This window comes from Drosophila kikkawai, chromosome 4 (assembly GCF_030179895.1).
Source record: "Drosophila kikkawai strain 14028-0561.14 chromosome 4, DkikHiC1v2, whole genome shotgun sequence".
In the NCBI taxonomy this organism is placed as follows: domain Eukaryota; kingdom Metazoa; phylum Arthropoda; class Insecta; order Diptera; family Drosophilidae; genus Drosophila; species Drosophila kikkawai.
In genome coordinates this window covers 45,126-303,241 of record NC_091732.1, presented here as the reverse complement: position 1 = coordinate 303,241, position 258,116 = coordinate 45,126, and the positions used below count along the sequence as shown (strand labels likewise).

The 258,116-nt window shown below is 38.2% G+C and overlaps 10 protein-coding genes and 2 long non-coding RNA genes across 41 annotated transcripts; 6 read left to right on the top strand and 6 right to left on the bottom strand.

Annotated features, from left to right (window-relative positions):
* Positions 1-17,137: 17,137 nt before the first annotated feature.
* On the bottom strand, positions 17,138-30,832 carry NfI (Nuclear factor I). The gene is made up of 8 exons (XM_017163642.3): positions 30,734-30,832; positions 22,599-22,754; positions 21,734-22,310; positions 21,471-21,638; positions 21,116-21,400; positions 19,234-20,021; positions 18,881-19,076; positions 17,138-18,820 (listed from the first exon to the last, which is right to left on the bottom strand). Exons 1-8 carry the CDS (start codon positions 30,812-30,814, stop codon positions 18,771-18,773), a joined length of 2,301 nt encoding a protein of 766 aa, XP_017019131.1. The 5' UTR covers positions 30,815-30,832; the 3' UTR covers positions 17,138-18,770.
* Positions 30,833-35,796: 4,964 nt separating this feature from the next.
* Positions 35,797-71,167, bottom strand: Syt7 (Synaptotagmin 7). Of its 3 annotated transcripts, none has more exons than XM_041776689.2 (9): positions 71,053-71,167; positions 45,103-45,265; positions 40,917-41,060; positions 40,762-40,843; positions 40,367-40,669; positions 39,808-39,888; positions 39,586-39,754; positions 38,978-39,190; positions 35,797-37,030 (listed from the first exon to the last, which is right to left on the bottom strand). In XM_041776689.2, exons 2-9 carry the CDS (start codon positions 45,261-45,263, stop codon positions 36,930-36,932), a joined length of 1,254 nt encoding a protein of 417 aa, XP_041632623.1. In that variant the 5' UTR covers positions 45,264-45,265; positions 71,053-71,167; the 3' UTR covers positions 35,797-36,929. The 3 variants fall into 3 exon arrangements, with proteins under 3 accessions (XP_041632623.1, XP_070143724.1, XP_070143725.1); XM_070287623.1 differs by lacking the exon at positions 71,053-71,167 and adding an exon at positions 47,795-47,868; XM_070287624.1 differs by lacking the exons at positions 35,797-37,030; positions 38,978-39,190; positions 39,586-39,754; positions 39,808-39,888 and adding an exon at positions 40,070-40,105.
* On the bottom strand, positions 51,200-75,151 carry LOC108072471 (RNA-binding protein MEX3B). 6 transcript variants are annotated; one of them, XM_070287622.1, is made up of 4 exons: positions 74,689-74,895; positions 73,576-74,184; positions 71,923-72,254; positions 51,200-51,436 (listed from the first exon to the last, which is right to left on the bottom strand). In XM_070287622.1, the coding sequence occupies exons 2-4, from the start codon at positions 73,979-73,981 to the stop codon at positions 51,368-51,370; spliced, it is 807 nt and encodes a 268-aa protein (XP_070143723.1). In that variant the 5' UTR covers positions 73,982-74,184; positions 74,689-74,895; the 3' UTR covers positions 51,200-51,367. The 6 variants fall into 6 exon arrangements, with proteins under 6 accessions (XP_070143723.1, XP_017019120.1, XP_017019123.1 ...); XM_017163631.3 differs by lacking the exons at positions 51,200-51,436; positions 74,689-74,895 and adding an exon at positions 75,104-75,151 and having other exon boundaries at positions 70,293-72,254; XM_017163634.3 differs by lacking the exons at positions 51,200-51,436; positions 74,689-74,895 and adding an exon at positions 75,119-75,132 and having other exon boundaries at positions 70,293-72,254.
* Rad23 (UV excision repair protein Rad23) lies at positions 51,958-57,990 on the top strand. Its single transcript, XM_017163639.3, has 5 exons — positions 51,958-52,139; positions 52,281-52,935; positions 57,268-57,362; positions 57,417-57,731; positions 57,789-57,990. The coding sequence occupies exons 1-5, from the start codon at positions 52,074-52,076 to the stop codon at positions 57,897-57,899; spliced, it is 1,242 nt and encodes a 413-aa protein (XP_017019128.1). The 5' UTR covers positions 51,958-52,073; the 3' UTR covers positions 57,900-57,990.
* A 1,992-nt stretch (positions 75,152-77,143) lies between the features above and the next one.
* LOC108072472 (uncharacterized) lies at positions 77,144-77,774 on the bottom strand. Its single transcript, XR_001770621.3, has 2 exons — positions 77,481-77,774; positions 77,144-77,421 (listed from the first exon to the last, which is right to left on the bottom strand). It is a non-coding gene; the product is annotated as an uncharacterized lncRNA (long non-coding RNA).
* Positions 77,775-79,207: 1,433 nt separating this feature from the next.
* Gyf (GIGYF family protein Gyf) lies at positions 79,208-91,525 on the top strand. 4 transcript variants are annotated; one of them, XM_070287604.1, is made up of 8 exons: positions 79,208-79,332; positions 80,073-80,441; positions 82,733-82,915; positions 82,978-83,305; positions 83,427-86,840; positions 88,730-88,804; positions 91,095-91,249; positions 91,312-91,525. In XM_070287604.1, exons 2-8 carry the CDS (start codon positions 80,121-80,123, stop codon positions 91,429-91,431), a joined length of 4,596 nt encoding a protein of 1,531 aa, XP_070143705.1. In that variant the 5' UTR covers positions 79,208-79,332; positions 80,073-80,120; the 3' UTR covers positions 91,432-91,525. The 4 variants fall into 4 exon arrangements, with proteins under 4 accessions (XP_070143705.1, XP_017019119.1, XP_017019116.1 ...); XM_017163630.3 differs by having other exon boundaries at positions 79,213-79,332; positions 82,981-83,305; positions 91,303-91,525; XM_017163627.3 differs by having other exon boundaries at positions 79,213-79,332; positions 91,303-91,525.
* LOC138929040 (uncharacterized) lies at positions 83,304-105,917 on the bottom strand. The gene is made up of 3 exons (XR_011445466.1): positions 105,780-105,917; positions 83,410-83,720; positions 83,304-83,339 (listed from the first exon to the last, which is right to left on the bottom strand). It is a non-coding gene; the product is annotated as an uncharacterized lncRNA (long non-coding RNA).
* Positions 99,369-122,798, top strand: LOC108072466 (sterile alpha motif domain-containing protein 15). Of its 16 annotated transcripts, none has more exons than XM_070287607.1 (15): positions 99,369-99,479; positions 99,874-99,927; positions 100,506-100,946; positions 101,314-101,409; positions 101,715-101,762; positions 101,823-101,882; positions 102,040-102,123; positions 109,075-109,362; positions 110,375-110,462; positions 110,654-110,839; positions 117,851-118,051; positions 118,624-119,165; positions 119,217-119,316; positions 119,858-120,202; positions 121,982-122,798. In XM_070287607.1, exons 2-15 carry the CDS (start codon positions 99,910-99,912, stop codon positions 122,647-122,649), a joined length of 3,165 nt encoding a protein of 1,054 aa, XP_070143708.1. In that variant the 5' UTR covers positions 99,369-99,479; positions 99,874-99,909; the 3' UTR covers positions 122,650-122,798. The 16 variants fall into 16 exon arrangements, with proteins under 16 accessions (XP_070143708.1, XP_070143714.1, XP_070143716.1 ...); XM_070287615.1 differs by having other exon boundaries at positions 99,434-99,479; positions 99,886-99,927; XM_070287608.1 differs by lacking the exon at positions 99,369-99,479 and adding an exon at positions 99,489-99,589 and having other exon boundaries at positions 101,826-101,882.
* Positions 122,799-124,241: 1,443 nt separating this feature from the next.
* On the top strand, positions 124,242-132,235 carry dpr7 (defective proboscis extension response 7). The gene is made up of 8 exons (XM_017163626.3): positions 124,242-124,686; positions 124,764-124,879; positions 126,564-126,774; positions 128,170-128,220; positions 128,293-128,395; positions 129,975-130,162; positions 130,221-130,392; positions 132,120-132,235. The coding sequence occupies exons 1-7, from the start codon at positions 124,551-124,553 to the stop codon at positions 130,343-130,345; spliced, it is 930 nt and encodes a 309-aa protein (XP_017019115.1). The 5' UTR covers positions 124,242-124,550; the 3' UTR covers positions 130,346-130,392; positions 132,120-132,235.
* A 769-nt stretch (positions 132,236-133,004) lies between these two features.
* Positions 133,005-189,831, top strand: RhoGAP102A (Rho GTPase activating protein at 102A). 5 transcript variants are annotated; one of them, XM_070287707.1, is made up of 12 exons: positions 133,005-135,276; positions 152,146-152,309; positions 152,393-152,537; positions 178,039-178,131; positions 178,204-178,370; positions 180,396-180,629; positions 180,683-180,836; positions 181,926-182,211; positions 188,514-188,648; positions 188,707-188,802; positions 188,869-189,026; positions 189,105-189,831. In XM_070287707.1, the coding sequence occupies exons 1-12, from the start codon at positions 133,422-133,424 to the stop codon at positions 189,245-189,247; spliced, it is 3,630 nt and encodes a 1,209-aa protein (XP_070143808.1). In that variant the 5' UTR covers positions 133,005-133,421; the 3' UTR covers positions 189,248-189,831. The 5 variants fall into 5 exon arrangements, with proteins under 5 accessions (XP_070143808.1, XP_017033589.3, XP_041632562.2 ...); XM_017178100.3 differs by having other exon boundaries at positions 188,857-189,026; XM_041776628.2 differs by lacking the exons at positions 181,926-182,211; positions 188,707-188,802; positions 188,869-189,026; positions 189,105-189,831 and having other exon boundaries at positions 188,514-188,549.
* A 588-nt stretch (positions 189,832-190,419) lies between these two features.
* Gat (GABA transporter) lies at positions 190,420-202,001 on the top strand. Its single transcript, XM_017178109.3, has 11 exons — positions 190,420-190,693; positions 192,355-192,619; positions 192,974-193,075; positions 194,378-194,558; positions 194,743-195,010; positions 197,225-197,328; positions 197,387-197,511; positions 197,576-197,820; positions 200,744-200,947; positions 201,007-201,174; positions 201,245-202,001. Exons 1-11 carry the CDS (start codon positions 190,565-190,567, stop codon positions 201,341-201,343), a joined length of 1,890 nt encoding a protein of 629 aa, XP_017033598.1. The 5' UTR covers positions 190,420-190,564; the 3' UTR covers positions 201,344-202,001.
* Positions 202,002-239,485: 37,484 nt separating this feature from the next.
* Positions 239,486-239,902, bottom strand: LOC138929043 (uncharacterized). Its single transcript, XM_070287642.1, has one exon. The coding sequence runs from the start codon at positions 239,900-239,902 to the stop codon at positions 239,486-239,488; it is 417 nt and encodes a 138-aa protein (XP_070143743.1).
* Between the last annotated feature and the right edge of the window lie 18,214 nt (positions 239,903-258,116).

Sequence of the window (258,116 nt, the reverse complement as noted above, 5' to 3'; positions counted from 1 at the left end):
TGTAATAACTATTATCATTCAAAACTTATATATCGATGTATCGAAATAAAAATGAATAACTTTGATATATAAAAGAGAACTTAACTTACTCTTTGCTAAATTAAATGCCTCTAAAAACATTATGAAAATGCATTTTGTATAATCAAAAGATTATACATATCGAACTTATTCCCATTCTTCGTTACATGCAAAGATGCACCCACACACGTTACTAAGCTTACTGAAAATGTGTGAATACAGTCGATAAATATATTATATATTACTCTCAGTTAGCATCAATAATATTACAAAGAATGTAAAGCATTAGGTAAAATTTCAAAATGTAGCATTTAACAATTCTTGATCAACTAAGTAAATGAAAACCAAATAGAAAACCAATTAGCTAATTGTTACTTACTAAAATAATGCGAAAATAATCGATAACTCTTATGTATGTCCAACATCACCATTCTCTAGCATATTCTACTTCTGGTAATCCTATGGATATTATTTGACTATTATGCTAAAATCATACTACAGGAGTGGTATGTTGTATGTATGCATGTGCTGTATAACTATGAAATGCTACACTGACTGACACTGTCATTTTCAGTCATATCCATAGGGTTTGCTTTATGTATGCATAACAGAGTTAATAAATGTCTAAACGAAATTCAACAAAAAATAAATGGGAATAAACTATATTTAAAAAATAGAATACAATTTTGTATTATTGGATTACTTATATATTTGAGTTGAACTTGAACAAAACATTTTCTACATTTTCGGGAGTATTTTTTATCATACATTATGATAAATATCAAATATGAAATAGTTATGGGACACATAATAAATAGAATGTATTAGGTTAGGTACCATTCGTTTTTGAATATACATATGTATATTTGTTTCTTTTTGTGTATAATTCTTCGTCATAAAGAGTACAATAGCAAAAATATAAATTATATAATTGTATGAGACTGTCGTATCGTTAAAATTATTTTTTTCAGCATATGGATTTAAAAACATGAAGCGCATTTTTCAAGAATGTTACTCTGTCTTTCCAATTAAATGTAAATTTGCTTTGGTGTTCCATCTTTAATAACCCCCTCATCTAGCTTTAAACTAACCTAGGAAAAATTAACAGCATTGAACATTAAAAACATTAAACATTAAAATCTCAAATAATTTGTTAACTCAATATAGAAATTTGAGTCGTATGTTTTTTCTTATATATGTAAATTGCTGAAATCTATAAAATTTTCTTCCTAGCATCTTAATGTCTTCTAATAATAAGTATTTACACGCAAATATCTACATATATCTATTTATATTTATATAAATATATAAATACAATATATATATTATATAGGTATATATATTATATTGTCTTTATATGTAAATATATATATATATATATATATATAGATATACATATATATATAGAATATATAAATGTATTTGCATAAATATATATATTTATAATTATAAATATATATAAAAATACATTTCAGTATTTCAGAAAAATGGTCGTAAAGAGGCTGCGCTTCTAAGCTAAACACTTTTTTAAAAATAATAAATCATTTATTAACCCTAATCAAACTAAAAAAAAAATAAAGATATAAATGAAATAAAACAATGCCTATTAAAATTATTTGCAGTAGTTTAATCTCTTTTTAATAATAAATGCAACTTAATAGTATAATGCAACGTTAAGCCAGTAAAACTGAAAAGTCCTACCCACATTTTAATAATACAAAATACATAAATAAAAATTATATCATATATATGATTTCTAACATCCAAATAATAAAAAATAAATAATTAACATATATTTACTGTCCCTGTTTTTACGATAATAAAGCAATACATTAATAGTATTTGTCCTATGTTGTTTTTCACCACCAAATTTGATTTTGGCAATTGTCTAACTTATCGATCTAAGTTTAATTAGTTCCGAAACCGAATTTCAATAAAGCCGATGTGCACTCGCAATTACATATGTATGTATGTATACATATGTACATATATCGTTCCAACGACGCCTCAATATTATTTCTTGTGCTTCTTTCGACTAAGTCTTGGGATGATTATTTCTGGATCCTTTAGCGGAGAATTTTCTGGTCATCCCTTGCTAAACAGGGCTCATAAGCTTAGATCCATGATTCTTAACCTGTTACGATCTTATAATCGTCTTTTGAAACAACACCAATCCACACGAGCCTTTTGAGCGATTGTCGAATTGTGCGGTATCCAATGAGAACAAACCTTTTTTAAGGCCGGTTTCATGCAATTTCGAATGTAAGATAAGGTTTTTAGTATATCGCGGCAAGGTAGTTGCCCGCAATATTCTCCGCCTGCACAGTTCCTGCAGGAGGACGTCACCGTGGCACGTGGTGCTCACGAGGTTGTTGGTTTAAAGGTGGGTGTTGTGGCAAGTTGCTGCCCACAACGACCAGTCGCCTTATGATCGCCTCGGAATCCGTAGAGTGATGCCAAATGCAGATCGAGACCGGGTGGTGGCCACGATCAGTGATTACGTCACTTCTGAGATAATGCGGCAAGGCAGTTGCCCGCAATGTCCACCGCCTGCACGCTTCCTGCAGGGGGTTGTCACCGTGGCACGTGGTGCTCACGGAGTTGTTGGTTCCGGGATGGGTGTTGCGGCTAGTTGCTGCCCACAACGACCAGTCACTTAGTGCTCGCCTCGGTTGCCGTTGAGTAGTGCCGAGTGCGGATCGAGACCGGGTGGCCACGACCTGCGACGTTATCCCAACTGGCTTTCCTTGTTTAATCAAGATAAGCCGATAGCAGGATCTTAGCTTCGGCAATATTAAATGATGACGCTCAATTAATGAAATGTGCCCTTATTATACGGCTGCCAGTTCAGAACTAAATTTACAGAAAAAGCTTAATCATAACCCTAGCTCGCACAGATCACCGCCGTCCATCAGCTTCTATCGTAAGCCTTCGTGTGCCGTTGGCCGCTGCTATGCTTTTATCTCAGTTAGCCGTTGTGTTGTTAACTACTCCCCTTCTTTTCAAAAATGGGCGTCCTGGGCCATGGTCATGTTAGCAAGGACTTGTGTCACCGCAATCATAGCTCTGCTTTTAAATCTTGATCATTACGCAGGACGTAACGCAGATTGACGCTGATGCAGGATACAGGCTGTCGGTAATATGTCCTCATCAAGGTGTGGAACCAGGCCGGTGTGTGCGAACTATCTATCATATAAACTAAAAGTTTAGTATACAAAATTCAGTGAAATCTTACAACCTTTTTCAGAATTGCCATTGGGTTATTAGTGTAAACTTTAATTGATGCAAATAGTTTATTTTGGCAAGAGTGAGGGCGATAAGCTTGTTGTCAATTTAAATGTTAACGAGTTTTAATCATCTACTAATCATGGTTGTATGAGCAACTGAGCCTGCATTTCGGAACTGACCTTATCGAATATTGTCTTTGTGGACCACCCTCCCCTTAATAAGGACCGTTGTCCCCAAATCATTTAGCATGGATCGTATCGTCTCGGAGTTAAACGATGCCTCGGTATCGCAATATATTGATTTTGCATTAGGAAAAACCAGGAACCAGCTAAAGAATCGGGACCTTTACATCTAATATAGCTCGCGATGCTACTGGCTGAATCACCGCAAACTTTCTAAATTTATCAATAGCCGTAAGGAAGTGCCTCCCCCCTGTTGAAAATATGTAAATATGTACCATCTCTCCTACTCGCGTTGGTATTGGGGTACTTCCTAATTCCTGCTTTAATGGGTGCCTATTATATTTTGCCTTTTGACAAACCCTGCAGTTTAGAACGACTTCGGCTGCGATTTTAGACATTCTTGGAAAATAATAATCGAGTAGTACTTGTTTGATGTTCTCCTGAGCAGCTCTATAAGCCCTGTTATGCTCTACAACTAAACTGTTCGCCCGGTTTGATAACGTCCTCCACCCAAGACTTGCAATGCCAGAATTGAGTAGAAGGGAAAAGTCGAACCAGACTCTATAAGCCCTGTTATGCTCTACAACTAAAATTTCTTTCTGTTCGCCCGGTTTGATAACGTCCTCCACCCAAGACTTGCAATGCCAGAATTTAGTAGAAGGGAAAAGTCGAACCAGACTATCCAGAATCCGGGCCAAGTCTGGAAGCTTACAGTGTAGGGCATTCACTACGTTGGGAGTAACTTTTACTAACTCCAGTAATGACTCCCGATCAGTGAAATCAATCTGATGGCGAGTCTTTGTACCAAAAACTATAAACATCCTTTTATTCGGCGTGGACGCCTCCTGCAACACGATCTGATTCTGGAAACAGTTAAGTGGCTTTTCCGTGGCCTCAATGACAAGTGTTGACGATTCTTCACTATGAATAGTGTCTTGATCCGACGCTGCTGAGCTCTGCAAAGCGTTAATATTTTGTCGCGACAAAGCGTCCGCCACACAGTTTTCTTTCCCTGGCTTGTACATAACTTTTGCACCGCTCTCTTCAATGCGAGCTTTCTAACGATTAAGTTTTGAATTCGGGTTTTTGTCAGAAACAGCAAATATAAGTGGCTGATGGTCCGTAAATATGTTTATATCACTTTTGCCATAGAGGTAGTGACGGAGACTATCTAAGGCCCATACGATTGCTAGTAACTCCCTTTCATTCGTTGCATAATTTAATTCCCTATCTTTTAGTGTTCTGGATATCATTGTTATAGGTCTGTTTCCCTGAGATAAAACTGCACCTATGCCTAAGGATGATGCATCGGTCGTCAAATCAAATGGTCGAGTAAAATCTGGGTAATGTAGGATGACGTCTTCTGATGCAAGAATATTTCTAAGCTTCTCAAATGCGCTTAACTGAGGCTTATCAAAGCTTACCAAAATGCCTTTTGAACGGTACTTGCTGACCCTGCCACCTTCACCCTTTAAAATGTTCGTCAAGGGTCACGCTATTGATGCGAAATCTTTTATGAAGCATCTATAGTAACTCGCTAAACCCAAGAACGATCTTAGCTCGAACAAATTGCTAGACTGTTTAAATTCCTTGATGGCTTTAATCTTGTCCTGGCTTGTCTTAACACCGTCCCTTGTAACAACAAAACCAAGGAAGTTGACACTTTCCTTAACATCATCCTGATCATCATGAAGGCTTTTTAAAACCTGCCCAATATGAACAATATGAGATTTTTCAGTCTTTGAAAAAACAATTACGTCATCCACATATACGTAACAGATCCTTCCTATCTTATCCCGTAGAACGTCATTTATGGCCCTCTGGAAGATACTTGAGCCGAAAGGTAGGCGGCAGAACTCATATTTGCCTAAACCCAAGAACGATCTTAGCTCGAACAAATTGCTAGGCTGTTTAAATTCCTTGATGGCTTTAATCTTGTCCTGGCTTGTCTTAACACCGTCCCTTGTAACAACAAAACCAAGGAAGTTGACACTTTCCTTAACATCATCCTGATCATCATGAAGGCTTTTTAAAACCTGCCCAATATAAACAATGAGATTCTTCAGTCTCTGAAAAAACAATTACGTCATCCACATATACGTAACAGATCCTTCCTATCTTATCCCGTAGAACGTCATTTATGGCCCTCTGGAAGATACTTGAGCCGAAAGGTAGGCGGCAGAACTCATATTTGCCTCCGTTAAGCGAAAAAGAAGTTTTCTCTCGGTCCACTTCTGAAAGCTCCATCTGGTGATAGCCGGACTTAAGATCGATGGTACTGAAAAATTTGGCCCTCCCGAGTTTGGCCAGTATCATACTTATGCTTGGCATTGGGTATCTATCTGCAACAGTCTTCAAACTTAATTTTCTAAAATCGACTACCAAGCGTTTATTGGGCGATCCCGAATTGTCGATGCCTTTTTTACCTACAACCCATATAGGGTTGTTGTAGGGAGACCTAGATGGCCGAATAATTCCATTTTTAAGTATGTCTTTGATCTCCCGATTGACGAAATCAGAAGCGCCCATAGGAAACGGGTAAAGCTTTGAATAAACTGGCTCATTATCCTCTGTCCGAATTGTCGCAACAACATTTGTGTTGAATGGTAACTTCTTATTGGGGGATGAGTTTTTACTCATCATCTGCTGGAAACCTTCTTTCACTGTTGGGGGAACGACAATATCCTCAATTTTTGTGAAGTTAACTTAAGCGCATTTTTTAAAGTGCAGATCCTCACGTCCACCACTAAACCTAATAGAATGGCCCTTAAGATCAATTGTCGCGCCTACTTGCACCAACAAGTCAAGGCCGATTATGCCGTCAAAGAATAAAAAATAGCTTTCTACACCAAAAAGATCAACCAAACATTTTCGTTCTATGGTTTTAAACCCATGAAGCGACTTGACAATAAAAGGTGAGTTGACGGGAACAGAAGTCGGCAATCCTATCTCTCTCTTGATGTAGCTTTTAAAGGCCCCCGTATCTACTAGAAACTTTCGTAGCTCCCCTGCTACTGTTCGTTGAACGAACGGAAGCAGGGATGAACCCCTAAAAAAGCACGGCATCGGTTTCATAGTCCGTTTCTTCTTCACCGTCTATATCAACTACCGCATCAGTAGCAATCTGATTATAACGCTCAATTTGACCATCCTGATCTTCTTAAAATAGGTGGTTAACTCTTTGACGCCTAAAGTCTGACATTTTTTGAGAGTTAGTCGGTCTATTTTGAGCAGAGCTTGCAAAAAACTGTCGACAGTTTATAGTTGTCTGCATATATGTGTCTCTCTCTCACTCTTTACGAAAAGACTCAGAGAGCACCCGTTCATGAGTTCTTGGAATGAGCTCGCGCGCGTTCAGAGCGAACTCGTTTTTTTCTATTCTGTTTTGTTTCGGTTGTCCCATGAACCGTGGTCAGTGAACAAAAGTCTTTTGCGTATGTATTGGTATACATTCACACGCATAGGCAAGCAAATCGTTAAACGTTTAGTTGCGATTTAAAAACAACATTGTCTGAAACTTTTCCTTTTCTTTTTAATAGCATTTTGTTGTATGGACACTTGTTCACAAAAATAAATAAATAAAAAAAAAAAAACAAACAAAGGTGAAGACCATTCGCGCTGAGCTGTTCGGTCACTTGGTCTTTTGCTGGCTCCCTGTGTGCGAACGATTCTCGTCCCGCTCTTTACGCACGGCTCATTGAAAGGCCGAACTAAAAAGAGCTCAACGAAAAGCGTTCAACAAAAAACCGAAATGAAGACAGCAAAACTCCCTTGCTCTGAGCGAGAGCGAGGGAGTATGATCTTTTTCTGTTTTGCTCGCAACGAGAGCACAGGAAAAACCCCGTCGACAGTTATTTGCAAGCTCTGATTTTGAGTACTCTGTTGCTGTGCATCAAGTGGCTGTTGCGTGGAAGAACCCTGAGGGCGCTGAAAGTTTGTCGCCTGGCGGAACTTTGACGATGTTGGATCTACGTCCATATTTTCGAACGATCTATTGTCGACAACGGGTCGTTGACCTTGATCTCTGGTAAAATACGGATTTTCCACCCCTTTCTAAATGTCTGCTCATGGTTGGATTCGAATATTTTTTGTAAATGACGACTCTGACCCTGCCTGAGGTATTTTTCTTCTATGGGCTTGGCATACTGTGACGCAAAGGCATGCCTCTCGAGATTTGCCTCTATTTCCTGAGCCATTGCTAGGGCCGTAGGCAGTCTCTAGGCTGAGCAGCAAAGAGCACATCAGTTAAGTTTCTTTTCAGCCCAGAAATAAACACACGCAGGGCATCAGCCCTATGCGTATCATTCATATACCGGGCATGATCTTATCTTATTCGTAAGGAGTGTAAGCTTCTTTTCAACCTCCCCATAAAACTGTGTAATAGACATCTGTCCCTCCCTGAATGTTGTGAGCTCTTGCTCGAGCAAGTGTAATGGGCGCTTGTCGGAATACGTTAAATCAAGGCGGCTAATAATAGCGTCAAAATTAAGGACTGTATTAAATGACGCAAGAATAGAATCAGCGGATCCCCTTACTTTGTTCCGGATTATGAGAACTGCCTGATAATGTCTAGAGCTACCGTCATAGTTTCTGAACAATTGATATGCAGCTACTGTAGCTTGTCGCCAAGAGACATATTTTCCTTGTGACCCATCAAACTCTGGCAATGATTTTACCGCATCAAGACCTTCATCACAAGTCACCTTGCCGGTTACAGCAACGGGCAAGTATATTGCAATCTCAGGAGCAGATTCTGTTGTAGCGGTGACTGCCTTTAACTTTGCCTCAAAGTCTTCTCTCTGCACCTTTAGTGCGGCCACTACAACTACGTTTATGATTGACTGTAGTTGTTCCGGAGCCATACTGTATTTTTTCTGTCTTTTAAGTTCGTCGGTGTCCTCCGTTAAAACGAGCTTACTCAGTTGATTAACTAAGTCTTCAGACCCTGACTCGCTCATACAACCACTTTCAAGGTATCCCGCACTGATAACGAAGCCCGAATGCAAGCAAGCGCCGAATAAAGAAGTCACAAACTATTGGACCGTCGTACAGTAGCGCCTCTCGAACAATTAGCGTTGCAAAAATCAAAAAAGTCATGTTCGCAAAAACGATTTTAACCATACTTATTCGACAGGAAATTTAACAAGGATTCATAATCTGCAATAAAATCAATTTTAAGATTTTTTTTGTAGAAGTTATGAGCATTTAAAGTTGAACTTTGTTTCGTTTTTTGCATCATACAAAAAAAAAATGTGTAAATTGGTCGACTTTCAGGTAATATTACAAAAAAAACCATAAAACCAATGGTCATGGTTTTTACTTTAAATCAGCGATGGGCACGAAATCTAACGGTTTGAGCAGCAGCTCGCTGAAAAAAAAAAAAAAACAACAACAACCCCCGGCGTTGCGAACCGTCGCACCCACGCGACACACAGAATGTGCGAGCCGAGAAAATACACTGACAAAAACTTTTTGAGTAGATCAATATCTTCAGCCATTTTTGCGTGCATTTATGTCCGCTTAAGAAAAACGACTGCAAAAAAATCCAATCCTTTTTCTTTAGTGCAGAAGTCAACGCCAGCCGCGCAGGTCCCTTTAAAATTGTTCTTGTTTTTGGGACGATGTGCGAGTTCGGGCGCTTGTGTTTTGTTGTTGCAAACTCGGGATCGCGGGGATGTGCTCGCTACCTGCGCCAAAGGTCAGTGTGGTTGTTTTTGTAAATCTTCACGGTTCGCTGATCGCGAGGCCCGACTGCAATTGTGCGACTTGCTGGCGCCTCCGAAAAAAGATAACGGTTTGAGCAGTGTGAGCAAATTGAGCCACGGCGTGCCCATCGCTGCTTTAAATGATAGATACATTCATAAAATATTAAAGAACCTAAAAAAAACGACACTTTGGTTTGGGCTTCTACAGGTAAATCGCTACCTGCCAGATGTCCATTTTTTTCACCTTTTTCTGCCTAAAGTAGTCTATATCTTCTGACGCCAATGAAAGCCACTGACTACACTATGTCTACAAGTTACTGTGGATCTTTCCTGGACCAGAATTAACTTTCATCGGCTGCGTCGAGCTGCTTCTGCGGAAATGCAACGCAAAAAACCAAAACAACTCAGGGTAAAATATACCAAAATACCGACACAATTTCATACATTTCAAGAAATATACTAACGGTAGCGCTTGGCGGTTACACTTCGAATTAAAAAAAAAAATTTTTTTTCAGTTTTCAAATTATTTTTATTTGAGCAAATACATAAAAATAAACATAAAAAATTAAATAAAAATTTTTGTTTAAAAATTGTTTTCATTGAAAAAAAATTATTTTTTCACTTTGATACCCTTTAAAAAGGCGTATTTGTAGGCGTGGTACTTTATGCAGTACATATATATATTTTACAACAATTACCTGTCCAATGCCGTTTAAATTATTCGATTACCTTATTTGGTTCAAAAGATATGCAACGCTAAATGAGAAAAGGCGCTACTGTGCGTCGCCAAGCTTGGCGCTGAGCGCTTATCTATTGACCGTATTCTTTCAGATTTTACTAATTACAAGAAAAAAAAAACGGGGCTGAAAAATAAGCATGCGATGACGACTATACTGCTTTTTATGCACTGTAAAAAATTACTTGAATTTGAATTACTTTAAGTTAATGGCAACACGATTTTCAGTTCAACACGATTCAGTTTTGTGGTCTTCTCTGCTATCCAGAACAGTCCGTCCTAGGATTTTAATTTTTGAGTTAATTTATTTTAGCTCGAGTCTTCCAGAATCGGTTTTCTTGTCGAGGTTGTCGACTTCGTTGGGCGCCAGATAAGGTTTTTAGTATATCGCGGCAAGGTAGTTGCCCGCAATATTCTCCGCCTGCACAGTTCCTGCAGGAGGACGTCACCGTAGCACGTGGTGCTCACGAGGTTGTTGGTTTAAAGGTGGGTGTTGTGGCAAGTTGCTGCCCACAACGACCAGTCGCCTTATGATCGCCTCGGAATCCGTAGAGTGATGCCGAATGCAGATCGAGACCGGGTGGTGGCCACGATCAGTGATTACGTAAATTTACAGAAAAAGCTTAATCATAACCCTAGCTCGCACAGATCACCGCCGTCCACCAGATTCTATCGTAGGCCTTCGTGTGCCGTTGGCCGCTGCTATGCTTTTATCGCAGTTAGCCGTTGTGTTGTTAACTTGTATGCTGGTGGAAGACACATACATACATATGTCGCAGATTATTTTGTTAATTCAAATTATAACGATTTTTGTGGGTACACACTTGTTTAATTTATTATTGCTTCTCTGTTCTTTCGTGCGAGGCATACACTGTTTTGCCAACGTAGCCTGGGCGTGGGTATGAAAGAGACGGATATTGTTTTCTGAGAACTCACCACACCTGCGTGTGTGTTGCAAGGTAAAAAGGAGTTGAAAATGAATGACACAGCGTTTTTGAGTGGCAAGCAGATTGGTTGAATAATTGAAGAATCATGCCACGCGCCAGGAAACGTTTCGCCGAAAGTCCAGTTGAGGACTCCGATGCTGGATCGTCGTCATCAGAAGTGGGATTACCTCCGCGTCCAGCCCATGATGCAAATCTTCTAACAATTCTGGAGCTGCAAAACCGTAATTTCGCCGAGTTGATAAAGCAAGTACAGTGCTCTCAAAATGAACGAAAAGAGGCAAAAACCATTGTGCTGCCAAAGTTCAACCCTGATTGTGCAGGATCAGACGCGCTGTCCTGGTGTTCAACAGTCGACTACATATTGTCTGAAAACCAGCTCGTGGGCAGCGCTCTTGTAATGGCCCTCAGCAAATCATTGGAGGGCACCGCATCTCACTGGCTCTCGCAGACATGTTTTCCCGGCATTACATGGACGCAGTTTCGAGAATTATTTTTGCAATATTTTTCCGGAACTGAAACTTTGGCCGCGACTGTTATGAATTTGCTAAACGCACGCCCAAAGGAAGGAGAGTGCTTGTCGTTATATGGGAGCAGAATGGTCACCTCACTAATGGCCCGCTGGAAGTCGCTCAGCGTTGAGCAGATTGCAGTATCCGTCACGTTGGCACATGCAGCTGGCATAGATACACGGTTGCGCCGTTTGGTTTTTACGACAGACATCAAAAGCCGAAATGAGCTGCATCAGGAACTCAAAGCCTTTTCGTTTGACGCCGGACAGAGACAGCATTCGAGTGACAACGTATCGGCACCAGAAGGAAAAAGAGACACGTGTTACAACTGTGGCAAACCCGGCCACAAGAAGGCGGAATGTCGCTTTAACAAAGAGACAACTCATTTGGAGCAGCCCCGTAATCAACAATCTGGATATAAAGGAGCAAAAGATCTATCATCCGTGATCTGTTATAAATGTGGAAAATCTGGACATGTTTCTACGGTATGCCCGGATCGTCAGAAGCGTTAACTGGTCACGAGCAATACAATCAAAGATGTGAACATATGCACCGTACTTGAACCATAGAAACGTTGCTGCAGTTTGGTGAGTCGTTCCAATTTTACTTCGACTCCGGGTGTCCGCTCATCGAAGATACTGTACCCACGAGATTACTAAAGAATAAACTACTGTTAAATGTTCTGATTTATGAGCGTTCTTTTGAAGTCTTATTTTACGTAGTTCTATGTAGTTCATATCAAATCGGACGCTCCGATTAGTTGAGAAATTTTGAGTAGGGGCATCGGCGTAACAATTACATCAAGCGCACTTATGTTTAATGAAAAATAGAAAGAGGACCTTGTTAAGTGACCGAAATATTAGGAGATTGGTATAGACTTGAGGAATTAAATAATAATTATTGAGACGTATGCCTGAGAAGGGGATTACCACGGAATTAGATGATGAAGGTGGTGATGAAGAGACCACGGAATTTGGATGATGTGGTGATGAAGAGATCACGGAATTGGATGATGAAGGTGGTGATGGAGAGACCACGGAATTGAATGATGAAGGTGGTGATGAAGAGACCACGGAATTGAATGATGAAGGTGGTGGTAAAGGTGCCACAGATCAAGCCGGTGAGGGCTGTGCTTTTGAAGTAGAATGAAGACGTGTCATGATACGCCCGAATAAGTTCCAGGTTTCAGAACTTTCTGTGCAGGTGGGTGCCGAGTTATGTGGTTCGCCATTTGTTGCAGGAAGGCTGAAATTTTGGTAACGTTCGATGAATTGTTATTTGGCCGGCCTGTGAATCAAATTGCGAGCTATTTCGGATGGCCGGTTTGTCTGGAAATGAGCTGTGGGCTAAACTAACTCAATTATTGACTGGCCAGTATATCTTGTGGATGACTGTGTGCTAGTGGTTGGCATGATGTTTGAAAACGAATGATTTGTTTGGACTTAAGTTGGTGGTAATCCGGATCTCATGGCATAAGTTGTTTAAAAGTAAGAAATAAGAAGTCTAAGAGAAAACTTTAAAATAGTTTGTTTGATTCTGATTCTGAAATGATCTAAGAAAATGTAATGAAGAAAGAAGAAGAAATGTAATGAAGAAAGAAACTTGAATGAAGATAAGAGAATGAATTTGTAAATCGTTATGTTATAGACTCACAAGGACGTGAGATATGTCAGGAAGGCCGTGTCGCAGATTATTTTGTTAATTCAAATTATAACGATTTTTGTGGGTACACACTTGTTTAATTTATTATTGCTTCTCTGTTCTTTCGTGCGAGGCATACACTGTTTTGCCAACGTAGCCTGGGCGTGGGTATGAAAGAGACGGATATTGTTTTCTGAGAACTCACCACACCTGCGTGTGTGTTGCAAGGTAAAAAGGAGTTGAAAATGAATGACACAGCGTCTTTGAGTGGCAAGCAGATTGGTTGAATAATTGAAGAATCATGCCACGCGCCAGGAAACGTTTCGCCGAAAGTCCAGTTGAGGACTCCAATGCTGGATCGTCGTCACATACATATGTAGGTTGCGGTATGTCACATGATAACCTTTCATTATCAGTTAACCTATGCACAGTGGTTCGGCTTGTATGGAGCTGCGGCCATAATTACTTCTAGATGTGCTATCGCTATGAAACTTTCACCAAAAATCTAGAAAAATGTTCTAAGTATATCCACAAAAAATTGGTCATATTGCTCGACTATATCATATAGCTGCCATAGAAACAATTTGTTAAAAATCAACATTTAGTATGAAAAACTTTTTTGTTTTTCAAAATATCTTAACCAATTTTACAGATTATATGTTTGGTACAGGTTTATATATTCCTACCAACTTTGGTTAAAATCAGATCTCTATATCGTATAGCTCCCATACAAAATTTTTATTAAATTATTTTTTTTCCAAGACCTAACTTTAATTTTTAAGTTTTTGTTCTCTTAATGGGAACGTTAGTGAAATATAAGTAAAAAAAAAAATATTCACTTATATATTGTGTGTTTAATTTGTTCAGCAACAATCGTTCGCAGCTTAAGGGGGGGTAAGGTTAATTGGGTGCAAAACTCACTACTTTTCAAAAAAATGTTGTGACGAAACGGCTAAAATTAGCTTAATGAATTAAATACCATATAATAACACAACATTTGAACATTTTTTTTTTTAATTTTTGTATTAAAAAATATTTTCATGCTTACGAGTAATAGCGAATCTCCTGAGCCCCCACAAAAAAAGTTTATTTTCGGTGTACATCCTATCCTAACTGTCCACAAAAACATCCGATATCAAAAAAATATATTGTATTCACTAAAGGATACGTGCCCCGAGGTACTCAGATGACGTTTTTATTTTTAACATTTTTTCCCGATTTTTTATCAACCCGGATTATTGGCGCTGGCAAAATTTGACCTTGAAAAAAATAAGAAGTCGTGTTAGAATATTAACGATTACAACTACATCCGCAACTTTCCGCACCTAACTTTAACGAATTTAACATCTTAAAACTCTAATAAATTTAAAAAAATAAAATCCTTTCTGGGAATCGTGGGGGATCACAACTAAAACTTTAGGTAAACAAATTTAAGACACACAAAACAGGTACAAACAAATAGGTTTCACATATCAAGTTAGATTTTGTTAATTTCATATCAAGTTAGTATAAATTAATTTCATAAAGTAAAATAAATACCTTGAGATTCAAAATCCATTTTAAATAATATTAATTTATCGACTTGAACAGTTACCAGACAGATTTAAAGTGCGCTTTTGCTTCGAAATATTTCACCACAGCTCCGATGCGCTGTTGAAATGAACACGTGTTCATGCTTTTGATTCTATTTTTAGAATGTACCGTTGGGTTTCCAGCGAAAAGCGGTTTGCAACTTGGTAGATTGGACATTTTAGAGACAAACTGTGTAAATTTAATTGTAATATTTTCAAATTGGTTTTTTTGATTTTTGGCCTCTGACGGAACCACTGTGCTATGGGAGTTTTTGGTCGACCATTTAACTAACTAACTTCGTCTTGGAGCGAGCTTCGATTAAATTTATTGAACCAGTTTTTCATAGTGCTATGGGATGGTGGCATACCATCACCATGCCAAGATTTAAGTTCATCGATGCACTCTTGTCTACTACACGTCGATATTTGTGAAAAATAATGGCATGAAAATGTTCAAGAGTTCATTCTTCTTTTTTTTTATGCCAAATTGACTCGCATTCCTTGATATTGATATATGTACATGACATCCTTTCCGGGGTTTCATTGGTTAACCACGGTATCTATCGCTCTTGATACCAGTTTTGGTTGAATTATTGCAGGCTCGTACTGCACATGCGATGATCACCAAACCTAGTCACAATGGTTCGTTCTTTCATGGAGATAGAGAACATACAGCCAGGCCACTTTGCTGCCATACACACGCGCTCTAAGAATGGGGTTTTCGTCGTCGAGTACCCCTTTAAGAAGGAGGCGCCTTCTATTGATTCTACTTTGCCGCCGACCATCAATCGTTTTTTTTTCGTTAGAACGTAAATTTCATCGCTCTCCTGAATTGATGCAGCGGTACTAAGCTTTCCTAGACAGCTACTTGCAACGATGGCATATGAAAAAATTTACATCAGCTCAAGTTGACAAGTCCCTAGCAACATGTTTCTACTAGCCGCACCACACCGTCATCAAACTGGACAGTTTGACTACCAAATGTCGTGTAGTTTTCGATGAATCGGGAAGGGACAGCTTTGGAGTATCCCTCAATGAACGACTTCATATTTACCCGGTTTGGTTTACATTTCCGGCGCACCAATACGTTTTATGCGCAAATATCGAGAAAATGATCCGAGGAATTCAAGTCTTCAAGCCACACACCAATTATCATCGCCTTGTTTGGCGTAAGCATGAGATGAACACCTGCTTTATTTTCGCCTGTTGACGGTTATGGGGGTGCAACTTATTCGAGGAACTGATGATTCTGAAAAACGAGCTTATAGGGTCTTCCCAAACACCGTCAAAGCGCATCCACCGTCCGTTGAACAAACGGTAAATAAGGTTTTGCCGTTCCGAAAATTCCCACTTGGACCGCCGCACAGTAGCGCCTCTCGAACAATTAGCGTTTTAAACCGAACTTATTCGACAGAAAATTTCCCAAGGATTCAGAATCTGCAATAAAATCTATTTTAAGATTTTTTTTGTAGAATATATGAGCATTCAAAGTTGAACTTTCTTTTGTTTTTTGCATCATACCAAAAAAAGTAGCTAAAATGGTCGACTGTCAGGTAATATTACACAAAAACCATAAAACCAATGGTCATGGTTTTTACTTTGAATTATAGATTCATTCATAAACTGTTAATTAACCCAAAAAAACGGCACTTTGGTTTGGGCTTGTACAGGTAAATCGCTACCTGCCAGGTGTCCATTTTTTCACCTTTTTCTGCCTAAAGTAGTCTATAACTTCTGAAGCCGATGAAAGCCACCGACTACACTATGTCTACAAGTTACTGTGGATCTTTCCTGGACCAGAATTAACTTTCATCGGCTGCGTCGAGGTGCGTCTGCGGAAATGCAACGACATAAACCAAAACTACTCAGGGTTAAATATACCAAAATACCGATACAATTTCATACATTCCAAGAAATATACTAACTGTAGCGCGTGGCGGTTACACTTTGAATTAAGAAAAAAAAATTTTTTTTAGTTTTCAAATTATTTTTATATGAGCAAATACATAAAAACAAACATAAAAAATTAAATAAAAAATAATTTTTAAAAATTGTTTTCATTGAAAAAAAAAAATTTTTACCACTTTGATCCCCTTTAAAGAGGCGGATTTGTAGGCGTGGTACTTTATGCAGTACATATATACATTTTACAACAATTACCTGCACAATGCCGTTTAAATTATTCGATTACCTTATTTGGTTCAAAAGTTATGATTTTTGCAACGCTAAATGAGAAAAGGCGCTACTGTGCGCCGCACAATTTCCTAAGGATTCAGAATCTGCAATAAAATCTATTTTAAGATTTTTTTGTAGAAGATATGAGCATTAAAAGTTGAACTTTCTTTCGTATTTTGCATCATAAAACTGCACGTCAGACGGTGCGGACAAGTATAAGACCTTGCCCGATGTGCAACCGAAATATTTTGGAACAAAAATGAAATAAAGCTTAATTGCTGCCGCTTTCCTTGATCTCTAGTCGGCTTAACATGATATCTATAAATATTTTCCATATGCTATTGAACGAGATATTTTCGGAATGAAGCCTTTTTCAGTCATTTTTGGTAGGACCCTCACCCTCGATATAGTTTGATCCATTCTAGTTTAATTTATTTATTTTAAAAAAATATTCACTTAAATAATATTTAGTTATACATATTAAGCAAGTCTCCTTGTGTTACAGTCTATATTTTAATTATAAATATATATTTGAGTCAATCCTTTTGCAATCATTAAGATATTTAAATTTTAGCTCTATTTAGATGCCAAAAACAAAGATCATCTTTCGATGGAAAAAGATTGACCCATATACATATATGTATTTTTATATGTATTTAAAAATACAATTAAATATATTGTAAATATTAATAAGCACTGTAACATCACTTAATTTGGTAAGCGTTAGATATATATTCACAGCCAATTCTTAAAACGGTTTTGATTTTCATTTACCACGTAAGACTAATTATTGTACTACATTTTTGTAGAATTTATATTATTTTGTTCTTATTCTATAATGTGAAAAAATAAAAATGTGAACGGAAACTAATTGGAAAATAAGCGTTTAAAAAATGTGCCAAAACTATGCAACAAAATGTTATTTTGAAAAACAAGTACTCTAAATTCGGTACTTCAAACATTTAATGCATACTTTTACACATTTTAAAGTTGTTTTAAGCCCGTATAAATAATCCATAATATTTCGTCAATACTTTATAAATGACCAAAAAATAGTTAATTTTTTGTGTAATTTCTTAAATAATACAATACAATTCAAACTTAAGCGTAGTGTTTTTAAGTTGATCAGTTCATAGAAATTGCAGCAGTTTGAAAATCTATTGAAATCGCTTTACATAAGTAGGCTACAAAATCTTTGTGACCCCAAATATTTTGTGGCATACTTTTTAGGGCAACGTAACAGTTATCAAATCAATATGCCATTACTGTCGCATTCTGTTCGTTAATCTATTCTTAACCTGTTTAAATCAGACTTTTTATAAAACATATGTAATAATAGAAGCACACTCAATATATTGACCAAAATGTGTGACACTATTATTACGAATCAAAAGTTGCAAAATTGTTAGATGCCTTTTAACTTACTTTTTTTTTTTAATTTTTTAAATATTATCATTACATAAACCAATATTATTTAAATTTCATTACTTTTAAGAAATTAATATAAATAATTGCAGTCATTATGTTACTACGTTTCGATATATTTTGCTGTTACTAGTAACTACTATTGTCATTAAATTGTCGTACTTATTTTCATTCTATTATTAGTCTTTTCAAGTCTAAGTCGCTTAGATTCTGTCAGACAACAATTAAGAATTTGAATACCGATAGTTATGGAAGTTATTAATTTAATTTCGATAGATTTATGATCGCAATTTGCATTTCAAATTAAAATTATCTTTAATTTATAGAGTTTTAAGGGGTTAATTTATTAATATTTTTTTAAATGATTGGAAGTGAGATCGTTTTAATTTTTAATTTTTTTTTTATGTTCTATTCGAATAAATCAATTGTGTATATTTTTTAATATTTTCCTTCAAGCTTTTTGTTTAATATAATATAATTCAATGTTCTTTTGATGTCTTCATTTAAGTATTGAAGAAGAAGAAGTACCTTCTAATAATATTTTTTCCATTCTGTAAATGTGTTTTTGCCTAACAAAAGCCGAAAATGAGTATTACGAACACAATTTGTGTAGAATCTTTGTTGATTAAATGATCATGACACATAGTCCCGATTTGAATATTCGTCAATATAACGTCCAGAAGCTGTAACAATTTTTTAATATGAATTTAATGCGTCTTATTCAAATGGAATAAATCACTTACAATCCTCCATTAATATAACTTGGGTATTTTCTATGTTTGTACTAGTTATTGAGTGTGGAATTGCATTGAGCTCTTCGTCGTTCCATCGTGTCCTTGTATTTGGACGTGAAATAGGCATTGGAGCTGAGTAAAGGCTCAAATTGGTCGGACTTATGACGCCAGACATTGTTGAAATAGTGCCGGCATAACCCAAAAGCTTACAAAAAGATATTTATATTATATAAATTAATTAGTATTAATATTTAACATATAAATTAATAAATAATATAATTATTAAAAGTCCATGTATTTTATGCTGATTAAGATACAATCGCATAGACTTATTGAAATTTTACCAAATTCTAGTCACTCACCGATGTGGGTTGCGAATGAAAATGATTAAAATAATCTCGATTATTGGGAGAGGAATACATTTGCGTGGCTGCTATACGGCTGATGGTATTGGCTCCAGTAACTGGCGATGATAATAGTTTGCATCGAGTACTAGTATCTAGATACGTTTGAGGACAATCTCTCGGTTGAGCTTGTGACTGTGATTGAGCTTGAGATTGAGGAGATGTACTAGCTGCAGATATTTCTTGATTTTCGATTTCTATAACGTCCGTCGTAGCTCCTCTATTATTATCATTCGTTCCCAAATTATTTTTTCCCAAGTTCGCCGATTGATTGGCCAGAATTATGGGAGAGGGTGGAGGACTGGACTGTACTAGTGTAAGGTGGTCACCACTGCTCCGGATGATCGCTACAGGTCTGGCCATTGGTGGCAACATTGGCGGCAACATAGTACTATGATAATGATGACTTGATTTCGCATGAATATGAAATTGTGGTGAATGTGAATGCCCTTGGGACGAGGAAACAGGCGAGTGTGTGTGTGGAGTAACTGAATGTTGAACTGAATGTGAATGTTGAAAGGAGGGATGACTTTCAACAGCTCCAGAAATTGTTGTCGAATGGCTCGAATCCTGACAAACGTAAGTTACAAAATCGGAAATATCGTGAGGTTCCGTAGAGGAGTATTTATCGTCAGACGAAGTAGCGCATATAGGTAATCGAGAATTATTGGGCTGTGAGTAATACAAAGTACTAATCGGACTTGTTGATGTTGGTAGCAATGAAGAGCAATTGTGTTGTGGAAGAGCTGAAAATTAATTAAAATTTTAATTATATTAATTATATAACGAGTAAAATAAATGCATTAAATTTTGTAACAATCAAAGGTCAAATAATAGGAATTGCTCCAAAAACAGAATTTGAAATGATTCTTTTAGCAAATAGAATTATATGCAATATGCAAGACGTTGATGCACTAAGTACAGTACATATCAAGTGGAACATGCGACACCAAGCACGTGCTTGTTCTGTTAGCAGTTAGTAGGCGCGAAAGAAATAAATAGAAAAGGATGCGAGGAAACTACTACTGGTGTGCTGCCGGATTGGTTGCTTGCATGCGTACTAAGTGGGTTAAGATTAAAGTTTTCAGGTGTGGGAGGCTTTCAACATTAGATGTTATGGTGTACAAATTATTATTTGCACAGAGGACTCTAAAGGGTTCATGCAGTTCAAAGGATGTTCTACAGTGGGGCAAAACTAATGGTAAAGGAGATCTAGTGTTTCTTATTGGTATGTGAAAATTTAGCTCCCAGCAAGTCAGCACGGATTAAGTTATATAAGAATGTAATACCTAGCATGGTTCTACGATTAGATAAAGAGGGTAAGTTAATTAGCAGGAGTCTACTAGAATAAGACGGCAACCTCTGGTTTGCATCCCAGTTTAAGCCGCGTAAAGCAAAAAGTAAGAAGTTCTTTTGAAACGATTCTATGCGATTACTGTGGACGCCATAATTAGGGCTCCAAACGCAGGATCCATATTCTAAGAAAGGATGAACCAGTGAAGTATATAAAGATTTTGTAACATATGGGTCATTCAACGAATTCAACGATTTGTTATTAAATATCAGTCTAGGAATGATAATTCATTCGAAGGAGAATACAGTAATTGGAACTTTATCTCGTTGGGAAATTAATGTAATAAGTTTATAATTAATTTGATAGATAAATTTGGTTCATTTGTGGAAAATAATTATAAAGAGCTAAAAATAAATATATAAATATAAAGTTTTAAAGAAGCAGGACGTAAAGTCAATAGAGCCAACAGGGATTCATAGTTAAAATGCGGAAAATGCTTTCCAATGCGCTGATGTTTCTATTTTAAAACTTAAAAAGTATATTCACCTTGAGTTATGGACCTATTGTTAAGCGACGTATAACGATGCAATGAGTTAATAGCTGAGACTGCAGAATCTGTGCTGACTTTTTGATCACTTTCTGAAGATCTCAAAATTAAAGAAAAACTGCTGCCGTTGACATTATTAGATGATGAATTACTAGCGATAATAGGCGGTGAAATACTTGGATCGACTTTTGCATCAGGAGGTCCATCTTCTTCATTTGTTACATCTCTGCGTAATAGCGGACTTGGCGATAAATTGGGATTTGTCCTTTGATCTATAAAATCAACTAATGACACAATAAATATTTTTCCTCATTAGCATCTTGAAAATTAAGTATACTATAGTATAATACTTACTACTATAACCAACAGAAATTGTTGTTGGATTGGGAACATTTGGTCCATGTTGTTGTTGGACTTCAGAGCTCATTTGATATGTATTGCAATCATAGTTAGTTCCAACATTCTCTCTTTTAATAAGATTAGAGTGAATGGTATTATCGCTTGATTCATCTAGAATTAAATCTAATAGAAGTTTTATTACTAGTATTTTCCATATCAAAAGTATTTTAGTATTTTTCCAAATTTATAGAAAAAAATCTTTAGAAAATATCTTTTACCTTTGGATAATGTCCACAATTCTTGTGAAGAAAATACCCCAGTTGCTAAAATAATGTCATTACAAACAACGCCATTATATGGATTTTGACTAATATTCTCATTTTTCATGTCGTCTTTTCTGCTCACTGGATCGTTGTTATTACGATGATATAGGCTTAAATGAGGTGATCTTGAAGGTCTTGAAGAAAAAGTCGCTGAGCTATGAGTATTGATAAAGTTTGCCAAATACAAATCCAATTCTCTCACAGAGACATTTATGTGATACGGATTTACACACAATCCTGGGTGTAAGCATTCGGGATTCTTTTCCAAACGCTCCCCATCGGTACTCTCCAAAGGTATAGCCTTGAATAGGATTACCATCACTAGATCAAGTCTCCAAACTTTGTCCGCCTGCCTCAAGCAATCGATTCGTCGCATTTTCCCCTTTTGATCCGGGTTGGAGAGAACGCATATGGATTTGCGTTTTCCAATTATCGATTGTACAAAATCCTCACGACTTTCTTGGGTAATGTCTTTTCGTAGTTTACCCAGGAGACGGGACGCCCACTTTTGTTTTACCTCCGTTTTTTCATTCTATAAGAAAATAAACATTAAGGTGTTAGAAAAAAACTCGATGTTCCAATATATTTTTTTTATTTTAATGAAAATTTTTTATTTAGTAAAGTCCTTTAAATTATGTTTTAAGTTTCTTTCCTGTATCCAATTCCCATCAAATGGAGCCATATTTATGTTATAAAAAACTGAACAACTATAGTTTCAATATCCCTTAAATAGTTAAGAACATCGATCACCACTTTCGATGCTTTCACAGCTCTGCTTCGAGAGTATACTAAATTAAATGTTAATAATTTTTAGACTTACCTGTAGTTCATCTTTGCAATGTCTTTCTTCTTCCAATGACATCCGCTTTTCATGCTTTTTATAATACTTCCGCTTAGCGGCTTGCAAATTGAACCAAGAGTACGAAAATGATTTGACATACGGCAAAAGAGCTTCAATAAATGGGTGAAATTCATCCTAAATAAAATACAAATATTATATTTATTAATTAAAATTAAATAATATTTTTATTTTTAAAAGTATAAATTAGTATAAGTACACACATCCTAGATTTATTAAACAAGAACACCTCTTAAGTGACCGAAACTAGTTAAGTTGTTTGTAGTTCATTTTTATACCCTTGCTTGGTTTGGCCAGATGTTTGCAACAAGTCATTTCCGACACCATTATATATAAATCGGAGCAGGCTGAGAGCTGGGAAGTGACAGCAGCAAAGCAGAAAGGGAGACGATAAAGTTCATTCAGTTGTTTAGAGTTCAGCAGTAAAGTCATAAGCAGAGAAAACAAATAACGAAAGTTGAAAAAAGTAAAAAGCTGATAATCGGGAAACTTGTAAATTCCAAAAGAAATATAATATTTTAAAACTATTTTAATAAAGACTAACCTAAGATGGTTATCAACCCATCTCACATATATGTATGTATATTTTTTTCTGGTCAGCATCGATCATGCCATGTCCGTTACTATGCGAACTCTCAGTTTTTGAGATAAATGAATAAAATGAAACTGAATTGAACTTCACAGATAAAACCCATTCCATCGTAGTCATTTCAGACTCCTTTAAATATTTATGTAGTATAGTGTAGTACATATATTAATAATCATTATTACCGACAAAGTCAATTAAGCTACGTCCGTCTGTCGGTGAGTGTAAAACAACAGAACTAAGCTATATAAGTCAATTTCGTCTTAAAGTCTGGGTATTTCCTTGACGACTGAATGTTTGCATTACTGAAAATATCGGCGATAGTTAGTCGATTTTTTCAGACGTAAAAAAAAAGAGAATACCGTTAGTTATATCAAATAATAGAACCAAATCGTTCCCTTGAGGGAAGTATAATCCGAATAATACAAATGGGAATTAGTAGACAATCAGGCCTGATCTATTTCCCGCTTCCGCAAAATCTACAGGCCTTCGGATTTTCCTAACATATTCTATTTTCCACTTTCGAAAAATCCCCACGGATTGGTATTCCCCTTAAGGGAAGGGGGATATACATTCATGCAAACGGCAAAAAAATGTTGACCATTTTTTTTCGTGTCGGAAATCCAAAACCAAAAATTAATTGTATTTATCATACGTTTATCTTCTATTTAAACATAAAAAACCTAAGAAAATTATAACAAAAACAAGTAAATTTAGTTTTGATAGATATATTTATACATAGCATATAATAATTTGGTTTTGATATTTATATTAAATAAATAAATATATTTAATGCTGAAAACACATAAAAAACAGAGTTTCATTACATTTTACATATACTTATTATGTTAACAGTTTGACCAGTTACTGTTTTACATTCCTAGCTTTACATTTTCTCTACATCTACCGATCGTTTTTATGGCAGCTACAACATTGATAAAATGTATATTAAAATTTTGAAAAATTCAAAACAGTTCATATCTCGGAGTAGATTAAAATACGTTGAAAAACAACGAAGTTATCATGTTTTTCTCTTAATTTCCTAATCGTTCCTATGTCAGCTATAAGATAAAGTTGTCCCATTAAAAATTATTATTATTAGAATATGTTGAATATGCAAAAAGAATTTTATTTATTTATTTATTTATTTAAAGCTAACTCATAGTTAAAAACTAGTGTTAACAAAAATTTTTGAGCATTGGCATGCAAAAGGAATATAATTTCATGCTAATGATAACAGTTTTTTATTCAGTTCGATATGTTCTACAGTTTTTTGGGAATCTTTTAAGTAACATAAGTAAAAACGCAAAAATTAAATTATTACTGGAGAAACTGGAGAAAAATACATTATAAAATATTAATGAGCCCAGGTAACTCAGTCACTTAGAGTTCCAATTCGATCATGAAACTTACACAGTATATCTCTAAAAAATAAACTATTTTTGAATACAAAAATGTTTAATTTGTAATTTTAAATTTTAACACAATATTTATACAATTTTGTGTTACTTTTTGTATTGAAAAACATTTAGAGGCATACGAATTATAGGTAATCTCCAGAGGGCCCTCCAAAAACAAGAACCTAATTGTTAATCATCCGACATCAATAAAATATAATTGAATCGTTAAAGGATAAGTGTCTCGAAATACTCAAGTGTTTTTTTCCTGCTTACCTATAAAAATTGGAAGTCAATACCTCGAACTTTGACTAAAAATTGAGTTACCTTGTAAAAAAAACCCCGACGAATATCTTTAGAATTAGTTAAAGAAGTTTTGTACCAAATTTTAAAACATTTGGCGCAGGAGATTTTTAGTTATCGTGTACACAGAGTCTCAAAATGACACTTTTTAGGAGAGCGCTTTAAGCACCAAACGACCGCGTTCAAGATCGCATTACTTCGTCAATTTAGCTAGGATCTATTAAAATAAATATAATGATGATTAATATACCTATTCCACTGCTATATATTTAAAATTTCTCGTTTGTATTATAATTTTTTTTATTTGATCAAAACCAAATTATTTTGTGCTATGTATAATTCCATTAATGGTTCAAATCTTTATGATACAATTGCAAACTGCAAGGGTATACAAACTTCGGCGTACCGAATATAGCTTCCTTTCTTATTAGTATCGTAATTCCTCCACCAACAAAACGTCTTGTTTCCAAAAGCAACTTAATGCTTCTGTAATTCAGTAATTCACTATAGGTACATGTTATTAATACAAAATTTTTTTACTGAAAAACGCCCAGACACAAGGGGAATGACGTTGCTTTTAATGTAGATGCAATGGGCCCTCCTCAACAGGTTTGTATATGATGTAGTCCTTTAATCAGGCTCGTTCCGACATACAGTGCCGAGCAAAATTAATTGTATATTCATGACTCTGACTTTGGCCATCAATCAAAATCCAACCACACAACATCCACATCCAACAATTTTATTTTATAGCAAGAAGCACTAGCTCATTTTTTCAGCGCACTATGGTCACGTCGACCATATGGCAAAAATAGGAACTCAGTAAATTTAAGTGATGTCAACTTGAAACTTTACCAATTGTAATATTTTCCTTATACGATGATACTGGATCAAAATTTTCTGGATCAGGAAACTATATCCTATAGCTTTTTAGAAATTAGATATTTGTAGTTTGCATGAGTACAAAGACGGTTTTACAGCGTTTCAATTGGCATTTTCATACAAAATGTGGACATCTTATGTTGGAAATTTAAAGAAATGTGGTCAAATGTGGCATTTCTCTCTTTATACCAATAAACCAGTATAAAATACCCTACAAATCCCAATGGGTATCAAGGTGGGACTTACTTTATATATCTTTTTAAAGTTTTTATTTAAGGGGGGACATCTGAGTAACTGGCCAAAAAAAATCCGTTTTTCAAAATTTTTTTTGGCCAAATGAAAAAAGCAAATCGAAAAATTTTAAAGTAGGTTTTATAATGTTATATGTGAAGTACAAAATACATTTTTTTTTTAATAAATCGAAAACAAAATGGCGGCTGTGCAGCATTGCTTCGTAGGCTCTATTTTTTTGAAAGGGGTCCATGGCCGGAAACCTAACGTCCTTAATTTTTGATCTAGAACAAAAAATCAAATTGTGTTAGTTTCATTATCTCAACCGCTATCGACACACGTAGGATTTTTTCGATATTTTGATTTTAGGCAAAATGGTGAGTGATTAAATAAAATGTTCAATTTTCATGAAAAAAAACGTCACAAAATTGTTGATAAAAAAAAAGTAAGCAAAAAAAAAAATCCTACGTGTGTCGATAGCCATAGGTATTTTGAATATACTGTCAAAATTTCAAATCGATCGGTTAAGATTTGTTCGAGTTAGGTTTCCGACCAACTCAAAAAAAGTGGTTTTGAGAAAAACGCGTTTAAAGTTTTAAAATCGTATATATTTACATGAGAGGCATCGCCGCAGAATGGAAAATTTCGACACTTAGACACATTTGCCGGACTCTATCTTTTGGTATGTTATTTTTAAGACCCTAAAGAATTTTTTAAGCAAAAGAAAAATTTTTCGATTTTTAAAAAAAGTTACTCAGATGTCCCCCCTTAAACAAAAATTTTAATATTTTAGACGACAAAGACATCACAACTTGGGACATTGAACAATACAAAACATGTAGTGCAGTCGATCGAGACAAAAATCACTTTAATTGGGCAATTTTCTTAAAAGTAAAGCGGTCGGCTGGAGCATAGTGCAGCGTAGCAGGGTTTTGGTTGCTTTTCGTCACACGAAAATAACATTTTTATGTAGGTAGATTTCGATTTAATTTAATTTTTTTTCATCCGTTTACTATAAAATAGTCTATTTGTAAAATTTGTTTATTGACTTATTAAGTTTTGTGTATTGTAGATTGATTATATCTTGTTTTTTTTTTTAGATCGTAGTTTTGGATCTTTAAATAGACTTTCAGATATGTTACCCCCGATCCGCCCTTTATAGGTATTATCACTGTGTTTATCAATTATAAACAAGGATCGCAAATAAAAGTTATTAGAAAGTAAAATTATACATATTTTACATATAACATATAACATACATATAAAAATTGACAATAACTTTTATTTTAAAAATGGAAAATAAAAATTGAATTGCAATAACTTTTTAACTGATCGACCTATTTATTGGCATAAATTTAATCTACTTTACAATACCTTTCGTTCCTTAAGTTATTGCAATTCAATTTATATCTTATAGCTGCCATATGAACGATAGGGAAATTAATCGAAAACAAGAAAGGAAGCTAACTTCGGCACGCCGAAGTTTGTATACCCTTGCAGATTGGTTTTCATATTTATATTATTAATTATAATGCCGAAAACAGACACTAAACAGAGTTTCATAACATTTTACCTATACTTATTATGTTTACAGTTTGACAGTTACAGTTTTTATGGCAGCTATATGATATAGTTGTCCGATTTTCATAATATTGTTACCAAAATTCTGAAATAATACTAAAAGCTCATGTCTCAAAGTAGATGAAAATACGTTGAAAAACAACGAAGTTATAATTTTGTCTATTACTTTCCCTATCGTTCCTATGACAGCTATAAGATATAGTCGTCCGATTTACATAAAATTTATAGCAAAATTCTGAAATAATACCAGAAGCTTATGTCTCAAATTAGATTAAAATACGATGAAAAACAACGATGTTATATTTTTTTTCGATTAATTTCCCGATCGTTCCTATGGCAGCTATAAGATATAGTAGTCCGATTTTCATAAAATTTTTACCAAAATTCTGGAATATATCTTAAAAATGATGGAATAATATTGAAAAACAGCCAAGTTATAATTTTTTTTTCTAAAAATTTATCGAACATTTGTATGGCAGATATATGATATAGTCGTCCGATCCTGCCCGTTCCGACATATATAGCAGTGAGAGTATATAGAAGACTATATGCAAAGTTTCATTCAGATAGCTTTAAAACTGAGGGACTAGTTTGCGTAGAAGAAAATGTAAAGCTGGGAATGTATAACTGTAACTGTCAAACTGTAAACATAATAAGTATAGGTAAAATGTTATGAAACTCTGTTTAGTGTCTGTTTTCGGCATTATAATTTATAATATAAATATGAATATGAAAACCAATCTTCAAGGGTATACAAACTTCGGCGTACCGAAGTTAGCTTCCTTTCTTGTTAAGGTAAAATTTTGGTATACCATACATGTATAAAACTTCATTAAACATAGAATCTGTAAGTTTGGTTAACAAATCTTGAAAAACAAAAGGTTTTTTATATTAATTGCTTATTATTATCGTTCGTATGGGGATTATATGATTTAGGTGACCGATTTTAACTAGGTGTCGTACGCACTGCCGTTAAAACGTGTGGCAGAAGTAGAGATAAATGCAATGCTGTGAATGTAAAACTGTTACTGTAGAACTGTAATTACAATATCTAACATGTTAGTTAATTAAAGTCAACATTATCTTGTATTTGTTCAGCAAATATGTATCTTTAAATTTGTAATGGTGTCGTTCGATTGATTGTTAAAGTGTTATTTTAGCGCGCGAATTACAAACTAATTAACAACTTTTGCCATTTATTTTTGATCACGAAAATAAACTGAAAAGTTTTGAGTTGAATGTGCAAGCGTTCCTTGTTTTTTTTTTATCAATAATCGGCTGTTTAAAATTAGCATACTTTCCTGCAGTACCCTTGTAAAGCGTAGGGTAAGGTGGGGTAAAGCCGACCTAGTAAATGGTTTTGGCTATAAAATGCTTATTTTACATCGGATCAAGTCGTTATATATACCAAATTAAAGGTTAGACCTTTGCGCAACTTTCTATGCATAGCATTTTATTCATACCTTTGAAAAGTTTTGAGATACAAGCGTTTTACGAAAAAGTTCATTTTTGCTATGTTCAAAAATGATGGGGTAAACCCGACCGCCTATGTTTTTGGTTGATTTAGTACAGATATAACCTAAATATAGGTTTTGCAATGATATATCAATCAAAGTTATGTTATATAATGGTAATAAAAGATAATAGAATTAAAAAAATGAAAATAGCAAAATAATTAATCAGTATCATCTGATTCGCTGCTCAAATAGCTTGCTGGCGTTTTTTGGTTCGAGTTGAACGTCTGGTTGGCTGCGATGTTGATGGTTTTTGTGTGATTGTTGTTTTTTTGGCTTTTTTTGCGGCAGGATTTACCCCACTATTTAGAGGTCGGATTTGCCCCACGACGTAATTTTTCATAAAAACGCAATTAAAAAAGAAATTATGAAAAAAAATGAACCAAACTTATATGCACTTTGTAGGACTTTATTCAAAGAATCTAAATCCACTTACCTTTTCATGCGATAACTTTGACAAAAAGAAATATCCTGCAGTTAATTATGCACAAAAATGAAAGTCAAAATTGTGAAAACAAACTTGTCGTCGTTTGACCATCTCAATGTTGACTAATAAAATGGTGTCATACCACCATTTTCATTGTTTTCGATGCTCTACACGACAACACTAATATTATTTTGCGTAGTGCTTCCGATTTTCGAAAACAGAGGGAGGTCGGGTTTACCCACACTGTCGGCTTTACCCCACCTTACCCTATCGTTATAAATATGATGTTAATTATAAGTTTGCAACGCAATGGATAATATTATATATATGCGACCTACATATATATATTTTCTTAATCAGTTATTGAAATTAACTGTGTTTTCGTGATATGACAAAATTCAAATTTATCCAAAAGATTCTTTGAAAGGATAGTAAAATATGATCGTCAGCTTTGATTCCATTGTTTTATTGTACACCTAGTGTTATTGTTATAACTGCAAGGGTTTATAGCTTCCTTTATAGTTTTCATTTCATTATTACTTTGTTGTTATTATTATTATTGTAGATGATCGACAACTTACTGACTATGATCACAGACATATGGTTCATACATATTACATACAGACATATGTATGAAAATTATGTCAGAGCTGAATCTCTTACGGGGATTATTTTTCTAAATATTGCTTCATTTTGATAATAACAAAGGTTGACAGTTTTTTTGAACCAAGAACCGGGATATACTTTTCTGATAGTTTTTAGTTTTATTTAAGAATGTAACTAAATTTGTTAGTCAAAAATCATGATTTTGACGCCATGTGTGTGCCTCGGGACACCTATCCTCTTACTAATGCTTTATTTTTTTATATCGGATGATTTTAGGGATAATTAGAATTCGGTGTACATCCCAATTGTCCCCAAATTTTTTTTGAAGGAGACTCGGGAGATTCCCTATACCTTCTTATAGCTTTAATACAACATTTAAAAACAAATTGCCCCCCACGTACGTACAATTCCTTTTTAAGCAAATTTAAATTTAAATTAATTCGGCCTTAATTTTATGTTTCTTACTTTATTTCATAATTTTCATTTCATATTTTTGACAAAGTATTTTCCTTGTTTTCCAGATGATACAAAGTTAGGAGGTAACCAAAAAAATATTAGCGTGCCATTACCTGTCCCGTTGATGAGGATTGCAAATAAGAAGAAACGTCCGTCTCGATCATACAGCCTCTTAAAGTTTCTGGTATGAACATACTACCTTGTGCAGGTTGTTGTTCATTTAGTTTTATTATTTTTACCGCTTAGAAAAATGTATTGAAATTTATCTGAAAAACAGAATCAAATTTTTATGTAATTAAAGGCAATATATAACACTTTTGTAAGCTTTTTTTTTAAGGTTTATGCATCAAGTAGGCGTCTGTAGGGCTTTTAATGACAATTCAGCTTCCGTAATATATTCGGGGTTCACACAACCTTTTTTAATTATTGGGATCATTACTTCGAAGGCACTTCTGTTTAGTTATAAAAGTTATGAAAGTCCGGCAATAATCTATTAGCATTCCTTACTAGAAAATCAAGTAATCACAGTTGGACACCGGATAGTACAATTCAATTTTGTTTGTTATATTTTACCATTACACAATCGGTGTTTGTGAGGTTCATTCAATGTACATATTTCTGTACATTCTGTACATAATATGTAAGTATATAGGTAATATATGTTATAAACTGTATTTTGGATAAAACAGCGAACATATGAAATATATTATGTACACATGTATGTACGTATACCTAATAATTTATATGCATATGTACATACATTTATATGTATATAAAATATACATATTTAAATTTTTTTCGAGACACACATACTACGTAATGTACGTATTTATTTTAAAAATATTCGAACACCACCGATACAATGTGTGTTAGGCCAAACGAGAGACTAACAAGAGACTAAATTTAAAATTGGCAATATGTGCTTTCCCGTCTCTTTGAGCGGCGTACTTTCCTACGTGAATCCCAAATTAATCAAACTTATACATGCATACAAATGTATGTACATACACATACCACATTCATATATACAAAGGGTCCCAAACAGAGCAGAAATTCGTTCTAAAAATGGATACTCCTTACCACTCTCCGACATTCTGGAAACTGGTACTAAAATAAAGAGAGAGCCCTTTGACAGATAAAAACTCTCTTAGTTCATTTATATTCACAGTGCGCATGTCTCAACAAGCCAACTAAAGTATTTACTCGATATGTAGAAATCTTTATAAACATACATACATACATACATATGTACATATGTACGTATTTACGTGCTTACTTTACTGTGGACGGCAATCCTCGTAGAGGCGATGAGCACCAAAAGTGCAGCAAATCATTTGGCTTTTTGATCTTCTGTTGGGAGAAAGTAGGACCTACAGCGACTCTTCCGGGACATTCTTCCGTGACTTTTCCGGTGCTCCTTTAGAAGAGCCGCTCGCGACTCCATTAGAAGAGTCGCCTCTTTTGGAATTCGAATGTTTTATATGTCTTTTTCTTTTTGCAGGGTATTATAATTTCAGTCAGAAGTTTGCAACGCAGTGAAGGAGACGTTTCCGACCCTATAAAGTATATATATTCTTGATCAGCATCAACAGCCGAGTCGATCTAGCCATGTCCGTCTGTCCGTCCGTCTGTCCGTCTGTCCGTCCGTCTGTCCGTTTCTACGCAAACTAGTCCCTCAGTTTTAAAGCTATCTGAATGAAACTTTGCATATAGTCTTCTATATACTCTCACTGCTATATATGTCGGAACGGGCCGGATCGGACGACTATATCATATAGCTGCCATACAAATGTTCGATAAATTTTTAGAAAAAAAATTATGACTTGGCTGTTTTTCAATATTATTCCATCATTTTTGAGATATAGCCATTTTGTATTATTCCAGAATTTTGGTAAAAATTTTATGAAAATCGGACCACTATATCTTATAGCTGCCATAGGAACGATCGGGAAATTAATCGAAAAAATTATAGCTTCGGTGTTTTTCAACGTATTTTAATCTACTTTGACACATGAGCTTTTGGTATTATTTCAAAATTTTGGTTTAAATTTTATGAAAATCGGACGACTATATCTTATAGCCGCCATAGGAACGATAGGGAAAGTAATAGAAGTAATAGAAAAAAATATAACTTCGTTGTTTTTAACGTATTTTCATCTACTCTGAGATATGAGCTTTACTTATTATTATAGAATTTTGGTATAAATTTCATAAAAATCGGACGACTATATGATATAGCTGCCATAGGAACGATCGGGAAATTGATAGGAATAAAATTATAGCTTCGTTGTTTTTCAACGTATTTTTATCTACTTTGAAATATAAGCTTTTTTATAATTCTAGAATTTTTGTATAAATTTCATTAAAATCGGACAACTATATCTTATAGCTGCCATAGAAGCGATCGGTAAATGTATAAAATATGTAAAGCTGGGAATGTAAAACTGTAACTGTCAAACTGTAAACATAATAAGTATAGGTAAAATGTTATGAAACTCTGTTTTGTGAGTGTTTTCAGCATTTAAATCTATAATAAAAACATCAAAACCAATCTGCAAGGGTATACAAACTTCGGCGTGCCGAAGTTAGCTTCCTTTCTTGTTTTAATTAACTTACTAGTAAGCCCGGTGAACTCCGTTACGCCACCTTCTGCAAATTATCGTTTAATTGAAGTGCTCTTTGGTAAACCACATTTTTTGTGATGTGTTGTGGTTAATGGAATTATCTAGGGACCAAAATAGTCCCTGGGATGTTAAAATCACCTAGAACTACTAAGTGGTCCCTATCCGAAAGTCTTTTAGAGACCAACTGAATAGCGGAAAGATGGTTTCAATAATTAGGAAGTTCCGACAATGGAGGAATGTAGGAACATGTCAGATAGGTCGATCTAATCGGTATACTGTGAACACAGCTTGAAAAAATTCGGAGCTCAGAATCTCCGGCTTTAACCAGGTTTCTGTAAACACAACACATGGGAAGCAAATGTGACACTATTATAGTACAATTTAGAAAGCTTACTGCGTAAGCCTCTAGCATTCTGATAAGAGATACCAAGGAAGTTTGTTAGTTTTTTGAGACGGAATTGGAAGACGTAGAAGGCGCATTGGTCAAATCGGGCCTAGGAAGAGTAATTCTAACTGTCCTTTTTTTCTCCTTGCTTCGAATTCCTTGACAATCATATGCTTTGTTTAGATTTGGACAGAGCATAGTTTCTCAAAGAATTCCTCAGGAACATTTATTTTGAAAGATGAAACTGTCTCGTTGGTGGTATTGCCATAAGGGGTTTTTTCAAGGCCGGCTGATTATCCGCCTTACCAATTTCGGCCGGTAGTCCGGGCCTTACACCCTGGTAGGGAACTGGGGCTCTAAGAGGACAACTTTTTGGGACCCCTCTCCCGAGACACATTCGGATACGGGCTTATAGGCAAAGTGGTTAATTTAACCTGAAATCCACATAATTTACACAGTTCAACTTACCACCTTTTCTGTTGCAATTTTTCTTGAAAAAAAACGCTGAAATATATGAGGTTAATTCCGTAAAAGCTTAGTCTCCTAAGCTTGCCTCAAATGCTAAAAATTCCCAATTTCAGATGCACCATTTGTTTTACTAAACCATTCGAAAGTGCCCAATGTTAAATTAATTAAAATCGTGGACGAAGACAGGCCGGCAATAGCTGAGAATATTCCCACCGCTGGTCCCGATTGGATAGTAATTCTGCAGCGATTCGATGGTAGTGTCGACTTACTTCAGAAATACTTGGATCAAAGCGTTGCACTATGGGTTTTTCATGTTTTTTTTTTGGCATAAAGTCAATTTTTTTTTTCTGTTAATATTTAAAATTTTTTTTAATTTTATTTTTAAACACCCTAGACAGATAAAAAAATATTTAACTTTAACATGTGGAGCAATACTGTTTTGCTTTCGCGCTGTTAGCTAATTATGTACCACCTGTTTTGTATGAAATTGGGGGCAAAAACTTTGCGACTTTGATTTTTTGTTTTGGCGAAAGCTTACACAAAAGTGAAATGAAAAAATATGGAAAATGATTGTCCAGGTATATAAAACTAAAGTTTACCAATTTTTGTGTCGTTAATATGTGTTTTCATACAATTGTACCGTGTTTTGTTTATGTGTATTTTTAGAACGATCTTAAAAAGTGTAGTTGTGTTTCGTGGATCACTACTTTTGCATGGCAAAGCGTTGCAAAAATTTGTAAACGGGAAACTATTAACCAAAGTGTGCAGATTAATGAGAAACTAATCCTTTTTGTGCGAATCCACACGTTTTCGTTAAAATTAAATTGTACTAGTACCATATCAGTATGTTTTTTCCGTTTTTTTTTGCTATAAACTCCAAATTTAGACCTATTGTATTGAAATTTCGTTTGAGTATATTTTTTAAGCTCCCAAGAAGACCTACCAAGTTTTAAATGATTTGGAACACTATTTCATATAGCTGCCATATAAATGATCTGGCCGATTCGCCCAAAAAAGTTTTTTTGTTAAAATATAACCAAATCATTTGAAACTTGGTAGGTCTTCTTGGAAGCAGACAAATGTTGGGACAAATTGGCCAGATCGGTTATATGGCAGCTATATGAAATAGTGTCCCAAATCATTTTAAACTTGGTAGCTCGTTTTGGGAGCTTAAAAAATGTATTCACACCAAATTTTAATTCAATACGTTTAAAATTAGAGTTTATGCAAAAAAAAAACGGAAAACCATTGTGCGTTGGTGAACTATCCGGCACGTTTCACTATCCGTTAGCGGAACATTTGCGGCATTTGAACGGGTCCCGGTGTTCGCCCGTTTCAGTATCCGTTTTCGGGTCAGGTTTCGACAATTAGGCAAATCTATTGCGGTAAGTCCGCTATTTGGCCACCCACTGTACGTTTCAGTGTCCGTTAGCAATACGTTTTCGGCACATTCACGAGGAACGCCACAGTTTTGCTTTTCGTCCGTTTGCGCGTCCGTTTTTGAGCAATCCCGGAACCTAATGCGGAAACTCCGATTTTTATTCTCATTGATTTAATTTTAAATAAATCAGACCTTAGCTTGGAGAACAATTGTCTAGTCAGCTACAACTGAAAGTTTGAAGCATCCAGTCTTTGATCCATTAACGGATGACATACGCTTAAATATTTGTCAAAAGAAAATGTTTCAATAAAAAATATATCAAGTTTAAAATGCTTTTATTTTGCAGCTATATGAATATTCCATAAATTATTTTTAATAATAATATTTTTAACAGGTATATTTAACAAATATGTAATTTTCAAGGTGGGTTGTATTTTCGATTTTTTTTCGTTTTTTAAACTCAGTTTTCAATGCTATCAATTTATAAATATATTTATATTCTTTCTCGTTACTCTCTCATTATTAATTATTAATTCTTCCGGCAATGGTTGGCTAACTTCTTTATGTAGTTATTTTTATGTTTCTTTCCAATGTTTTTATTTATTATTTTTTATTGTGCTGATTGCAATAATCATTCTCTAATCCAAATCATTTATTAAACCTACGTTATTACCTATATCATAAGATATAATGTGTGATTAAACTATATTATGTAAGAATATAATATATAACTTTGTATCGTACTTTTTTGTTTGTTTTCGCTTTTATAACTCGTAACAATTACTTTCTCCTGCTGGAAATTCAGTATTTTATGTATTTTTTTTATTTTAAACAGTTTTAATCAATTTTGTTATATACATTACTTTCTTTACTTTCATTGAGTTTCGAGTGATACTTATAACAATTAACTTATAATTAATTAACCAGAATAATACTGAAATTAAGAGTGAAAATTAAAAGAAAATTAATTAGATGTCAAAATTATTAATTATTAGATTTTATTTTGTTTTTTATTCAAATTTAATTTTCTTTTGTAAAGACACAAATTAATAATTTCTAATTACTGCTTTAAAAAAAGGTAAATAAAAAAAATAAAATGATAATTTAAATAGGTTTTCAAAGACAATTTGAAATTATTAAAAAAAAAATTATATTATTATTAAATAATAAAAAATATGCATATAACATTTTTTAAGATTCCAAGGAACCCCTTAAATTACAATGTATTATATAACACGTATAAAACTATTACTTTCTATGAGAACATTTTAATTTATGTAAATTTTATTTATTTCTCTATTCTCTATTTATTTAACACATTTAAATTATCTGTTGTGCTGAAGTGGGGAAATACCTTAGGTTTTTGTCAATAATTAATGCTATTCTTGATAGTATAAATCAATTCATGTTGTATATATTATATATATTTTCTGGTATATTAATATTAGAAGTTATTCAGGTTTTAAGCGATGCCATTGTACTACAGTTTGTCTGGGTTTCGAGATCATATCCTGCCAATGTTTCGTTTCTGAAGCCCCAGAGCCGTTTTTACCTATGTATGAATTAGACATTAATTGTAGATAAATAAATGATTATGTTTTAATTGGTAACATCTAATTAAAATTTAAACAAGAAAGGAAGCTAACTTCGGCACGCCGAAGTTTGTATACCCTTGCAGATATTATTTCATTAAATTGTACCTATACTTATTGTTTAGAGTTTGACAGTTACAGTTTTACATTCCCAGTTTTACATTTTCTCTACATTTACCGATCGGTTTATATGGCAGCTATATGATATAGTTGTCCGATTTTCATGAAATTTATACCAAAATTCTAGAATAATAAAGTAAGCGTATATCTTAGAGTAGATGTAAATACGTTGAAAAACAACGAAGTTATACTTTGTTTCCTGTTAATTTCCCGATCGTTTCTATGGCAGCTATAAGATATAGTCGTCCGATTTTCATAAAATTTTTACCAAAATTTAAAAATAATATAAAATGGCCATATCTAAAAAATGGTGCAAAAATGTTTAAAAACAGCAAAGTTATCATTTTTTTTCTAAAAATTTATCGAACATTTGTATGGCAGCTATATGATATAGTCGTCCGATCCGGCCCGTTCCGACATATATAGCAGTGAGAGCATATAGAAGACTATATGCAAGTTTCATTGAGATAGCTTTAAAACTGAGGGACTAGTTTGCGTAGAAACAGACAGACAGACAGACGGACAGACGGACGGACAGACGGACATGGCTAGATCGACTCGACTGTTGATGCTGATCAAGAATATATATACTTTATAGGGTCGGAAAGGTCTCCTTCACTGCGTTGCAAACTTCTGACTGAAATTATAATACCCTGCAAGGGTATAAAAATATATTTTGTTATATTATATTTTCATTTGTATTGAAAAACTCTTCAATCCAATCCAATCGGTAATTTTACCGAAGCATTAGAGCATTTGTAGGAAGCCCTTAAACTTGTAGCCTACTTTTTCCCAAATTGGATTTTGATATTTGGTGACCACTATATCTTTGAATCGATTAATCTGATTTGTCTCAAATGTTAGTACTGGCTTAGAAACAAAACTTTCTATATCTTAGCCGATGATTTTTAATAATTTAACAGCAAAATAGTTCCAAACAATTGTTTTTTTTAAGCAGTTATTTTTTCAATTTTCAAAAAATTAATTTAGCTTATTTTTGAGATAAAAGCGATCGGTAAATATATAGACTATGTAAAGCTGGGAATGTAAAACTGTAACTGTCAAACTGTAAACGTAATAAGTATAGGTAAAATGCAATAAAACTTCCTTTATTGTTATTTTTACAGTTTGACAGGTATAGTTTTGCATTCCCAGCTTTACCTTTTTCTCGTTGAAAAACAATGAAGTTATAGATTTTTTCCTATTAATTTCCCGATCGTTTCTATGGCAGCTATATGATATAGTCGTCCGATTTTCATAAAATTAAAACCGAAATTCTGAAATAATATAAAATGGCCATATCTCAAAAATGATGCAAAAATGTTGAAAAACAGCTAATTTATAAAGCAGAGAGAGTATAAAGAAGACTATATGCAAAGTTTCATTCAGATAGCTTTAAAACTGAGGGACTAGTTTGCGTAGAAACGGACAGACGGACGGACAGACGGACATGGCTAGATCGACTCGGCTGTTGAGGCTGACCAAGAATATATATACTTTATAGGGTCGGAAAGGTCTCCTTCACTGCGTTGCAAACTTCTGACTGAAATTATAATACCCTGCAAGGGTATAATGACAAGATGCAGTTTAAAGATGGACGATGCTAAACTGCAAAACATTCTCAAAGAACACGTCGTTTTTTTCGTATATTCTTTTCCATTTAAATAAAATTAACTACTGCAACATGGTTTTGCAGTTGGACAACAACAAATATCGGAAGTTTTTCAGATCTATTTAACATACCTACATTTAAATGATAAATAATATATTAAAGTTAAATTTCATACCAGCTAATAATATTCGACCTATTAACTCGTTTCTTCCAATGTTATCGAAGTCCATTACCATAACATCTAATGAACATTCCCGTATCTTTTCCCACGGAACGTTAAAACTAAATGATTCATTAAATACAGGATTTAATGTACATGTAAATATTGGCGTTTTTCTCTTCTCCATTCGTTTGTCGCCAAATTGCAACCAAACTTTAACATATGGATCTGCAAAAGAAAAAACAATTAGGAGAAATATTTTTGAAAATTCAAATTGCGTATAAAAACCAAAGAAATTTATAGGGAAAGTTTAATTTTCCTATGTATTATACCATATGCATAAGTCATGTTTCTTGATGTTGAATATCAAACTGCAGATATTTTTAAGGTTGTATATTTTCAGTCATTCAGTTTTCAATGGAATACCCATATAGTCTTGATATTTTAAGTTTTAAAAAGAAAACTTTAAAATATATATCTCTATTCAACACTTTAAGACATAGAGGTAATATTATCGCTATTGTTTGATGAATTTAATGATGCACGCTGAATTCTAGCAGTCCATAGTTTGACAGTCATTTTACCACAAAGTATTTAGTTCTTAAATTTATTTCAGATCCTACCAGATTTTCCATTAATATCCTTAGCTTTCAAGTTCCTAGCTTTGATCAATGTTAAGGTCAAAATGGAGTTGGAAGGATGGTAACATAATGAAGATAAAAGTTCTCCACATTTATCCTTTGCCGGTGGCTTTAATGCCTTCCAAAATGATTGTTTGCCAGCAAAATCGACCTGAAACGCTAATATTATATACTGTAATAAAATATTTAAGAAAAATAAATTACCTGACATAGGGGTAGAAATACTTCGCCGATAGAGTCATCTCTAGAGAAGCGATCGTAATCAAAAACATGTAAATGTAAAACCTAAACCGATATAACGAAAATATTTATTTATTTATTTATTTATTTATTTATTTCGCCAATGGTAAACCTTATCTGGCTACTTAACTAACTTAACCGACTTAACTAATTAACATAACTTGAAGATAAAAACATAAGAAATTCCTTCTTAATTAAAGCCCTTGGTAGGCAAGGGTCCAGTCGCATATTTGGCGGTAGATTATTGTAAAAGAATAAGGCCCTGAAAATAGGCTCATTTAAAGCATAATTCGTTCGACAAATAGGCAAGAAAAATGGCTCAAATGTTCTTAAGTGCCTACTAGGAACAGAAAAATGTATACAACTAAGCAATGCAGGACAATCGATTTTGCACGAAATAATGTCGAAAATGACAAGTAAGCTAGTAACGATTCTTCTATCGTGTAGAGATGAATATTCAAGCAATATATAGTATAGTAACGTATTAGTAACAAGTACCTGGTTATTATATTTTATAACTTACCCTAGATTGTAACTTTTGAATCGGAAATCCCTCAAAGTAAAACGTTTCGTTCCATCGAGGATTTAACGTCCTGCGTTTAATTTTTGTTTCCAATCTATGTTTCTTATCGGGTAACAAAGTGACACGAACATACGGATCCGATGTGCCGCTTAAATCTTTTGCTGGCAACTCTTTGCCTTGCAGAATTTTCAGTATTAGTGTTGTATTTTGAAAATCATATTCCAAAGAAAAATGTATTTGCCCAACATTTTCGCTTGGATCATTGCTATCCAAGTACATGTCGGTCATTGAGATACTTTTGTTCTAAAAGATTTTAAAATGTATTGCAATATTACTTGAAATCAAATGAGATTAATATACATACATTCATAACATATGTAGTTTTATATACTTACAGCTGCATCCTTCGTTGTTCCCTCCCCCGCATTTCCACCTATGGAACTGTTTTGTGATTTTGTCTGCGATGTCGCCGTTCCACTTGTTAAAATAAATATTTTTTTGTTTATTTATTCAATCAACTTATTTGGAAATAAATATTTAAAATACGAACCCAATTAATGGCGTTCTTAAACTCAAGAATCCATTTAATTTCCTATTTATATTATTTTGCAAAGGAGTTGTAAGAGCTTGAGTCACCGGCGGCACTTGTGGCTTATTTGGAGGATTGCTAGAGTCGACAATGTCCTGTGCAGCCCTATAAAAATAATACGATAAAATTAGTAATATTGCATATGAGAGTTATTTAAGGAGTCCAAGTTAAAGCAACTACTTAAAGTAAGGTAATCAGAGCGAAGTTTTAGAGCGATTGGCCAAAACGACTTCGTCAGAGCTGTTTAGCTGATTAAAGATAGGGCAGCTCCTCAACTCGCTCAGTGGTGGAACTTTAGTTGCCAGCTTAATCCGTGCTTGATGATTGATGGAACTCTGTGAGACGAGACTACATATAAAATAACGCTTTAAACGCAACCATTAAAATGTAAACAAAGCAGGATCAGCTGCTGACGCTATTCAGATGTCTCCAAATAATGTAGTGCAGTGGAGAACACTTCAACTTCTAAGGGAATAAGAAGAAGAAAGACAAAACCGAAAACCGAAGACCGAACATTTCTTTCCCCCTTCTTTCGCTCTATCACGATCTCTCTCTAATTTTCGGGACAGTTGCGTTTCTTAGTTTGTTTCGGACTTCAATAAACGAAGCCCATTCAAATTGTTTTTGTTTTTTTTGGAGATGCACCAACAAATCGGACTCGAAGGGAGTTCGGGGTCAAGTAGCAGTCGGCAGAGCGTCGATTCTGTCGACGTCGCAGTCGGCGTTGTCGCGTTGATGAATTGTTGATGAAAAGGCCTATTTATGAAATGTGGTACTGCAGGGTAACAGCTGACAGCTAACATGGGACCGGTCGCTAACAGCTAAAATCCAACAGACGGTCTGTCCCTAACAGCAAACAGTTAACATTGGACCGCTCGCTAAGAAATTTTTGTGTCCATTTTCGTTGTATGAAATGACCAGTCTATATGTTGTATGGTTAGTGCCTTAACGTAGGAAAAATCAGCATGTCTAGGGTTAAGGTGCTTGGGATCAAATCCCAGTTGGACCTTAGATTTTTTTTCCTTTTATAATATGAAATTAATTTATAATAACATAACATAAACATAACATAATAACATACAAATATCATTTTAAGTTTTTAACATTTTTTAAGACACATTACGTCTGTTTGTTGTATGTACTTTATTAATTTCTGCCGGTTCTTAATATTTTTTTTTCCTTTGGTTTATTTTATTTTTTTTATCTAAGATTACTTCTTATAAATAAAATTATGTTTATTTGATTTAACAAAACAACAAACCAAAATCTATATTTTAATAGAGGTTAAAGTTGTTTTTATGTGTTTATACTACATATGTACCCTTCCGGGACATTCACTCATCTATTGTACATGCACTCCTGATACACTACTCTTACACTACTCTGTCCCTTTCGCACGATCAGCAACTGACCCACCAATACACTGTGTCACCAATAAATAATTCATAATAAAAATAAAAAACAAAACAAAAAATTTAAAAAACGCAAATCCATCTCGCTCATTCCCTTCGTCAACAAGCTGACGGCAGGCAAAGCATTGATAACACGCTCTATGTATAGTTGTATACTCTTTGACATTACGTAGTAATAAAATGGGGCTTTTACTTTTCAAAGAGGAAAAAGAGTGGTTGAGTTTTCAGTTTTAAGAGTCCCTTCGAATTGACTGCAAAATTATAGTTTTGTTCTACATAAATACGATCTTTTTTAGCGATACTATTATAGTATTGGTTTTGATTCCCATGCAATTCTGAATTCTTCTTTTGCCTGTGAAAATTTGGGTATTCACTACGAAACGTTAACAATAACAAAAAAGGAAGCTAACTTCGGCACGCCGAAGTTTGTATACCCTTGCAGATTGGTTTCGATGTTTATATTATAGATTTAAATGCTGAAAACACTCACAAAACAGAGTTTCATTACATTTTACCTATACTTATTATGTTTACAGTTTGACAGTTACAGTTATACATTCCCAGCTTTACATTTTCTCTACATCTAAGGATCGCTTTTATGGCAGCTATATGATATAGTTGTTCAATTTTCATAATATTGTTACCAAAATTCTGAAATAATAAAAGAAGCTCATATCTAAAAGTAGATAAGAATATGTTGAAAAACAACGAAGTTATAATTTTTTTTCCTATTCATTTTCCGATCGTTCCTATGGCAGCTATAAGATATAGTCGTCCGATTTTCATAAAATTTTTACCAAAATTCCATACAAATATAAAATGGGTATATCTTAAAAATGATGCAATAATATTAAAAAACAGCAAAGTTATAATTTTTTTTATAAAAATTTATCGAACATTTTTAGGGCAGCTATATGATATAGTCGTCCGATCCGGCCCGTTCCGACATATATAGCAGTGAGAGTATATAAAAGACTATATGCAAAGTTTCATTCAGATAGCTAAAAAACTGAGGGACTAGTTTGCGTAGAAACGGACAGACGGACGGACAGACGGACATGGCTAGATCGACTCGGCTGTTGATGCTGATCAAGAATATATATACTTTATAGGGTCGGAAACGTCTCCTTCACTACGTTGCAAACTTCTGACTGAAATTATAATACCCTGCAAGGGTATAAAAAGAAGGCACAATTGAGACTTAACAGACGCCGAAACTCCAAATAGATTTACTATCGATAATAATAGCCATAGTCATGCCCGTCTGTTCCCTCAGTTTTTAACAATCTATCTATACCTATCTGAAACTATGCAGATGTCTTCTTTTACTAGTAAACATATAATCGGGATCGAGCTGGATCAGACTACTAAATCATATAGCTGTCAAAGGAACAAATGGAAAATGTTATAACTTCACTGTTTTTAATATATTTTCAGATAAGGCCATTTTGTATTATTTCAGAATTATATAAAAATAGTGATGAAGTAAGTTTTATCAAAAGTGAATTAATATATATACATCATTGTTTTAAAATTGTACAAAAGTAACTGAATTATACATACATTTACAATCTGCAAAGTTTAAATCAAACAGTTGACGGATTAGTTAAGGGGGGACATCTGAGTAACTTTTTTTAAAAATCGAAAAATTTTTTGTTGCTTAAAAAATACTTTAGAGTCTTAAAAATAACATATCAAAAGATAGAGTCCGGCAGAAGTTTCTAAGTGTCGAAATTTTCCATTTTGCAGCGATGCCTCATATGTAATCATATACGATTTTAAAACTTTAAACGCGTTTATTTCAAAACCACTTTTTTTGAGTTGGCCGAAAACATAACTCCAACAAATCTTAACCGATCGATCTGAAATTTTGACAGTATATCCAAAATACCTATGGCTATCGGCACACGTAGGATTTTTTTTTTTTTGCTTACTTTTTTTTTTAACAACAATTTTGTGACGTTTTTTTTTCATGAAAATTGAACTTTACTTTAAAATTTTTCGATTGGCTTTTTCATTTGGCCAAAAAAAAATTCTAGAAAATTGGCAATTTTTTTGCCAGTTACTCAGATGTCCCCCCTTAAGATTAGTGTATTATATGTACATATACTTCGTTATGGGTATCCGCAGTACCACATAAATATGCCATTTCATTAACGTGCCGACTGAAACTTCTACCGAGCCGACGATCTCATTCGACAATCGTGGCAAAACCGACTCTCTCACGCGTATCATTAAAAAAACATTTACAAATTGTTGATGAAATGTTGAGGACAACAAGGCCGATATTAATCATTAATAATCTCTTTCGGACCAGCACATAAACGTGGTGAAGTTATCCATCAAGAAAGGAAAGGTTAAATTGTTTAAACAGATTACTATCGTCGAAAACATTGGATTACATTGAAAACAGTGTAATTATATTGAAAATATTTTAATTATATTGAAAACAGTGTAATTATATGAAAAAAAGTGACTTAAGTGATTTAATTGAGAAAGAACTAAAAGGTAATACAGCAAACAAATTGCGAATTAAACAAATTGCGAATTATTGAAAAGAAATTATATATATTTTTTTTATATTTAATTACTAATGACGAGTACTGCAGGGTAGCATATGACTACTGTGCTCCAAACTACTGGTCAAAATTATAACACCGTGCAAGGTTATAAAAACGTTAACAACAACTTTAAAATTAATCTGACACTAAAAATCTGACGTTTTTTTAACTTACCTGAGACTATAACTACTCGAGTCCTCATCTTCATTGGGCTCTATAAATTGTAATTGCGACCTTTTGTGCCGCCACCACAAATAGCCGCCAGCTAGGAAGAGTGAGATTGCTATGATTAAACCCAATATAGCCAGACAAGCGATTAGTAATATGCTCGCCATATCTGCAAATAAAAAAATATTTTCCATTTACTTAAAATATTAGAATATATAAAATCAAAACAAAATATAGCAGCCGAATGGTTATGTAAGCACATCTATATCTATGTACATAGTTGTTTTTGCTTATGTGACTATTACTCCGTATAGTTGAATCATAAAATCATGGAAAAATATAGAAATCATATCAATGAAAACGCTTTTGCCTAATCCTTTTTTTTTTTTTTTGATAAAATGTATGTATAAACACATAATACCTCAAAAAATTATACTTTGTTAATTATAAATGTTTATTTAAATTATTATTGCCCCCTTTTAATCGCGATATTCAATGTTTGTATCGCTAATATAAAAAAGGCACATATACATTATTGCAAGCAGCTACTGAAAAATACTCTATCGAATAGAGTAATGAGAAGTGCAACCATCCCGAGTCCTTAACAGATAATTTATACGATATCTGCGATTAACGGAACTTTTAATTAATATTATAATAAGAAGGTAGTTTGTCTTTCCTTTCAATTAACTAAAATTCGGAAATATATGGACAAATTGTTGTAATTCAAAACAATACGCCGTTCGTGTATAAGTTAATATCGAGCTACTTATGCCGAGGAAATAAGACATCGAATACATTTTATTTATAAGAGACCTGTGTTGTCAAAGCTTGATATTCTCTTTGCGCATGACAACTAATAAAATCTAAATCCAGGAAGAGAGAAGTTGCAAGAACTTTGAAGCTTATAGGGTCTTCCCACACACCGTCAAAACGCATCCACCGTCCGTTAAACAAACGGTCCATAAGGTTTTGCCGTTCCGAATTTTCCCAAATGGACCGCCGTTAGAACACATTAAAATCTGACCACGGTTTGTTTGGCGATAGTTTTTCGGTGCAACTCTGATTTCTTCTTCTTAAAGCCTAGTACTCTGAGTATACTTTAGTCAGGGCCGGATTTACACTAGGCACAGGGCGGAAAATATTTGGGGGCGGCATAATTTTAAACGACAATCGAAAATTTTTTGTCATAGAAAAATTTTTTGTAATGTAAATAATTTAAATATGATATAAAGTAGATAAGGTAACACTAAGAACTATTATATGTAAATATCGATAAGAACACGAGCACTCGATATATTGTTATCGACCATGTACGATCGTGAGGAGTGCGAAAACTAATAAAACTGGCGCGAGTAAGAGAGGACGTGAAATTAATAAACTAAAGAAATAAAGAGTTTTACAGTAACAAAGGTGGTATATACGCGTGGAACATATTACGTTATTACTGTAAATTTCTGAAATTCTCCAAATAATGGAAATTTTTTGATGCTGATAGAATTCCTCGCATTATTTGATCCGTTTTAAGAAGAACACATCCGAAGATTTGGGAACAAAGGATCTGGCAGTACAAGCTATTTATTGAAAACCAATTATGAAGAATTCATACAACTTTTGGCAGATAAATTATCATCCATCATAGTTGAGGAAATCAATACGGCAAAGTATTACGCAATAGTAGTGGATTCAACTCCTGATGTTTCGCACGTCGATCAACTTTCATTCGTTTTGAGATACGTGCAAAAAAACGGCACACCTGTTGAAAGGTTTCTGATGTTCATTGAAAGCACTGGACACAAAGCAGAAGATTTTTTGATTGCTGTAATATCTGTTCTTGAATGCTTTGGCCTTGATATTGCAAACTGTCGAAGTCAGTCGTATGATAATGCGAACAATATGACAGGAATGTACTCAGGTTTACAAGCAAAAGTCAAAGAAATCAACGATCTTGCGGAACACACTCCTTGTGCTGGTCATTCGATGAATTTGGTTGGAATTCACGCAGTGGAAAGTACTTTCGAAGCAGCATCTTATTTTAACACAGTCCAAGCATTGTACAATTTCTTCACTGCATCTACACATCGCTCGGAAATTCTACAAACTCATGCAGGAGAGAAAATCGCTTTGAAATCATTGTCTACAACAAGATGGTCAGCTCGTCACGAAGCAGTAAAGGTGCTCAACAAGTACTATGGTGATATAATTGAAACTTTAATTACCATTGAAGAAGACATCACTGAGAACGCAATCACAAGGCAAGAAGCAAGAGCACTTCGCATCCAACTTGAACGACTGGAAACAACATTCATGCAGATTCTTTGGCATTTTTTACTTTCGAGATTCGATGCTGTTAGCCGAAGGTTGCAAAAGGTTGATATCAGCTTACCTGATGTGATTGATGACTATCGTGGACTGATCAAAGTAGTAGCTGATACACGAATGGAATTCGACGTTTATGAAAATAAAACGTTAGAAATCTCAGAAAGTCAAAAGCACCAGACAACTGTGTCTAGAAGAAGAAGAAGAATCGCGAGAGGGAGATGTTCAATTGTCATTCTTGACAATCTCGATTCTGAATTGCGAAGAAGATGCCAAGCATATGAAAAAATTCAGGAAAATTTTTCAATTATCACTCAATTTGGCGATTTAAATTCCTGCGAAATTCGTAAAACTCGGAATATCTAAGAACAATTTATACCTCAGATCTCGAACCTTCATTGAATGACGAATTGGTGCACTTCCATGCGTATTGCTCTGAGGAAAAATTAGAACATGATTCACCATCCAAGCTTTTGAAACCTTTGAAAAAGAACGACTTATATACTGAGTTCCCAAACGTAGAGATAGCATATCGTATATTTATGACATTGGCGGTGACGAATTGCAGCGCAGAACGTTCATTCTCATGTTTGAAACGATTGGAAAACTATGTTCGTTCAACTATGACGGGCAGTCGGCTAAATAGTCTAGCGATTCTGTGCATCGAGTCGGATTTACTTGAACGCTTGGATTGTGATGAATTAAATAATCAGTTTACGGTAAAGAAAGTCAGGCGTGTTCGCATTTGAAATGTGTATCAGAAACGCATTAAGTCCATTGTAATTTTTTTCATTGAATTTAAAATTTATATCATCCGACAATTTTATTTCTTTTTTGGACAGTGGATCTTGACGACGGTTAAACAATGCAAAACAAAATTACCACACTTTGCCTTAATTAACCCATTCAATCGAAAAATTGAACCATTTTCTAAACGAATAATTAAATTTATACCTAACACTGTAATAATTAAATAATAGGGTGTGCTCTTGTAAATTCAACGAAAACGATTATAAACATTTATAATTATCTCGTATGTTGACTTCAAGTTTTATTTCCTTGTAAAAAAGCCTCATGAATTATTCCCTGACTATGAAACAATAAATGAGTTTAAAATGAACGCCTTGAATCAATTTCATCTGCTAATGGTATACCTAACGATTTCATTGACACTTTATTAAGGTATAATTTGAAATAAATAATAAAGGCGGCATTTTATACAGCGCCCAGGGCGGCATTTTACAGAAATCCGGCCCTGACTCTAGTTATACGGCTAAACTCCATATAAAAAAAAGGGTGTGAAAAAAGGAAAAAGAAGAAATTTGTGCCTCGTCGTTTTTGCCGGTACTCTGATGACGAAAATGATGCCTGCGAAAATTTAATGGCGTTTTCAGATCAAGAGAGTAATACTGTCTTCCCACACAGCACATTTGTGAGGAACGTTTGGGATTTTTAACAAATGTGAAACACGTGTTCCCACACAACGTCAAAGCACATTCAACATCCGTACAGCTGATCGATCAGCTGTGGCTCATGAAAACGTAAACAAAGGCTGTCGAATTGGCAGTTGCAAATGGAGCATTTACCAACTATTTTGGCTGTCGTACAACAGCAAAAGGCAGAGATTGCGTCAGAATTTATCCGCACTAAATTTAAATGAATTAAATGACAAGGAATTTTAGTTTTTCTAATGATTTTTCTCTAACAAAGAGCAAATTCCCCGAAGAGTGTCTATAGGTGGTATAGGCATCCAAAATCTTTAAAATAAGGTAGAGGTAGGCGGTTTATATTAAATAACAACAATTGAGGACATATTGGGGCAAGAATATACAGAAAAAACGCCAAGAACTATTTTGGGCATGCTTGTAGCTTTGGCGCCACGTTTTAAATTCCATATCTCATTTGTTCCTCGCCAAGTTTGTTTACATTTTCGTGGTGAATGGTCAAATTAAGAAGTAGAATCAGAGTTGCACCTATCGGTGCAACTCTCGCCTAACTATCGCTAAACAAACCGTGTTTAGATTTTAATGCTGATCTAACGGCGGTCCATTTGGGAAAATTCGGAACGGCAAAACCTTATGGACCGTTTGTTCAACGGATGTTGAATGTGCTTTAATGTTGTGTTGGAAGACCCTATAAGCAGCTGATATCGGGGTATAACATTAATTGATTTGATTTTTTCTTACACCTAAAAGATGGAGCGAAAATTGAAAGAAAAGTATAAATGCCGTACCGACAAATTTTCTGCCCGCGAGGATAAAGTAGTATTAATAAGTGCGGTCAGGGCGAAACCCATAATATGGGCTTAAAAAAGTTCCTCCTAATCAAGTAATCGTATGTATAGGGGCGACGACCAGTTTTCCTTTTCTCCTTCAGCTCTTTAGCGGCGAAATATATTAAGAAAACGCCAAAATCCAATCCGGTTGAATTCATCTTTATTTGTGTGCAAACAACAAACAGCTGTTCAGTAATACCCTTTTCATGGCGTTTCATGACTTTTCCTTAATTATTTTGGTCACACTGGTTACCGAGCCAAATAAACAGCGATTCCGCTATAATAGGATCTTCCCACACACCGTCAAAGCGCATCCACCGTCCGTTGAAAAAACGGTCCATAAGGTTTTGCCGTTCCGAATTTTCTCAAATGGACCGGCATCAAAGAGATGAAAATTTTACCAACACTACGAAAATGTATACAAACTTGGCGAGGAACAAATGAAAAATGGAATTTAAAATGTCGCGCCAAAGCTACAAGCATGCCCAAAATAGTTTTTGGCGGTTTTTTTTTATTCTTGCCCCAAAGTGTCCCCAATTGCTACTATTTAATATAAAACGCCTACTTCTAAATTTGTTGTTTATAGATTTGGGAAGCCTATACTGCCTTTTCACACTCTTAGAGGAATCTGCTCTTTGTTAGAGAAAAATCATTAGAGAAACTCAAATTCCTCGTCATCTAATTCATTTTCATCCCAACCGTTCCTCACAGATGAGTGGGAAGACAGTATTAGCTGATATTTTCAGCCGTTTGTATGGGAGCAGCTGTTTTTAGTTGTAAATATCGGCTAACTGTCCGATACATCGCCGATATTTCCAGTAATTCAGTCGTCGAGGGAATACCAAATACGTAATTAAATATTTTTCGATAAATATTCTTATTCTTTGAGTGTTCCCTATTGAACAGTACCCAGAGCGACGAAACAAATTTAAAGTCTAGTACTAACATGAGGTAAACATTTTGAACGTAGCAAATTATCAGATTTTCCAAGGCTTCATTTTAATCTATCTTGCTAAGTATAAAGCGAACTCTGTTGGCCCTAGCGCCCCTATCGATTAAAATGCAAGAAATTTTATTTATATATGGATTTGCATCAAACGGTGCGTTTAGCAGAACAACATGGACTGATGATGGATTTCTTTCAATAGTTCTGCGTATGATCTTTGATCATAATGCAAGATTTTATCTATCATGCGTAAAAAAAGTACGCAACCTCTGTTCGTGTGTCGATGCTTGAAACATAAATTAAAATAATCAAGAGAAGAACGTAATTTGTTTGGAAATATAAATTCTTAATGACGAATTCATTGGAATCTTTAATTATTTTTTAAAATGTAGTATTTATTAATAAATAGTTAATTGCAAAATTATTTATTATTTATTTTTGCGGTCATTGATTCATAATTTTATGGATCTTTATATTGGTGGAAATAATTTATACGATGGCGTAATATATCATAAGCGTTTCCAAAAACACACCTGATAACTGATGTTCTGCTGAACCCAGCTCTTGATTCGTAATTTTATTTATTATATATTTATATATATCATAGATTTGAAATTTTATCGTTTTAAAAATAAAGGTATTATATAGTTAGTTTAATTCTACCGATAGATAAGGTTATTGTATATAAATAACAACAAAATAACAACTTTTTGGTGTTCTTCGCCTATATATTAACCTATATTACATGGATTAATTCCTCGGTCAGCCAATGGAGTCCGGGGAATGCCATTTCCGATCATCTGAAATTCACAAAAGAGCACAAATTATAATTAAATAAAATATATCAAAACCGTTCAAGTTAGTGAAGTAAAATATCTTTCCACGAGTACATAAGTACGTATAGATAAATCAGTCCTTATCGATCTTAAAAACCGATTAATTGATTTAATTAGCCACGGTGGATTTAGTCATTCAGTCGATATTTTCAGCGATTTTATGGGAACAGTTGTATATAGGTCGTATACGATTTAACGTTGTTTTTACTTTTTAGCAAATATAAATTCTGTTTAGCAACATAAAAATTAAAGATCTTTTAAATTCTTGTTGTGAACTTGCGGTTGGTTTTTGGTTATTTGAAGGGGGACGCTGTTAGCTAAACATTATTGCGTCTATTGTTATCGATTGCGACAATCTGACAATTGTAACCGGGTTTCACTTGGGAATATAAGGAAAATGCGCGCGTAGTGTATGCGTTATATATGCAGTTGCCTTTAAGTGTTATAAGGCTTATAATAAATATATTTTTCCAATTTGAAGGTGTGGTCACACTGTATGACAAGTCACTTTTACGTGTGAACGAATATTACAAATTACTACATATTATACATATGTACAATTAATTGACCAATATATTTTGGTATCGGACGACAACTAATCATGATTATCACCGTAAAAAACCTTCAACAGCAAACGTTTACAATTGAGTTTGATCAGAATAAAACGGTAAATTTTATGCATGTGTAAATACTTGTTATTACAAATTTTTAATACATATGTACATATGTATGTAGTTTGATGTATATGTATGTATGTGCATTAAACATAATTTTAAGCTAATTTTCTTTGTTATTCGGTTGTTTAAAGGTTTTGGAACTAAAAAAGAAAATATACGAAGAGCGCGGGGCCGAGTATATTGCTGAAAAGCAAAAATTGATCTATGCCGGTGTTATACTGATTGATGAACGCACCATTAAATCGTATGATGTGGATGAAAAGAAGTTCATAGTGGTGATGTTAACGCGCGATGCATCAGCTCGACAAACTGAAACAGATACCACAAACAAAATCCCTAAAGATTCAAAGGTTGCAACAGCGGGAAATGTTGAAAAATCGGAGATTAAACATACTGAAGATTTACCACGCAGGGAAGTGTCTCCCACCACCGCTGCCGTTCCTCCTCCAAGGCCAATATCCAATTCTGATTTAATTGGTGAATTGGCAAATGCAAGTTTGCAATCACGTGCTGAATCGAATTTAATTATGGGCGATGAATATAACCAAACTGTTCTATCCATGGTCGAAATGGGTTATCCGCGTGAGCAAGTGGAGCGTGCCATGGCTGCGAGCTTTAATAATCCAGAGCGTGCCGTGGAATACCTTATAAATGGTTTACCTGCCGAGGACGGTAACCTATTTAATGTCAACGAAGAAGCGATAAACCCAAGTTTGATTCAAGTTTCGGGTCAGAGCAATATTTCAGCAGCATCAACAGGCGAACGTCCAACGGAATCGAATTCAGGTAAAAACAATAGTATATGTATATCAGGGTTCAGCACGTTCGTCAAATTTCCTCTCACACCGATAGCCTAAATCAGTGGTCGGCACGAACCTGTTCCGCGGACCGGGCCAATGCACTGGTTGGTATTTGATATTAAAGCAACATATGGTTACCAGGATGAAATTAATGGACATTTTAAAATACAAATAATTCAACTAGTTGCTAATTTAGCATGATGGTTAAAGCCACAGAGTCAGTGCTAAATATTTGTCAGCTTTCTGACCTACAGTACTGCACACTAGTTTGTAGGTGGGGATATACTAGTTCCAAGAGAACTACCGCTATCTTTTTTACTAACCCTTGGCAATGTAAATGTTACTATCAGTTTTTGTAATGATTTTGGGCTAATCGTGGATATGCTTAATTTTCAGTAAATAAAACAACCATTTTAAATTCTAAATAGACCAACTTTATATTCTCAATACCATACATTATTATATTAATTTTGTTCTTGCCTTTGTCGTGAAAGAATTAGATTCTTAATACCAACCATTTCTAAATTAATTCTTGTTCTTACCTGTTTCGTCAAAGACTTCCTTAAAATTTTTAATTATTGAGCAATTTGTTACTAAATTATAAATCAGATCATTTCGGGAATAAACCCTATTAAAAGCAACTTACATTTCTTGTACCCCGGCTGGAATATCATACACTACCTGATCATCAACTGACCGACTGAGCTAAACCAAAAACTAATGTCAGGAACACGAACGAGAACGAAGGGGTGGCTAACAATAAGTGTATCAAATCGTACAATACTAACTAACTAGCAGTCATAAAGACTGGTACAGAGTAAATAGCCCTGACTAAGTATGGCTGGGTTGGAAGGTCGTTACGTAGTAGACGGCTTCTGCTGGAAAGCCGTATCAAGTCCCTTTCTAGAGGATTTGGATGGGCAGAGAGTTTTTCCTTGTAGGACGTTTTTTTTTTATTTCGTTCTTAACTGCAGAAATGCCGAGATCCCTGTGGATATTTTCATTGCGAATATACCATGGTGGCCCCAGTGAAATATCGCGCTGCAATATTCTCGATGCTCGAAGGCTGTGCGAATATCGGATGTTATTCTATTAACTTGCTCGATAGTTCTATGCTTTTCTCTGAAGCCAAAATGAGCTGGGATGATTTTGTGAGCTCCCAGATAAGGAATTATGTGCATTAGAAGGCATTTTTCAAATAACTTTGACAAGCATGATAGTAAACTTATTGGTCGTTAAGATGACGGAATCGTGTGGGCTTTTCTGGTCTTCGGTATCATTATAATTATAGATTTTTTCCATTTATTTGGGTAGTAGCCGAGACTTATGATCCCATTGAAAATTTTACAGATGACCTCAATAGCACAATTCGGAAGTTCAATTTTCATTTTTTGAGTTATTAGGTCATCGCCGGGATCCCTTTTCAGTTTCAGTTCCCTCATGACCTTCGTGATCTCGTTTGGACGAAATGATGCTGGAGATTCTGTTTCAGTTTGGATTTGTGGTAGTTCAAAAGGATTTGCAGCAGGGGTCGGCTAGAAAACGCCTTGGAGATGTAAGGCAAAAGTTTCGGCTCTGTCTTTGTCGCTGCGGGCCCAGGTGGAGGAGTCGACGTCGGCTTCAGTATTAAGCTGGGGGGCTAGCTGAATGTGGGAACTCACATACGCGAAGTCAATTAGATCAGGTATCTTTCTGGGGTCTGCTGGCCAATATGTGGGGCTACCAGGGGAAATGTAGTCCAGTTTATTTTTCCCATTGATGATGTGGTCGACGTGGTTTACATTTAGAAATTGTGTTAGTTCAAGTTCATGCCGTGAGACGCCGTTGGCATTCCACGTGGATATACCTAGATTGGACATTGATTATTTTGACTGTTGTGCTACAAACTACTGTATAGGAACTGCAACTTGTAGATCGTGTGAACTTCATTCTTCTTTAGGCTTTTATTATCTGGCTCAAGTTCGACTTTGAAAAGTGGTTGCGGCTTTTTGTTTTTGTTGATAATTTTGCTAACATTCTTGCCTTTAACGGCTTCTAGTATCTCAAAGGGGCGACGTCTGGTTCAATTCCTTTTAGCAGAACTTGCAGTCCCTGGCTGCTTTTTAGTTGGTAGGTGTAAAAGTTCTTTTTTTATTCTTCCAGATATTTAGACACAGCCCGGAAGTGTTCAAGTGCGCAACAATTTTGTTGACCAGGGCATTTGAACTTTTATGTTATGTGGGCTGAGCTTACGCTTAATTTGGATGTAGCGATCCATGCCAGTCTGTATGGCCGCAACCTCTTGTTGCTTATCGGAGCTCACGGTTTTTGTTACCATTGAATTTGGTGCTGCGATCAATTTCGCAATATCAGTTGTTGATTTAGTTGTTGTTTTCGCTGCGTTTGCAGAAATTGCAGCCCTGCTTGTTGTTGTTGCGTCTTCCATCGAAGCCGGTGGTGGTGGGGTTTGGCATTGATGGCTCCAAGATGTAGGAGTTGAAGTGAGTAGGGCGGGAGCGCGCTTTCTTGCCATCGGCGGTCAGTAGAGCCGGGTTGGGCTTGGTAGACGTTTTTTCTGCTTCGATATCGCGAGTTGAGAAATACGTAAAACAACCGTTTCTTTCTACGCTCATTCTTTTGATCGCCACTTATTATTTTGAGCTTGTTACTTTGCAGCTCAAAAACATGTCTCACGCACTAGTGTCCATATGTCATACGTACTGAAGGGCTTGGCCTAACTTATCAGTACGTAGTTTAGAGTTTAGAATTTACCTTTTCACCATGAAAAAAAAAATTATTAAACAAACACCGCGTAGCGGTCGTCCGTAGCCACGTCTGCACTCGATGAAGATCGAATGCGAATTAATCATATCATATCATAAATCATAAATTTTGTTAAGGGGGGTACTTCCTTATGTGCGAGGTGGTTCGACGTTCGTCATTCAAGGGAGCACCCATATTTTATATTAGGTTCAACGTTCAGCCAAGTGTGTACCCATGTTCGGCGTTCATTTACCACCATAAGGTCACTTAAGGAAGTATCCATAAACGAACTAGCTGGATAGGTTTTTTGATATTTCCGGAAACCATGCATACTAGAGCTGAAAATAAATTTTCAGTACATCGATTTTTTCTTAAAAATTCTACGAGCAAATATTTTATAATTATAATAACTTTAATACCGAATACCAAAATTTTTGGAAAGAGCACAAATTTTAAATAACGAGAAAGGAAGCTAACTTCGGCACGCCGAAGTTTGTATACCCTTGCAGATTGCTTTTCATATTTATATTATAAATTATAATGCCGAAAACAGACACTAAACAGAGTTTCATAACTTATACTTATTATGTTTACAGTTTGACAGTTACAGTTATACATTCCCAGCTTTACATTTTCTCTACATCTACCGATCGCGTCTATGGCAGCTATATGATATAGTTGTCCGATTTTCATAACATTTATACCAAAATTCTGAAATAATAACAAAAGCTCATATCTCAGAGTAGATGAACATACGTTGAAAAACAACGAAGTTATAATTTTTTTCCTATTAATTTCCCGATCGTTCCTATGGCAGCTATAAGATATAGTCGTCCGATTTTCATAAAATTTTTACCAAAATTCTGGTATAATATAAAATGGCCATATCTAAAAAATGGTGCAAAAATCTTAAAAAACAGCCAAGTTATAATATTTTTTCTAAAAATGTATCAAACATTTGTATGGCAGCTATATGTATAGTCGTCCGATCCGGCCCGTTCCGACATATATAGCAGTGAGAGTATATAGAAGACTATATGCAAAGTTTCATTCAGATAGCTTTAACATTGAGGGACTAGTTTGCGTAGAAACGGACAGACGGACGGACGGACAGACGGACGGACTGAGAGACGGACATGGCTAGATTGACTCGGCTGTTGATGCTGATCAAGAATCTATATACTTTATAGGGTCGGAAACGTCTCCTTCACTGCGTTGCAAACTTCTGACTGAAATTATAATACCCTGCAAGGGTATAATATGTAAAAAGGTTTAACTTTTCCACGAGTTTACATACGTATTGAACTTTTTCGATTAAATCGGCTCGGATTACTCATATAGATCTCTCGCATAATTAAAAAAAAATCTATCAATCGCTTATAGAATCGATTTTATTTCCAGTTCTATTTTCCACCCAAGCTCGAAGCGCGTTTCCTTATCCAAAAATGCAATTGCATAGCCTAGTGTAAGTGGGCTTTAAAAACTGCACTGTCCCAAAAACGCAGCCCAATGTAAATGAACCTTAGCTTGTTATGACAATGAGTATTTATTTTTTATTTACAATACTCTTTTATAGATCCATTTGAATTTTTGCGAAGCCAGCCACAATTTCTTCAAATGCGCTCATTAATTTATCAGAATCCACATCTTTTGCATGCGGTTTTGCAGCAGGTGAGTTTTTATTATAACGATCTGTTTGTAGGAATCTTCACAATATTTTCACAGATTGGTCAGACAAATCCAGCACTCTTGCAACTGATATCAGAGAATCAGGATGCGTTTCTCAATATGCTAAATCAGCCAATTGAAGGAGAAACAGACTCGGGTTCCGGTGACTCAGTTTCTCGCGTTCGTAATCCCACCCAGATTTCAAATATATTTGCATCTGCAGATGCGCAAGAAGAAGAAGGGAGAGGAACCATGGCTGCTGGACGAAATCCCACCGATGCTACGGAAAACTTGGATTTTGAACAACAGCCACCAGGAGCTGGAGTGGCAACCATCCGCATTAATCCCCAAGATCAGGGAGCAATAGAAAGGGTATAAGAAAAACTAAATTTTAAATATAAATAAATGTTAACAATTTTTTCCTTTTAGCTAAAAGCCCTTGGATTCCCAGAGGCACTTGTATTGCAAGCTTACTTCGCTTGCGAAAAGGATGAAGAACTAGCTGCTAATTTCTTGCTTTCATCTAGCTTTGATGATTAAGATTTTGAAAATATGTAAAAAGTAACTAAAATACACAAAATACAAGAGATATCGTTACGAATAAAATTATAAAGATTATTTAAACTGAAAATGTAAATGTCTAACCACAGGATATGTCTATTCCGTAACATCCCCGTCTAAACCGGTTTTCAGACGCAGTCTACCCGTGTGAAAGGTGAAACTCCTCGTCACACAAATCTCCATTCACCTTCCTGAATCCTAAATAGCTGTGGCTAATCCAAAACAAACAAGAAAGGAAGCTAACTTCGGCACGCCGAAGTTTCTATACCCTTGCAGATATTATTTCATTACATTTTACCTATACTTATTATGTTTACAGTTTGACAGTTACAGTTTTGCATTCCCAGCTTTATATTTTATCTACATCTACCGATCGTTTATATGGCAGCTATATTATATAGTTGTCCGATTTTGATGAAATTCATACCAAAATTCTGAAATAATAAAATAAGACTATATCTCAGAGTAGATGAAAATACGTTGAAAAACAACGAATTTATAATTTTTTTCTATTAATTTTCCTAATTTTCCTATGGCAGCTATATGATATAGTCGTCTGATTTTCATAAAATTTTTACCAAAATTCAGAAATAATATAAAATGGTCATATGTAAAAAATAGTGCACATATGTTGAAAAACAGCTAAGTTATAATTTTTTTTCTAAAAATTTATCGAACATTTGTATGGCAGCTATATGATATAGTCGTCCGATCCGGCCCGTTCCGACATATATAGCAGTGAGAGCATATAGAAGACTATATGCAAAGTTTCATTCAGATAGCTTTAAAACTGAGGGACTAGTTTGCGTAGAAACAGACAGACGGACAGACAGACAGACAGACAGACAGACGGACAGACGGACATGGCTAGATCGACTCGGCTGTTGATGCTGATCAAGAATATATATACTTTATAGGGTCGGAAACGTCTCCTTCACTGCGTTGCAAACTTCTGACTGAAATTATAATACCCTGCAAGGGTATAAAAAGTATGACTGAAGCGTAAGCGTAGGAGTAAAATCGGTTACCTTTTGTTAGTCTAAGTTCATTCTGCGTTTTTGAAAAACGTGCTTTACTAATCTTTAAAATTTTTGCCAACGTTCCAAACAGGCATTTATGGGCCGGGCCAGAAGAGGAATCTTTCGGCGGCCAATTATAAAAACGCCAGCAAGCAAATTTAAAAACAGCGTCAGTCACAAACAAAAAATGTTGCGCCAGGCCTAGAGAGTGGCCTGGTAGCACTCTGTTATTTTTCCCGGTTCATTCTTATCCGGAAATCGAATCTGTTAAACTGGCTCCAGCTGGCAGTCCGCCCCCTTCATGTTGCGTATCGATAGGTTCCCCGCGCCCATCGATACCCATGGATAGGAAATGCTTTTTCTAAAAAAAAAACCATACATCACAAATAAAGAAAGTAACACTTATATCCGAAAAGTTTATTATGTAACCAGTATAATATATTATATAAATATTTCTTATATAAATTTAAAGGGTTCCGGCATTAAATCGGCCTTGTTTTTAATATTAATCAGTAAAAGGAGTGTAATGCCGATTTTAAAGCCGATAACTATATGAAATGTCCATTTTAAGATATTATATAGATTTCTTTGGAACACAATATGGATATTTTTACTAGTTGTTTACTTTATTAAATGTAGATATTTGGATAAATAAATAAATATATATTTTCATTGTCGTCATATATATTTAAACCTTTTTGTTTATCTTATAAATATATATATTTAAATTTATATTTTCAAATATATATATTTATTTACGCATATTTTAAATTTATATGTTTACTATTTTTATTTATTTATTTATTTTATATAAATATTTTCTCAGTGTAAAATATTCGTTGTAAATACTTTTGTCGTAATTTTTTAAGAAGTTTTATTATGTAAAATCTTACAAATTCTCGTAAAAAAATATTCTCTTCGTACGTTTGTACAACCATTTCATAATTCGTTAAAAATGATTTCTTTAATTGATTTGAATATAAAATACATATATTTGTTAAGTCTAAGAAACGTTGATCAACTTAAATCGAGTTTCTGAATCAAGATTTATGGCTTAATATTAACATATGATTGATTATATAACATACCAAGTCTCCGGTTTAATAGGTAAACTCTTAGAACTTTAATTTTACGGAAAGAGATGCCTCAACTAGTAATATTAAAAATAAATATTAATTTTTTGTCTTTTTATATATTAATCAAAAATTTGCAAAAAGTATCGAAATGTAATTTACTGTGGTACTTAAGGTAAATTAAAACAGTTCTCTTTCGATTTTAGCTCAATAAAATATTCGGAATATTTCAAAATTTTAAAATTTTTTCTAACATCTTTATAAATTAAACAAGAAAGGAAGCTAACTTCGGCACGCCGCAGTTTGTATACCCTTGCAGATTGGTTTTGATATTTATATTATAAATTTATATACAAAACAGAGATTCATTTATACATTTTCTCTACATTTACCGATCGCTTCTATGGCAACTATATGATATAGTTGTCCGATTTTTATGAACTGTATACCAAAATTCTAAAATAATAAAAAAAGGTCATATCTTAGAGTAAATGAAAATACGTTAAAAAGCACCGAAGTTAAAAATTTTTGTCCTATTCATTTCCTTATCGTTCCTATGGCAGCTATAAGATGTAGTCGTCCGATTTTCATAAAATTTTTACCAAAATGCTGGTATAATATAAAATGGGCATATCTTAAAAATGGTGCAAAAATCTTAAAAAACAGCCAAGTTATAATTTTTTTTCTAAAAATGTATCGAACATTTGTGTGGCAGTTATATGATATAGTCGTCCGATCCGGCCCGTCACGACATATATAACAGTGAGAGTATATAGAAGACTATATGCAAAGTTTCATTGAGATAGCTTTAAAACTGAGGGACTAGTTTGCGTAGAACGGACAGACGGACAGACGGACATGGCTAGATCGACTCGGCTGTTGATGCTGATCAAGAATATATATACTTTATAGGGTCGGAAAGGTCTCCTTCACAGCGTTGCAAACTTCTGACTGAAATTATAATACCCTGCAAGGGTATAAAAAACATGTAATTGATTTATTGCTATTCGTATAAGAACATTAGAAAAAATATTTTTTCTCTCAAAAACAAATATGATTTTAAAACAATCCACAAAAACTGTTGGTTTAATCTTTTGGGATCATAAACTCTATAACAAAATGTAAGCTCTTATTATATACATATGTTATATCCAACATTTTTTAGATTTGAAGGAATCTGTTGTTAAATAAGAAGTATGGCTGCTTGAAACTCACCATCAGTTTATTATACTGAATGTAATGATATTGCCATGTATATAAAAAAGAAAATGTACAGCTATTGCAAAACAAATAAAAAAATATTTCTAATCTCCTCTTTTACTAAAAATTTAAGAACATTTAGGTTTCAACAATGTTGGTATACATTTAGCTATATTTTATTGCCAACAAAATTTACAAACTTAAACGGAATTTAGTCAAGTATACTTGAAATATATCTCAGAAAAATAGATACATATGGAAATAAGGTTGTAGAAGTTACAACATACTATGGGATTCGATTTTCAGTTTGTTGGATAAAGAACAATTAAAGATCCCTGAAATATTAAAAATGGAATTGGATAGCACCACATTAAGATGGTCAAAACTCCATGCTAAGCTGTATAAACGATTTATATAAAGAGAAAAACATTTATAAAATCTATTAAAAGTAAAAAAAAAGATTGATAAGTAAATATATATCTTCAGTCTATGGTAAATTATTTTTGTGCACATATAACTAGATAAATACCTATACTACTATGAAACAAACAGCTAAGTTTCGGGTTAACATGATTTGTGGGGGCGAAAGGTAGCATGTTAAAACAAACTGCGTGCGAAAGATATGATATTAAAACCAATTTCGATAGTTCCAGTTCTTATAATTTTAAGATCTGCTGCTTTACACGTTCGGGAATATTTGAGAGACCACTAAGCAATACTACCCTTGTACCCAATGAGTACAGGGTATAAACCAAACCCAAAAGGAGCGACACGAAACAATTATGTGTTGGAAAAAATAACTTCTGATGCTTTTCATAAGTTCTCAGATAATTTGGCAACTCTATGATATAGTTATCCAATTCTATTAAAATCTAAAATATTATTTTAAAAATCGAACAAAAACAAATTTAAAATCGGAATTAATAACTAGGTTTCCGGCTTATCAAACAAAAAAACCTATCTTAATGAGGTGAGATAAAGGATGATGGCACCTTCAACTACACAAATTTCTAATACCATAATTTAGATAAATCGCAAAATTAATAAAAAAAAAAGCAATTTAATTGATTTCTAATTCGGCACTCTGGTAAGTCTTTAGTTTCAAGGCTGTATATTTTGCAATTATAGCATAGCAGTTGTCAGCAGATTTTCAAGTTTCGAAGTTATGAGAAAATTAAATAGTTTAGGCATCGGAAACATCAATTTTATTCAGACAAACAAAAACAACAAAAATTTTAGTTTATAAAAATTGTATTTTCACCATTTTCCCTCAACCGAATAACCTCTTCTTGAAGCTTTCCTTTTAATTGTTAATGCGATCTATTTGTTAGGGCACTCGCAAGCTGATATTCAAATATCTTTTAATATATCATTTAATTACACTTTTAACTACGTACAGTACGTTTCTGTAGATTTAGTCGTTTAAAAGTTAAGGGAAAAACAAGAAAGGAAGCTAACTTCGGCACGCCGAAGTTTGTATACCCTTGCGGATATTATTTCATTACATTTTAACTATACTTATTATGTTTACAGTTTGACAGTCACAGTTTTGCATTTCCAGCTTTACATTTTCCCTACATCTACCGATCTTTTATATGGCAGCTATATGATATAGTTGTCCGATTTTTATGAAATTTATACCAAAATTCTAGAATAATAAAATAAGCTTATATCCCGGAGTAGATGAAAATACGTTGAAAAACAACGAATCTATAATTTTTTTTCTATTAATTTCCCGATCGTTCCTATGGCAGCTATATGATATAGTCGTCCGATTTTCATAAAATTTTTACCAAAATTTAGAAATAATATAAAATGGTCATAAATAAAAAATGGTGCAAAAATGTTGAAAAACAGCAAAGTTATAATTTTTTTTCTAAAAATATATCGAACATTTGTATGGCAGCTATATGATATAGTCGTCCGATCCGGCCCGTTCCGACATATATAGCAGTGAGAGCATATAGAAGACTATATGCAAAGTTTCATTCAGATAGCTTTAAAACTGAGGGACTAGTTTGCGTAGAAACGGACAGACGGACATGGCTAGATCGACTCGGCTGTTGATGCTGATCAAGAATATATATACTTTATAGGGTCGAAAAGGTCTCCTTCACTGCGTTGCAAACTTCTGACTGAAATTATAATACCCTGCAAGGGTATAAAAATTATATGTAGAAGGAATGTTTATCAACTCGATATTCAATTTTTCGTGTGTGTAAATAAGTTACCTTACGCACACTCTTAGTGCTCAACGTCAATGAGGGACGGCCGTCCATAATCATATTTTGGCCAATTTCCATAAAGATTATATAAAAACTTCCGAACTGATAAAAAAAACAAGAAAGGAAGCTAACTTCGACACACCGAAGTTTGTATACCCTTGCAGATTGGTTTTGATGTTTATATTATAAATTTAAATGCTGAAAACACTCACAAAACAGAGTTTCATTACATTTTACCTATACTTATTATGTTTACAGTTTGACAGTTACAGTTTTACATTCCCAGCTTTACATTTTCTCCACATTTACCGATCGTTTATATGGCAGCTATATGATATAGTTGTCCGATTTTCAAAAAATTTTTACCAAAATTCTGAAATAATATCAAAAGCTCATATCTCAAAGTAGATGAAAATACGTTGAAAAACAACGAAGTTAAAATTTTTTTCCTATTCATTTTTCGATCGTTCCTATGGCAGCTATAAGATATAGGCGTCCGATTTTCATAAAATTTTTACCAAAATTCTGAAATAATATAAAATGGCCATATCTTAAAAATTATGCAAAAATCTTAAAAAACAGCCAAGTTATAATATTTTTTCTAAAAATGTATCAAACATTTGTATGGCAGCTATATGTATAGTCGTCCGATCCGGCCCGTTCCGACATATATAGCAGTGAGAGTATATAGAAGACTCTATGCAAAGTTTCATTCAGATAGCTTTAAAACTGAGGGACTAGTTTGCGTAGAAACGGACAGACGGACGGACGGACGGACAGACGGACGGACAGACGGACAGACGGGCATGGCTAGATCGACTCGGCTGTTGATGCTGATCAAGAATATATATACTTTATAGGGTCGGAAACGTCTCCTTCACTGCGTTGCAAACTTCTGACTGAAATTATAATACCCTGCAAGGGTATAAAAATGTGAAGCCCATATATGAAATACTAAAAAAGTATTAATTTATATTCAAAATTTTAATACGCCCTTTAAAAAATAAAGTTATGCAGTCAAGTTTAATAAAGAACATAATTATTTGCATGTAACTAACATTTGAAGATTAAAAAAAATCAAAACGCAAAGCGCAAATAAGTATAATATAATTTAAATTCCCAATTTCCTTTGAAAGTTATAAAATATAGTTGTGGAATTTTCATAATATCAATATTAAAATTTTAGAATCGTAAAAATGCCATACTCGAAGAATGTGAAAATATGTTGATAATTGTCGAAGTTAGACTTTTTTCTTGTAATTCTTCGATCGTTCCTATGGCAGCTATAATATATAGTCGTCCGATTTTCATAAAACTAAATATTACATTTTGAAATAATACAAAATGGCTACAAAAGAAAATAAATATTCGTTGAAAAAAAAAGTTATAATTTTTTTTCTAAAATTTTTCAGATAGTTCCTATGGCAGCTATAGGATATAGTCATTTGATTTTCATTAAATTAAATACGAAATTAGAAATTAATACAAGATGACCATATCTCAAAAACGATAAAAATTCGTTATAAAACAAAGAAGTTGTAATTTTTTTCTATTAATTTCCGGATCGTTCCTATGGCAGCTATATGATATAGTCGTCCGATTTTCATAAAATTTTTACCAAAATTCAAAAATAATATAAAATGGTCATATCTAAAAAATGGTGCAAAACTATTGAAAAACAGAAAAGTTATAATTTTTTTTCTAAAAATTTATTGAACATTTGTATGGCAGCTATATGATATAGTCGTCCGATCCGGCCCGTTCCGACATATATAGCAGTGAGAGTATATAGAAGACTATATGCAAAGTTTCAACCTGATAGCTTTAAAACTGAGGGACTAGTTTGCGTAGAAACAGACAGACAGACAGACGGACAGACAGACAGACGGACGGACAGACGGACGGACAGACGGACATGGCTAGATCGACTCGGCTGTTGATACTGATCAAGAATATATATACTTTATAGGGTCGGAAAGGTCTCCTTCACTGCGTTGCAAACTTCTGACTGAAATTATAATACCCTGCAAGGGTATAAAAACCATATTAAACAAGGGAAATATGTTGAAAAACCGCAAAATTATAATGGATATCTTTTAATTTCACCATCGCTATATATTTATACCCTTGCAGGGTATTATAATTTCAGTCAGAAGTTTGCAACGCAGTGAAGGAGACGTTTCCGACCCTATAAAGTATATATATTCTTGATCAGCATCAACAGCCGAGTCGATCTAGCCATGTCCGTCTGTCCGTCTGTCTGTCTGTCCGTCTGTCCGTCTGTCTGTCTGTCCGTCTGTCCGTCTGTCTGTCTGTCTGTTTCTACGCAAACTAGTCCCTCAGTTTTAAAGCTATCTGAATGAAACTTTGCATATAGTCTTCTATATGCTCTCACTGCTATATATGTCGGAACGGGCCGGATCGGACGACTATATCATATAGCTGCCATACAAATGTTCGATATATTTGTAGAAAAAAAATTATAACTTGGCTGTTTTTCAATATTTTTGCATCATTTTTGAGATATAGCCATTTTATATTATTCCAGAATTTTGGTAAAAATTTTATGAAAATCGGACGACTATATGATATAGCTGCCATAGGAACGATCGAGAAATTAATAGAAATAAAATTATAGCTTCGTTGTTTTTCAACGCATTTTTATTTACTCTGAGATATACGTTTTTTTTATTATTCTAGAATTTTGGTATAAATTTCATAAAAATCGGACAACTATATCTTATAGCTGCCATAGAAGCGATCGGTAAATGTATAAAATATATAAAGCTGAGAATGTAAAACTGTAACTGTCAAACTGTAAACATAATAAGTATAGGTAAAATGTAATGAAACTCTGTTTTGTGAGTGTTTTCAGCATTTAAATCTATAAAATAAACATCAAAACCAATCTGCAAGGGTATACAAACTTCGGCGTGCCGAAGTTAGCTTCCTTTCTTGTATAATTATTTTTCCGATTTTTACTTAAATTTACTTAAGTGAGAAAAAACGTATTACTACTGGAACTCACATATAATGCATGACGTGCTTTTGAGTGAAATCAATTAAATTTGCGCAAAACACATTTCTCTTTAATGATAGATGCAAATGGTCAATGGTCACCTTATGTTGCTCTATTTGCTGTTAATAGCAACCATTCGTCGAATAATTGCCGCTTATTATTGTAAATTTATTTCCCCTTCAAGAAATGTATGTTTTAGCGCAGTCAAACCAATATCTCTGAGTTTTTCACTTCCTTCGATAACGTAATTGTAAATGGGCTTTTACACTTAAAAATTCCTAAAGATAATTGAAGTATCTATAGAAATACATTACATTAATTAAATTTGGTTGGGTCTAAAACGCAAAAAAAATTTAACTATAGCCTTTAAAGATTCAAAAAGGAGTATACCAACATTGTTGAAAAATATTTACAAAAAAAAAATTTTAATATTATTATATTTATTATATTATATTATATTTAATATAAATAAAAATATAGTAATATATAATTTAAAAAAATGAAAGAAATTGTCCAAGTTTTTATAATAAATATTACTGGGGGTTCTTTAGCAGCTTTTGGTCATGTTTTTCAATCAAAGTACACCTCTTAAAATTATGCTGAAATAATTATTTTTAAGGAGCCTTAAATAAGTTATTCTCAAAAATAGCTAAATCAATGGGTACTCATTGTGTATTTTTTATTTCAATGAAAAGTTAAATGAAAATAAAATAAAAATTGAATTTGATCTTCGATATTTTTTTGTTTTACAAATATGATTCTTCATATAGGTATACATATGCAGAAACGTAGTGTTTACTGTCTATTTCTTTATATATGTATGTATATAAGAACATCATTTTTACGTCTTACAATTCCTATTTTTACCTATTAGGGAATATCTTTGTTTTAAGACTAATGTAATACTACAGTTATATATATTTTAAGTATAATAAATATTTATTTTGTTTATATATATTTTTGTATTTAAATAAAATTTGTCTAGGTATGTATGATTTATGAAACAATTTTATATATATTTATCGTTTGTGCGATTAAGTTATTAGTCTCTCACTCGGTTTTGAATTTTTCGATATCTTAATTCGATTGTTTTAAATAAAATACAATTAAAAAATATACATGTTTTTTCCAGCCTCTATTGCATTTTTTGACTAGATTCGTTAATAATAATCCATTGATAATGAACATAATAAATAACACAGATTGTAACGTAAACCTTAAGGAAATCAATATACTTAGCGTTTTTTAACATTCTATGCATTATACATTATTGTATTATAAATATTAAGTATGATTGACTATAAATGTATAAGTCTTTTTATTCACATGAATCGTAAGCTTTATATATATATATATTCATATATATACTTGTATGTATATGTATACATACATATATTTTGTGTAGGTATTGATAGGTAGGTATTGATTTATGTATGCTGGTGTCTTAAAATTATTGCTAATTTATCAGTCAATTTTTTTTTTTTTTGAATTTTTGTTTTTTTTTTAGAATTATATGTTATTACATGTAATATTATTATTCTTAATTTTAATTCAAACGCCTTATTATGCAGTTTAAAAATTGTACTAGAAATAAAGTTAATATTTGAAAGAAATGTTTAAATAAAGTTTTTTTTCCTGAACTCATATATACGAGTTAAAAAGCATATATTGTGTAGTTCTCAGAAAAAAAGAAGGCACAAAATTGTAAAAATTGTAAACATTTGAAAACCATTGGGCATAAAATTTTTAATTTTTTTTTTTTTTATTTTGATGTAAAGATTTTGAGCTTTTTTTTAAGTCCATGTCAAATCGCAAGATAGGATATAAGAACACGACCAAATATAATGCTAGAGCCTAACAAAAAATCGAAAATATGTACATACCAGAGATCTGCATTAGTACACCCCAACTACAAGTACACCACATACACAAAATATATTTTGTAAGCTCGTGCCTTATAGGGTTTTCCCACACACCGTCAAAGCGCATTCACCGTCCGTTGAACAAACGGTCCATAAGGTTTTGCCGTTCCGAATTTTCCCAAATGGACCGCCATTAGAACACATTAAAATCTAACAACGGTTTGTTTGGCGATAGTTAGGCGATAGTTTTACGGTGCAACTCTGAAAATTTGACCATCACTACGAAAGTGTTTACACACTTGGCGAGGAGCAAATGAGATATGGAATTTAAAATGTGGCGCCAAAGCTACAAGCATGCCCGTAATAGTTGTTGGCGTTTTTTCTGTATATTCTTGCCCCAATATGTCCCCAATTGTTACTATTTTATATAATGTACAACAGCCAAAATAGTTGGTAAATGCTCCATTTCAAATTTGCAACTGCCAATTCGACAGTCTTTGTTTACGTTTTCATGAGCCAAAGCTGATCGATCAGCTGTTCGGATGGTGAATGCGCTTTGACGGAGTGTGGGAACACGAGTTTCACTTTTTTTAAAAATCCCAAACGTTCCTCACAAAACTTTTAAATTGAGAATGTTGCGCATAAAAGCAACAGAGTACATTTTTGAGTAAGCCTTTTGCACCGAATATTTTTGTACGTTTTCTGTGCCCCACTCACAAACATTGTGGTGGTAAAATATCGCAAAAGCATATTCTGTATTGTTGGTAACATCTGCACTGCATTTTAAGCAAGTATACTTGTGGTGCTTCCATCAGGCACCGGTGCCGATTTCTGATACATACATATGTTCTTGCAAAAACAAAAAAGTTATTTTGTAAATTGAAAATTGCCTAGTAAACTTGTTAACAAATTTTTCATTTAATATAAATTAACTTAAGATGTGCTCAAAATTCAAATTAAAAATAAAAATGCGTAATTGCTATACATTTTGCTCGGGAACCAGTCAGACCAAAGAAATTAAAGAAACTGTATGAAAAATGTGACACCGAATTGAAGTGAATTAAAATGCCCTTTGTTGGTCAAATACCATATTAAAGACTGCATTTATCAAAGCCACTTTTTCTTCGCGGGAACAAAATCACAGCTGTTTAGTTATGTTGCTCGCAACATTTATATAGTTTGATCACTACATTTTTCGCTCGCAACATGTATCGTATGTCAGTACCCGAGAAAACTAGCGATGAGAAAGTTATTCTTATTTCTCTCTTCGCTGCGTTTTTTCATATGGAGTTTTGCTGGTAGAAGAATTTTTACAGCGGGTTTTTCTTATCTTAGTACAATGCTTAAAAAAGAAACACTGTAGGAGAAGCCCTTAAACTAATAAAACTTTAAAAGCAGTCTGAATTGGGAAATTTTACGCTTAAAACATTTTTAGAAAAATAAAAAACCAAAATTCTAATCAAAAAAACAAATATTTAGAGTGGTGTAACCTCTTAATATACTGACCAAGGATTATTCATGTCTGAGCAACACGTATTGGTAGAAGTTGAAGAAATTCAACATACGCAGAAACTTTATCGTCTTATAACTCACATGTTTATTAACCGCTTTTACTTAAAAGAAAAAATAAAACGAGCAGAAACTAAAGATTAATATTACACCTTAGTAACGGCGTTTCATGATTTGTAGTGGCTGAAATGCCCCCTTCTGTCTGTTACATCATTTTCTGTTGGCACTAACGTAGAATACTATTGCTTCCATTATCAATAGATAATGGAAAGTAATTAATATACTTCAAATTTGAAACACCATTAAATATGTGTGCATATATGCAACTTTTGCAAAAAAAAAAAAAAAAAAATCCTAACACATAAAACGAAGAAAAATAAAAAAATATTTATATATAGGTTAACCTAGCCTAACCTAACCTTTTAGAGAAATTTCAAAAAGCAATTTCAACAGTATGTTATATATTCGCATCAAAGCCGGTTAATGGATTATTTTTAGAACTGTAAAAACATTGGGCGTACTATCGATACTATCGATAAAACATCGATGTTTCCAAAAAATTAGAAACAATTTTATTTCGCATTAAAATAAACTGTAAACAATGTCTACGTATTTTCGTAGCAAATTTTAAGTTAAAAACAAATATATACAAAATTTATGTTTCATATAAAGATAAACCGAAATTTTAACTTTATTAAACAAAATGATCTAAGCATCTAATGATTATCGTTTACAAAAATTTTTAAAAACATCAATATACCGATGTTCGCATCGATATTACTCTGCCTCTAGATATCGATGTTTCCACAGCTCTCAAGTTAAAAATATCATTTTCCATTCCTGTAGCTCTTGATAACACCTACATATCTATATTTAATTTCTTTGAATTGAAAAGTTAGCCCAATATACGCATTGCATGATAAACTATTGAATTACAAATGGGGCAGACTGCTTCCAAGGAAGCACAAATTTGATTAGCACATTCCATGCAGAACATATTGTGACCGCAGGGCACTAAAGCAGTAGTCACTTGATTCTCATTGCACACACAGCACTCGCGATGTATTACAAACTTGTCGGTGCTGCCCGATTGCACTGGTTGAATGGCAACCTGTGCTTGTGCTTGAGCTTGTGCCTGGGCTTGTGTTTTTTGCTGCTGGTTCGGTTCCCTTAATGTATGATGTACAATTGTTTGCTGCTCTAAGAGTGAATCTGTGGGACTTACAGAGTTTGCGGGTGAACACTGGTGATGATGATCTGTGGATAATACGATATTCGCCGACTGACTCCAAATGCTTGGCGAGTCTCCGATTCCCTCATCCACATCAATAGAATCATTTAGATTTTTCCATATATTTAAAATCTCTGGTGGCGTATTGGCATTTGTACTGTTATTAGTACTTTTTGTAGAAGTTGTCGATGATGCTGACGAACACGACCTGGTTAGTATGTTGTTCGTATTGGGGTTTGCATGATTTGATGTGGATGTAGCTAATATTGAAGTAGGCAAGGCTTTACTTGTATTCCGAAATACACAGTTTTCAGCCTTTGTTTCATTTCCCATTAGCTGATTATGTTTCCCAGCTGAAATTCCCGAAGCCGTTAGTGTAGGCGACATTAGTTCAGTATCCGAAATATCCTCTTGTTTCTTGTAGCAATCGTTGAGTTGATAGTTTTGAATTATTGGCTTCATTTGATGAATTGAATTGTGTGCATAATCCTGATGTACGTTCTTGTATATGGATGTTAATAGTTCGGTATTTAAATCATCGTTTAATATTTGTGTTAATGAGTTCATAGTATTCGAATTGATAAAACTATTCGATTCCGCGGCCGATGACGATTCACTACCCAACACTGGATATGAACTAGATCCGGTTCCCGTTCCTAATCCGACACCAGTCCGGAGGGCAATGTGTGCTTCGATCTGCTTTCGCGCCGAATTGACATTATCTGGCAAGCCGGTTACTTCGAAGATCGGTTCCTTTTCCCGTGATGGTGTCACTATGTAAGTCTGAGTCTCTTGTTGAATGTGCTTTATTGTGGCACCTTTGGGGCCAACAACAAGACCCACTACTCTGTAAGGTACACGTACCTGTATCGTTATCTGGCCGGGCAAGCACGGTGGACCGGATTGGAGGCGAGGTACAGCACCGATACCGGAACTGGAAGAGGAACCGGAACCGGACCCATTCACACATCCGCCAACTGCAACTCCGCCGCCTCCGCTGCTTGTATGGGCATCTGTTGTCAAAGGCTTCCTTGATGCGCGTATTAAGCTGAAATGATCAGCAGCTGAGAGTATTTCACGCTTCGCCTTACTTACGTCCTCCTTGCGACCGGTCACTACGAATACTGGTTCCTCGCCGCGAACTGGCGTCTTAATATATGTGTTAGTTTTAGCCCTTAACGCCTTTATTTTGCAACCTAAGGAATAGGAATTCGGCATTTAAGTATTTCTCTTGTCAGTAAAGCAGTCGTTTAGTTAGTTTAAGACAAAACAAAAAAGAAAGTTAGCTTCGGCACGCCGAAGTTTGTATACCCTTGCAGTTTGCAATTGGATCATAAAGAATCGATCCACTCTGGTCAAATTAAGAGAAAAACATTAAAAGGAAATATTTAAAAGCTGTTTTTTAGACAGGAAATAATAATTTTGTTTTGATAAAAAAAAGTTTAATCGACTATAAAAAAACTATATTTTAGATTTGAAATATCTAATATAATAAACATTAAAAAATGTAAATGCTGAAAACCCACACAAAACAAGTTTCATTACATTTTACCTATACTTATATTTATAGTTTGACAGATACAGTTTTACACTCGCTACTTTGTATTTTTCTGTACATCCACTGATCATTTCTATGGTAGCTTCATATATGATAAAGTCCTCCGATTTTCATTAATCAACATCGACATCGGAGTTGATTTGATTTGTCCGTGTATTTGCCTGTATTTTATTTGCTGGTCTGTTCGTTAATATATTTGTACACACTGTGTATTACATATTTATACCCTTGCAGGGTATTATAATTTCAGTCAGAAGTTTGCAACGCAGTGAAGGAGACCTTTCCAACCCTATAAAGTATATATATTCTTGATCAGCATCAACAGCAGAGTCGATCTAGCCATGTCCGTCTGTCCGGTTTTTCGCAAACTAGTCCCTCAGTTTTAAAGCTATCTGAATGAAACTATGCATATAGTCTTCTATATGCTCTCACTGCTATATATGTCGGAAAGGGTCGGATCGAACGACTATATCATATAGCTGCCATAAAAATATTCGACAAATTTTTAGAAAAAAAATTATAACCCAGCCGTTTTTTCACCATTTTTGCATTATTATTGAGGTGTGGCCATTTTATATTATTTCAGATTTTCGGTTTTAATTTCATGACAATCTGACAACTTTATCATATAGCTGCCATATAAAAGATCGGTAGACGTAGAGAAAATGTAAAGCTGGGAATGCACAACTGTAACTGTCAAACTGTAAACATAATAAGTATATGTAAAATGTAATAAAATAATATCTGCAAGGGTATACAAACTATAGCGTTCCGAAGTTAGCCTCCTTTCTTGTTATATTATTAAGATACTTTAGAACAAAACAAATCGTTTATAATACATATCGATTTTATTGCTCTCAACGCTTTTTTTTTTTGTCGAGCAGTGAGTACAATCTGTCGATAAAGGGTGTAGGGAAATACATTCTTAAATAATTTAAAAATTATCAGAGATTACTTACCTTGCCTACCGACTATTTCGGCCACATGCTCTGAACTGGGCACTGGAACACATTCAGTCATGTTTTGTGATTTCTTGGAACGATCTTCTAGAGGTACCATACCGGTACCGGTTCCCGTTACTGTGGGCAATAAAAAGCAGCTGCTAGATGACGATGTTAAAGCCATATTACTATTATCCGTTTTCGAATTTATATTGGCCATTTCGTAGTCACTTTGTACAGAAGCCAAAGGTTGAACAGACTGCTGTTGGACATAGCATGCCTGATTGTCATTTAAGCCCACCAATGATAATTCCAATGCCAATTGCAATGTTCGTGGATCCTCTGATAAGGATATTGGCACAATAGATGATGTATGATGAACTTTTGGCTGTTGTTCAGCCATAAGTTGATGTACAGGATTCATTTTTATATTAATATCGTTCAAAACCTTTAAAACGACTTAGACTCTACTTCTCGTTTTTAATGTTCCAGATCCTGTTATTCGAAAGTGATGAAATAAGAATAGATGCTAAGTTCAATCCACCTTATTTTGGTTAGACGTTAGTGTATTCAGCCACATTTTTCAGTAAAAATCCTAATTATGTTTTGGGTTCCTTCATTGATTTTCTGCGATAAATAAACGGAAAAATTAGTAAAGTAAGTTTTTGTTGTACATACAAATGTTTATTAAAGAGCTATACGTATATATGGTATATGTACATTTCGTCAACGTTTCATCAATAGCCGACGTTTTGTTGATGATTCATCGATGAATCGCCATACAAACTATTGATGAATTTAACATGGGCATGTCATAGGCTGTCATCAACAGCATTTCATCGATGAATTGTTGATGAAATACTGATGAACTGTGGTACTGCACGGTATTATGTATGTACATACATATGTGTGTACATACATGTGTGTGTGTGTTTTGGCACTGACGAACCTCTCCACCGGACAATAAGAGAGGACAGTTTGCATTCGGGTCATGATGAACACTTTGGGCAAATAATAACTTTCCGCTATCCAAAATTTTGACATTTATGTACTTTTATAGATACGTCACTACCATTCACGCGAACCGTACTGGAATACACCGCGCTCATCATAACCAACCCCTAAACTTACAAATTTTGTATGTCAGTCACCCCTTGTAACTTATTTTTTGCCGCTGCCCCTTCCTGAATCAAATGTATACATATCAATCATATACACCCAAACATAAATGTTTATTCGAATTAAGACATTCACTTTATAACTTTTATTTGGTTTTCACGCAAGTAATAAAACTCCGTCAATAAACATGTTTTTTTTTTTAGTGGTTAACCAAAATTTACGTATGTATGTATTGTATGTACACCAGGAAAACTTCGGGATAGCGCCAGGTACACATTCTTTAAGATCCACAGTCCACGCCTTTTGTTATACTCATTCAGTGACATTGAGTTTAAAACATAAACAATTTAATGTATATCAACAGTAGCCAAGTCAATATATTTATATATAAGCGAATGTATGTTTAAATCATTTGTTTAATGCGCACCAGAAATTCCATTACATTTAACATTGCCGGCTATCAAACAACTAGAGCGGGAAAATAATAAATAATAATCCTGTAGAGCTGCAAAAAAATCGATGGAACTTCCGATAGTATCGATAGTGTGCCGCCGGTTCCCGTCTTCGATATTTTTCAGACTATCACGCGATGTATTACTACTTCGATTGGATACGGAAAATTTAATATTTACTTATTTTCTCTTTTTTTTCGACAGAAATATTCGAATTTTGGTGGTTTCGGTGTTCCGGTGGTTACTTAAAAATGGATAACGAGGGAAAAAGTAAGTGGATACAAAAGATATTAAGAGATTAAATTCATATATAAGGTTGTCAAAAAAGTCTTGCGCTATTTTCGCTAGGTGTCTTTGCAAGCGCGTAGTTCTAGTTTTATTCGTCGCATCGGTTTACACTAGACCTTTTTGGAAAGCTCTTTCCACGCGCTAACATTAGTTTTATTTATGGTTGTTTGTTTTTAGTCGTTCGTAAGTTATAGCGCCGCAAACATGAAGCAAAATAAAGAGAAAATAGTCATATTTTACAGTACTACTACGGTAATGGCAAAAGTGCATTTCATGCTGCCAATAAAGATAGTTTCAACGTTTTCGTTCTGGTGCAGAGGTATTCGAAGAAGCGCCACGCTCCGGAAGGCCTGTCGTCGAAAATTGCGATAAAATCGCTGAATTGATCGAAAGAGACCGGCATTGTAGCAGCCGTAGCATCGGCCAAGAGCTGGGCATGAGTCATCAAACCGTTAAAAACCATTTGAAGATGCTTGGATTCAAAAAGAAGCTCGATGTATGGGTGCCACACGACTTGACGCAATAAAAATATTTTTGACCGTATGGATGCATGCGAAGCGGATGGTGACTGGATGGAAAACAATTGAAAATTCTATAAAAATATCGTAAGACTTTTTTGACAACCTTATACAAAAGTCGATCTAGCCATGTCCGTTTGTCCGTCTGTCTGTCTGTCTGTTTCTACGCAAACTAGTCAGTTTTAAAGCTATCTGAATGAAACTTTTCATATAGTCTTATATATACTCTCACTGCTATATATGCCGGAACGGGCCGGATCGGACGACTTTATCATATAGCTGCCATAACAGATGTTCGATACATTTTTAGAAAAAAAATTATAACTTTGCTGTTTTTAAACATTTTTTCATAACTTGTTAGATATGGCCATTTTATATTATTTCAGAATTTTGGTTTTAATTTTATAAAAATCGGACGAATGATATAGCTGCCATAAGAACGATCGGGAAATTAATAGAAATAAAATTATAGCTTCGTTGTTTTTCAACGCATTTTTATTTACTCTGAGATATAAGAATTTTGGTAAAAATTTCATAAAAATCGGACAACTATATCTTATAGCTGCCATAGAAGCGATCGGTAAATGTATAAAATATATAAAGCTGGGAGTGTAAAACTGTAACTGTCAAACTGTGAACATAATAAGTATAGGTAAAATGTAATGAAACTCTGTTTTGTGAGTGTTTTCAGCATAATATAAACATCAAAACCAATCTGCAAGGGTATACAGACTTCGGGGTGCCGAAGTTAGCTTCCTTGTTTTATAGATATATTGGATTCTGGTCGCGATGATAATTACGGCCATTCTTGTTTCCATAATTTATTTCCATGAGAACCATACCGCCGCAGCTCGTCAAGAGCCTGAGGACCATACCGCCGCAGCTCGTCAAGAGCCTGAGGACCATACCGCCGCAGCTCGTCAAGAGCCTGATGACCATACCGCCGCAGCTCGTCAAGAGCCTAAGGACCATACCGCCGTACCTAAATGGTTCTCAATGTAATTTTCGGGAGCTGATGAGCAAGATTAAACACCCAGGGAGGCTTCGATCTCTGCGATGAAGAAGCAGAGATATATGAACAAATTTTCAGTTAAAATTTTGTTACGTTTTGAAATTATTTTTCTTTTTTGTTATTCTTGTTGGACAACCAGTATTCATTTGTATTATTTTTATTACATATATAAACATAGTTCAATAAATACCCAAGACTATTTTTTGAAATTTTTAATTTGTGAGTTTTTGGGGTTTTAATATGAATGTTTTGGGTGGGCTATTCAAGTGAGCGGCAGTGTATTTTTTACACTTCATATTTACATACATATTTACATAATACATATAAAGAAAAACAATAAACATATATAATACATATAACGAAAAAACAATTAATCATTAAAGCTTATTCTAGATATTTCTTCGGACATTTCCATTGCTCATCACCTCCAAGCAATTATGGCCGGAATTATTCCTGCGACCGGCACCCAACATATCTATAAAAAAAACACGAAGATGAGACAAGATGATGAAGATATAGTTTAATCGTGCTTACCAAATATGATGCTAAGTGACAACAGTGAATGTCACGACAAAAGAGAATATATTTTGTTTGAGCATGATTAATGTGATTAAATTTCTTTACGTTTTACACGTGTGTATTTAGCGTTGCCAATTTAGCTATTTTACCACGGGAGTTAGTTTTTTCTTAGCTTTTTGAAAACAGATGCCATCTTCACACTTAAATACTTCGTAGCATTTTTCCGTTTGAATGGCGAGTGATAGATAAAATGCCTAAAATATATTAAGCTTAGTACTGTGACGACGAAAATCCGTCCAAACTCCATATAAAAAAAATGTGTGAAAAAAAGAAGAAGAAGAAATTTGTGCCTCGTCGATTTTGCCGGTACTCTGACGACGAAAATAATGGCTGTTCAATTTGAATGGCGTTGCCAGATCAAGATAGTAAACAGCTGATATCGTGCTGTAAAAAGAATTCATTTGATTTATTCGTATACCCCTAATGGAGGGAGAGTTGAAGGAATAAAAAATATTTATAGGACCGAAAACCATTCTGCCCGCGAAGAGAAAGTGACATTGAATAGTGAGGTCAAGGGGAAGCTCATAATACGGGACTTAATAGGGTCTTCCCACACACCGTCAAAGCGCATCTACCGTCCGTTGAACAAACGGTCTATAAGGTTTTGCCGTTCCGAATTTTCTCAAATGGACCGCGAATTTTCTCAAATGGACCCAATTTTTACTTTTTAATATATACCGCCTGCCTCTACCTTATTTTAAAGATTTTGGATGCCTTTTCCACCTATAGACACTCATCGGGGAATTTGCTCTTTGTTAGGGAAAAATCATTAGAAAAACTAAAATTCCTTGTCATTTAATTCATTTAAATTTAGTGCGGATAAATTCTGACGCAATCTGTGCTTTTCCGGTTGTATAACAGCCAAAATAAATTGGTAAATGCTCCATTTCAAATTTGCACTTGCCAATTCGACAGTCTTTGTTTACGTTTTCATGAGCCACAACTGTGCTTTATCGTAGCTCTGTGGGAACACGAGTTTCAGACAGTATTAGCGGCGAAATACCAAAATCCAATCCGTTTGAATTCATCTTTATTTGTTTACAAACAACAAACAGCTTTTCAGTATTACCCTTTTCATGGCGTTTTATGGCTTTTCATTAATTTTGTTGGTCACACTGGTTACCGAGCAAATTAAATATCGATTGATTGACTTTGCACCAATTTAATTTAATTGCAAATAACATTTTTAGAATATATTTAATAATTAATAATATTATTTTTAATTAATAATTAATTTTTTTTTATAATACTAATAAAAAAATAACGGAAAAACCACAGTCTGTGTCAGATTTTATTCTGACAAACTTAAAACTAATTAATTGACGAGAAATTTGAATTTCTGAAATATTTTTCTGTAACCAAGAGCAAATGCCTCGAAGAGCGTGCATGGCTCCTAAAAGTTATAATATCTACATCTTTGTTAACATTTTCGTACTGAAAGGTCAAAATTTCACAATTAAGATATTTAAACCATAGTTGCACCGAATAACTATTCTCTTACTTTTGTTAACAGAAGGTCGTCAAATTTGGATGCATACCGGATGCGGTACAAAGTAAGGAATTTCGGAACGGCAAAACCTTATGAACCACCCATCCATCAATTATGAACTGACGGGGGATGCAGATGTGAGTTCTGTGGGAAGACCCTGTAACTTGGATTTGCCTCACAACAAACGTAAATGAAAGTTTGAGTAGTGGAATCCTGGTATAAAATAATATTTTGGTATGTTGTGGTGTTCCAATAATGGTCGCACTGAAATATTAGTCGTAAATTATATTTTTGCTTTAAAATACATTTGTGGTACGTGTAAGTAGGCATTAAATATATTTTTTTAAATTAATTTAGACCAGTAAATATTATAATACATAACTTGATAGTCTATGTTATGCGTTATACCTAATAACTTTTATTTTAAAAGCGGAAAAACGTATATATGTATGTGTTTGTATATGTTGCACCATATTTATTGAATTTTAATTTGGTTATACCATTTAGGTTTGATCAGTAAATATTTGTAAAAAAAGAAACGGAAGATATAGTTGTTTAAATAGCCATTTCGGATAAGTTTACGGGTGTGAATTTCACAATATAAATTTTAAATGCGTGTGTGTGTGTGTTACATGTGTAGATTTCGTTAGTATTGTATGGTGTTATTTAAGGTTATGTTTGCTATTTTTCGATTTATTTTACTCCAAAGACCTTTGTTTATTGCCTATTTAATACACACCTAACAAATAATTTTGTGTAAATTCTTTATAAATCTAAATTGGAGGTCCTTTTAATTAGTGTTTTTTTTTTTCAGACATCCATAGTTTTAATTGAGGCATACATATATATACATATGTTTATGTACATATGTATGTATGTACATAGTACATGCAATTTGCTTAAGATGAATGTTTCATTTTCCCCAAACTTTAAAAATTTCGCACTTTTGCACTTGCTATTTTTCCATTTAATTTATTTGTTTTTAATTTTAGAATTTATCACCAAACAATTTATCACCCTAACATTAACTTTTTTTTATTTATTCCCATCGAATTAAGCGTCAGCCAACGAAAAATATTGAACCAGCTAAAGATCGAAGTCAAACCATGACAGATTCAATGAAATTTGGGCCAGAATGGTTGCGCAATATGTCAGCTGAGCCTTCCGGCGGCTCCACAAGCACCACATACAGCGTAAATGCTGCTGGCGGTGTCAATGCTGCGACATCTGCCTCAGCTTCGCGTAATTTCTTGTTTCCTGAATACCGTTATGGCCGCGAGGAGATGTTGTCCCTTTTTGATCGCAACTGTTTGTTGCCGCAAATTTTGCCATCATTTAAAAAGTTGTTTGTGGAAAAAGTACAATATCCATTAGCATTAACGCCGAGCTCTGAAGAGGATAATAATCCAAATCCTATAGGAAATAGCGTAAGTTATTGCTTTTATTATACCCTTGCAGGGTATTATAATTTCAGTCAGAAGTTTGCAACGCAGTGAAGGAGACGTTTCCGACCTTATAAAGTATATATATTCTTGATTAGCATCAACAGCCGAGTCGATCTAGATACAGTGGTGCTCATAGACTTAAGCCACAAGACTTCAACCAAGAATTTTAACGAAAATTAAGAAAAGTTTTTATTCCACAGCTCCAATTATTTGTGTCACATTAGTTCTATATATCAATGTTCTAATAAAAGAATAACCAAGTTATAAAAATATATATTCAACGAAAAATTAAAAAAATCTGAGACCAACCCCAAAATGTCCTGCTCACATACTTAAGCCACCTGGAAGAAAATGATCCAAAAAGTTAAAATTTGCCCAATATTCCTTATAATTTTAATAAATTTAGTTTAATATTAAGTGGGATGACCTTTCTGATTAAGAACAGCGGAGCAACGCTTTGGCATTAAGCCCACAAGACGTGCGCACTGTTGAGGGGTGATTTTCTTCAACTCTTCCTGCAAAATATGCCAACATCTTTTTTTTTTTGCTGTTTTTTTTGGCCAACGACTTGTTTAAGAATACCCCACACGTTCTCTATAGGGTTCAAGTCGGGGATCTGCGGTAGCCATTGCAAAACATTGATTGTCTCTTGGCTAAGCCACGACTTGACTATCTTGCTGGTGTGTTTCGGGTCGTTGTCCTGTTGAAATATCCAGGCAAGTGGCAAATTATCGGCATATTCTCCAGATAAATTGTTAATAAGGATGTCCCTGTACATTTCGCCGTTCATAATGCCTTCTATCTTCTTTTGGAGACCTACGCCCGATGCGGTGAAACAGCCCCAGATCATAATCGAAGAGCCACCATGTTTAACGGTCTTTCTCGTGTATTTGGGGTACAATTGTTTGTTGGGAGGACGTTGTACATATGGTTTACCATCACTCCCAAAGACATTAAACTTGGATTCGTCGCTCCAAACAATCAAACATACACGAAAAAGATCGTTAAACATGGTGGCGCTTCGATTATGGTCTGGGGCTGTTTCACCGCATCGGGCGTAGGTCTCCAAAAGAAGATAGAAGGCATTTATGAACGGCGAAATGTACAGGGACATCCTTATTAACAATTTATCTGGAGAATATGCCGATAATTTGCCACTTGCCTGGATATTTCAACAGGACAACGACCCGAAACACACCAGCAAGATAGTCAAGTCGTGGCTTAGCCAAGAGACAATCAATGTTTTGCAATGGCTACCGCAGATCCCCGACTTGAACCCTATAGAGAACTTGTGGGGTATTCTTAAACAAGTCGTTGGCCAAAAAAAACAGCAAAAAAAAAAAAGATTTTGGCATATTTTGCAGGAAGAGTTGAAGAAAATCACCCCTCAACAGTGCGCACGTCTTGTGGGCTTAATGCCAAAGCGTTGCTCCGCTGTTCGTAATCAGAAAGGTCATCCCACTTAATATTAAACTAAATTTATTAAAATTATAAGGAATATTGGGCAAATTTTAACTTTTTGGATCATTTTCTTCCAGGTGGCTTAAGTATGTGAGCAGGACTTTTTGGGGTTGGTCTCAGATTTTTTTAATTTTTCGTTGAATATATATTTTTATAACTTGGTTATTCTTTTATTAGAACACTGATATATAGAACTAATGTGACACAAATAATTGGAGCTGTGGAATAAAAACTTTTCTTAATTTTCGTTAAAATTCTTGGATGAAGTCTTGTGGCTTAAGTCTATGAGCACCACTGTATGTCCGTCTGTCTGTCCGTCTGTCCGTTTCTACGCAAACTAGTCCCTCAGTTTTAAAGCTATCTGAATAAAACTTTGCATATAGTCTTCTATATACTCTCACTGCTATATATGTCGGAACAGACCGGATCGGACGACTATATAATATAGCTGCCATACAAATGTTCGATACATTTTTAGAAAAAAAATTATAAATGAGCCGTTTTTCAACATTTTCGCATCATTTTTGAGATATTGTCATTTTATATTATTTCAGAATTTCGGTTTTAATTTTTTGAAAATCTGACGACTATATCATATAGCTGCCATAGAAGCGATCGGTAGATGTAGAGAAAATGTAAATCTGGGAATGCAAAACTGTAACTGTCAAACTGTAAACATAATAATATAGGTAAAATGTAATGAAATAATATCTGCAAGGGTATATAAACTTCGGCGAGCCGAAGTTAGCTTCCTTTCTTGTTTTGATTTTATGTTAAAATTTTATAAATAAATGATGTAATTTGGATTACAGGCGCGACCTGCTTGGTTGCAGCGTTCCTCAGGAGGCTTTGGCTCTTCCTCGCGTGGAACTGGACGCGGTGGAGCCGTTGATCGAGGCCGAATGAGGGGTAAATCTGTATATCATCCAATATATCAACGTCCCAGTGGGATTTTCGATGAAAATTCGACAGCAACTTCTGCAATGAATATCAAGGTAATACCGGAAATAATAGAGTAAATAATAGCAATTCATTAAAAATATGGGTTTTAATATAGCAGCCCGTCGAACGTAATTGGATTGATCGGAATGGAACTGGGGATTCGGCGATATCCAATAACACCTCGACAACAACAATGAGTGGTGGAGGAGGAGGCGGTGGTGGCATTCTAGACTGGAATGGTACGCCAAGCTCGAGTCCGCGAAAGGAGTTTGCCAGTCATCATCGCAACAGCAACATGGAAAACTGGCGACGAACTCGAAATGAAGATGGTTCCGGGGATGGTCCAGTAGTGACTGGCAGTGGTTCAGATATGGCCACCGGGTGGCGAAGCGGCGGCGGTGCAAATTCTAATAATAGTTTTGGTACAAACAGTCATCGATGGGGTAGGCTTTTGCAAGAGCTCATTTTTTAATATTACTAAAAGTTTAAAGCATATAACCTTAAACTGCAAACCAAAAAAAATCGTAGAAGTTTATTTTTTTGATACCTCTTTTTTTTTTTTAGGAAGATCAACAAGTTGGCGTGACGATGACTCCAATGTCGATAGTCAACAGACAAATGTTATGATGCATCGTTCCATTTCCTCTGCGGGCACTTTAAGCATTGATCGTGAAAGGAAACAATCGGGAATGGGAACGGTTCACACTTCTGCCCGCGTTTCAACATCCTGCGTGAAGAGCGCTCAAATGTGGCCTGGTGTTGAGGCAGCCGTAAATGAAGATAATTTACCGGAATGGGCAATGGAAAATCCATCTGAAGTCGGTGGGAGCTTTGACGCCAGCGGTGCTTTCCATGGAACTGATCATGATAATAAGGATAAACCGATAAAAAATGCATTAGAAAAGACTGATGCTAAAATAGAAACGAAAATTATAAAAGATCAAAGTAGTGAAAATGAAAATGAAAAAATTCACGAAAACTGCTCTAATGATGCACAATTAAATACGACCAATAAAGACAACTGTGATGTAACTGCAATAGATTCAAAAACTACGCACGGTACAGACATTTCTGATAGAATCAAGGAAGTAGCTGTTGAAGTTGAGAAATTGATAATGGATGATGATAACAATCTAAGCTCTAGCAACAGTCAGAGATTTGCAGCTGCTGACCTTATAATGGAATCAAATGCAATTAATGAAAGTGCAACATCAGGCGAGGAATTGGCTGCTCCATCTTTACTTCAAAATGCTCCGTTTGCCGATCCGATTCATTTAAGTCATCTGCAACGTCACCAGCCGCAACAATTACATCAGCAGCAACAGCAGCCAGCGCCGCAACATTTCTCTCTCCTTTCGCCTGGACCATCATTACATCAACATCATTCGCATTTGATGAATTCCTTGAATTCGAACATTAACGATTTGTGGTTCTATCGCGACCCACAAACGAACGTCCAGGGACCGTTTAGCCCTTTAGAAATGACAGAGTGGTATCGTGCAGGTTATTTTAATGAGAATTTATTCGTTCGTCGCTTTGCGGACAATCGTTTTCGTCCGTTGGGCGAACTTATAAAATTTTGCCATGGAAATATGCCTTTTACGCACAGCCACCTATTGCCATCACCGTTAGAATTGGAAATGGAAATAGGTGATCAAAAGCCGTTACTGGAAGGAGGAGGCCTGCGAGGTGGAAATCAGCAGCAGTTACTGGAAAGGGGTAGTCTTCCTGTTGGAAATCACCAGGAGCGTTTACTAGAGGGAGGAGTTCAGCAACAGTTACTTCCAACAGCCGCTACGCTTCCAACTGTTGCACTGTCAACCGCTGCACTGCCCATAATTCCCTTGCTTTCACGTAAACATCCAAATGATGAGCCCCTTAAAGCCAATGCAACGGCCGCCGCTGAAGCTCTTACCTTGGCCATTAAGGGAAATTTAATGGGTAATACATCACAATTGCTATCGATGCGGTTCCAAATGCTGCAAGATCAATATGTTCAGCATCAAGAATACCAAATACTTGCGGAATTGACGAAAAACGATTGTTTCCAGCGGCTTTCGGCTATTGAACGTGAAGCTATAGTACGCCGAAAAGTACAATTAATTGCTCTTCCCGATTATTTAACTAGTTTAAATGGCTTAGGTAACACTTTGTCCGTCATAAATCCAATGGCAGGTAGAGAACTATTTAATTTGGTGGCAGAGCAGAGTAAAAAGGATCAACATAGTGTTCAACAACGGTCAATAGTTGGTAATAATCTATTAGATGCTAATAACTTTATATTGAATGCACAACTAATGCAACAACAGCAGCAGCAGCAGTTAATAACCCCCAAACCTGAAGACTTGCCGCCAAGAAATGATTTGGATTTGTTAAATGAGTATAATTTGCGAATGTTATTACGTGGCAACGGTCAGCAGCCAACAGTTGCAGCAGAATCTCCTCAGCAACTTCATTCTTCGGTGGAAGAAACACAAATGTTAACTGCTCAAAACTTAATGATACCCATGTGGCTGCCTCCCCAGTCAGTGAAGCCTACAAACACCTCTTCGCAATGGCCAAAAGGAACGCTATGGGATGTGGCTACTTTGGAAGAGGAACAGAGTCAACAGCAGCAGCAACTAATGATGCAAAAAGAGCAGCAACAACCAAGTAGTAGTTTTGTGGACAAAAAACTTCCTGAGGAAGACCTGAAGAATGAACAGAGATCCTTGGAAGAACCCCAGGAACCCCACGTTGTAACAGATGTACATCACGAAGATGTAATTAAATCATTGAATGAACCATATAAAACAAAGGAGTATAAGCCATCAACTAATAACAAATTAAATTCAAATATCAGACAACAACAAAAGCAAGTCAACGATGAGGATCAACGACGAAGAGAGCAGACAGAGGAAAAGCGACGCCAAAAAGAGGAGCGTAAGCGACAACAACTAGAAGAGGAAAAGCGTAGGGCCCTTCAAGATGCGGAAGAAAGAGCCCGACAAGTGCAAGAGGAAAAGGAGAGACAACAACAAATACAAGCCCAACGTCGTAAAGCTCTGTTAGGTAGCAATAACAATGCTCAACCTCAATCTACGAAGGATTTATGCTTAAAAACCACCGGAGACCAGTCACAAGAGCCACAGAGATCCTCTGTCCGTTTACCAGCCACATCCTTAGCGCCTTGGTCACTCGCGCGATCATCGAATTCTAATAGCACCGTTGCCCCCGGTCTGGCTGAGATCCAAAAAGCAGAGCGTCGCGAGCGCCGGGCTGACCAACAGCGTCATCAGGAGCAACTTGACAAGCGATCCCGTGCCAATGCAGCAGCTCAAGCTGAAGCCAACGATGTTCTCCTTAAATGGCAATCGGTGGCATCAACTCCCATGCCAGTTATGAGTCTAGCGGAGATTCAAGCGGAAGAAGCCAAGCGATTAACGAGTGAGCTTCGAAGGGATATAGAGCTTCAGCAGCATCTTGGTACTGGATCATTACCGGGAGGAGCATCTTCAGCAGCGTCCGGAGGAGGAGGCTCCACGATGTCCAACATTTGGGGTAATGTCAATAAGGCATGGAGTGGTGCCTCTCCACTGACTCTTTCTGGTTCTTCTGGTTTATGGGATGAGACATTAGGTAATCATCATCAGAATTCATATTATGGAGGAGGAGGAGCTTCTTCCACTGCAGCGTCCACCGCCCCCAGGTCTTCGTCAATTCTACAGACACAGAATAGATCTAACACGAACCCCCAAACATCGCCACGAAATCTCCGAAAATGTCAAACATTGCCTGCTATTAAACCACAAAATCAATCCGAGAAAGTGAAACCAAATAAGAAAACAGTTGCAGCTTCAACTGAGGAAAAGGATAAAGATCGAAAGCCACAATTCAAGGGGCAAGCAGATCCCTCAGTAAGCAAGGTTCATGAGTATGAAAATGAGTTTACCAACTGGTGTATTAAGAGCTTGGACAATATGTCTGCCAAAGTTGATGGTAAATATTATTATTATCCCTTTTTTTTAGTTATACTAGTTAATAATTTCATAAATCAAATATTTTTTTCAAAAGAAAAGCAAAACTAACTAGAGATACACTATTGGTTAAAATACTTATACGCGAATGACTTGTTTAAAAAGCTTAATGCAAAAATCCACTATAGTTTTTGAAGTTACACTAGATAATGAAAACAACTATCACAAGGATTTCACATTTAAAATTTAAAGACTGGTCTTGATTTTATCTAAAACCCATAAAAATGGGTTGGTCCAAATAAGAAGTACAGAGTGCCTATAACTAAAAACGTCGAATATTTTTGACTTTTTTTTTTAGTAGTTATCTTATTTTAGTATCCAGTAAAACCACTCGTATCTTTAGCATACTAGCAATACGTTTGTAGAAGTCACTACTAGAACCTTATGCCAGGTTTTTTAAAAATGTCTTCAGAGTTCTTAAACGTATTGGTTTCTATTCGACCTTTCAAGTCTGCCCAAAAATTTTCGATTACATAAAAATACAAAACAAAAAGTGTTCCGTGCTTAAATTTGGAATTCTTATATCATTTTTCCTATAGTGTTTTTTGAATATTTTGCCATAGTTTTTTAACCTTACGTTTGTTTTGCCATATTTTCTTTCAAAACAAGGTTTTCTGCACTTAATAGATTGCAATGCAGACATTTGGTTGAAAAACTTGACTTTAGTTTCTGTAAATTTTTTTATGTAACTAGTATTTATAAGTTCCACCGGGACCAAAAATTAAAAATCTTTTTTTGTAAGTTTTCAGGTGGATTAAGATTCTCTGCATTGCAAACTTCTCACTAAAATTTTATAAAAATATAAAAAGGGCATGTTTTGTTTTGATGATAACTTCTAAACCAGGGCAGTAATCTTTGACTTTTGCTTTCTAACATCACTCAGAGAATGTAAAGACTCGAAAGTACACGTAAAAGAAAAAGTAAAAAATTTTTGATTTTCGTTGTCACTTCCTTTTACGTCTAAATTGAATATAAAAAAAATGCAAGTCATTTTGCACAAAAGTTAAAAAGAAGTGTCTTTAAGGGTCCATTCTGGTTAGATTTATAAAGAAAATCGCCTTTTTTTCCATTATTCACTAAAAGGGCAATTCAAAATACGTAATAGTTTAAAAGTTATGAGCCTCCAAACCGGCCGGACTCATAGCAGGTATAGAGCGTACATAAAACTTTAAACGCGACTTCTGGAAAACTACATTTTTCGAGCTGGCGACCCTTATATATATCAGTACATTATTAACGAATTAATTAATTTTTTTTATTAGATTATTTATCGACAAAGAAGTCAAGAACATTTTTAGTAAAAACGACGAAACTTTTCAAACATCAATTTTGTTATTTTTTATTCAATTTCCATCAAATTAGTCTATTCCATAACCACACTCATACTAAACAAGAACTGTAGAAGAGTCGCCAGAGGGGTTCCTTTTTCGTGCATTGGCTTACGTCGCCATGTGTCCTGCTTCAGGACATGCTTCAAAATTTATGAAACTTTGCAAAATCATCTTTATCAGAAATATACGTGAAGTACACATGTTTTTTTTGTTTTTCAAAACAAAAATTCTTGAAGATTGCCTGTTTTGATACAACTAAGCAGAATGGACACTTAATTGTTCAATTATCTTAATTAAAAATTATCCAAAATCAAACTTTGCATCAATGAAAGGAGCTAATAAAAATCAATATGTTAAATCCTATATCAGACAATAAAATCGTTTCCTTTCTACAGTTTTTTTTTTTAATTTGAATGCGTACGAATATCCCGTGCGCGATTTTAGAAATGCCAATATACATATACTTCACATTTATATATATATATAAAAATATATATTTTTTTTTTTAATCTTTTTGCAGTACCAACATTTGTGGCCTTCTTGCAGGACTTGGAGGCGCCATATGAGGTTAAGGACTATGTCCGCATATATCTTGGTATGTACTATGGTAGACTATTGATAAATGTACAGGCATTGCAGTTACATGTTAATATGAATCCTACGGTTTTTTTTATGCTCCGGTTTTTTAAACTTTTGCAAACATTTAGCTATCGGATTTTTTAATACTTCTTACTGCAATCTAGCTGGGATATTTATTTGTTGCATACAGAGTGTTTAAATGTCTTTTATTTGCTCTATTGATCGTGTAGAACAAAATTACTGTAATTGGTTCACATATTCGCAATCCTTTTTTTTAATTTTAAAACCAGCGTGGATGATATCAAAAGGAACATTCCAAGTTCCTTTCATTGTTGTAGCAGCTATTTAATATCCCGTCATCTACACTTAACAATTTTTCAAGTAAAACGAAAACAAGAAATGAGTTTCCAATTGGGCCGTTAAGTTATATACAGTTGTACCGCGCAAAGGTTAATTCGGTGCAAAAATGCCCAATTTTCAAAGAAAATGTGTCGAAACGACTAAAGTTAGCTTAATGAATTAAATACCATTTAATAGCACAACATTTGAACAATTTTTGATCCATTTTGTATTGAAAAATATTTAGAGGTAGAGGATTTATAGGCAATCTCCCGAGTCGCCTCCAAAAAAAGGTTTGGTTTGCGGTGTACATCCTAACTGTCCACAGAATCATTCGATCTAAAAAAATTATACCTCATTCGGTAAAGGATAAGTGTCCCGAGGTATTCACAAAGCGTTTTTATTTTAAAAAATTTTTCCCTATTTTTTATAAAAATTTGAAGTCAAAACCCCGATTTTTGACTAAAAAATTAAATTAATTAGTTAAATAAAAAATATAATAAAATTAACAATTAAAAAAAGCTTGACGTGAGTACCTGTAGAATTACCTAAAGAAGTTATGTTCCAAATTTGAACCGATTGGTTCAGTAGATTTCGCGTTATCGTGTACACCGATTTTCAAAATGGCATTTTTCAGGAGAGCGCTTTAAACTTTGTGGTTCTCATGCATTGAACACCAGACGACCTTCTTTTAACTCTGCATAACTTCGTCAATTCTCATATGATCGATGTAAAACTTGGACACAATATTCTTAAGATATTGAGCCTTTAAAAAATTAAAAAAAAATTAGGAAAAAAATTAAATACCTTACCCCCCCCCTTAATATTCTGAAACAGAAAAAAACTAGGAATTAATTATTTATACAATTCATTTCATTCATTTTCGGCTTGAATAGCTTTGAAAAATAGCATGAAAACGCATATCAATTGCTTATGTTTCAATTTAGACTAGGCAACAGCCAAACGTGGCGGTCGATCAAACCTATTATGTTATTTACAGTTGCATCTCGAATCATTCGAATTCAGCGTCTCAGTTTTCTGAGTTCTCATTTCATTCCATTCGTTTCTTCTTTGTGCGGCTGAGTCGTACGTAAGCGAGTCAACTCATTCAATTCAGTTTGGCATTTGCTTCAAATTCACTCAACTCATTTTGAGCTTTGTGCATTTGAATGCGATTTTTTTGCCACTCATGCAGATGTCTAATTTGCAAGACGGCTGTTTAGCACATTTAAAGTAACTGCTGGCAGTGTTTCCATCACCTCAAACGGTTGTAGTAATCTGAACTGAACTGTTCCGAAGCATGCAGTTACTTAGCATTATAATTAAGGTTCTGTCATCGATCGTTTATTCCTCTATCACACTGTTCGCAGTTGCGCACCAGTGAGTTGTATCAGCGCCAGCCATATCCGGGTTAAATTTCGGAATTACCACTTGATTTTGCGGACGCACCGAAGATTGCATGACTTTGAACATTTTCAACAAAGTAAGATTTTCCATTTCTAACATTACGCGCAATAGGTCCGCAGAAAGTGCAGGAGTTGGCGCAGATGTCGGGCTAAAATTAATGTTTTCCGAATTGTCCATTGGATTTTTATATGTTTAAAATTCACTACAATTGTAGATGGCGAATATTCTAACTCACACTGCGCAGTTGCTCGTCTCCAACTAACTGTTCGTATGCCATTCAGAAGGGCATTCTGAAAACTTAATTGTTAGGCATTTAAAACTTATAAAAGTATACAAATATTCTTGACTTAGTCCAGTCCAGGTTTTAGGGGTTCTTCTGAGCATAAGTTGTTATAGAAAAAAGTGGATCATTGGTTTTACTGCAAATATGAGGAAAATGTTGTTTACAAAATCTATCTATCTTGTTCATGTTATTTTTTTAATGCCCATGAAGTATTGTGAACTTTTAATATTACTTACATTTTTTTATAAACCTTCTAATTTTCTTTTATTTTTTTTAGGTGAAGGAAAAGATTCAATGGATTTTGCCAAACAGTTTTTAGAACGTCGCAGCAAATACAAGAGCTTACAGCGGGCACAAAATGCACACAACGATGACATGTGCAAGCCAGCGCCGGCTATAACTCCATCTTCAAATGATAATACTGATAATAAGGTGGGTTCAACTATGCTTTTTTAGATATATTTTTTATTTTCTTATTTCCAAAGAACAAACAGAAGAAAATCAAGAAGAACAAAATGACGAGAATGGATGCTCGGAGCATTCTTGGATTTTCAGTTACAGCCGCCGAAGGTCGTATTAATGTCGGCGTTCGAGATTATGTTGATGGACCATAACCTACAATTTTATATATAAAGTTACAATTACAAAGGTCGTATGATTAAAAAATATTTAAATTTGAAACAATAAACCACGTTAAATATCATACAAGTTAAGACTTTTAATAATGCATTTAGTGGAATGAAAATAAATGTTTATTTTCTAATACAAGTCAGGAACAAGGTACTTCGGCTCGCCGAAGTTTGTATAATCTTGCAGTTTACAAGTGGATCATTAAAAATCTATTAATTTTGTTGAAATGAAAAGAATGTTCATCAAATTAGCAGAGCAATATTGGAATATCAAACTTTTGATTATACCATATTTTACCGTTAATTATTCGTATAAGAAAATAATGCGGATGTTTTCTTTATTCTTTCGATCTTTTTCACACGGTACACGTCTATACTTTTTGTTCGCTCGAATGACAGGTGCTGCACGTAGGCAGCTCTCTCTTTAACCCCGAAAACCAGCAGCGGCGCTCTCTGAGAGAGAGAGAGTAACCTGTTCTCTCAGAGAGCGTAGCTCATCGAATAGTGTGACCAGACCTTACTTATGGTAATTGACCTGCTACAATAGCTTTTTTAATGTCCTTGGTAATTTAATATTAAGTTAGCAGGCCAACTTTTTGTTTTTAAAAAATAATGAAAACTTCAGCAAAATATTGAAATACATGGGATATAATCAGGCCTGCTCCGGTTTATGAAAACGAGAAATTGGTGCTCCGGTAATCGAAAACGAAAGATATTTTCGATTTGAAAAACGGGCACCTTTTTCTGGCCGGATTGAAAAGTAAATGGCTTTTTATACCCTTGCAGGGTATTATAAGTGGAGACGTTTCCGACCCTATAAAGTATATATATTCTTGATCATATAAAATTATAACTTGGCTGTTTTTCAATATTTTTGCATCTTTTTTGAGATATAGCCATTTTATATTATTCCAGAATTTTGGTAAAAATTTTATGAAAATCGGACGACTATATGATATAGCTACCATAGGAAAGATCGGGAAATTAATAGAAATAAAATTATAGCTTCGTTGTTTTTCAACGCATTTTTATTTACTCTGAGATATAAGTTTTTTTTATTATTCTAGAATTTTGGTATAAATTTCATAAAAATCGGACAACTATATCTTATAGCTGCCATAGAAGCGATCGGTAAATGTATAAAATATATAAAGCTGGGAATGTAAAACTGTAACTGTCAAACTGTAAACATAATAAGTATAGGTAAAATGTAATGAAACTCTGTTTTGTGAGTGTTTTCAGCATTTAAATCTATAAAATAAACATCAAAACCAATCTGCAAGGGTATACAAACTTCGGCGTGCCGAAGTTAGCTTCCTTTCTTGTTTTTATATGAAATCAGATCTTATTTACTAAAGGAAAAAAATAGTTTATTTAGTGGTCTATTGATGTTTATTACACACCACCATAAGATTATTCTGGCAGGTAGTTATTTTATAAAAAAAATTGTTTCTGACCCCACCTCAGATTTGACAACAATATTTTTGCCCTGTTCACCAAGTTTTCTCGTTTTGACGATAGGTCGATAAGTCCATCGCAAAAAGTTATCGCCAAGGTTGCCATATTGTTGGTGGAACGAACATCCAGTTAAAAATATGTACTTAAAAAATTGAACTGAATACATTAATAACTATTTAATTTTATGACTAAAATGGTCGAAATTAACCAAATAATTATTGGAGACCACCGGAATTAAAACTGTGAAAAATTTGGCAGCATCTTGAATGCCAAGATTTGCTTAACTCCAGCATTTTTTGCCTTTTCCTGGCTTCGAAATAAAAAATTTTAAATATAAAAGGCAGTTTTTCATGTTGTTTGCTATTTACCAAAAAATCAAGTCAACTGCTTGAGCAGTAAGAAACGATGAGGAAACGAAACATCCCGACAGAAATTTACCGAAAACCGGAGCAGCTAAAAACGAAAACGAAACAATTTTACGATTACCGGAGCAGGCCTGAATAATTAGGTTTTGATATTATTATTATAAATTTAATTTCTGAAAACACACAAAACTGAGTTTCATTACATTTTACATTTGACAGTTAAGCCAAGTACTCTGACGACGAAAATCCGTTGTATAAATTAATACAGCGGAATCGCTGTTTATTTGGCTCGGTAAGCAGTGTGACCAAAAAAAATAAAGGAAAAGCTATAACACGCCATGAAAATGTACCTTTTATGGCGTTTAAGGCTTTTTTTTTTTATCACACTGGGCTTCGCCTTGACAGCCTCTATCAATGCCACCTTCAACTTTCCCTCCATTAGGGGTATATAATAAATAAATCAAATGAATTATTTATACAGCACGATATCAGCTGTTTACTCTCTTCATCTGGCAACGCCATTCAATTTTCGCAGGCATCATTTTCGTCGTCAGAGTACTAGCAAAAACGACGAGGCTAAAAGATCTTCTTTTTCCTTCTTAGACACCGTTTTTTTTATATGGAGTTCGGCGCTGTATTAATTTATACAGCGGATTTTCATCGTCAGAGTACTATGCTTTACAGTTTTACATTCCCAGCTTTACATTTTCTCTACATCTTCCTATCGTTTCTATGGCAGTTATATAATATAGTTGTCCGATTATAAGTTAGAAAATTTTCTATTCATTTCTTGATTGTTCCTATGGTAGCTATAAGATATAGTCGTCCGATAATAAAATTAAAACCGAAATTCTAGAATAATAAAAAATGGCCATATCTCAAAAATTATTAAAATATGTTGAAAAACAGCCAAGTTACAATTTTTTTTCTAAAAATTTGTCGATCATTTGCATTTTTAAATCGTATAAAATAACTACATTTTAGATTTGTGTTGGGGGCGGCGCTTCTGTCCTTGGAAAAATTGGTGGTTGTGGCTGGAGGAAAGTTCCCATGGCGTAACCGTAATAGTTGGTAGAAATAAGTAGATCGGGGGCGTCGTGGATAAATTCAATCGCTGGTTAAGCTTTATTTGGCTGCATATATGGAACTAAGACTCTAGCTTCGCTAAAGCGAGAGCAGGAGATCGGCAGCGGCCGATCGAGGACTTCGGCATCGAAGCCCGCGCTCGAGAGTGCGCAAGCGCTCAGCGCTGCTGGAGAGCAAGAGGGGCGGGAGCGGAAAGCTCAGCCAGCAGCGGCGGTACAATGGGCCGCGTACCTAAACAATTTGAAATATCTAATATAACAGAAATTATAAATAATCTATATATATAAAAATGGAGACAAAAAATGTTAGCAATCACACCACAAGAGAACGGCTGGGCCGATTTGGCTCAATTTTTTTCCAGTTGTTTGTAATTGCCAGAAGAAGGTTATAGCTTTGGGAAAACCTTCTGAAAATGTCCCTAGCGGCTCAACAGATGTACACACTGTTGTATGTACAATTCTGAAACACCCTACAAAGATCATAGCTGCGTTGAGATTGCGTATCAATGAAATCGGTAAAAAAATATTGAAACAAAAAGAATTGAGTTAACGAAGCATTACCAAAGTGAGCTTAAACAATTGGAAATAATGCCTGCTGTTAGACGATCAAGACTTGGACGGCGTTCAAGCAATTCAATAAGAAGTCAGAATTTCCGTAATAGCCGGACGCAAGAGGAACGTACAGAAAGAAATGCATCGATACGTGGCCAGATGGCACAGCTTCGCGCTGCACAAAGACCACCTCAAGCCCGACAAAATAATAGAGGAAGACGACCGGCAAATGAAAACTTGAATCGCGCTGCATTCGCAAACAATTCTGAAACATCCTACAAGGATCTTACCACTTCAACATAAAGATGGTCAAGCCAACGACAGGTTTGTTTACAAGTCATCACTTCTTTTTGATTCTACAACTAAGTTTGAATTCAAATTTTAGGAGAAGAAACGAATAAGGTCAGCTCTATGAACTTTTATGCCTGTCGATTGATGATTCGACTAGATGTTGACAATCATCTGTTAAGATACCGCCGTTTGTTTCAACAATACTGTGTCGACATGTACGTCAAAGTAAAAACGGAACGTCTTAATTTCATTAGTTTATGCGTTCCGTTGCATAATCTCTGATGATTTAGATTCCGCAGCATTATAATAATTGATCCCACCTTTAGTTGCAAATTATGCGGCGGAGTTCCTGGCACATCCAGTGAGATTGTCTAGAATTGACGTCTGAGTGAAAAGGGAGAAAAAGTGAAAGGGCCACAGGAAAAGTGGCGTGATGGCAGATACGATTTGACTGCGCAGGCGAACAGAATTCGCTGGCTCGACTACGGTGGAATTAAATAACGGTTATCTCCGACATATATATACAGGTCTGTTATAGTTTCCACTTCCGAAAAATTCTTACGGATTCGTATTTCCCTCTGTTAAGTCTCTGTTAATTTGCGAGGGAAACTTTCCGACTGCTATTGGGCCGGTGGATTTAAATCCGCAAAATCGGAAATTCATTATTTTAAAATACAATGCGATTATGAAAATTACAAATGTTAATTGTATTATATTCCTTATGGTTTTGGTAACATTATTGCACAATTGAATTAGCTGACATACTAGATTTATAAATAAATATTTTGGGGGTGCACCTTAAAATCGGTTCGATTCTAACCTTTCAACATAATTGCAAATCGCCGCCGCTGCGTCGTATTTAAGGGGGGACATCTGAGTAACTGTCAAAAAAAAAGCCCATTTTCTAGAATTTTTTTTGGCCAAATGAAAAAGCCAATCGAAAAATTTTAAATTAGGTTTGATAATGTTAGATGTGAACTACAAAATAAATTTTCTTGTTAATAAATCGAAAACAAAATGGCGGCTGTGCAGCATGTTTTCGTAGGACCTATTTTTTTTAAAGGGGTCCATGGCCGAAAACCTAACGTCCTTAGTTTTTGATCTAGAACAAAAAATCAAATTTTGTTAGTTTCTATATCTCAACCGCTATCGACGTACGTAGGATTTTTTCGATATTTTGAATTTTTGCAAAATGGTGAGTGATTAACTAAAATGTTAAATTTTCATGAAAAAAAAAGTCACAAAATTGTTGATAAAAAAAAAGTAAGCAAAAAAAAAAAAAATCCTACGTACGTCGATAGCCATAGGTATTTTGGATATACTGTCAAAATTTCAGATCGATCGGTTAAGATTTGTTCGAGTTATGTTTTCGGCCAACTCAAAAAAAGTGGTTTTGAGAAAAACGCGTTTAAAGTTTTAAAATCGTATATGATTACATGTGAGGCATCGCCGCAGAATGGAAAATTTCGACACTTAGAAACTTTTGCCGGACTCTATCTTTTGATATGTTATTTTTAAGACCCTAAAGTATTTTTTAAGCAAAAAAAATATTTCGATTTTTAAAAAAAGTTACTCAGATGTCCCCCCTTAAGAGGGACCATTTAAGGGTGTTCAGCGTTTCAAAAAAAGTCATATAATTATACCCTTGCAGGGTATTATAATTTCAGTCAGAAGTTTGCAACGCAGTGAAGGAGACCTTTCCGACCCTATGAAGTATATATTTTCTTGATCAGCATCAACAGCCTAGTGGATCTACCATAAAAGGTAAATTTTTATTGCGTTTCATGGGATTTCCTTAATTTTTTGGTCTCCTAGCTCGGTAGCCAAATAAAGAGCGATTCCGCTATAACACGTGTTACAGCGGATTTTCGTCGTCAGAGTACTAGGCTTTAGATCAAAAGGTTTTCTCCTTCAACTTATTCCCGGCATCTAAAACAACGATTTGATTCAGACTGACACGAAAAAAAAAAAATATTTCATTTGCAAAAAGGTCAACCTAACCTTATTTATTGATGTTTTGGTATGTTGATGGTCCAATTAAAAACATCTTTTGCAAGCTTGTTTCTGCTGTACCAATTACAACCATTACCTTAAGAAATACCTTTAAACGATGGGACAATCGTAAGCTGATATTTGATTGTGCGTGCATATGTGTATATGGGCATTTCCAGAAAAGTTATATAGCAATGCTAAAATTAAAAGTCTAAAAAAATGTGTTAATATAATTTATATTGTCTTCAACTGTTCGCGACCATAAATGCTGGCTTTGTTTTTCGTTCTTATTTATTGTATATTCGTTTTTTGCTTAGATTTTTGTGTTAGGATTTTTGCATCAACAATAAACTAAAACAAGAAAGGAAGCTAACTTCGGCACGCCGAAGTTTGTATACCCTTGCAGATTGGTTTTCATTTTTATATTATAAATAATGTCGAAAACAGACACTAAACAGAGTTTCATAACATTTTACCTATACTTATTATGTTTACAGTTTGACAGTTACAGTTTTACATTCCCAGCTTTACATTTTCTCTACATTTACCGATCGCGTCTATGGCAGCTATTCAATAAGAAGTCAGAATTTCCGTAATAGCCGGACGCAAGAGGAACGTACAGAAAGAAATGCATCGATACGTGGCCAGATGGCACAGCTTCGCGCTGCACAAAGACCACCTCAAGCCCGACAAAATAATAGAGGAAGACGATATATGATATAGTTGTCCGATTTTCATAATATTGATACCAAAATTCTGAAATAATAACAGAAACTCATATCTCAGAGTAGATAAAAATACGTTGGAAAACAATGATTTTATAATTTTTTTCCTATTAATTTCCCGATTGTTCCTATGTCAGCTATATGATATAGATTTTTATAAAATTTTTACCAAAATTCTGGAATAATATAAAATGGCCATATCTCAATAAGGATGCAAAAATGTTGAATAACAGTCAAGTTATAATTTTTTGTCTAAAAATTTATCGAACATTTGTATGGCAGCTATATGATATAGTCGTCCGATCCGGCCCGTTCCGACATATATAGCAGTGGGAGTATATAGAAGACTATTTGCAAAGTTTCATTCAGATAGCTTCAAAACTGAGGGACTAGTTTGCGTAGAAACGGACTGACGGACGGACGGACAGACGGACATGGCTAGATCGACTCGGCTTTTGATGCTGATCAAGAATATATATACTTTATAGGGTCGGTAACGTCTCCTTCACTGCGTTGCGAACTTCTGACTGAAATACGTCCGTCAAATGTTCGATAAATTTTTAGAAAAAAAATAACTTGGCTGTTTTTCAACATTTTTGCACCATTTTTTAGATATGGCCATTTTATATTATTTTAGAATTTCGATAAAAATGTCATGAAAATTGGACGACTATATCTTATAGCTGCCATAGGAACGATCGGGAAATTAATAGGAAAAAAATTATAACTTCGTTGTTTTTCAACGTATTTTCATCTACTCTGAGATATAAGCTTATTTTATTATTCTAGAATTTATATATATATAAATTTCATAAAAATCGGACAACTATATCATATAGGTGCCATAGAAACGATCGGTAGATGTAGAGAAAATGTAAAGCTGGGAATGCAAAACCGTAACTGTCAAACTGTAAACATATTAAGTATACATAGGTAAAATGTAATGAAATAATATCTGCAAGGGTATACAAACTTCGGCGTGCCGAAGTTAGCTTCCTTTCTTGTTTTTAAAATAATTTCAAAACAAAAAGTTCTCAATACTTTTTTTTTATAATGCAAATAGCACTAATAAAATTCATTAATCGTGATTTTTTTTGCACTTTTTGTACAAATGTACCGTTTGCCATCCTGGAAATGCCTATATGTATATACATAGTAGGTCCCTAGGTGGTCGACCGTCCACAGTGATGAGGGAAACTTAAAGTGAGAATATTGTTATTTTTATTTAATTTACCATAATATAAAAATGTAAGTTAAAAAAAATACAAATTCAAATTACATTTTCTCTATATTTTTTGTATTTTAAAGTTTTCACCTTAATTTTTAAAACCTTCCACCAGAAAATCAGCCCAGTATATATGTATGTATATATAAAATATATGTACATATTTATTTTTGTATTTGTACGCACACATACACACTTTCACATACACTGTGTGTGTTTTAAAATAAAATGTTTCTGTGAAAAAGTTATATGTGGGAAATGATATAGTAAATAGCGAAAAAATGTGGACAGTGTGGAACGTATCTTTGATGTGCACTCATATTCTACGAAATTCAACGGTGTATGTATATTCCTTGGTTCACTCTTGCGAGAATTTTGATTTTATTATTATCTATCTTACAAATACAGTTCGATTTCACAGTATTGTCAAGTTCAAGTTATATCACGTTTGTAAGAAAACTAGTGAAAAATAATCAAGTAAAAAATATACTCGTTAAAAAAAAAATGATTAAATAAACAAATGCAGTGCTTTAAAACTTTATTACTTAATTACGTGTGCTCAAGCGATATACTCTCTTTTAGCATTTAAGTCTATTGAAATGTATATATATACCTGTGCATGATATTTTCGTACACATATGTACATACTAATATATTCATTTTAGCACCTGTTGCTTACTTTTTCTTGATAGGCTTTGAATACTTATTATAGTTTATTTTCTCTTAATATTTAGTTTATCACACAGATATACAAAGATTTGATTTGTGAAATGGATTCTACACCCGAAGTAAGTACAATATGAATGTGCCTATATGAAAGTATTAGTATTATAATAAAAAATAGAAACATTTGAGAGTGTATACACTTTAGAGTTAAGATATATTAGACATTACACACAAATTTTAAAATCAAAAACTGGAATAAACTTTTCAGATCGTTTTTGATTCGCTGAACCCAAATCCGGTCTTAGAAAATTTTTTATACGTCAGGTTTTCAAAATATTTGAACTTAAAAGTGCTAAAAATTTAGGTTTTGACCTTTGAAAATGAAATATCTCAAAAACGTGTCTTTTTTGGTTTTGCATATTTTTCAAATTTTGTCGGCCTGTGTTATTTATAATCTATACCTAAAGCGATACCGATAAAAACATCAACTATTTTTCCAAAATTTGTTTTAAATTCTCATTAAAAAGGTACCAAAAAGAATGTTAGGAACTAAATTGGGGATGCGAAAAACATATAATGCAACTCTTAGACATTTTTTTCCAAGGAATTCTTATCAGAGATTTCTGGGTCAAACCCTTTGAGACTTCTAAACTTATAGTGAAATGTCATTACGCCCATGTTTTTATTTGTAATTCTTAAGGTTAACGTTGCCGAAAATGGAAATTCAACGGAAAAGGAGCTAAAAAACGATGAAGTTACAAGTACAGTGACTCTTGCTCCTAACAAAGAAAGCACAAGCGAGACCGAAAGCCCAGCCATCGAGACCGAACAAAACGAAAGTTTAGATAAAATTGAAAGTACCGAAAAACAGGTTGAGGAGAAATCGTCGATTACTGATGCCTCAACCGATACTATTGAGAAAGAAATTGATTCTACCGAGGCAGTCACAGATAGTGATGCTAAAACAACGGATCCAACTTTCGAAGAACTTCCTGTAACTGATAATCCCATATTGATTGATAGCGCATTGAAAATCGAAGATGATAAGCCAAAAGTTCCAATTGATGTCGAAGAACAAGATGTTAATATCGAAGATACAGAATCAGGGGATGATGCCGAAGAATCGTTTTCTGAAGATGAAGTATTATTTTAACTTTACATAAAAATAAATTATTAATTAAACGCTTACAAAATTATTTTTAAAAGATGCTGGCTTTTCTAACTTTTTCTAATCAAATAATCTTTATTTTAACTTAAAATCTTAAAAACATGAGCTCATCTTATAGAAGAAGGGCGATGTGTGTGAGGCAACTACATATCAGTATAGAGACGTAATATGATCTCATTTACTTAAAAAAATCTTAAATATTTACATAAAGGGTATTTTAACGTTTTGTGAGATATTATAATTTCAAACAGAAACTGCGTTTTATAAGCAGCACGCGCCTTGCAACTTTTGAACATCTTCACTTTGATAGTCCATATATATTTCTGATATATTATTTCAGGACCCTAATGAACCCGCAACAGTGTCAACGGAGTCGCCAGCGGAAAACCACAGTAAAAATGAAACTGCCACCCAAAATGAATCGCTAAATGAAAAGGTATTTTAATATGTCGTTACTACAGTTTATAATTTATTGGTGACACCGTAAGCCGATTGGACCTAAATTTCGTGAGCTACATATATGGCAAAGGAATAGTACGCAAAACTAAAAGGCGTAAAAGTTTTTAACGGATCATTTTTAAATTTGAGAGTCAATGTTAATATAATTATCAAAATATTATTTGTTACAGGCTCAGAAATCGTTCAAAACTAGACAAAATTTGAAATACACGTCACTCGGATCTTTAATTTATAGCTTGGTTTGTTACAAATACCTTTAAACTTTTCTTATATTATTTTTAGGAAAAGAAGGATCTTGTGGGAAAAGGAGAAGAAGGATTTTCCAGTGATGTACGTTTTATCTTATCTGCTGTTTTATTTGTTTTAATAATTATTTCTCATTCGTCTTAGAAGGTAAAAAGTGACTCTGTTCAATCGGAACTCTCATTAAATAAACCAACTGAAACTGAGGTAAGATTTTTGGTTTTTTTTTTATGTTGCATTTTTTTTTTGGGTTTAATGGGGTGGGGTATTTATAAAGATAATATAAATTTATCAATTTATGATTTCATATACTTGGTAAACAAAAGTTTATAAATTGATGAACTTGCTTTTAAAAATATTAAAGGTGAAGAAACCGGAGGAACACATTCCTGTTCAAACCGAATTTTCCGAGACACAGACAAATGAAGGTGTGAAGCCATCAGATCAGGTTAGTTGTTTTTATACCCTTGGATAGCATATTATTATTTTAGTCGGAAATTCACAACGTACTTAAGGAGATATAATATGAAAAAAAACTAGTTTATAAAAAAGAAAGAAAGCTAACTAAGTTTTTATACCAGCTCGGTTTGCATTGAGAATTTAATCCCTTTCCGTCTAATAAAAAAAACCTATCAGGTTAAAAATGAAATAATTATATTTAACCGAACTGATTTTTCCAAGGCCTTTATAAAAAACAGAACGATCGATTTTGATAAAATTAAAAATATTACAAAATCATAAAGAATAAATATTTTCAGTTTTAAATTGTTCTGAAAGTTACGGTCTTCCTATTTTCCTATATTGTTTCTATTCTAAAAAGTGAAACTTTTCAAAAACGATAAAATTATCTTTTTTTTTTTTAAATCTCCCGAATGTTCCTTATGGAGCTATATGTGGTCCGATCTGCCCGTTCTGGTTTAAAGGGGGGTTATGGCTAATTCGGTGCAAACAAAATTTGTTGCGGCGAATCTGCTAATAGGGTCTTCCCCCACATACCGTCAAAGCGCATCCACCGTCCGTTGTACTAACTGCCCATAAGGTTTTGCCGTTCCGAATTTCTCATTTTGGACCGCCATTAGAACGCATCTAAATCTAACCACGGTTAGTTGGCGATAGTTAGGCGATAGTTTTTCGGTGCAACTCCGATTTCTTCTTCTTAACAGTGAAAATTTGACCACCACTACGAAAATGTAAACAAAGTTGGCGAGGAACAAATGAAATATGAAATTTAAAATGTGGCGCCAAAGCTACAAGCATGCCCAAAATAGTTGTGTGTTTTTTTGTTTTTTTTTTTTTTGTATATTCTTGCCCCAAAGTATTCCCACTTGCTACTATTTAATATAAACCGCCTACCGCTACCTTATTTTAAAGATTTTAGATGTCTTTACCACCTATAAACACTCTTCGGGGAATTTGCTCTTTGTTAGAGAAAAATCATTAGAAAACTAAAATTTCATGTTATCTTATTCATTTAAATTTAGTGCGGATAAAATCTGACTCAATCTGTTGTTTTGCTATTGGTAAACAGCCGAAATGGTTTATAAACTATTCATTTTACTTCTACATCGGCCGTTTCAGCCATCTTTGTTTACGTTTTCATGAGCCACAGCTGATCGATCAGCTGGTATTGGATGCGGATGCACTTTAACACAGCTCTGTGGGAACACGAGTTGCACTTTTTTTATAAATCCCAACCGTTCCTCACAAATGCGCTTTGTGGGAAGACAGTATAATGCTAGCTTATTCAATTAAATATCATATAATACCACAACAATCAAACCATTTTATATTAAATATTGTATTGATAAATATTTCGAGGTATAGGAGTAATAAGGAATCTCCCTAATGCCCTCCAAAAATGTTTGCGATGTACATCCTAACTGTCCACAGAATCATCCGATTTCATATAAATATATGTCATTCGTCAAGGATAAGTGTCGCGAGGTACTTACGTGGTGCTTTTATTTGTATACCCTTGCAGGGTATTATAATTTCAGTCAGAAGTTTGCAACGCAGTGAAGGAGACGTTTCCGACCCTATAAAGTACCTATATATATTCTCGATCAGCATCAATAGCCGAGTCGATCTAGCCATGTCCGTCTGTCCGTTTCTACAAACTAGTCCCTCAGTTTTAATGTTATCTGAATGAAACTTTGCATATAGTCTTCTATCACTGCTATATAAGTCGGAACGGGCCGGATCGGACGACTATATCATATAGCTACCATACAAATGTTCGATAAATTTTTAGAAAAAAAATTATTACTTGGCTGTTTTTCAATATTATTCCATCATTTATAGCCTTTTAATATTATTCCAGAATTTTGGTAAAAATTTTATGAAAATCGGACCACTATATCTTATTGCTGCCATAGGAACGATAGGGAAAGTAATAGAAAAAATTATAACTTCGTTGTTTTTCAACGTATTTCCATATACTCTGAGATATGATCTTTACTTATTATTATAAAATTTTGGTATAAATTTTATGAAAATATAACATATAAATTTTTGTCATCATCCGGTACCATCCGCATCTTGACTGGGACTTCTGCGACTGTATTCACGGCCTCGTAGTTCTTGATTAGCTGCGACACTTCTTTAGCATACTGATTTGGTTTCTCACAAGCGTTCTCCTCCAGCGGGAAAGAAAACTTGTATCCGTCGGCCGAAAGCGAAAAGTTAAACTTCGAGACGAAATTGAAACCCAGCAGCGCATCATACTCAATGTCCGCATCCTCCACTACAACAAAGTTGTGTGTCGTCAACTCCTGATCTACTGCAACCTCAGCCAAAAAGTAGCCAACTGGGCACGTCATCCTCTTTCCAAGCCCACGCAGCTTCGACGCACATCTCCTGAAGATGACATTGGGTATTTTTTCAAAGACATACTTGCGCAAAATAGTTACTTCGGCTTCCGTATCTACCAGACACTCTAATTCCACGTCGTTGATGGTAACCTTTTTCATGCGATTTGCACTGCGTACAACTTGAACATCTGCAGCTGATTCAGGGCAATCCCTTGACATGTGGCCCTCCACGTTACATCTGAAGCACTTCACGGCAGCCTTGCAATTCTTACGAAGATCCACAATTGAAGCAGTAACTCTTCCTGTGGTTGAACTGCATCCTATTGTTCGGCGTCCACTCTCTCCACACTCTAAGTGAAACTTTGCATATACTCTCACTGCTATATATGTCGGAACGGCCCGGATCGGACGACTATATCATATAGCTGCCATAGGAACGATAGCGAAAGTAATAGAAAAAATTATATATATATATATATATATATATTATATATTCTATTACTTTCGCTATCGTTCCTATGGCAGCTATATGATATAGTCGTCCGATCCGATATATATATATACATATATATTTATATATACATAACATATATTTATTTGGTTTTGATACAATTTAAAAACATTTTTAAATCGTATAAAATAAAACTATGTAACCGATTTGAAATATTTACAGCTTAAATTATAAAAATATATGTTGAAAAATCATTCAGAGGTCGTTTGGTGTTTAATATATGAGTATCCAAAAATTTAAAGTGCTATCATGAAAAATTCCATTTTAAAAGTCGGTGAACATGATAACTAACAAGAAAGGAAGCTTACTTCGGCACGCCGAAGTTTGCATACCCTTGCAGTTTGCAATTGTATGGTATCATTAAGAGTTAAATTAATAGAAAGAAATTAAAGGAAATATATAAAAGTTGGTTTTCATATTTACATAATAAATTTAAATGCTGAAAACCACCCACAAAACAGAGTTTAATTACATTTTACCTATACTTATTAAGTTTACAGTTTGACAGTTACAGTTATACATTCCCAGCTTTACATTTTCTCTACTTCTACCGATCGTTTCTATGGCAGCTCATATCTCAGAGTAGATGGAAATACGTTGAAAAACAACGAAGTTATATATATATATATATATATATATATATATAAATATATATATATATATATATATAAATATATATTTCCATGGTGTCCCACGCGACATTCGTACGCATTCAAAGCAAAAAAAAAAGTATGGTACATTTTATATTTATTTCTTTTAAAAATATTAACTTATAGCTCTTACCTAGGGCTATAATTGGTGTTAGTGTTGATTTTGAGTGTATGCTCAAATTTAAGAAATTTAAAAAAAATTGAAGCACGCGACAAAAATATAAGTCACTTTACGCGGCGAGCCGTTTAAACACTGATTTTAGCGAAACGGCTGGGAATATTTAAATGTTATGCGCTAATTTCATTTTCATATGCTTTTATTTACAATCAGAAATTTAGCGTAGTTTATTTTTTATTTAATTTTAATAAGGTGTCGCACGCGACAGGTCGCACGCGACAGTTTTTATCATCATACTTTGCATGTAATTTTTTACTATTTAAGTAAATTAGAAGAGCATATATCCATTTTATTTCGACTTTTTGCATTCTTCTTGTGATGTTAGTAAACAACAGTCAAAACATAATGCCTTGGTTTGGATGTAATTATCAAAAGAAAACAGGCCCATTTTTATGATGTTTTTCATCAAAATAATGAAAAATCGTGTTTGCGCGAATATGCATTCGAATATTTCGAAATTTGTCTTAGAATATGATAAAGCCCTTCAAATTTAATCAATTGACCTTTTCCTAGTGTTACTATGTTGGAAAAAAAACATTTTAGAGAAGTTTTAGTTTTTTGGCCGCGGTTGACATTTCTGTGGAAATGCCCATATATTGAATATATATTTCCTGTTAGTCTTGGATCAATTGTTAATAATTGAAAACTGCAACGGTATACAAACTACGACGTGCCGAAGTTAGCTCCCTGTCTGGGTTTTTTTTCTTTTAAGCCTAGTACTCTGTCGACGAAAATCCGCTGTAACACGTGTTATAGCGGCCAAACTCCAAATTAAAAAGAAACGGTGTGAAAAAAGGAAGAAGAAGAAATTTGTGCCTCGTCGATTTTGCCGGTACTCTGACGACAAAAATGATGCCTGCGAATATTGAATGGCGTTGCCAGATCAAAAGAGTTAATATCGGGGTGTAACAATAATTCATTTGATTTTTCTTAAGGCGGGACATCTGAGTAACTTTTTTTAAAAATCGAAAAATTTTTTTTTTGCTTAAAAAATACTTTAGGGTCTTAAAAATGACATATCAAAAGATAGAGTCCGGCAAAAGTTTCTAAGTGTCGAAATTTTCCATTCTGCGGCGATGCCTCATATGTAATCATATACGATTTTAAAACTTTAAACGCGTTTTTCTCAAAACCACTTTTTTTGAGTTGGCCGAAAACATAACTCGAACAAATCTTAACCGATCGATCTGAAATTTTGACAGTATATCCAAAATACCTATGGCTATCGACGTACGTAGGATTTTTTTTTTGCTTACTTTTTTTTTTTATCAACAATTTTGTGACGTTTTTTTTTCATGAAAATTGAACATTTTATTTAATCACTCACCATTTTGCTAAAAATCAAAATATCGAAAAAATCCTACGTACGTCGATAGCGGTTGAGATATAGAAACTAAAAAAATTTGATTTTTTGTTCTAGATCAAAAACTAAGGACGTTAGGTTTTCGGCCATGGACCCCTTTCAAAAAAATAGGGCCTACGAAGACATGCTGCACAGCCGCCATTTTGTTTTCGATTTATTAAAAAAAAATTATTTTGTAGTTCACATCTAACATTATCAAACCTACTTTAAAATTTTTCGATTGGCTTTTTCATTTGGCCAAAAAAAATTCTAGAAAATGGGCTTTTTTTTTGCCAGTTACTCAGATGTCCCCCCTTAAGCCTAGTACTCTGACGACGAAAATCCGCTTAACACGTGTTACAGCGGCCAAACTCCATCAGGCCTGTTCCGGTAATCGTAAAATTTTTTCGATTTCGTTTTGGGCGAAAACGAACCGTTTTCGTTTTTAGCTGCTCCGGTTTTCGACAAATTTCTGCTATCGGAATGTTTCGTTTTCTCATCGTTTCTCACTGCTCAAGCAGCTAACTTGTGTTTTTGGTAATAAGCAAACAACGTAAAGTACTGCCTATTATATTTACAATTGCCCTTTTTCTAAGCCAGAAAAGGGCAAAAAATGCTAGAGTTAAGCAAATCTAGGCATCTAAGATGCTGCCACACTTTTCACACTTTTCTAATTCAGGTGGTCTCCAATAATTATTTGGTTAATTTAGACCATCACATTAAATCACATTAAATAGTATTATTTATAAACAACCATTTTGGCGGTCCTTTGAAGTTATTAATATGAATACATTTATATTTTATAAGTATTTTTAACTGGATGTTTCGTTCCACCAACAATATGGCAACCTTGGCGATACCTTTTTGCGGTGAACTTATCGACCTATCGCCAAAACGAGAAAACTGGTTGAACACGGCAAAAATTTTGTTGTCAAATCTGAGGAGGGGTCAGTAATGAATTTTTTATAAAATAGCTACCTGCCAGAATGATCTTATGGTGGTGTGGAATAAACATCAATAGACCACTGAGTAAACTATTTTTTCGATTACCGGAGCAGGCCTGCATATAAAAAAAAACGGTGTGAAAAAAGGAAGAAGAAAAATTTGTGTCTCGTCGATTTTGCCGGTACTCTAACGACGAAAATTATGGCTGTTCAAATTGAACGGCACTGCCAGATCAAGATAGTAAACAGCTGATCGCGGGGTGTAACAATAATTCATTTGATTTATTCTTACACCCCTAATGGAGGGAAAGTTGAAGGAAAAAAGTGGCATTGATAGTGGCTGTCAAGGCGAAGCCCAGAATATGGAATTTAACCCACAAAGGACATTTTAATGCCATATTTATTAATATTTTAAATATATTTTTGGAAAATTTGTTTACAAACAGCTGTCCAGTGTGACCAAAAAAAGCATTAAACGCCATAAAAGGTACATTTTCATGGCGTTTCATGGCTTTTCCTTAATTTTTTGGTCACAATAGCTCGGTAGCTAAATAAAGAGCGATTCCGCTATCACACGTATTACATCGGATTTTCGTCGTCAGAGTACTAGGCTTTACACCCAAAATATGGAGAGAAAAATTAAAAGAAAAGTATAATTGTTGGACTGACAAATTTTCTGCCCAATCCGTTTCAATTCATCTTTATTTGTTTACAAACAACAAACAGCTGTTCAGTATTACCATTTTCATGGCGTTTCATGGCTTTTCCTTAATTTTTTTTGGTCACACCGGTTACCGAGCCAAATAAACAGCGATTCCGCTATAACACGTGTTACAGCGAATTTTCGTCATCAGAGTACTAGGCTTTACGGCAGCTTGAAATACTATTTTTGTCCAAATAACTTTGCATATGAACCTACGCTTTCCAATATATGGTTTAAAATTAATTTATTTATCATTTTCAGAAAGATTTTAATAATCAAATAAAAGAAATAATATCGGACATAGATATTAATATAAAGGCCCAAGAAAAAATAACACAGCTCAAAGAGCAGGAACTAAAGTTGATTCAGAAGCAAAACGAATTGGCAAATCAAATACATGAGCAACAGCTATTGGCTCAGCAGTTATGTGACCAAAATAAACTTAAGCAACAGCAAATTCAATTGGAAGCTGAAAAAAAAACTGAATTCGATTCTCAACGATTCCAGCAAAATGGTCAACCATTTCAACCAATTACCACGCAGTTCCAGGTAAAGTAATAATTACTGAGTTCTTAAGTTTCACAGTTTACAGTTACATTGACATACATAATAACTAAATAATAAAGGGAACAGTATTCGGATATTTGTAATCTTAAAGGGAATTTTGCCGAGGAGGCCCCTTTCAAACTGCAGTGCAAATTGTGCCTGGTTTTCGTTTTGCTATATTTTCAGTCATTTAGCGACACCGTTTAGCTAAATAGTTTATATAAATTAAATGTCTTTATTGCAAAATTAAAAGTCCATTTGTTAAAAAAATAGAAGATTGTATAGGAGAATGCAAAATGTATATTCTCGTCTTGCGACTGAGATTTTGTTTGAAAATTTAGCGGCTAACTTTTTTGTGTCGACCCCTATCCGGCGAAAATATCGGCTAAATATTCGTGATGCATCGCGGATATTTTCAGATTCGATAGAATTTTTGCTTCAGAGATACTGGCATCACTGACCAGAACTGCAAGGAATCCATCCAAAAACACATATGTTAAATATATACATGCATATATATGCGAAGAGGAACAAAAACAAATATATAAATGAGAGTGTTGGTCTCTATACTTATATATATATATATACATGTTCTGATATAGATATATATACATGTTCTATACCATACTATGCCTTATATATTTTTTAAAATACAAATTTCTAAAATTAGCCTTTTAGAGAGCATAGAGTGAGGCGTACGAAGAGTATTTCTGACGTTAAGGCAAATTTTATCAAAAGTGATTTTATTTAGATTTCCTACTGATTGTTGTCTCTTTTTGATAAAAGTTCATTTAATATTACTTAAGTATTACTAAATTAAAAAAAAAAAAAAATGAACTGCATAGTAGAGAAAAGGAGAGGATATCGTCCAAGTGATCTTCATGATAGACAAAAACGAGACATTTTAATAAAGCTTGGTAAACAATTGTGGCAAAAGAAAAATGTAATGACTTCATAATATTTATGATGACACAAAAGGCCACTTTTTAAATGCAGTTAGATTTCTTTTACTTAGGAACCAGCACATATATCAAAGACAAATGTTGACTTGCGCAAAATATTTACGCCTGCGACCGATACGCCTGAAATATTACCGAAGAACCGTAAGTAAATAAGTTATAAATCGGTTTATATTGAAAAAAGGTGCTACGTATACCGCTTTATAATGATTCAACTAATATACATAAGCGCTTTCTTTGCAAAAATAACTTTTTACCTATCACCTTTTTTTAGTGCCTATGCAATATTGCCATACATTTTATTTTATAAATTTTTTGAACCTTGTTTTGAATAGGAAAGCTATATGCCTCGTCCGCATTTTATTCTCCAACACTACACCCTACTGTGGAAGACCAAGTTGAGCTAGCCCGGAGAATATCTCATTCGTTAAGCGATATTTCAAACCAAACATCTAAGGGTCAATCAATGTATGTCAATCGAAAAAAACGCTCTGTTAAATGGGTGCATGAAGGTGGTCAAGGTAATAGTCCCTTTTTAAAAACATGTTTTACCATTTATGAGAGTCATCGCATAAAATATTACATAACTGGGTGTAATATTGTTTTATTTTTAAATGCTATGAAAATGGATAAATTTCGATGAAATTATTGAGGACTAGGGAGATATTGTATATTAGGGTCTTCCCACACACCGTCAAAGCGCATCCACCGTCCGTTGAACTAACTGCCCATAAGGTTTTACCGTTCCGAATTTTCTCATATGGACCGCGGTTAGAACGCATCTAAATGTAACCACGGTTTGTTTGGCGATAGTTAGGCGATAGTTTTTCGGTGCAACTCTGATTTCTTCTTCTTAACAGTGAAAACTTGACCAACACTACGAAAATGTAAACAAACTTGGCGAGGAAGAAATGAAATATGGAATTTAAAATGTGGCGCCAAAGCTACAAGCATGCTTAAAATAGTTGTTAGCGTTGTTTTTTGTATATTCTTGCCCCAAATTGGGGACACAATTGCTACTATATAATATAAAACGCCTACCTCTACTTTATTTTATAGATTTGGGAAGCCTATACTACCTACACACACTCTTCGGGGAATTTGAAAAATCATTAGAGAAACTCAAATTCCTCGTCATCTAATTCCAATTCGACAGCCTTTGTTTACGTTTTCTGTTCGAATGTGGATGCACTTTAACGCAGCTCTGTGGGAACACGAGTTTCACTTTTTTTAAAAATCCCAACCGTTTCTCACAAATGCGCTGTGTGGGAAGACAGTATATATCTATAAAAGCTATGAATTTTCTTATTTTTTTTTACAATCAATAAAAAATGCATTTTCTATTTTAATATTGACGCCATTTAAATATTATGTGAATACCAATCTTTCTTTGTTATACCTTTGAAAACATTGATCAATAGCTCCATTTAATATGATAACATTATACTGTTTTCACACCCAGTACATCCGTGTGAATCAGTTTGGATTTTCGCCAGATGTAAAACTCCGATTCCAACAGAGCTCGATCAATCAGCCACTATTTGATAACAGCTAATCGAACAGCTGTGGTTCATCTAAAACATAAACAAAGTTGGCAAAGTGGCTCCTGAGGGAGTAAAATTAATAATTTATCAACTATTTTGGCTGTTAAAGATTAGCAAAACCAAAGATCGCTGCAAAATTTATTACCAATAAATTTAAATGAGTTATATGACAAATCACCAATTGTGGCAGAGATTCTCAAAATCTTTTAACAAAATAGTATAACAATCAAGCCTACTCCTGTAATCGAAAACGGCAAGATTTTTTCGTTTTCGTTTTTGAAAACGAGAAATTGGTGCTCCGGTAATCGAAAACGAAAGATTTTTTCAATTTGAAAAACGGGCACCTTTTTCTGGCCGGAATGAAAAGTAAATGGCTTTTTTTATATGAAATCAGATCTTATTTACAAAAGGAAAAAAATAGTTTACTCAGTGGTCTATTGATGTTTATTCCACACCACCACAAGATCATTCTGGCACGTAGTTATTTAAAAAAAAATTTTTTTCTGACCCCTCCTCAGATTTGACAACAAAATTTTTGCCGTGTTCAACCAGTTTTCTCGTTTTGGCGATATGTCGATAAGTTCACCGCAAAAAGTTATCGCCAAGGTTGCCATATTGTTGGTGGAACGAAACATCCAGTTAAAAATACTTATAAAATATAAATGTATTCATATTAATAACTTCAAAGGACCGCCAAAATGGTTGTTTATAAATAATACTATTTAATGTGATTTAATGTGATGGTCTAAATTAACCAAATAATTATTGGAGACAACCGGAATTAGAAAAGTGTGAAAAGTGTGGCAGCATCTTAGATGCCTAGATTTGCTGAACTCTAGCATTTTTTGCCCTTTTCTGGCTTAGAAAAAGGGCAATTGTAAATATAATAAGCAGTACTTTACGTTGTTTGCCTTTTACCAAAAACACAAGTTATAGGGTCTTCCCACACACCGGCAAAGCACATTCACCGTCCGTTAAACATACGGTCCACAAGGTTTTGCCGTTCCGAATTTTCCCAAATGGACCGCCGTTAGAACACATTAAAATCTAACCACGGTTTGTTTGGCAATAGTTAGGCGATAGTTTTTCGGTGCAACTCTGAAAATTTGACCATCACTACGAAAGTGTATACACACTTTGCGAGGAACAAATGAGATATGGAATTCAAAATGCCAAAGCTACAAGCATGCCCGAAATAGTTGTTGGCGTTTTTTCTGTATATTCTTGCCCCAATATGTCTCCAATTGTTACTATTTAATATAAACCGCCTGCCTCTACCTTATTTTAAAGATTTTGGATGCCTGGATGCCGAAAAACATTCCGATAGCTGAAATTTGTCGAAAACCGGAGCAGCTAAAAACGAAAACGTTTCGATTTCGCCCAAAACGAAAACTAAAAAATTTTACGATTACCGGAGCAGGCCTGAATGTTTTGCAAAAAAAAAATAATTAAAGTATGCGATTTATATTAAATTGAAGCTGTTGGGGGCATTTTTGAGCAAAACAATACCGAAAACCTCGACTATTTTTTTTTTTATAATAATTGTAACTTTTCCATAATTGTTAAAATTTTGGTAGTAAATGGTCAAATCTTTACTGAGAAGAAGAAGAATTCAGAGATGCACAGAAAAACCATCGACTTACAATCGGCAGAGCAAATCTATAAATTCGGATGAAAAACAAGCCAAGACTTTTCGGAACGGAAGAACCCTATGGATCATCCGGTTAACGGATAGTGGATGGATCTTTGTTGGGAAAACTATTAGTGCTATTCTTAAATTGTTTAAATACAATTATTGGTAGTATTACTTTATTCGTCAGGGTATTCCCCTTGACCACTGAATTATCTGATAGTTAGCGTTAGTTAGCCGATATTTTCATTTAAAAATAGCTGTTGCCCTACAAAATTTTGAAAATATAGGCTTACAATTGCGTTGCATTACCGATATTTTCAGCAGTTTTTATGAGAACGGTTTTTTTCAGTTGAAAATATAGGCTAATTATGCAGTGCATTTCTGTGGAACAGTTATGATTTTTCACAAATGTGAAACTCGTGTTCCCACAGAGCTTGCATCTGCATCCGCATCTAATTACAGCTGTGCCCCTTCTGAAACGTAAATAAAGATGGCTAAAGCGGCAGATATGAGAGTAAATGAATAGTTTATCAACTAGTTTTTTAACAAACAGCAAAACCACAGATTGCGTCAGATTTAATCCGCCCAAAATTAATATGAATTAGATGTCGAGGAATTTGAATTTTTCTCTAATAAAGAACAAATGCCCCGAAAGGTTGCGTATGGTGGTAAAGGCTCCCAAAATCTATAAAATAAAGTAGAGATAGGCGGTTTATACAGGGCGACAATAAATAACCCGGACAAACATTTTTGATCATAACTTTTTAAGGAACTGTATTTGAGAAAAAATGCAGATACACAACTATTAAATAGGTATTGTGTTAACATATATTCAGCCGGTTTCGAAGTGGCTTGCTTGGGCTGCGATGCAGAGCCCTAAACGTTTCTGGAAATTTAGCGCAATGGGCCGCAGGTCTTCTTCCGATAATGGATCCCATTCTTGGAGCAATGATTGCTTCAGCGCCTTCAAACTTATGTGGCGTTTAGCACATGCCCTGGACTCCAAAATAGACCACACACTGTAGTTCATCGGATTAAGATCTGGCGAGTAAGGTGGCCATTCACTGGATGTGATAAAGGGCGGAAAATTGGCTTTGCACCAGTCCTGAGTCAATTTGGCTCTATGGGCTGGCGCTGAATCCTGTTGAAACGTCCACTCCGTATCACCGAAGTGCTGCTGGGCTCAAGGAAGCACAACAGTTTCCAAAATGTCCCGGCGGTATACTTCCTTGATCGATGAAAACAAGGGGTGTTTTGCTGGTGGCGCATATTCCTTCCCAAACCATTAAACACTGCTCACATTGGCGGCGCTCGATTATTGCGGAGGTACCTGGAGCTCCAGCCGACCAGCTTCTGTCATTTTGGTGATTGTGCGCCTGTTGAATGGTGAATATCTTCTCGTCCGTGAAGAGAATATGCTCCCATTTTTTATCTGCGGCCCGACGCTATAGCTGACGGCATCTTTGGAGTCTCACGCGCTTATTGTCATCCGTAAGAAGCTGCACTTTTTGGAGCTTGTAGGGCTTGAGATTAAGGGTCCATTCTGGTTAGTTGGGCCAAAAAGTAGGCAATTTTCAGGAATTTTTTATGGAAAAGACATAGTTCAAACTCTTCACATATATTTATCATAGTTTAAAGATGATTTAGCAAAAATTTCTAAATTTTTAGACGTAAGCCCATGCCAAAAAAAGGAACTCCTCGGCGACCGTCCTGCAGGACGTAAAAATCGACTGAAACAAGTAATTCAAAGATGTTCTTGTTTAGTAAGACTAGAATTAAAAAATTTAATAAAAAATAAAAAAAACGGCTGCGATTCAAAATTTTTTTTTCGTTTTCGTGAAAATTTTCTTCACTTTTTTTGTTGATTAAAAATCCAATGTATAAGCTATCAATATAATTCTAGTCTATTCCATGGACAGCTTCATTACGCGTATTAAAAAAAAACATTAAGATTCATTAAAAATTGAATGAGATAGGACGGTAGCCAGCTCGAAAAATGTAGTTTTCCAGAAAACGCGTTTAAAGTTTTATGTTTGCTCTGTACCTCCTTTAAGTCGGCCGGCTCGGAGGCTCATAACTTTTAAACTATTTCGTATTTCGATTTGCCGTTTTAGTATAATATTCTAGACACTTATAACTATAAAAAAATGCAACAAAAAAATTCGATTTTTTTTTTTATTAACCAGAATGGACCCTTAAGTTCATTTTTTGCAATCAACCGAACATTTTCTCGATTCACTCCGATTTCACGGGCTATTTTTCTGACCGAGACTCTGCAATTCCGAGTGATCCGCTTTTTCACTATCTGGCGAATTCTGGAAGTTTTAGCGGTGCATGGACTGCCTCGTCCGGGACGGTCATCTTCATGGCCAAGCTCATTAAATCGTCGGATAGCGTCAGAGATCGTTTGTTTTGGTATGCCAAACACACGAACAATGGCGATTTCCTTGTTGAAACAGTTTTAAAATTGCACAACGATTGTTAGACATCCCGAAACAAATATCAAATTGATGGAAATCACAAAAATGTAAATATGTATATTTGTTTCAGAAAAGTACAAGCTATCAATAAATGCATTTATTTAAGGACTGCATCATAACACATTTATAATCGATTGCTTCAATATTTGTCCAGGTTATTTATTGTCACCCTGTATTAAATAGTAGCAATTGGGGACAAGAATATACAGGAAAACCAACGACTTTTTTGGGCATGCTTGCATCTTTGGCGACACATTTTAAATTCCACATTTCAATTGTTCCTCGCCATCTTTGTTTACATTTTCTTAGTGAATGGTCAAATTTTCACTATTAAGAAAAAAAAAATCAGAGTTGCACCGATAAACTATCGCCAACAAACGGTGGTTAAATTTAAATGCACTCGGATGCGGTACAAAATGAGAAATTTCGGAACGGCAAAACCTTATGGGCGTTTGTTCAACGGACGGTGAATGCAGATGCAAGCTTTGTGGAGGACCCTATAATTGAGTCGTCAACAAATACCCAGAATATTTTTATAAGGTCAATTTTTTATAATAAAAAATGTAATTTGAACTAAAATACAACAAATTAAGCTAACTTCGGCCACTAACTTCCAGTTTGCAATTGGATCATTAAGAATCGATCAATATTGGTCAAATAAAATGGAAAAACAACATGGGATTTATAAAACATTTATAAATATAATATAATTAAATTTCGATGAAATGCAAAGCATCATTATTTAAAATAACTTTATCTCAGGGTTGAAATATATAATATAATTTAAATTCCTATGTATAAAAACAACGAAGTAATTTCAACTCACATTACATTTATCTATGCTTTAAAGCTTTAAAGTTACACATATAGTTTTTAATTTTCCTCCACATTTACCAATTTGTATACTCTTGTAGAACATTATAATTTTAGTCAGGAGTTTGCAAATAGTCTTCTGACTCTTCTCACTACTATACATGGTTATCGGAACGCTCCGAATTATATAGCTGCCATACAAAGAATCGGAAAGTATTTAGGACAAAATTTATAACTTCACTGTCTTTCACCATATTTTCATTTTCTCTAAGACATGACCAATTTGAACAGAACTTCGGTTTTTATTCAGAATATATAATTATAATTTAAATTATATTTACTATTTTAAATTTAAAATATTGTTATTTATTAAATTTAAAAGTATTGTCCGCTTAGACCATAAACTTTCGCTCTCTGAACATATTTCATGCATGGTTAATAAAGACAAAGGCATGCTTGTTTTTATTTAGAGGTAGTAGAAGGAAATCGATTATGTAACGAAGGCTCTTTTACTTCGTAAGTACGCCCTATCATGCGTCTGGAGTCCTCAATTTGAAGTCCATATTAACGGTACATAAGAACTTTTTACCTTTCGCCCTCCGTGGCCTACTCTGGCATACTGACGAGAGACTTCCGGCTTATTCCAGTACACTTATATTAATTAACTTAACCTTCCCAGCTAACCGTAGAATAATGCCTGGTGTCGTATTTCTTCATAACTCAATAAACGGTGATGTTGAGAGCCCCTATCTTCTAGAGCAGCTCAATTTCCACGTTCCTCGACTTGACATCTAGAACCCATATCGTAGTGTAGTACCGTAAACTGATTATTAATTTTTCCTCGTTGTTTTAATCCAACTGACAACTGCAAGGATATATAAACTTTGGCGTGCCGAAATTAGCTTCCTTTCTTGTAAATTTTAATTTTAATTACAATGTAAGACAAATTTTTCTGAGACTTATCATTGATTGATTACATGTTCACTGTTTTTAAAGTTTATATACATATGATGTATTTTGGGAATAATAACATACATAATTTTACAATTTCTTTATATAAAGACAATTGCGAAACAAATTCCCCATCATTATTTGAAGCTACAACCAAGTTGGAGAAAATGCCGCTTAAGCTTGTAATGAATCCGAAAGGCCAAGTTCGTGATTATAATTCGCTCAAAGAGTTAATTAATGTTGAAACTGGCCTTTTATCGCCTGACAACTGCGCTGAGCTAATAACTGCATTGCAACTACACCAAGGACGAGGTAAAATATTCATAACACAAAATTCCATTACCAATATAATATAAATCTGCTGTTAAAATTGCTCAATATTCGGGTCGGGAACCAGTGTACCAAAGAAATTTAAGAAAGGGTCACACTTCCTGGTATTTCCATCTGTTTTTATTTTAACAAACCTTATAAAGTGAAATCAAAATAAATATTTTTTCACCTCAATTTTAATGCTTTAAAAATAATTCGATTGAATTATTTTAAGAGGAAATCTCAAAAATCTTTGTTTTGAGTTTGAGCCATCAGAATGTTCTACCTTTTCTCTTCGCTGCGTTTTGTATGTGGAGATTTGCGGATAGAAGAATTTTTACAGTATTTTCTCAGTACCAGCCTTAAAGTGAATTGATCTGCTTGGTTTTTTAAAAATTAAGATATGTATATATTAGCATTTTCAAAATCACTCACAGAACATGCGTGAATGCGCTGCGATTTGATTTTTACCCATATCTACTCATGGATATATTTTATTTGTAAGCATGATAATGGAATTTTGTATTAATTTGCAAATTACTTTTCTGCTTAGTCTTATTAATAATAATAGTAAGAACTTTTTTTTTCTTTAAAAACTCATTTGCTGTGCTTCTTGCCGTCGCCCCGCCGCAACCATCATTTCGCTGACTTTTTCGTAGGCGCCGAACTATTTGCAAAGCGACGCAAAAAAGCAGATAACTGGATTGTCGATGAAACGAATGCTGGAACTCAAAGTCTACCATCTGGTATTCCAGATTATCAGCAGTATCAACCGCGGCAAAAGACAATATCGCCAAACATTTTACCAGCATATTCGGATGCTGGCAAACATCGTGTTCAATTGAATTTGCATCAAAATCAGCTAATTGAAAAGTATTCAAAGGGCGGAGTGCAGGTAGTCAAGTCGCCGTGGGAGGCCGCTCTGCAGACTGGCTCCGCCAGTTCCGCATTTCTTGAGGAGTCCCCAGACCAAGTTCGATGTCCTTCAGTGTCATCGCCAATGATGTATCATCGACAAAGCGTGCCCAGAGATTTGCCAGATGCAACAGTAAAGCCTTCTTATGATATTGGATTAACGAACAACCAACAACAGCATAGAGAGGAACCCTATAGAAATGTAATATACAAAGTATATGTTAATTTAACATAACATATTTATATCTTACAGAAAAGCACTGCACCAATACCCTCGAATCCACAAAGAGTGTTGGCTTATACGCCAAGCGTAGCCCAGGGCTGGGGAGGTCGGAGTGTGGAGTTGCCAAAGGGTATGTATTTCATTTAGTAATTGTTTAAAATAATTTGAATTGATAATATATACATTAAATAGTGCGATACCACTGCAATATATATCACTTAACGATATTTTTTAAGTGCCATTTTTCCTTCAACTTTCCCTCCATAATGCCTGTAAAAATAATTAAAATTAATTATTGACACAGCACAATCTGTTTACTCCCTTGATCTGGAAACTCCTTACAATTTTGGCAGGTATAATTTTCGATATGTCAATACCAGCAAAAACGACGAGGGAAAAGTTCTTCTTCCTTTTTTCGCAGCTTTTTTTTATATAGAGTTTGGCCGCTGTCACAATTGTGACAGCAGATTTTCGTTCTCTCGGTACTAGGCTTTAAAATACAAATCTCAGGAACTCAAAGCTAAGATATTCTGGATTTTGGAATCATTCAAAATGTGATATGTTGCAATGGAATCGGGCTATTAGGATAAGTTGTAGTATATTAACCGGCAATAGTTCCTCCCTATTATATTTTAAGTCACATTTTGTAGTTATTACTGAAACATTTTCAGAATATTGTGAATCAAATGAAGTTAATGTGCTTCCTTGCCAGAGTTGTGACTTTTGCCGCACAAGGTATGACCGCGAAAATATGGATTTTTTATACGCAAAAGGCGAAGGATTGTCTGCCACTTTTACAAATGATATTGAAAAACGATTGAATCGACTTGAACAAATTCAAATGTTCTTTTTAGAACAGCAACATCAACAATTGGCTGGTAACCTGAGCAAAAAAAATATAGAAATAGATGACAAACTAAATGTGCGCGAGTTGATACACTCCTTCGAGCAACAGTCCTTAGGAGAAACTTCAAAAAATAGTTCAAACGATGAGGATGCAATTAACAAAAATGAAGGCAAGAGATTAATGAGAATAAATGTTTACATAAAAAATAGGAAAAAACTTTACGATTTTGTACATTGGTTTAGCATATGGTCAACAGTTAAATGTGGATAAATGTTTACACAAAAATAGCCAGAATACCAAAACCTAGCCAACTTAAACATCTATTATATCCATTCATAACGATCATTCTGCATTTTGGCTTATTCTTTCGATAGGTAAAATACGTTATTGGTTGCGTTCAGCAAAAAAACGTGATCACTGATCACCAACAGATTTCTTCTTCGTTCGGTCGCCAACAAACCTTCTTGGTTCTCTAAAAAGCTGACCGCCTAAAAACATGGCTGTATAACAAATACAAGCTCATGGGCTCTGAAACTGTTTCCTTTAGTTTTCTCAGTCGGTCAAAATTGTCCGTGCTTAACGCTCAGTATTATAATTATTATGTAACTCGCTGTAGGGATGAGTTCACGCAGGAAGTTCAAAATTTATTTAACACTAAACGTAAACCTAACATATATCCTTCCCCCTTTCATTTAATAATACTACAGCAAGCTCTGATTTTTATGCTGAGTTTTTTTAAACAACATACTCTTTTCCTCTTTTGCCATGCCTAGTTTGAATCTAATGTTCAGTCCTATTTTAAACGAAAGCTCCCTTAGTTTGAATCTTCAACGTGTAAAACAAGTTTATTTACCGGGTCCCAATGGAATACCGGGCTGCGTGCTCAGGTGTTGTGCTGAGCCTTTGTGCAACCCCCTTCTTAAATTGCGTACCAGATCTTTAGAAACCTCAGTATTTCCCCATATTTTGAAGGATTTATCATTCCTCTCCACAAAAAAAGGTAGCAAATCGAACGCCAGCATGGATTTAGGAGGCCTAGATCGACAACTACAAATATCTTGGAACTTATCCCATATTTTATTATGGGTTTCCAACTTAGCCTTCAAACCGATGGGACTTACCCAGACTCCAGTAAACCTTTTGACTTGGTTAATCATTCTCTTTTTGTAAGAAATTAATTAATTGGACTTCATATCGATCTTCATAAATGGATTTTGAGTTATTTAAGTGACAGGACTCAAAGGTCCGCCTAGAGCCTCAACTTTCGTTCTCTGAACATATTTCTTGGATGGTTAATAAAGCCAGAGGCATGCTCGGTTTTATTAAAAGGTGGTCGAAGGAATTCGATTCCCCTTATGTAACGAAAACTCTTTTTACTTCGTTAGTAGTATTGAAGTATGGTCCTTGCGTCTCAAGTCCTCAATTTGGAGTCCATGTTAACCGCATTGAATCTGTTCAAAACAACTTTTTACTGTTAGCTCTCCATGGTCTAACCTGGAATGCTGACCTGAGATCAAACTTAAAAACTTAATGCTTTTATAATAAGCTCGTAGTGCAGTAACTTTTTAATTTTTAATTTGGCGCATATCAATATCAATCGGCCGAATATATCGCGAAGACATAGTCGATATTGTTTGCCATTAAATTATATAAAATTTCTCTAACTGACAAGTTCCAAGCCGATTATTTTTACGACCGCGTAATGTATCCTTAGTGTTCATCAAAACACATTGCTGAACGCAACCATTGTAATTGGGCTAAACATTTACTTATATGTTTTTGTAATATATGCACATTCACATAAGCATGTGTGTCGATATGTTTTGTTTTTGTAGTTCTCAGCGGGCAGTGGACCGCGTTGGAATAAATTTACATGTGAAAATGTTTTGTTAAATGTTTTGATTATTTAAAATAATACTAATTAATATTATAATTTATTAATCTACAGGTTTATATGTACCCAAGGAAATATCCCTATCGAGCTATGTTCCACCACCGCAAAAGCAACCGTCATTTACTTTATCTCAAAAAGACGAATCCACATTTCGACACATGCCAAAATCAAATTTTGGAGTTTCAGCTGATACACAGTTCTCAAATGGAAGGTTTCCACTGTCTAACTCTAATCCATTAGGGTACACAACGTCAGTGCCAAAGGAACAGCATTCCTTTTCTTCGCAGCCCATAAACAATATCGCTCCACAGGTCAACTTTAATCCATCGCCATTATCCTTTGATAAACTGTCGCGGTACGAAAATAATCACGATAACCAGAATCAACAACAACACTTAAATGTTCGTCAAAAGACGCAAGTGCAGAATGCATCTCCCATACCATTTGGCACATCAAAATGCACCTCTTTCAATGAAAATTTACCTCGATCACCAATTAGTTGGACTAGCCCTATCGAAGGAGCATCACCGCAACCTTATAATCTAAACAATGCTTCCAGCCACCGGCAATCGAACCAAGGTCAATCCTTCAATAAATTAGCCAGAGGTTGGGGCGAAGTCCAAAGCAAGCAACATCAACAGACCTATTCGTGTCAATATATACCGCCGGCAACTGTGTCTAGAAATTTACCGTATACCGAAGTGCCATATTCGGATTTTTAAGGAGAGATGGCCGAGAAGGCGAGGCGTCGAGCATTAACTTAACGATTTGCGACATATTACCATAAACATGTTTTAAATGTACCTATATTTATTGTTTGTTTGTTTGTTTTGGGATCTGTAAAAATAATATAAATGATATTACATCGACATTTCTATTTAATTTGTATTGCACATTTGCAAAGGGAATGGCAAGTTAGTAAGAAAACTACTGCTGAGTGTGCTCGACTGTGAGATACCCCGTACAGAAGCTCATTAGAGAAACTCAAATTTCTCGTCATCTAATTCATATTAATTTAGTGCCGTACAATCTGACGCAATCTGTGCTTTTGCTGTTGTTAAACAGCCGAAATAGTTGATAAACTATTCATATTACTCCCACATCGGCCGCTTCAGCCATCTTTGTTTACGTTTTCATGAGCCACAGCTGATCGATCAGCTGTAATCGGATGCGGATGCAGATGCAAGCTCTGTGGGAAAAATCCCAACCGTTCCTCACAAATGCGCTGAGTGGGAAGACAGTATTAACTAACAATGGGCATTTTAATGCCATATTTATTAACAAATTTGTTTACAGAAAGCTGTCCAGTGTGACTTTCCTTATTTTTTTTCGGTCACACTGGTTATCGAGCAAAATTTTTAGCGATTTTGCTATAACAATTGTTACAGCGGATTTTCGTCGTCAGAGTACAATGCTTTAAGAAGAAGAAATCAGAGTTGCACCGATTAACTATCGCCTAACTATCGCCAACAAACGGTGGTTAAATTTAGATGCACTCGGATGCGGTACAAAATGAGATATTTCGGAATAACAAACCTAATGGGCAGTTTGTTCAACGGACGGTGAATGCGGTTTGACGCTCTGTGAAAAGACCCTATTTGAGGCATTATGGAGGGAAAGTTGAAGGAAAAAAATAATTGTAGGACTGAAAAATTTTCTGCCCGCGAGGAAATAGTGGCATTGTTAAGTGTTGTCAAGGCGAAGCCCATATTTTGGTATTTAACCCACAAAAGGCATTTTATGCCATATTTATTAACAAATTTGTTTACAAACAGCTGTCCAGTGTGACTAAAGAAAATAAAGAAAAGCCTTAAACGCCATGAACAGGTCCATGGCTTTTCCTTAATTTCTTTGGTCACACTAGTTACCGAGCAAAATATAAAGCGATTGTGATATAACAATTGTTACAGCGGATTTTCGTCGTCTCAGTACTAGGCTTTTTTTATAGAGTTTTGCTGCCTTAAGAATTTTTATCTTATGTTAGTACCAGGCTTTAATTTAAAAAAAATATATCAAATAACATATTTTATAATTTATTTATGGAACATCTTTTTACATTTTTAAGTTTTAAAAGTTTGTTATTATTATACTATTTTAAAATTCATCGTTAAAAATATCATTTGTTTTTTTGGTTCTTCTTAGATAAATTTGATACATTTTACGTTCCGTGGTTAGAGTAAATAATAAACAAGATTACAATGTAAATATATGTATACTTTTTGGGCATGCGCAGACGTGTTTTTCAGGGATGCAATGACAACTTTAAGTTTTCAATAAAAAGCTCTTTTATATTCAGGACTTTAGGGGGTTGAAATAAGCTTAATATTGAGAAAAAAAGTTTTCGATACCACCTAAGCCGATATAGCTTATAACAAAAATAATATAACTTATCCCAAGTGAAGTGAAATTTCGAGATATGAAGAGCGTCTATGAATCCCTATCACAATGCCAGATAAGGAGTGTTCAACTATTTAATTTAAAATAATCAGTCAAGTAATGAATATCCATTTCGTTAACAACATTCGTTTTTGTGTTAGCCAAAATGAATATATAAATGGACAACTATTTGGAATACACCGCTACATTTTGAATAATAAACAATGATTGTTGAACTAAAACCAAAATGACGACCCTTGGCAAAAATAATACATATTCGACCCATTATTCTGTTAGCAAAATCAAGTCATTACTTTTTTTTATATTAAATTTCAACATATGCCTTCAGCATATCAGTGCTTCAACATATTTAAACCTGAACGGTAAGTTTTTATAGCAATATGTATGTATAAAGTATAAGTAATAATTCTTATTAACTTTAATATATATTTATATTTAGATTTGGTCAATTCGGGTCGGCCTTTTTTCGATGATATAAGCCCTAGGAATGTCTCAGCTGTAGTTGATGAAATTGCTATATTAAGATGTCGTGTTAAAAACAAGGGAAACCGCACGGTAAGATTATTATACCGAAGCAGGGTATTAAAGTTTAAAGTCTAGTACTGAGAGAACGAGAACTGTCACAATTGTGACAGAGGCCATACTCCATATAAAAAAACGCTGCGAAAAAAGGAAGAAAAAAATTGTTTCTCTCGTCGTTTTTGCGGGTACTATCATATCGAAAATTATATCTGCAAAAATTTGGATTTAATTCACAAAGGGCATTTTAATGCCATATTAAGTATACATTTTTGTTTTTTCAAACAACTGTTCATGGCCCTTTTCATGGCGTTTCCTTAATTTCTTTGGTTACACTGTTTACCGAGCAAAATATATAGCGATTGTGCTATCACAATTGTAACAGCGAGCGCTCTATGGAAAGTTTTACAAGTATTAAAGCCTCGAAGTCCCTTTTGATTATGCTACAGGTCTAGCACGGCTTTTTTCTGATCAAGAGATTGGTTTAAAAGAAATAAAATTACGGGAAAAGTCGCACGAAGCGCACGATGAGACAAAATGTCCTGAATTCGCCTCTTTACGTGGATATAGACACTCACTTGACAAAGTTAAACATTTCCTTAAAACTATTGAATGTTGAACATTCTTTCTAAAACCCAAACGAAAACATCATCTGCTACATTAACGAATTGTTAGAATTAGACGCACATATCAAGCAACATATTAGTATTTACACAAAGTAAAGTCAGCTTCAAAATTAAGCAAATGAGAGTTATATGGCGCTCCGTTAGAAATGAATAAAGGTTTAGCCACGTATGAATTTCGGTTTTATGTTGGGTGGATTCCTCCCATAGTGAAAATGACAGCTTTGGAAGTTTCCTGGAGCACAAATAAACCAGGAGGCAGTCTCAATTCTCAGTAGAAAGGCCGGACAGAGCTAGGCATGTAAGACAATTTTAAATTGTATTTTGCAGCTCCTTCAAGGCTGCCGAAAATTCGCGTTCAATGGACTGCATGTCCAACAATTTTTTCAGTTGGCTGTTCACCAACGCTCGTGTGAATATTGTAACGGTCTGTCGTCCGAGGGTAGCTTAGCGGGACGTCCAGGGTTCGCTCAGGAAATATTTGTTTGATTCAGGTGTGGTTGCTGTAAAAGATTTCCCTAAACCGTTTGCCCCCCAGGGAGAACTCGAGAGATATATACAGTAAAGAGTAAGAGTACGGTTTATTAACGAAATGTTCCAGTTAGGAGATTCGAGTAAAATTGGGCTGCGTGAGATGACAATCGGCGACTCGTGTTGCAGAGTGAGATCGGCTCTGTGGGTCCCGGCGCGGCGGTGTGTGTTGGCTTCCCGCGTCCCGGTTAGTCTTCTCGCGTCTGTAGTTCGCCGGTGGCAGCTCGTGCCTGGGAAAGAGAGAGAAGAGTGGTTGTCTGCTTCGGTCGGAGTTGCGGCGTGTTGTTGTTGTCGGACGCGCCATTCCGTGTGAAGAGCGTTGCTCGTGGGACTCGATAGTCTGCTCAGAGAATTGTTGTTGGACTCGAAAGTCTGCTCAGACTTCAGTTTTGGTTTTATTTACATATTTCAGTTTAACCTATTTATTTTCTTTAATCGCATTTCTTGTGCGCGGAGCGTCACAATATGTTTGTGCATTAGCCGTATGCCATTGCAGAATAGCGGAGATAACGAGAGGCGGAAAAATTTGCCAATATCATCCTAAAATCCGAATTCTTCTTTGTCAGGTATCATGGATGCGTAAGCGAGATCTTCACATTCTCACAACAAATATATATACATATACCGGCGATCAACGATTTTCAGTAATACATCCACCAAGCAGTGAAGATTGGGACTTAAAGATTGATTATGCCCAACTACGCGACAGCGGTGTTTATGAGTGCCAAGTGAATACCGAGCCAAAAATTAATTTAGCTGTTTTTCTGGAAGTAACAGGTAAGAATTTAATCCATAAACAAATTAGTTTTTCAATAATAGCCAGAAAGCAGTATAGGGACTTCCCATTCCGAAGTTTCTCATTTTGTTCCGCATCCGAGTGCATCTAAATTTAACCACCGTTTTTTGGCGATAGTTAAACGAATTTTTTTGGTGCAGCTCTGATTTCTTCTTCCAAAGCCTAGTAATCTGATCTAGTAAAAAATCCGCTGTATAAATTTAGACAGCGGCCAAACTCCATATAAAAAAAAAACGGTGTCGAAAAAAGAAGAAGAAGAACTTTTAGCCACGTCGTTTTTTCCGGTACTCTGACGACGAAAATGAAGCCTGCGAAAATTGAATGGCGTTGCCAGATCAAGATAGTAAACAGCTGATATCGCGCTGTCTTAATAATTCATTTGATTTATTTAGACACCCCTAATGGAGGGAAAGTTGAAGGGAAAAGGTGGCATTGATAGGGGCTGTCAAGGGGAAGCCCATAATATGGAATTTAACCCACAAAGGGCATTTTAATGCCATATTTATTAATATTTTTAATATTTTTTTTGAATATTTGTTTACAAACAGCTGTCCAGTGTGACCAAAGAAAATCCTTAAACGCCTTAAAAAGTACATTTTCGTGGCATTTCAGGATTTTCCTTAATTTTTTTTGGTCATACTAGCTCGGTAGCGAAATAAACAGCGATTCCGCTGTCTAATTTAGACAGCGGGTTTTTCTCGTCAGAGTACTAGGCTTATCAGTGAAAATTTTACCATTTCACTACGAAAATGTAAACAAAGATCGCGAGGAACAATTGAAATATGGAATTTAAAATGTGGCGCCAAAGCTGCAAGCATCCCCAAATAACTTGTTGGTGTTTTCCTGTATATTCTTGCCCAAAAATTTCCCCAATTTCTACTATTTAATATAAAACGCTTACTTCTACTTTATTATATAACTTTTGGGATACACACTCTATTTGGTGCATTTGCTCTTAGTTAGAGAAAAATCATTAAAATAACTCAAATTCCTCGTCATCTAATTTATTTTAAGTTAAAGCGGATAAAATCTGACGCAAACTGTGGTTCTGCTGTTGTTAAACAGCCTAAATAGCCGCTTCAGCCATCTTTGTTTACGCTTCCGAAGGGACACAGCTGATCGATCAGCTGTATTCGGGTGCGGACGCAGATGCATGTTCTGTGGGAACACGAGTTTCACATTTGTGAAAAATCCCAACTGTTCCACACAAATGCACTGAGTGGAAGACAGTATAACATTTTGATTTATATATTCTTCTGTGGAATACTGTTACACTGCACTTACATTTAAAAATAAATCTATACATTTTTGTGAATAACTAATATTTATGATAAATATATATACATATATTTAAAAATACAACTTCCAATTTGCAGATAATGAATTTCAAAACCTAAAAACGGATAGACGGTATTACGATTCAAAAGGTAAATCTTCCTTATAATAAACGTTGAAAATTGATTGTATTAATTCTTATTTAATTTTTTCATCTTCAAAAGCCGCGCGAGCGAAAATCCTGGGCTCGACAGAAATTCACGTAAAGCGTGATAGCACCATTGCTTTGGCGTGTTCAGTAAACATACATGCATCTTCAGTGTTATGGTATGATTAGAAGACAAGTATGAAGCTACTGTCGAATATGGTTCTTGTATCATCTTAATAATTTAGTCATAGATTTCCTTATACCCTTTCATAGAATGACAATTTCAGTTACAAGTTTGCAACGCACTGAAGAAGTCATTTCCGACCCTATAATGTATATTCATTTTCAGAATCTTTTTAATTAGTAACAGAATGGGCCGGATTGCACCTCTTATATTGCTGCAATAGACAACATTTAATTTCGCCGTTTTCGAATCGAAATATTATTTCAAATAGCTGTCAAATGAGCGATAGGTCTATTGATATGAAGGCTGAGGAAAATCAGAAAAAGTTAGGTGGTTTTTCCTATAAATATTTTATATGTCATATGTTGGTTTTTTTTTCGTTGTTTTCCATGACCGAAATGTCAACTGAAATCTAGTTAATCATTGTGGACGGTCGACCAAGTAGTGATAATGAGCCTAGGTGTGCGAAAGTCAACTACTTAAGGGGGGATATACATGTAAACCAAATTTTTTTTTGGCAAATTTTTTTTTTGTTTAAAAAATAGTTTATTACTTAAAGAATATACTCTGTAAGTTTCATCATCGAATTCCAACTTTAAGTGCCTCAAATTAAGTATGCAAGCAAAGTATACAAGTGTTAACGTGGGCGCATCAAAAACTTTAAACGTCTTTTTCTTTCAGCTTTAAATTTGTGCATTTTTACCTATGCTATGGACACGATTCACAAAAAACTACGTAACATATCAGAGTGAATCAAATTTTATTATGATCAGCATGAAATGATCTTCTATTTGAACCTACATGGTTGTTATAAAACTGAGTATTACTATTTTTTAAGAGGGTGGGAAGTGAAAACTGATCACCTGAAAATGACATTTTTTCCTTTAAATCAAAATTTAATTTTTTTGTCTTGATTTCATTTTGATTTTTTAGGTTCAAATAGAAGATATAGGTGTAGTAAATACAAAAAAATTTAGTTTACGGATTTTGGACAGGAATTACGAGCTCTATCGTGTCCATAGCACGGCAACTTAAAGCTCGAGGCGCTACGGCATATGTTCCATAAATCCGCCATTTTGTAAAATATTGTTTATAACTAATTTTTTTTATCATTTCTGATTCTACTTTTACCTATATCCAAAGTTTCACGACGATTGCTTGACTATTTCTTATAAAAAAAATTTTACGAAAAATGGCCAAATTTTGACCGCTTACATGTATATCCCCCCTTAATTAAGAAATAATTTCATTCAGTACAGTGCGGATTTCCCTTTGACATAAGCGACTTTCCCTTGTTGTTCCCTTCCTAGTCTAAAATTTTGATAGTTTTGAGAAAGTCGGACGATTATATCTTATACCTGCTATATATTACTTAAAATTGTAGAAAACGGCTGGAGCCTCTCCAAACTCATAACGGAAAGAGCTCTAAAAGAGCTACTGCGTATGAGTTCCCCCTTATACCTGTTACATTTTTTTCGCTTGACTCTATGTATACATAATATTGTATATTTATTAATAAAATAACAAATATTAGAAAAAATGTTTTATTAATATAATTAAATAAATATTTAAAGGTACCATGAATCATCGATTGTCGATTTTGATTCCCTTCGCGGCGGCATAAGCTTGGAGACCGAAAAAACAGATATTGGAACAACAAGTCGCTTGATGTTGACGCGAGCTTCCTTAAAGGACTCGGGGAATTATACTTGCGTTCCAAATGGAGCTATACCAGCTTCAGTTAGGGTTCATGTATTGACAGGTAAATATTAAATCTTATATGTATGTATGCACATATTTAAAAATATTTTTTTTTTCAGGTGAACAGCCAGCGGCAATGCAAACTAGTGCTGCCAATGGCAAAAAGGCTAACACTACTGCAATGATTATTAAATTCATATCAGTCAAAATATTGTTATATATTTCAAGTTTTAAGGAGAGATGACTATGCTAAAAAAAATTTTAAATAATCTAAATAAAATATTTTTAAGGGTAAGTTTATTTTACATCGTGAACTTTTATTTAGAGTTTATTGCCATCGAATATTTGAATATTCGAATTTAATTGAAGTTTAATAATAATATTGGGACCCTAAAAGAATGCCCCCTTTTTGGGCAGCTTACTAATATATTGAACTAGAGCCAGTGAACTAATATGCTTTTTACTTTAATTTATTTGTATACCCTTGCAGGGTATTATAATTTCAGTCAGAAGTTTGCAACGCAGTGAAGGAGACGTTTCCGACCCCTGGCTAGATCGATTCGGCTGTTGGTGCTGATCAAGAATATATATACTTTATACGATCGAAAATGTCATCTTCGCTGCGTTGAAAACTTCTGACTTAAATTATATGAACATATAGAAATACTTGATCCTTTTAATTAACTGGTAAAAAAAGCATGTTGCTATGTTTAGGCGCTCTTCAGGAAAATTCAAACAGCGTCCGCTGTTGAAATAATCAAACATTCCTGATCGATCAAACAGAGCTGCGCGGATAAGCTTAGCTCAGCTCTCAATGTAAGCTTGTTTCTGCAAGCTTATTGCTCCGCTTTCAGTCAATAATGTGCGCGCGGGTTTTTTCCATCCCCTTATCTTAATTTTATGTACCGCATGAAGCAAAGGCCGACCGTCTCATTGAGAGTTATTACTACTCATTTAAAGATTGGTTCTTTTTGAATAAAAAACAAGAAAGGAAGCTAACTTCGGCACACCGAAGTTTGTATACCCTTGCAGATTGGTTTTGATGTTTATATTATAAATTTAAATGCTGAAAACACTCACAAAACAGAGTTTCATTACATTTTACTTATACTTATTATGTTTACAGTTTGACAGTTACAGTTTTACATTCCCAGCTTTACATTTTCTCCACATTTACAGATCGTTTATATGACAGCTATATGATATAGTTGTCCGATTTTCATTAAAATGTTACCAAAATTCTGAAATAATAAGAGAAGCTTATATCTAAAAGTAGATAAGAATATGTTGAAAAACAACGAAGTTATAATTTTTTTCCTATTCTTTTTCCGATCGTTCCTATGGCAGCTATAAGATATAGTCGTCCGATTTTCATAAAATTTTTACCAAAATTCTGTAATAATATAAAATGGCTATATCTCAAAAATGATGCAAAAATATTGAAAACAGCCAAGTTATAATTTTTTTTCTAAAAATTTATCGAACATTTGTATGGGAGCTATATGATATAGTCGTCCGATCCGGCCCGTTCCGACATATATAGCAGTGATAGTATATAGAAGACTCTATGCAAAGTTTCATTCAGATAGCTTTAAAACTGAGGGACTAGTTTGCGTAGAAACAGACAGACGGACAGACGGACAGATGGACAGACGGACAGACGGACATGGCTAGATCGACTCGGCTGTTGATGCTGATCAAGAATATATATACTTTATAGGGTCGGAAACGTCTCCTTCACTGCGTTGCAAACTTCTGACTGAAATTATAATACCCTGCAAGGGTATAAAAATCTCGAAAAAAACGAATTCTTTTTTTTCTGGGTGTATGGGCTCGACATGGAAGCTTATCGATAGTTCACACTATATATGTGTACATATAAAAATTTATTCATATTGTCCCAACATAAAACTGGTTTTATTTATATATGTATATATATATACATATATATGTTTATATATGTTTACAAAACTTCACTTTGTTGATACTTATCCTAATAATACTTATCCTAATTTCAGAGAACAACATATTCCAGTGGAACGAACGCGTTTGTAAGAATATTCAATACAAATACAAACAATTAATTATAATTCCTATAGTAATACATACGAAATAAATATATATAAAAACAAATATTAATGTATAATATAAAAAAATTGTTAAAAAATCCCTTTTCTATAAAATTATGGGGGCATGATACATTTTCCATTTATTTCTATTGTTTCGACCGCTGGTGTATGCGAGTAGCTTTTAGCAATGGTAAGTATCTCAGAAGCTTCTCTCCCAAAACAACAGTGAAATTATTGAGATAGTTATTTCACTACATCAGAATTATCCAAGTAGGTATATGTAAACATATTTATAAAATTAGATACAATCAGTGATAATAATTGTGTTTATATTTGTAAAATACAAAAGATATGTTCATATCATATATAGAAATCAGTGAAAGTCTTCCATGTCTGGTGCTCTGAAAATGAGAATTCTTTGTGTATATAAGAAGCAAACTGCTTGCATATTTTTGAATACATACAAATACATTCAGAAATACATTTTTCTTCTTGAAATTTTTTCGAAATGTCTTATATATTTATATTTTCTTGGAACAGTTTTTGCTCTAAATATGTACTTCTTGCCGTTTATTCTTCGTGCTAATGTTCTCAGGTTGAGCAGTCTCCGGAACAGTTTCAAATATTTTTAATTTTTTCATAAGTTTGAATAATAAATAAATAATTAAAATTGATACATTAAATTTCAAGAAATATAGATAGGGTTGTGATTTGTAATAAGCATAATATATACATAAATACATACATATACGCGATCAAAGACCAAGAAATATCGAATGTGAAACATTTATTTATAAATAACACGCCTGTGTGTTTACTACACACGACCTTTAAAATATCTTACTTCGGGAATATTATTCTGTCTTTACGAGAATGCTTTAAATAATAAATAATCAAAGCAATATGAATAAGGATGATATTTAAATAAATACACCACAAATATTAAGTAAAAATTCGAATACAAAATTTGTAAATGCAAATAAATGAAAACATAAAAATATTAAATAACAAAAAATATATCCAAATAATATATAAATAAATATGTAACAATAAGTGAAAACATTTACAATGTGAATAAAAGTAATAAATCCGGTAATTAAATTAACAAAATAAAAAATACATCATAGAAGTTACACAAATATCAATTTAAATCACTAAACTTTATTAAGAATATCTAACAAATGGTACAAACATGGTGCAATTGAACAATTTTCATAATTAATAAAAAATACATTATTAAAATATCAAAATATGGAAAAAAACAAAAGAGAAAAGCACTCGAAAGCTTTTTCGACCCTGCGAAATCCTGTGACAGTTATAAAGAAAAGATCGGGACCCTTGGACGACGCGCTCGAAAAGATATACACGGAAGATGCAGGAAGACTAGCCCCCCCTTCGTCATTATCCTTTGCCCACAACTCATCATATATTGGAAACAAACTACGTCGCTGTAGCACTAAAGAGAAGAAAAGGGAACGCTGGCTCCTAACGCGAAAAACATGGCGTTACATGACAGACGCCGGTCGTAAGCTCATTTCTGAAGATAGTCCCAATAACATTGCCCAAATCGAGGCACATTTTCAGCGTGTATGTGCTTCTGAACCAAGATTTCTGCACTGGCGACGAAAAGGTTCATACCCGGGTGCCACACTTAGTTCGAAACGCCGTTCAAAACTATTATCGCGTCATTCAAGTCATCAAAGATATATCAATAATGAAGATCGTATTATTGAATTATTGCAAACATATCTCAAGCTACGTGATGCATATAATAAAACAACAACGTTGCTCGGTACTAAAACGATACGACCTGATCAAACATCGTCTCCTTCTTCCCAGAGACCACAAATCTCAACTTCTAAGAATAATATTCTACATGAACCACCATGTTCGGACTTGCACACGGAACTCCTCAACCGTCTAAAACTGTTATCGGAAAGCATTATATTTGGACAAGACGAGTGCATACAATTGAACCTGGGTGATATATCACCTAAAATTCTGGACGATAAAACTTTATTAAAGAAAGTCTATAGTACATTAAAAAAGAATCAGCTACATCGGGTCTTACATTCCATGGAACCTTCAAAATCAATCAATCATATAAAACACAATAATAGAAGCTACAGTGTTTCATCACTGTCTAGAAATCCCAATATGACAAATTTAGATAACACTATGAAATCGTATAATCACAGCTCTCTCTCTCACAATATAACGTCCCTAAAGAATCCCAAAAATATTGAAGAATATGATACTAGTACAAATATACTAATATCCCAAAAGAATGCCAATCCTATAAATCTGCAACAATGTGATATTAGTAAGAATGTACCATATGTACCTAGGCCCGATTGTCTTCATTTGGATCTTAAGAATAGTCTGGGATTTTCACAAAAAATAAAGAGCGTTGTAGCATTAGCTTCTTCAGGAACCCAAACGAATTTTATTCAATTAAGTGAATTAAAACGCTTGGCGGAAGAGTGCAAGTCTTTATTTCTTCAGTACTCTTCAGAGGAGAAGGACACACAGAATTGCCGTAAAACTTCAATCGATAACGAAGATATATCACAATCCGTAAGCGATACAATTAAACGTTATTTAAAAATGGCCAGAAAAAAAAGTGTTCACGATACCGATACAGATAATAAATTTCGATCTATTAATTATGATTCAACATTAAGAAACATCAAGGCAAAAGGTGAAATAAATCCGCCGGGATTGGATGATGGCTTAAATAAAGCCACTCAAACCTTAGATGCTTGGCCTCTAATTGCGTTGGATTTTATACGGGGCAACGACAGTTCCATAAATCTACAAAATGCCCATATTCAATGGATGAAGACTGAGAATGAGAGACGAGAAAAGGTGATGGAATGGGAAAAGAGTCAAAAATTAAGTGGATCCGTGTCAGACACCACCTCTGCTCCCACATCCCCATCCAGCCCTTCGAGGCAATTTCAAGATAAATTGTTGAGACCTTCTCCAAGCGGATTGTTATATTCTAGCTCTCACTTTCTTTCAAATATTTGGCATGGGCATGGGCACTCTAATAATATTACAGGAGCTTCGATAAATACAGTAAAAGAAAAATTTTTAAATATAAGTAAGTAATAAAGTTATTTTTATTTATTTTAATTTATATTACTTTGGACCTTTGGAGTCTACATCAAGTTCATAAATACGTGGAATAAATCTTTCTAAACGTTCTTTCAATCAGACAAGTAGCCTTAATTCGAGAGTCCCTCTGTCTGTCTGTCTGTCCCTATCTTCGCAAAGTACTCCCTCAGTTTTTAGGCTATCCGAATAAGACTTTGCAGATAGTCTGCTGACTATTCTTTTATTATTAGATCCGGGCCGGATCGGACGACTTAATCATAAAGCTGTCAAAGAAAAAATTAACCAAATAAAAAAAAAATATATATCGCTGTATTTTCATCTTATTTGAGATATGGACATTTGTCGTGCCTCTCATGAACTTGTCTTTAATGGCTGCCCCATTCCCAAAGGAAGAGTAGACTGGTAGTGGTAACAAGCGCGTAGCTCCACCGTTTTATTCTGAAATAGCCAAAACTCAACCTCACACAAATGGATCTAGTTAGTCTTAACATACCGCAGTGGGTTCTCCTAAATTTGCACGACAATGAAAAGCAAATTTTCCCGGCATTGTATAATGGCGATCTCGGTAGGCCTGTTTCTAACTTCGGCTAAAAATCCATACATTTTTGGAATACTTTACAAAATATTCAACCCCAAAATACTAGACGTTCGATAACAATTAACGACCGACGACAACATACATACATATTATATATACATACATATGTATAGTTTTTATTATATTAAAAATTCTAAAATACTTTAATTTTTCACGATTTAAAACGAACGAAAAACCGCTGTCACAATTGTGATAGCACAAACGCTATATATTTTGCTTTGCAACCAGTGTGACCTAAGAAATTAGGGAAAATCCATGAAACGCAATGAAACGCCATGAAAAGGGTAACCTGAATACCTATTTGTTAACAAATTTGAATTTGAACGGATTGGGTTTTGATAATGTACTACGCCGTACTAACATAACGAACAGCTGATATTGTGCTATAACAATAATTAATTTCAATTATTCTTACAGGCATTATGGAGGGAAAGTTGAAAGAAAAAAAAATAATTCTAGGATCGACAAATTTTCTGCCCGCGAGGAGAAAGTGGTATTGATAAGTGCTGTCAAGGCGAAGCCAATAATATGGAATTTAACCCACAGAGCTTGATTCGCATCCGCCGTCCGTTGAACAAACGGTCTATAAGGTTTTGCCGGTCTGAAACTTCTCATTTTGTATCCCATCCTTTGTGCATCTACATTTGACGTCCTTCTGTTGGCTAGAGTTAGGTGACGGTTTTTCGGAGCAACTCTGATTTATTTTTCTTAACAGTGAAAATTTGAACATTATCTACGAAAATGTAAACAAAGTTAGAGAGGAACAATTGAAATATGGAATTTCAAATGTGGCGCCAAAGCTGCAAGCATCCCCAAAAAACTCGTTGGTGTTTTCCTGTATATTAATATATTGTTTACTCATAGATGTGGCATAGCTGATCGATCACCTGTAATCGGATTTCGAATGTAGATATAGAAATGTATGTGGGAACATAACGAACAGCTGATATTGTGCTATAACAATAATTAATTTCAATTATTCTTACAGGCATTATGGAGGGAAAGTTGAAAGAAAAAAAATAATTCTAGGATCGACAAATTTTCTGCCCGCGAGGAGAAAGTGGTATTGATAAGTGCTGTCAAGGCGAAGCCAATAATATGGAATTTAACCCACAGAGCTTGATTCGCATCCGCCGTCCGTTGAACAAACGGTCTATAAGGTTTTGCCGGTCTGAAACTTCTCATTTTGTATCCCATCCTTTGTGCATCTACATTTGACGTCTTTCTGTTGGCTAGAGTTAGGTGACGGTTTTTCGGAGCAACTCTGATTTATTTTTCTTAACAGTGAAAATTTGAACATTATCTACGAAAATGTAAACAAAGTTGGAGAGGAACAATTGAAATATGGAATTTCAAATGTGGCGCCAAAGCTGCAAGCATCCCCAAAAAACTCGTTGGTGTTTTCCTGTATATTAATATATTGTTTACTCATAGATGTGGCATAGCTGATCGATCACCTGTAATCGGATTTCGAATGTAGATATAGAAATGTATGTGGGAACACGAGTTTCACATCTGCGTAAAATCCCAACTCAGATGCACTCAGTGGGAAGAGAATTTTCAACTTTTTGAGATTTTTTCAACTTTTTATCTAGTAACACTGTGTGAGTAACAACTGGCCGGCACGGCCTTCCTGACAATTCACACGTCCTCGTGTGGTTAGTTTTTTGTTTAGTTAATACCACTTAAATCATTTATTTTCTATTTTATTAGCTATTTACAAAACATACAAAACTCCTTTAACACAAATCATTCATTTTTAATTTATCTAGTAAATAGTATAATTACACAGACCTGAGTTACCTATCAAAATCGAAAAATGATGGGCAGCATATTTAAAGTTATTGGAAACAAAAAAAGAAAAAAACGAAAATGAATGACGAAAGCCTGATAATATCGGCAAAGGAGCAACATAAAGAAACTGCCAAGCAATTTAATCTGGCCAAGTCGTCCGTTCAGGGAATAATAAACAAATTTGATGAAAATGGCAATATTGAAAATAATATCGCAAAAAGAGGCCGAAAATCGACAACAACAGCACGTGACAAAAGAGCCCTGGCGGTAATTGTAAAGGATGATCGTCGTCAAAATTTACGAAATATAGCATATGAGTGGTCTGATATAATCGGAAAAGGTGTTAAGCGTAAGTGTACGCGCCTGAAGTTTTATAAAGTATGTACTGTGAAAGACCATATTACATACTTAATAGATTAACTTACTCTTAGGCAGAGCTTGCAAATAACTGTCGACGGGGTTTTTCCTGTGCTCTCGTTGCGAGTAAAACCGAAAAAGATCATACTCTCTCCCTCTCGCTCAGAGCAAGGGAGTTTTGCTGTCTTGATTTCGGTTTTTTGTTGAACGCTTTTCGTTGAACTCTTTTTACTTCGGCCTTTCAATGAGCCGTGCGTAAAGAGCGGGACGAGAAACGTTCGCACACAGAGAGCCAGCCAAAGACCAAGGGACCGAACAGCTCAGCGCGAACGGTCTTCACCTTTGTTTGTTTTTTTTTTTTTTTTTTATTTATTTTTGTGAACAAGTGTCCATATAACAAAATGCTATTAAAAATAAAAGAAAAGTTTTAGACAATGTTGTTTTTAAATCGCAACTAAACGTTTAAGGATTTGCTTGCCTATGCGTGTGAATGTATTCCAATACATACGCAAAAGACTTTTGTTCACTGACCACGGTTCATGGGACAACCGAAACAAAGCAGAATAGAAAAAAACGAGTTCGCTCTGAACGCGCGCGAGCTCATTCCAAGAACTCATGAACGGGTGCTCTCTGAGTCTTTTCGTAAAGAGTGAGAGAGAGACAGATATATGCAGACAACTAGAAACGGTCGACAGTTTTTTGCAAGCTCTGCTCTTAGGCCAAGGAAAAACCATTGCTTACGCTTCGTCAAGAGAAGAAGCGTTTACAATGGTCACGGGAACGGATATCCTGGACTCAAAAGCCAATGGAACACTTTCATATTTAGAGATGAAGCTAAATTTGATGTAATGATCCGTAATAAAACTGAAGCCTACCATAAAGACTGCCTTAAAAGAACAGTTAAGTTCCCAGCCCGCATTATGGTGTGGGGTTGTATGTCTGCCAAAGGAGTAAGCCAACTGCACTTTATTGATGGGATGGTCAACGCAGAAAAATATGTTAACATACTAGAAGAAAGCTTTCTGCCATCAATACCAAAGCTGGCTGACTGTGGCGAATACATATTTCATCATCTCATACTGCCAAGCGAACCAAATCATGGCGGCAGAATAAGAACATTGAGGTCTTAGATTGGCCATCAAATAGTCCGGACCTAAGTCTTATCGAGAATATATGGGGAATAATGAAAAGAAAACTAACAAGAAAGGAAGCTAACTTCGGCACGCCGAAGTTTGTATACCCTTGCAGATATTATTTCATTAAATTTTACCTATACTTATTGTTTAGAGTTTGACAGTTACAGTTTTAGATTCCCAGTTTTACATTTTCTCTACATCTACCGATCGGTTTATATGGCAGCTATATCATATAGTTGTCCGATTTTCATAAAATTTATACCAAAGTTCTGAACTAATAATATAAGCTTATATCTCAGAGTAGATAAAAATAGGTTGAAAAACAAGGAAGTTATAATGTTTTTTCTATTAATTTCCCGATCGTTCCTATGGCAGCTATAAGATATAGTCGTCCGATTTTCATGAAATTTTTATTGAAATTCTGAAATAATATACAATGGCCATATCTAAAAAATGGTGAGAGTATATAGAAGACTATATGCAAAGTTTCATTTAGATAGCTTTAAAACTGAGGGACTAGTTTGCGTAGAAACGGACAGACGGACAGACGGACGGACAGACGGACATGGCTAGATCGACTCGGCTGTTGATGCTGTTCAAGAATATATATACTTTATAGGGTCGGAAACGTCTCCTTCACTGCGTTGCAAACTTCTGACTGAAATTATAATACCCTGCAAGGGTATAAAAAATTAGCCTCAAAGAACCCTGTCTGAATTAAAACATAAGCTCCAAGAGGTTTGGGACTCTATTTCAACAGAGCAATGTCAAAATTTATTAAAATCAATGCCAATCGTTGTATGTTAAATGTGTCGAAAAGGCCAGGGCGATTTTAGCCAATATTAATATTAAAAACAAGAAAGGCCACACCGAAGTTTTTATACGCTTGTAGATTGGTTTTGATATTTATATTATAAATTTAAATTTTGAAAACACACACAAAACAGAGTTTCATTACATTTTACCTATGCTTTGACAGTTACAGTTTTACATTCACAGCTTTACATTTTCTCTACATCTACCGATCGCTCCTATGGCAGCTATATGATATGGTTGTCCGATTTTTATGAAATCCTTACCAAAATTCTAAAATAATAAAAAACGCTCATATCTCAGAGTAGATGTAAATACGTTTAAAAGCACCGAAGTTAAAAATTTGTTTCCTATTAATTTCCTGATCGTTCCTATGGCAGCTATAAGATATAGTCGTCCGATAAATAAAATAAATTTCATAAAATTTCAAAATTCTGGAATAATATAAAATGGCTATCAGGCCTGTTCTAGTTTCCACTTCCACAAAATTTATTCGGATCCGGATTTCCCTGACCTGTTCTAGTGTTCACTTCCGAAAAATGTTTACGGATTCGTATTTCCCTCTGTTAAGTCTCTGTTAATTTGCAGGCGAAACGTTCGGAAACTATTCGTGTGCCATTTGGCCGGCGGATTCAAATCCGCAAGATCAGAAATTAATTATTTTAAAATACAATGCGATTATGTATATGACAAATGTTAATTGTAATTTAATCCTAGTGGTTTTGGGAACATTATTGCATAATTGAATTAATTAATACTAACATACTTGATTTATAAATAATTATTTTGTGGGTGCGCCTTAAAATCGGTTCGATTCTAACCTTCAACATTATTGCAAATCTGCCGCCGCTGTGTCGTATTTAAGAGGGACCATTTAAGGGTTGTCAGCGTTTCAAAAAAACGGCATATGTTTAAGATTAATTTTGAACAATTACTTTTTATGTTTTTTTACAATTAAAAGATCTGCTATTAAGGTAAAATATATGAAAAAGTTTTTATGTTTAAAATACCAGCCAATTTAATCTACAAACTGAACAAAATGTTATGCGAAGGGAATTTTTTCTAAACCCCTTGGCAACTCTATTCTGGAGCATTTTGCAACCAGAACAGCTGATTGCGATTACAAATATTTCAAAATGTTTATTTCTAGCCGTAAATGCTTATTCCTTCGATTTTATTAATTAAATTAGTGCTTCATTATTATTTATGAGTTGGAGACTACAGCGGACCAAAATTTAATGAGCCCCTTTTAGCAAATCTTAGACAAGGCAAACTCTTTTGTTGAAAGCGACCAGCTGATTTTGTTTGGGAATTTAAGGGAAATTAAAAAAAAATGTCCTTAAATCACCAAGGGAAATTCGCTTATGTTGAAGGGAAATCCGCAAATGTTATTAAATTCACTTCCGAGTGGAAACTAGAACAGGCCTGTATATCTCAAAAATGATGCAAAAATATTGAAAAACAGCCAAGGACGGACGGACAGACGGACATGGACATATTAAACGCACCGTACGGAATTTATAGTGGTCGAATATATATGTTTAGGAGTGGGGTGGCTGCTCAATCCTCCGCAAAAGGATCAATAAAAGGTTATCCCACGAAGTAGAAAAAACGCAGAAAATTCGGGGGTCGAAAAGTGACAACGGCGGAGTGCCCGTAGCATACATATACGGTACTAAACTTAGCTTAGCCTAAGGGCCCGCTGCCGGCCGAGACGCCCAGCTTAACGGCGCGAGAGCGGGAGAGCGGGAGAACCGTGAACTAGAGCGGCGTAGCCGTCCCTAGAAGCGAGCGACGATCGGGAACACGGGAGCGTGCGATCGGTAATGCCGAGGAGCGGAGAGCGGGAGAGCGTTGCTAAGCTGGGAGCGCTTAAGCTTTTGGACGCTCGGTGGCCAGAGGGGGAGCAGGGGCCTCCTGGCGTAAACATTCTCCCCCCCCCTTGCAATCACTCGGGTTGCAATAAACCCGTACAGGACGATGGTATGGATGGGCGTCAGAGCGCCGCGTAGATCGTTGATGCTGGAGCGACGAGGAGCGATGAAAGACGGATGAGTGCCAAGGAGAGGCGGATGATTGCCATGGAGAGGCGAAAACTTGTCGTAAAGAGCTTGCTGAACAAGGCGGAGGCGTCGAATGCCGTGAACAGGACTCATCACTGTACGCTAGAAGACGTCGGACTTTCCGTAGCGGATGAACGTTGACAGACTCGGCTACGGTAGGATTAAGTACCTCGGGTACGTCTGCTTTCCAGAGCGATCGCGGTGTATGGAAATGAAGCCCTCGTATGTGATCTGGATGAAAGAAGATGACAGGAGATGAGTGATGGTCAAGTAAATGCGAACTAGAAGTATGGGGGTGACCGATGCTGCGAGCGGAGTGGATGCTCTGGACGGTCATGCGGATGCAGGAGAGTGTGGTGGTGCTGATTGCACGTCTTGCATCGGTCACCGCTGCGGCAGGTTCCCTCGGAATGTTCGTGGGCCAAACAGTTGGAACAATAACGGTGGTCGAGAACCGCTCGGAGCCTCTTCTCAGCGCAGAGTTTGAGGAACTGTTGGCATTTCCGGAGCGGATGGTTCCCTTGGCAGACTCGGCATTGGTAGGATAAAATACCTCGGGAACGTCTGCTCTTGCTGTCGTCGTACGGAACCCAGTACTTGGAGGAATCGGCAGAAGTGGTCACTCGTGTGGAGAACGAGGAAATTCTTTGGGTGGGTGCAGGTCGAGGACTAGATGGAGCGGAGGGTCTTGGAACATTAGTAGTAGGATTGTCGCGGTGCAGCAGAGTGTGATGCCGGCTGTGGCACGTAAAGCAGGAATGGGCACTAGTACAGTCCCGTTGCTGGTGCCCGCGCGAAAAACAATTCAAGCAGAGTTGCTTTCTTCGGATGAAGTCTGTCCGCTCATTGACATTCATGTCCAGGAAAAACGGACATATACGGATAGGGTGGTCCTCTCTGGAACATAGATTACACCTTCTCGGTGTTGGAGCCACCCTAGCTTCGTGTGAATTGAGCCTGCGCACCGGTGGATTGGCATTTGCTGACTTTGGCGGAAAATGCCCAGAGCCGCTAGGCCTGACGTCGTCGATGGCCTCCAAAGTGCGATGGCGCTCAGTCAGAAATGCGTCCAACTCCTTCCAGGTTGGAATTTCGGCTTTATTGCGAATTAATTGCTCCCACAAGGAAAGCGTAATCTGGGGAAGCTTCGAGGAGACCATATACACAAGAAGGCAGTCCCACGCCTCGACTTCAATGGAGGACATTTGTAACGCGGTCAAACAGCTTTGAATTGTGCCTTGGAGCTCTTTTAGAGCGACTCCGGATTCTTGAGGAACAGCCTGGATGTTAAAAAGAATCTTTAACTGACTGTTGACTAACAAGCGCTTATTTTCGAAGCGGTCGGAAAGGCTGCTCCATGCTGAGACGAAACCCTCGTTGGTCAGAGGGGCCTTTGAAACGATGGCATGAGCATCGCCGCTTGTCTTCGAAAGTAGGTGGAATAACCTCTCCACAGGCGTAAGTCGGGAATTATTAATGTAAATCGCCGTGAAGAGGTCCCGAAAGGTGGGCCACCGAAGATAATCGCCTGTGAAGACCTCGGTGTCCACTGGTGGCAATCGACAACCCATGGACGGGGGTGTGGGCGCAGGGGCGGAAGCCTGAATGGACTGGGAGGCGGCCTTGTCGATAATTTCCTGCAGCTGTACAAGACACCTCTAATATACGGAGTAGCACTCACTGTACTTGGATTCAAGCTCAGTGGCGGTGGCTGTACTGTCGGAGGACACGGAAAGAAGATCGGAGCAGCTTTCATAGCTTTTCTCCACCTTGTCCCACAGGGCACGGATTTGGTCCCGATGGACTCTGCACATGGCAGGGGAAAATCTCTCCGTGTCAGGAGCGTTCGGAATGTGAATGTTAGCTTCGAATTGGCTAACACGGGCTGTCGTCGAAATGAACTTTCGCAGGGCGATGTCTAGGGCATTTTGAGCCATTTTGGAAACCGACTGAGTGAGTCTTGGCGAAGGAACGGGACCAGAATCGACGGACTTGTCGCTTTTTGCCCTTGGGTTGGCAGTGGCTTTTTGTTGTTTCCCGTAGACAAACTCAATTTGGGACTCGGCGGATCAGCGGTTGTCGACTGACCTGAGCGAAGGATGCCTGATTCGAAGTGGAAAGCAGAGTCGGGAACCAGAACGTAGACCGTACTGTCCGTGATCGTGGTGGAGTAGGAAGCAGAGATGTCTATATTGGAAAATTAATTTATTAATTATAATCCGTGATAACAAAAATTATTAATTAATTATTAATGTCGGAAATAATTAATGTGAATTATTTAAGTATTTGCACGTAATTAATACGGAGCCGGAAAGGCGGAATTAAAAATAAACCTTGGCTTTGACTTGGGAAAAACTCACTGGGCTATACCGTCGGCAAAGCAGTGCACAAGTGAGGCTCAGGAGAGAGAACAAAAACGTAACCCAAAGAACCGCGACAATAACAACACGTCTGCTGGGCGGTTGTGCAGATTTGGAGAAATAAACACTTGCACTTGAATATTTAATCTTGGTTATTTTGTTTGTTATTGTAATTTAATTCCTGTACGGACGGGCAGCGAATATAAATACATATGTATGTATGTAGTTTGAAAAGCATGCAGAATATGTATGGATGAGTTGTCTTTATTTTGGACAGTGGAAACCCGATAACCGGACTGTGGTTGTAAGGGCGTACGAAAAGTATTGGAGGCAGAAAATATATTTTGTACAGTGGAAACCCGATAACTGGACTGGAGTTGTGAGGGCGTACGAAAATATTGGAGGCCGAAAATATATTTATATATTGGCATAAGTACAGTAGAGCGTCGAGAAGTGGACTGTATTATTTGAAGTTGAAGGAATTGTGTTCAAGAAAATATCGAGGCGGCGGGAAACACACAGTGACCGAATATACATATGAGAATAAAATCTCGGGTAGGGGGCCGAATTCGGCAACACGAAATATTCACTGTAGAATTTTCACTGCCGCGGCGCTCGACTTGAAACACACGTTCACTTATTTTATTATTATAATTTTTTTTTTATATATTGTTCGGCTGAAGGTTGAGGATGTCAATTACCACTCTAAGTAAGTGACCAACCAACTCGCGGAGTAATGCGCGCCGATTTACATACGTATGTATGTCCCTATGTCAAGACCGTTTTATTCGTTGATGTACGGCCGAATATAGGGACGTATGTGTGTATGTACGGAGAAATGTACAACGGGCCGAAGAAGTGGAGTAAAAAGCGGCGATAATTATGCCGTTGCAGAACGAAGTGCAGGCAAATGGAAGTGGAGAAAATTGGCTTTGGAAATGATTTTTAAGTTGTCTAATTGCCGTGGTGTCGGAAAACTCGGACGAGGAGTTGACAAAAAATCGTCCGCAGGTTGAGCGAAATTTAAATTTCGGACAACTGTTGACGACCGGCAATTAGAGACGGGCGGAAACTTTTTACTTATCTTTTCTGCGGCGGCACCACCAAAGCTGCTGGGAAAAAAGGATTCCAGGACGATATCCTTATCCGGCTCGAAGGACCATGTTTAGGAGTGGGGTGGCTGCTCAATCCTCCGCAAAAGGATCAATAAAAGATTATCCCACGAAGTAGAAAAAACGCAGAAAATTCGGGGGTCGAAAAGTGACAACGGCGGAGTGCCCGTAGCATACATATACGGTACTAAACTTAGCTTAGCCTAAGGGCCCGCTGCCGGCCGAGACGCCCAGCTTAACGGGGCGAGAGCGGGAGAGCGGGAGAACCGTGAACTAGAGCGGCGTAGCCGTCCCTAGAAGCGAGCGACGATCGGGAACACGGGAGCGTGCGATCGGTAATGCCGAGGAGCGGAGAGCGGGAGAGCGTTGCTAAGCTGGGAGCGCTTAAGCTTTTGGACGCTCGGTGGCCAGAGGGGGAGCAGGGGCCTCCTGGCGTAAACAATATATTATCAGTTTAATGATGCATTGAAAGAAATAAAAATCATTGTTGTTGTTCTTGAAGTACAATATTTTTTTTTGTTTTAAACTTAAGAGAATAAAGTTATCTATATATATAAAAATGGAGACAAAAAATGTAAGCAATCACATCACAAGAGAACGGTTTGTAATTGCCAGAAGATGGCTATAGCATAATAACATTTTGGGAAAACCTTCTGGAAAAGTCTCCAGTGGCTCAATAGATGTTCAGTTCACACTGTTGTATGTAAACTTCTGAAACACCCTACAAAGATCATAGCTGCATGGAGATTGTGTATCAATGAAATCGGTAAAAAAAATATTGAACCAAAACATCGAGTTAACGAGCTTGAGCTTAAACAATTGGAAATAATGCCTGCTGTTAGACGATCAGGACTTGGACGGCGTTCACGCAATGCAATAAGTAGTCAGAATTTCCGTAATAGCCGGACGCAAGAAGAACGTACAGAAAGAAATGCATCGATACGTGGCCAAATGGCACAGTTTCGCGCTGCACAAAGACCACCTCAAGCCCGACAAAATAATAGAGGAAGACGAGCCGCAAATGAAAACTTGAATCGCACTGCATTCGCATACAATCCTGAAACATCCTACAAGGATCTTACCTGCGTTGTTATTGGTTCATTGTCTGTTGTATGTCAGCATTGCAATGCACTGAAGTTTCGGTTGGAAACCCCCGGCTTATGCTGTGCAGGTGGCAAAATTAAATTGCCCGTTTTGGCTCATCCACCAGGGCCATTGTATTCGCTACTATATGGAAATTCAGCCCAATCAAACAGTTTCCTAAAGCTTGCACAAAAATATAACGGATGCTTTCCAATTACGTCATTTGGAGTCGAGGTTTTTCATCAATCAAGCTACAATCCAAGTTATAAGGTAATGGCGTCTCTTTATTATCAAAATGAACAACTCACATTTTTTCGAAATTGCATTCCAACATTCAGATTTAAGGGCAAATTTACCACCGAGCGGGCGCTTTGTTATAACCACAAAACAAAGATCTCAAATTCCTTCAGATCTATTTCATTGGTAATTCACCGCTACTAAACGTGAAATTATGGAACAAGTGCAAAATCTTCTCCATGAGCATAATGAATTGGTCAGATTGTTCAACGAGAATAAACTATTTTTTTCCTTTTGAAAATAAGATCTGATCTATATATATAAAAATGGAGACAAAAAATGTTACTAATGGCATCACAATAGAACGGCTGGGCCGTTTTGGCTCAAATTTTTTTCAGTTGTTTATAATTGCCAGAAGAAAGTTATTAAATAAGAACATTTTGGGAAGTCCTTTCGGGAAAGTCGCTAGCGGCTCAACAGATGTACACACTGTTGTATGTACAATTCTGAAACACCCTACAAAGATCATAGCTGCGTTGAGATTGTGTATCAATGAAATCGGTAAAAAAAATATTTAAACAAAAAAAATTAAGTTAACGAAGCATTACCAAAGTGAGCTTAAACAATTGGAAATAATGCCTGCTGTTGGACGATCAAGTCTTGGGCGTCGTTCAAGCAATGCAATACTTATTGCGAATTTCCGTAATAGTCGGACACAAGAGAAACGTACAGAAATAAATGCATTCGCGCTGCACATAGACCACCTCAAGCCCGACAAAATAATAGAGGAAGACGAGCCGCAAATGAAAACTTGAATCGCGCTGCATTCGCATACAATCCTGAAACATCCTACAAGGATCTTACCTGCGTTGTTATTGGTTCATTGTCTGTTGTATGTCAGCATTGCAATGCACTGAAGTTTCGGTTGGAAACCCCCGGCTTATGCTGTGCAGGTGGCAAAATTAAATTGCCCGTTTTGGCTCATCCACCAGAGCCATTGTATTCGCTACTATATGGAAATTCAGCCCAATCAAACAGTTTCCTAAAGCTTGCACAAAAATATAACGGATGCTTTCCAATTACGTCATTTGGAGTGGAGGTTTTTCATCAATCAGGCTACAATCCAAGTTATAAGGTAATGGCGTCTCTTTATTATCAAAATGAACAACTCACATTTTTTCGAAATTGCACCCCAACATTCAGATTCAAGGGCAAATTCACCACCGAGTGGGCGCTTTGTTACCACCTCAAAACAAAGATCATAAATTCCTTCAGATCTATTTCATTGGTGATTCGGGAGTTGAACTAAATCACCGCTGAGCAATTTTTATTGCAACTAAACGTGAAATTATCGAACAATTGCAAAATCTTCTCCATGATTATAATGAATTAATCAGATTGTTCAAAACCGCATTGGATATCATGCATTATGACGAACACAAAATCATTATCAGCGCTGACAAAAGACCCAATGGTAGCCATGCAAGACAATTTAATGCTCCCACTATCAATGAAGTCGCAGTGGTGATTGTTGGCGGGAATGTGGAATCACGCGATATTGTTCTTAAGCGTCGGGATAACGGCCAATTGCAGCGAGTTTATGAGACTCATCGGTCATATGATGCTTTTCAATACCCGTTGATGTTCTGTCGTGCAGAAGATGGGTATCACTTCAACATAAAGATGGTCAATCCAACGACAGGTTTGTTTACAAGTCATCACTTCTTTTTGATTCTACAACTAAGTTTGAATTCAAATTTTAGGAGAAGAAACGAATAAGAAGGTCAGCTCTATGAATTTTTATGCGTATCGATTGATGATATTTCAACAGTACTGTTTCGACATGTACTTCAAAGTAGAAACGGAACGTCTCAATTTCATTTGTTTTAATCAGCCGAAGTTGGGGCGAGATAAAGTTCGCCAGGTCCTCTAGTAATTCTATAAAAAATCATTTTTATGTGTGGTATACCTTATTATGGACAATATCGTTTGCTGAACATTATATACGAGTAAAAAAGCTGCCGTACGAATTAATAGTGGTCGGGGCTCGTATAGCGAGTCTCTTGCCGTATCCAGAGCAAAAGTGGGCAAGACTTTATTGAAGTAGAGGGACAACCTGGTCAAGAAGCTTGTATAGGAAATGCAAGTGAAAGTGTGGTTGGGCCTACATTCTCAATATATACTTATTGATTTGCACAAACATTTTGAATTTAAAGATTTTTATTTTAATTGTTTGTTAATATCTTCCTAATGATGCAGAGTCCTCCTCCATGTTTTTTTTCTTTTCTACCAGACAATTTTTTCTCAGGAATGGACAAAGACATTCTGCGTCCAATCCCCTAGAAGTGCCCCCAACGACAGCTCTTCTTATCCACACATTGTGTGATACACAAATCTGTTTTCGGGCATATTTGAAATCAGATTAAATTATTTGAATTTTCAATCGACAGCTGCTTAATGTTTTTCGATTTGGTGGAACTTGTTCAATTATCCGAATATTGGGATTTTAAAAAAAAGTAAAGTTCGTGTTCCCACAGAGCTGCGTTATAGGGTCTTCCCACACACCGTCAAAGCGCATTCACCATCCGTTGAACTAACTGCCCACAAGGACATTTTAATGCCATATTTATTAATATTTTTAATATATTTTTTGAATATTTGCTTACAAACAGCTGTCCAGTGTGACCAAAGAAAATCCTTAACCGCCATAAAAAGTACATTTTCATGGCATTTCAGGATTTTCCTTAATTTTTTTTGGTCACACTAGCTCGGTAGCGAAATAAACAGCGATTCCGCTGTCTAATTTAGACAGCGGGTTTTTCTCGTCAGAGTACTAGGCTTAAATATTAAATATTAAATATTTTCAAGAATTTTTTGTGGACAAAGGAAAAGACATAGAAAGTTCAAACTTGTCACATATATTTATCATAGTTTAAAGATGATTTAGCAAAATTTTCAGAGCATGTCCCGAAGCAGGACACAGGGCGACGTAAGCCCATGCCCAAAAAAAGAACCCCTCTGGCGACCGTCCTCCAGGACTTAAAAATCGACTGAAACAAATAATTATCTTTGAATTCTTTTACGTTTTCATGAGCCACAGCTGATCGATCAGCTGTTCGGATGGCGGATGCGTTTTAACGCAGTTCTGTGGCAACACGACTTTCACTTTTTTTTAAAATCCCAACCGTTCCTCACAAATGCGCTGTGTGGGAAGACAGTATTAAAGTGCATCCGCATCCGATCGATCCGCTGATCGATCAGCTGTGGCTCATAAAAACGTAAACAATGGCTGTCGAATTGGCAGTTGCAAAATTGAAATGGAGCATTTACCAACTATTTTGGCTGTTGTACAACCGCAAAAGCACAGATTGCGTCAGAATTTATCCGCACTAAATTTAAATGAATTAAATGACGATGAATTTTAGTTTTTCTAATGATTTTTCTCTAACTAAGTGTTATGGCCTCTCTAAAAAAATCCGGATATAGATAGGCGGTACCAATCGATAGATCGCGTGGCGGTCTATGCGATCTATCGGATCAGGGATGCCACCCAGTTCCGAAGAGAGGAGCTCCACCTTCCAGGGAATAGCCCAGTCGGACTTTTCCCTAAGAAAGGAGTACTATTTTCTCATAGAAACGGGAGGAGGGAGTCCTACCGTTTTCTGTAAAAGTCTAATTCGCTTTTATACATGGGTGGGCGGGGTAATTCGTGTATTTTGGCATCCGCCGTCGCTGCTCGGGTGAGGAAGAAATTCTGGCCTTTTGTATATGTCTTATACATATGTATTTGAGTGTACCCATTACTCGCTCACCGCTGTTCCCAAATAAACTTGTTATCAGTTACCTCCTCTACATTTATTCGTTGATCTGGTATTTTATTCGGAACTTTATTTTTATTAGACTCTGTTGATACCCGTATTTGATCATGTTATTGTCGGCGAAATAAGAAGCTAATCCTATAAATTGCATAATTGAGACACAGACTGTGAAGGCGGTAACTTTATCAATGCTTTTATTTTACGTGGGTTCGGTCTAATTTCTCCGTTACTAGATTCGAACCCAAGATATTTTATACGATTCTTAAGAAAGGATCACTTAAAATTTAACGAAAACCTCGCTTTACTTAATGCCTCTAGTACAATATGCAATCGTTCTATCGCTTCTTATTTGGTTTCGAGTATACCCGATACATGGTCAATATAAACGATAGCATATGTGTGTACCACAGTACCCAATGCTCTTTTCAACATTTATTTTACATAATCCTAGCTGAGTGCTATGAATTCAATAATTACTTGTGCCATTTATTTTTACATTATCAATTTATTTTCCAATTTATTTAACCCGGAAAATTCGGCACCCGAGTCAAAGCGAAATGGAATAGGTTCCTGAGATGGCTTTTTTATACCGGACGGAGTAGCCACCGAAAAAGCCAAGCTTAGGCATTCTCGGGTATTTGTAGCTCTGTAGCTTAGCAGGTGTCGCCGGCACGCTGGAGAGAGAGAGAGAGAGAGAGAGAGAGAGAGACAGAGAGAGAGAGAGAGAGAGAGAGAGAGAGAGAGAGAGAGAGAGAGAGAGAGAAAGAGATAGCCAGACATTGTCTAGGTTTGTCGTTTAGAAAGATAGAAAGGGTGAAAGAGCAAAAGGAGAAGTGGCGTGATGCCGCATTCAATTTGAGACTGCGCAGGCGAACACAACTTGCAAGCAGTAAACATAAACACTGTTTTCTTCAACACATACATAGATATGTATCTCCTGTTAGTTTTCCTTTTTATTTGACCAAAATGAGTCGATTTGCAATAATCCAATTGCAAATTGCAAGGGTATACAAACTTCCACCTGCCGAAGCTAGCTTTCCCTTCTTTATAACATAAGTACGATTTGTTTCCGAAACAAAGTAAAAAATATACTTCAAAGTTTGTGCTTTTAATTATAGGGCAATTGTGTTTTCCAGGGGCACGTAAGAAAGTCTTGAAAAATATCTTATTACAAAATGTTAGAATCCAGCCCAATGTAAAGACAACACGTTTGATTTTATATTCTTGTTGATTTAATATATTCTTTCGTAGCTCGTCTTATCTGTTTGAAGATAATTTTAAAATGAGCAGAAAACTAGAGAGGGTAAGCTCAAGTAGATATATCGGAGCGCAAATATGAGAGAGTGCAATCATGCGATTATTCATCGCACAAGCTGTGTTTATTTTCATTCCTCATTTAATAGGGATATTCTTACACAAACTTTACAAACTTCGGAATTTCTTTCGTGCTCTTATTTTTATTTTTTTTCTCCTTTTTTTTTTAGATAAACGAAATGCAACAACATCAAATATGCAAAAATCGAAGTCATTGTCGAATGTTGGACAATTTGTAACTACAAAACTATTGCGCAGCCGTTCAAAAAGTCAAAATACACACAATGTTCAGGAAGACTTTGTACCCATTCATTCTTTAAAATGGTATCCTGCGGTAAGGGAATATATTACATATATATGTAACATAACATAACATATTTTTGGGAAATCAACATATTCAAACCCATTTTTTTCCAGGAAAATTTTCTATGGATTGCCGAAAATGGCGAAAGGTTTCAAATTGAAGATGTGTTATTAATAAAGTTATCGAAATTCGAAATGGATTTTCTAAATGAAATTATTTTAGAAAAAATAAAAGAATTAAATATTGGAAATATTACAGGTACGTTTAATATAATTATATATAAGTGTGCTTCAACATTCACATATTTTGTTTTGTGCTTAAGTATTTTTCTTTGTTATTTTTTTTTTTTTAGCAAAATAGTTAATACTGTTAAAATGTCTTTAATTTTTTGAATTTGTAAAGGCTGAAAATATTTGACACAAAACGATAAGTATTTAAAACCTTTGCAGGAATTTATAATTTAAGTCAAAGGTTTGCAACGCAGTGAAGGAGACATTTTTGACCCTATAATAATAATATATGTATATATATATATAAATATATATATCTATTTGTTTATACAGGGTGCGCCATCTTTTATGTCGGTATGTAAACATTGAATATCTTTGAAAATAGACAACCGATTTTCAAGTATGAGATATTTTTATGTAATTGATTCTTACGATTTTCTACAGACTAATTTTTGAAAACAATATCAATAAAGTGGCCGATTTTATTGGACACACAAAATGTGCCCTTTTTTCTGCATTTCCATTACTTTTTCTGGCAGCTCAGGTATAGCGATGATTTCTGCATGAATATTAGCCATAATCTCGTCAATGGCTTGATGCTTGCTGGCGTAAACTTCGCTTTACAAATATCCCCACAAAAAGAAGTCCTGAGGTGTGAAATCTCGAAATCCGATCAGTTCGGCCTTTTCAGTTTAGCCTTTTTTGAGTTTTTTGAGTCAACACAACTGAACGACTATTTTCAATGTAAAGCGTCACTATTTCAGCGAGTTCTTTCGAAGTGAAGCGATTCATGATTAATTCTGCTGAAGTGAGCTTTTCTACACTGGTCTACTCAAGTTAATTGGTTTACTAATGACAAAGTTATTCGATATTTAAATACCGACAAAAAAGATGGCGAACCCTGTATATAAATATATGTTTTTTATTTTTATCTGCATCAACAGCCGAGTCGATCTAGCCATCCCCGTCTGTTCGTTTCTACATAAACTAGTCCCTCAGGTTTAAAGCTATCTGAATAAAACTTTGCATATAGTCTTCTGAATACTCTAACTGCTATATAAGTCACTGCTATATAAGTCGGGACGGATCGGACGACTATATTATATAGCCGCTATATAAATGATCGATAGATGTAGAGAAAAATATAGATTAAAACATTTTTATACCCTTGCAGGGTGTTATAATTTCAGTCAGAGAGTTGCAACGCAGTGAAGGAGACCTTACCGACCCTATAAAGCATATGGGAATTTCCACAGAAAGGTCCACCGCGGCCAAAACACTAAAACTTCTCTAAAATGTTTTTATTCCAACATAGTAACATTAGGAAAAGGCCAATTGATTAAATTTGAAGGGCTTTATCATATTCTAAAACAAATTTCGAAATATTCAAATGCATATTCGCGCAAACACGATTTTTCATTATTTTGATGAAAAACATCATAAAAATGGGCCTGTTTTCTTTTGATAATTACATCCAAACCGAGGCTCTAACTGTTGACTGTTGTTTACTAACATCACTAGAAGAATGCAAAAAGTCGTAATAAAATGGATATATGCTCTTCCAATTTACTTATAATAGTAAACATTACATGCAAAGTATGATGATAAAAAATGTCGCGTGCGAATCTGATTACAATTAAATAAAAATTAAACTACGCTATATTTCTGATTGTAAATTAAAGCATATGAAAGTGACATTATAGCATCACATTTTAAAATTTGTTTCATTAAAATAGTCCCTGCCGTTTCGCTGAAATCAGTGTTTAAACAGCTCGCCGCGAAAGTGACTTCTGTTTTTGTCGCGTGCGAATCCTTCAGTTTTTTTAATTTTCTTAAAATTGAGCAAACACTCAAAATCAACATTTGCACCAATTATAGTCCTAGGCAAGAGCTATAAGTTAACATTTATAAAAAAAAAATAGAAATGAAATGTACCATTTTTTTTTTTGCTTTGAATGCGTACGAATGTCGCGTGCGACATTATGGAAATGCCCATATATTGTAACGAAAGCCGCCCAAAAGAGCTTTCGATCCTCGAGCCAATACGGCAACGCGAGAAGCTGCGCGATAATGAGTTTTGACGGCACGGATCTCAAAACGAGCTAAGCTGCGCTATTCCGATAACTTGACAGCCAGGATGTCTGGTCTTTCTCTTATTCTCTTGTTCTTAAGCCCGATTTCCGTAAGCAACACGCCGATTTCGCGAAAATAAAGAAAAGTTAAGGAAATAACCCAAAATACGTGGGTGATCATTGGGTGGCTTAGACGGGGAAGTTGGTACTGGAGAGTTCTTGGCAGCCACACCTAATAAACAAAAGTTTCGCTCGGCTTTCCGTAGTGAACTCGGCCGGCAGCTTCTGCGCGCGGCCGAAATTCGTTACATTGGTGTCAGGTGTGGGGTCCCTATTGTTTGCGAAAACCATGACCTACGAAAATGCCTAAGAATTCCGCTCGCCACCGCCGTCAAGCCTCCCCTGAAGGGCATAACCACAAAGAACCGCGGGATAATGCCGCCACGCTGGACGCCGTAGATCGAGCCGTCGACCGCTCCTTCCGGCTAATCGAGCGAAAAGTGGAGGCCCTGGATCAGTCGTTCAACCTTAAGCTGGAGCAAAAGTTCGAGCAGATGTGGGCGACTTTCGAGAGGACTATGCTGGGCGACCCCTCCGGAAACAACGGAGCGCAGCCCGCGCGCAGTCGCGACTGCGTGACACAAGCTGGGGGCGACTTGCATTCCGCCAGCACCCCGCGCTTCGCGGAGGCAGCTAACTCCGACTATGCACCGGCGCTGCAAATGTATTCCCGGAGGATGGACACTGGACCTGGGGCAGCGCCAACTACTGCGCCGCCACCAGCGTGCGACCTAACCTCACATTGGGGAATTCTTGAGGTGTCGGACGCGGAACTGCCGCCCACCTTCGACGGCACCCGTCCCTGGCCGGAGTTTCAGCGTCTCCTGGACGACATGGCCGAGGAGTACCATTGGTCAGAAAGGAAGAAGTGCAGGAAATAGTACACGAGTCTTCAGGGGCGTGCCCAGCGTTTTCACGCCACCCTCCCCGAAGCCATCCTCAACTCGTATGAGTCCATAGCGGCTGCTATGCGCGAGTATTTCACGGTCAGTAAGCATGCCGGCTATCACGCCTTTCACAATCGCATGCAGGGACTCCGAGAGTCGTTCGAGGACTTTGCCATGGAGCTGGAACACCTGGGCAGATGCGTGTTAGGCGAGTTGCCGCCTGCGACTTACAACAGCATCATCGTGCAGCGCTTCATCGACGGGATCCGAGAGACCGGATATCAAGTCCCCATCATCAACAGCAATCCGCGTTCGCTGACAGATGCCCTCGATATGGCCTGCCGGATCGAAGCCCAGTGTCGACGACGCCCAGCCGCCGCCTTGATGACCGTCGCTGCCATGGACCCAGACGATCCCGTCGGCGCACCCCGGAGAGTAAACCGAGGCTCCCCCCAAAATAATGCGTCTGTCCTGGACCCCTTCCGGAATTCCGTGTCGTCCTCGGAAAACTAGCTGCCGTCAACCTTGAGGAGAGTGCCCAGCAGTCACGGGACATCGAGATCGCCGCAGCCCCGAACGCCTAGCAGCACCTCGAAGCGAAGCCGCCGCCCACCGAGCAACCAGACGCCCGACAGAGTCTTCTTCCCAGTAGAGTCGAAGCCGTCCTGGCCGCCTTGTTCTCAGAGCCGTCGCCCGAAGAAAGTGCGACCCCAACTGCCGCCGCCGTCGAGTCTTACGGGACCACACTGCCGCAACATGCAGAAGGAGAAGAATCGGACGTGCGCCCAGTGGACTCCGCCTTGAACCGTTCATGTCAACCGCCTGGCACCAGACCGGGACCCGAACCCACCAATACTCGGCCAGGGGGCTCGAGTCTGAGGAGGGGGTAATGTAACGAAAGCCATCCAAAAGAGCTTTTGATCCTCGAGCCAGTAAAGCAACGCGAGAAGCTGCGCGATAATGAGTTTTGACGGCACGGATCTCAAAACGAGCTAAGCTGCGCTATTTCGATAACTTGACAGCCAGGATGTCTGGTCTTTCTCTTATTCTCTAGTTCTTAAGCCCGATTTCCGTAAGCAACACGCCGATTTCGCGAAAATAAAGAAAAGTTAAGGAAATAACCCAAAATACGCGGGTGATAATTGGGTACTTAGACGGTAGACGGTGGGTAGAAGTTGGCACTGGAGAGTTCTTGGCAGCCACACCTAATAAACAAAAGTTCCGCTCGGCTTTCCGTAGTGAACTCGGCCGGCTCCTCTTACGCGCGGCCGAGATTCGTTACAATATATTCTTGATCAGCATCAACAGCCGAGTCGATCTAGCCATGTAGATCTGTCCGTCTGTCCTTTTCTACGCAAACTAGTCCGTCAGTTTTAAAGCTATCTGAATGAAACTTTGCATATAGTCTTCTATATACTCTCACTGCTATATATATCATATAGCTACCATGCAAATGTTCGATAAATTTTTAGAAAAAAAATTATAACTTGGTTCAATATTTTTGAGATATACAGGCCTGTTCTAGTTTCCACTCGGAAGTGAATTTGATAACATTTGCGGATTTCCCTTCAACATAAGCGAATTTCCCTTGGTGATTTAAGGACATTTTTTTTTAATTTCCCTTAAATTCCCAAACAAAATCAGCTGGTCGCTTTCAACAAAAGAGTTTGCCTTGTCTAAGATTTGCTAAAAGGGGCTCATTAAATTTTGGTCCGCTGTAGTCTCCAACTCATAGATAGTAATGAAGCACTAATTTAATTAATAAAATCGAAGGAATAAGCATTTACGGCTAAAAATAAACATTTTGAAATATTTGTAATCGCAATCAGCTGTTCTGGTTGCAAAATGCTCCAGAATAGAGTTGCCAAGGGGTTTAGAAAAAATTCCCTTCGTATAACATTTTGTTCAGTTTGTAGATTGAATTGGCTGGTATTTGAAACAAAAACACTTTTTCATATACTTTACGCTAATATCAGATCTTTTAATTGTAAAACAACATAAAAAGTAATTGTTCAAAATTAATCTTAAATATATGCCTTTATTTTTGAAACGCTGACACCCTTAAATGGTCCCTCTCAAATACGACACAGCGGCGGCTGATTTGCAATAATGTTGAAGCTTAGAGTCGAACCGATTTTAAGTACTTTAGTATTAGCTAATTCAATTACGCAATAATGTTCCCAAAACCTCTAGGATTAAATTACAATTAACATTTGTCATATACATAATCGCATTGTATTTTAAAATAATTAATTTCTGATTTTGCGGATTTGAATTCGCCGGCCCAATGGCACACGGAAAGTTTCCGAATGTTTCGCCTGCAAATTAACAGAGACTTAACAGAGGGAAATACGAATCCGTACGAATTTTTCGGAAGTGGAAACAAGAACAGGTCAGGGAAATCCGAGTCCGTATAAATTTTGCGGAAGTGGAAACTAGAACTGGCCTGATAGCCATAGCTGTCATAGGAACGATCGGGAAATTAATAGACAAAAAAATAAAGCTTCGTTGTTTTTCAAAGTATTTTCATCTACACTGAGATACGAGCTTATTTTATTATTATTATTATTTCAGAATTTTGGTATAAATTTTATGAAAATCGGATAACTATATCATATAGCTGCCATAGAAGCGATCGGTAGATGTAGAGAAAATGTAAAGCTGGGAATGTAAAACTCTAACTGTCAAACTGTAAACATAAACAGGCCTGCTCCGGTAATTGTACATTTTTTCGTTTTGGGCGAAAACGAACCGTTTTCGTTTTTAGCTGCTCCGGTTTTCGGCAAATTTTTGCTATCGGAATGTTTCGTTTTCTCATCGTTTCTCACTGCTCTAGCAGCTAACTTGTGCTTTTGGTAATAAGCAAACAACATAAAGAACTGCCTTTTATATTTACAATTGCCGCTTAGGTTAAGCAAATCTAGGCATCTACAATGCTGACACACTTTTCACAGTTTTAATTCCGGTGGTCTCAATTAATTATTTGGTTAATTTTGACAATTTAAGTAATTAAATTAAATAGTATTATTTATAAACAACCATCTTGGAGCTCCTTTAAAGTTGTTAATGTATTCATTTATATTTTATAAGTATTTTTACTGTCTGTTTCGTTCCACCAACAATATGGACTTATCGACCTATCGCCAAAACGAGAATAAACTATTTTTTTCCTTTTGAAAATAAGATCTGATCTATATATATAAAAATGGAGACAAAAAATGTTACTAATGGCATCACAATAGAACGGCTGGGCCGTTTTGGCTCAAATTTTTTTCAGTTGTTTATAATTGCCAGAAGAAAGTTATTAAATAAGAACATTTTGGGAAGTCCTTTCGGGAAAGTCGCTAGCGGCTCAACAGATGTACACACTGTTGTATGTACAATTCTGAAACACCCTACAAAGATCATAGCTGCGTTGAGATTGTGTATCAATGAAATCGGTAAAAAAAATATTTAAACAAAAAAAATTAAGTTAACGAAGCATTACCAAAGTGAGCTTAAACAATTGGAAATAATGCCTGCTGTTGGACGATCAAGTCTTGGGCGTCGTTCAAGCAATGCAATACTTATTGCGAATTTCCGTAATAGTCGGACACAAGAGAAACGTACAGAAATAAATGCATTCGCGCTGCACATAGACCACCTCAAGCCCGACAAAATAATAGAGGAAGACGAGCCGCAAATGAAAACTTGAATCGCGCTGCATTCGCATACAATCCTGAAACATCCTACAAGGATCTTACCTGCGTTGTTATTGGTTCATTGTCTGTTGTATGTCAGCATTGCAATGCACTGAAGTTTCGGTTGGAAACCCCCGGCTTATGCTGTGCAGGTGGCAAAATTAAATTGCCCGTTTTGGCTCATCCACCAGAGCCATTGTATTCGCTACTATATGGAAATTCAGCCCAATCAAACAGTTTCCTAAAGCTTGCACAAAAATATAACGGATGCTTTCCAATTACGTCATTTGGAGTCGAGGTTTTTCATCAATCAGGCTACAATCCAAGTTATAAGGTAATGGCGTCTCTTTATTATCAAAATGAACAACTCACATTTTTTCGAAATTGCATTCCAACATTCAGATTCAAAGGCAAATTTACCACCGAGCGGGCGCTTTGTTATAACCACAAAACAAAGATCTCAAATTCCTTCAGATCTATTTCATTGGTAATTCACCGCTACTAAACGTGAAATTATGGAACAAGTGCAAAATCTTCTCCATGAGCATAATGAATTGGTCAGATTGTTCAACGAGAATAAACTATTTTTTTCCTTTTGAAAATAAGATCTGATCTATATATATAAAAATGGAGACAAAAAATGTTACTAATGGCATCACAAGAGAACGGCTGGGCCGTTTTGGCTCAAATTTTGTTCAGTTGTTTGTAATTGCCAGAAGAAAGTTATTAAATAAGAACATTTTGGGAAGTCCTTTCGGGAAAGTCGCTAGCGGCTCAACAGATGTATACACTGTTGTATGTACAATTCTGAAACACCCTACAAAGATCATAGCTGCGTTGAGATTGTGTATCAATGAAATCGGTAAAAAAAATATTTAAACAAAAAAAATTAAGTTAACGAAGCATTACCAAAGTGAGCTTAAACAATTGGAAATAATGCCTGCTGTTAGACGATCAAGTCTTGGGCGTCGTTCAAGCAATGCAATACTTATTGCGAATTTCCGTAATAGTCGGACACAAGAGAAACGTACAGAAATAAATGCATTCGCGCTGCACATAGACCACCTCAAGCCCGACAAAATAATAGAGGAAGACGAGCCGCAAATGAAAACTTGAATCGCGCTGCATTCGCATACAATCCTGAAACATCCTACAAGGATCTTACCTGCGTTGTTATTGGTTCATTGTCTGTTGTATGTCAGCATTGCAATGCACTGAAGTTTCGGTTGGAAACCCCCGGCTTATGCTGTGCAAGGTGGCAAAATTAAATTGCCCGTTTTGGCTCATCCACCAGAGCCATTGTATTCACTACTATATGGAAATTCAGCCCAATCAAACAGTTTCCTAAAGCTTGCACAAAAATATAACGGATGCTTTCCAATTACGTCATTTGGAGTCGAGGTTTTTCATCAATCAAGCTACAATCCAAGTTATAAGGTAATGGCGTCTCTTTATTATCAAAATGAACAACTCACATTTTTTCGAAATTGCATTCCAACATTCAGATTTAAGGGCAAATTTACCACCGAGCGGGCGCTTTGTTATAACCACAAAACAAAGATCTCAAATTCCTTCAGATCTATTTCATTGGTAATTCACCGCTACTAAACGTGAAATTATGGAACAAGTCCAAAATCTTCTCCATGAGCATAATGAATTGGTCAGATTGTTCAAAACCGCATTGGATATAATGCATTATGACGAACAGCGCTGACAAAAAACCCATTGATAGCCATGCAAGACAATTTAATGCTTCCACTATCAATGAAGTCGCAGTGGTGATTGTTGGCGAGAATGTGGAATCACGCGATATTGTTTTTAAGCGTCGGGATAATGGCCAAGTGCAGCGAGTTTATGAGACTCATCGGTCATATGATGCTCTTCAATACCCGTTGATGTTCTGTCGTGGGGAAGATGGGTATCACTTCAACAAAAAGATGGTCAACCCAACTTCAGGTTAGGAGAAGAAAAGAATAAGAAGGTCAACTCTATGAATTTTTATGCGTATCGATTGATGATTCGACTAGATGTTGACAATCATCCGTTAAGATGCCGCCGTTTGTTTCAACAGTACTGTGTGGACATGTACGTCAGAGTAAAAACGGAACGTCTCAATTTCATTCGTTTTAATCAGTCGAAGTTTCGGTCAGACGAGTACATTCACTTGCGTGACCATCGCTACTGAAGGACATGCGGCTAACATCGGTTGTTTGACCAATCTCCCAGCTACTTATGTTGGAAGTCCGTGCCATATGCAAGGGCAAATTTAAAGGAGAGGAAGTTCTTATCCCACGAATTCCGATTATTCCAACAGATCTTCCATTCCAATTCAAGAGGATTCAGTTCCCAGTTTGATTGGCATTTGCAATGACAATCAATAAATCGCAAGGCCAATCGTTGGAGTCTGCGGGATAAATCAGGAATATCAATGTTTTTCACATGGGCAGTTATACGTAGCCTGTTCGCGTGTAGGAAAGCCGTCATCATTATTTATTTTTGCACCGGATAACAAACAAAAAATATTGTTTATCACATCGCTCTCCACTGATTTCGAGTCAAAAAAATTTCACAACAAATTTAAATTTGCCGTGTTCTATTATTTCTCTGGGGCTATATTAAGTCGTGAAATTGGGGCGAGACAAAGTTCGCCGGGTCCTCTAGTTTCATATAAAAAAGCCATTTACTTTTCATTCCGGTCAAAAAAAGGTGCCCGTTTTTCAAATCGAAAAAAAATCTTTCGTTTTTGATGACCGAAGCAGGCCTGAATAGGTTAGGTTAGTCCGGACGGCCCTCGAGGGGCCACACATAGGCCAATATGGCCCATAGCTATCCGGGGAAACTCCTGGATGTACCTAGAGACTATTTATGCGGGTTTCGAGATCCTTGAATATCAATGTGTTTTTCGCAAAGGCAAGGAGTTCGCCTGGCTTCCTCCTGGAGGCATCTTCTAGCGATGCCAGAACTGGAGAGCCTAGGTATCTCATTCTTGCCCTCGTTAGGGTCGGACATTTGCAAATGAGATGCTCCAAGGTTTCGATTGCCTCGGATTCATCACATTTCCGGTATTTGGCGTTGCCGGTAATACCCAGCTTGACTGCATTTGCAGCAGACAGGCAGTGACCTCTAAGAATACCCACTAACATTCTGCAGTCCTTCCGCGGAAGATGCAGCACGTAGTGGGTGAGTTTCTCGTTGTGCTCTTTGCACATGATTTTTGATATTCTGCAGGTTGCGGAATTACTGCTGCGACGACCCACGTCGCAACAACAAATATAATCCATAAGTAGAATTAAGCTTTCAAATAAGATTAAGAATAGTAGTGGCAACGCCGGCCAAGGAATAGCGCGTCCAGCCCTGAACAGCTGACGATAATCGAATGGATACGATCGATCTGGCAACGCCCTGCCCATCGGCCATCGGGGAATTATCGATTATCGATCGGGGGAGAACAGCTGTCGACCGGCTATATAAAGCGACGCACCGGCCAGTGCAACTTCACTTTTGCAGAGCAGCCGAGCAGTGAACTGGTGAGTTAACAAGTAGTACTAATCGTAGACTTAGCAGTAGAATAAGGTTTGGCCCTGGCGGCGGACCTTAATAGCCAAGAAGGTAGGAAAGGTGAAGGTAGCGATAGGTCTAGATCTGGCCCCTGCAGGCGGATCTAACGAAGTAGCTGGGAGGAGCGGAGTTTGGCCCTAGTTGGCGGACTTCGCACAGATAGTCAGCCGTGGGACGAGGTCGGGCCCTTGCATGGCAGATCTCGCGGAAACAGGGTATCGAGCGCGGTCCGTATGACCACGCCGTACAGGTAGTATAGACTTGGGGTTCTGACCTGGCCCTTGGATGGCAGATCAGGAATAGGGGAGGGCGTCGAATGAGGTTCGCCACATTCGCCCAGCAAGCATAGGAGGGGAGAAGATCTGGCCCTTGCCGGCGGATCTTGATAGCAGAAAGGCGTTAGGGACGGTGCGAGCTTAGGCACGACGATCGCTCACCGCGAGTGACGTCACCCGGACCCACCTATCGTGACCACGACAGCGGCCCACCGCACCAGTCACGCACCCTAATCGCGTCGCCCGAACAGGGTATCCTCAAGCCGACTACGATACAGTCGCATCGCCCGAACAGGGTATTTACAAGCCGACTACGATACAGTCGCATCGCCCGAACAGGGTATTTACAAGCCGACTACGATACAGTCGCATCGCCCGAACGGGGTATTTACAAGCCGACTACGATACAGTCGCATCGCCCGAACAGGGTATTTACAAGCCGACTACGATACAGTCGCATCGCCCGAACAGGGTATTTACAAGCCGACCACGAGACAGTCGCATCACCCGAACAGGGTACTCACAAGCCGATCACCGACGATCGCATCACCGATACAGGGTATCGCCACACCGACGATCAGCAGTCGCATCGCCCGAGCAGGGTAACCACAAGTCGACCCACTGGACCCTAGTCGCAACGTCGCATCACCCACCACCGGGTATCATCGTCAGCCAGCCGGCTGAACACCATCGAAGACCGGGACACGGATCTACCCGCAACCAGGGTATCAACAAGACACCCCCACAGCAGCAACCACACTGTATTCTTTCCACAGGTTTCACTATATATCTTGATCAATAAAGCTTGTATTAAAATTACCTCTCGCCTCTTGCCTATTTACTGATTATTGGGACACGAGGGACTCGGACACTACAAATTTTCTGTACGAACCCCGACTCCGGCGAGCTAGGCCGAGCACCCCAAAAGAGGGTCGTTACAGTGGCGCCCAACGTCCTGAAAACCTCGTAGTCCTTAATAACAAAGTAAAAAACCATGGCAACAGAGAAGTTAACCCGCGGATGGGTAACAAGTCTAAACAAGACCCAGCTGGAAGAATACATAAGGGAGTTTGGAATGGAACCAGAGCTGATAGTGGAAGACCTACGACGCCAGCTATCGGACTTCATAAAAAACGGAGACCACGACGAGGGAAGAGTCAACAGGCTGAGAGAACTAAGCCAGCGACACGCAAAGAACAAACAAAGCCCCGTAGTGGAGGTAAACTGGGAAGTGATCACAGCAATGCTACAGGCGGAAAAAGAAAGGAAACCAACAAACAGCGCGGATACAGAAAGAGACTTGGAGGAAGCAAGCTCCGAAAAAACTCAAGAAGGCTCGCCAAAGCCGGAACACAAAAGGAACAGCCAATCGGAACGCGCGTCAGCCATAAATACCATCCGAGGATGGGGCGAAACATTCGACGGGTCAGGAGACGCGTTAGAGTTCATAACACGGTTGGAAGAACTGGCAGCAGCCTACGATATAGGGCTAGAAAACATTACAGCGGCAGCAGTGGTAATACTGAAAGGTGCAGCCCTAGACTGGTGGCGGACAAACCCAGAAAAGATCCACGATTGGGCAACGTTCAAGGCACAGGTTACGCGGTATTACGTACCGGCGGACTATAGGGAACGAGCAATGGAGCGGATAACGAGACGTCAGCAGTACGCACAGGAACCCGCAAAAGACTACGTACGGGAACTACGGAAGATGATGTCGCACACCACACTAAGCGAGGAACAAAAACTAGAATGGACATATAGGAACAGCACCGTGGAGTTCAAGAGATATGCCAAACGTAGTGAAGTACAGTCGCTACAGGACTACCTAAGGCTAACGGAGGAATTCGAAGCCTTAGGAACACAGTATCCACAGCAGACACAAGCAAGAACGGCAGGAATACCCAACGTAAACAACCTGTGCAGACGATGCAAACAACCAGGGCATATGGCGCATCGGTGTAACAACCCGGCGAGACTGTTCTGCTGGATATGCGGAAGGGACAACACAAGAACAATCGACTGCTGCAGAAGATACGAGGGAAACGGAAGAGGCGCTGGGAGACAGGTGGGACACCCAGTGCCAACCCAGACATACCACCAGAGACGATGATCAGGTTTGACGGCCGGAAGATCATCGCCCAAGTCAAGGTGGCAGGCGTGCAGGTCGAAGGAATAGTCGACACAGGCGCAACGAGAAGTTTCATAAGTGAAAAACTAGCAGACAAACTCCGACAGTATGGCGAAGTCCAACCAACAGACGAGGTAATAAATCTAGCGGATGGAACTACAACAACGGCCACAGAAGAACTACGTCTAAAGATCGAGCTAGGGGAAAGAAAAGCAGAAATAACGCTACTAATTCTGGACGACGTTATCGGAGGTATACTACTAGGGGTAGACTTCTTGGCACAGTGGGATACGACACTGCGGTGCGGAGGATTAACCACTCAGCTCAAGCCACAGACTGGAAAACAGCAGAAACACCAGAAAGTAGGAATAGCGGCAGCCGAACCGACAGAGGCAGAAGTCGAGGAATTCCTAAAAAGGCAACTAAAGCTGATGGGTGAAATCCACGGAACAAGTCACATTGCAAAACACAAGATATACATGAAACACGACAGACCACTGAAGCAAAGGTACTATCCGAAAAACCCGGCAATGCAGAAGATAATTCACGACCTAGTGGAGGAACTCCTACAACAAGACCTGATCGAACCCTCACACTCAGCATATAGCTCACCGGTAGTGCTCGTTAAAAAAAAGAACAACCAGTGGAGGCTATGTATTGACTACCGGCAGTTGAACACGCACTCGGAACGAGACGCATACCCAGTACCACGGATGGACCACATCCTTAACCAACTGAGAGAGGCAAAGTATATCAGCACACTGGACCTAAAGAACGGCTACTGGCAAATACCCATGGAAGAAACCAGCAAACAGTACACGGCATTTACAGTACCGGGACGAGGATTATTCCAATGGAAGGTCATGCCATTCGGTCTGCACACCGCACCAGCAACGTTCCAAAGGGCACTGGATTCAGTGATAGGCCCGGAGATGGAACCATTCGCGTTCGCCTACCTCGACGACATTGTAGTGATCGGTAGAACCAAGAGAGAACACCTGGAAAAGCTCCATGAGGTACTGGCAAGGCTACGGAAAGCGAACTTACGAATCAACCCGGAAAAGTGCCATTTCTTCCAGGACAAGTTGAAGTACCTAGGCCACGTAGTAAGCGCGAGGGGGATACACACAGACCCCGACAAAATAGCCGCAATCAAGGACCTGCCCGAGCCGACAACGACAAAACAAGTTCACAGCTTCCTGGGAGTCGCCTCATGGTACAGAAGGTTCGTACCCAGATTCACCGAAATCGCGAAGCCGTTGTTTGAGTTGATAAAGAAGAACGCGAAGTTCGAGTGGACAGAAGAACACGGAAGAGCAACAGAAGAACTGAAAAAGGCACTGACAGAAGCACCAGTACTCGCATGCCCAGATTTCACAAAGACATTCATATTGCAAACAGATGCAAGCAACTGCGGCTTAGGGGCAGTACTCACGCAAGAAGACGACGACGGAGAACACGTCATCTCATATGCGAGCCGCAAACTAAGGAAGGAGGAAATGAACTACTCAGCAACAGAAAAAGAATGCCTCGCGATACACTGGGGTATACACAAGATGAGGATGTACCTGGAAGGATACCACTTCGTGGTAATAACGGATCACCTGGCGTTAAAGTGGCTGAACTCCATAGAGAGTCCGTCAGGACGGGTGGCGAGATGGGCACTGGCACTACAACCATACTCATTCGAGGTACGATATCGGAAGGGTAAACTCAATGTAGTAGCCGATACACTGTCAAGACAACCTACCGAAGAGGCCCAAAGTGCCGAGATAGCGGAAGACAAATGGATTAGAGAAAAACTAATAGACATTGAGAAGAATCCGAGTCGGTGGCCAGACTACTGTGTCGAAAACAACAAATTATATAGACACCTACCGTCATGGGCAGCAGACGAAGACATACAACCCTGGAAACTCTGCGTAGGCAAACACCAACGAGCGAGAGTATTGGAAGAAAACCACAAAACAGCAACGGCAGGACACCTGGGAGTAAGAAAGACCAAGCACAGGATTGCTACGCGATACTACTGGCCAGGAATGCATCGGGAAGTCAAGAATTATATTGACCGATGCACGACATGCCAACAATACAAGGTGTCACAACAGCAGGCATCCGGAAGAATGCTCACACAGATAGCGGAGGCACCGGGTGAAACACTATGCGTCGATTTCGTGGGCCCATTACCAAGGTCAAGTCACGGCAACAATATGCTACTGGTATTCATTGACAAGTTCACAAAATGGGTAGAGCTGACAGCAATACGGAAAGCGACCACAGACGCAGTCCTCAAAACGTTTCGGGAGAAAATACTAGCACGCACCGGGGCTCCAAAGGTGTTAATCTCAGACAACGGAGTACAGTTCACAAGCCACAAATTCAGGATGCAGATGTCAAAATGGGGAGTACACCAGCAGTTCACGGCTCCATATACACCGCAAGAAAACCCGACTGAACGTGCGAACCGAACCGTAAAAACCATGATCGCACAGTTCGCGGGAGAAAGGCACGACCGATGGGACGACGTACTACCGGAGCTGACCCTAGCATTTAACAGCAGCCGATCGGAATCAACTGGATACAGCCCGGCATACCTCACGTACGGGAGAGAACCAAGGCTGCCGGGAAGTCTGTTCGATGAAACAACGAAAGGCTCAGCGATAAACGAGGAGACCACGGAAGAAAGAATGGCGCGAATCAAGGAAACATGTGAGCTAGCAAGAAAGAACATGGAAAAAGCAGCGCAGGATCAAGCCAGAACATATAACCTGAGGAAACGCGAATGGAAGCCGAAAAAGGGGGACATGGTGTGGGTTCGACAACACCCACTGTCAAAAGCGTACGACAAGTTCTCTGCCAAGCTCGCACCGAAGTTTGAGGGTCCATTCAGAGTCATAAAGCTAGAGTCCCCAGTAATAGCAGTAGTAAAAGAGATAGGGTCGGGCAAGACACAAAGAGCATATGTAAATAACATGAAGAAATACTTAGGAGAACAGGGAATAGCACTCGACAACACCGAACCTAATAACACAAATACACTCACACAGGAACACTAGCACAATGGTCAAATTCAATAACGGGTCAACCCAGCTAGATTGGCAGGAGAAGTCATCAGAACCACCTCGAAAATTTAAACTGGCAAAGGAGGGGGGAGTGCGACGACCCACGTCGCAACAACAAATATAATCCATAAGTAGAATTAAGCTTTCAAATAAGATTAAGAATAGTAGTGGCAACGCCGGCCAAGGAATAGCGCGTCCAGCCCTGAACAGCTGACGATAATCGAATGGATACGATCGATCTGGCAACGCCCTGCCCATCGGCCATCGGGGAATTATCGATTATCGATCGGGGGAGAACAGCTGTCGACCGGCTATATAAAGCGACGCACCGGCCAGTGCAACTTCACTTTTGCAGAGCAGCCGAGCAGTGAACTGGTGAGTTAACAAGTAGTACTAATCGTAGACTTAGCAGTAGAATAAGGTTTGGCCCTGGCGGCGGACCTTAATAGCCAAGAAGGTAGGAAAGGTGAAGGTAGCGATAGGTCTAGATCTGGCCCCTGCAGGCGGATCTAACGAAGTAGCTGGGAGGAGCGGAGTTTGGCCCTAGTTGGCGGACTTCGCACAGATAGTCAGCCGTGGGACGAGGTCGGGCCCTTGCATGGCAGATCTCGCGGAAACAGGGTATCGAGCGCGGTCCGTATGACCACGCCGTACAGGTAGTATAGACTTGGGGTTCTGACCTGGCCCTTGGATGGCAGATCAGGAATAGGGGAGGGCGTCGAATGAGGTTCGCCACATTCGCCCAGCAAGCATAGGAGGGGAGAAGATCTGGCCCTTGCCGGCGGATCTTGATAGCAGAAAGGCGTTAGGGACGGTGCGAGCTTAGGCACGACGATCGCTCACCGCGAGTGACGTCACCCGGACCCACCTATCGTGACCACGACAGCGGCCCACCGCACCAGTCACGCACCCTAATCGCGTCGCCCGAACAGGGTATCCTCAAGCCGACTACGATACAGTCGCATCGCCCGAACAGGGTATTTACAAGCCGACTACGATACAGTCGCATCGCCCGAACAGGGTATTTACAAGCCGACTACGATACAGTCGCATCGCCCGAACGGGGTATTTACAAGCCGACTACGATACAGTCGCATCGCCCGAACAGGGTATTTACAAGCCGACTACGATACAGTCGCATCGCCCGAACAGGGTATTTACAAGCCGACCACGAGACAGTCGCATCACCCGAACAGGGTACTCACAAGCCGATCACCGACGATCGCATCACCGATACAGGGTATCGCCACACCGACGATCAGCAGTCGCATCGCCCGAGCAGGGTAACCACAAGTCGACCCACTGGACCCTAGTCGCAACGTCGCATCACCCACCACCGGGTATCATCGTCAGCCAGCCGGCTGAACACCATCGAAGACCGGGACACGGATCTACCCGCAACCAGGGTATCAACAAGACACCCCCACAGCAGCAACCACACTGTATTCTTTCCACAGGTTTCACTATATATCTTGATCAATAAAGCTTGTATTAAAATTACCTCTCGCCTCTTGCCTATTTACTGATTATTGGGACACGAGGGACTCGGACACTACAAATTTTCTGTACGAACCCCGACTCCGGCGAGCTAGGCCGAGCACCCCAAAAGAGGGTCGTTACACTGCTCCACCTGCTTTTTGCGCTTGCGTCAGCCCGTCTCTCTAGCTCGCTCTGGAGCGTTCTTAGGGAGATAGGGACGTTTTCTGTTCTTTCACTCGCCAGTCCAACGCCTTCCTTTGCAAGTTCGTCCGTGGTTTCGTTACTGTCTATGCCTTGGTGGCTGGGAACCCAGTAGATCCTCACTGACTTAGCCGTGCTTAGGCTATCTAGTGACTCCCTGCTTGCCAGTACACTTTTGAAACTAACCGCTGATGATTGCATGGTCAGCCTGGTTTTGTTAATTTTCGGGGGGATCCATTGCGGCACCTTGTGTCTCTTGGTGAAGAGAATAAGGTCCGTCTTACCCGCATTGATATTGAGTCCTACCTTCTCCGCCCACTCACATATCTCCCTGAGTGTTGTTTCCAAGATCGAGCTGAGGGTCGATGGACAGACTCCCGTGATAATTATGCTTATGTCATCCGCATAAGCTTTTATCTTTGGTGCTTTCCTCTCAAATCTCTTGATTAGGTCGTCTACCACCAGATTCCATAGGAGGGGCGACACAACCCCACCTTGCGGCGTGCCTCTGTGCGCTCCTCTCACCATGGAAGCGGTGCCCCAATCTGATTGTACCCGCCGGAAACTTTGAAGATTTTTTATCCACAAGTGGACGAGTTGGTCGCTTCTAGGCGATCCATTATTGCATCCGTGTTAAAGTTGTTGAATGCCCCGGATATGTCCACGAACACTTCAAGTGCATATTCCTTATTGTTTAGGGCTCTCTCAATGGTGGCTACCAACGAATGTAGTGCCGTCTCCACTGATTTCCCCTCCGTGTAGGCGTGCTGGTTGGTCGACAGTTGTCTCCCTACATCGTTCCTGATGTATAGGTCCAGCAGCTTTTCCAGCGTTTTAAGTAGGAATGCTTAAACAAGCTGTATATATTGCGTAGAGCCATGGGGTGATCACTTCCTTGGTTGCCTGCAGCATCCATGAGTTTCTCTGCGCCTTGCGTATTTCTTTCTTGTAGTCCCTAAGTAGGACTTTGTATTCCTCATTGATGATGTCATCTTTCGCCTGCTTGGCGATTTTGAAGAATTTTTTGAGTTTGTTGCGTCGGAGTGAAAGGTCTTTATTCCACCACGGTGGCCTGGTCCTCTTTCTCGTGTCCGATATAGGCATGATGCATGGTACGCATCCAGCAGTTCTTTGGAGAGGGTCTCTAGGGACTTTTCTATGTCTTCCGCGGATTCTACTATGCCCGGAGAGATCGCGAGCCGTGTCGCGATAGTCTCCTTGAACTTTCCCCAGTTAGTATTCCGGGGGTTCCTGAAGACTGATTGTTTTGGAGAGTGTTCGAATGCGTATTGGAACCGTATGTACTTATGATCTGTGAAGGATGGTCTCTCAAGGACTCTCCATTCTGATACCAAAGTACCTTGTCCCCTTACCAGAGTAAGATCTAGCACGTTTGAGGAGGTGGGACCTACATAGGTGTGTTCCTCCCCCACGTTTGCTATACTCAGGGTGGTTGAGAGTATAAAGTCGAAGAGGGACTCACCTCTGTCGTTTATGTCGGGGCTCCCCCATACGCAGTGGTGCGCGTTGGCGTCTGCACCCACGAGCAGTTGCTGGTCCTTCGGGCTGGCTTCTACCAAGCTCATGAGTTCTTCTGGTGGGGCCGTCCTGTCGTGTGCCATGTAGCAGGAAGCGACCAAAAGCCGCTTTTTCCCGCTCTTTAGCATCACGGTGAGGTCATCAGAGCTGTAATGAGACATACGGTTAGCGTGTAGACCCTTCCGTACAAGTACGGCGGTTCTATTCCTGCTTACCGTTGGTGGATGGAGCAAATTGTAATTTGCGGACTTCAGTCCGGCGATGGCATTGCCTGAGGCGATCCATAGCTCCTGGACCAAAGCTATGTCGACGGATCCATGCTCCATGGCTATGAGGTGTTCCGCCGACGCGACCTTGCTCTTATGGAGGTTGAGCTGCAGCACCCTGTAAGTCATGGGTAGTGGGCTCACTTCCATACGACGGGTTGACTACTACGGTCAGGTCACCGTCCTCTCCTTCGTCGGACTCATCCAACGTCAATTCCCGGTCGGCATCCACGATGGTTTCCATGGTCCTTCTTCACCACATCTACCTTCAGGTTGTGAGCATCCTTATCCCCGGGGTGGTGCTTTTTGAGGCGCAGGTATATGCTACCCATGCCCCACGCCATCTTCCCGTATAAAGGGGATAAAGGATGTCCTCTGCCTTCTTGTTTATCTGAAGGACAGCACTTTGCCCCTTCCTCCTTGGGTGATGCGGCCGCAACGTGCAGAACCTTCCAGTCGCGATTGGGATATCCGGGTTCTGACGCTGAAGCAGCTTCAGCGCCCGGTCCGCTTGGATTGCGATGGGGAAGAATACCTTCGCTTTTGGAGTGGATGGGATTAGCTCCCGGTCCACCACCTCTAGCTTGGCTCCCTCCTACAGCGCCTCCACCTGGTAGACCGCTTGCGTTAGCCACTTTCTCGTCGGGTCATCCATGCACTTTAGGATTTTGACCCCATTTAGTCACCCAGCGCCATCGAAGGTGGGCATGGGAGCTTCGGGATCATCCTCCATCCGTGCGTACAATGACTCAACGAGCCGCGCATGCTCCATCTTCCACTGCGCCTCGGTCAGGTTGCCGGCTTCATCGCTTCTGTCAATGAGGGCCACGATCAAGTGTCGTTTGGTCACCTCACTAACTTTTGCGGTTTTTTTTAAGCTTTTTCGCCATTTGGGGAGGGCCTGCCTCCTTAGGCCCGCGTTGCCGCTTGCTCCCCGGTGCGTCCATAGAGGCGCTTTCGGTTGAGCGTTGGCTTTTGTTGGCAAGCGTCTCCTCCACCTTGTTGGCGAATCCGCCAGTCGATCTCATGTGGGGGAGTTTGGCGAAGTGAAGCCTCCCCTGAGCGATTTTCTCCTCAGCCCAGGTACGCTTTGCCTTCTCCTCTGGGGATAAGGCGGCTTTTTCCTGAAGCCGATCCTGGATGCGGAGGGCAGCCTTGTACAGCGCCTTGGCCTTCATTCCCTCGCTTGAATGCTTTGGCCCGTCCCTGCGCTGGGAGCTGGTGCCTGGTTTCGGTGAGTGGAGAAGCTGCACGCTCTCAAGGTCCGAGTCTGTATCGACTATGGCACGTGAGCGGCTCAACTTGCCCGGCGTAGTTTTTCGGCAGTAGCGTTGCAACTGACATGACCTGCTCCCTTCACATCAGAGGTGTAACCGCTGGCGACACGCAGAGAGGATTGCTCCCCCGGCGGGCACGGCCCGCCGGTGGTAGCGGTCACGCCTTTCACCGACGTTTGGGCTGACATTCCAGCCCTGGTTTCTTCCTTTAAACCCTCCAGAATGGTTTCTTCTTCAGGGGTACCACCCACTTGAGTTTTATGCCTTCCGCCAGGCACCTCCACCCATGGCTAACGGCTCACTTCCTTAGGCTTTTTAGGGCAGAAGGAGTTGAACCGCGGCCTTTGCTAGACACTGTATTATTGCGGACGGGGCAAGCAGCAATGCATTACCCGTGTCCGGGCTAATATAGTGCCCATTGCCCAGCCGGCACCCTCGGGGAGGGTTCAGATGGAGGATTTTTGCCAGGCCCTGCATATATAATAACACTAGTCACATAAAAAAAAAAATATAGAATTAACGAGCCAAAAACGCAACTAATTCTGAAAAATCTACCTTGCCAATTCGAAAACAAAAAGTTTCCATCTCCGTATAAAAAAACTAATTCTGTTGACATGTTAGTTTAATTAAGTATTATTTAGTTTTACAAAAAGTAATTTTGTTAATGACTCGCCGCGATGTTGCATCTTTGGTCCGTAAGCATAATTTTAAGAGCCTAAAAAAGGCCCTTTCAACGCTTACTTGTGTTTGTGGCCAGCTGTTAATAGTTTGGATACTGAAATTTCTTTTCCTCCCAATACTCCATAATATTGGAGATCGAGGAAATTGGCTTTGCACTATAGCCATCTTGTAAAAGATAACTATGTACATAAATGTGTTTTTTGAATTCGAATACGGTTACACTGATTTCAAAATGTAAAAAATAATACAATTTCTAATATATACATAAGTTTATTTCTGAAGTTGTTGTCCAAATATTCCGGCATTTATGTACATACATATGTGCAGGCCTTTAATTTATGTTTTAACCCATTTAAGCATAAAGATTTATAATTACACCTGATTGACACATCTTACTCCGATTACTATGCATCAATAATTATAAACATTGGTACTGTAGGGTAGCTTTGCGGTCAATATAAAAGATTATGAAATAATATCGGTGAAAAGTCTAACACGGAACTTGTGAAGTACGGTTGAGTTATATTTTGATAAAAATAACATAAAAATCATCAATAATCATTACATTTAAAATTTATTTTTTGATCAAAAAAATTTTTTATTGAAAATTTTATACGTTCTTACTTAAATTTAATAATTATCTTTAAAAATCAAAATAAATTTTTATTGAAAATTTTATATTTTCTTACTTATATCTAATGATTATCTTTAAAAATAAAATAAGAAATTTTAAACATAAACAAAACCAATTAATTTTTATAATATAACTTATAATGATTACGGTGCCTGATATATACATATACATAGCATATAACATTTACATTTTACCTATACTTACTCAGGCCTGCTCCGGTAATCGAAAACGAAAGATTTTTTTTCGATTTGAAAAACGGGCACCTTTTTTGACCGGAATAAAAAGTAAATGGCTTTTTTATATGAAATCAGATCTTATTTTTAAAAGAAAAAAAATAGTTTACTCAGTGGTCTATTGATGTTTATTCCACTTCACCATAAGATCATTCTGGCAGGTAGTTATTTTATAAAAAAATTATTTTTGACCCCACCTCAGATTTGACAAAAAATTTTTGCCGTGTTCCCCAAGTTTTCTCGTTTTGGCGATAGGTCGATAAGTCCATCGCAAAGAGTTATCGCCAAAGTTGCCATATTGTTGGAGGAACGAAACAGACAGTTAAAAATACTTATAAAATATAAATGAATACATTAACAACTTTAAAGGAGCGCCAAAATGGTTGTTTATAAATAATACTATTTAATTTGATTAATTAAATTATCAAAATTAACCAAATAATTAATTGAGACCACCAGAATTAAAACTGTGAAAAGTGTGGCAGCATTTTAGATGCCTAGATTTGCTTAACTCTAGCATTTTTGGCCTTTTTCTGGCTGAAAAAACGTCAATTGTAAATATAATAGGCAGTACTTTACGTTGTTTGCTTATTACCAAAAACACAAGTTATAGGGTCTTCCCACACACTGGCAAAGCACATTCACCGTCCGTTAAACAAACGGTCCATAAGGTTTTGCCGTTCCGAATTTTCCCAAATGGACCGCCGTTAGATCAACATTAAAATCTAAACACGGTTTTTTTGGCGATAGTTAGGCGACACTTTTTCGATGCAGCTCTGATTCAAATTATTTGACCATTCACCACGAAAATGTAAACAAACTTGACGAGGAACAAATGAGATATGGAATTTAAAACTTGGCGCCAAAGCTACAAGCATGCCCAAAATAGTTGTTGGCGTTTTTATACCCTTGCAGGGTATTATAATTTCAGTCAGAAGTTTGCAACGCAGTGAAGGAGACGTTTCCGACCCTATAAAGTATATATATTATTGATCAGCATCAACAGCCGAGTCGATCTAGCCATGTCCGTCTGTCCGTCCGTCTGTCCGTTTCTACGCAAATTAGTCCCTCAGTTTTAAAGCTATCTGAATGAAACTTTGCATATAGTCTTCTATATACTCTCACTGCTATATGTGTCGGAACGGGCCGGATCGGACGACTATATCATATAGCTGCCATACAAATGTTCGATAAATTTGTAGAAAAAACATTATAACTTTGCTGTTTTTCAATATTTTTGCACCATTTTTTAGATATGGCCGTTTTATATTATTGCTGAATTTTGGTAAAAATTTTATGAAAATCGGACGACTATATGATATAGCTGCCATAGGAACGATCGAGAAATAAATAGAAAAAAAATTATAGCTTCGTTGTTTTTCAACGTATGTTTATCTACTCTGATATATAAGCTTTTTTTATTATTCTAGAATTTTGGTATAAATTTCATAAAAATCGGGCAACTATATCATATAGCTGCCATAGAAGCGATCAGTAAATGTATAAAATATGTAAACCTGGGAATGTAAAACTGTTACTGTCAAACTGTAAACATAATAAGTATAGGTAAAATGTAATGAAACTCTTTTTTGTGAGTGTTTTCAGCATTTAAATCTATACTATGAACATCAAAACCAATCTGCAAGGGTATACAAACTTCGGCGTGCCGAAGTTAGCTTCCTTTCTTGTTTCTGTATATTCTTACCCCAATATGTCCCCAATTGTTACTATTTAATATAAACCGCCTACCTCTACCTTATTTTAAAGATTTTGGATGCCTATACCACCTATAGACACTCTTCGGGGAATTTGCTCTTTGTTAGAGAAAAACTAAAATTCCTTAGTTCATTTAAATTTAGTGCGGAATGTTGAATGTGCTTTGACGTTGTGTGGGAACACGAGTTTCACATTTGTGAAAAATCACAAACGTTCCTCACAAATGTGCTGTGTGGGAAGACAGTATTAGCTGCTAGAGCAGTGAGAAACGATGAGAAAACGAAACATTCCTATAGCAAAAATTGGCCGAAAACCGGAGCAGCTAAAAACGAAAACGGTTCGTTTTTGCCCAAAACGAAAACGAAAAAATTTTACAATTACCGGGGCAGGATTAAATATAAAATGTCCATATCTCAAAAACGATGCAAAAATTTTGATAAACAGCCAAATTGTAATTTTTTTCTTAAAATTTATCGAACATTTATATCAAGAATATATATACTTTATAGGGTCTCCACTGCGTTGCAAACATCTGACTGAAATTATAATACCCTGCAAGGGTATAAAAATTATCATTATTTACGGTTCCTGATATATATAAAAGTTTTATACTCAGGCCTGCTCCGGTAATCGAAAACGGCAAGATTTTTTCGTTTTCGTTTTTGAAAAGGAGAAATTGGTGCTCCGGTAATCGAACACTAAAGATTTTTTCGATTTGAAAAACGGGCACCTTTTTCTGGACGGAATGAAAAGTAAATGGCTTATATGAAATCAGATCTTATTTACAAAAGGAAAAAAATAGTTTACTCAGTGGTCTATTGATGTTTATTCCACACCACCACAAGATCATTCTGGCACGTAGTTATTTATTAAAAAATTTATTTCTGACCCCACCTCAGATTTAACAACAAAATTTTTGCCGTGTTCAACCAGTTTTCTCGTTTCGGCGATAGGTCGATAAGTTCACCGCAAAAAGTTATCGCCAAGGTTGCCATATTGTTGGTGGAACGAAACAGCCAGTTAAAAATACTTATAAAATATAAATGAATACATTAATAACTTTAAAGGACCGCCAAAATGGTTGTTTATAATGAATGATATTTAATGTAATTACTTAAATGGTCCAAATTAACCAAATAATTATTTGAGACCACCGGAATTAAAACTGTGAAAAATGTGGCAGCATCTTAGATGCCTAGATTTGCTTAACTCTAGCATTTTTGGCCTTTTTCGGTTCGTTTTCGCCCAAAACGACATCGAAAAAATTTTACAATTATCGGAGCAGGCCTGACTTTCTTTTATTTTTTTAAAATTTATTTAACCAAAATGGCTCGATTCTTAATGATTCAATTGCAATCTGCAAGGGTATACAAATTTCGGCGTGCCGAAGTTAGCTTCCGTTTCTTTTTCTATTAATTTGACCAGAATGAATCGATTCTTAATGATCCAATTGCAAACTGCAATTTATATATAATATTCTTAATTTAGAAATATTCCAAAACAAGAAAGAAAGCTGGGAATGTAAAACTGTAACTGTCAAACTGTAAACATAATAAGTATAGGTAAACTGTAATGAAACTCTGTTTTGTGTGTGTTTTCAGCATTATAATTTATAATATAAATATCAAAACCAATCTGCAAGGGTATAAAAACTTCGGCTTGCCGAAGTTAGCTTTCTTTTTTGTTGAATTGGCATGAAACTTAAGTAACAAATAAACTAATTTTTTTAAAACATATAAAATATTTTTATATATAATAATATTAAAGTAAATTTTTAGAATTAAAAAGAATGTCGGAAAAAAGGCGAATCGCACCAAAGAAAAAATCACTTACCACAAGCTTTTTTGATATTGGCAAAAAAGATGATCAGAGTAAGTAAAGTATCTTTCTCCCTTTGTTATACAATAAATACATTATTCGAATATAATCTTTTATTGACAAAGTCGGGCGAGAAATGGAACTGTTTGGAGTATCATTGGAATTGTGCTTGGCAAGGGACACTAAGCGTAATGTTTATTCGGAAAATGAGAATCATTCAAAGCGTTCCTTAATGTCAATGTTTCGTGGAAGCCGTAGTAATCCCGGAAGTGTTATCAAGCTAAGCGATAATGTAAGTTTGTCTAATTTTTATTATCGCGAATGTAAGCTATTTTCGTGAAGCAAATGTTTCTAAACCCGTACAATATTTATTTTATATTAATTTTATACCCTTGCAGGGTATTATAATTTCAGTCAGAAGTTTGCAACGCAGTGAAGGAGACCTTTCCGACCCTATAAAGTATATATATTATTGATCAGCATCAACAGCCGAGTCGATCTAGCCATGTCCGTCTGTCCGTTTCTACGCAAACTAGTCCCTCAGTATTAAAGCTATCTGAATGAAACTTTGCATAAAGTCTTCTATATACTCTCACTGCTATATATGTCGAAACGGGCCGGATCGGACGACTATATCATATAGCTGCCATACAAATGTTCGATATATCTTATAGCTGCAATAGGAACGATCGGGAAATTAATAGAAAATAATTATAACTTCGTTGTTTTTCAACCTATTTTTATCTTCTCTGAGATATAAGCTTATTTTATTAGTTCAAAATGTTGGTATAAATTTCATGAAAATCCGACAACTATATCATATAGCTGCCATATAAACCGATCGGCAGAAGTAGAGAAAATGTAAAACTGGGAATGTAAACCTGTAACTTTCAAACTCTCAACATAATAAGTATAGGTAAAATTTAATGAAATAATATCTGCAAGGGTAAACAACCCTAAAGAATTTTCAGAATTTGGGGTTAAATTTTATGAAAATATATATATCTATATCTTATAGCTGCCATAGGAACGATCGGGAAATTAGTAGAAAAAAAAATTATAAGTTCGTTGTTTCATCTACTTTGAGATATAGGCTTATTTTATTATCTGAATTTTGGTATACATTTTATGAAAATCGGACAACTATATCACATAGCTGCCATAGAAGCGGTCGGTAGATGTAGAGATAATGTAAAGCTGGGAATATAAAACTGTTACTGTCAAACTGTAAACAATAAGTACAGGTAACATGTATTGAAACTCTGTTTTGTGAGTGTTTTTAGTATTTAAATTTATAATATAAATATCAAAACCAAATTATTATATGCTAAGTATAAATATACAACTTTTATATATATTCTTTTATTTTTTTCGAATTATTTAACCAGAATGGCTCGATTCTTAATGATCCAATTGCAATCTGCAAGGGTATACAAACTTCGGCGTGCCGAAGTTAGCTTCCGTTCTTGTTTTTTTTTCTTAAATAGCAAAAATTGGGTTTCAGGAAAAGCAATTTAACTTGCGAAAGTAAGGTCCCTCATTGGTTGTTCTTTTTAACCCTAGACGGTCATGCTTCGTCGATTCGACAACAACAACATTATTGCAAATCCGCCGCCGCTGTTTCGTATTTGAGAGGGACTATTTAAGGGTTGTCAGCGTACAAAAAAATATGCGGTGGAATATGTTTCACGTTAATTTTAAACACTCGTTGTACTAATTGGTCTTTTATTACAAGAACTATTATTAACCTATGCTAAAAAAATAGTTTTGTTCAAAATATCTCCAAAATTATTGTACAAAACTGTGCGTGATGTGAAGGGTATTTTTTTCCTTGACCTCAGCAACTCTTTTATGAGCTGGAAAAAAGGCACCAAGGGGAAATTTTACAAAAGGTCCCTAAATCAACAAGGAAAATTCGCTTATGTTAAAGGGAAATCCGCAAATGTTATCAAATTCACTTCCGAGTGGAAACTAGAAAAGGCCTGTATACTTATTTTAAAATTGGCGTGGTCGATTCGACGAAGCATAACCTTAACTTAGGAAAAATAAGCACGACTGTCTAGGGTTAATATGAAAGTAGACAGAGAAAGGTTTAATTAAGCTCAATATCATTTATGGTATGCCAGCGGTTTTCAATTTTGACCGTGATTTTCTCGAAATTGATACATGATGGAGACTTTTCGTTTTCGAATTAGCAATGTACAGACTAAGATTTTTCAGAATTCGTCGCGCTTTATCTCTGATTTTTTTTCTCGACCTGTGTATCATAATTACTCAAAAAACGGAATATATATATTTTTAATTATATATTTTTTAGGTACGATCTTGTGAAAGTTTACCTACCAAGTCGTTGGAAAATGGGCCTTTGGAAAACTGCGAGCGATTCTGCGACCCTCTTAAAGCAGAGCAATCAGAACATAACTATAATAGACCCTATCAAGATCTTAAGGTGCCCATATTTGTTTACAGCTGTATCGAGCATTTAGAAGAAAATGGATTGCAGAAGGTCGGACTTTTTCGTGTAAGCTCATCTAAAAAGCGTATCAAGCAGGTATGTCTTCCTTCCTCTAAAATACTTTCACTATTTTTCAATTTTTACTGTAGTTGCGAGAAGAATTCGATAACGGTAATGGATATTTGAGAATTCCTGTCAATACATGTCCACACGATGTTGCCACCCTGCTTAAAGAATTTCTTAGAGATCTTCCCGAACCTCTTTTGTGCACGACGCTATATTCAACCTTCCTAGAAACCCAACGTGCGTAAAAACAAATTAAGTGTTTTATATGTTATAATTAAACAAGGAAAGAAGCCAGCTAGGGAAAGGCCAATTTTATAGTTATACCTTTGCAGTTTGCAGTTGGATCGATTCAATTGAGATGTATAAAATATTTATATATAAAAACAACAACCCCAACTACAATTCATCCATTGTACTAAGAAAATGTACATAAATAGGTCACACAGACGACACAATAGTCAGCTTTTGACCCCAAAAAGTAAAAAAAAAAGAATTATTTGTTAATGCTATTATCTAAATATATTGGACCTTTTATAGTTTCCAATTCCACAAACTCCCACCGACTCAGATTTGATAACATTTGCGAATTTCTCGTTATCCTAATAAGGGGATGATCAAATTTTACCCCGCTGTAGTTTCTAATTCATAGCTAGTAATTGTGCACTAATTAAATTTATAATATGTATACGATAATAATATATATTATAGGATAGAATTTTCAAGGTTGTGGAAAAAGGTCCCTTCGCATATAGTAATGTTTAGTTCAGCTTCTAGATTAATTTGGCTGGTGTTTTAAATAAAAACACTTTTTATAAACTTTAAGCTAATAGCTCTTTTAATGATCTTTAAATTTTTCTACAACCTCAGCCACTCTATTCTCCAGCATTTTGCCACCAGCACAGCTGACTGCAATTAAAAATATGTCATTACTAGCGAATCTCAGAAAAAGCTTACCCATTTGTTAAGAGCGGCCAACTTAAATTATTTGGGCATTTATCGGAAATTAAACAAAAGTGAAAGGGAAATCCGCAAATGTTATCAAATTCAAATATTTCTGGGGGAACATGTACATCCTAATATATTGTTAAAAATTTTATGAAAATCTGATGAATATATTATACTGCAAGAGCTACTGTATGGTATGCGAATCTGAGAAAATTATATCAGAAGTTTGGTCTTAAAATATGTATATACAATCTATACACCCCATTAAGGTTTTTGATTCCCAGTTCGATCCAATTGCCATCTGTAAGAGTGTCCAAGCTCAGGCTTCTCCAATTCAGCTACCATTCCCGGTTAATAATAATAACAAATTGAAATTTGCAGGTATACGAAATCGACGTTTGCAACTCGAGGCTATATCACATTTAATAAGACTACTTCCGATTCCCCATAGAGACACGCTTTATGTCCTACTCGTATTTCTTGCCAAAGTGGCAGCACACAGCGACGATGTATGCGATGCTGATGGAAATTGTTTAATAAATGGCAATAAAATGGATAGCAGTAATCTGGCAACAGTCTTTGCTCCGAATATTTTGCGCAACACAACATTAGCGTTAGATAAAACAAGAGAGCAACAGCAGATGAGCGATGCAATTAATGTAGTCAGGTATGTTTATTTTATGTAAGTTGCGCAGTTTTTTTTTTTTACATTTTGTAGATTTTTTATACCCTTGCATGGTAGGAGAATTTTAGGCAGAAGCTTGCAACGCAGTGAATATATATATAAATTTTTGATTAGCATCAACAGTAGAGTCGATTTAGCCATGTCCGTCTGTCCGTCTGTATGTCCGTTTCTACGCAAACTATCTGCAATGTTTCAACCAGACAGCTTGAGAACTGAGAGACTAGTTTTGAAGCTATCTGGATGAAACATTGCAGATAGTCTTCTGAATACTCTCACTGCTATATAATAGGGTTTTCCCACACACCGTCAAAGCGCATCCACCGTCCGTTAAACAAACGGTCCATAAGGTTTTGCCGTTCCGAATTTTCTCAAATGGACCGGAATCAAAGCGCATCTAAATCTAACGACCGTTTGTTTGGTGATGGTTAGGCGATAGTTTTTCGATGCAACTCTGATTTATTCTTCTTAACAGTGTAAATTTGACCAACACTACAAAAATGTAAACAAACTTGGCGAGGAACAAATGAAATATGGAATTTAAAATGTGGCGGTAAATGCTCCATTTCAATTTTGCAAAAGCCAATTCGACAGCCTTTGTTTACGTTTTCATGAGCCACAGCTGATCGATCAGCAGGATGCAGATGCACTTTAACGCAGCTTTGTGGGAACACGAGTTTCGCATCTGCGAAAAATCCCAACCGTTCCTCACAGATGCGCTGTGTGGGAAGACAGTATAAGTCGGAATGGGCCAGATCGAACGACTATATCATATATATAGATGCCATACAAATGATCGACAAATTTTTAGAAAAAATTATAACGCGTTTGTTTTTCAATATATTTTCAATATTTTTGAGATGTGGTCATTTTTTATTATTTCAGAATTTTGGTTTTAATTTTATGAAAATCGGACGTCTATATCTTATAGCTGACATAGGACCGATTAAAAAAAAATAATAGAAAAAAAATTATAACTTCGTTGTGTATCAACGTATTTTTATATTTTAGAAGTTTGGTATAAATTTTATGAAAATCTGACAGCTATATCATATAGCTACCATAGAAGCGATATGTAGCTATACAGAAAATGTAATGCTGGGAATGTGTAACTGTAACTGTCAAACTGTAAAAATAATAATTATAGGTAAAAGTAATGAAACTCTGTTTTGTGTGTGTTTTCAGCATTTAAATTTATAATATAAATATCAAAACCAAATTATGATATGCTATGTATAAATATACAACTTTTATATATTTTCTTATATATATTTTTTTCTATTAATTTAACTAGATTGGCTCGATTCCAATTGCAATCTGCAAGGGCGTGCCGAAGTTAGCTTCCTTTCTTGTTATATTCTTAAAATCTAACTACTACAGCAACTTTAGGCCTTAAGCTACTTTAAACGAAATGTTTTAAAATATACTTAATAAAATTTGGCATAACTTTGTTATAGTTTTTCTGCGAATTTGTTTTTGTTATCTCTTATAAATATTTGTAAAGTTCTGCAGGACTTGAGGTCTCAGTCAGCTTGGATTTAATAAAAATCAAAGGGACTTTGGTCAAAAACAACCAATTTGCAATAGTTATGGGGCTATGACATTGTAATGCAGTTTTCATTAATTTTCATTAATTAGCTTGAAACTTTGAAAGAGACAACTACAATATATGCTTTTGCTTGGATTATTTTGGTAACACGACTATGCAAGTGGTCTGCTGATTTCGGTAGCGCCAATGAAACGATCGTAACCACAGCTGCTACTTCTCTATTGACAAGTTCATTTTCTTGTTTTTGACCAAAGTCGCGCCTTTGATTTTAATTAAATTTAATTACTGCGCTTAGCTTGTTTCTTCTGTCTAATTTCATTATTTTTATACCCTTGCAGGGTATTATAATTTTAGTCAGAAGTTTGCAACTCAGTGAAGGAGACATTTCCGACCCTATAAAGTATATATATTCTTGATCAGCATCAACAGCCGAGTCGATCTAGCCATGTCCGTCTGTCCGTCTGTCCGTCTGTCTGTCTGTCCGTCTGTCTGTCTGTCCGTCTGTCTGTCTGTTTCTACGCAAACTAGTCCCTCAGTTTTAAAGCTATCTGAATGAAACTTTGCATATAGTCTTCTACTCTCACTGCTATATATGTCGGAAAGGCCGGATCGGACGACTATATCATATAGCTGCCATACAAATGTTCGAGAAATTTTTAGAAAAAAAATTATAACTTTGCTGTTTTTCAACATTTTTGCACCATTTTTTAGATATTGTCATTTAAAATTATTTCTAAATTTAAATCTATAATATAAACATCAAAACCAATCTGCAAGGGTATACAAAATTCGGTGTGCCGAAGTTAGCTTCCTTTCTTGTTATCAAATCAAGTAGAAATCCACTTGATCAACATGACCGGGAAACCCAAAAGACAATGTTTTTTCAACAGTAACTGATGATTCACCGAATCAAAGGCTTTGCTGAAATCTGTAAAGATAACATCGGTTTGGGTGTTATTTTTAAACGCGTTTCTAATGACTCAAGGAGATTTGTAGACGTTGATCTGCGTTTCATAAAGCCGTGCTGTGAGGGGGACATTCATTATTGAGCTACATTGGTGCTGAAGCTGAGTAGTGATTCGCACTAAGTATTGCTATACCTATATAGTGTTTAATATTAGATTTACTGTTCTTTTTATGAAGGGGAATGATAAAGGATTCTTTCCAAACTTCGGGGGAAAACGAATACTGAAGTGATAACTGAAAATGTCTAAAGAGTGGTCTACATAACGCGGTAGCACAATTTCTCAGAACTGAGCTAGGTACAAGATCTGAACCAAAGGAGAAGGATTGCGGGCATAAAAATGCAATTGGACGCGAAAAATTGCTTTGGATTAGCCTGAAAACCAATTTTGCACCGATTTAAGTAATTTCTGTAGCATTCAGAATTGTGTGTAAAAAAATTTAAACAAGCAATTAAATATCTCGAATGGTCGACTTGAAGACCAGTTGTACTATACTTCTTAGAGAGTCTGGATTTCAAATTTTTTAGATAAGAAAAGCATCAACAGACGAGCCGATATAGTCATGACCGTCTGTCTGTCTATCCACCTTTTCGTTTCTACGCAAGCTAGTTCCTCAGTTTTGAAGCTAGTCATTCAGTTTTAAAACTATCTGAATGAAACTGTGCAAAAAGTCTTCTGACTAATTTTACTACTTTTTATACCCTTGCAGGGTATTATAATTTCAGTCAGAAGTTTGCAACGCAGTGAAGGAGACGTTTCCGACCCTATAAAGTATATATATTCTTGATCAGCATCAACAGCCGAGTCGATCTAGACGTCCGTCTGTCTGTCTGTCCGTCTGCCTGTCTGTCTGTCTGTTTCTACGCAAACTAGTCCCTCAGTTTTAAAGCTATCTGAATGAAACTTTGCATATAGTCTTCTATATGCTCTCTCTATATATGTCGGAACGGGCCGGATCGGACGACTATATCATATAGCTGCCATACAAATGTTCGATATATTTTTAGAAAAAAAATTATAACTTTGCTGTTTTTCAACATTTTTGCACCATTTTTTAGATATTGCCGTTTTATATTATTCCAGATTTTTTGTAAAAATTTTATGAAAATCGGACGACTATATGATATAGCTGCCATAGGAACGATCGAGAAATAAATAGGAAAAAAATTATAGCTTCGTTGTTTTTCAACGTATGTTTATCTACTCTGAGATATAAGCTTTTTTTATTATTCTAGAATTTTGGTATAAATTTCATAAAAATCGGACAACTATATCTTATAGCTACCATAGAAGCGATCGGTAAATGTATAAATTATATAAAGTTGGGAATGTAAAACTGTAACTGTCAAACTGTAAACATAATAAGTATAGGTAAAATGTAATGAAACTATGTTTTGTGAGCGTTTTCAGCATTTAAATCTATAATATAAACATCGAAACCAATCTGCAAGGGTATACAAACTTCGGCGTGCCGAAGTTAGCTTCCTTTCTTGTTTTTTTTTTTTTTTGGTCAAAAAAAAAAAATAATGAAGTTTTATTAGACCAGTGCACCGTTACCTAAATATTTTGCAACTAAAGTAAATTCTATGTTTACAATGCTGAGTTATGGAGGAGTATTAAGTTAAGTTATGTTTACATAATTTGAAACGCTTTTCATGTTTTGTCTGATATGTTATGTCCAGACCCGGTCAGGGAAGTCTTGAAGGTGGTGACGCTTGAGTCTTCTTCTAACTCGTGTTCTATGTTCAGAGGTGGCTAAGCTTCTTGCCAGACTTTTAGGGTGATTGTTTAGTTTTTCCGTATATTTTGTTGAAATAGTGTGAAGATTGTCGCCAAGTTTGGGCACCTTCTGGTCTCGTTCTATGTCACTAGTCCGTATGTACCAAGGAGCCCCAGAGATCCCCCTTAACGTTTTTGCTTGAAGAATCCTAATCTTGTTCAAATGACATCTTGCAGGAATTCCATAAATTTGAAGGCCATAAAACAGGGAGGGGGCTAGAATTGACTTATATATCATGACCTTGGAGTAAAGCGATAGTTTGTTGCAGGATGCAAGGAGCCATGCCATCCGGGAAACCTTAGCCGTAAAAGCATGCTGAATATTCGCAACATGCCTGCCGAATGTAAGTTTACGGTCCAAGGTAACGCCAAGATATTTATAGGCTCTATGGTGGCCAATGACTCTACCATTAAGACTGACCCCAGGACAGCTAGCTGCACGGTTGGTGAAAGTCACATTCGCACATTTGTCCGCATTGATGCACACATTCCAGTTCACAGCCCATTCCTGAAAGGCATCAAGATATTCCTGCAAACCAAAGGAAGCAGCCAAAATACTTTTACTTTTACATCTACTTCCGCAACTTCAGTGACTGGTGAGTGACTAGGCATGTCCGAAGCAAAGACCGAATAGAGAGTAGGTCCTAGAACACTTCCTTGCGGAACTCCAGCTTCAATGACACTTGATTTATACCCATCAGCCGATACGTGTAATGTGCGATCATGCAGAAAACTTTTCACATCCAGGTACAGTTGAGGCGGAAAGAGTCGCTTCGCTTTGTACAGCAGCTCAGGGTGCCAGACTCTGTCAAATGCCTGTTGAATGTCCAGGAAGGCAGCTACAGCATGCTCCTTCTTCTCCAAGGCTTCTAAGGCTAAGTTAACCACTCTATACAGGTGCTCAGGAGTACCGTGCTGCAGATGGAAACCAAATTGAAATTTTGGGATCGCACTGGAAACTTCCTCGCAAGAGAGCAGCCTGTTTAGAACCAGCCTCTCCATAATTTTACCCAGAGATGGGAGACGGCTGATAGGCCTGAATGAATCCACATCTGACGGCGGTTTTCCAGGCTTGAGAACTAATCATGGTTTTCAAACTTTCGGAAAGTATCCAACTTCTAAAACGCCGTTGAAAACAGACACCGGGGTTTTTTTTGGGAGACAACTTGGCTACCAGAACTTTCACTTCTTGCAAAGAGACAGCGCTAGCAGGAAGGCACATTTGAAACGGCGACTCCAAATACTCTTCCACTTGAAGACACAAACTATCAGGGGCATAATCAAAGGGCTTATAACGTTTCTCAAGGTTATCCGCAAATACTTCAACTATTTCTAAGCTAGTGCGACACCAGCCCCCAGCCTGATTTCTGATTGCTGACTTTGGGGAGGACTGAGTTTTGAATCGTTTCGTGACACGCCAAAGAGAGTAATTTGCACTCATATCAGGACCCAGGTCTTCCAAAAAGTTGTCTATTTGAGTCTGTTTTCTACGAGCAAGAACCTTATGCAAGCGATTGGCAAGTCTTCTGTGGATCTGTTGTATACGAGGATCTCCTGTTCTAGCATATTCACTACGAACTCTTCGTTTAAGTCTAAGCAGCGCTTAAATTCTGGGAGGCAGTTGGGGAGGTCTAGGGCCCACTACTCCATGTCGATTTCTGGGGGCAGCAAGCTGGCAGCCTCAGATAATTTTGTCATAAAAAGATGTTGATGTTAGCATTATGGGCAAGTAGTCGTGGGCGATGAGGTTTCCACAACGGCGTGGAGTAGAGTTCAGGCAAGATAGGTACGTGATCCGACGAGACTTCATGTAGAGTATGCACGTGAAGTCTGCCTGAAGCAAATCCATTGGCAACGAAAAAGTCAAGCGCTGATGGAATTAATAGGGAATTGTAGGAGTAGAACGTAGGTTCGCCCGTAGCCAGAACCTGGTAATGCCCATTTGTGATGACTTCTTGCAAGCGTTTACCTCTAGTACTTTTACTTTTTTTTAGGACAATGATTGATCACTATGAGGAAATGTTTAAAATACCAGCAGAACTGCTAGATGTTCTTTATTCTCAAATGCTAGATGTATGTCCCGTTAAGTTGTATGAACTGATTTCCACAAAAACACAGCTTTTGAAATGGTAAGGATATTTAGTATGGTAAGGATATTATTATAATATACTAATCACTTATTTATAGGAATATGCATAACCATTTAGACGATATCCAAAATTGCAGTGAAGCAGCGAGTTTATCAGACGATGTTTTTGAAAATACCCCCCATGAAAGTCATCGGTTTGTATTATTGTTAATAATTACTATATAAAGACTAATAAGAATATAATGCAGATTAAACCATAGCAATCAAATACATGAAAACATAACACCCAAAAGTAAATATACCAATTATCGAGAAGAACTATGTGCTAATAAAAATTTACAAGGAGATAAGGATAGAGTTTTGACCGCAAGTTTAAAAATATCATTACCGGAAAAAATAAAATCCTTTGGAAATGGTGGTAAATATATACCTATAATTACTATAAATTCAAGTAATTAATCATTTCTTGTTTCTGTGTTCGATTTCCACTATATAGAAAACAGTAAAAAAACGCCCTTGAAAGATGTTGATAATTCTGAGCCACAAATTTCCAATAATTTGGTAGCAGAAAAACGAAAAGGAAAGCTACACAAGCGACAACATTTAATACCAAGTTCCATTCGGCTAAATAATAATTAAAAATTAATTGATTTTATTTTTGAGTCCACTTACACCAAAGTGTAATACCTTACTAACGTTAAAACTACCATTTAATAAGTATTATGTGCAGGCTAAGATATATAATTTTCATATATACAATTTATTTAAATAAATTTTGCAATACCTACTGAAACCATATGGGGAGATACACACCTCTTAAACCTATTTTTACAAATTAAAGACGGAACAAAAAAAATTAAATAAATTCGTTAAATTTAAATAAATCGTTTAATATTTCTTTAGAGTCGGAATATACTGGAGGAAGACTACTGTATCAGAAAGAAAAAATCATGCCCGACCCTATTTTATTAATATACTACTAATACTTACTTGCTAATTCTATTTCCACTACTTTATTACATTTTACACTTACTTTATGGGGTATAAAAATGTTCTTTTATTGGAGTACAAACTTATGATCAAAACATATTACCTTGTAATGGGATAAATATACATAAATGTAACGTCCGCTTATTATAATCGGTACATAAAGTCGCACACATTTTTAAAATATATTTGTACATACATAAATACTAATAATATAAATTTGAAATGACTGAAACTTTTATACTCTTCAAGTTGTATTGTTGTAATAATAAAAATAAGATATATTCATATGTATGTTTATAATTTTTATTGTTTATTAAATATCAAATATCGCTAAATTGAATTTTTTAAATTATATAAATCATCTAAAAAACATTAAAAAAGAACTGATATAAAGAACTGGAGTCTTTTATACCCAGTTATTACAATACAAGTATTCTTTTAAATGGGTCACATAATTGACAAGCGTTGGGGGACACCTACATACATACATATGTACATTTAAATCTAAGTACTGTAAACGCCAAGTAATATGAACGTCCCTGGCAAACACACGATGTTTGGTCCATTAATATCTAGCGAGAGCTGTGCCCGCATAACTAAACATGCAAATGCTTTTATAGGGGCTCGGACCCTCTTTCTAAATCATTATTAAATTAAATTGTTTGCACAAAATGTCAACGCAAGTGGGATAGTCCCCTTTAAATTTAAGCTGCGTGTATATGTGTGCGTGTGTATGTGTATAAACATAGCTTATATCACAGAGGGGAATTACCTTAACTGAAAGACACAATAAGCATATTCAGTTAGATGTTTGCTTTTGACCTGACAAGGTGACGACTCTTGTACTCTTTGATTTCTCGTCAACTTTAACGTAAAACGAGAACGAGGACGAGACAAATTCAAATAAACAGAGAGTCCTGGGACTCGGCGTTCCTATATTATTAGTAAATATTACTAAGTGAAAAAATGTACAGTACCAGCGATGCTGACGGTGGAGGTGGAGATGTGCGTAAAAGCGAAATTGAAATGTGCCAACACTTGGATCCTACCATTTCCCAGTCTAATCCACAAAAGACTTCGGACAAGTCAAAGCAGGTTTGTAATTGCTCATATTATCATACAACTTTAGTCGGACTTTTTTGACATAAAAAAAAAAACAAGAAAGAAGCTAACTTCGGCATGCCGAAGTTTGTGTACCCTTGCAGCTTGCAATTGGATCCATAAAAATTGATTCGATTTTGTCAAATGAAAAGAAAAAACTAACAAGTGATAAATGCAAAATATTCATATTTATCAATAGCATATAACAAATAGCATATATGTTATTTTATACAATTTCATTCACATATTATATTTACAGTTTTACAGTTACAGTTTTCATTCAAAGCTTTAAATTTTTCCTACGTCTACTGAGATTTCATATGGTAACTATATGATATAGTCGTCCAATTTACATAAAATTGAAACCAAAAATGTGACATAATCCAAAAGTGCTATATAATAAATGAAAATGTTAAAAAATATCAAAGTTATAATTTTTATTTCCTAAAATTTTCGATTGTTTCTATGGCAGCTATATGATATAGTCGTCCGGTCCGGCTTTTGATGCTGATCAAGAGTGTATACAGATAGTTTTTACGCTCGGAAATGACTCCTTTACTGCCTTGCAAAGTTCTGATTAAAATTATAATACCCTGCAAGTATATAACAAAAAAGGAAGGCACGCCGAAGTTTGAAGTTTGCAATTGGATCATTAATACAAAAACTAGCAGGAAATATATAATAGTTGTAAATTTATACATAGCATATAAATATTTGATATTGATCAATAATTTTAATAAAATTAAAAAAAAAAAGTTTAATCGTATAAAATAATTATATTATAGATTTGAAATATCTAATATAAAAAACATTTATATATATATATATATATATATATATATATATGTAGATATACACATATATATATACCGATTAACAGTTACGGAAACGAAAATTCTTAAACAAATAAAAAAGGCTCATAATCTTAGAGTAGATAAAAATACGTTGAAAACAATGAAGCTATAACTTTTTCTATTAATTTTCCGATCGTTCGTATGGCAGCTATATAATATAGTCGTCCGATTCAGCGCGTTCCGACATACATATATAGTATCAGAAACATTCAGAAGACTATGGGCAAAGTTTCATTCAGATTCAAATTAGAGGTTTACGCCGATGGTTAAAGGCATCGGCGGCGGCGTAGAGGTCAAAATGACTCGGCGGCGGCGGCGTAGTAGTCAGAAAGAACCGGCGGCGGCGGCGCGTCAAATAAGGCAAAAAGGCCATTTTAATGAGTTATTTATTTTTTTTTAAGTTTTATAAAGAACAATGACACTGAAGGCCGCGCTGAAGCTGCGCCGATGCCGCACCAGCGGCGCGCCGCGGCGCGCCGTTATTTTCATAATTTGGCGGCGGCGCGTCAAATAAGGCAAAAATCGGCGGCGGCGGCGGCGTGGCGCGGCGGCGTATATGTCTAATTCAAATGTAGTTGCATTAAAAAATGGTCTCTGGATTCGCAGAAATTTTGCGATTGAATTGGTCGACTTGGTTTTTTGCGCAGTGCGAATTACTTGAATTTTGTAACTATCTTACATTTTTATTTTTATTTTTAATGCATACAAATATCGGTGCGCAATTTTGGAAATGCCCATACCCTTTCATTTTTTTTATCTTATCATTTTGTTACTCAATCCTTTTCTGTGTAAAAATTTCAGATGGTTCAAATTGATATACCGGAGCGTGGATCTTGGTCTTCAAAAATGGATTTCATACTCTCTGTAGTTGGACTAGCAATTGGCTTGGGAAATGTGTGGCGCTTTCCGTATTTGTGCTATAAAAATGGTGGCGGCGCCTTTATTTTGCCATATATATTGACTTTGTTTTTGGCCGGAATACCTATGTTTTTTATGGAGTTGGCATTAGGTCAGATGCTGACCATCGGTGGCTTGGGTGTATTCAAAATTGCGCCAATATTTAAAGGTAAGATTTTAAAGACTTAAAAAAATGGGTAAGAATATTTTTGTATTGATATTTATGTTATAGTTTAATCAAATTTCATTGGATTATTATACCCTTAGACATATGTTACTCTAAGAGAAATATATTTTTCTGCTCAGAATCAACATCCGAGTTGTCAGTATGTCCGTTTCTACGCAAAATATCTAGTATCTAATTTTCATATAGTTTTTAGCTATTTTCTTAAAGGGACCTGAGATAAAAAGGGATACCGTTGTTGTTTTTCAATGTTTACCTTAACCATTCATAGTCGATCAAAGTCGATTAAAACTATGTTTCTTATTAATCTATTTAATTGTGTTATATTTTTCATTTAAGGAATTGGATATGCTGCTGCCGTCATGTCCTGTTGGATGAATGTATATTACATTGTCATTCTGGCCTGGGCAGTATTTTATTTCTTTATGTCCATGAAATCGGGTATGTTTTTGCAAGAGACAAAAATTGGTTCTGAATAATTAATATTCCTAAAATCTCTATAAGTAAAAGATTCTTCAGAATCGTCCAACAAGAAAGGAAGTTAATTTCGTCTCGTCGATGTTTGTATACCCTTGCAGTTTGCAAGTATATAAACATAAGCAAAGCAATAACAACTGTTGCCTTTCTAGTCGGAATGGGCTGGAGGACTATTGATATATCGATAGAGGTAGGATCGGTGGGACCAGGGGGGCACGGATTTGAATGGAGCGAACCGGGAAACTAAGAGAAAGGGTTTTTATCCTTGCACTCGGCCGTTGCCCTCGGGCAACGGATGGAGCCTATATAGGTAGGCAGATGGCAGGAAAGACAAAGAATTAGCGAGACGAAGCGGTTAGCAGCAGTAAAAGAAGCTGTGAGTTGAAAAAAAATAAAAACGTGAAAAACGTGATGTAATACTAAAACCAAATTATTTTTAATAACAGGAAGTTTCCATCCAGCGGTGAATATAGCGCTGCCCAGGCAAGCTTCATAGAATCTATATAGAATTCATTAGTAAAACTTTTGTGTTCTTTGTTATATAAGCCTATTTTGTCACTTTAATCCCAAATATTAAAAAAAAAAAAAAAACTACGCCAAACGTATTTTTTGCCAAAGCAGTCAGATCCTCTTTTGGTACTCTAAATACCTCTGCAACGCCGAAACTTAAGGAAAAGGTATGAAGAAAACAGCAAAAGATGTTAAATAACAGCGAAGTTATAATTTGTTCCATTAATTTCCAGACCGCTCCAATGACAGCTGTACTATATAGTAGTCCGTTAAAGATCAACTTGCCTCTTTATGCTGATCATGAATATATATATACCCTATAAGGTCGAAAATTACTCTTTCACTGCGTTGCAAACTTCTGACTTTAATTATATTACCCTGCATGGGAGTAACGATAATAGGATAAAAATTGACACTACTCTCTATACTATTATCGAAATAAGCTTATTCTGTTTTAAACTCCGACGCTCGTTTTTATCATTTTAAAACTTTAAAAATTCCTAAATATTACTCTTAATTACATGTTTAAACAATACACAGTATTTTTTAGTACAGTTATTTTTACGGTTTAAAATATAAATGCTTGTTTTTTTTTACTAACTCTTCGTTACATAAAATTGGTGAAAGTCATGCAAGCGTTAGGATCGAACGGCAAACAGCAAGGGTATACAAAGTTTGGCTTACAAAAATTAGCCTTTTGTGTCGTTTTATAAAATACTTATAATTTTACTGGTATATGTATTGTTAATTATTTAGATGTCCCGTGGCGATCTTGCAACAATTGGTGGAATACCGTCAACTGTGTCAGTCAATACGAACGAAAAAATCTAAATTGTTGGGATAAAATAATTAATGGAACAGCAAAAAAAGTCTGCTCTGTAGCTGCTACAAACATTACATCATCTGAGCTTACGGATCCAGTTAAAGAGTTTTGGGAGTAAGTAGCACTACAATATTTGTTTAACATTTACTATTTATAATATATTGCTAGTATTTCTGTCGAAAGCAACGTAGAATATTGTATATTATTTAAACGCGAAAGAGTACTTACTACACCCAAAAAATCAAAAATGATTTTAGTCATTTTGACAGCAGTAAAAATAATTTGTTTTTTTTTTCAGACGACGCGCTCTTCAAATATCGCATGGCATTGAAGAAATTGGTAATATTCGTTGGGAATTGGCCGGAACTTTGCTGCTTGTTTGGATTCTATGCTATTTCTGCATCTGGAAGGGTGTCAAGTGGACGGGGAAAGTCGTATATTTCACAGCTCTATTTCCTTACGTTCTGCTGACAGTTTTACTGATTCGGGGCATAACCTTGCCTGGTGCTTTCGAGGGTATCAAGTTTTATGTGATACCTAACTTCACCAAGTTGGGTCACTCGGAGGTTAGTACACATATAAAATTCCTGCAGTAAATCCAATAAGTTTTGCACTAAAATTGCCCCAACCCATAATCTTGGATTGATATTACTGTTAACTACAGTATAACGACGTAATGCGTTCCGTCATATGACTGCTCTATAGTAAATCAAACCACGAATTTGCAGTAAAAATGACCCAGTCTAAAAAGTGAACCAGTATTTTACAGTTTTACTGTATAAAAACTAAAGGTTGGCCCACGATTGCAATATAGAGTACAGATGCCGTTAAATACCTTAAATTACCACCCAAATAAATCCCGAAATTCTTTTTAAAATAAACTAAAATATGTAATCCCAACTTGACCGAGCTTAATTAATTCTTAACATTCTTAGTTAAATTAAATTTTTATTTTTCTTTAACTTTTTGTTAACATATTTTTTATTTAATCTGTAATTATAGAGCTAACAAGAAAGGAAGCTAACTTCGGCACGCCGAAGTTTGTATACCCTTGCAGATTGGTTTCGATGTTTATATTATAGATTTAAATGCTGAAAACACTCACAAAACAGAGTTTCATTACATTTTACTTATACTTATTATGTCTACAGTTACAGTTTTACATTCCCAGTTTTACATTTTCTCTACATCTACCGATCGGTTTATATGGCAGCTATATGATATAGTTGTCAGATTTTTATGAAATTTATTCAATAATTCTAGAATAATAAAAAAAGCTTATATCTCAGAGTAGATAAACATACGTTGAAAAACAACGAAACTATAATTTTTTTTCCTATTTATTTCTCGACCGTTCCTATGGCAGCTATATCATATAGTCGTCCGATTTTCATAAAATTTTAACCAAAATTCTGAAATAATATAAAATGGCCATATCTAAAAAATGGTGCAAAAATGTTGAAAAACAGCAAAGTTATAATTTTTTTCTACAAATATATCGAACATTTGTATGGCAGCTATATGATATAGTCGTCCGATCCGGCCCGTTCCGACATATATAGCAGTGAAAGCATACAGAAGACTATATGCAAAGTTTCATTCAGATAGCTTTAAAACTGAGGGACTAGTTTGCGTAGAAACAGACAGACGGACAGACAGACAGACAGACAGACAGACAGACAGACAGACAGACAGACAGACGGACAGACGGACAGACGGACAGACGGACATGGTTAGATCGACTCGGCTGTTGATGCTGATCAAGAATATATATACTTTATAGGGTCGGAAACGTCTCCTTCACTGCGTTGCAAACTTCTGACTGAAATTATAATACCCTGCAAGGGTATAAAAATGCTTATTAAATCACTTAAATTAGTATATAAATCTTAGATTAGCAGACCGTCTGCTTACCAACTGGGCTACTAAAGCAAATTAAACACTAATGTCGGTAACGTGAATACAAACGATTCCAGAGAGAATGAGAGCATAATAAAATGTATATATTTCTCCCCTTTCTAAACTAAAAACATAACTTTTAGGAATGGCTTGCAACGCCAACTTGAATTTTTTTTATCAGTGTACACGAGACCAAACTAGAACAAGAAATACCTAAAAACTTAAACGATACTGTACGTTTTACAGTATCTTGACATGCAGCTGATAGTAATTTACAGTCCCTAAAGTCAACAACAAAATACACAAATAACTTCGAACGTAATACTGTCTTCCCACTCAGCGCATTTGTGAGGAACGGTTGGGATTTTTCACAAATGCTAAACTCGTGTTCCCACAGAGCTGCGTTAATGTGCATCCGCATCCAATAACAGCTGATCGATCAGCTGTGGCTCATTAAAACGTAAACAAAGATGGCTGAAGCGGCCGATGTGGGAGTAAAATGAATAGATTATCAACTATTTAGGCTGTTTAACAACAGCAAAAGCACTAACTTAAAATGAATTAGATGACGATTAATTTGAGTTTCTCTAATGATTTTTCTCTAACAAAGAGCAAATTCCCCGAAGAGTGTGTATAGGTGGTAAGGCTTCCCAAATCTATAACATAAAGTAGAGGTAGGCATTTTATATTAATTAGTAGCAATTGGGAACACTTGGGGGAAAGAATATAAAAAAAAACGCCAACAACTTTTGGGCATGCTTGTAGCTTTTTGCGCCACATTTTAAATTCCATATTTCATTTGTTCCTCGCCAAGTTTGTTTACATTTTCGTAGTATTGGTCAAATTTTTCAATTTGAAAACACGGTCAACATTTTTTCAAGGTCTGGATTGATGCTGTCACCCAAATATTTTTCTCCTATGGACTGGGACTTGGTACTCTGGTGGCCTTGGGAAGTTACAACAAATTTACAAATAATGTTTACAAGTAGGTTGGTTTCAATGGATTATAGGGATAAATATACTATTCATAAATCTTTTTTCAGAGACGCCCTAATAGTCTGTACAGTTAATTCAAGTACAAGCATGTTTGCTGGATTTGTAATATTTTCAGTCATTGGATTTATGGCTCACGAACAGCAGCGACCAGTGGCTGAAGTGGCAGCATCAGGTGCGCATAAAAAATAAACATTATTTTTAAAAACTTTTCAAATACCATAAAATATTTTATTTAGGTCCTGGGCTTGCTTTCTTGGTCTATCCATCAGCGGTTTTACAGTTACCGGGGTCTCCCATGTGGTCTTGTTTGTTCTTTTTCATGCTGCTACTTATCGGTTTGGACTCACAATTTTGTACAATGGAGGGATTTATAACCGCAATAATTGATGAATGGCCACAATTATTGCGAAAACGAAAAGAAATATTTATTGCCGTTGTCTGTGCGCTGAGTTACTTGGTTGGATTAACCTGTATTACTCAAGTAAGTTTGGATATCAACAGATATATTGCACTTAATATTATATTAAAACCAGAAGGGAAGCTAACTTCGGCACTCCGAAGTTTATATACCCTTGCAGTTTGCAATTGGATCATTAACAAGAAAGGAAGCTAACTTCGGCACGCCGAAGTTTGTATACCCTTGCAGATTGGTTTCGATGTTTATATTATAGATTTAAATGCTGAAAACACTCACAAAACAGAGTTTCATTACATTTTACCCATACTTATTATGTTTACAGTTTGACAGTTACAGTTTTACATTCCCAGTTTTACATTTTCTCTACATCTACCGATCGGTTTATATGGCAGCTATATGATATAGTTGTCCGATTTTTATGAAATTTATACCATAATTCTAGAATAATAAAAAAAGATTATATCTCAGAGTAGATAAACATACGTTGAAAAACAACGAAACTATAATTTTTTTTCCTATTTATTTCTCGACCGTTCCTATGGCAGCTATATGATATAGTCGTCCGATCCGGCCCGTTCCGACATATATAGCAGTGAGAGCATATAGAAGACTATATGCAAAGTTTCATTCAGATAGCTTTAAAACTGAGAGACTAGTTTGCGTAGAAACGGACAGACGGACGGACGGACAGACGGACAGACGGACATGGCTAGATCGACTCGGCTGTTGATACTGATCAAGAATATATATACTTTATAGGGTCGGAAAGGTCTCCTTCACTGCGTTGCAAACTTCTGACTGAAATTATAATACCCTGCAAGGGTATAAAAATCGACCTTTCTGGTCAAACTTATAGACAAAATAAAAGGAAATATATATAAGTTGTATATTATACATACCATTAAATAATTTTGTTTTGATAAAATTAACAAAAAACAAGAAAGGAAGCTAACTTCGGCACGCCGAAGTTTGTATACCCTTGCAGATATTATTTCATTAAATTTTACCTATACTTATTGTTTAGAATTTGACAGTTACAGTTTTACATTCCCAGTTTTACATTTTCTCTACATCTACCGATTGGTTTATATGGCAGCTATATGATATAGTTGTCCGATTTTCATAAAATGTATACCAAAATTCTGAACTAATAAAATAAGCTTATATCTCAGAGTAGATAAAAATAGGTTGAAAAACAACGAAGTTATATGTTTTTTCTATTAATTTCCCGATCGTTCCTATGACAGCTATATGATATAGTCGTCCGATTTTCATAAAATTATTACCGAAATTCTGAAATAATATAAAACGGCATCTAAGAAATGGTGCAAAAATGTTGAAAAACAGCAAAGTTATAATTTTTTTTCTAAAAATTTATCGATCATTTTTATGGGAGCTATATGATATAGTCGTCCGATCCGGCCCGTTCCGACATATATAGCAGTGAGAGTATATAGAAGGCTATATGCAAAGTTTCATTCAGATAGCTTTAAAACTGAGAGACTAGTTTGCGTAGAAACGGACAGACGGACAGACGGACGGACAGACGGACAGACGGACATGGCTAGATCGACTCGGCTGTTGATGCTGATCAAGAATATATATACTTTATAGGGTCGGAAAGGTCACCTTCACTGCGTTGCAAACTTTTGACTGAAATTATAATACCCTGCAAGGATATAAAAAAAAGTTTAATCGTATAAGATACATTTTAGATTTAAATATCTAATATAATATAACATTATAAATTTAAATGATTAAACACATACAACAAATTTCATTACAGTTACAGTTTTGAATTCGCAGCTTTACATTTTCTCTACATCTACGGATCGCTTCTATGGCAGCTATATGATATAGTTGTCCGATTTTAATAATATTGTTACCAAAATTCTGAAATAATACTAAAAGCTCATGTCTCAAAGTAGATTAAAATATGTTGAAAAACAACGAAGTTATAATTTTTTTTCAATTCATTTCCCGATCGTTCATATGGCTGCTATAAGATATAGTGGTCCGATTTTCATAAAATTTTTACCAAAATTCTGGAATAATATAAAATGGCTAGTTTGCGTAGAAACGGACAGACGGACATGGCTAGATCGACTCGGCTGTTGATGCTGATCAAGAATATATATACTTTAAAGGGTCGGAAACGTCTCCTTCACTGCGTTGCAAACTTCTGACTGAAATTATAATACCCTGCAAGGGTATAAAAAAACTGTGTGAAAAAAGGAAGAAGAAGAAAATTATGCCTTGTCGATTTTGCCGGTACTCTGACGACGAAAATCAAAATATTCCATATGATGAATACCGATGTTTCGCACATAATCCGCCAAGTTATTACATTGTTTTATATATCTGTCATCGCGGCTATAACTATGCTATAACAGTGCATTTTGGTTTGATGTAAAAAATTGTATAGTCCGGTGTGGTTTTCTGAAAATTAGTCTAATCGTTTAATTACGCTGAACAGCTGATCGATCTGCTGTAATCGGATGCAGAAGCAAGCTCTGTGGCAGCATGACTTTCACATTTGTGAAAAATCCCAACTGTTCCACATAAATGCACAGAGTGGGAAGGCAGTATTCGACTATGGACATTTGCTGAACTGGGCCGAAGGCCTAAGATGCTAAGGCTCTTAAATAAGATAAAATAATTTTTAACTTTAGATTATAGCACTAACCATACAAAATGTTGTATGGTTAGTGATTATAGACAGGCACGCAATGGCTCAGTTCTGGACGGATCGGAACTGTCTCCTTCTCAGCGTTACAAACTTCTGACTAAAATTGATCAATTTTATTTATATCCATAAAAATATCCATTTCCCTTCAAATAAAAAAAAACAAAATTCTTTGCACACAGCGTATCCCACAATCGTCACACTAGACTGTACCGATATTACTAATTTTATTTTCTTTAAGCCCTTACTTCGAAAATTTAATTTTATTTGACTCAAATTTGGTTCTTTTATTTCTTCTAGGGCGGCATGTATATATTCCAAATTTTGGATTCATATGCTGTTAGCGGCTTTTGCTTGCTTTGGCTCATATTTTTTGAATGCGTTTCTATATCGTGGTGTTATGGGGTGGATCGTTTCTATGATGGTATCAAGGATATGATTGGTTACTATCCAACAGTTTGGTGGAAGTTCTGTTGGTGTGTCACCACACCAGCTATATGTGTGGTAGGTATTTTTTGGATAATCTATAAAGTACATACATATATTTTATTTCTTCTGTATAGGGCGTATTTTTCTTTAATATTGTACAATGGACGCCTATAAAGTACTTGGACTATAGCTATCCATGGTGGGCGCATGCCTTTGGTTGGTTCACAGCGTTGTCATCTATGCTCTATATACCAGTTTATATGTTTTGGTTATGGAAACGTACACCTGGTGATCTAAGTGAGGTAATATATCCATAGAAATATATTTGTGCCATTATTTATTTATTAATTGTCATCATTAATTTCATCATAGAAAATCCGTGCTATTGTACGGATAGATGAAGATGTCTCACGTTTACGAGAGAAAATGCAAAGAGAAGCTTATGCCAAGGAGGCTGATTTCTCTTTATAAATATTTATTAATCCTAAGCTAAGCTAAACTTATATAAATTATTTAAATTACTAATTCGTTTAGCATTTTATTTTCATGTTTATTATAAATTGGTCAATTTAAGTAAAATTGCGTTGTCTTCTTGATATTGTTGGAATCAAGTTTTTCTTTTTTTGATCTAAAAAAACCTTTTAACTAGTCTAAATGAAGAGAGTTTTAGGTGTTTTTTTATGGAGTACTTACTCAAAAAGTAGAACAACGTTTACACCATATCTAAAGTGATAAGAATATTCTGTTAGTAAACAAATTATCCCCATCATATTGTCATACATTCATCATACGTTCTTAACTGACAAGAGTCCTGTTTTCATCCATTAGTTTAGGTTAAATACAAATTAAATAAGAAATTAAAACATGTACCGAATCCTAAAAATTAATAATATAAGTAAGTCTTGGAGTTTATTTAGTTATTTAATAAACTTTTGTAATAACTTAAAATAAACGATAGAAGAATAAGAAACACAGTTCTAATGTAATATAAAAATATGTCTTTATATTACATATGTTATACATAATATACTTATAGAGTTTCTGAGCAGAGAGAGCTTCTCTAATGTTATCATAAAAATGTCCCATTGTTGCTTTGTTGTGTCAAATAAAATAAGAATATGAAACTGAATTTTAATTATGACAGGGAAATAAACTTATCACGTTGTTCTCCTTACAAAAGAAACATTATGCCCAATAATGAAACTACCAACATTAACAACAAGAAATTATGATGCATGTTCACCTACTACCCTTCACATATAAAGAGTACAGACTGAGATTTCACTGTGAGATGTATAACTTGTAAAACGTAAATTGATTACGATAACATCCCATTGATGGTCAGTCGCCCAAGATGTCTTAAGAAAAATTTAAACGATTCGTAATATGAACGATTCGGATCGATCGTTCCTATGACAGCTATATAATATCAGACTTATATACTAGTGTTAGATGTCAGAAAACTATTTGCAAAGTTTCATCAAGATAGCTTTAAAACTGTTAGACTAGTTTGCATAGAAACCGTTAGACAAACGGATGTGGCTAGATCGAGTCGGCTTTAAATGCTGATCAAGAATATGTATAGATTATATGGTCAGAAATGTCTCTTTCACTTTGTCGCAAACTTCTGACTAAAATCAGAAAACCTGCAATGAAAGAAAGCTAACTTCAGTACGCCAAAGTTGGTTTACCTTTAATGAATTTTGGGATTAGATATGGACTTTTAAATTTTGTAAAATTATAGGCAAGTATTTAAATTAAATTCAGCAGTATTATTAACCTTCTAAAAACGAACTTAAAGTAGCTTTCTGAATTAAATTTAATGCATTTTTATTTATTGACGCCGCACAGTAGCGCCTTTTCTCATTTAGCGTTGCAAAAATCATATCATTTGCACCAAATAAGGTAATCGAATAATTTAAGCGGCATTGGACAGGTAATTGTTGTAAAATGTATATATGTACTGCATAATGTACCACGCCCACAAATTCCTCTTTTTAAAGGTTTTCAAAGTGAAAAAAAAATTTTATTTTAATGAAAAACAAAAAAAAAATTTTTTTTTAAGTTTTTATGGTTTTCGTGTAATATTACCGGAAAGTTGACCAATTTACCAATTTTTGTTGTATGATGCAAAAAACGAAAGAAAGAAAGTTGAACTTTAAATGCTCATATCTTCTAGAAAAAAATCGTAAAATAGATTTTATTGCAGATTCTGAATTCTTGGACAATTTTCTATCGAATAAGTATAGTTAAAATCGTTTTTGCGAACATGACTTTTGCAACGCTAATTGTTTGAGAGGCGCTACTGTGCGTCGTCTCGTTCGTGTTCTGGTCAGCCTTCTGGCCAGCTTATGCGTCTGGCGGTGTTCTGCAGCTTAGCCCTTGTCTGCTTTACGTGGGAGGCAAACGTCAGCCTCTTGTCCAGAGCCAGTCCCAGGTAGGTGTGCTCCATGTGTTGTGGCAATAGCTGTCTGTGAAGAAAGACACCTGGACAGGTGCCTCTCCTCAGGGTATACGTGACCACCGCACACTTATCTGTGTTGATGGCCACGTTTCATCTACAGGACCATTTCTCAAACGTCTTCAGGAGCATCTGAAGTTTGTCTGTGGCGCTGTAGACGCAGCTGGATTTTGCCAGCATTGCAGTATCGTCTGCATAGGTGGCAACACATGTGCGCTCCGAGCTCAGGTGCAGCGGCGCATCGTGCGCGAAGAGGATGTACAGCGTTGGGCCAAGCACGCTTTCTTCTGGTGGTGGAAACAACTCCATCCTGGACCACTACCTTCTATCCGTGAGGTAGATGCGAATAGCCTCGTAGAGCTGTGATGACAGAAGCTCTTTGACCTTGGATAGGAGTCCCTTCTATTCCCTTCTGAGTCTATGCTTTTCTCGATGAGTGCCTTTATGTCCGGTGGTAGAGAAGGGCGGGTGACTGTGGAGTGATTGCTGTTGGAGGGCGCTGCGAGTTCCGCTGCAACCTTGATTTTTCCCTACATCCTACGACCTTGGAGTCCTTTGAGTAGTGCAAAATCCAGAGCAGAGGGGTTCTGCCGTTGCAGGGAATGCACGTGGGTCTCCCTGAGACCAAGATTTGTGTGTTTGTGCTTTCCAGGGCCTCCACTAGCGATGCACCTCGTCTGTCTGCTCTGTAGTTGCCCCAGTTGCGGTGCTTGGCGTTAAAGTCTCCACCTAGGATGGCTTTATCTCCACAGAGGTTGAGTAGAGCTTCAAAGCCATCACGGGACCAGGTGGAACGAGGGGGCAGCAGCTTGCTGCTATGTCCAGGTCTCCAATGGGAGAGTTCAATGTAACCATCGCCACCTGTGCTATCTCCAGACGTATCGGGTTGTGCTGATAATAAGTCAGTCCTCTTCTGACTAGGATCGCTGCTCCGCCTCTAGTTGACCTACTACGAAAGTCTGCTCTGTGTAGGGAGTACCCTGGGATCCTGATGAATACCCCGTGCTTAAGGTAGGTCTCAGACACAAGCATAATGTCGATGCTGTGCCTTGAGAGGTACACCAGGAGCTTCTCCCGGTTGGCAAGGAAACTCCTGGCATTCCAAATACTCACCTTAAGGGTACCCATGAGTCTTAGGCATACCTCTTTGCAGTTCTCTCACCACCAGAGATATCGTGGCTAAGGAGCTTGGCACCTGCTCTACTGTAGCCTTGAGGCTGGAGAGCATAGCCACAACCCTTGACATATCCCAGTAAGGGTCAGTGTTGGGTACTGAGGAGCGTTGCCAGACCTGCCTCGGCTTCCTAGCGCTGGGAAATCGTCGTGCAGGTTTTAGGTTGCCTGCCTGAATCCAGGTAGAGTGTTGTAGACGCCCATAGGCGTAGGTGGTTGGTGCTGCTGGGTTCTCGTCCTTCAGGCGTATGACATCCCTGGCTGGAGCATGGCCGGCTGCGGGCATCCCTCGCTGGATAACTTCTCCTCAGAGGCACCTTAGGGAGAATTCCCTTGAGTTTCAGGGCGAAAATGCGACATTTTTTTTCGTAAGCCGCATGATTGTCTCTACAGTTGGCACAGCAGAGGTTGGCAATGGTGGCAGCCTTGCAGGTCTCCGAACCCGTCCAGTGCTGCTCCGAACATATACTACAAACTGGCGGCTTTAGGCAGTAGTTTTTTGTGTGGTAGAAGCCAAAGCACCTGTAGCACTGCTTCAACCTGTTGCTGTCGTTCTTGAGCTCCACAGGCACTCGGTGTCTGCCAATCTTGGTAATCTTGTTATTGGGAGCCTGCTTGAGGTCAACGAACCAGACGTTCTGCTTGGTCTGGTCCTTGGGTTCCTCCTGACCCTCTTGGTGCCGAACTCGGGACGGGGGGTTGTACAGGGTAACAACCGTGTGCCCCTGCTTGAAGAACTCCTGGGTAATAAAGTTCTGCGGGGTTGTGCTAGCCAGATTTTTAACAAAAAACCTGAAGCTTCTGTCTTCCTTCAGGTAGAAATGTGTGTATACCACATTTTTGGAGGACAGGTATCTTGTGACGGCACGGTGAGTGGTGGAGTCCTTGGCGTATATTTGCAAGTCTCCTGATCGAGCAGTGCGGAGCTCAAATTCATCCTCTTCGATCTCCTGGAGGAGCGCCTTTTCCATCGCCTCAACATTATTTACATTGGGGACAGTAATCGGCCTCGGATTGGCGGTGGGTTTGGCAGCTGGCTGAGTGGCTGTATCCCTCTGCTCTGTTTCAGAAGTGTCCTCCTCATCAGAATCATCCTCGCAGTCCATGTCCAGCGTGAGGTCGATGTGTTCAAGTGGGGCAAATTTATTTGCCGATTGTGGCCTACTGGCTTTGGCCTTAGTAGCCGCATCAGCAGAAGCTGGGGTACGTCTTTTGTTGTTCGCCCTCCTCTGGACAGTCTGCCAGCTCGTCTGGGGGTGGAGCTTGTCGTCGTCGTCACCGTTGCTGGTCTCCCAAGATGGAACATAATTTCTATTTGGGGTTGCGGGGTCTGGGATGCCGATCTGTTGCTCTCCAGGGCGTTGATTATTGCTCCCCATTTTTTAATTAATTAAAAATTGTGTGGAGCAGTACACAAAATGGAGTAATGAGTTCAGTTTAATTTTCTCACAGAAATTATACGAATCGTCAAAATGATGGTTTTTAACTTTTTTGGCACTTATTTAGGCTTTACGTTAATATTTAAATTGAAATTAAAAATTTGGCGGTTAAATTAATTTATTGACTGTGACCGATCTGGCAACCTCAATATTTAAATGGCGACACCAGTATTGCCAGACTAATATTTAAATTTAAATTCAAAATTTGGCGGTTAAAATAATTTATAGTATTTTTAAATCGTGATATATTATAATCGATATATTTGAAGAAGAACCTTAAGCCTAGTACTCTGACGAGAAAAACCCGCTGTATAAATTAGACAGCGGAATCGCTGTTTATTTCGCTACCGAGCTAGTGTGACCAAAAAAAATTAAGGAAAATCCGGAAATGCCATGAAAATGTACTTTTTATGGCGTTTAAGGATTTTCTGTGGTCACACTGGACAGCTGTTTGTAAACAAATATTCAAAAAAATATTAAAAATATTAATAAATATGGCATTAAAATGTCCTTTGTGGGTTAAATTCCATATTATGGGCTTCCCCTTGACAGCCCCTATCAATGCCACCTTTTTCCTTCAACTTTCCCTCCATTAGGGGTGTCTAAATAAATCAAATGAATTATTTAGACAGCGCGATATCAGCTGTTTACTATCTTGATCTGGCAACGCCATTCAATTTTCGCAGGCTTCATTTTCGTCGTCAGAGTACCGAAAAAAACGACGTGTCTAAAAGTTCTTCTTCTTTTTTTTCGACACCGTTGTTTTTTATATGGAGTTTGGCCGCTGTCTAAATTTATACAGCGGATTTTTCTCGTCAGAGTACTAGGCTTTAACATTTAAATTGAAATTAAAAATTTGTCGGTTAAATTAATTTATTGACTGTAACCGATCTGGCAACCTCAATATTTAAATGGCGACACCAGTATTGCCAGACTAATATTTAAATTTAAATTCAAAATTTGGCGGTTAAAATAATTTATAGTATTTTTACATCCTGATATATTATTATCGATATATTTGAAGAAGTACCTTAACATTTAAATTTAAATTCAAAATTGGTGGGTAATATAATATATTGACTGTGATCGATCTGGCAACCTTAATATTTACTTAGCGACACCAGTATTGCTAGAATTTGCGTCCCGAGCGACCAATAGTACCAAATCGTCAGAAATATATATCGGCAAAAAATACCAGAAATTAGTTGGCTATGAAAATATCGTGGCTTGGTATTTCTCAAATATATTCTCTTGGTCACACTAAGCCTCGCCCTATATAAGACGGGCCGCAGCAGTGGCGAAGCCAGTAGGATGTTGACCGGCGAGCGGTCAAGTACTCCGGGGAGGAGTGGCTGCAATCCTCCCCCGGATGGAACGACGGGTCGTCGCGTCTGTGCCCCGGGCGTCTTCTCGGCGCCGGCACTGTACGCAACCCCGGGCTCAAGGAGATTCCACCGGCACTGGACGCCACCGCGGGCTCTAGGCGCTTCCACCGGCACTGGACGCCTCAGCCGGCACTGGACGCCACCACGTGCTCTAGGCGCTTCCACCGGCACTGGACGCCACCACGTGCTCTAGGCGCTTCCACCGGCACTGGACGCCACCACGTGCTCTAGGCGCTTCCACCGGCACTGGACGCCACCACAGGCGCCGGGCGGTTCTGTGCGTCCGTGTGGGCTTCCGGCACCTCCGCGGTAACCGGGAGGTTCCGTGCGTTCGTGTAAGCTCCGGGCGCCTCCACTGGAACCGGGCATCCATGTGGTCTCCGGGCGCCTTTTCGAATATCGGGCGGTAGTGTGCGCGCGTGTGGGCTCCGGGAGCCTTTACGGAAATCGGGCGGTAGTGTGCGCGCGTGTGGTCTCACGACGCCTCGGCCGGAACCGGCCGTCTGTGTGGGCTCCAAGCGCCTCTTTTTTTCCCAGGCGGCCGACCGCGCGACTTTTCTGAGTCGTGGCGACCAATTTTATTACGTGGGTTGCCACCAGAAGGGCGTTTAACCAGGTGGAGTCACCCGACAACTGACAACATATGTGGACTTAGAAAACTAACAATTAACATTTAACAATAATACAACTTTTTGTTCTAACAATGCTGCGCCGGTACGTTGTTCGGGCTCTGGACGAGCTGCGGCGGTATCTACGTCGGGCTCTTGAGCTGCGGCGATATTTTCGGTGGGCTCTTGATTCTTATATATCATAAAAAAAAGAATGGCCATAACCCCTATCGTGACCACCGGCAAGCGACATATCTATAAAAAAAACACGAAGATGAGACGAGATGATGAAGATATACAGTAGAGTCCGGTTATAGCGACTTTCAAGGGACCGACGATTTTACGTCGTTATACCCGGAAGACGCACTAACCCGTAACGCGAGAGCCGGAGAGGGCACCCCTAGGTCCTAGGTAAAGGAAAAAATGACAACCTTACAAAATATATATTTTACACTTCATATTTACAGACAGATACAATTAACATATATATACATAACAAAAAAAAAAAGACAATTAATTTTCGAAGTGAATGCTGGAAATCTCCGACCATTCCATTTCCAGTTGGTGTTGGTCGAACTCCTCGTCGCACAGGTCCGACCCTCCCTGCGCGAACACCAACAGCCGCCCTGGGTTGCTCATTCTACCAGCTAGGTCTATAAAATTTGTGGCAGAACTGTTTAGGTGCCGCCGCAGCTCGTCAAGAGCTTCAGCGGTAATGTTTTCCGGCACTTGAAGAGCTGCGCCGGTACGCTGTTCGGGCTCTGGACGAGCTGCGGCGGTATCTACGTCGGGCTCTTGAGCTGCGGCGATATTTTCGGTGGGCTCTTGATTCTTATATATCATAAAAAAAAGAATGGCCATAACCCCTATCGTGACCACCGGCTAGCGACATATCTATAAAAAAAACACGAAGATGAGACGAGATGATGAAGATATACAGTAGAGTCCGGATATAGCGACTTTCAAGGGACCGACGATTTTACGTCGTTATACCCGGAAGACGCACTAACCCGTAACGCGACAGGCCGGAGAGGGCGCCCCTAGGTCCTAGGTAAAGGAAAAAATGACAACCTTACAAAATATATATTTTACACTTCATATTTACAGACAGATACAATTAACATATATATACATAACAAAAAAAAAAAGACAATTAATTTTCGAAGTGAATGCTGGAAATCTCCGACCATTCCATTTCCAGTTGGTGTTGGTCGAACTCCTCGTCGCACAGGTCCGACCCTCCCTGCGCGAACACCAACAGCCGCCCTGGGTTGCTCATTCTACCAGCTAGGTCTATAAAATTTGTGGCAGAACTGTTTAGGTGCCGCCGCAGCTCGTCAAGAGCTTCAGCGGTAATGTTTTCCGGCACTTGAAGAGCTGCGCCGGTACGCTGTTCGGGCTCTGGACGAGCTGCGGCGGTATCTACGTCGGGCTCTTGAGCTGCGGCGATATTTTCGGTGGGCTCTTGATTCTTATATATCATAAAAAAAAGAATGGCCATAACCCCTATCGTGACCACCGGCTAGCGACATATCTATAAAAAAAACACGAAGATGAGACGAGATGATGAAGATATACAGTAGAGTCCGGATATAGCGACTTTCAAGGGACCGACGATTTTACGTCGTTATACCCGGAAGACGCACTAACCCGTAACGCGACAGGCCGGAGAGGGCGCCCCTAGGTCCTAGGTAAAGGAAAAAATGACAACCTTACAAAATATATATTTTACACTTCATATTTACAGACAGATACAATTAACATATATATACATAACAAAAAAAAAAGACAATTAATTTTCGCAGTGAATGCTGGAAATCTCCGACCATTCCATTTCCAGTTGGTGTTGGTCGAACTCCTCGTCGCACAGGTCCGACCCTCCCTGCGCGAACACCAACAGCCGCCCTGGGTTGCTCATTCTACCAGCTAGGTCTATAAAATTTGTGGCAGAACTGTTTAGGTGCCGCCACAGCTCGTCAAGAGCTTCAGCGGTAATGTTTTCCGGCACTTGAAGAGCTGCGCCGGTACGCTGTTCGGGCTCTGGACGAGCTTCGGCGGTATCTACGTCGGGCTCTTGAGCTGCGGCGATATTTTCGGTGGGTTCTTAATTCTTATATATCATAAAAAAAAAGAATGGCCATAACCCCTATCGTGACCACCGGCAAGCGACATATCTATAAAAAAAACACGAAGATGAGACGAGATGATGAAGATATACAGTAGAGTCCGGATATAGCGACTTTCAAGGGACCGACGATTTTACGTCGTTATACGCGGAAGACGCACTAACCCGTAACGCGACAGGCCGGAGAGGGCACCCCTAGGTCCTAGGTAAAGGAAAAAATGACAACCTTACAAAATATATATTATACACTTCATATTTACAGACAGATACAATTAACATATATATACATAACAAAAAAAAAAGACAATTAATTTTCGAAGTGAATGCTGGAAATCTCCGACCATTCCATTTCCAGTTGGTGTTGGTCGAACTCCTCGTCGCACAGGTCCGACCCTCCCTGCGCGAACACCAACAGCCGCCCTGGGTTGCTCATTCTACCAGCTAGGTCTATAAAATTTGTGGCAGAACTGTTTAGGTGCCGCCGCAGCTCGTCAAGAGCTTCAGCGGTAATGTTTTCCGGCACTTGAAGAGCTGCGCCGGTACGCTGTTCGGGCTCTGGACGAGCTGCGGCGGTATCTACGTCGGGCTCTTGAGCTGCGGCGATATTTTCGGTGGGCTCTTGATTCTTATATATCATAAAAAAAAGAATGGCCATAACCCCTATCGTGACCACCGGCAAGCGACATATCTATAAAAAAACACGAAGATGAGACGAGATGTTGAAGATATACAGTAGAGTCCGGTTATAGCGACTTTCAAGGGACCGACGATTTTACGTCGTTATACACGAAAGACGCACTAACCCGTAATGCGACAGGCCGGAGAGGGCGCCCCTAGGTCCTAGGTAAAGGAAAAAATGACAACCTTACAAAATATATATTTTACACTTCATATTTACAGACAGATACAATTAACATATATATACATAACAAAAAAAAAAGACAATTAATTTTCGCAGTGAATGCTGGAAATCTCCGACCATTCCATTTCCAGTTGGTGTTGGTCGAACTCCTCGTCGCACAGGTCCGACCCTCCCTGCGCGAACACCAACAGCCGCCCTGGGTTGCTCATTCTACCAGCTAGGTCTATAAAATTTGTGGCAGAACTGTTTAGGTGCCGCCACAGCTCGTCAAGAGCTTCAGCGGTAATGTTTTCCGGCACTTGAAGAGCTGCGCCGGTACGCTGTTCGGGCTCTGGACGAGCTTCGGCGGTATCTACGTCGGGCTCTTGAGCTGCGGCGATATTTTCGGTGGGTTCTTGATTCTTATATATCATAAAAAAAAAGAATGGCCATAACCCCTATCGTGACCACCGGCAAGCGACATATCTATAAAAAAAACACGAAGATGAGACGAGATGATGAAGATATACAGTAGAGTCCGGATATAGCGACTTTCAAGGGACCGACGATTTTACGTCGTTATACGCGGAAGACGCACTAACCCGTAACGCGACAGGCCGGAGAGGGCACCCCTAGGTCCTAGGTAAAGGAAAAAATGACAACCTTACAAAATATATATTATACACTTCATATTTACAGACAGATACAATTAACATATATATACATAACAAAAAAAAAAGACAATTAATTTTCGAAGTGAATGCTGGAAATCTCCGACCATTCCATTTCCAGTTGGTGTTGGTCGAACTCCTCGTCGCACAGGTCCGACCCTCCCTGCGCGAACACCAACAGCCGCCCTGGGTTGCTCATTCTACCAGCTAGGTCTATAAAATTTGTGGCAGAACTGTTTAGGTGCCGCCGCAGCTCGTCAAGAGCTTCAGCGGTAATGTTTTCCGGCACTTGAAGAGCTGCGCCGGTACGCTGTTCGGGCTCTGGACGAGCTGCGGCGGTATCTACGTCGGGCTCTTGAGCTGCGGCGATATTTTCGGTGGGCTCTTGATTCTTATATATCATAAAAAAAAGAATGGCCATAACCCCTATCGTGACCACCGGCAAGCGACATATCTATAAAAAAAAACACGAAGATGAGACGAGATGATGAAGATATACAGTAGAGTCCGGTTATAGCGACTTTCAAGGGACCGACGATTTTACGTCGTTATACCCGGAAGACGCACTAACCCGTAACGCGACAGGCCGGAGAGGGCGCCCCTAGGTCCTAGGTAAAGGAAAAAATGACAACCTTACAAAATATATATTTTACACTTCATATTTACAGACAGATACAATTAACATATATATACATAACAAAAAAAAAAAGACAATTAATTTTCGAAGTGAATGCTGGAAATCTCCGACCATTCCATTTCCAGTTGGTGTTGGTCGAACTCCTCGTCGCACAGGTCCGACCCTCCCTGCGCGAACACCAACAGCCGCCCTGGGTTGCTCATTCTACCAGCTAGGTCTATAAAATTTGTGGCAGAACTGTTTAGGTGCCGCCGCAGCTCGTCAAGAGCTTCAGCGGTAATGTTTTCCGGCACTTGAAGAGCTGCGCCGGTACGCTGTTCGGGCTCTGGACGAGCTGCGGCGGTATCTACGTCGGGCTCTTGAGCTGCGGCGATATTTTCGGTGGGCTCTTGATTCTTATATATCATAAAAAAAAGAATGGCCATAACCCCTATCGTGACCACCGGCAAGCGACATATCTATAAAAAAACACGAAGATGAGACGAGATGTTGAAGATATACAGTAGAGTCCGGTTATAGCGACTTTCAAGGGACCGACGATTTTACGTCGTTATACCCGAAAGACGCACTAACCCGTAATGCGACAGGCCGGAGAGGGCGCCCCTAGGTCCTAGGTAAAGGAAAAAATGACAACCTTACAAAATATATATTTTACACTTCATATTTACAGACAGATACAATTAACATATATATACATAACAAAAAAAAAAGACAATTAATTTTCGCAGTGAATGCTGGAAATCTCCGACCATTCCATTTCCAGTTGGTGTTGGTCGAACTCCTCGTCGCACAGGTCCGACCCTCCCTGCGCGAACACCAACAGCCGCCCTGGGTTGCTCATTCTACCAGCTAGGTCTATAAAATTTGTGGCAGAACTGTTTAGGTGCCGCCACAGCTCGTCAAGAGCTTCAGCGGTAATGTTTTCCGGCACTTGAAGAGCTGCGCCGGTACGCTGTTCGGGCTCTGGACGAGCTTCGGCGGTATCTACGTCGGGCTCTTGAGCTGCGGCGATATTTTCGGTGGGTTCTTGATTCTTATATATCATAAAAAAAAGAATGGCCATAACCCCTATCGTGACCACCGGCAAGCGACATATCTATAAAAAAAACACGAAGATGAGACGAGATGATGAAGATATACAGTAGAGTCCGGATATAGCGACTTTCAAGGGACCGACGATTTTACGTCGTTATACGCGGAAGACGCACTAACCCGTAACGCGACAGGCCGGAGAGGGCACCCCTAGGTCCTAGGTAAAGGAAAAAATGACAACCTTACAAAATATATATTATACACTTCATATTTACAGACAGATACAATTAACATATATATACATAACAAAAAAAAAAGACAATTAATTTTCGCAGTGAATGCTGGAAATCTCCGACCATTCCATTTCCAGTTGGTGTTGGTCGAACTCCTCGTCGCACAGGTCCGACCCTCCCTGCGCGAACACCAACAGCCGCCCTGGGTTGCTCATTCTACCAGCTAGGTCTATAAAATTTGTGGCAGAACTGTTTAGGTGCCGCCGCAGCTCGTCAAGAGCTTCAGCGGTAATGTTTTCCGGCACTTGAAGAGCTGCGCCGGTACGCTGTTCGGGCTCTGGACGAGCTGCGGCGGTATCTACGTCGGGCTCTTGAGCTGCGGCGATATTTTCGGTGGGCTCTTGATTCTTATATATCATAAAAAAAAGAATGGCCATAACCCCTATCGTGACCACCGGCAAGCGACATATCTATAAAAAAAAACACGAAGATGAGACGAGATGATGAAGATATACAGTAGAGTCCGGTTATAGCGACTTTCAAGGGACCGACGATTTTACGTCGTTATACCCGAAAGACGCACTAACCCGTAATGCGACAGGCCGGAGAGGGCGCCCCTAGGTCCTAGGTAAAGGAAAAAATGACAACCTTACAAAATATATATTTTACACTTCATATTTACAGACAGATACAATTAACATATATATACATAACAAAAAAAAAAGACAATTAATTTTCGCAGTGAATGCTGGAAATCTCCGACCATTCCATTTCCAGTTGGTGTTGGTCGAACTCCTCGTCGCACAGGTCCGACCCTCCCTGCGCGAACACCAACAGCCGCCCTGGGTTGCTCATTCTACCAGCTAGGTCTATAAAATTTGTGGCAGAACTGTTTAGGTGCCGCCACAGCTCGTCAAGAGCTTCAGCGGTAATGTTTTCCGGCACTTGAAGAGCTGCGCCGGTACGCTGTTCGGGCTCTGGACGAGCTTCGGCGGTATCTACGTCGGGCTCTTGAGCTGCGGCGATATTTTCGGTGGGTTCTTGATTCTTATATATCATAAAAAAAAAGAATGGCCATAACCCCTATCGTGACCACCGGCAAGCGACATATCTATAAAAAAAACACGAAGATGAGACGAGATGATGAAGATATACAGTAGAGTCCGGATATAGCGACTTTCAAGGGACCGACGATTTTACGTCGTTATACGCGGAAGACGCACTAACCCGTAACGCGACAGGCCGGAGAGGGCACCCCTAGGTCCTAGGTAAAGGAAAAAATGACAACCTTACAAAATATATATTATACACTTCATATTTACAGACAGATACAATTAACATATATATACATAACAAAAAAAAAAGACAATTAATTTTCGAAGTGAATGCTGGAAATCTCCGACCATTCCATTTCCAGTTGGTGTTGGTCGAACTCCTCGTCGCACAGGTCCGACCCTCCCTGCGCGAACACCAACAGCCGCCCTGGGTTGCTCATTCTACCAGCTAGGTCTATAAAATTTGTGGCAGAACTGTTTAGGTGCCGCCGCAGCTCGTCAAGAGCTTCAGCGGTAATGTTTTCCGGCACTTGAAGAGCTGCGCCGGTACGCTGTTCGGGCTCTGGACGAGCTGCGGCGGTATCTACGTCGGGCTCTTGAGCTGCGGCGATATTTTCGGTGGGCTCTTGATTCTTATATATCATAAAAAAAAGAATGGCCATAACCCCTATCGTGACCACCGGCAAGCGACATATCTATAAAAAAAACACGAAGATGAGACGAGATGATGAAGATATACAGTAGAGTCCGGTTATAGCGACTTTCAAGGGACCGACGATTTTACGTCGTTATACCCGGAAGACGCACTAACCCGTAACGCGACAGGCCGGAGAGGGCACCCCTAGGTCCTAGGTAAAGGAAAAAATGACAACCTTACAAAATATATATTTTACACTTCATATTTACAGACAGATACAATTAACATATATATACATAACAAAAAAAAAAAAGACAATTAATTTTCGAAGTGAATGCTGGAAATCTCCGACCATTCCATTTCCAGTTGGTGTTGGTCGAACTCCTCGTCGCACAGGTCCGACCCTCCCTGCGCGAACACCAACAGCCGCCCTGGGTTGCTCATTCTACCAGCTAGGTCTATAAAATTTGTGGCAGAACTGTTTAGGTGCCGCCGCAGCTCGTCAAGAGCTTCAGCGGTAATGTTTTCCGGCACTTGAAGAGCTGCGCCGGTACGCTGTTCGGGCTCTGGACGAGCTGCGGCGGTATCTACGTCGGGCTCTTGAGCTGCGGCGATATTTTCGGTGGGCTCTTGATTCTTATATATCATAAAAAAAAGAATGGCCATAACCCCTATCGTGACCACCGGCAAGCGACATATCTATAAAAAAACACGAAGATGAGACGAGATGTTGAAGATATACAGTAGAGTCCGGTTATAGCGACTTTCAAGGGACCGACGATTTTACGTCGTTATACCCGAAAGACGCACTAACCCGTAATGCGACAGGCCGGAGAGGGCGCCCCTAGGTCCTAGGTAAAGGAAAAAATGACAACCTTACAAAATATATATTTTACACTTCATATTTACAGACAGATACAATTAACATATATATACATAACAAAAAAAAAAGACAATTAATTTTCGCAGTGAATGCTGGAAATCTCCGACCATTCCATTTCCAGTTGGTGTTGGTCGAACTCCTCGTCGCACAGGTCCGACCCTCCCTGCGCGAACACCAACAGCCGCCCTGGGTTGCTCATTCTACCAGCTAGGTCTATAAAATTTGTGGCAGAACTGTTTAGGTGCCGCCACAGCTCGTCAAGAGCTTCAGCGGTAATGTTTTCCGGCACTTGAAGAGCTGCGCCGGTACGCTGTTCGGGCTCTGGACGAGCTTCGGCGGTATCTACGTCGGGCTCTTGAGCTGCGGCGATATTTTCGGTGGGTTCTTGATTCTTATATATCATAAAAAAAAAGAATGGCCATAACCCCTATCGTGACCACCGGCAAGCGACATATCTATAAAAAAAACACGAAGATGAGACGAGATGATGAAGATATACAGTAGAGTCCGGTTATAGCGACTTTCAAGGGACCGACGATTTTACGTCGTTATACCCGGAAGACGCACTAACCCGTAACGCGACAGGCCGGAGAGGGCGCCCCTAAGTCCTAGGTAAAGGAAAAAATGACAACCTTACAAAATATATATTTTACACTTCATATTTACAGACAGATACAATTAACATATATATACATAACAAAAAAAAAAAAGACAATTAATTTTCGAAGTGAATGCTGGAAATCTCCGACCATTCCATTTCCAGTTGGTGTTGGTCGAACTCCTCGTCGCACAGGTCCGACCCTCCCTGCGCGAACACCAACAGCCGCCCTGGGTTGCTCATTCTACCAGCTAGGTCTATAAAATTTGTGGCAGAACTGTTTAGGTGCCGCCGCAGCTCGTCAAGAGCTTCAGCGGTAAAGTTTTCCGGCACTTGAAGAGCTGCGCCGGTACGCTGTTCGGGCTCTGGACGAGCTGCGGCGGTATCTACGTCGGGCTCTTGAGCTGCGGCGATATTTTCGGTGGGCTCTTGATTCTTATATATCATAAAAAAAAGAATGGCCATAACCCCTATCGTGACCACCGGCAAGCGACATATCTATAAAAAAAACACGAAGATGAGACGAGATGATGAAGATATACAGTAGAGTCCGGTTATAGCGACTTTCAAGGGACCGACGATTTTACGTCGTTATACGCGGAAGACGCACTAACCCGTAACGCGACAGGCCGGAGAGGGCACCCCTAGGTCCTAGGTAAAGGAAAAAATGACAACCTTACAAAATATATATTATACACTTCATATTTACAGACAGATACAATTAACATATATATACATAACAAAAAAAAAAGACAATTAATTTTCGAAGTGAATGCTGGAAATCTCCGACCATTCCATTTCCAGTTGGTGTTGGTCGAACTCCTCGTCGCACAGGTCCGACCCTCCCTGCGCGAACACCAACAGCCGCCCTGGGTTGCTCATTCTACCAGCTAGGTCTATAAAATTTGTGGCAGAACTGTTTAGGTGCCGCCGCAGCTCGTCAAGAGCTTCAGCGGTAATGTTTTCCGGCACTTGAAGAGCTGCGCCGGTACGCTGTTCGGGCTCTGGACGAGCTGCGGCGGTATCTACGTCGGGCTCTTGAGCTGCGGCGATATTTTCGGTGGGCTCTTGATTCTTATATATCATAAAAAAAAGAATGGCCATAACCCCTATCGTGACCACCGGCAAGCGACATATCTATAAAAAAAACACGAAGATGAGACGAGATGATGAAGATATACAGTAGAGTCCGGTTATAGCGACTTTCAAGGGACCGACGATTTTACGTCGTTATACCCGGAAGACGCACTAACCCGTAACGCGACAGGCCGGAGAGGGCACCCCTAGGTCCTAGGTAAAGGAAAAAATGACAACCTTACAAAATATATATTTTACACTTCATATTTACAGACAGATACAATTAACATATATATACATAACAAAAAAAAAAAAGACAATTAATTTTCGAAGTGAATGCTGGAAATCTCCGACCATTCCATTTCCAGTTGGTGTTGGTCGAACTCCTCGTCGCACAGGTCCGACCCTCCCTGCGCGAACACCAACAGCCGCCCTGGGTTGCTCATTCTACCAGCTAGGTCTATAAAATTTGTGGCAGAACTGTTTAGGTGCCGCCGCAGCTCGTCAAGAGCTTCAGCGGTAATGTTTTCCGGCACTTGAAGAGCTGCGCCGGTACGCTGTTCGGGCTCTGGACGAGCTGCGGCGGTATCTACGTCGGGCTCTTGAGCTGCGGCGATATTTTCGGTGGGCTCTTGATTCTTATATATCATAAAAAAAAGAATGGCCATAACCCCTATCGTGACCACCGGCAAGCGACATATCTATAAAAAAACACGAAGATGAGACGAGATGTTGAAGATATACAGTAGAGTCCGGTTATAGCGACTTTCAAGGGACCGACGATTTTACGTCGTTATACCCGAAAGACGCACTAACCCGTAATGCGACAGGCCGGAGAGGGCGCCCCTAGGTCCTAGGTAAAGGAAAAAATGACAACCTTACAAAATATATATTTTACACTTCATATTTACAGACAGATACAATTAACATATATATACATAACAAAAAAAAAAGACAATTAATTTTCGCAGTGAATGCTGGAAATCTCCGACCATTCCATTTCCAGTTGGTGTTGGTCGAACTCCTCGTCGCACAGGTCCGACCCTCCCTGCGCGAACACCAACAGCCGCCCTGGGTTGCTCATTCTACCAGCTAGGTCTATAAAATTTGTGGCAGAACTGTTTAGGTGCCGCCACAGCTCGTCAAGAGCTTCAGCGGTAATGTTTTCCGGCACTTGAAGAGCTGCGCCGGTACGCTGTTCGGGCTCTGGACGAGCTTCGGCGGTATCTACGTCGGGCTCTTGAGCTGCGGCGATATTTTCGGTGGGTTCTTGATTCTTATATATCATAAAAAAAAAGAATGGCCATAACCCCTATCGTGACCACCGGCAAGCGACATATCTATAAAAAAAACACGAAGATGAGACGAGATGATGAAGATATACAGTAGAGTCCGGTTATAGCGACTTTCAAGGGACCGACGATTTTACGTCGTTATACCCGGAAGACGCACTAACCCGTAACGCGACAGGCCGGAGAGGGCGCCCCTAAGTCCTAGGTAAAGGAAAAAATGACAACCTTACAAAATATATATTTTACACTTCATATTTACAGACAGATACAATTAACATATATATACATAACAAAAAAAAAAAAGACAATTAATTTTCGAAGTGAATGCTGGAAATCTCCGACCATTCCATTTCCAGTTGGTGTTGGTCGAACTCCTCGTCGCACAGGTCCGACCCTCCCTGCGCGAACACCAACAGCCGCCCTGGGTTGCTCATTCTACCAGCTAGGTCTATAAAATTTGTGGCAGAACTGTTTAGGTGCCGCCGCAGCTCGTCAAGAGCTTCAGCGGTAAAGTTTTCCGGCACTTGAAGAGCTGCGCCGGTACGCTGTTCGGGCTCTGGACGAGCTGCGGCGGTATCTACGTCGGGCTCTTGAGCTGCGGCGATATTTTCGGTGGGCTCTTGATTCTTATATATCATAAAAAAAAGAATGGCCATAACCCCTATCGTGACCACCGGCAAGCGACATATCTATAAAAAAAACACGAAGATGAGACGAGATGATGAAGATATACAGTAGAGTCCGGTTATAGCGACTTTCAAGGGACCGACGATTTTACGTCGTTATACGCGGAAGACGCACTAACCCGTAACGCGACAGGCCGGAGAGGGCACCCCTAGGTCCTAGGTAAAGGAAAAAATGACAACCTTACAAAATATATATTATACACTTCATATTTACAGACAGATACAATTAACATATATATACATAACAAAAAAAAAAGACAATTAATTTTCGAAGTGAATGCTGGAAATCTCCGACCATTCCATTTCCAGTTGGTGTTGGTCGAACTCCTCGTCGCACAGGTCCGACCCTCCCTGCGCGAACACCAACAGCCGCCCTGGGTTGCTCATTCTACCAGCTAGGTCTATAAAATTTGTGGCAGAACTGTTTAGGTGCCGCCGCAGCTCGTCAAGAGCTTCAGCGGTAATGTTTTCCGGCACTTGAAGAGCTGCGCCGGTACGCTGTTCGGGCTCTGGACGAGCTGCGGCGGTATCTACGTCGGGCTCTTGAGCTGCGGCGATATTTTCGGTGGGCTCTTGATTCTTATATATCATAAAAAAAAGAATGGCCATAACCCCTATCGTGACCACCGGCAAGCGACATATCTATAAAAAAAACACGAAGATGAGACGAGATGATGAAGATATACAGTAGAGTCCGGTTATAGCGACTTTCAAGGGACCGACGATTTTACGTCGTTATACCCGAAAGACGCACTAACCCGTAATGCGACAGGCCGGAGAGGGCGCCCCTAGGTCCTAGGTAAAGGAAAAAATGACAACCTTACAAAATATATATTTTACACTTCATATTTACAGACAGATACAATTAACATATATATACATAACAAAAAAAAAAGACAATTAATTTTCGCAGTGAATGCTGGAAATCTCCGACCATTCCATTTCCAGTTGGTGTTGGTCGAACTCCTCGTCGCACAGGTCCGACCCTCCCTGCGCGAACACCAACAGCCGCCCTGGGTTGCTCATTCTACCAGCTAGGTCTATAAAATTTGTGGCAGAACTGTTTAGGTGCCGCCACAGCTCGTCAAGAGCTTCAGCGGTAATGTTTTCCGGCACTTGAAGAGCTGCGCCGGTACGCTGTTCGGGCTCTGGACGAGCTTCGGCGGTATCTACGTCGGGCTCTTGAGCTGCGGCGATATTTTCGGTGGGTTCTTGATTCTTATATATCATAAAAAAAAAGAATGGCCATAACCCCTATCGTGACCACCGGCAAGCGACATATCTATAAAAAAAACACGAAGATGAGACGAGATGATGAAGATATACAGTAGAGTCCGGATATAGCGACTTTCAAGGGACCGACGATTTTACGTCGTTATACGCGGAAGACGCACTAACCCGTAACGCGACAGGCCGGAGAGGGCACCCCTAGGTCCTAGGTAAAGGAAAAAATGACAACCTTACAAAATATATATTATACACTTCATATTTACAGACAGATACAATTAACATATATATACATAACAAAAAAAAAAGACAATTAATTTTCGAAGTGAATGCTGGAAATCTCCGACCATTCCATTTCCAGTTGGTGTTGGTCGAACTCCTCGTCGCACAGGTCCGACCCTCCCTGCGCGAACACCAACAGCCGCCCTGGGTTGCTCATTCTACCAGCTAGGTCTATAAAATTTGTGGCAGAACTGTTTAGGTGCCGCCGCAGCTCGTCAAGAGCTTCAGCGGTAATGTTTTCCGGCACTTGAAGAGCTGCGCCGGTACGCTGTTCGGGCTCTGGACGAGCTGCGGCGGTATCTACGTCGGGCTCTTGAGCTGCGGCGATATTTTCGGTGGGCTCTTGATTCTTATATATCATAAAAAAAAGAATGGCCATAACCCCTATCGTGACCACCGGCAAGCGACATATCTATAAAAAAACACGAAGATGAGACGAGATGATGAAGATATACAGTAGAGTCCGGTTATAGCGACTTTCAAGGGACCGACGATTTTACGTCGTTATACCCGGAAGACGCACTAACCCGTAACGCGACAGGCCGGAGAGGGCACCCCTAGGTCCTAGGTAAAGGAAAAAATGACAACCTTACAAAATATATATTTTACACTTCATATTTACAGACAGATACAATTAACATATATATACATAACAAAAAAAAAAAAGACAATTAATTTTCGAAGTGAATGCTGGAAATCTCCGACCATTCCATTTCCAGTTGGTGTTGGTCGAACTCCTCGTCGCACAGGTCCGACCCTCCCTGCGCGAACACCAACAGCCGCCCTGGGTTGCTCATTCTACCAGCTAGGTCTATAAAATTTGTGGCAGAACTGTTTAGGTGCCGCCGCAGCTCGTCAAGAGCTTCAGCGGTAATGTTTTCCGGCACTTGAAGAGCTGCGCCGGTACGCTGTTCGGGCTCTGGACGAGCTGCGGCGGTATCTACGTCGGGCTCTTGAGCTGCGGCGATATTTTCGGTGGGCTCTTGATTCTTATATATCATAAAAAAAAGAATGGCCATAACCCCTATCGTGACCACCGGCAAGCGACATATCTATAAAAAAACACGAAGATGAGACGAGATGTTGAAGATATACAGTAGAGTCCGGTTATAGCGACTTTCAAGGGACCGACGATTTTACGTCGTTATACCCGAAAGACGCACTAACCCGTAATGCGACAGGCCGGAGAGGGCGCCCCTAGGTCCTAGGTAAAGGAAAAAATGACAACCTTACAAAATATATATTTTACACTTCATATTTACAGACAGATACAATTAACATATATATACATAACAAAAAAAAAAGACAATTAATTTTCGCAGTGAATGCTGGAAATCTCCGACCATTCCATTTCCAGTTGGTGTTGGTCGAACTCCTCGTCGCACAGGTCCGACCCTCCCTGCGCGAACACCAACAGCCGCCCTGGGTTGCTCATTCTACCAGCTAGGTCTATAAAATTTGTGGCAGAACTGTTTAGGTGCCGCCACAGCTCGTCAAGAGCTTCAGCGGTAATGTTTTCCGGCACTTGAAGAGCTGCGCCGGTACGCTGTTCGGGCTCTGGACGAGCTTCGGCGGTATCTACGTCGGGCTCTTGAGCTGCGGCGATATTTTCGGTGGGTTCTTGATTCTTATATATCATAAAAAAAAAGAATGGCCATAACCCCTATCGTGACCACCGGCAAGCGACATATCTATAAAAAAAACACGAAGATGAGACGAGATGATGAAGATATACAGTAGAGTCCGGTTATAGCGACTTTCAAGGGACCGACGATTTTACGTCGTTATACCCGGAAGACGCACTAACCCGTAACGCGACAGGCCGGAGAGGGCGCCCCTAAGTCCTAGGTAAAGGAAAAAATGACAACCTTACAAAATATATATTTTACACTTCATATTTACAGACAGATACAATTAACATATATATACATAACAAAAAAAAAAAAGACAATTAATTTTCGAAGTGAATGCTGGAAATCTCCGACCATTCCATTTCCAGTTGGTGTTGGTCGAACTCCTCGTCGCACAGGTCCGACCCTCCCTGCGCGAACACCAACAGCCGCCCTGGGTTGCTCATTCTACCAGCTAGGTCTATAAAATTTGTGGCAGAACTGTTTAGGTGCCGCCGCAGCTCGTCAAGAGCTTCAGCGGTAAAGTTTTCCGGCACTTGAAGAGCTGCGCCGGTACGCTGTTCGGGCTCTGGACGAGCTGCGGCGGTATCTACGTCGGGCTCTTGAGCTGCGGCGATATTTTCGGTGGGCTCTTGATTCTTATATATCATAAAAAAAAGAATGGCCATAACCCCTATCGTGACCACCGGCAAGCGACATATCTATAAAAAAAACACGAAGATGAGACGAGATGATGAAGATATACAGTAGAGTCCGGTTATAGCGACTTTCAAGGGACCGACGATTTTACGTCGTTATACGCGGAAGACGCACTAACCCGTAACGTGACAGGCCGGAGAGGGCACCCCTAGGTCCTAGGTAAAGGAAAAAATGACAACCTTACAAAATATATATTATACACTTCATATTTACAGACAGATACAATTAACATATATATACATAACAAAAAAAAAAGACAATTAATTTTCGAAGTGAATGCTGGAAATCTCCGACCATTCCATTTCCAGTTGGTGTTGGTCGAACTCCTCGTCGCACAGGTCCGACCCTCCCTGCGCGAACACCAACAGCCGCCCTGGGTTGCTCATTCTACCAGCTAGGTCTATAAAATTTGTGGCAGAACTGTTTAGGTGCCGCCGCAGCTCGTCAAGAGCTTCAGCGGTAATGTTTTCCGGCACTTGAAGAGCTGCGCCGGTACGCTGTTCGGGCTCTGGACGAGCTGCGGCGGTATCTACGTCGGGCTCTTGAGCTGCGGCGATATTTTCGGTGGGCTCTTGATTCTTATATATCATAAAAAAAAGAATGGCCATAACCCCTATCGTGACCACCGGCAAGCGACATATCTATAAAAAAAACACGAAGATGAGACGAGATGATGAAGATATACAGTAGAGTCCGGTTATAGCGACTTTCAAGGGACCGACGATTTTACGTCGTTATACCCGAAAGACGCACTAACCCGTAATGCGACAGGCCGGAGAGGGCGCCCCTAGGTCCTAGGTAAAGGAAAAAATGACAACCTTACAAAATATATATTTTACACTTCATATTTACAGACAGATACAATTAACATATATATACATAACAAAAAAAAAAGACAATTAATTTTCGCAGTGAATGCTGGAAATCTCCGACCATTCCATTTCCAGTTGGTGTTGGTCGAACTCCTCGTCGCACAGGTCCGACCCTCCCTGCGCGAACACCAACAGCCGCCCTGGGTTGCTCATTCTACCAGCTAGGTCTATAAAATTTGTGGCAGAACTGTTTAGGTGCCGCCACAGCTCGTCAAGAGCTTCAGCGGTAATGTTTTCCGGCACTTGAAGAGCTGCGCCGGTACGCTGTTCGGGCTCTGGACGAGCTTCGGCGGTATCTACGTCGGGCTCTTGAGCTGCGGCGATATTTTCGGTGGGTTCTTGATTCTTATATATCATAAAAAAAAAGAATGGCCATAACCCCTATCGTGACCACCGGCAAGCGACATATCTATAAAAAAAACACGAAGATGAGACGAGATGATGAAGATATACAGTAGAGTCCGGATATAGCGACTTTCAAGGGACCGACGATTTTACGTCGTTATACGCGGAAGACGCACTAACCCGTAACGCGACAGGCCGGAGAGGGCACCCCTAGGTCCTAGGTAAAGGAAAAAATGACAACCTTACAAAATATATATTATACACTTCATATTTACAGACAGATACAATTAACATATATATACATAACAAAAAAAAAAGACAATTAATTTTCGAAGTGAATGCTGGAAATCTCCGACCATTCCATTTCCAGTTGGTGTTGGTCGAACTCCTCGTCGCACAGGTCCGACCCTCCCTGCGCGAACACCAACAGCCGCCCTGGGTTGCTCATTCTACCAGCTAGGTCTATAAAATTTGTGGCAGAACTGTTTAGGTGCCGCCGCAGCTCGTCAAGAGCTTCAGCGGTAATGTTTTCCGGCACTTGAAGAGCTGCGCCGGTACGCTGTTCGGGCTCTGGACGAGCTGCGGCGGTATCTACGTCGGGCTCTTGAGCTGCGGCGATATTTTCGGTGGGCTCTTGATTCTTATATATCATAAAAAAAAGAATGGCCATAACCCCTATCGTGACCACCGGCAAGCGACATATCTATAAAAAAAACACGAAGATGAGACGAGATGATGAAGATATACAGTAGAGTCCGGTTATAGCGACTTTCAAGGGACCGACGATTTTACGTCGTTATACCCGGAAGACGCACTAACCCGTAACGCGACAGGCCGGAGAGGGCACCCCTAGGTCCTAGGTAAAGGAAAAAATGACAACCTTACAAAATATATATTTTACACTTCATATTTACAGACAGATACAATTAACATATATATACATAACAAAAAAAAAAAAGACAATTAATTTTCGAAGTGAATGCTGGAAATCTCCGACCATTCCATTTCCAGTTGGTGTTGGTCGAACTCCTCGTCGCACAGGTCCGACCCTCCCTGCGCGAACACCAACAGCCGCCCTGGGTTGCTCATTCTACCAGCTAGGTCTATAAAATTTGTGGCAGAACTGTTTAGGTGCCGCCGCAGCTCGTCAAGAGCTTCAGCGGTAATGTTTTCCGGCACTTGAAGAGCTGCGCCGGTACGCTGTTCGGGCTCTGGACGAGCTGCGGCGGTATCTACGTCGGGCTCTTGAGCTGCGGCGATATTTTCGGTGGGCTCTTGATTCTTATATATCATAAAAAAAAGAATGGCCATAACCCCTATCGTGACCACCGGCAAGCGACATATCTATAAAAAAACACGAAGATGAGACGAGATGTTGAAGATATACAGTAGAGTCCGGTTATAGCGACTTTCAAGGGACCGACGATTTTACGTCGTTATACCCGAAAGACGCACTAACCCGTAATGCGACAGGCCGGAGAGGGCGCCCCTAGGTCCTAGGTAAAGGAAAAAATGACAACCTTACAAAATATATATTTTACACTTCATATTTACAGACAGATACAATTAACATATATATACATAACAAAAAAAAAAGACAATTAATTTTCGCAGTGAATGCTGGAAATCTCCGACCATTCCATTTCCAGTTGGTGTTGGTCGAACTCCTCGTCGCACAGGTCCGACCCTCCCTGCGCGAACACCAACAGCCGCCCTGGGTTGCTCATTCTACCAGCTAGGTCTATAAAATTTGTGGCAGAACTGTTTAGGTGCCGCCACAGCTCGTCAAGAGCTTCAGCGGTAATGTTTTCCGGCACTTGAAGAGCTGCGCCGGTACGCTGTTCGGGCTCTGGACGAGCTTCGGCGGTATCTACGTCGGGCTCTTGAGCTGCGGCGATATTTTCGGTGGGTTCTTGATTCTTATATATCATAAAAAAAAAGAATGGCCATAACCCCTATCGTGACCACCGGCAAGCGACATATCTATAAAAAAAACACGAAGATGAGACGAGATGATGAAGATATACAGTAGAGTCCGGATATAGCGACTTTCAAGGGACCGACGATTTTACGTCGTTATACGCGGAAGACGCACTAACCCGTAACGCGACAGGCCGGAGAGGGCACCCCTAGGTCCTAGGTAAAGGAAAAAATGACAACCTTACAAAATATATATTATACACTTCATATTTACAGACAGATACAATTAACATATATATACATAACAAAAAAAAAAGACAATTAATTTTCGAAGTGAATGCTGGAAATCTCCGACCATTCCATTTCCAGTTGGTGTTGGTCGAACTCCTCGTCGCACAGGTCCGACCCTCCCTGCGCGAACACCAACAGCCGCCCTGGGTTGCTCATTCTACCAGCTAGGTCTATAAAATTTGTGGCAGAACTGTTTAGGTGCCGCCGCAGCTCGTCAAGAGCTTCAGCGGTAATGTTTTCCGGCACTTGAAGAGCTGCGCCGGTACGCTGTTCGGGCTCTGGACGAGCTGCGGCGGTATCTACGTCGGGCTCTTGAGCTGCGGCGATATTTTCGGTGGGCTCTTGATTCTTATATATCATAAAAAAAAGAATGGCCATAACCCCTATCGTGACCACCGGCAAGCGACATATCTATAAAAAAAAAACACGAAGATGAGACGAGATGATGAAGATATACAGTAGAGTCCGGTTATAGCGACTTTCAAGGGACCGACGATTTTACGTCGTTATACCCGGAAGACGCACTAACCCGTAACGCGACAGGCCGGAGAGGGCGCCCCTAGGTCCTAGGTAAAGGAAAAAATGACAACCTTACAAAATATATATTTTACACTTCATATTTACAGACAGATACAATTAACATATATATACATAACAAAAAAAAAAAGAATTAATTTTCGAAGTGAATGCTGGAAATCTCCGACCATTCCATTTCCAGTTGGTGTTGGTCGAACTCCTCGTCGCACAGGTCCGACCCTCCCTGCGCGAACACCAACAGCCGCCCTGGGTTGCTCATTCTACCAGCTAGGTCTATAAAATTTGTGGCAGAACTGTTTAGGTGCCGCCGCAGCTCGTCAAGAGCTTCAGCGGTAATGTTTTCCGGCACTTGAAGAGCTGCGCCGGTACGCTGTTCGGGCTCTGGACGAGCTGCGGCGGTATCTACGTCGGGCTCTTGAGCTGCGGCGATATTTTCGGTGGGCTCTTGATTCTTATATATCATAAAAAAAAGAATGGCCATAACCCCTATCGTGACCACCGGCAAGCGACATATCTATAAAAAAAACACGAAGATGAGACGAGATGATGAAGATATACAGTAGAGTCCGGATATAGCGACTTTCAAGGGACCGACGATTTTACGTCGTTATACCCGGAAGACGCACTAACCCGTAACGCGACAGGCCGGAGAGGGTGCCCCTAGGTCCTAGGTAAAGGAAAAAATGACAACCTTACAAAATATATATTTTACACTTCATATTTACAGACAGATACAATTAACATATATATACATAACAAAAAAAAAGACAATTAATTTTCGCAGTGAATGCTGGAAATCTCCGACCATTCCATTTCCAGTTGGTGTTGGTCGAACTCCTCGTCGCACAGGTCCGACCCTCCCTGCGCGAACACCAACAGCCGCCCTGGGTTGCTCATTCTACCAGCTAGGTCTATAAAATTTGTGGCAGAACTGTTTAGGTGCCGCCACAGCTCGTCAAGAGCTTCAGCGGTAATGTTTTCCGGCACTTGAAGAGCTGCGCCGGTACGCTGTTCGGGCTCTGGACGAGCTTCGGCGGTATCTACGTCGGGCTCTTGAGCTGCGGCGATATTTTCGGTGGGTTCTTAATTCTTATATATCATAAAAAAAAAGAATGGCCATAACCCCTATCGTGACCACCGGCAAGCGACATATCTATAAAAAAAACACGAAGATGAGACGAGATGATGAAGATATACAGTAGAGTCCGGATATAGCGACTTTCAAGGGACCGACGATTTTACGTCGTTATACGCGGAAGACGCACTAACCCGTAACGCGACAGGCCGGAGAGGGCACCCCTAGGTCCTAGGTAAAGGAAAAAATGACAACCTTACAAAATATATATTATACACTTCATATTTACAGACAGATACAATTAACATATATATACATAACAAAAAAAAAGACAATTAATTTTCGAAGTGAATGCTGGAAATCTCCGACCATTCCATTTCCAGTTGGTGTTGGTCGAACTCCTCGTCGCACAGGTCCGACCCTCCCTGCGCGAACACCAACAGCCGCCCTGGGTTGCTCATTCTACCAGCTAGGTCTATAAAATTTGTGGCAGAACTGTTTAGGTGCCGCCGCAGCTCGTCAAGAGCTTCAGCGGTAATGTTTTCCGGCACTTGAAGAGCTGCGCCGGTACGCTGTTCGGGCTCTGGACGAGCTGCGGCGGTATCTACGTCGGGCTCTTGAGCTGCGGCGATATTTTCGGTGGGCTCTTGATTCTTATATATCATAAAAAAAAGAATGGCCATAACCCCTATCGTGACCACCGGCAAGCGACATATCTATAAAAAAAAACACGAAGATGAGACGAGATGATGAAGATATACAGTAGAGTCCGGTTATAGCGACTTTCAAGGGACCGACGATTTTACGTCGTTATACCCGGAAGACGCACTAACCCGTAACGCCACAGGCCGGAGAGGGCGCCCCTAGGTCCTAGGTAAAGGAAAAAATGACAACCTTACAAAATATATATTTTACACTTCATATTTACAGACAGATACAATTAACATATATATACATAACAAAAAAAAAAAGACAATTAATTTTCGAAGTGAATGCTGGAAATCTCCGACCATTCCATTTCCAGTTGGTGTTGGTCGAACTCCTCGTCGCACAGGTCCGACCCTCCCTGCGCGAACACCAACAGCCGCCCTGGGTTGCTCATTCTACCAGCTAGGTCTATAAAATTTGTGGCAGAACTGTTTAGGTGCCGCCGCAGCTCGTCAAGAGCTTCAGCGGTAATGTTTTCCGGCACTTGAAGAGCTGCGCCGGTACGCTGTTCGGGCTCTGGACGAGCTGCGGCGGTATCTACGTCGGGCTCTTGAGCTGCGGCGATATTTTCGGTGGGCTCTTGATTCTTATATATCATAAAAAAAAGAATGGCCATAACCCCTATCGTGACCACCGGCAAGCGACATATCTATAAAAAAAAACACGAAGATGAGACGAGATGATGAAGATATACAGTAGAGTCCGGTTATAGCGACTTTCAAGGGACCGACGATTTTACGTCGTTATACCCGGAAGACGCACTAACCCGTAACGCGACAGGCCGGAGAGGGCGCCCCTAGGTCCTAGGTAAAGGAAAAAATGACAACCTTACAAAATATATATTTTACACTTCATATTTACAGACAGATACAATTAACATATATATGTAAGATAATTGGATTATCTGTTTATTATATTTATATGTTTATAAGGATTATATTTAGGTTTACAAAGTATTAGGCGATTGATTAGAATATTGACAGCTTATTATCGCGACTTTTGAAGGGTTATACAACTTATTTTAGCTGCTCTATAAACGACGCTACGACTTCTGCAACTTTTCTCGACGGCTTCTCTCTCTCTAGTGATGTACGATAGCGACTCCCTCTTGAAGACACGACTCCTGCCGATATTTGTATGGGCTGCCAACTGATGCCCATAACACCTCCTTACATTCGGCCATCCTGCAAAACATCTGCCCCAGATGTATCATCCTCCTCAGCACTCAGATCGTCATCTTCTTCGTAGTAAGAATAGCGCCACAGCTTCATAAAATCAACGCTTGTAGATGTTTGTAGTGGACCCTCAAATTCTGCTGCTTTTTTGACATCGTATCTGCCATTTCGTTTTACTTGAGTTACTTCATATGGTCCGATGTATTTATTAGCCAACTTTCTTCCGGTTATGAACTGCGTTGCTTTGATGGCTACTAGATCACCCAACTGATAGCCATGATGTCCCTTTCTCTTCTTGTCGTAGTTCTTCTTATAGGTTTCTTGAGCTTTTTCGATTTGTAGCCTAGTTTCTTGCCAAATTCGATTGCGTTCGTCTTGTAGGTTTAAAAGCATTTCATCCTGTAGGATCCTCATAAGCTCTGGACTGGAGTTATTCCTCATTCGTTGACCAAACATAACTTCAAAGGGTGTGAAGCTAGTCGATGCGTGGACATGTGCGTTTATAGCCTGCTGCACTTGTGATGTGTATTTATACCATTTTGCTGGTTCCGCTGCTGACATCTTTGAGAGTACAGAAATAATAACTCTGTTGACCCGTTCGATTTGGCCATTGCCAGTTGGTACGCCTGCTGTAGTCTCGATATGTTCAATCTTGTTGTTAGTGCAAAATTCTCTAAAAGAATGTGATGTAAACGCAGCTCCTTTATCGCTGATTATTCTTTGAGGACTGCCAAATATTAAAATCCACGATTCCAGATGGCGGATAGCTTCTTCTGCGTTTGTCGACTTAGTAGGGAATATCCACGTATATTTCGAAAAACCATCGACAACTGCGAAAATATACTTGTAGCTTTTCGACGTCAAGTCCAACGAACCTAAGTGATCAATGTGCAATGTTGAAAGTGGTATGTCGCCTTTATCTATTGCGTGTAGAAAATCCTCTTGTTTACCCAGCTTTTGGTTGTGAGTGATACATTCAATGCAGTTCGAAATTACCTGCTTTACTTTCTTTTCCAAGTGTGGTATATAAAAATCCTGCTGAACTGCGTGTATGGTCTTCTGAGTTCCCATGTGGCCAAAGTTATGTGCATTCTGAATTATCTCCTTCTCCATACATTTTGGTACTGCCAGCAAATCTTGTCCATTTATTTGTTTAAAAATTATGTCGTTCTTGATTACATAATCTGCATACGCCTTCTGCTTCAAAATTTCCCTCACTGTTGTTAGATGTTCATCATTCTGCTGCGCTCTTCTGATCTGTGCGTGCACCTCCGACGTAACGATCATCACAGGAAAACGACTCAGGCTATCGACATGCTGCATTCTGGTTCCTGCTCGGTGCTCTGCATTGAAGGTAAAATCTTGTAGATACATCAGCCACGGCGTCACTTCTCGAGGAATATCTTTCTTGGAGATTGTCTGTTTAAATGCTGCACAGTCAGTGACTAAATCAAAGTGTGTTCCCAACAAGTAATGTCGAAGTCTCTTCGTTGCTAGGTAAGCTGCCTTTACTTCAAGTACGTAACTTGTAAGCCTTTCTTCTTGTGGCGTTGTTTTCTTGCTCCAGTAAAAAACAGGGTGCCATTTGCCATCGTGTTGCTGCAGTAGCGTTCCACCAAATCCATGCTTAGATGCATCCACATGCAATTGTGTTTTAGCGCTTTGGCTCCAAATCTTGAGAACAGGTTCATCTATTAGGGCTGCTTTTAGTTGTTCTATTGCTTGCTTCTGTTCTCCCTCTATTTTAAAAGCCGAATCTTTTTTCAACAGCTGCGTTAGGGGTTTAGCGATGAGGGCGTAATTCTTAATAAACTTACGGAAGTAGCCCGTCAAACCAAGAAAAGCTTGAATACCTCTGATATTTATCGGCATTGGAAAATTTTTAACGGCTTTAACCTTCTCTTTCCCAGGCCAAATCTCTCCATTTTCCACCTCGTAGCCAAGGAAATTAATACGCTCTTTTAAAAAGTGGCATTTCGACCATTTAATATCGAGGCCGTACTGCTCTGCCTGCTTTAGGACTCGCTGCATGTTGTTAAGACATTCTTCGACTGTACGTCCAAAAACAACAATGTCGTATATGTACATCTCCATAATACCTTCATTGATCAGCTGCTGGAAAATATATGTAACATACCTCACGAATACTGCTGGCGAATTACAAAATCCAAATGGAGCTCTGTTAAATTCGAAAAGTCCCTCCTTTGTCACAAACGCTGTGTATTTTCGGCTCGGTTCATCAATTTCGACGTGGAAGAAACCATTCTTGAGGTCAAAGACTGAAAAATATTTCGCACCTTGCATTTTATCAAGCACTTCTTCTATGAGTGGAACTGGGAATCGATCTTTCAGAACCATTGTGTTCAAAACGCGGTAGTCTATGCAAAGCCTGTATGTGTTATCCTTCTTCTTAGCTAGGACAACTTTACTCGCAACATCAGAATGGGATTCACGTACGATACCCTGCTGTAACCATTCCACGACCTGTTTGCGAATTATCTCTCGTTCTGCTGCTGATGATCGGCTAGGCTGCTCCCTAAATGCCATTTTGTTGCAATTCGGTATTATTGTCATCTTTACTGGACAGGTTAGCTCCTTCGACGGTTTGTAATTATCAACTAGCTGCTTGACGACTGCTTTGTATTTGTGTGGAACATCTAGTTCTGTATCCTGACTTACAACGTTGTAGACATTATGTTGTACACGAGCTTCTTCGGCATCATCTCCTCCAGTGAAAGCATATTTGCCTTTCTCCAGCACAACTGTGAACTTCTTCAAGAAATCAAAGCCGATGATTACGTTGACATTGACTTTGGAATCAGGGACGATGAGAAACTTATGATGAGTAGCCATTCCATCCACCTCCACTTGCGCATTCAACGCACCTAGTACAGTTGTCGCAATATTTCCGAGACCGTACAGTTTAGCAAAACTTTTCTGCAGTGGATTTTCAGCGAACTTCTCCTTATATGTCCTGAATCGCATAAGGGACACGTCAGCACCAGTGTCGACTAGACAGGAAACGCTTTTGTTGTTGATGGTAAGGGTCTTCTCCCTTGACTCGCTGATCACACCGATGTTTGGATTTTCTCCTCTACAATTGCGTGATGTGTGCCCACTGCCGCTGCACTTAAAACATTTAGTCTCCTCTTTGCATTCAGCTCTCATATGCTCGGGTGAGCCGCAGTTAAAACAATACCTTTTGTTTTGGTTTTGTTGGTGCTCGAATCGCCTCCCTGGTTTTACTGCTTTGCCGGCGTCACTCTGCTGCACTACTTGCTTTCGTCCGGCTGTTGGTTTGTCATCATTTCGATCGTTTCAAATCGGCTGCGCAACTCCTTAAAACTGGGCGCACTGTAAAGAGGATATTTAAGATCGTTACTCAGCTTTAGTCCATCTGCAATATAACGGATCACCGATTCATCTTCAACCAATCCTTGAGCTGCTATCTTTCGCATATGCAATACGTATTCATGAAAGTTCTCGTTCTCATTTTTCTTTCGTTCTCCCAACTGCTTGTGCACTTCAGCACTGCTTAGCGATTTATCAAATTCATCCAACAATACAGCAGTTAAATTCTCATACGTTGACACGGTTGTAGATTCGAGAAATAACTTAGCTGTGCCCTTCATCTTCATACGTGCGTTCACATATTTCTGCTTGGTGGTCAGCTCATAGGCATCCGCGTTCTCGTCAAAACATTTTAGCCACTGCTTAATTGGGATTGAAACTCCATCAAAATCTGGCACAACTTTAGAGAAGCTTTCAATTGGAATGGCATTCCTGTTGGAATCGCTTTGTCCAATTTTCGCTGCAAGTAGTTTGAGCACTTCGCTCAGTTCGTTGTTGTTGGGTACTTCTCCATGGCCTGTTGTGAATTTCAGCGTGTGGTGAAATTCTGAATTTGCTGCTCCGCCACCTGCAAAGTTTTCAATCTCATTCCTGCCGATTTCATCCCTTTCGCTTTGGTCTTCTACTTCGTTCGGCGGCAAGAAAAATGTTGTATTCAAATCCATCTCTTTGACTTCTGCGTTTACTGGATCTTGAGATACATGCTGTTGTCCACTTCGGGTTTTGGGTTGATTATTCTGGTTGTGATTTTTGTTCTTCTTCGCAGACCGAATCATTATTACAACGTTTTATTAAACTGCAACTTGATCGTTCTTGTTATGTCTCTGTCCTCTGTATTCGACTGACGCTCACACACACAACTGTACTTTTTTCGACTCTTTCAATTGCTGCTTCGGTTGAGCCCCCATGTAAGATAATTGGATTATCTGTTTATTATATTTATATGTTTATAAGGATTATATTTAGGTTTACAAAGTATTAGGCGATTGATTAGAATATTGACAGCTTATTATCGCGACTTTTGAAGGGTTATACAACTTATTTTAGCTGCTCTATAAACGACGCTACGACTTCTGCAACTTTTCTCGACGGCTTCTCTCTCTCTAGTGATGTACGATAGCGACTCCCTCTTGAAGACACGACTCCTGCCGATATTTGTATGGGCTGCCAACTGATGCCCATAACACCTCCTTACATATATACATAACAAAAAAAAAAAGACAATTAATTTTCGAAGTGAATGCTGGAAATCTCCTCCCATTCCATTTCCAGTTGGTGTTGGTCGAACTCCTCGTCGCACAGGTCCGACCCTCCCTGCGCGAACACCAACAGCCGCCCTGGGTTGCTCATTCTAACAGCTAGGTCTATAAAATTTGTGGCAGAACTGTTTAGGTGCCGCCGCAGCTCGTCAAGAGCTTCAGCGGTAATGTTTTCCGGCACTTGAAGAGCTGCGCCGGTACGCTGTTCGGGCTCTGGACGAGCTGCGGCGGTATCTACGTCGGGCTCTTGAGCTGCGGCGATATTTTCGGTGGGCTCTTGATTCTTATATATCATAAAAAAAAGAATGGCTGTTTGTATGAGTGTTTGTTAGTGTGAGTAGGCTTCGATGCCTGGCAAAATAGCACATAAACTAATTGCCTTGTTTGTGTCGCACCCAGCACTTGAACTAGGTGGACTGCAGTTGGAGGAGTAAAGATCTCTTTGAATTGCAGATGATTACTGGTTTTATTGATTCAAACTTAACGATATTTATAGCTAACAAATGTGCTTGCATTTACGAATATTAATGATAAAGAATAATGTAGGTTGCTAGTGAATGCGGAAACGAATATGCTTCTGGTTACAAATGTTGATGTGCAAGAATAATGTAGGTTGTATTGCTCCATTCCACTTCATCGTCGTCAGCAGAATCTACATATGCGCTTGACCTGGTAATCTATACTTTATTTTGGCTGCATATGAGAGTGCTGTGACTGACGAATTACAGATTATGTAATGTTATGATTATGAATTATATATATATTGCAGCGACTGAACATTCTCCCGGCCGTTGAACGGGTGTTCAACCTTCAGTAATGTCGAACGAAAAACTCCGTGGGGTAGGTTCGGGTGCTGGCTGGTCACTTGTTGTCCGGGGATTGGGGCCGCATTGTGGTGTTCTCCAATTGCCTCGTCGATATCGTAGACTCAGGGTCACGATCAGTAGTATTGATATTGATAGTGCCACATAGGAGGCTACTTGATGATGGTGTACAACGCTGACTTGATTTTCGTACTTCGCATCTTTTAGTTTGGCCAGTTGTTGTTGTAGGGCATCTAATTCGCGTAATTCGGCGTCGGCTGTCTTGGTCGTCGATTCTACGCCTGGTTTCGGTGTCTCTTCTATGTTTATCTTGGTGATGTTGCCAAAACGAACATATGCTGCTTTTGTCTCGCTGCGGCTTGTGCTACATGTACTAACGCTGATTTTTGAGTTGCGTGCCGTGCAACCTGCGGCGAGTGATAGTAAGCCTGTTCCTTCCATTTGTACTGTGGAGGGAACTCCCGTGCATACCGCCTGCAGTTCGATCGGACTGTGGGTTGCAAACATCCATCTGTTTCGTTGATGTGTTGCTGACCACATTAAATCGGACTTCGATTTAGCAGTCTCACATTCCGTTTCAGTCTTGTTATTGAACAACTGAAATTCACATCGATTATCTACGCTAAACGTAGCTTGATGATTGACGCATATGTGTTCATCCTTTGGCAATTGTAGACATTGATCAAACTCGTCAGTAGTTAGTCCCATGAATTGATCTCTATGGGCATTGACAGTTATGATCCTTGTTTTGAGCTTGAATTCATGCCAGCTTCCTGCCTTCCATGCAGGGATGGGGATGACGCTGAAAACTTCTTGCTGCGCTGTGGATACTAATGGCAGCGTTATTTTGAAGATAACATGGTCAGTGGTTGTTGTTCCCTCGGCATGCATGATTCGATAGAGTTGTATTACGTCATTTGAAGAGACTGGCAGCTGTTGATCCGGTGGGATGTGCTCCCTAATCTGATCAAGTTGATCCCTTAATTGTTGGGGAGAAACTAGCATGGGACTAATTGTTCGGTGGCGAATGTCGGTAAGGACGTTGGTTATCTCATTTTGCATTCGCTGCATTCCATTTGCCAGTAGAGTGAGCTGGGCTGTCAGGATCATGAATGCTTGTTGCAGATAATTGCCTTGATATTTTCCTCGTTCTCTGGTGAGAGCATCTATTTGTTGTTCTATGTTTCGTATGCGGTCGTTGGTAGCTGAATTGCTTTTCCTTACCACATTTATAGTGGAATCCAAGATTGATGTTTGGTTCTTCAATAGCATCATGAGTACGTCCTCGTTTGATTTGACATCGTTTATGACCTTGGACATATCTTCAGCATATTTGGAATCCAGCACGCCAAATAATGAGTTCGCCACATTACCGACTATATCTAGCGGTGATCTTCGCTGCCGTGAGTGGTTAATAAGCTCATTTCCGGCTTGCAATTCGGCATGTACGTGCAGAAAGTGTGCATATATAGAGTTACATGCATTGACGTTTTGTAATTCTGAACACTTGTGCTTGAGTTCAGTTATCCCGGCAGCCAATACTCTCATGTCACTCCAATATGGTTGCAAGTCGTAATATACAATGATGGTCCAGTCTGAAATTGCCATTCTAGAGGTCCCGATTCTTTCATAGAACAGTCCTGGCTGATTTGTGAAATGCGTGACCTTTGTTTGTTGTCCTACGCTAGTGGCAGAATGAGTAACATTGCCAGCAGGGTTGGAAGGATCGAAGGTGATATCTTCCTCCTCTGTGTAGGCATTTCATCCTTTGCCGTTGTATCTTCGATGGAACTGTGCGGACGTTTAACGGCTGTTTCTTCTTTTAACAGTGGCGCGAGACGAGTTACTGACCGTTTGAAGATCCCAGATGCAGTCTTTACATCTACTACTCGGACATGGTCGTCCTTACCGGGATATGTCTTCACTATTCGTCCCATTGGCCAACTCATCACAGGCACGTTGTCTTCCTTGACTAGCACAAGTAGTCCCTCTTTCACGTTTTGTGATGCGGTTTTCCACTTGTTGCGCATTTGAAGCTCTTGTAGATACTCCATAGACCATTGGTCCCAGAACATTTGTTTTAATCTGGACACTAATTCCCATCTTTTCACCAACGTTTTCCCTGGTGAGGCTAGATTTGCATCGGGAGCGGCGGTCAACGGTTCACCAATCAAAAAATGGCCAGGAGTCAGAGCTGATGTATCTGTTGGATCAGATGACATTGGTGTCAGCGGTCGGGAATTGAGGATTGCTTCGACTTCCACGATTACGGTGTTAAGCTCCTCAAATGTTAATGACGCTGTGGCTGTGACTGATACTAGAAGCCGCTTCGCAGATTTCACCGCAGCTTCCCAAAGCCCGCCAAACGATGGTGCTCGGGGCGGTATGAACTTAAACTCCACTTGCTTTTTATTGCAATGGTTTATAATCTGTTCTTGAGCCTTGTCGGTGGATATAGCTCCCTCTAGGGCCTTCAATTGATTATTGGCACCGACAAAGTTTGTTGCGTTGTCACAGTGAATAGTCTGACATTTTCCGCGTCGACCCAAAAATCGTCGAAGAGCAGCTAAAAATGCATGCATGTTGTCAAGTCACTTACTAACTCCAGATGAACTGCCTTTGTTGCAAAACAGCAGAAGACTGCAATGTATGCCTTATCAGGTCTTTTCCACGTAGTTTGTGATGAATCCAAATCGGTCCACAGTAGTCAACACCAGAGTTAAAGAATGACCGAGCTTGTGTTACTCGGTCAGCTGGTAGGTTGCCCATGATTTGTTGCATCAACTTGGGCCGTGCCTTTGTACATCTGACACAGCTGTGAATTATGCTTTTTGCCATTGTTTTATCATTGAGAATCCAATATTGTTGTCTGGCAATGGCTCTTAGAGCTTGAGCCCCGCAATGCATGTTCTCTTCATGCATCTCTCGCAGTAGCATTTTCACAAGTGGATCGTTGTATGGAAGCAAAATTTGATGCTTCGCGTTATATGGAAGGCTAGATTCTTCTAATCTACCTCCGACTCTGATCAGTCCGTCGTTTCCGATTATAGGACATAGGGAGACAATCGAGCTCTTTTTGTCCAATGTTTTGTGGATTCGGAGTTGTTTGTATTCAGCACTAAAATCAATTTGCTGGATAGTTCGCAGGATGATGGTCCTTGCATTGGTTAACTCACCGACACACAATGTAGTTGTGGGTGATCTGTTTTTCTTGTTACAGAACCGCATCATATATGCTACAATACGTTGTAGCTTATTGAAGGAGTTGCTGTGGTTGCACTTGTAGAGTACACTGCCAATTTCATTTTGACATGTGGGCAAGCTTATGTGATTGAGCCTGCGTTCTAGATCGCTGGGGGTGGTAGTTGGTACCTGAGCCCACTTGTCCCGAGAGCCATGTAGAAATAGAGGTCCATATAGCCATAGATTGTGTTCTGCTAACCTGCTGGCGGCAATTCCTCTTGATAGTACATCTGCTGGATTGTTAGCTGATGACACGTGACGCCACTGAGATTGGTCTGAAACAGCTTGGATTTTTGCGATTCGATTTGCCACAAACGTGTGATATGATGATGCTGATGCGTTTATCCAGGACAGCACCACAGTCGAATCTGACCATAAGTATCCAGGTACCTTATACGTAAATCCTTCCTCACCCTGTGGGTTAGCTCTGCTCCCAATACTGCGGCGCATAGTTCCAGGCGAGGCAGCGTCTCTTTTGCTGTCGGCGCTACTCTTGACTTTGAGCACAGTAGCCGAACAGACACTTGATTGTTCTTATATGTGGCTCGGACATAGATTGCTGCTCCGTATGCCCGCTCTGACGCATCGACAAACGTGTGAATTTCCTGATTAATGGGCACCTTTCCGTCAAAGATGTGCCGTGGAATTTGCAAATTGTTCAATGCTTGTAGATCAGCACGATAATTTTTCCACTCAGTTTGCAGCAGTTGAGGAAGCTCGTCGTCCCAGCCCATCTTCAGCTCCCACAGGCTTTGCATGAATATCTTAGCCTTTACCACAACAGGAGCGAATAGTCCTAGTGGATCGAAAATTTGTGATGCCTCCGAGCTCACCACTCGTTTGGTGATGGTTGACGCTTCACTTTTTTGGGATCACCCACATAGCTGATCCTTATTTGGTACCCAGATCAAACCCAATGTTTTCACACTGTAGTGTTGAAGGGTTTCGTCTAATTTGACGTGGTTGACTATGTCTTCCTTTGGAATTTGTGCAAGAACTTCGTCATTGTTGGAGCACCACTTTCGGAGCTTGAATCCGGCTGGTAGCAGTATTTTGTTTAGCTCTTGTTGAATCTGAACTGCTTCTGGGATGCTATTTGCTCCTGTGAGACAGTCGTCAACATAAAAATCATGCTTGAGCACGGCTGCTCCAAGCGGTAAATTCTTTTTGGTTTTCTCAGCCAAGTAATCCAAGCATTTTGTAGCTAGGAATGGAGCTGATGTTGTACCGTATGTTACGGTTTTAAGTCGATAATACTTGAGTTCGTCTGATGGATTCTTTCGCCAGACGATTAATTGATAAAATTGATTATCAGGATGTATCCATACCTGGCGATACATTTTCTCTATATCGGCTGTGAACACGTACTTGTGAGTGCGGAACCGTAGTAAAATTGCAAACAGTTCGCTCTGTACGGTGGGTCCAGCATACAAAATATCATTTAACGACTTGTTGCTGGTGGTCTTGCAGGAAGCATCGAACACTACCCGTAGTTTTGTAGTGCTGCTTTCGGGTTTTAGCACACAGTGGTGCGGAATAAAGTAGTGATCCGTAGGTATCCTTGTGGGAGGCACTTCTTTCATGTGTCCAAGGCTTTCATACTCGTCCATAAAATCTACGTAACCTTTCCAGACTTCAGGTGATGTTCTGCGCTCTAGTGCCAGGAACCTGTTAGTTGCAGTTTTCTGCGATGCCCCCAGGGCTGATGATTGCTCAGAAAAGGGAAGCTTTACTATGAACCTTCCATCTGCTGCGAATTGGAGATTTCCTAGGAAGTGTCTTTCGCAATGAGCCTCTATCGGTGATTTTGGTTTCTCTTCCGTTTCTAGGTTTTCCAAAGTCCAGAAACGTTCCAAAAGCGTGTCGATTTGGTCCTCTGTGGTTACAGGCGCGCAAATTGCTGCTTGGTTGTTTTCTGCAGATACTTTCCCGGCGACAATCCAACCAAGTTTAGTATTCTGTAGGACCGGGCCGCCTGGTTTTAACATCATCTGGTTTGGCAGTAGTAACGAATAGTAGTGCTCAGCTCCGATAAGCATGTCAATTTTTCCTGGCTTATCAAAGTTTGCATCTGCCAAAGCGATGTTTTGAGGGAGTCGTAGATTTGTTGGATCTAGCTGATGAGCCGGTTGATCGGCTATAATGTGTGGTAACACGAAAGCCTCGACTTGCTGAGTAAAGTCGTTATGCATTGATTTCATTTGCACATTTACTCTAGCTCGACTAGTCTTAGGATTGCCTCCAATACCTTCGATACGTAATGAAGTACCGTGGAGCCTTAATGATAGCTTTGAAGCCATTCGTTCAGAGATCAAGTTTATTTGTGATCCTGAATCAAGCAGAGCTCTGAAAGTGGCCACCTGACCATTGCTTGCTTTCACTGATACCTTGACTGTGGCCAGCAGATTGTAACTCTTGTTACTTGCTGCCCCTACAGAAGGTGATTGTGGTTCAGTTGCTGCACCTGATGACGTTTCAAGATGCAGCAGTGTATGGTGTTTTTTATCGCATTTAAAACACAAACGGCCTCGGCATTCCTTTGCCTTGTGGTCGCTGCTGAAGCAGTTGACACACATTCGTTGTTTTTGTACCCAATTGAGTCGTTCGGGTATTGGTTTATTACGGAAGTCATCACATTTGTATAGCCAATGATTCCGTTTGCAAAATGGGCAGCTTGGAAATTTTCCAGCGCTGGCAGAAGTGCATGTTGGCCCCTTCTGATCCCTTTTTGCTTGTTGACTTCTTTTTCCTGTTCCCAGTACGCGAATTCTCTGGTCGAGGAAGTTAAGTATTGTGTCGAGACCTTGCAGTTGTCGAGAACCATCCAACGACTGTTCGTACAAGGCTCTATTAGTAATATCCAATTTTTGCTTGATGATAGCAATCAATATTGTATCCCAGCTGGATACATCGATTCCTAGTCCCCTTAATGATGCCAGGGACTCGATAGTTGTTATATACAACTCTTTCAGTGATTTCGGATCGTCACTATTCGTGTGGTGTTGCAAGAGCCGATTAAGAATCGTGTCGGCTACGTGTCGGGGATTGTTGTATTCATCAACCAATATGCCCCATGCGCTTGCGTAATTTTCTTCTTTTAGATCGATGTGTCTTATCAATCTCTCTGCCTCTCCAGTTACGGTGGTTTTTAGATACCACATTTTCCGTACTGTCGGCATGTTGGTGTCATGGACCATGCATTTGAATAAATCAAAAAACTGCGTCCATTTGAGTAGATCCCCATCGAATTTGGGGATGCTAACTCTGGGCAAGTGTACATCTTCATTGCTCGATGCATTAGTTTTTGCCCCTAACACCTTTTGGATATCCCTTTCCAGTCGGAGAAATGACTGCATGTCGTATCCTCCCCTGACCGGGTCTTCGTGTTCCTCATGAACAGCGAAGTGGATCTCCTGAACTTGTGACCATAGTGATTTTATCAAATCACTTGTAATGGTTTTTCCAGTCTCTGAAAATTCTTTCAGAGCCCGATGGATAGAGTCTGATATGGCTCTTTGTCGGCGACATGCCGACATGAGTTTGCCCACAGGCTGCTGTATGCTTGCAGCGTCTGCGTTTCCTTGGGCATGGCTCGTAGTTTGAGCCATTGCGTCAGTTATGGCGCTTCGATACTTGTCGCATGAGTCACGACAGTCTTTGTAAAAATTTAGATATTCCGAGGTTCTATATTTCTCCAGAACATTACGGTCATTTTCCGCAAATCGATTCCACGCTTCATCGATTGCGGCCAACTTAGATTGAAAGTATGTTGGGTTTTGTTTCCTCTCCGCAGAATCTTTCTTGAAATTGCGGATCAGTTTTGAGATCTCTTGACTGATCTCTTCCTGCAAGTCTAACGCCTCTGTGGCTGCTCGCTCCTCCATGCTAGTCATGTTGAAAAGTGCTATATTCTTGACCCGTTGGGAGTGTTTTATTCGCTTTTAAGCTGGATACGCTCCGTTTCGCAACCGTTTGTGGTCTAAAAAATTAGCACTTGTTCAATTGACTTGGAGAACACACTAGACTCTGAGTTCTAGTGGAAGGATTATTTCAATGGATGCCCAGGATTGTTCCAAGAGTTGGGGAACTTGACTCGTGGGACTTGAATTTTCCTTAGGACTTGATCGTCAGGACCTGAATTGTCCTTAGGATTTGATCGTTAGGATGTGAATTGTCGTCAGGACGTGAATTGTCGTCAGGACGTGAATTGTCGGCAGGACGTCAGGACGTGAATTGTCGGCAGGACGTGAACTGTCGGGGTCACCAAAATGTTTGTATGAGTGTTTGTTAGTGTGAGTAGGCTTCGATGCCTGGCAAAATAGCACATAAACTAATTGCCTTGTTTGTGTCGCACCCAGCACTTGAACTAGGTGGACTGCAGTTGGAGGAGTAAAGATCTCTTTGAATTGCAGATGATTACTGGTTTTATTGATTCAAACTTAACGATATTTATAGCTAACAAATGTGCTTGCATTTACGAATATTAATGATAAAGAATAATGTAGGTTGCTAGTGCATGCGGAAACGAATATGCTTCTGGTTACAAATGTTGATGTGCAAGAATAATGTAGGTTGTAATGGTATATGCAGAATGAGGCTATTGCTCCATTCCAATTCATCGTCGTCAGCAGAATCTACATATGCGCTTGACCTGGTAATCTATACTTTATTTTGGCTGCATATAAGAGTGCTGTGACTGACGAATTACAGATTATGTAATGTTATGATTATGAATTATATATATATTGCAGCGACTGAACAATGGCCATAACCCCTATCGTGACCACCGGCAAGCGACATATCTATAAAAAAAACACGAAGATGAGACGAGATGATGAAGATATACAGTAGAGTCCGGTTATAGCGACTTTCAAAGGACCGACGATTTTACGTCGTTATACCCGGAAGACGCACTAACCCGTAACGCGACAGGCCGGAGAGGGCGCCCCTAGGTCCTAGGTAAAGGAAAAAATGACAACCTTACAAAATATATATTTTACACTTCAGATTTACAGACAGATACAATTAACATATATATACATAACAAAAAAAAAAAGACAATTAATTTTCGAAGTGAATGCTGGAAATCTCCGACCATTCCATTTCCAGTTGGTGTTGGTCGAACTCCTCGTCGCACAGGTCCGACCCTCCCTGCGCGAACACCAACAGCCGCCCTGGGTTGCTCATTCTACCAGCTAGGTCTATAAAATTTGTGGCAGAACTGTTTAGGTGCCGCCGCAGCTCGTCAAGAGCTTCAGCGGTAATGTTTTCCGGCACTTGAAGAGCTGCGCCGGTACGCTGTTCGGGCTCTGGACGAGCTGCGGCGGTATCTACGTCGGGCTCTTGAGCTGCGGCGATATTTTCGGTGGGCTCTTGATTCTTATATATCATAAAAAAAAGAATGGCCATAACCCCTATCGTGACCACCGGCAAGCGACATATCTATAAAAAAAAAACACGAAGATGAGACGAGATGATGAAGATATACAGTAGAGTCCGGTTATAGCGACTTTCAAGGGACCGACGATTTTACGTCGTTATACCCGGAAGACGCACTAACCCGTAACGCGACAGGCCGGAGAGGGCGCCCCTAGGTCCTAGGTAAAGGAAAAAATGACAACCTTACAAAATATATATTTTACACTTCATATTTACAGACAGATACAATTAACATATATATACATAACAAAAAAAAAAAGACAATTAATTTTCGAAGTGAATGCTGGAAATCTCCGACCATTCCATTTCCAGTTGGTGTTGGTCGAACTCCTCGTCGCACAGGTCCGACCCTCCCTGCGCGAACACCAACAGCCGCCCTGGGTTGCTCATTCTACCAGCTAGGTCTATAAAATTTGTGGCAGAACTGTTTAGGTGCCGCCGCAGCTCGTCAAGAGCTTCAGCGGTAATGTTTTCCGGCACTTGAAGAGCTGCGCCGGTACGCTGTTCGGGCTCTGGACGAGCTGCGGCGGTATCTACGTCGGGCTCTTGAGCTGCGGCGATATTTTCGGTGGGCTCTTGATTCTTATATATCATAAAAAAAAGAATGGCCATAACCCCTATCGTGACCACCGGCAAGCGACATATCTATAAAAAAAAACACGAAGATGAGACGAGATGATGAAGATATACAGTAGAGTCCGGTTATAGCGACTTTCAAGGGACCGACGATTTTACGTCGTTATACCCGGAAGACGCACTATCCCGTAACGCGACAGGCCGGAGAGGGCGCCCCTAGGTCCTAGGTAAAGGAAAAAATGACAACCTTACAAAATATATATTTTACACTTCATATTTACAGACAGATACAATTAACATATATATACATAACAAAAAAAAAAAGACAATTAATTTTCGAAGTGAATGCTGGAAATCTCCTCCCATTCCATTTCCAGTTGGTGTTGGTCGAACTCCTCGTCGCACAGGTCCGACCCTCCCTGCGCGAACACCAACAGCCGCCCTGGGTTGCTCATTCTACCAGCTAGGTCTATAAAATTTGTGGCAGAACTGTTTAGGTGCCGCCGCAGCTCGTCAAGAGCTTCAGCGGTAATGTTTTCCGGCACTTGAAGAGCTGCGCCGGTACGCTGTTCGGGCTCTGGACGAGCTGCGGCGGTATCTACGTCGGGCTCTTGAGCTGCGGCGATATTTTCGGTGGGCTCTTGATTCTTATATATCATAAAAAAAAGAATGGCCATAACCCCTATCGTGACCACCGGCAAGCGACATATCTATAAAAAAAACACGAAGATGAGACGAGATGATGAAGATATACAGTAGAGTCCGGTTATAGCGACTTTCAAAGGACCGACGATTTTACGTCGTTATACCCGGAAGACGCACTAACCCGTAACGCGACAGGCCGGAGAGGGCGCCCCTAGGTCCTAGGTAAAGGAAAAAATGACAACCTTACAAAATATATATTTTACACTTCAGATTTACAGACAGATACAATTAACATATATATACATAACAAAAAAAAAAAGACAATTAATTTTCGAAGTGAATGCTGGAAATCTCCGACCATTCCATTTCCAGTTGGTGTTGGTCGAACTCCTCGTCGCACAGGTCCGACCCTCCCTGCGCGAACACCAACAGCCGCCCTGGGTTGCTCATTCTACCAGCTAGGTCTATAAAATTTGTGGCAGAACTGTTTAGGTGCCGCCGCAGCTCGTCAAGAGCTTCAGCGGTAATGTTTTCCGGCACTTGAAGAGCTGCGCCGGTACGCTGTTCGGGCTCTGGACGAGCTGCGGCGGTATCTACGTCGGGCTCTTGAGCTGCGGCGATATTTTCGGTGGGCTCTTGATTCTTATATATCATAAAAAAAAGAATGGCCATAACCCCTATCGTGACCACCGGCAAGCGACATATCTATAAAAAAAAACACGAAGATGAGACGAGATGATGAAGATATACAGTAGAGTCCGGTTATAGCGACTTTCAAGGGACCGACGATTTTACGTCGTTATACCCGGAAGACGCACTAACCCGTAACGCGACAGGCCGGAGAGGGCGCCCCTAGGTCCTAGGTAAAGGAAAAAATGACAACCTTACAAAATATATATTTTACACTTCATATTTACAGACAGATACAATTAACATATATATACATAACAAAAAAAAAAAAGACAATTAATTTTCGAAAAGAATGCTGGAAATCTCCTCCCATTCCATTTCCAGTTGGTGTTGGTCGAACTCCTCGTCGCACTGGTCCGACCCTCCCTGCGCGAACACCAACAGCCGCCCTGGGTTGCTCATTCTACCAGCTAGGTCTATAAAATTTGTGGCAGAACTGTTTAGGTGCCGCCGCAGCTCGTCAAGAGCTTCAGCGGTAATGTTTTCCGGCACTTGAAGAGCTGCGCCGGTACGCTGTTCGGGCTCTGGACGAGCTGCGGCGGTATCTACGTCGGGCTCTTGAGCTGCGGCGATATTTTCGGTGGGCTCTTGATTCTTATATATCATAAAAAAAAGAATGGCCATAACCCCTATCGTGACCACCGGCAAGCGACATATCTATAAAAAAAAACACGAAGATGAGACGAGATGATGAAGATATACAGTAGAGTCCGGTTATAGCGACTTTCAAGGGACCGACGATTTTACGTCGTTATACCCGGAAGACGCACTAACCCGTAACGCGACAGGCCGGAGAGGGCGCCCCTAGGTCCTAGGTAAAGGAAAAAATGACAACCTTACAAAATATATATTTTACACTTCATATTTACAGACAGATACAATTAACATATATATACATAACAAAAAAAAAAAGACAATTAATTTTCGAAGTGAATGCTGGAAATCTCCGACCATTCCATTTCCAGTTGGTGTTGGTCGAACTCCTCGTCGCACAGGTCCGACTCTCCCTGCGCGAACACCAACAGCCGCCCTGGGTTGCTCATTCTACCAGCTAGGTCTATAAAATTTGTGGCAGAACTGTTTAGGTGCCGCCGCAGCTCGTCAAGAGCTTCAGCGGTAATGTTTTCCGGCACTTGAAGAGCTGCGCCGGTACGCTGTTCGGGCTCTGGACGAGCTGCGGCGGTATCTACGTCGGGCTCTTGAGCTGCGGCGATATTATCGGTGGGCTCTTGATTCTTATATATCATAATAAAAAGAATGGCCATAACCCCTATCGTGACCACCGGCAAGCGACATATCTACAAAAAAAACACGAAGATGAGACGAGATGATGAAGATATACAGTAGAGTCCGGTTATAGCGACTTTCAAAGGACCGACGATTTTACGTCGTTATACCCGGAAGACGCACTAACCCGTAACGCGACAGGCCGGAGAGGGCGCCCCTAGGTCCTAGGTAAAGGAAAAAATGACAACCTTACAAAATATATATTTTACACTTCAGATTTACAGACAGATACAATTAACATATATATACATAACAAAAAAAAAAAGACAATTAATTTTCGAAGTGAATGCTGGAAATCTCCGACCATTCCATTTCCAGTTGGTGTTGGTCGAACTCCTCGTCGCACAGGTCCGACCCTCCCTGCGCGAACACCAACAGCCGCCCTGGGTTGCTCATTCTACCAGCTAGGTCTATAAAATTTGTGGCAGAACTGTTTAGGTGCCGCCGCAGCTCGTCAAGAGCTTCAGCGGTAATGTTTTCCGGCACTTGAAGAGCTGCGCCGGTACGCTGTTCGGGCTCTGGACGAGCTGCGGCGGTATCTACGTCGGGCTCTTGAGCTGCGGCGATATTTTCGGTGGGCTCTTGATTCTTATATATCATAAAAAAAAGAATGGCCATAACCCCTATCGTGACCACCGGCAAGCGACATATCTATAAAAAAAAACACGAAGATGAGACGAGATGATGAAGATATACAGTAGAGTCCGGTTATAGCGACTTTCAAGGGACCGACGATTTTACGTCGTTATACCCGGAAGACGCACTAACCCGTAACGCGACAGGCCGGAGAGGGCGCCCCTAGGTCCTAGGTAAAGGAAAAAATGACAACCTTACAAAATATATATTTTACACTTCATATTTACAGACAGATACAATTAACATATATATACATAACAAAAAAAAAAAGACAATTAATTTTCGAAGTGAATGCTGGAAATCTCCGACCATTCCATTTCCAGTTGGTGTTGGTCGAACTCCTCGTCGCACAGGTCCGACTCTCCCTGCGCGAACACCAACAGCCGCCCTGGGTTGCTCATTCTACCAGCTAGGTCTATAAAATTTGTGGCAGAACTGTTTAGGTGCCGCCGCAGCTCGTCAAGAGCTTCAGCGGTAATGTTTTCCGGCACTTGAAGAGCTGCGCCGGTACGCTGTTCGGGCTCTGGACGAGCTGCGGCGGTATCTACGTCGGGCTCTTGAGCTGCGGCGATATTTTCGGTGGGCTCTTGATTCTTATATATCATAAAAAAAAGAATGGCCATAACCCCTATCGTGACCACCGGCAAGCGACATATCTATAAAAAAAAACACGAAGATGAGACGAGATGATGAAGATATACAGTAGAGTCCGGTTATAGCGACTTTCAAGGGACCGACGATTTTACGTCGTTATACCCGGAAGACGCACTAACCCGTAACGCAACAGGCCGGAGAGGGCGCCCCTAAGTCCTAGGTAAAGGAAAAAATGACAACCTTACAAAATATATATTTTACACTTCATATTTACAGACAGATACAATTAACATATATATACATAACAAAAAAAAAAAAGACAATTAATTTTCGAAGTGAATGCTGGAAATCTCCGACCATTCCATTTCCAGTTGGTGTTGGTCGAACTCCTCGTCGCACAGGTCCGACCCTCCCTGCGCGAACACCAACAGCCGCCCTGGGTTGCTCATTCTACCAGCTAGGTCTATAAAATTTGTGGCAGAACTGTTTAGGTGCCGCCGCAGCTCGTCAAGAGCTTCAGCGGTAATGTTTTCCGGCACTTGAAGAGCTGCGCCGGTACGCTGTTCGGGCTCTGGACGAGCTGCGGCGGTATCTACGTCGGGCTCTTGAGCTGCGGCGATATTTTCGGTGGGCTCTTGATTCTTATATATCATAAAAAAAAGAATGGCCATAACCCCTATCGTGACCACCGGCAAGCGACATATCTATAAAAAAAACACGAAGATGAGACGAGATGATGAAGATATACAGTAGAGTCCGGTTATAGCGACTTTCAAAGGACCGACGATTTTACGTCGTTATACCCGGAAGACGCACTAACCCGTAACGCGACAGGCCGGAGAGGGCGCCCCTAGGTCCTAGGTAAAGGAAAAAATGACAACCTTACAAAATATATATTTTACACTTCAGATTTACAGACAGATACAATTAACATATATATACATAACAAAAAAAAAAAGACAATTAATTTTCGAAGTGAATGCTGGAAATCTCCGACCATTCCATTTCCAGTTGGTGTTGGTCGAACTCCTCGTCGCACAGGTCCGACCCTCCCTGCGCGAACACCAACAGCCGCCCTGGGTTGCTCATTCTACCAGCTAGGTCTATAAAATTTGTGGCAGAACTGTTTAGGTGCCGCCGCAGCTCGTCAAGAGCTTCAGCGGTAATGTTTTCCGGCACTTGAAGAGCTGCGCCGGTACGCTGTTCGGGCTCTGGACGAGCTGCGGCGGTATCTACGTCGGGCTCTTGAGCTGCGGCGATATTTTCGGTGGGCTCTTGATTCTTATATATCATAAAAAAAAGAATGGCCATAACCCCTATCGTGACCACCGGCAAGCGACATATCTATAAAAAAAACACGAAGATGAGACGAGATGATGAAGATATACAGTAGAGTCCGGTTATAGCGACTTTCAAGGGACCGACGATTTTACGTCGTTATACCCGGAAGACGCACTAACCCGTAACGCGACAGGCCGGAGAGGGCGCCCCTAGGTCCTAGGTAAAGGAAAAAATGACAACCTTACAAAATATATATTTTACACTTCATATTTACAGACAGATACAATTAACATATATATACATAACAAAAAAAAAAAGACAATTAATTTTCGAAAAGAATGCTGGAAATCTCCTCCCATTCCATTTCCAGTTGGTGTTGGTCGAACTCCTCGTCGCACTGGTCCGACCCTCCCTGCGCGAACACCAACAGCCGCCCTGGGTTGCTCATTCTACCAGCTAGGTCTATAAAATTTGTGGCAGAACTGTTTAGGTGCCGCCGCAGCTCGTCAAGAGCTTCAGCGGTAATGTTTTCCGGCACTTGAAGAGCTGCGCCGGTACGCTGTTCGGGCTCTGGACGAGCTGCGGCGGTATCTACGTCGGGCTCTTGAGCTGCGGCGATATTTTCGGTGGGCTCTTGATTCTTATATATCATAAAAAAAAGAATGGCCATAACCCCTATCGTGACCACCGGCAAGCGACATATCTATAAAAAAAAACACGAAGATGAGACGAGATGATGAAGATATACAGTAGAGTCCGGTTATAGCGACTTTCAAGGGACCGACGATTTTACGTCGTTATACCCGGAAGACGCACTAACCCGTAACGCGACAGGCCGGAGAGGGCGCCCCTAGGTCCTAGGTAAAGGAAAAAATGACAACCTTACAAAATATATATTTTACACTTCATATTTACAGACAGATACAATTAACATATATATACATAACAAAAAAAAAAAGACAATTAATTTTCGAAGTGAATGCTGGAAATCTCCGACCATTCCATTTCCAGTTGGTGTTGGTCGAACTCCTCGTCGCACAGGTCCGACTCTCCCTGCGCGAACACCAACAGCCGCCCTGGGTTGCTCATTCTACCAGCTAGGTCTATAAAATTTGTGGCAGAACTGTTTAGGTGCCGCCGCAGCTCGTCAAGAGCTTCAGCGGTAATGTTTTCCGGCACTTGAAGAGCTGCGCCGGTACGCTGTTCGGGCTCTGGACGAGCTGCGGCGGTATCTACGTCGGGCTCTTGAGCTGCGGCGATATTATCGGTGGGCTCTTGATTCTTATATATCATAAAAAAAAGAATGGCCATAACCCCTATCGTGACCACCGGCAAGCGACATATCTATAAAAAAAACACGAAGATGAGACGAGATGATGAAGATATACAGTAGAGTCCGGTTATAGCGACTTTCAAAGGACCGACGATTTTACGTCGTTATACCCGGAAGACGCACTAACCCGTAACGCCACAGGCCGGAGAGGGCGCCCCTAGGTCCTAGGTAAAGGAAAAAATGACAACCTTACAAAATATATATTTTACACTTCAGATTTACAGACAGATACAATTAACATATATATACATAACAAAAAAAAAAGACAATTAATTTTCGAAGTGAATGCTGGAAATCTCCGACCATTCCATTTCCAGTTGGTGTTGGTCGAACTCCTCGTCGCACAGGTCCGACCCTCCCTGCGCGAACACCAACAGCCGCCCTGGGTTGCTCATTCTACCAGCTAGGTCTATAAAATTTGTGGCAGAACTGTTTAGGTGCCGCCGCAGCTCGTCAAGAGCTTCAGCGGTAATGTTTTCCGGCACTTGAAGAGCTGCGCCGGTACGCTGTTCGGGCTCTGGACGAGCTGCGGCGGTATCTACGTCGGGCTCTTGAGCTGCGGCGATATTTTCGGTGGGCTCTTGATTCTTATATATCATAAAAAAAAGAATGGCCATAACCCCTATCGTGACCACCGGCAAGCGACATATCTATAAAAAAAAACACGAAGATGAGACGAGATGATGAAGATATACAGTAGAGTCCGGTTATAGCGACTTTCAAGGGACCGACGATTTTACGTCGTTATACCCGGAAGACGCACTAACCCGTAACGCAACAGGCCGGAGAGGGCGCCCCTAAGTCCTAGGTAAAGGAAAAAATGACAACCTTACAAAATATATATTTTACACTTCATATTTACAGACAGATACAATTAACATATATATACATAACAAAAAAAAAAAAGACAATTAATTTTCGAAGTGAATGCTGGAAATCTCCGACCATTCCATTTCCAGTTGGTGTTGGTCGAACTCCTCGTCGCACAGGTCCGACCCTCCCTGCGCGAACACCAACAGCCGCCCTGGGTTGCTCATTCTACCAGCTAGGTCTATAAAATTTGTGGCAGAACTGTTTAGGTGCCGCCGCAGCTCGTCAAGAGCTTCAGCGGTAATGTTTTCCGGCACTTGAAGAGCTGCGCCGGTACGCTGTTCGGGCTCTGGACGAGCTGCGGCGGTATCTACGTCGGGCTCTTGAGCTGCGGCGATATTTTCGGTGGGCTCTTGATTCTTATATATCATAAAAAAAAGAATGGCCATAACCCCTATCGTGACCACCGGCAAGCGACATATCTATAAAAAAAAACACGAAGATGAGACGAGATGATGAAGATATACAGTAGAGTCCGGTTATAGCGACTTTCAAGGGACCGACGATTTTACGTCGTTATACCCGGAAGACGCACTAACCCGCAACGCGACAGGCCGGAGAGGGCGCCCCTAGGTCCTAGGTAAAGGAAAAAATGACAACCTTACAAAATATATATTTTACACTTCATATTTACAGACAGATACAATTAACATATATATACATAACAAAAAAAAAAGACAATTAATTTTCGAAGTGAATGCTGGAAATCTCCGACCATTCCATTTCCAGTTGGTGTTGGTCGAACTCCTCGTCGCACAGGTCCGACCCTCCCTGCGCGAACACCAACAGCCGCCCTGGGGTGCTCATTCTACCAGCTAGGTCTATAAAATTTGTGGCAGAACTGTTTAGGTGCCGCCACAGCTCGTCAAGAGCTTCAGCGGTAATGTTTTCCGGCACTTGAAGAGCTGCGCCGGTACGCTGTTCGGGCTCTGGACGAGCTTCGGCGGTATCTACGTCGGGCTCTTGAGCTGCGGCGATATTTTCGGTGGGCTCTTGATTCTTATATATCATAAAAAAAAGAATGGCCATAACCCCTATCGTGACCACCGGCAAGCGACATATCTATAAAAAAAACACGAAGATGAGACGAGATGATGAAGATATACAGTAGAGTCCGGTTATAGCGACTTTCAAGGGACCGACGATTTTACGTCGTTATACCCGGAAGACGCACTAACCCGTAACGCGACAGGCCGGAGAGGGCGCCCCTAGGTCCTAGGTAAAGGAAAAAATGACAACCTTACAAAATATATATTTTACACTTCATATTTACAGACAGATACAATTAACATATATATACATAACAAAAAAAAAAAGACAATTAATTTTCGAAGTGAATGCTGGAAATCTCCGACCATTCCATTTCCAGTTGGTGTTGGTCGAACTCCTCGTCGCACAGGTCCGACCCTCCCTGCGCGAACACCAACAGCCGCCCTGGGTTGCTCATTCTACCAGCTAGGTCTATAAAATTTGTGGCAGAACTGTTTAGGTGCCGCCGCAGCTCGTCAAGAGCTTCAGCGGTAATGTTTTCCGGCACTTGAAGAGCTGCGCCGGTACGCTGTTCGGGCTCTGGACGAGCTGCGGCGGTATCTACGTCGGGCTCTTGAGCGGCGGCGATATTTTCGGTGGGCTCTTGATTCTTATATATCATAAAAAGAAGAATGGCCATAGCCCCTATCGTGACCACCGGCAAGCGACATATCTATAAAAAAAACACGAAGATGAGACGAGATGATGAAGATATACAGTAGAGTCCGGTTATAGCGACTTTCAAGGGACCGACGATTTTACGTCGTTATACCCGGAAGACGCACTAACCCGTAACGCGACAGGCCGGAGAGGGCGCCCCTAAGTCCTAGGTAAAGGAAAAAATGACAACCTTACAAAATATATATTTTACACTTCATATTTACAGACAGATACAATTAACATATATATACATAAAAAAAAAAAAAAGACAATTAATTTTCGAAGTGAATGCTGGAAATCTCCGACCATTCCATTTCCAGTTGGTGTTGGTCGAACTCCTCGTCGCACAGGTCCGACCCTCCCTGCGCGAACACCAACAGCCGCCCTGGGTTGCTCATTCTACCAGCTAGGTCTATAAAATTTGTGGCAGAACTGTTTAGGTGCCGCCGCAGCTCGTCAAGAGCTTCAGCGGTAATGTTTTCCGGCACTTGAAGAGCTGCGCCGGTACGCTGTTCGGGCTTTGGACGAGCTGCGGCGGTATCTACGTCGGGCTCTTGAGCTGCGGCGATATTTTCGGTGGGCTCTTGATTCTTATATATCATAAAAAAAAGAATGGCCATAACCCCTATCGTGACCACCGGCAAGCGACATATCTATAAAAAAAAACACGAAGATGAGACGAGATGATGAAGATATACAGTAGAGTCCGGTTATAGCGACTTTCAAGGGACCGACGATTTTACGTCGTTATACCCGGAAGACGCACTAACCCGTAACGCGACAGGCCGGAGAGGGCGCCCCTAAGTCCTAGGTAAAGGAAAAAATGACAACCTTACAAAATATATATTTTACACTTCATATTTACAGACAGATACAATTAACATATATATACATAACAAAAAAAAAAAAGACAATTAATTTTCGAAGTGAATGCTGGAAATCTCCGACCATTCCATTTCCAGTTGGTGTTGGTCGAACTCCTCGTCGCACAGGTCCGACCCTCCCTGCGCGAACACCAACAGCCGCCCTGGGTTGCTCATTCTACCAGCTAGGTCTATAAAATTTGTGGCAGAACTGTTTAGGTGCCGCCGCAGCTCGTCAAGAGCTTCAGCGGTAATGTTTTCCGGCACTTGAAGAGCTGCGCCGGTACGCTGTTCGGGCTCTGGACGAGCTGCGGCGGTATCTACGTCGGGCTCTTGAGCTGCGGCGATATTTTCGGTGGGCTCTTGATTCTTATATATCATAAAAAAAAGAATGGCCATAACCCCTATCGTGACCACCGGCAAGCGACATATCTATAAAAAAAACACGAAGATGAGACGAGATGATGAAGATATACAGTAGAGTCCGGTTATAGCGACTTTCAAGGGACCGACGATTTTACGTCGTTATACCCGGAAGACGCACTAACCCGTAACGCGACAGGCCGGGGAGGGCGCCCCTAGGTCCTAGGTAAAGGAAAAAATGACAACCTTACAAAATATATATTTTACACTTCATATTTACAGACAGATACAATTAACATATATATACATAACAAAAAAAAAGACAATTAATTTTCGAAGTGAATGCTGGAAATCTCCGACCATTCCATTTCCAGTTGGTGTTGGTCGAACTCCTCGTCGCACAGGTCCGACCCTCCCTGCGCGAACACCAACAGCCGCCCTGGGTTGCTCATTCTACCAGCTAGGTCTATAAAATTTGTGGCAGAACTGTTTAGGTGCCGCCGCAGCTCGTCAAGAGCTTCAGCGGTAATGTTTTCCGGCACTTGAAGAGCTGCGCCGGTACGCTGTTCGGGCTCTGGACGAGCTGCGGCGGTATCTACGTCGGGCTCTTGAGCTGCGGCGATATTTTCGGTGGGCTCTTGATTCTTATATATCATAAAAAAAAGAATGGCCATAACCCCTATCGTGACCACCGGCAAGCGACATATCTATAAAAAAAACACGAAGATGAGACGAGATGATGAAGATATACAGTAGAGTCCGGTTATAGCGACTTTCAAGGGACCGACGATTTTACGTCGTTATACCCGGAAGACGCACTAACCCGTAACGCGACAGGCCGGAGAGGGCGCCCCTAGGTCCTAGGTAAAGGAAAAAATGACAACCTTACAAAATATATATTTTACACTTCATATTTACAGACAGATACAATTAACATATATATACATAACAAAAAAAAAAGACAATTAATTTTCGAAGTGAATGCTGGAAATCTCCGACCATTCCATTTCCAGTTGGTGTTGGTCGAACTCCTCGTCGCACAGGTCCGACCCTCCCTGCGCGAACACCAACAGCCGCCCTGGGTTGCTCATTCTACCAGCTAGGTCTATAAAATTTGTGGCAGAACTGTTTAGGTGCCGCCGCAGCTCGTCAAGAGCTTCAGCGGTAATGTTTTCCGGCACTTGAAGAGCTGCGCCGGTACGCTGTTCGGGCTCTGGACGAGCTGCGGCGGTATCTACGTCGGGCTCTTGAGCTGCGGCGATATTTTCGGTGGGCTCTTGATTCTTATATATCATAAAAAAAAGAATGGCCATAACCCCTATCGTGACCACCGGCAAGCGACATATCTATAAAAAAAACACGAAGATGAGACGAGATGATGAAGATATACAGTAGAGTCCGGTTATAGCGACTTTCAAGGGACCGACGATTTTACGTCGTTATACCCGGAAGACGCACTAACCCGTAACGCGACAGGCCGGAGAGGGCGCCCCTAGGTCCTAGGTAAAGGAAAAAATGACAACCTTACAAAATATATATTTTACACTTCATATTTACAGACAGATACAATTAACATATATATACATAACAAAAAAAAAAGACAATTAATTTTCGAAGTGAATGCTGGAAATCTCCGACCATTCCATTTCCAGTTGGTGTTGGTCGAACTCCTCGTCGCACAGGTCCGACCCTCCCTGCGCGAACACCAACAGCCGCCCTGGGTTGCTCATTCTACCAGCTAGGTCTATAAAATTTGTGGCAGAACTGTTTAGGTGCCGCCGCAGCTCGTCAAGAGCTTCAGCGGTAATGTTTTCCGGCACTTGAAGAGCTGCGCCGGTACGCTGTTCGGGCTCTGGACGAGCTGCGGCGGTATCTACGTCGGGCTCTTGAGCTGCGGCGATATTTTCGGTGGGCTCTTGATTCTTATATATCATAAAAAAAAGAATGGCCATAACCCCTATCGTGACCACCGGCAAGCGACATATCTATAAAAAAAACACGAAGATGAGACGAGATGATGAAGATATACAGTAGAGTCCGGTTATAGCGACTTTCAAGGGACCGACGATTTTACGTCGTTATACCCGGAAGACGCACTAACCCGTAACGCGACAGGCCGGAGAGGGCGCCCCTAGGTCCTAGGTAAAGGAAAAAATGACAACCTTACAAAATATATATTTTACACTTCATATTTACAGACAGATACAATTAACATATATATACATAACAAAAAAAAAGACAATTAATTTTCGAAGTGAATGCTGGAAATCTCCGACCATTCCATTTCCAGTTGGTGTTGGTCGAACTCCTCGTCGCACAGGTCCGACCCTCCCTGCGCGAACACCAACAGCCGCCCTGGGTTGCTCATTCTACCAGCTAGGTCTATAAAATTTGTGGCAGAACTGTTTAGGTGCCGCCGCAGCTCGTCAAGAGCTTCAGCGGTAATGTTTTCCGGCACTTGAAGAGCTGCGCCGGTACGCTGTTCGGGCTCTGGACGAGCTGCGGCGGTATCTACGTCGGGCTCTTGAGCTGCGGCGATATTTTCGGTGGGCTCTTGATTCTTATATATCATAAAAAAAAGAATGGCCATAACCCCTATCGTGACCACCGGCAAGCGACATATCTATAAAAAAAACACGAAGATGAGACGAGATGATGAAGATATACAGTAGAGTCCGGTTATAGCGACTTTCAAGGGACCGACGA

What these genes read in the sequence shown, in the direction of transcription:
- LOC108072466 (XM_070287607.1), top strand. An exon ending in GTGTGAAGCCATCAGATCAG is followed by an intron (nt 102,124 to 109,074) that starts GTTAGTTGTTTT and finishes TATCATTTTCAG; the next exon opens with AAAGATTTTAATAATCAAAT. An exon ending in GGTGCATGAAGGTGGTCAAG is followed by an intron (nt 110,840 to 117,850) that starts GTAATAGTCCCT and finishes CTTTATATAAAG; the next exon opens with ACAATTGCGAAACAAATTCC.
- Rad23 (XM_017163639.3), top strand. Translation starts at nt 52,074, where the DNA reads ATGATTATCACCGTAAAAAACCTTCAACAGCAAACGTTTACAATTGAG. An exon ending in TGCATGCGGTTTTGCAGCAG is followed by an intron (nt 57,363 to 57,416) that starts GTGAGTTTTTAT and finishes ATATTTTCACAG; the next exon opens with ATTGGTCAGACAAATCCAGC. An exon ending in ATCAGGGAGCAATAGAAAGG is followed by an intron (nt 57,732 to 57,788) that starts GTATAAGAAAAA and finishes TTTTCCTTTTAG; the next exon opens with CTAAAAGCCCTTGGATTCCC.
- dpr7 (XM_017163626.3), top strand. Translation starts at nt 124,551, where the DNA reads ATGACGACCCTTGGCAAAAATAATACATATTCGACCCATTATTCTGTT. An exon ending in AACATATTTAAACCTGAACG is followed by an intron (nt 124,687 to 124,763) that starts GTAAGTTTTTAT and finishes ATTTATATTTAG; the next exon opens with ATTTGGTCAATTCGGGTCGG. An exon ending in ACGGTATTACGATTCAAAAG is followed by an intron (nt 128,221 to 128,292) that starts GTAAATCTTCCT and finishes CATCTTCAAAAG; the next exon opens with CCGCGCGAGCGAAAATCCTG.
- LOC138929043 (XM_070287642.1), bottom strand. Translation starts at nt 239,902, where the DNA reads ATGCAAAGCCTGTGGGAGCTGAAGATGGGCTGGGACGACGAGCTTCCT.
- RhoGAP102A (XM_017178100.3), top strand. Translation starts at nt 133,422, where the DNA reads ATGGAAAAAAACAAAAGAGAAAAGCACTCGAAAGCTTTTTCGACCCTG. An exon ending in TTATCAAGCTAAGCGATAAT is followed by an intron (nt 178,371 to 180,395) that starts GTAAGTTTGTCT and finishes TATATTTTTTAG; the next exon opens with GTACGATCTTGTGAAAGTTT. An exon ending in ACCCCCCATGAAAGTCATCG is followed by an intron (nt 188,803 to 188,856) that starts GTTTGTATTATT and finishes AATATAATGCAG; the next exon opens with ATTAAACCATAGCAATCAAA.
- LOC108072471 (XM_017163631.3), bottom strand. Translation starts at nt 73,981, where the DNA reads ATGAATCCTGTACATCAACTTATGGCTGAACAACAGCCAAAAGTTCAT. An exon ending in CGAAATAGTCGGTAGGCAAG is followed by an intron (nt 72,255 to 73,575) that starts GTAAGTAATCTC and finishes CCTATTCCTTAG; the next exon opens with GTTGCAAAATAAAGGCGTTA.
- Syt7 (XM_041776689.2), bottom strand. Translation starts at nt 45,263, where the DNA reads ATGGCGAGCATATTACTAATCGCTTGTCTGGCTATATTGGGTTTAATC. An exon ending in GAACAACGAAGGATGCAGCT is followed by an intron (nt 40,670 to 40,761) that starts GTAAGTATATAA and finishes AAAATCTTTTAG; the next exon opens with AACAAAAGTATCTCAATGAC. An exon ending in TATTTCTACCCCTATGTCAG is followed by an intron (nt 39,755 to 39,807) that starts GTAATTTATTTT and finishes TTAGCGTTTCAG; the next exon opens with GTCGATTTTGCTGGCAAACA.
- NfI (XM_017163642.3), bottom strand. Translation starts at nt 30,814, where the DNA reads ATGTTCATACCAGAAACTTTAAGAGGCTGTATGATCGAGACGGACGTT. An exon ending in ATTGTGGACATTATCCAAAG is followed by an intron (nt 21,639 to 21,733) that starts GTAAAAGATATT and finishes AACTTCTATTAG; the next exon opens with ATTTAATTCTAGATGAATCA. An exon ending in AATTTCTGTTGGTTATAGTA is followed by an intron (nt 21,401 to 21,470) that starts GTAAGTATTATA and finishes TTGTGTCATTAG; the next exon opens with TTGATTTTATAGATCAAAGG.
- Gyf (XM_017163627.3), top strand. Translation starts at nt 80,121, where the DNA reads ATGACAGATTCAATGAAATTTGGGCCAGAATGGTTGCGCAATATGTCA. An exon ending in CTTCTGCAATGAATATCAAG is followed by an intron (nt 82,916 to 82,977) that starts GTAATACCGGAA and finishes GTTTTAATATAG; the next exon opens with CAGCCCGTCGAACGTAATTG. An exon ending in TACAAACAGTCATCGATGGG is followed by an intron (nt 83,306 to 83,426) that starts GTAGGCTTTTGC and finishes TTTTTTTTTTAG; the next exon opens with GAAGATCAACAAGTTGGCGT.
- Gat (XM_017178109.3), top strand. Translation starts at nt 190,565, where the DNA reads ATGTACAGTACCAGCGATGCTGACGGTGGAGGTGGAGATGTGCGTAAA. An exon ending in CTTCGGACAAGTCAAAGCAG is followed by an intron (nt 190,694 to 192,354) that starts GTTTGTAATTGC and finishes TAAAAATTTCAG; the next exon opens with ATGGTTCAAATTGATATACC. An exon ending in CCACACCAGCTATATGTGTG is followed by an intron (nt 200,948 to 201,006) that starts GTAGGTATTTTT and finishes TCTTCTGTATAG; the next exon opens with GGCGTATTTTTCTTTAATAT.